This window comes from Heteronotia binoei, chromosome 5 (genome assembly GCF_032191835.1).
Source record: "Heteronotia binoei isolate CCM8104 ecotype False Entrance Well chromosome 5, APGP_CSIRO_Hbin_v1, whole genome shotgun sequence".
Taxonomy (NCBI): domain Eukaryota; kingdom Metazoa; phylum Chordata; class Lepidosauria; order Squamata; family Gekkonidae; genus Heteronotia; species Heteronotia binoei.
Genome location: NC_083227.1, coordinates 3,857,151 through 4,142,487, shown reverse-complemented (window position 1 = coordinate 4,142,487; position 285,337 = coordinate 3,857,151). Strand labels below are relative to the sequence as shown.

General features: G+C 47.5%; 10 protein-coding genes and 1 pseudogene across 10 annotated transcripts in view; all 11 read right to left on the bottom strand.

Annotated features, from left to right (window-relative positions):
• Positions 1-22,385: 22,385 nt before the first annotated feature.
• On the bottom strand, positions 22,386-32,139 carry LOC132571573 (zinc finger and SCAN domain-containing protein 21-like). Its single transcript, XM_060238373.1, has 2 exons — positions 31,618-32,139; positions 22,386-22,679 (listed from the first exon to the last, which is right to left on the bottom strand). The coding sequence occupies exons 1-2, from the start codon at positions 32,056-32,058 to the stop codon at positions 22,386-22,388; spliced, it is 735 nt and encodes a 244-aa protein (XP_060094356.1). The 5' UTR covers positions 32,059-32,139.
• An 11,727-nt stretch (positions 32,140-43,866) lies between these two features.
• On the bottom strand, positions 43,867-216,538 carry LOC132571572 (zinc finger protein 709-like). Its single transcript, XM_060238372.1, has 7 exons — positions 216,443-216,538; positions 214,658-215,158; positions 214,311-214,425; positions 213,210-213,286; positions 212,854-212,980; positions 44,862-46,856; positions 43,867-43,898 (listed from the first exon to the last, which is right to left on the bottom strand). Exons 2-7 carry the CDS (start codon positions 215,078-215,080, stop codon positions 43,867-43,869), a joined length of 2,769 nt encoding a protein of 922 aa, XP_060094355.1. The 5' UTR covers positions 215,081-215,158; positions 216,443-216,538.
• On the bottom strand, positions 66,918-78,934 carry LOC132572120 (zinc finger protein with KRAB and SCAN domains 7-like). The gene is made up of 5 exons (XM_060238924.1): positions 78,826-78,934; positions 76,383-76,909; positions 76,036-76,150; positions 71,128-71,250; positions 66,918-70,748 (listed from the first exon to the last, which is right to left on the bottom strand). The coding sequence occupies exons 2-5, from the start codon at positions 76,803-76,805 to the stop codon at positions 69,544-69,546; spliced, it is 1,866 nt and encodes a 621-aa protein (XP_060094907.1). The 5' UTR covers positions 76,806-76,909; positions 78,826-78,934; the 3' UTR covers positions 66,918-69,543.
• On the bottom strand, positions 82,610-106,296 carry LOC132570890 (zinc finger protein 850-like). Its single transcript, XM_060237528.1, has 2 exons — positions 104,833-106,296; positions 82,610-83,775 (listed from the first exon to the last, which is right to left on the bottom strand). The coding sequence occupies exons 1-2, from the start codon at positions 106,247-106,249 to the stop codon at positions 82,610-82,612; spliced, it is 2,583 nt and encodes an 860-aa protein (XP_060093511.1). The 5' UTR covers positions 106,250-106,296.
• Positions 124,769-133,211, bottom strand: LOC132570888 (oocyte zinc finger protein XlCOF6-like; annotated as a pseudogene).
• Positions 144,415-160,749, bottom strand: LOC132570887 (zinc finger protein 658B-like; the record flags this gene model as incomplete). Its single annotated transcript, XM_060237527.1, has 3 exons — positions 144,415-146,166; positions 146,264-146,271; positions 159,804-160,749. Coding segments are annotated over 3 exons (2,016 nt in total), but the record flags the coding sequence as incomplete, so codon positions are not given.
• Positions 190,631-199,465, bottom strand: LOC132570886 (gastrula zinc finger protein XlCGF57.1-like). Its single transcript, XM_060237526.1, has 2 exons — positions 199,407-199,465; positions 190,631-192,179 (listed from the first exon to the last, which is right to left on the bottom strand). The coding sequence occupies exons 1-2, from the start codon at positions 199,463-199,465 to the stop codon at positions 190,631-190,633; spliced, it is 1,608 nt and encodes a 535-aa protein (XP_060093509.1).
• A 5,913-nt stretch (positions 216,539-222,451) lies between the features above and the next one.
• On the bottom strand, positions 222,452-225,625 carry LOC132571571 (zinc finger protein OZF-like). Its single transcript, XM_060238370.1, has 2 exons — positions 224,326-225,625; positions 222,452-222,507 (listed from the first exon to the last, which is right to left on the bottom strand). Exons 1-2 carry the CDS (start codon positions 225,623-225,625, stop codon positions 222,452-222,454), a joined length of 1,356 nt encoding a protein of 451 aa, XP_060094353.1.
• Positions 225,626-231,185: 5,560 nt separating this feature from the next.
• LOC132571570 (zinc finger protein 24-like) lies at positions 231,186-232,755 on the bottom strand. Its single transcript, XM_060238369.1, has 2 exons — positions 232,666-232,755; positions 231,186-231,785 (listed from the first exon to the last, which is right to left on the bottom strand). The coding sequence occupies exon 2, from the start codon at positions 231,705-231,707 to the stop codon at positions 231,186-231,188; it is 522 nt and encodes a 173-aa protein (XP_060094352.1). The 5' UTR covers positions 231,708-231,785; positions 232,666-232,755.
• Positions 232,756-241,870: 9,115 nt separating this feature from the next.
• On the bottom strand, positions 241,871-267,207 carry LOC132571569 (zinc finger protein 91-like). Its single transcript, XM_060238368.1, has 4 exons — positions 267,138-267,207; positions 258,323-259,012; positions 257,503-258,154; positions 241,871-242,669 (listed from the first exon to the last, which is right to left on the bottom strand). Exons 1-4 carry the CDS (start codon positions 267,205-267,207, stop codon positions 241,871-241,873), a joined length of 2,211 nt encoding a protein of 736 aa, XP_060094351.1.
• A 14,385-nt stretch (positions 267,208-281,592) lies between these two features.
• Positions 281,593-285,337, bottom strand: part of LOC132571567 (zinc finger protein OZF-like) — a 6,783-nt gene continuing 3,038 nt past the window's right edge. Inside the window, exon 2 of the mRNA XM_060238367.1 lies at positions 281,593-282,955. Coding sequence (XP_060094350.1) covers positions 281,593-282,955 — 1,363 coding nt within the window. The remainder of the gene's footprint in view (positions 282,956-285,337) is intronic.

Here is a 285,337-nt window from a genome sequence, read left to right as displayed (position 1 = left end):
CTTCTGATGTTCTTCTCAGGGGAAGGCCTCAGCCTCTCTGCCCTGTTGTTGGCCCTCCAGAGGAACTGGTTGGCCACTGTGTGAGACAGGAGGTTGGACTAGATGGACCCTCACTGGTCTGACCCAGCAGGGCTCTTCTGATGTTCTTCTCAAGGGAAGGCCTTGGCCTCTCTGCCCTGTTGTTGGACTTCCAGAGGAAGTGGTTGGCCTCTGTGTGAGACAGGAGGCTGGACTAGATGGACCCTCACTAGTCTGATCCAGCAGGGCTCTTCTTTCCCACACTCATGCCACTTGCTTACCTTCTCTGCCAGAGGGGCTCCTTGGCGTGAGGGCAGGGGGACATTCTGACTGAAGCCTTTGTCACAGTCCAAAGCATATTTATGGGGCTTCTCTCCTGCGTGCCTCTTCTGGTGTATGAAGAGGTTAATATCGGAAGAATATGTTCTCGAACACTCTGAGCAATTATACACTCGCTCTCCGATATGTGTCCTCTCGTGCACCATGAAGGCTGAAATTCCTTCGAAAGTATCCCCGCAGGAACAACAAATGTATGTTTTTTCAGCAATTTGTGGTTGTGGCTGGGGAAAAAGGCAGAACACACACACATACACACAACTTATGTCAAGGCCTACAAAGTGGGGGGGGGGTCACTGTGGCCTGCCCTCCTTCCCTGGCATTGTAGACAGCCTCCCACACTCCCTGCCAGCCACACTTACCTGACGTCCCTTTTCCCCTGGTAGGCCCAAGACTCCCTTGAAGCTGTGGTCACCCTGGAAAGAGAAAACCAAGGGCCATCTTAAATAAACCATCTTAAACCAAAGGCCATCTTCTCCACCCAAAGGGTGATTAACACGTGGAATTCACTGCCACAGGAGGTGGCGGCGGCTGCAAGCATAGCCAGCTTCAAGAGAGGATTGGATAAGCATCTGGAGCAGAGGTCCATCAGTGGCTATTAGCCACAGGGTATAGATGGAACTCTCTGTCTGGGGCAGGGATGCTCTGTATTCTTGTGCTTGGTGGGAGGCACAGTGGGAAGGCTTCTAATGTCCTGACTCCACTGATGGACCTCCTGATGGCACTTAGTTTTTTTTTGGCCACTGTGTGACACAGAGTGTTGGACTGGATGGGCCATTGGTCTGATCCAAAATGGCTTCTCTTATGTTCTTATGCTATGTTCACCCGGTTGTTGTGGCCACTATGTGACACAGAGTGTTGGACTGGATGGGCCACTGGCCTGATCCAACATGGCTTCTCTTATGTTCTTATGTTATGTTCACCCGGTTTTTTGGCCACTGTGTGACACAGTGTTGGACTGGATGGGCCATTGGCCTGATCCAACAGGGCTTCTCTTATGTGACACAGAGTGTTGGACTGGATGGGCCATTGGCCTGATCCAACAGGGCTTCTCTTAAGTTCTTATGTGACACAGAGTGTTGGACTGGAGGGGCCACTGGCCTGATCCAACAGGGCTTCTCTTATGTTCTTATGTGACACAGAGTGTTGGACTGGATGGGCCACTGGCCTGATCCAACAGGGCTTCTCTTATGTTCTTATGTGACACAGAGTGTTGGACTGGATGGGCCACTGGCCTGATCCAACATGGCTTCTCTTATGTTCTTATGTGACACAGAGTGTTGGACTGGATGGGCCACTGGCCTGATCCAACAGGGCTTCTCTTATGTTCTTATGTGACACAGAGTGTTGGACTGGATGGGCCATTGGCCTGATCCAACATGGCTTCTCTTATGTTCTTATGTGACACAGAGTGTTGGACTGGATGGGCCACTGGCCTGATCCAACAGGGCTTCTCTTATGTTCTTATGTGACTCAGAGTGTTGGACTGGATGGGCCACTGGCCTGATCCAACATGGCTTCTCTTATGTTCTTATGTTATGTTCACCCGGTTTTTTGGCCACTGTGTGACACAGTGTTGGACTGGATGGGTCATTGGCCTGATCCAACATGGCTTCTCTTATGTTCTTATGTGACTCAGAGTGTTGGCTATGCTGGCTGGGGCTGATGGGAGTTGTAGGCAAAAAAGTCTGGAAAGCTATCGTTGGCCATCCCTGCCATAAGTGATGATCCATCAGTCTCCAATTCAACTTATTTAACTACGTCCCCCCCCCCCCGTCTGAGTTGAACCCAAACATATGGTAATCATCAGGGCTTTTGTTGTAGGGGAAAAAAACTAGCAGGAACTCATTTGCATATTATGCCACACCCCCTTGATGTCACTAGTGTTTCACATAAGGCTTTTCTTGTAGAAAAAGCCCAGCAGCGATTCATTAACATATTAGGCCACACCCCTGACAGCAAGCCAGCTGGAATTGTGTTCCTGTGTGTTCCTGCTAAAAAAATATAAGCCTTGGTAACCATATAATAAGCATGTTATTCCTTGAACCTGTTAAACATCTTCATTGTGCTAACTTGCCGCTTACCCTCTGTCTGTGGGTGTGAACGGGTGGCTTCCATTGGATTGTGTCTGACAAAGTGTCTGTGCACAGGAAAGCTTACATCTTGAATAAAACTTTGATGGTTTTATACAAGGGTGTCAAACATGTGGCCCGGGGGCTGAATCAGGCCCCCAGAGGGCTCCTATCAGGCCCCCGAGCAACTGGTTGTCATCTGCTTCCTTCTCCCTCTCTCTCGCTTCCTTCTGCATCACAGCTTGCTTTGCAAGGCTTGCTTAACTGCACAGGAGCCTCAGAGCACAACCTCTATTTTCTCCATTGGCTGAGGCTCCTCCCTTGGGGAGGAGGGGGGGAGGAATAGCTTGCTTTGTCAGGCTCTCTCAATTGTACAGTGGAGCTACCGAGCCAAGCCTCTCTTCCTTCTATTGGCTGAGGCTCCTCCCTTGGGGGAGGAAGGCAGAGCTTGTTTTTCCAGGCTTTCTCAATTGCACAGTGGAGCTACTGAGCCAAACCTCTCTTCCTTCTATTGGCTGAAGCTCCTCCCTTAGGGGAGGAAGGCAGAGCTTGTTTTTCCAGGCTTTCTCAATTGCACAGCGGAGCTACTGAGCCAAGCCTCTCTTCCTTCTATTGGCTGAGGCTCCCCCCCCAATCCCCTGGGGAAAGAAGGAAAGAGCCAAAGCTTCCTTTGCCCAGTTCCCTGGATCCCATAGGAGAAATACAAAGAAAACACCTCTAAGACCAACAAATACAGGTCTCATTTACGTTAGATCCGGCCCTCATAACAAACGACTTCGACACCCCTGGTCTCAAACATTGTTCTGTTGCTTCAGACCAACACGGCTGCCCAACAGACGCTTTGGGATTACTACGTTCTAGGTCACCTCTTTACACAGCCGCCATGCAAAAGATACTATTTCACAAAAAGCCTTCCTGCCCATTGGGCCACGCACATCAGTGAGGGAGGATCGGGTTCCATTTTCATTGCATTTACCAAAGCCCACGGCCTTTTCAAAAAATGCAAACAACCTGAAAAAGCTAGAATCTCCCACTTGCAGTCCAGAGAACCCCTTCAGGCCACCGGGGTTCTCACTCGGTTCTCTCGCACATATGAACAATCCTAGCAGATTTTCCTGAGAAGACGACAAAGAAGAATGTAGATAGATAACCCACCCTTCCCTCTGAATCCGAGTCTCAGAGCAGCCTACAATCTCCTTTCCCTTCCTCCCCCACAACAGACACCCTGTGAGGTGGGTGGGGCTGAGAGGGCTCTCCCAGCAGCTGCCCTTTCAAGGACAGAGGCTCAGAGCAGCTTACAATCTCCTTTCCGTTCCTCCCCCACAACAGATCCCCCCTGTGAGGTGGGTGGGACGGAGAGGGCTCTCACAGCAGCTGCACTTTCAAGGACAGAGGCTCAAGGCGGCCTACAATCTCCTTTCCCTTCCTCCCCCACAACAGAGACCCTGTGAGGTGGGTGGGGCTGAGAGGGCTCTCCCAGCAGCTGCCCTTTCAAGGACAGAGGCTCAGAGCAGCTTACAATCTCCTTTCCGTTCCTCCCCCACAACAGATCCCCCCTGTGAGGTGGGTGGGACGGAGAGGGCTCTCACAGCAGCTGCACTTTCAAGGACAGAGGCTCAAGGCGGCCTACAATCTCCTTTCCCTTCCTCCCCCACAACAGAGACCCTGTGAGGTGGGTGGGGCTCAGAGGGCTCTCACAGCAGCTGCCCTTTCAAGGACAGAGTCTCAGAGCGGCCTACAATCTCCTTTCCCTTCCTCCCACACAACAGACACCCTGTGAGGAGGGTGGGGCTGAGAGAGCTCTCACAGCAGCTGCCCTTTCAAGGACAGAGGCTCAGAGCAGCCTACAAACTCCTTTCCCTTCCTCCCCCACAACAGACACCCTGTGAGGCGGGTAGAGCTGAGAGGGCTCTCACAGCAGCTGCCCTTTCAAGGACAGAGGCTCAGAGCAGCCTACAATCTCCTTTCCCTTCCTCCCACACAACAGACACCCTGTGAGGCGGGTGGGGCTGAGAGGGCTCTCACAGCAGCTGCACTTTCAAGGACAGAGGCTCAGAGTGGCCTACAATCTCCTTTCCCTTCCTCCCCCACAAGAGACACCCTGTGAGGTGGGTGGGGCTGAGAGGGCTCTCACAGCAGCTGCCCTTTCAAGGACAGAGGCTACAATCTCCTTTCCCTTCCTCCCCCACAACAGACACCCTGTGAGGTGGGTGGGGCTGAGAGGGCTCTCACAGCAGCTGCACTTTCAAGGACAAAGGCTCAGAGCGGCTCACAATCTCCTTTCCCTTCCTCCCCCACAACAGACACCCTGTGAGGTGTGTGGGGCTGAAGAGAGCTCCCACAGCCGCTGCCCTTTCAAGGACAGAGGCTCAGAGCGGCTTACAAACTCCTTTCCATTCCTCCCCCACAACAGACACCCTTTGAGATGGGTGGGGCTGAGAGGGCTCTCACAGCAGCTGCCCTTTCAAGGACAGAGGCTCAGAGCGGCCTACAATCTCCTTTATCTTCCTCCCCCACAACAGACACCCTGTGAGGTGGGTGGGGTTGAGAGGACTCTCCTAAAAGCTGCCCTTTCAAGGACAGAGTCTCAGAGCGGCCTGCAATCTCCTTTATCTTCTTCCCCCACAACAGACACCCTGTGAGGTGGGTGGGGCTGGAGAAGTCTCTCACTGCAGCTGCCCTTTCAAGGACAGAGTCTTAGAGTGGCCTACAATCTCCTTTCCCATCCTCCCCCACAACAGACACCCTGTGAGGCGGGTGGGGCTGAGAGGGCTCTCACAGCAGCTGCCCTTTCAAGGATAGAATCTCAGAGGGGCCTACAATCCCCTTTACCTTCCTCCCCCACAACAGACACCCTGTGAGGTGGGTGGGGCTGAGAGGGCTCTCACAGCAGCTGCCCTTTCAAGGACAGAGGCTCAGAGTGGCCTACAATCTCTAGCTTCCTCCCCCACAACAGACACCCTGTGAGGTGGGTGGGGCTGAGAGGGCTCTCCCAGAAGCTGCCCTTTCAAGGACAGAGTCTCAGAGCAGCTCACAATCTCCTTTCCCTTCCTCCCCCATAACAGACACCCTGTGAGGCGGGTGGGGCTGAGAGGGCTCTCCTAGAAGCTGCCCTTTCAAGAAAAACTCTGCGAGAGCTATGGCTGACCCAAGGCCATTCCAGCAGGTGCAAGTGGAGGAGTGGGGAATCAAAACCTGGTTCTCCCAGATAAGAGTCCGTGCACATAACCACTACACCAAACTGGCTCTCACTTTATAAATAAATAAATCTAACTTTCTCTTCTGCTGCAATTAATCTGCCACAGCCTTGAAGGTGCCACAAGAAATCCTTTAGGATTGGGTGGGGGAGGCACTGGCCGCCCGCCTCAGGAAGAGGAACAAAATGGGAATTCTGGCTAAAAATATCCCTTACCTGTGTAACCAGAATCAGAACCCATTCCAGTGTGGGGACCCAAGCTTAGAAAATGGCTCACATAAGGTTTCACCTAATTGGATTTGGATGAGGGATGCCAACTGGTTGCCACATTTCAAACGCACATTCTTGATCTTTTCCCACTTGCTTACCTTCTCTGCCAGAGAGGTTCCTTGGTGCAAGGACAGAGAGGAATTCTGACTGGAGCATTTCCCAGCATCCAAAGCACATTGATGGGACTTCCCTGCTGCGTGACTCTTCTGGTGTACGACAAGGTCACCGTTGGAAGAAAATGCTCTCCCACATTCAGAACACTTATACATCCGCTCTCCTATATGACTCCTCTCATGTATCAAGAAGGTTGAAGTCTCTTCGAACGTTTCCTCACAAAAACAACAAATGTATGCTTTTTCTGCCATTTGCAGCTCCTTGACTTAAGTCAATGCACTGATAGAAGCTGTTTCCACAGTCTGGGTCCCTCTGTGTTCTTTTATGCCTCAAGAATCTCTCACCCGGCTCTAAACTTCCAGCATTCGCCTCCTCAACCAAGACTAGTTTGGGTTTTTCTTCTACATCCAAATGACTTTCCGTTCCCAGCCTTCTTCAGATCCTTCTAGGAGTTGAGCACCAACGGCCATTCACTCAGCTCCCTGCAGAAACAATCCTACTCATAGTCCAGTACTGGGATATTAGATCCTGGAACAAAATTAGGACACCGTGACAAATGTGCACAGCAGTGATTACTCTTCAAAAGAGTTTTTGGAGAAACACTAGGAAGGCCTTCCTGACAGGCTGGTTCCTGACTGAAACAAGCTAAGAACCATAGAGCTGGAAGGTACCTACAGGGTCATCTAGTCCAACCCCCTGCACACTGCAGGAAACTCACTTATACCTCCCCCTAAATTCACAAGATCTTCATTACTGTCAAATGGCCTTCCAGTCTCTGTTGGAAGCCTCCAAGGAAGGAGAGCCTACCACCTCCCGAGGAAGCCTGTTCCACTGAGGAATTGCTCTGTCAGGAAGTTCTTCCTAATGTTGAGCTGGAAACACTTTTGATTTAATTTCAACCCACTGGTTCTGGTCCTACCTTCCGGGGCCACAGAAAACAATTCCACACCCTCCTCTACAGGACAGCCCTTCAAGTCCTTGAAGATGGTGATCCTCTCACCTCTCAGCCGCCTCCTCTCCAGGCGAAACATCCCCAGCTCCTTCAACCTTTCCTCAGAGGACTTGGTCTCCAGACCCCTCACCATCTTCGTCGCCCTCCTCTGGACCTTTCCTCATAGGGAAAGTGTTCCAACCCTTTAATCATTCTAGTTGCCTTTTTCTGGACTTTTCCCAATGCTATAATATCCGAATTAAAATGGATCTCCAAACTAGAGGTCTATAAGAACTGCTTTAAAAAGGGTCTCTAGGGCTTTCTACCCTTCCCTCCTCAAAAACCCCTCAGCTCAGAGTCACCCATTTCTGTCCTGTCCATCTTCCAAGACCTCCTCCCAGGGACCTTCCCCTCCTCTCCACCACCCACCCAACCTACAAGGCAGACCAGACAGAGAGAGAACACTTAGCCAAGGAGAATCAAGTACATGCACAGACTTTGCTCCCCCCACCCACTTCCAGTATTCTCAGGGCCCTTCTGAAAGCCTCCTCCCTCTGCTAGCATTGCCAACTCTAGGTGGGGGAACTCGTGGAATTTTTTTTTTTTTGGGGGGGGGGGGAGTTGGGGTTTGGGAAAGGGACGGGGTCAGTGGAATTCCCCCTCTGAAGCCGGGGGGGGGGGCTAATCTCTGTGGAGGGGAGGGATGGTGGCTCAGTGGTAGAGCATCTGCTTGGGAAGCAGAAGGTCCCAGGTTCAATCCCTGGCATCTCCAAAAAAGGGTCCAGGCAAATAGGTGTGAAAAACCTCAGCTTGAGACCCTGGAGAGCCGCTGCCAGTCTGAGAAGACAATACTGACTTTGATGGACCAGAGGTCTGATTCAGTATAAGGCAGCTTCATATGTTCTGTGGACTGGAGATGCCCTGTTGTTAGAGTGACTCTCCAGGGCCCCCCTGGAGGTTGGCAATCCTGTCCCAATCACAGCACAATCCCGTCGCAGCCGCCCCTCCAATCCTCCCCCCCCCCCCGCCGCCCCCTGCCTTTCCCAGCCCCCCCCCCTCCCGCGTCTCCAGCTCAGCCCCTGCAAGAAGCGCACCCCCAGCGGTGCCCAAAAGGTGCAAGGAAGCGCCAGCAAAGGAGGGGGGCAAACCCAAATCCCGCCCCTCCAAGAAGTCTAGGCTGGGTCCTCCCAGCCAAGGAGGTGGAATGCAAGCTCTCCTCTCTCCTCCACCCGTGGGAACCCCCCCTACCTTTCCCAGCACACCCCCCCCCCCGGGCCCTCCCAGGTCTCCAGCTCAGGCCCTGCAAGAAGAGCACCCCCAGCGGTGCCCAAATGCTACAAGGAAGCTGCAGCAAAACAAGGGCCAAATCCCCCCCCCCCCAAAAAACCCCTAGGTTTCCCTTCCAGCAAAGAAGGCAGAATCCAAACTCCCCCCCCCCCCTCTCCGCCTTACTTGCAGGAGGCTGCTGGGTAGAGATCAGAGGGCGCGCGCCAGGGAAGCAGCCCGCGCCCTAGATTCGGACGCAGGGGGGAAGACACGTGTACAGAAGCGCAGTGCCATTCGCTGCGCTCCCCGACACGTGATCGATCAAGGCCAGACTTCCGTCGAAAGGGGGGCGGGGAGGAGGCAATGGAAGCCTTGGAGGGAGATGTGGGGGGCGTTATTTTGCCTGCCTTTCTATGCTTTCTACAAAGCATCTGCTTCTTTGTTTCCCATCCTTGGCGGAAGGAAGCCCGGGAGGGTTTCCTTTCCCACCTTCTCTCTCCTGGCCTTTTGCAAGCTAGAAGGCAGACCTGGATCGGGTTGGGGAGGAGCCGACTTGGGCTGAACTCAGCAGGACAAATCCAAGCGCGTTGGTCTGAAGCAGTTGAACAAAGCAGGAGTCCAGTGACACCTTGAAGACCAACCCATTTTTATTGAGAACGTGAGCTTTCCTGCACAGGGATCCATCCAGCACAGTGAGCAAAGCCATACAGAGCTGAGCAGAGCCACACAGAGCAGGTAGGCAGTGGCCCAGAATGCAACACGGTACAGATTTAAGAACCGATGACAGTGAAGTCCAATTCTCTGCTAGGCAGGGGTTTAGAATGTAAAATGGTACAATAACAGAATAGTCAACGAATTGAGCAAACCTTGGATCTGAGTAGCAGGAGCATGCGAAAGCAACAAAACAGCAGTATGCAGTAAAATTAACAAATTCAGCAAACCTTGGATCTGAGTAGCAGGAGCATGCGAAAGCAACAAAACAGCAGTATGTCAAAAGGCAGCTTCCTGCCTGAAACAAGCTAATGGGATAAGCGACCAAAGCATTACATATATTACATATATTGAACCCATCTCCCATTGTCATTGACAGACAATCTCACATTTTGACATACTGCTGTTTTGTTGCTTTCGCATGCTCCTGCTACTCAGATCAAAGGTTTGCTCAATTTGTTAATTTGACTATTCTATCATTGTACCATTTTACCTTCTAAATGCCTGCCTACCAGGTAATTTCACTTCACTGTCATTGGTTCTTAAATCTGTACCATGTTGCATTCTGGGCCACTGCCTACCAGCTCTGTATGGCTCCTCAGCTGTGTATGGCTTTGCTCCCTGTGCTGGATTCCTCGTCTGATGAAGTGTGCTTTAGAGCACACGAAAGCTGACGGTCTAAATAAAAGACCCTTACATCTAGGTAGAAAGATGGAGTGGGGGGTAGTTTAGTTGCCAGGAAGGGACAGTGAGACTCAGAATGCATAAGTATAGCTGAGGTAAGTATGCATAAGTATACTCAGGTAAGTGTAGCTGAGACTGGATTAAAGCAGTTGGAAGACCTAAGCAGTTGAACAAAGCAGGAGTCAAGTTTCACCTTTAAGACCAACCAGGTTTTATTTAGAACGTCAGCTTTCGTGTGCTCTCTAAGCACACTTCATCAGACGAGGGGGGATCAGGTATTGTGGCTGGAATACATGCAGTTGGTTGATTAAGAGGGCAAACTAATTGATCACATGGTCACATCAAACAGTGCGGCTTGGCCATTTGGTCTGGATAGCCATAAAAGGTAATAAAATTCCCTGCGAGAACCGGGTTTGATACCCCACTCCTCCACTTGCACCTGCTGGAATGGCCCTGGGTCAACCATAGCTCTCTTGTCTGGGAGAACCGAGTTGGATTCCCCACTCCTCCATTTGCAGCTGCTGGAATGGGCTTGGGTCAGCCATAGCTCTCTTATCTGGGAGAACCGGGTTTGATTCTCCACTCCTGCACTTGCAGCTACTGGAATGGCCTTGGGTCAGCCAGAGCTCTCTTGTCTGGGAGAACTAGGTTTGATTCCCCACTCCTCCACTTGCAGCTGCTGGAATGGCCTTGGGTCAGCCAGAGCTCTGTTATCTGGGAGAACCGGGTTTGATTCCACACTCCTCCACTTGCACCTGCTGGAATGGCCTTGGGTCAGCCAGAGCTCTGTTATCTGGGAGAACCGGGTTTGATTCCCCATTCCTCCACTTGCACCTGCTGGAATGGCCTTGGGTCAGCCAGAGCTCTCTTATCTGGGAGAACCGGGTGTGATTCCCCACTTCTCCACTTGCACCTGCTGGAATGGCCTTGGGTCAGCCAGAGCTCTAGCAGAGATTGAAAGGGTAGCTGTTGGGGGGGGGGGGAGAGAGAGGATGAGACAACAGAGAGCCAGTTTGGTGTAGTAATTAAGTGCGTGGACTCTTACCTGGGAGAACCGGGTTTGATTCCCCACTCCTCCACTTGCACCTGCTGGAATGGCCTTGGGTCAGCCATAGCTGTCTTATCCGGGAGAACTGGGTTTGATTCCCCACTACACTTGCACCTGCTGGAATGGCCTTGGGTCAGCCAGAGCTCTTATCCGGGAGAACTGGGTTTGATTCCCCACTCCTCCCCTTGCACCTGCTGGAATGGCCTTGGGTCAGTCATAGCTCTCGTCTGGGAGAACCGGGTTTGATTCCCCACTCCTCCACTTGCAGCTGCTGGAATGGCCTTGGGTCAGCCATAGCTCTCTTATCTGGCAGAACCGGGTTTGATTCCCCACTCCTCCACTTGCAGCTGCTGGAATGGCCTTGGGTCAGCCATAGCTCTCTTATCTGGGAGAACCGGGTTTGATTCCCCACTCCTCCACTTGCACCTGCTGGCATGGCCTTGGGTCAGCCATAGCTCTCTTATCTGGCAGAACCGGGTTTGATTCCCCACTCCTCCACTTGCACCTGCTGGAATGGCCTTGGGTCAGCCATAGTTCTTTTATCTGGCAGAACCGGGTTTGATTCCCCACTCCTCCACTTGCACCTGCTGGAGTCGCCTTGGGTCAGGAGGGAGGAGAAGATATAGGAGATTGTAAGCCGCTCTGAGTCTCTGGTTCAAAGAGAAGGGTGGGGCATAAATCTGCAATTCTTCTTCTTCTTAACAAAACACACAGGGGAGGCTGCGAGAAGCTGGCCGGGCTTACTTTTAGTAGTGGCGAGCTTTGGGGGGGAGTGGAACGCCCTGGCGGTGGCAAGTAAGTGGAGCGCCATGGCGGCGGCGGGTGGGGGCAAGTGGAGCTTGGCGGCTGGGGGCCAGCAGCGGGCCAGAGGGGGCTAGCAGCGGCCGCAGCCAGTGGGGGGGGGGGAGGGAGGCAAACTAGGTGCTTGCCTGGGGCACCAGAGTTGCGGAGAGCCCAATTTGTTACCACGCACCTCCTGGCGCCCTAGGCAGCTGTCTAGTTTGCGAGCCGGCCCTGACAATAGACACCTGGATTCTGGGTGGAGGCCAATCAAGGAACTTTAGGCCCTGCACTTATAGTTATGTGTGTTGGCTTTTGTGTGTGGGGGGGGGATTATTTGCATGCTTATAAGCAGGAACCTTGGCCCTGAGTGGAGTTTCAGTCTCTATCTTGCAATGGTGAATCACTGAAGAAGAAGAAGATGAAGAAGATATTGGATTTATATCCCGCCCTCCACTCTGAAGAGTCTCAGAGCGGCTCACAATCTCCTTTACCTTCCTCCCCCACAACAGACACCCTGTGAGGTGGGTGGGGCTGGAGACGGCTCTCCCAGCAGCTGCCCTTTCAAGGACAACCTCTGCCAGAGCTATGGCTGACCCAAGGCCATGCTAGCAGGTGCAAGTGGAGGAGTGGGGAATCAAACCCGGTTCTCCCAGATAAGAGTCCGCACACTTAACCACTACACCAAACTGGCTCATAGAGCTGAATTCACAATCTCCTGAGCATTCTCATGTTTTGAACCCAGTACTTTACAGAAACCTTCCTGGGATTTGGTCGCAAAGCTTTCCCCTTCTCCTGCTATTGCTTCTTTGGAAGCCACCCCCTCCTCCTCCTTCGCCCTGCAAATAGAACCCCTCCCCCAGGAAAAGCTCCTTTGCGTTTTTCTGCCCCCTTCTTACTCGGCCTTTCTAGCAAGCAGTTTGGCTGCTTTAACACTTTCAGTGCCGCAGAGAAGAAAGCACATCCCCATCTCCAGGTTGAGGTTCATCTAAGCCGCCATCGATCAGCTACGCCTTATGCTGTTCAATGGGGCTGCTCAGGAGTAGCTGTACAAGGTTGCACTCCTGGGGTATGCAGTGGTATTCAGCTAGCTCAGAAAAAAGGAGGCTGGAACCTGCTCCCCTCTCCCTAGTCATCCCCCTCTTATAATAATAGGAAAGGTCCCCTGTGCAATCACCAGTTGTTTCCGACTCTGGGGGGGTGGCGTTGCTTTCACGTTTTCACAGCAGTCTTTTTACGGTGTGCCATTGCCTTCCCCAGCCATCTTCTATGCTTTCCCCGACAAGCTGGGTACTCATTTTCCTGACCTCGGAAGGATGGAAGGCTGAGTCAACCTCGAGCCGGCTACCTGAACCAGCTTCTGCTGGGATCGAACTCAGGTCGTGAGCAGAGAGTTCAGACTGCAGTGCTGCTGCTTTACCACTCACGCCACAGGGCCACTTCTATAATAATAAAGACCACAGAATTCAGTGGGGAGGGGAGGGGGGTTCAGACATTATGAGACTAGGCTCTTTCTTAAATAGGCGATCGGCCCCCTTGGCGCAGAGTGGTAAAGCAGCAGTACTGCGGTCTGAACTCTCTGCTCATGACCTGAGTTTGATTCTGGCGGAAGCTGGTTCAGGTAAGAACATAAGAGAAGCCATGTTGGATCAGGTCAATGGCCCCTCCAGTCCAACACTCTGTGTCACATAAGAACATAAGAGAAGCCATGTTGGATCAGGCCAATGGCCCCTCCAGTCCAACACTCTGTGTCACATAAGAACATAATAGCAGCCATGTTGGATCAGGCCAATGGCCCCTCCAGTCCAACACTCTGTGTCACATAAGAACATAATAGCAGCCATGTTGGATCAGGTCAATGGCCCCTCCAGTCCAACACTCTGTGTCACATAAGAACATAATAGCAGCCATGTTGGATCAGGCCAGTGGCCCATCCAGTCCAACACTCTGTGTCACACAGTGGCCAATTTTTTTTTTTATATATATATATACACATACACACTGTGGCTAATAGCCACTGATGGACCTCTGCTCCATATTTTTATCTAAACCCCTCTTGAAGGTGGCTATGCTTGTGGCCGCCACCACCTCCTGTGGCAGTGAATTCCACATGTTAATCACCCTTTGGGTGAAGAAGTACTTCCTTTTATCCGTTTTAACCTGACTGCTCAGCAATTTCATCGAAAGCCCACGAGTTCTTGTGTTGTGAGAAAGGGAGAAAAGTACTTCTTTCTCTTTCTCCACCCCATGCATTATCTTGTAAACCTCTATCATGTCACCCCGCAGTCGACGTTTCTCCAAGCTAAAGAGTCCCATGTGTTTCAACCTTTCTTCATACGGAAAGTGTTCCAGCCCTTTAATCATTCTAGTTGCCCTTCTCTGGACTTTCTCCAATGCTATAATATCCTTTTTGAGGTGCGGCGACCAGAACTGCACACAGTACTCCAAATGAGACCGCACCATCGATTTATACAGGGGCATTATGATACTGGCTGATTTGTTTTCAATTACCTTCCTAATAATTCCCAGCATGGCATTGCCTTTTTTGGGGAAGGCAATGGCAAACCACTTCGTCAAAAGTCTGCCGTGAAAACGTGAAAGCAATATCACAGCAGAGTCGGAAACGACTGGTGCTTGCACAGGTGACCTTTACTTTCCATAGATGTATGGAGCAGCCTCATTTGGAGTACAGTTCTAGTCAATGTATCTGAAAAAGGAAACTGCAGGGATAGAAAAAGGACAGAAGAGAGCAACCAAGGTGTTTAAGGGGTTGGAGGAACTGAGGAAAGGTTGAAGATTCGGGGCCTATTCAGTTTAGAAATAAACTGAATAGGCGCCCTCCACCCTGAATCGCAGAGCAGCTCACAATCTCCTTTATCTTCCTCCCCCACGACAGACACCCTGTGAGGTGGGTGGGGCTGAGAGGGCTCTCCCAGCAGCTGCCCTTTCAAGGACAACTCTGCCAGAGCTAGGGCTGACCCAAGGCCATGCCAGCAGGTGCAAGTGGAGGAGTGGGGAATCAAACCTGGTTCTCCCAGATAAGAGTCCGCACACTTAACCACTACACCAAACTGGCTCTCTTCACTAAACTAAAGGGAGATTTGACTGGGGGTTATAAAACTACGCACAGGATGGAGAGAATTGGCAAAACTTTTCCTCATCTCAAATTACTGGAACCAGAGGCAGCTTACAATAATAAATATTCCCAGTTGAACCACTGCAAACTTCACAGCTCTCCCCCTCACTCCCTTAAGAGATCCCTGGAATCTGAACCCCAATAAAAGCCCTGGTAAACCAGCAGGCCTTGCGACCCCTCCTGAAGATCTCTGAGCAGGGCACCATCCCCACCTCTGCAGGGAGGCCCATCTACAGAGTCAGAGCCATGATGGAAAAGGCCTAGGCTTTTAAAAATGGCAGACTGGATGTTTGCGCCAAAATATCAGCATTTCGGTTCTTGTGAAAATGCTTCCGAGCCCTTCTATGATTCTGGGGGGCTGATTCAGCTGTCCAAATTTAAAAGGACTGTCCCTTTTGATGTCTCCCTTCTCCAAACCATGCAACTCCGGGGCACGTGAACCTTGTCTTCAGAGTTCACTTCCATGGAGTTGCATGGCTTGGAGAAGGAATAGATTTAGAGGGGCAGTCCCTTCAAGTACCTTCCCGCCCCCCATGGGGAAAAATGGAGGAAGAGGGCACCTTCTTATTCTTTAGATCCCAAAGATTGGACTGCTGGTCCATTTGTAAACTAGGGGGGTGGGAGGAGGACAGGCACAAGCAATGATGGAACAAATTTGGTGCCAACATCTTACAAGCCAGCCCCTCCCCCGGAGTGCCAGATACCCCTGGACCAATTCTCATCCGTACCCTATGGAGCCCATTGATCTTACTGAATTCTTGGGTTAGGGAACACAACTTGTTTTTTTCCGCTCAAATTATTCCTACTGCCAGAATGCTTTCAGCTGGGAAAAGCTCCCAGCAGGCTGAACTAGGGAAGGAATAGAGTTGAGAAATGCCTCTCTAGAACTGCTTCTCAGATAAAAATGTCTGTGAATGAAGGATGCCGGCTGGTTACACTATATTTATTCCAGCAGCAGAGAGGCTGTAGATGTCTCCTACCCTCAAAACGTCTGTTCCTTCATAGGCTCTGGGAAAGGAACTGTTTGTGCCAGATTTGAAGAAGTCAGAGTTAGATTGGCAGATAACTTGAAGTAGTAAGTTTCAGAGGAGGGGAACCACTAAAAGCTCCCTCCCTCCTTGGTGTAACTACGTTCTCAGCCTTTCTGAACCAACAACACCGGGTCCTTTGAAGGAACTCATCAGAAACAGAGGTCCAAAAGCTCTTCAGTGGGGGGGGGGCGTGTTATGCCTGGACCCCTCCTCCCTCAAAGGACTAGTCAGGTACCTTGGAGAAGGTGATGCAGGCAACCTTCATTCTCAACGTCACACAGGGTCATTCCTCTAGACCCGGGGTGACCAATGGTAGCTCTCCAGATGTTTTTTTTGCCTACAACTCCCATCAGCCCCAGTCATTGGCCATGCTGGCTGGGGCTTGATGGGAGTTGTAGGCAAAAAACATCTGGAGAGCTACCGTTGGCCACCTCTGCTCAAGACTTTTACTGGGTCTGCAAATAGGATCAAAATAGGTCCTACAATCACATGGAATGTGGGTCATCAAATACTGGCCAGAGGCTTATCTGGGAAAAGTGGTCCTAAAGGTGCAAAGGTCTGGCGTTTGGCAGTTCTCTTCCCTCTTTCAAATCCATCAATGCCAAAGGTTAATTTCGAGAAAAGGGAGTACAGTTAACCCACTCCCCCACCTTGCCTGATTTTCTCTTACTTGGTTCATCCTATGTGAGTCTACAGTCAAAACCATTTTACTCCCTTAACACCCCTTTGTAATAGTTCTCTTGTCCTGTCTGTTAGAGGTCACCAAACACAACAGACATTTTCACATGAATGGTACACTGCATTCACAACCCCTAGAAAAGCTATGCAGTGTTTCTGGTTCAAATGCAATCTTCCATTCACACCCTCACTGCATTGTTCTAGCAGCAATCACATTATTGCTCAAAATTACATCAACCACCAAGAGACTGTGCGTGTCTGTTTGGATGACCACTGACTTACACCCCCAGACACAAGGTTGGGTACACTTCAGTGGTACGCTGGTTTGTTTTGCTATCCTTCTACTTGGATCTGTGTTCTCTGGACAGGTAATATAGTCCCATAGAAGTTCCTTTTTGTCTCTATATGCTACTACCTTTATTTTCTGAACCCGTATGTGTGTTTAGAGTGCTCTTCAAGTGATAACTTTTTAATTTTTATTTCATTAACTTTTATTAATAAAATTATTTCATTAATTAAGGCCTGGTTCATTTGAGAGTACTACTGAGGGAAAAATCCCCATAAATATAGGTGGAGATCCTGCTTGTTACCCCCCTCTCACATTGTCTGCGCCTCCTAGCTAATTCCCCCAACAAACTCAGGAGACCCTCACAATCACTTAGAGTAACAGGAGAGTGGTCTCATTCATTGGGATGGTGTCCCTCTATCATGAAAGCCTCCCTTGGGGCCATTTACGAGTCCAGGTGTGGTGAGCATGGGCTAGATATTGAGCATTCAACAGGTTTCTCCCCTGTGTGGGTTCTCTGATGCTCTTGAAGAATCCCCCTCTCACTGAATCTCTTTCCGCACTCTGAGCATTCAAAAGGCTTCTCCCCTGTGTGAGTTCAGTGATGCAGTTGAAGACTGCCACTCGTGCTAAATCTTTTTCAACACTCTGAGCATTCAAAAGGCTTCTCCCCTGTGTGGGTGGTCTGATGCCTTTGAAGATTGCTACTCAACATGAATATCTTTCCACTCTCTGAGCATTCAAAGGGCTTCTCCCCTGTGCAGGTTCTGATGATATTGCAGATGGCCACTCGTACTAAATCTCTATCCACACTCTGAGCGTTCAAAAGGTTTCTCCCCTGTGTGGGTTCGGCGATGCAGTTTAAGACTGCTATTCCAAGTGAATCTCTTTCCACACTCTGAGCATTCAAAAGGTTTCTCCCCTGTGTGGGATTGGCGATGCAGTTTAAGATTGCCACTCTGACTGAATCTCTTTCCACACTCTGAGCATTCAAATGGCTTATCCCCTATGTGGGTTTGGCGATGCAGTTTAAGATTGCCGCTCTGACTGAATCTCTTTCCACACTCTGAGCATTCAAATGGCTTCTCCCCTGTGTGGGTTTGGCGATGCAGTTTAAGATTGCCGCTCTGACTGAATCTCTTTCCACACTCTGAGCATTCAAATGGCTTCTCCCCTGTGTGGGCTCTCTGATGATATTGAAGATGGCCATTCCGACTGAATCTCTTTCCACAATCTGAGCATTCAAAAGGCTTCTCCCCTGTGTGGATTCTCTGATGACACTGAAGATGGCCACTTGTGGTGAACCTCTTTTCACACACTGAGCATTCAAAAGGTTTCTCCCCTGTGTGGGTTCGCTGATGATTCTGAAGATCGCCACTCAATATGAATCCCTTTCCACACTCTGAGCATTCAAAGGGCTTCTCCCCTGTGTGCGTTCTCTGATGATATTGAAGATGGCCACTTGTACTAACTCTCTTTCCACACTCTGAGCATTCAAAAGGTTTCTCCCCTGTGTGGGTTCTCTGATGACGTTGAAGACTGCCACTCGTACTGAATCTCCTTCCACACTCTGAGCATTGAAAAGGTTTCTCACCTGTGTGGATTCTCTGGTGATTCTGAAGACTGCCACTCGTACTTAATCTCTTTCCACACTCTGAGCACTCAAAAGGTTTCTCCCCTGTATGGGTTCTCTGGTGATTCTGAAGACTGCCACTTGTACTGCATCTCTTTCCACACTCTGAGCATTCAAAAGGTTTCTCCCCTGTGTGGGTTTGGTGATGCAGTTTAAGATTGCCACTCTGACTGAATCTCTTTCCACACTCTGAGCATTCATAACGTTTCTCCTCCGTGTGGGTCCTCTGATGCATTTGAAGACTGCCACTCTGACTGAATCTTTTTCCACACTCGGAGCATTCAAAAGGCTTCTCCCCTGTGTGGATTCTCTGATGACACCGAAGATGGCCACTTGTGCTGAATCTCTTTCCACACACTGAGCATTCAAAAGGTTTCTCCCCTGTGTGGGTTCTCTGATGCTTTTGAAGATCGCCACTCAATACGAATCTCTTTCCACACTCTGAGCATTCAAAAGGCTTCTCTCCTGTATGGGTTCTCTGATGATACTGAAGATGGCCACTCGTACTAAAGCTCTTTTCACACTCTGAGCATTCAAAAGGTTTCTCTCCTGTGTGGGTTCCGCGATGCAGTTGAAGACTGCTATTCCAAGTGAATCTCTTTCCACATTCTGGGCATTCAAAAGGCTTCTCCCCTGTGTGGATTCTCTGATGACACTGAAGATGGCCACTTGTGATAAACCTCTTTTCACACACTGAGCATTCAAAAGGTTTCTCCCCTTTGTGGGTTCTCTGATGCTTTTGTAGATTGCCACTCTGTTTGAATCTCTTTCCACACTCTGAGCATTCAAAACGTTTCTCCCTTGTGTGAGTTTTCTGATCCTTTTGAAGATTACTACTGAGATTGAATTTCTGTCTGGTCTCTGAGTATTCAGGTTTCTCCCTTTTCTTTATTCTTTGGTGCACAAGAAGCTGTGATCTATTTCTAAAATCCTTTCCGCACTGAATGGATTTATTTGTGTTCATTTTCCTGTGCTTTGGAAAATGTATACTCCACTGTCTTCCATCACCCTTCTCAACCATACAGCCACCTTTCTTTCTCTTCCTTCTCCTTTGATTCCTGACATTTTTGTTCAAGTCTTCATTTTTAACTCTACCTGGCATTTGCTGAAGCGGTTTATTGCCTTCCTCGTTCCTGTGACCATCCTTTGCTAGAATAAATAGAGAGATCTTGTTAGCAGTTGGGAAGGCTGGAAAGATCCAAAGACATCTATGTGACTGCAGGAAGAAAGGATTGATGGCCCTATGGCTTCATGCAGCTGGACTGATCTTAACCACCCCTCCACCTTTCCCCAAGAATATCTAGTATTTAAGGATACCTCCCCCACCCATGAGGAACTTCAGCTGAACTCTTGCCCAGAAGGAGCTTGTGAGCCTCCAGATTAAGGCCTCCCTCCTTACCCACCGGCCTGTGTGACTGCACCAAACCAAATGTTGCTCAGAAGAGAATCAGGAATCTCGTATGGTTATTCGTGGCTTGTTCTCTTGATATAACAGTGAAGGACACTCACTCTGAACCAGCTCATTTGGGAAGGAAATATGCTCTTGGGATCCTCTAGAAGAACTCTCCAGCCTTTCTTCAAATGCAAGGCCGTTCTCTGTCTCCACCATAGTCTCTCTTGTACTTCTGGCTTAGAGGGAGATAAAGAGAGAAAAAGTGATCTTTCTTCAGGGTTGCCACTAAAATTTTATTTTTCATTTCCCTGACTTTCCCTGACCAACGGTTGTCAATTTCCCTGACTGCCATTCAAATATAACCACAAGTTTAAAAATTAATGAGTGATGTTGCATTAATACAAGGCTTAGTGAAATGCTCTACTCTAAAACTACACAAGTCTCAACTGCAAAAATATTTGTCAAAGTAAGAGATTTAATATCCGCTTCTTTCAACATTAGCTGCAGCAACATCTGTTTTACAATTGCACCAAAAATTACACCAAGATACAAACTTCTATTCTAGTAAACTCTGAATGCTAACAAATGACATAACATTTTCGTTATTGTATTAAAGGCACACTAAAAATTATATAAACATTCTGTCTAAACTGGTTTCCCTGAAGCCACATTACGAAACTTATAGTTTTGAAATTACAGTGATAATCAAATTAGAATACAAATAATCTGTTTTTAAAGAATGAAGATTTAAGATACAAAACTATCACTTCTACAGTTTTCTTTTTATTTTGTAACTCTTTTAGTTTCTCATTAATGGTTTCCTCTTCTGTTTTGGCTTCTTCTCTCAGTCTTTTTTTTTAGCATCTTCAAGACATTTAATTTGCCCCTCAAGTTTCTTCTTTCTTCTGAATTTCTTCTTGTTGTGTATAGTGTTTAGCCTCCAAGTGCTCTGTGTAGCATACATAAGCCTGCCTGCAACAGATTCCTATCAATTACAAGAGATATAAGTCCTCCACAGTTCAAGATAACATCGTAAACCGGATGACGAAAGACAACAGTTTCTTCATGCAAGACGCTTAATGTTCTCCAACCATCTAGCGGAGCAAAACTTCAGGGGAAATAGTGTGCTTCCAGTCATAGCAGTGTATGATTCCTTCCTAGCTGGGGAATCTTTGAACAGATAATACATGTTGCACAAGACTGAAATCAGGTCCCATTTCACTGCTTGCAATCCTGTTTTAAAAGACCCATGTACAACGTGAAAGCTACACGTTCCAAAGTCAATCAGTTCTTTGCCTTCTTCTTTACAGTCAAGGTTGGTTTTAATTTCTTCTTTGAGTTTTCTCAGAAAAAGGTGATTTACATTTGACCCATCCATGTTGTTGTTGTTCAGTCGCGCAGTCGAGTCTGAATCTTTGCGGACCCGTGGACCAAGTCACGCCAGGCCCTCTTGTCTTGTATCGTCCTCCGAAGTCTGCTCAAATTCATGTTAGTTACTTCAGTAACACTGTCCAGCCATCTCATCCTTTGCCATCCCCTTCTTCTTTTGCCTTCTGTCTTTCCCAGCATCAGAGTCTTCTCCAGGGAGTGCTCCCTTCTCATTTGGTGGCCAAAGTATTTGAGCTTCAGCTTCAGCATCTGACCTTCCAGGGAACAGTCAGAGTTGATTTCCCTTAGGACTGACTGATCTTCTTGTAGTCCAAGGAACTCTCACGATTCTTCTCCAGCACCACAGCTCAAAAGCATCTATTCTTCTGCACTCGGCCTTCCTTATGGTCCAGCTCTCACAGCCATACCTTACTACTGGGAATACCATCGCTTTGACTATCCGGACTTTTGTTGGCAGGGTGATGTCTCTGCCTTTTATTATACTGCCCAGTTTTGCCATAGCTGTCCTCCCAAGGAGCAAATGTCCTTTAATTCCATGGCTACAGTCACCATCTGCAGTGATCTTGGATCCCAGAAATGTGAAGTCTGTCACTACTTCCACGTCTTCCCCTTCTATTTGCCAAGGTGTGATGGGCCGGATGCCATGATCTTAGGTCCAGCCATAGATACTTGTAATAACAGTAATCACCCCAAAAACGAACCACTAAATCCATCTGTCCCTTTTGAACCAGCTTATTCAAAGCTTCATCAAAACAGATAACAAATGTTTGGCATTGTTTCAGCTGCTTCAGTAAAAGATAAGAGAAATATGGTGCCAAGCCAAAAGCATACATTGCTTTTGTTTTTCAAAGATGAAACAGTTGAGCTATCTGGCTATCTGAGAACATTCGCTTGAATAACTCGCTGATGTGTCGAGCATCGATATTTCTCAAGCTTTTGTTCTTTGAATCAAAAGCTGCTTTATTGTAAAAACTCCATAGCTTGGTCAAGAACGGAATCCTTGAAAGTAATGACGTACATATCATTGCAGTTACTTATAGGGAAACTTCAAAAGGATAGTATACAGATAACTTCAAAAGAATAACATACAGATGCCATTTGAGTCACGGGTTCAAAGACTACTAGCTAATATCTCTTTTATGGCTAAGGAATATCAGATAATAAAAATATCTCCCTTTCTCACACTTTCTCCAAGAGCCGATAAGACCTGTCTGTGTGAATCAGGGGGGAGAGGCACTCTACACCGTTACTGCAAGGTTACTCTAAACATCCTGGGTTCAGATGGATTTATTACGCCCCCTTTCATTGCAAAGGTCAGGAAAAGGAAGAGGCCAGGGGGGTGTTCTGTTTCATCTTTGTCATGCCTATCGTGTATGTAGAAATAGCATGCTTGACATGATGTTGTTATAAGAGTTAAATGACATCTTCATCACCAGTTGCAAAGCCCACAGGTACTTTGCTGTTCTGACAGTCCTTGATTACATAGGCAGCCATACTAGTTTGTGTGGTGGGTAATCCTTTGCCATTTTCATCGCTCTGATCATGTTTTACAGTTTTCGCAGGGTCTGTCTCATCACTCTCTTTCGTTTCACTATCCGAACTTGTACTTGGCTTTGAACCTAAACGTATTGTGATGGGCTGCTGACTTGATTTAATTTTCAGATTCTTCTGATCTAATGGTCCTTGTGCATAGATCCAGGTGGGCAGCTGTGTTGGTCTGAAGCAACAGAACAAAGCAGGAGTCCAGTAGCACCTTTAAGACCAACAGAGTTTTATTCCGAACTGAAGCTTTCGTGTGCATGCACACTCCTTTGGGCGAGGAATGAGGTACAGTGAGCATGCACAAGAAAGCTTACCTTCTGAATAAAACTTTGTTGGTCTTAAAGGTGCTACTGGAGAGCCGGTTTGGTCCTTGTGTATGAGACTCTAGTTCCCATATTACTTAGTTCAACCGTTTTGTAGCACACTTTACAATGACCTTTACATTTGTCTCCAGCAACTGGTGATAGCCGTGGAACAAAGTCAGGACGAAGTTTGAAATCCAGCCACTGCATATTAAAAACTGTCCTCTTAGAAGCCATCTTCAAAATGTGGTTTCAGAATAGGGTTGCCAAGTCCAATTCAAGAAATATCTGGGGACTTTGGGGTGGTGCCAGGAGACTTTTGGGGGTGGAGCCAGGAGACATTGGGGCGGAGCCAGGAGCAAGGGTGTGACAAGCATAATTGAACAAGGGAGTTCTTGCCATCACATTTAAAGGGACAGCACACCTTTTATACGATACTGTGAGCCGCCCTGAGTCCGCTTGCGGAGAGGGCAGGATATGTCAAATGTAATAAATAAATAAATTTTAAAATGCCTTCCTTCCATAGAAAATAATGGATAGGGGCACCCTATTTGGGGCTCATAGAATTGGACCCCCTGGTCCAATCCTTTTGAGACTTGGAAGGTATTTTGGGGAGAGGCACTAGATGCTATACTGAAAATTTGGCACCTCTACCTCAAAAAACAGCCCCCCCAGAGCCCCTGATACCCACAGATCAATTCCCCATCATTCCGTATGGGAATCTTTTGTGGAGGTGCATAATGGCTGTGGGGTGGGGCTTCCCCCGCTGGCCAGCTGGCTGGGGGAGGGGGGAAGCCTGTAAAATCAGGGGATCCCCCGCTGGGACCTGGGGATTGGGAAGCCTATTTCAGAAACATCCGTTCACAGAACCACCTCCCTGACACCAAGATGCTAGCAGATTTTTTTCTGGCAAGTAGAAACTTCCCAAAGTTGGGAAATTTCACTTTCACTCTCTGGTTACAGAAAGTGCAATGAGCAGATCAGCTGCAAGAAAGGAGGTGGAGTTTCTGCAATCTAGAGATGCAAACAACCCTCATTTACAACCTCTGTGCATGGGAGAAGTCAGGAAAGAGGGTGAGAGAGCCGGTACTCTGTAAACTCCAGCAGGAACAAGCAATCGCATTTCCAAAATTTACTTTGCATGGTGCAGAGTAGAAAGTGCTAATCGCCTGTGAAATCCAACAGTGGCAAAACTCATTTGCAACTCTGTGCTGGGTTTAGCAGGAGACAAAGCATCCACTCCATACACAAGAATGACCCAAAAACATGCTTATCTTTATATGGAAATTAAGTGCAGTACTAGCGGGTAGCAATGAAAACAGTTAGATGTTTAAAGTTTGCAAATTGCTAAACATTTAAACTAGCCTTGCTTTGCAAATGTTACAGGCAGACCTCGGAAATCATGCAGAGCTCAACAAACACACGAGGCTGCTTGCTGAGGGTGCCGCTGAGAAAAAGGTGGCGCTGGGAAAGGGCGTCATTCAGTTTTATTTGTATTCTGCTCCTCTATTCCAATTGCCATAAGAACAGATCAGGCTCTTGCAGCAGCAGGTCAAAAATCCACCGCTTGAATATATTTTAATCCCAGTTTCCCTGACTTGAGACCAATTTCCCTGACTTTCCCCAACTCTCCAGAAAATGGCAACCCTGTTCTTACACGGGGAAAGAAATGGGAAGGCTAAAACTTCTTCTGGAAGGACGGCAACATGGTCACGATCAAAGTTCAAAATCTGAGCCAATAATAAGGAAATGGAACCAATGGGTTGAAATTAAATCAAAAGAGTTTCCGGCTCAACATTAGGAAGACCTTCCTGACCATTAGAGCAGTTCCTCAGTGGGACAGGCTTCCTCCTCGGGAGGTGGTGGGCTCTCCTTCCTTGGAGGTTTCTCAACAGAGGCTAGATGGCCATCTGACAGCAATGAAGATCCTGTGAATTTAGGGGGAGGTGTCTGTGATTTTCCTGCATGGTGCAGGGGTCGGACTAGATGACCCTAGAGGTCCCTTCCAACTCTATGATTCTATGATCTGTAAGGTAAAGAATCCTATTTCCCCCAAGGGTTACAGTGATTACTAAGTGGCCTAGCATGACTCAAGGGGGTTCATTTTTTTTTAATATTTTATTTATATCTCACCCTCCCCGCCGAAGCAGGCTCAGGGCGGCTCGCAACATGAATTCAATATACAATAAAATCATATAATTCAATAAATACTACATTATATAAAACCATCATTTAAACCAACATTTCTATTAAAATGCAAACATTTGCGGTGCTATATTAAAGATCTTTGATAAATTTAATGGCGAGATACGTCTACAGCGAATCTATCTTGGTTCAATGTTAGGCGAAGGCCATCTTAAAAAGAGTAGTCTTGGGTCTCTCTGCAGCTGCCAGATCCCAGAGTGTGGCCATTGGTTAATCGCAGGCCTCAGATTCAGCAGGAGCTCACAGGAGCACAGCTCCTGAACCTTTCTGAGGGTTCCCCCTCCTCCTCCCCACCTTGTCCATTGAATAGTAGGTGCAGCTGCGTAACAGTCCCTGGATGAGTTCCACCACCTATTTTTCTACAAAGCGACCCCTGGTTAATCATGAGAACCAATATCCAGTCCTATAAAAGGACAGCCTCTGGAAATTTCCATCAAGCAGGACCCTTGATTGGGTGATCAGGACCACCTGACCATAGAAACTATAATATAGGTATAGACGAGAGGGAAGCCGGGCTAACTTTTCGCTCTTGTCATGCTAGTGCATTTCGATATTTTCTTGCTGCATTATGATGAATAGTTCTCTCTAGAGGAACTTTGGCTACAGTTGGAATTCTTATGCTGCAACCAAAGGTGCCATCTAAGTATTTCATATCTTAGGTAGAACTGTCAGCTTTTCTTGTTTTTATGTTGCTGAGATGCAGAAACTCTGCTGTTCAGTGATCTACTCTATTAAATCCTTGATAAATGTTTATATATTCTTAAAAGGAGCCCGCTTTACTTGTGTGCGCTCTTCCCAGGTACGCACTGAACTAGTTGCTACTCAGGATTAGTGACCCCGGGAGTCCCAGGCTTCCGTTCTTGACTCATTTCCAGATCACGGGCAGAGCAGACGTTCGTAATCCCACCCAGATGGAAAGGTGTGTGGTAAAAGTTGGCCACAGAGAAATAAAGATCTGGTGCCTTCTAGAGCCTTTCTGAGGGCCTATATTGGTATAGACGAGAGAGAAGTCAGGCTACCTTTATGCTCATGGCATGCTAGTACATCTTGATATTTTCTTACTGCATCATGATGAGTAGTTCTCTCTAGAGGATGTCAAGTCTGTAACTCTGGCTCAAGCAAAGAGCATGCTGGGTAGAACCAAAGTATAACCAAATGCTGCTAGCTCATCCTTTCCCCTTTCCCCCCTCCCATTAGAGATCTGTTCCTGCTTTGAAATGGTAATGTGTGAAAAGTCTTATCTGTGCCTTCTCAGCTCAGGCTTGGGGGAGAGGAGTATCAAGGCCAAACGGGCCTCTAATCAACATGAGAATGTATTTGTAACATCTATGTGTGAATGTCCTCTGCACAATTCCCCCCTCCGTAGGAATCCCTTTGAAGTATACCTTATATGCAATGTATCTACTGTATGTACTTTAGTCTTTTCAAGACCTGGCTTAGGCCACAAGTAGCAGTATCAATAAAATAGAGTCTTTGTATCCATACTGACTCATCATTGAATCTGCAGACTTGACAGAGGAGGGGTGTAAAATTCATTTGTTGAGGGCCAGATTTGATATAAATGAGACTTTGTTGGACCAGCCCACGTGTGTCATACAATGTAATGTCAGGTAGCAGACATATAAACTTTATAAAGGGCACAGAGAAACACAATTAAAAAAAAATTAAACTTAAAATAAAGCATGATTAAAACATCAGCACGTTTACAATATTTTGTTTCACAGTCTCTGATAAACGTTCTCTCTTGCTATGGATTATTGCATCAAACTGAGACAATGTCTATGCTGAACCAATCTTGAATATGCTGTTCAGTGTGCACATCTGTAAACTGCAAACCTACTTTTGAGTTACTGACATTACAGAGATCCCATGGTCAATGTTTTGAGCCTAAGACCCAAAGGAAAACATTGCATGGCTAGGTATTGTGAGCTTTTGTACATAAGATGTTTCATGTGTTGGTCAAGAACATGTGAAGGCACCATGGCACAGACTGAGGGCTATGTGTTTGTCTACAAAACTATAGTCTTCCCCAGAAAAAATATCTACAACTTCTATATGGCAATGCAAGAACAGGGAGACCGTCATGTTCAGTGGTCAGTATCAGCCTACTATCTGGAAAGTCTAGGTTCAAGATCCCCAATCAATCAAAGGAAAATGTAAGAGAAAAATCATGGGAAATATGCTGGGTAAACCTGGGCTGGACACACACTCAGCTTTTTGTTATTCCTCTTCTAAATAGTTCACATTGTTTTCCTGCTGAGAAAGACTGGAGGAGATGCTGGTGATTGAATTGTGGACCTTTGAATTCCAAGCAGATGCTCAACCAGCAAGCCACACCTTCTCCCCAAGCAGTGGGACTGACCTCAAAATGATGCATTGCTGTTCAATATTTGGATTCATTCCTCATCCCAACTGCAGCAATTTGCACCTTTGGCAGCCATGAAAGATCCTTACCCAGAAAGGCCACGTTCCCATAGTTCTCCAGCATGACTTCACTGCAGAGAGCTCGTTGTCCCGGATCCAGCAGGGCCCACTCAGCCTCCGTGAAAGAGACGGACACCTCCTCCAAGGAAAAGGGGCCCTGGAAGAAAAAGAAGATTCCCTCCTCTTCAGAGACCTCGCACTGGAAGGGAGTAGTCTGGGAAGGTACAGAAAATAAGGCTTGGGATGGATATATGCAACAACATCTGTCACGGACCCCTTGTAGAAACTGAAGGAGCAAAAGCCCTCCTTGGAAAGGCAGAGGGACCCAGGCTGTGCCCCCTCCCCTGCTCATCTCTCCTACCTGGATTGGAGGTGCAGGAGCTATTCCCACACCTTGGAAAAGACAACGGCTCAGCAGCATCTCTTCACTGCCTGTTCCTGAGAAAAGGAGGAAGGAAGGGTGTTTGCTTGTTTGTTCCCTGCTCCACACACTTCCTTCCTGGGGTTGGGAAACCTTACCCTGTGTACACTCAACACATTTTTAACACTTTTTAGTAAATTCTGGGAGAGCTAGAAGAGAAGCACCAGGGTCCTATGAGCCTCAGGAATGATAAATGCTACCAACGTATTTCAGATTTCTGAGAGACTTGTGTTTGCTCTGAAGTGGGAATGCCATAGCACGAACCATCAGCGTCACATTGGACCAGAGGTGACTTCTGGAAACTCAAGGGTGATATAAATGAGTTTTCAGAGTGCTTTTGGGCATCCTAACTTCACAACCAGGTTTTCAGCCAGATGCAACTTCAACAAGATATCACATCTGTCCCAAGTCCCACCTCAAGACCCTCCCCAAAGTTCCTGGCAGTGCTGGGCCATCGCCTGCCATCCCTCCTCCACCCCCTGCTGCCCGCAGCAGCCCCCAGGTGACCCTTCAAGCACAAGCACCAAAGGCAGATTTTCCTATGATTATTGGCCCCCAGGGACTGATTTTCAGAGCTTGGCTGCCCCAGAAGGTGGAGGATCCCTTTTTTCACCAGCAGCAGAAGAAGGAGATATTGGCTTTATATTCCGCCCTCCACTCCAAAGAGTCTCAGAGCGGCTCACAATCTCCTTTATCTTCCTCCCCCACAACAGACACCCTGTGAGGCTGAGAGGGCTCTTACAGCAGCTGCCCTTTCAAGGACAGAGGATCAGAGCGGCCTACAATCTCCTTTCCCTTCCTGTCCCACAACAGACACCCTGTGAGGTGGGTGGAGCTGAGAGGGCTCTCATAGCAGCTGCCCTTTCAAGGACAAAGGCTCAGAGTGGCCTACAATCTCCTTTCCCTTCCTCCCCCACAACAGACACCCTGTGAGGTGGGTGGGGCTGAGAGGGCTCTCACAGCAGCTGTCCTTTCAATGACAGAGGCACAGAGTGGCCTACAATCTCCTTTCCCTTCCTCCCCAACAACAGAAACCCTGTGAGGTGGGTGGGGCTGAGAGGGCTCTCACAGCAGCTGCCCTTTCAAGGACCGAGAGAGCGGCCTACAATCTCCTTTGCCTTCCTCCCCCACAACAGACACCCTGTGAGGTGGGTGGGGCTGAGAGGGCTCTCACAGCAGCTGCCCTTTAAAGGACAGAGGCTCAGAGCGGCCTACAATCTCCTTTCCCTTCCTCCCCCCACCAACAGACACCCTGTGAGGTGGGCGGAGCTAGGGAGGGCTCTCACAGCAGCTGCCCTTTCAAGGACAGAGTCTCAGAGCGGCCTACAATCTCCTTTCCCTTCCTCCCCCACAACAGACACCCTGTGAGGTAGGTGGGGCTGGAGAGGGCTCTCCCAGAAGCTGCCCTTTCAAGGACAGAGGCTCAGAGCAGCCTACAATCTCCTTTCCCTTCCTCCCCCACAACAGACACCCTGTGAGGTGGGTGGGGCTGAGAGGGCTCTCACAGCAGCTGCCCTTTCAAGGACAGAGTCTCAGAGTGGCTCACAATCTCCTTTCCCTTCCTCCCCCACAACAGACACCCTGTGAGGGCTGAGAGGGCTCTCACAGCAGCTGCCCTTTCAAGGACAGAGTCTCAGGGCGGCCGACAATCTGCTTTCCCTTCCTCCCCCACAACAGACCCCCTGTGAGGTGGGTGGGGCTGGAGAGGGCTCGCACAGCAGCTGCCCTTTCAAGGACAGAGTCTCAGAGTGGCTCACAATCTCCTTTCCCTTCCTCCCCCACAACAGACACCCTGTGAGGGCTGAGAGGGCTCTCACAGCAGCTGCCCTTTCAAGGACAGAGTCTCAGAGCGGCCGACAATCTCCTTTCCCTTCCTCCCCCACAACAGACACCCTGTGAGGTGGGTGGGGCTGAGAGGGCTCTCACAGCAGCTGCCCTTTCAAGGACAGAGGCTCAGAGCGGCCTACAATCTCCTTTCCCTTCCTCCCCCACAACAGACACCCTGTGAGGTGGGTGGGGCTGAGAGGGCTCTCACAGCAGCTGCCCTTTCAAGGACAGAGGCTCAGAGTGGCTCACAATCTCCTTTACCTTCCTCCCCCACAACAGACACCCCGTGAGGTGGGTGGGGCTGAGAGGGCTCTCACAGCAGCTGCCCTTTCAAGGACAACCTCTGCCAGAGCTATGGCTGACCCAAGGCCATTCCAGCAGGTGCAAGTGGAGGAGTGGGGAATCAAACCTGGTTCTCCCAGATAAGAGTCTGCAGACTTAAACACTACACCAAACTGGATCTCCAGCAGGGCCAGTGCGTGGGAGTAGGCAAAGAAGGCAGTCGCCTAGGGTGCTAGCTGGCCTAGGGGGCACCGCTGGGCACCCCCTCCGCTCCCCGATACATGACTCTGGCTCCTGACCACTGTTGCCTCATCCTCTCCCACCACCAAGCTGCCCTCAACAAAGCGAAGCCACCCCATATGTGACTTGCCCTCCCGCCTCGCCCTGTCCTGCTGCCACCCTCCTTCCTGGCATGGCCGGCAAGCCCTTCTTCTCACAATTTTTTACAGTTTTAAAAAGTTTTATTAGTTTCAGAAAACTGGGGGTAGGGAATAGAGAGAATAGAAAACAATAAATACATATTAACCTTATTCTGCATAAAAAATACTTTCAAAGAATACAAGTCTACATCTGCAATTCTTTCTTAAAATACATAAATTGTCACATATTATTATCTCCAAACTATTCATCAGGGGTGGCCGACGGTAGCTCTCCAGATGTTTTTTTGCCTACAGCTCCCATCAGCCCCAGCCAGCATGGCCAATGGCTGGGGCTGATGGGAGTTGTAGGCAAAAAACATCTGGAAAGCTACCGTCGACCACCCCTGCTATACATCATCTTTAACATTTTATGTTATGAATCTTTTTGTTACGATATCTATTAGTTTTGACAATTCCAATCAAGGTGATCTTGTAATACAAAACACAGGGGGAAAGGAAATATAAGTTCACACCATATTCTCACAATTTTTTAATAACTTATCACGGGTTTTTTTTAAACATTAAAATTAAAAACCAGTAAATTAAAACTGTTAAAAGTTTTAAGTTTGGTGCTCTTCATTTTCTCAATTATTTGGGGGGCACTAGTGGCCTAGGGCCCCAAAAATGCCAGCACTGGCCCCGTTCTCCAGGCAGACTGAATAGCTCTGTCTGCCTTCCCCCCTCCCCAGGCGATCTGAGACCATTTATAGATATGAATTATTTAGTAAATGGGAGAAACTGACCTCCTGGAGTTTGTCTAATCTTTTAGAGACATCGCAGTTTGAGGACACTGAGTGTCACCAATTAACTCTGAGTTGTCTGTAGAAATATGTATTTTTTCCCCCTGACCTGAACTCTCTACCCATCACATTCACAGACTCCCCAGGCACAACGAGTCCTTACCACAGGAGAGGGCATCTTGGGCATGCTCCACCGCCTGCACCCTCTGCCCTTGCTCCAAGGAAGCCTCAGAGATTGCAGCTTCCATCTCCAAAGGTGGTCCCCGCATCTGAAACAGTGGGAAGGGAGACGGGTAAGAGATAGAATGGAAAAGAGACCAAGGGATGGATCCTGCCCACTTCCAGACTCTGCACCCTTCTCCCAGCAGAGCTGGTGAGGTACCTGCAAGGATCAGAAATTCTCCAGTAGAAGAGGCTCAGGGCAATTATCTGGCAGGGAAATTTTAGGATAAGGCTAAAGATTGTTACTTGCATTGGACATACCTGAAGAGAACCCCTCACCTGCTCTGCCTGCCTCTTCTCCTCTGCCTGACTCAGGAGGAAGCCTTCGGCCAGGGCCACCGCCTGGGAACTGGTCTCCGGCCCACATCCTCTGACCCAACCCTGCATTTCCTGGGGCAGGAGAGTCAGGAACTGCTCCAGGATCACCAGGTCTAGGATCTGCTTCTTGGTGTGCCTCTCCGGCTTCAGCCACTGGCTGCAAAGTCCATGGAGCCGGCTGCAAACCTCTCGGGGTCCAATGGCCTCATGGTAGCGGAACTGCCGGAAGCGTTGGCAAAACACATCTGCGGTCATGTTGTCCTTAGCCAGGACCTCTGACAAAGCTCTTTTCCAAAATTCAGCACCACTTTCAGGTTGGATGGGATGGGGGCTCTTTCTTGCTCTCTTGCCAGTTCCAGGTCCTTCTGGGTTCTGCTCTTCCATCTCCTTCCCCTTCTCTTGGGCCACCTCTGTCTGTGAAAAGTTGCCTTCATTCACTTGGCTCTGAAGAGAGGCTTCTCCCTGAGGGGGCGAAGAGAGACAGACAGCAGCAAGTCAGAGGGGAAATAAAAGGGAATGGAAATACTTGTCTTACAGCTGGCTCTGCCAAGTGAGCTGTGGAGGGGTGGGGCAGGGGCGACGCAGTTGGAACAGCCCTCTTCTCTCCCTTTGAGTCCACTTTGCAGAACACTGTTGCAGGTGGGTGCTCGAACATATGTCCCCGGGCCCTCTGGTGTGTTTATTCCAAGGGACGTTTCACTCACGCCATGACCCTCGGGGCTTTTCTTTTTCCTTTCAGAAAAAGAGGAGTTGGAACTGTCAAGAGGGAAATGAAGGAGAAACACATGAACTTTTAACATTTTTTGAGGATTCTGTTTCCATGAAGTTCCGGAACTCCATTCCGCCACATTCCCCCTGGGGAAAAGGCCCTGATCCTCACAGTGATGGATGCTGGCATGCCATTTTTTCCTCCTGGCTTTGTGTATGACATCAGGGGGTGTGGCCACATCAGCATGCTCTGCCCCCTCTGCCTGTCCAGAGGAACCACCACATGCTATGATTGGTGGGTGTTAGTGTAGTTTCCATGAGCACTGCTGGTGTTGCTAGGCTCTCTGCGCCATGGAAACAGAGTGGGGGGTGGGGCTTGGACCCCAGCTGGCATCCTCAACCCCATGGTGGGAAGACATAGGGGTCTTCAGCTGATCCCATGGAAGTCTGGACCTCCCTTTCCCTACGCCCCATGAGCCCAACAACCAGGAAGCTGATGCCCTTTGAACACACACACCACAACTAATAAAACTTTTTAAAACTGTAAAAAATTGTGAGAAGAAGTGCTTGCCAGCCATGCCAGGAAGGAGAGTGGCAGCAGGACAGGGCGAGGCGGGAGGGCAAGTCACATATGGGGTGGCTTCGCTTTGTTGAGGGCAGCTTGGTGGTGGGAGAGGATGAGGCAACAGTGGTCAGGAGCCAGAGTCATGTATCGGGGAGCGGAGGGGGTGCCCAGCGGTGCCCCCTAGGCCAGCTAGCACCCTAGGCGACTGCCTTCTTTGCCTACTCCCACGCACTGGCCCTGCTGGAGATCCATATATTAGAAGCAGGAAACCAGCCAGGGAGGCAGTGGGGCCCTTGGATGACCATGGGGTAAAAGGATTACTGAAGGAGGATGGGGAAATGGATGAGAAGCTGAATGCATTTTTTGCCTCCGTCTTCACCGTGGAAGATGAGAAGTGTTTGCCCGCCCCAGAACCACTAATATTGGAAGGGGTGTTGAAAGACCTGAGTCAGATTGAGGTGACAAAAGAGGAGGTCCTACAACTAATAGACAAATTAAAAACTAATAAGTCACCGGGTCCGGATGGCATACATCCGAGAGTTCTGAAAGAACTCAAAGTTGAACTTGTGGATCTTCTAACAAAAATCTGTAATCTTTCATTGAAATCTGCCTCCGTTCCTGAGGACTGGAAGGTAGCAAATGTCACCCCCATCTTTAAAAAGGGTTCCAGAGGAGATCCGGGAAATTACAGGCCAGTCAGTCTGACTTCAATACCGGGAAAGTTGGTAGAAACCATTATCAAGGACAGAATGAGTAGGCACATTGATGAACACGGATTATTGAGGAAGACTCAGCATGCGTTCTGCAAGGGAAGATCTTGCCTCACTAACCTGTTACATTTCTTTGAGGGGGTGAACAAACATGTGGACAAAGGAGACCCGATAGATGTTGTTTACCTTGACTTCCAGAAAGCTTTTGATAAAGTTCCTCATCAAAGGCTCCTTAGAAAGTTTGAGAGTCATGGAGTAAAAGGACAGGTCCTCTTGTGGATCAAAAACTGGCTGAGTAATAGGAAGCAGAGAGTGAGTATAAATGGGCAGTCTTCGCAGTGGAGGACGGTAAGCAGTGGGGTGCCGCAGGGCTCGGTACTGGGTCCCATCCTCTTTAACTTGTTCATAAATGATTTAGAGTTGGGAGTGAGCAGTGAAGTGGCCAAATTTGCGGATGACACTAAATTGTTCAGGGTGGTGAGAACCAGAGAGGATTGTGAGGAACTCCAAAGGGATCTGTTGAGGCTGGGTGAGTGGGCGTCAACGTGGCAGATGCGGTTCAATGTGGCCAAGTGCAAAGTAATGCACATTGGGGCCAAGAATCCCAGCTACAAATACAAGTTGATGGGGTGTGAACTGGCAGAGACAGACCAAGAGAGAGATCTTGGGGTCATGGTAGATAATTCACTGAAAATGTCAAGACAGTGTGCGTTTGCAATAAAAAAGGCCAACGCCATGCTGGGAATTATTAGGAAGGGAATTGAAAACAAATCAGCCAGTATCATAATGCCTCTGTATAAATCGATGGTGCGGTCTCATTTGGAGTACTGTGTGCAGTTCTGGTCGCCGCACCTCAAAAAGGATATTATAGCATTGGAGAAAGTTCAGAAAAGGGCAACTAAAATGATTAAAGGGCTGGAACACCTTCCCTATGAAGAAAGGTTGAAACGCTTAGGGCTCTTTAGCTTGGAGAAACGTCGACTGAGGGGTGACATGATAGAAGTTTACAAGATAATGCATGGGATGGAGAAAGTAGAGAAAGAAGTACTTTTCTCCCTTTCTCACAATACAAGAACTCGTGGGCATTCGATGAAATTGCTGAGCAGACAGGTTAAAACGGATAAAAGGAAGTACTTCTTCACCCAAAGGGTGATTAACATGTGGAATTCACTGCCACAGGAGGTGGTGGCGTCCACAAGCATAGCCACCTTCAAGAAGGGGTTAGATAAAAATATGGAGCAGAGGTCCATCAGTGGCTATTAGCCACAGTGTGTGTTTGTGTGTATATATATATATATATATATATTTGGCCGCTGTGTGACACAGAATGTTGGACTGGATGGGCCATTGGCCTGATCTAACATGGCTTCTCTTATGTTCTTATGTTCTTATAGGGGGTTAGGAAATATGTACGAAGAAGAAAAAAGAGTTGCTTTTTATACCTCTCTTTTCTCTACTTCAAGAAGTCTCAAAGTGGCTTACAATCCTCTTCCCCTCCCCATAACAGGCGCCTTGAAAGAGTTTGGAAAGAACTGGGGAATGAGAAAGTTTTGGGAGAACAGGGACTGGCCAGCAGCTTCGTGTGGAGGAGGGGTGGGGAATCAAACCCAGTTCTCCAGATCTGAGCCCACCACCAGGATGGCATGTAAAGCTGAAGGGGAACCGCTCTCACGGTCAGGAAGGTCTTCCTAATGTTGAGTCAGAAACTCTTCTGATTTAATTTGTATCAACTGAAGTTCTGTATCATAGAATCAAAGAGTTGGAAGGTACCTCCAGAGTCATCTAGTCCAACCCCCTGCACAATGCAGGAAACTCACAAACACCTCTCCCTACATTCACAGGATCTTCATCGCTATCAGATGGCCATCTAGCCTCTGTTGAAAAACCTCCAAGGAAGGAGAGCCCACCACCTCCCAAGGAAGCCTGTTCCACTGAGGAACCGCTCTCACCGTCAGCAAGGTCTTCCTAATGTTGAGCCAGAAACTCTCCTGATCTAATTTGTATCAATTGAAGTTTTGTATCAATTTTATACTAATTGTTAAAATTTTATTATGCAGCTTGAGAAAGCTAAATGTGAAACAAGGGCACCAGTACGACCTAGTTGCTATATGGACTGCTGGCTGCACATATCAAGACATATTGGACAGTTTGACATCATCTTTTACTTCGCCGGGATCTCCTTGATGATACTTGGCATTAATTTGCTGAAAGAAAATAGGACTGGTTTCCAGTGAACACGTCACTTGCTTTGCATTAAGAACTGATGGAGCTGCTGTATTAATGGTCTATACAATCTGCATTTTTGATTGCATTTTTGTTTGGAGGCTGGTTTTCACGGAAGCTTCCTGCTTTTGATTCCCCTCCCCCCCCCCCGACATTCCCATCCACCCCCCCACCCCCCCGGGTCTCCAGCCCAGGCCCTGCAAGAAGCGCCCCCCCAACGGTGCCCAAATGCTGCAAGGAAGCGCCAGCAAAGGGGTGGGGGGGCAAACCCAACCCCCCCCCCCAGAAATCTAGGCCGGGTTTCCCTGGGTCCTCCCAGCCAAGGAGGTAGAATGCAAGCTCTCCCCTCTCTTCCACTCGTGGGAACCCCCCCTGCCTTTCCCAGCCCCACCCCCAGGTCTCCAGCTCAGACCCTACAAAAAGCGCACCCCCAGCGGTGCCCAAATGCTGCAAGGAAGCGCCAGCAAAGGGGGAGGGGCAAACCCAAATCCTCCCCCCCCCCCAGAAACCTAGGCTGGGCTTCCCTGGGTCCTCCCAGCAAGGAGGTGGAATGCAAGCTCTCCCCTCTCTTCCACTCGTGGGAACCCCCCCTGCCTTTCCCAGCCCCACCCCCAGGTCTCCAGCTCAGACCCTGCAAAAAGCGCACCCCCAGCGGTGCCCAAAAGCTGCAAGGAAGCGCCAGCAAAGGGGGGGGGCAAACCCAAATCCCGCCCCCCCCAAAGAAAACTAGGCTGGGCTTCCCTGGGCCCTCCCAGCCAAGGAGGTGGAATGCAAGCTCTCCTTTCTCCTCCACTCGTGGGAACCCCCCTGCCTTTCCCAGCCCCCCCCCCCAGGTCTCCAGCCCAGGCCCTGCAAGAAGCGCCCCCCCAACGGTGCCCAAATGCGGCAAGGAAGCGCCAGCAAAGGGGGGGGGGGCAACCCCCCCCCAAGAAATCTAGGCTGGGTTTCCCTGGGTCCTCCCAGCCAAGGAGGTGGAATGCAAGCTCTCCCCTCTCTTCCACTCGTGGGAACCCCCCCTGCCTTTCCCAGCCCCACCCCCAGGTCCCCAGCTCAGACCCTACAAAAAGCGCACCCCCAGCGGTGCCCAAATGCTGCAAGGAAGCGCCAGCAAAGGGGGAGGGGCAAACCCAAATCCTCCCCCCCCCCCAAGAAACCTAGGCTGGGCTTCCCTGGGTCCTCCCAGCAAGGAGGTGGAATGCAAGCTCTCCCCTCTCTTCCACTCGTGGGAACCCCCCCTGCCTTTCCCAGCCCCACCCCCAGGTCTCCAGCTCAGACCCTGCAAAAAGCGCACCCCCGGCGGTGCCCAAAAGCTGCAAGGAAGCGCCAGCAAAGGGGGGGGGCAAACCCAAATCCCGCCCCCCCCAAAGAAAACTAGGCTGGGCTTCCCTGGGCCCTCCCAGCCAAGGAGATGGAATGCAAGCTCTCCTTTCTCCTCCACTCGTGGGAACCCCCCTGCCTTTCCCAGCCCCCCCCCCCCCAGGTCTCCAGCTCAGACCCTGCAAAAAGCGCACCCCCGGCGGTGCCCAAAAGCTGCAAGGAAGCGCCAGCAAAGGGGGGGGGGGCAAACCCAAATCCCGCCCCCCCCCAAAGAAAACTAGGCTGGGCTTCCCTGGGCCCTCCCAGCCAAGGAGGTGGAATGCAAGGTCTCCTTTCTCCTCCCCTCGTGGGAACCCCCCTGCCTTTCCCAGCCCCCACCCCCCCAGGTCTCCAGCTCAGACCCTGCAAAAAGCGCACCCCAGCGGTGCCCAAAAGCTGCAAGGAAGCTGAAGCAAAAGTGGGAGGGGAGGGGCGAACCCGAATCCCCCCCCCCCAAAAAAATCTAGGCTGGGCTTCTTTGGGCCCCCCCAACCAAGAAAGCTGATTCCCCCTCCCCCCAAAAGCTCCCCCATACTTGCAAGCGTCAAGGAACAAAGGCCAGCCAGAGATTCGGGTGCGGGGGGAGGGAAGACGCGTGTACGGGAGAGCATGCTAGTCACTGTACTCCCCCATACACGATGGAGGCGAGACTTCCGTAGAAAGGGGGGTGGGATGTTCATTCCTTGGAGGAGGGCGAAATTGGAGCCTGCGGCGTCCTGGAGAGGAAAGGGGGAGGGGGTTTCTGGGATCTTGTGGCTGTTCTGTGCTGTAGCCTAAAAGGGGCGGGGGGCTTATTTTGCCTGCCTTTCTATGGGCGCCTTTGTTGCTTTCTTTCCCCCGAGCAGGCTCATGCTACTCAGATCAAAGGTTTACTCCATTTGTTAATTTTGACTGTCCTGTCATTGTACCGTTTTGCATTCTAAACCCCTGCCTACCGGATAATTTGACTTCACTGCCATTGGTTTCTTAAATCTGTACCATGTTGCATTCTGGGCCGCTGCCTCCCAGCTCTGTGTGGTTCTGCGCAGCTATGTACGCCTTTGCCTACTGTGCTGGATTCCTTGTCTGATAAAGTGTGCTTAAGAGCACACGAAAGCTGACGTTCTAAATAAAAATTGGTTGGTCTTAAAGTTGCCGCTTGACTCCTGCTTTGTTTCCCCTCCCTTGTGGGAGGTTTTCCCACCTTTTCTCTCCTGGCCTTTTGCAAGCTGGCAGGCAGAGCTGGCTCAGGTGAGAAACAATGTTCCCTCTAAGCTGCAGAGTCTTGTGAGCAAAAACCCTACTTTTTTGAGCTACTGGCATTACAGTTGTGAGCTGCTATGTCAATTAGTGTGCTCTGGGGTCATCCTTCCTAGAACCATACAGTTGGAAGGGACCTCTAGGATCATCTAGTCCAACCCCCTGCACAATGCAGGAAACTCATTTTTTCTAAATGTTCCAGGACCGACTGTTTGAAGATTTGTTCTAAAACTTTTCCAGGTATAGACATCAAGCTGACGGGTCGTTAGTTACCTGGATCGTCCTTTTTTCCCCTTCTTGAAGATGGGGACAACATTCGCCTGCCTCCAATCTTCCGGCACCTCTCCTGTTCTCCAAGAATTCACAAAAATAATAGCCAGAGGCATAGAAATGACATCCTGAGCTAAGACCAAATGTGTGAGCTGGAAGGAAGCTAAAAATTTGTGAGCTAGCTCACACTAACTCAGCTTAGAGGGAACAAAGCAGTAGGCAAGTGCACCTTCCTAAATAATTCAATTTTTGGATAATTCCAGGCAGTCTTCCCTCTAAGCTGCAGAGTCTTGTGAGCAAAAATTCTACTTTGTGAGCTACTGACATTAAAGTTGTGAGCTGCTGGCTTTAGAGTTGTGAGTTACTGCATAAATCAGTGTGCTCTGGGGTCATCCTTCCTGAGTGAATACAAAAATGTGTGAGCTGGTGGCTAAAAATCTGTGAGCTAGCTCACACTAACTCAGCTTAGAGGGAATATTAAGTATAAGCTTTCGTGTGCATGCACACAAAAGCGTATACCCAGAATAAACTTTCCCCTAAAAGTAGTGTTTGACCATATTATAAGAAGAAAAAGTACAAACACCACTTTTTTTGAGGGGGGGGTGGTTTAACCCATGGTGCATACAGGGGCATAGAATCATAGAGTTGGAAGGGACCTCCAGGGTCATCTAGTCCAACCCCCTGCACAATGCAGGAAACTCAAAACATTTCCCCCTAAATTCACAGGATCTTCATTGCTGTCAGATGGCCATCTAGCCTCTGTTTCAAAACCTCCAAGGAAGGAGAGCCCACCACCTCCCGATGAAGCCTGTTCCACTGAGGAATTGCTCTAACTGTCAAGAAATTCTTCCTGATGTTGAGTCGGAAACTCTTGTCATAAGAACATAAGAGAAGCCATGTTAGCTCAGGCCAATGGCCCATCCAGTCCAACACTCTGTGTCACACAGTGGCAAAAAAAAAACGTGTATATACACACACACACACACACACACTGTGGCTAATAGCCACTGATGGTCTTGGGTCAGCCACAGCTCTCTTATCTGGGAGAACCAGGTTTTATGCCCCACTTCTCCACTTGCACCTGCTGGAATGGCCTTGGGTCAGCCATAGCTGTCTTATCTGGGAGAACCGGGTTTGATACCACACTCCTCCACTTGCACCTGCTGGAATGGCCTTGGGTTAGCCATAGCTCTCTTATCCAGGAGAACCGGGTTTGATTCCCCACTCCTCCACTTGCAGCTGCTGGAATGGCCTTGGGTCAGCCATAGCTCTCTTATCTGGGAGAACCGGGTTTGATACCCCACTTCTCCACTTGCACCTGCTGGAATGGCCTTGGGTCAGCCATAGCTGTCTTATCTGGGAGAACCGGGTTTGATTCCCCACTCCTCCACTTGCACCTGCTGGAATGGCCTTGGGTCAACCATAGCTCCCTTATCCAGGAGAACTGGGTTTGATTCCGCACTCCTTCACTTGCAGCTGCTGGAATGGCCTTGGGTCAGCCATAGCTCTCTTATCCAGGAGAACCGGGTTTGATTCCCCACTCCTCCACTTGCAGCTGCTGGAATGGCCTTGGGTCAGCCATAGCTCTCTTATCTGGGAGAACCGGGTTTGATTCCCCACTCCTCCACTTGCACCTGTTGGAATGGCCTTGGGTCAGCCAGAGCTCTCTTATCTGGGAGAACTGGGTTTGATTCTCCACTCCTCCACTTGCACCTGCTGGAATGGCCATGGGTCAGCCATAGCTCTTGCAGAGGTTGTCCTTGATAGGGCAGCTATTTGTGGGGGGGGGGGGGAGAAGATGAGGCAATAGAGAGCCAATTTGGTGTAGTAATTAAGTGCGTGGACTCTTACCTGGGAGAACCAGGTTTGATTCCCCACTCCTCCACTTGCACCTGCTGGAAGGGCCTTGGGACAGCCAGAGCTCTCTTATCTGGGAGAAACGGGTTTGATTCCCCACTCCTCCACTTGCACCTGCTGGAATGGCCTTGGGTCAGCCATAGCTCTCTCATCCAGGAGAACCGGGTTTGATTCCCCACTCCTCCACTTGCAGCTGCTGGAATGGCCTTGGGTCAGCCATAGCTCTCTTATCTGCGAGAACCGGGCATGATTCACCACTCCTCCATTTGCACCTGCTGGAAGGGCCTTGGGACAGCCAGAGCTCTCTTATCTGGGAGAATTGGGTTTGATTCCCCACTCCTCCACTTGCAGCTGCTGGAATGGCCTTGGGTCATCCAGAGCTCCCCTATCTGGGAGAACCGCGTTTGATTCCCCACTCCTCCACTTGCACCTGCTGGAATGGCCTTGGGTCAGCCATAGCTCTCTTATCTGGGAGAACCGGGTTTGATTCCCCACTCCTCTGCTTTCATCTTGCTGGAATGGCCTGGGCTCTGCCGTAGCTCTCGCAGGGGTTGTCCTTGAAAGGGCAGCTGCTGGGAGAGCTCTCTCAGCCCCACCCACCTCACAGGATGTCTGTTGTGGGGGGAGAGGATATGGGAGATTGTAAGCTGTTCTGATACTCCGATGCAGAGAGAAGGGCAGAGTATAAACCTGCAGCCTTTGTTGTCCTCTTCAAAAGCCTGCCTTGGAGCTGGCACCCTCGCCTTCTCCTTCAGCCAACCCCCAGGAGCCAGACACTTATATACTAAAATTAAAAAGAGAAGACAGATACTGAGACACACTTCTATAAAAACAGAGTCAATATTAAAGATTCTACAACTCTTCAAACAAATAATACATACTAAGAACTTGTGATTGTAGGAGAATCACCACAAACATTCACCCGTGGCTTAGGAAAGGAAAGGTCCCCTGTGCAAGCACCAGTCGTTTCCGACTCTGGGGCGACGTTGCTTTCACAACATTTTCACGGCAGTCTTTTTACGGGGTGGTTTGCCGTTGCCTTCCCCAGACATCTACGCTTCCCCCCCCAGCAAGCTGGGGATTCATTTTACTGACCTCGGAAGGATGGAAGGTTGAGTCAACCTCGAGCCGGCTACCTGAACCCAGCTTCCACTGGAATCAAACTCAGTTCGTGAGCAGAGTTTTGGACTGCTGCTTTACCACTCTGCGCCACGGGTCCCGTAGTTTAAGCCTACACTAATTACACAGGGAATTATTCTCCTGGTGGAAACAGCATTCAAAGTACTATTGTGTAATATTGTGAGCTACGCTGGATGCGCCTAGTTTTCTGGACGCTACTGGGTAACTCTTCTGTTTGGGAACTCAGACTGCAAGGCTCATCTCTCCACTCTGATGCTGGGGGGAAATAGCAAGAGGCTGGTGGCAGAAACCGTTTTAAGCTGGAGTGAGAATTATTCTCTTTCTAAAAGGCAAGCACCAGCCATTTCCCACTCTGGGGGGACGTTGCATGACGTTTTCACGGCAGACTTTTTACGGGGTGGTTTGCCATTGCCTTCCCCAGTCATCTGCATCCCACCCACACCCCCCAGCAAGCTGGGTACTCATTTGACCGACTTCGGAAGGATGGAAGAAGGATGGAAGGCTGAGTCAACCTGGAACTGGCAACCTGAACCCAGCTTCCGCCAGGATCTAACTCAGGTTGTGAGCAGAGAGCTTGGACTGCAGTACTGCAGCTTTGCCACTCTGTGCCACGGGGCTGCTATTTTCTCTCTAGTACTTTGTATGAGATTTCTGCCCCTTTCAAACACATCTCTTCAAAAATGCCTCCCTCGCAGATCCTTACAACTATCTCGCAAGGAGAGTTCGCCTGAAAATGTGACTGGCTAAAAGGCATCCCAGGAAATTCCAGGCCCACTATGGATTTGAACCCAGACCCATCAAGCCATAACACAAAACTCTGGCTCTTGGACTTAGGAGACCCACATCATGAATGAGGGCAAAACCGGGTTGGGTTCACTCATTTCTTTATTTATTTAGTAGATTTATAGTCCGCCCTTTCCCATAATGGGCTCAGGGCGGATTACAAGCGCAGTAAAACAATTAAAAATCGAACAATTACAATAATAAAACAAGCAATCAAGATAAAGCAGCGTGGATGGTACAGTGCTTTTTACAAGTTAAGACACAGATGTCAGCCCATCCGGATGGTAGGTCAGTGCAAGGAAGGACTATTAGATGGTATAACCAATGAAATGAGGGCATCCGCTTGCCTCAGCCAAAAGTCCGGCAGGATAGCTCCGTTTTACAGGCCTTATGGAATGGTAGTGAGTCCTGAAGGGCCCAAATCTCCGTGGGGAGCTGATTCCACTGCCAAAATGGCCCTGGCCCTGTTTGAGGCAAGCCAGATGTCGTTTGGGCTAAGGATGGTCAAAAGATGTTGATTGGCCGATCGTAGTAGTCACCAGGGCTCTTATGGGGAGAGGCAGTCCCTCACGGGGATCAATTGTGGCTAGAGGTGCGAATCTCAGGCACCTGGAAGAGGATTTCTTGTTTAGAACTTCATATAAAATTGAGAAAATACATGCGGCACCTCAGCTTATGGGATATTCTGAGAATCGCTAGGGCACATAAAGAATTACTCCTGGGTTACAGGGCACAATCTTTTCCTTTCAACCCATATTAATTCTACTGCCAGAATACTTTGGGCTTCAATGTGGAAAAAAGCCCCAAAAGTTCACAGCAGACTGGACTGGGAAGGGATTAGGGTTGAGAAATGCCTCTTTAGAACTGCTTGTCAAATAAAAATGTTTGTAAATTAAGGTCACACTATGGTTAACCAGTAGCAGCGAGGCTGTAGATATCTAACCATCAACTCTTCCAGGCCTTTTTTCGTAGCAGGAGCTCCTTTGCATATTAGGCCACACCCTCATGATGTAGCCAATCCTCCAAGAGCTTATACGACTCTTATTTCAAGGTCTACTGTAAGCTCTTAGAAGATTGGTTACATCAGGGGTGTGTGGCCTAATATGCAAAGGAGTTCCTGCTACAAAAAGAGCCCTGTACTTCTCTATTCCTTCACAGGTTTGGGAAAGGAACAGTTTTTGCCAATTTGGAAAATGTCAGAGTTAGACTACCAGATAACCTGAAGTAGCAAGTTTCACAGAGAAGGGCAAACACTGAAAGGGCCCACCATCGTGTAACTATATTCTCCACCTTTCTGATGTTCCAACGTCAGCTCCATTTGAAGAATCTCATCAGAACCAGCTATAGGAAAGTTTCATCCTTGTATGGATTCTCTGAGGAACACAAAAGTCAAGTTTATGCTTCAGAACCTTGCCACACACTGAATATTGATAAGATTCCTCTCCTGTCTGTTGCAACCAAATAAATCAAAACCACTCTGTGAAAAATATTATTACAAAATGTAATTCATACAAGGAAAAAAGTGTATTTCAGCAACCTCATCATTTTACATACCGCATGTGTATATTTATGCACATATATACAACAGTGTGCAAATAGTCCAAATAATAAGTCCTAATCATTAATTCAAACTTATTTATGGTTTGGACTATTTGCACACTGTTGAATATATATGCATAATATGCACATGTGGTATGTAAAATGATGAGGTTGCTGAAATGCACTTTTTTCCTTGTATGAATTACATTTTGTAATAATATTTTTTTGTAATAATATTTCATCACTTTCTGTAATAATATTTTCTTTGTAATAATATTTCATCGCCCATTAATCCTTTTGTTCAAACTCCTGGAAGCCATCTTCGGAGTGATGTCAGGTACCACAGGACACCACCTCAGGACACCAATTTACCTAAAAGAAGGCCAAGTTTTGGCCAGTCTGGTGTGTCTCTGACAGATCCCCTACCTTGCTGTCCAAGCCACCCCCAATTACCTGATCATTATTGGGCCCATTATTATGAGATACGCTGATTGTTTCTTGCTCCCCCTTCCCTTATCGTCTTAGATATTGGATCGTTCCTTCTGCAGTCTTCGAGAGAGGTAAAGTATAGCCCTGTCTGTATTTTTCCCTTATATGTTTCCCTACACATTTCCCCTCTGTTTTTCCTAGGACTGTGTGATTGCTGTATGATTTATTTTTCTTGTGTGCTTGAACTATTTTTCTAATAAAAACTCATTTCTAATTTACAAATCTCCTTGTTTTTCGACTCCTGTGTACACAGGTTATTGATCCCACTCATTTGATATCTTTGCCCTCCTAAAATAATACCTCCATACCTTGTTTGAGGGCGATTTGGCTAACAACTTCCAAACATTCTGAAGGTTTCTCCCTTGTGTGGGTTCTCTGATGATATTGAAGATGGCCACTCTGACTGAATTTCTTTCCACAGTTTGAGCATTCAAAAGGTTTCTCTCCTGTGTGCGTTCTGTGATGCACTTTAAGACTGTGATTCACACTAAATCTCTTTCCACACTCTGGGCATTGAAAAGGCTTTTCCCCTGTGTGAGTTCTGTGATGCTGCTGAAGTTTCCTCCTCTCCTTAAATCTCTTTCCACACTCTAGGCAGTTAAAAGGTTTCTCTCCTGTGTGAGTTCTTTGGTGCAGTTGAAGTAGCCCCCTCTGGTTGAATCTCTTTCCACACTCTGAGCATTCAAAAGGTTTCTCTCCTGTGTGAATTCTCTGATGCCCTTGAAGTTTCCCCCTATCCTTGAATCTCTTTCTACACTCTGAGCATTCAAAAGGTTTCTCTCCTGTGTGGGTTCTTTGGTGCAACTGAAGATGGCTTCTCTGACTGAATCTCTTTCCACACTCTGAGCATTCAAAAGGTTTCTCCCCTGTGTGGGTTCGCTGATGCTGCTGAAGACTGCCACTCGTACTGAATCTCCTTCCACACTCTAGGCAGTTAAAAGGTTTCTCTCCTGTGTGGGTTCTTTGGTGCAACTGAAGATGGCTTCTCTGACTGAATCTCTTTCCGCACTCTGAGCATTCAAAAGGTTTCTCCCCTGTGTGGGTTCTCTGATGCTGCTGAAGACTGCCACTCATACTGAATCTTCTTCCACACTCTAGGCAGTTAAAAGGTTTCTCTCCTGTGTGGGTTCTTTGGTGCAATTGAAGATGGCTTCTCTGACTGAATCTCTTTTTACACTTTGAGCATTCAAAAGGTTTCTCCCCTGTGTGGGTTCTCTGATGCTGCTGAAGACTGCCACTCGTACTGAATCTCCTTCCACACTCTAGGCAGTTAAAAGGTTTCTCTCCTGTGTGGGTTCTTTGGTGCAATTGAAGTATCCCCCTCTGCTTGAATTTCTTTCCACACTCTGAGCATTCAAAAGGTTTCTCTCCTGTGTGCGTTCTGTGATGCACTTTAAGATTGTGATTCATGCTAAATCTCTTTCCACACTCTGAGCATTGAAATGGCTTTTCCCCTGTGTGAGTTCTCTGATGGAGCTGAAGTTTCCTCCTCTCCTTGAATCTCTTTCCACACTCTGAGCATTCAAAAGGTTTCTCTCCTGTGTGGGTTCTTTGATGCAACTGAAGATGGCTTCTCTGACTAAATCTCTTTCCACACTCTGAGCATTCAAAAGGCTTCTCTCCTGTATGGGTTCGCTGATGCAGCTGAAGACTGCCACTCGTACTGAATCTCCTTCCACACTCTAGGCAGTTAAAAGGTTTCTCTCCTGTGTGAGTTCTTTGATGCAGTTGAAGTTTCCCCCTCTGGTTGAATCTCTTTCCACACTCTGAGCATTCAAAAGGTTTCTCTCCTGTGTGAATTCTCTGATGCTGTTGAAGTTTCCCCCTCTCCTTGAATCTCTTTCCACACTCTGAGCATTCAAAAGGTTTCTCTCCTGTGTGGGTTCTTTGGTGCAATTGAAGATGGCTTCTCTGACTGAATCTCTTTCCACACTCTGAGCATTCAAAAGGTTTCTCCCCTGTGTGGGTTCTCTGATGCTGCTGAAGACTGCCGCTTTTACTGAATCTCTTTCCACACTCTGAACATTCAAAAGATTTCTCCCCTGTGTGGGTACTGTGATGCTGCTGTGATCTATTTCTGAAGTACTTTCCACACTGAACAGATTTATTTGCCTTCATTATTCTGTCCTTTGGCAAATGTACCTTACTCTGTCTTCCATCTCTCTTCTCAACCATATGACTCCCTTTCGTTCTGGTAGGGCTGCCTCGATTCCTGACTTTTTCTTTCAAGTCTTCATTTTTAATTCTTACTGGCAGTTGCTGATAAAATTCCTTGGACTCCTCATTCCTGTGATCATCCTCTGCTGGAATAAAGAGAGAGAGAAAGAGAGATCTTGTTAGCACCTGGGAGGGCTGGGAGGGGCGAAAGTAATCTATGTGACTGCAGGAGGAAAGGTCTGATGGTCTTTTGGCCTCGTCCAGCTTGGCTTATCTTAACCACTCTTCTGCCTTTCCCCAGAATATCTAGTATTTAAGGATACCTCATCCCCTCAAGAGCCACTGCTGAGCACTTGCCCAGAAGGCGTTTCTGAGCCTCCAGATTTCAGACCCTCCCCCCCCCCTCCATAGCAGGATGTATGATTATAGAAAACAAAAAGTTGCTCAGAAGTGAAATCAGAAATCCTCCATGGCTATTCCTGGCCTGTTCCCTTGACATAACCATAAAAGATACTCCCCTCTCAGCCCTTTTGAGAAGGAGATATGCTGTTCGGATGGTCTTGAGGAAACCTCCAGCCTTTCTTTGGATGTAAGGCCACTGTTTATCCCCATCGAAGTCTCTCTTATACTTCTGGCTTCTTTCAGGACAGGGATGGGGAGTGAAAGTAATAATTCTTTTTATGAGGAAGGAAAGAAACGCAAGAGGAAAAATTCTTCTGGAAGGATGGAGCCTTGGTCACTATCTGAACCAGTATAAAGGGAATGGATCCATGAGGCAAAACACTCTAGTTCCCCCAAGGGTTACAGTGATTATTAAGTGGCCTGGTCTGATTTACTGTTGTTTGTGATTTGTGTCTCCCTGTAGCTAGCATCCTTATCTTTCTTAAGGCCAAACTCCAGAATGTAGTCACTTGTTGTTATAACCTGAATCCAGTTGTTGTCAAGTTCTGTACAGGACTCATCAAATCCACCTCTTTGGTGTAAATCAAATAAGGTTTTATTCCTGAATGGTATGAATATATACACAACAAGGACTCTGCTGAACTGAGTGGAATTGGTTAGTTCACACCTTTATAGATTACAACCCACCATTAATTATACAATGTTTCAGGTGCTCACATTCTGGTGGGCTAAGTATTCACCCTAGCACTGCACCCCTGCACGGTTCACATTCTTTTTCAAGTTCAGGAAGTTAGAATATCCAGGCTGAGATATAAGAGGTGGCCTTCACATCTCACAGGAAGAATGTGTGTCACTGGCTGGGGTAGGATATGTTTTGCTACCAAGTGCTAGAAAGGATCGTGCAAAGCAAATGCAGGCATCTAATACGAAGGATAAAAATAGGCCTCCCCACTCTACACTATTATGGCAAGACACAGTTCTTGACAGTTGTGTAATGAGGAGGGAGGGGGGGAGGGTGAGGGTGCTGAAAGCCTCTGGAAAATTCCATGAAGGAGGATATTTGATTGGGTCATTAGGACCACCTGATACTAGAGAGATAGAAAGTATAATATGGGGAAAGACCAGAGAGAAGCCATGCTCACTTGATGCTCATGAAGCATTAATATTTTCTTGCTTCATCGCAATGAACAGCTTTATGTAGAATAACTTTCAGCTACAGCTGGAATACTTGTGCTGCAACAAAAGGGTGCCATCGACATGCGTCAAGAAATGGAAATGTCTATGACATGTCATAGTATTAAAGAAAACTGTTTTAAGATGATGTATAGATGGTATATGACTCCAAAAAAATTAGCAAAGTTGAATAAAAAGATGCCAGATAGGTGTTGGAAATGTAAAAAGCATGAAGGTTCTTTCTACCATATGTGGTGGACTTGTGAAAGGGCTAAAATGTTTTGGCAGATGATTCAGCAAGAGATCTCTAAGATTCTGGGATATGAATTTAACAAAGAGGCAGAGACTTTTCTGCTGGGAATACAAATGGAAGAATTTCCAAAAGAAGATAGAACTTTAATATGGTACTTGCTCTCAGCTGCTAGGACATTGTATGCGCAGTTATGGAAGCAAGAAAAAATACCAGAAAAATGGGACTGGATTACAAAAGTTATGTCATGGAGTGAAATGGACAAATTAACAAGAAAACTAAGAGACTATGATTTAGAACTTTTTAATGTGGAGTGGAAGAAATTCAGAAGATACGTAGAGAAAGAGTGGAAAATAAAAGGACATTGGACAATTTTTGATGATTAAGATTTTTATAGTTAAGGGTACCTTTAATATTTGGTTTTTTTTTTTTAAATAACACTGGCGGGGGTCAAGTAATGGAGGGAGGGGTGGGAGGAAAGTAAAATATGGGGTAGAAAGATTTTTCTTTTATTTTAAGCTCTTTATAAGTTGTAGATATAATTCTGCTACCATATGTTACTAATAAAATTGTTTATACATCAAGAAAGAAATGGAAATGTCTGGCAATGCGACACCAGTTTGGTGTAGTGGTTTAAGTGCAAGGACTCTTATTTGGGAGAACCGGTTTTGATTCCCCACTCTTCCACTTACAGCTGCTGGAATGGCCTTGGGTCAGCCATAGGTCTCTTATCTGGGAGAACCAGGTTTGATTCCCCATTCCTCCACTTGCACCTGCTAGAATGGCCTTGGATCAGCCATAGCTCTCTTATCTGGGAGAACCAGATTAGATTCCCCACTCATCCACCTGCAGCTGCTGGAATGGCCTTGGATCAGCCATAGCTCTCTTATCTGGGAGAACTGGGTTTGATTCCCCACTCCTCCACTTGCACCTGCTGGAATGGCCTTGGGTCAGCCAGAGCTCTCTTATCTGGGAGAACCGGGTTTGATTCCCCACTCATCCACTTGCAGCTGCTGGAATGGCCTTGGGTCAGCCATAGCTCTCTTATCTGGGAGAACCGGGTTTGATTCCCCATTCCTCCACTTGCACCTGCTAGAATGGCCTTGGATCAGCCATAGCTCTCTTATCTGGGAGAACCAGGTTTGATTCCCCACTCATCCACTTGCAGCTGCTGGAATGGCCTTGGATCAGCCATAGGTATCACAAAGTTATCTTTGAAATGGCAGCTTCAGGTAGAGCTCTCTTAGTCCCACCCACCTCACAGGGTTTCTGGGGGTCTTTTTGGAGGGGGGGGGGAAGGTAAAAGAGATTGTAAGCCGCTCTGAGACTCTGAGATTCGGAGTGTAGGTAGGGTGGGGTGTAAATCCAATATCTTCTTTTTCTTCTTCTACAGTAGAAGAATGGTGGGAGAAACTGTTGGACTTTGCAGCTATGGCTAAACTTAAGAGTATTGATTAGGGAAGAGACAATTAGGCAATTTATTAGAAACCCTTCATTGACTTTTTGCATGAAAAAGATAAGGATGACTTGAGGATGACTTGAGGATTTGTGGTTTTTCTGACTGAGAAACATACCTAAGGGGAATGAAAAGAGACTTTGCATAAGCAAGGATAACTTTGTAACCAAAATTATATTTGTTGCAGAGAAAAATGGAAGCCTTTTATTTCCCCCTTCCATTACCCTTTTCCTTTTAGTTTGCTTTCTATAACAATTAAAATGATGATGATAATTTATGAAGAAGTTTTTAATTTTTCCCCCTTTTGTCTTCTAGTTTTATCCCTTTCATAAAATCAAAAGTTGCTGAGAGAGAGAGAGAAATGGTGCTATTGAATATCAGATATTTAATGTATTAGCTTTTCTCCAGGCCAGTTTAGCCAGGGATCCTGGAGGTCTTTTGCCATCTTCTGGGTCTGGAGCAGGGGTCACTGGGGGTGTGTGTATGGAGGAGGTATTTGTGAATTTTCTGCATTGTGCAGGGAGTTGGACTAGATAACCCTGGGGACCACTTCTGTCTCCATAAATTTATAAAGTTTAATTATACTGAATCAGAACCTTGGTCCATTGAGATAAGAATTGTCCATTGAGTTTCGCAGTGGCTCTCCAGGTCTCAGGCAGAGGTCTTTCGCATTTCCTCCTACCTGATCCTTTTCAGTGGCGATGTGCCAGGGCTTGACCCTGGGACCTTCTGCATACTAAGCAGGTGCTCTGCCAGGGAGTCACAGCCCCTCCCCTCCCCCACAGCCCCTCCCTCAAAATGATGCATTGCTATTCCATATCTGCATTCATCCCTCATCCCAATGGCAGGCAGGAGCACCTTTGGCACGCATGAAAGAGCCTTACCCAGAAAGGCCACGTTCCCATAGTTCTCCAGCATGACTTCCTTGTACAGGGCTCTTTGTCCCGGATCCAGCAGGGCCCACTCTGCCTCGATGAAAGAGACGGACACCTCCTCCAAGGAAAAGGGACCCTGAAAGAAAAAGAAGGTTCCCTCCTCTTCAGAGACCACGTCAGGCATAAGAACATAAGAGAAGCCATGTTAGATCAGGCCAATGGCCCATCCAGTCCAACACTCTGTGTCACATAAGAACATAAGAGAAGCCATGTTGGATCAGGCCAATGGCCCATCCAGTCCAACACTCTGTGTCACACAGTGGCCAAAAAAAAATGTATATATACACACACACACACACACACACACACTGTGGCTAATAGCCACTGATAGACCTCTGCTCCATATTTTTATCTAACCCCCTCTTGAAGGTGGCTATGCTTGTGGCCGCCGCCACCTCCTGTGGCAGTGAATTTCACATGTTAATCACCCTTTGGGTGAAGAAGTACTTCCTTTTATCCGTTTGAACCTGTCTGCTCAGCAATTTCATCGAATGCCCATGAGTTCTTGTATTGTGAGAAAGGGAGAAAAGTACTTCTTTCTCTACTTTCTCCATCCCATGCATTATCTTGTAAACCTCTATCATGTCACCCCGCAGTCGACGTTTCTCCAAGCTAAAGAGCCCCAAGCGTTTCAACCTTTCTTCATAGGGAAAGTGTTTCAGCCCTTTAATCATTCTAGTTGCCCTTTTCTGGACTTTCTCCAATGCTATAATATCCTTTTTGAGGTGCGGTGACCAGAACTGCACACAGTACTCCAAATGAGACCGCACCATCGATTTATACAGGGACATTATGATACTGGCTGATTTGTTTTCAATTCCCTTCCTAATAATTCCCAGCACGGCATTGGCCTTTTTTATTGCAAACGCACACTGTCTTGACATTTTCAGTGAGTTATCTACCATGACCCCAAGATCTCTCTCTTGGTCAGTCTCTGCCAGTTCACACCCCATCAACTTGTATTTGTAGCTGGGATTCTTGGCCCCAATGTGCATTACTTTGCACTTGGCCACATTGAACCTCATCTGCCACGTTGACGCCCACTCACCCAGGCTCAATAGATCCCTTTGGTGTTCCTCACAATCCTCTCTGGTTCTCACCACCCTGAACAATTTAGTGTCATCTGCAAACTTGGCCACTTCACTCCTCACTTCCAACTCTAAATCATTTATGAACAAGTTAAAGAGCATGGGACCCAGTACTGAGCCCTGCGGCACCCCACGGCTTACCGTCCTCCACTGTGAAGACTGCCCATTTATACTCACTCTCTGCTTCCTATTACTCAGCCAGTTTTTGATTCACAAGAGGACCTGTCCTTTTACTCCATGACTCTCAAGCTTACTAACGACGCTTTGATGAGGAACTTTATCAAAAGCTTTCTGGAAGTCAAGGTAAACAACATCTATGGGGTCTCCTTTGTCCACATGTTTGTTCACCCCCTCAAAGAAATGTAACAGGTTAGTGAGGCAAGATCTTCCCCTACAGAACCCATGCTGAGTCTTCCTCAATAACCCGTGTTCATCAATGTGCCTACTCATTCTGTCCTTGATAATGGTTTCTGACTGTAAGATTGAGAGACGGTAATTGGAAAGAATGTATGAAAACTTGGGAACCAGTGTATATATGGGCAAAAAGTATTGGAATGGTGGTGAGATATTAGAACTGGTATTTGGTAAAGCCCTCACAACTCCTTATACATGTGGGTGGGTAGGTGGTGGGAAGTCACGGGTTTTTGTGTGTATATTATGTGTATGTTGTTTGACATGTGTTTGGCTTTGTTTGTTATTATTGTTTGATTCACAATAAAATATTTAAATTTGTAAAAAAAAAAAAAAAAGATAATGGTTTCTACCAACTTTCCCGGTATCGAAGTCAGACTGACTGGCCTGTAATTTCCTGGATCTCCTCTGGAACCCTTTTTAAAGATGGGGGTGACATTTGCTACCTTCCAGTCCTCAGGAACGGAGGCAGACTTCAGTGAAAGATTACAGATTTTTATTAGAAGATCCACAAGTTCAACATTGGGTTCTTTCAGAACTCTCGGATGTATGCCATCCGGACCCAGTGACTTATTAGTTTTTAATTCGTCCATCAGTTGTAGGACCTCCTCTTTTGTCACCTCAATCTGACTCATGTCTTTCAACACCCCTTCCAAAATTAGTGGTTCTGGGGCGGGCAAAAAGTTCTCGTCTTCCACAGTGAAGACGGAGGCAAAAATGCATTCAGCTTCTCAGCCATTTCCCTATCCTCCTTCAGTAATCCTTTTACCCCATGGTCATCCAAGGGCCCCACTGCCTCCCTGGCTGCTTTCCTGCTTCTAATATATTTGAAGAAGTATTTATTGTTGGTCTTTATGTTTTTTGCAATATGTTCCTCATAGTCCCTTTTTACCTGCCTGATCACAGTTTTGCATTTGATTTGGCACAGCCTGTGTTCCCTTTTATTAATCTCACTTGTACTGGCTTTCCACTGCTTAAAGGAGTCCTTCTTACCTTTTACAGCTTCCATAACTTTGTTTGTTAACCATGCAGGCCTTTTCTTACACCTGTTTGTGCCTTTCCTAACTTGTGGTATGTATTTTATCTGAGCTGCTAGGATTATAGTTTTAAATAGTCTCCAAGCTTCCCCAAGGGTTTTGACTGTATTTACCTTTCCTTTCAGTTTCCTCCTCACATGCCTCCTCATCTCAGAGAATTTACCCCTTTTCAAGTTAAACATGGTTGTGGCGGTCTTTTTGGGCAACTCCCTATTTATAATATGAGAACCAGTTTGGTGTAGTGGTTAAGTGTGAGGACTCTTCTCTGGGAGAACCGGGTTTGATTCTCCACTCCTCCAATTGCACCTGCTAGCATGGCCTTGGGTCAGCCATAGCCCTGGCAGAGGTTGTCCTTAAAAGGGCAGCTGCTGTGAGAGCCCTCTCCAGCCCCACCCACCTCACAGGGTGTCTGTTGTGGGGGAGGAAGGTAAAGGAGATTGTGAGCCGCTCTGAGACTCTTCGGAGTGGAGGGCGGGATATAAATCCAATATCTTCTTCTTATACAAACGGTGAAATCAGTAACATTATGGTCACTGCTCACAAGCGGCGCAATCACTTTTACATCTCTCACCAAGTCTTGGGCATTACTTAGGACCAAATCCAGGATCGCCCCACCCCTGGTAGGTTCTGAGACCATCTGCTCCATAGCACAGTCATTGAGAGCATCAAGAAACTCAATCTCTTTCTCTCGACCAGAACACATATTGACCCAATCAATCCGCGGGTAGTTAAAATCACCTATTACGACACAGTTTTTACGTTTAGCCGCTATCTTTAAGCCTTCCATCATATTATAATCGTCCTCTCTCTTTTGATTTGGTGGGCGATAACAAACTCCCATAGTTAACTCTCAGCTATCAGAGCTGCTCTGCTCTGTTCTGCTCTCTCTCAGACCTCTGTGAGATGTGCTCAGCCTTTTGGCAAGAAATTGCACACTGGAAGGGAGTCATCTGGGAAGGTTCAGGATGTATGACTTGGGATGGGTAAACAGAACAGCAGTCAAAGGATCTCTTGCCCTTACACCTTGTAGAAGCTGCAGGAGCAAAAGCTCCCCTGAGAAAGGAGGAGGGACCCTGCTCATCTCTCCTACCTGGATTGCAGGTGCAGCAGCCGTTTCCACCCCTCTGAAAAGGCGAAGGCTCAACAGCATCTCTTCACTGCCTGTTCCTGAGACAAAGGAGGAAGGAAGGGTTATTGCTTGTTTGTTCCCTGCTTCGCACACCTCCTTCCCAGGGTTGGGAAACATTGCCCTATGTACAATCAACACATTTTTTTTAACCCTTTTTGCTAAATTCTGCAAGAGGACCTAGAAGAAGATATTGGATTTATATCCCACCCTCCACTCCAAAGAGTCTCAGAGCGGCTCACAATCTCCTTTCCCTTCCTCCCCCACAACAGACACCCTGTGAGGTAGATGAAGATATTGGATTTATATCCCGCCCTCCACTCCAAAGAGTCTCAGAGCGGCTCACAATCTCCTTTCCCTTCCTCCCCCACAACAGACACCCTGTGAGGTAGATGAAGATATTGGATTTATATCCCGCCCTCCACTCCGAAGAGTCTCAGAGAGGCTCACAATCTCCTTTACCTTCCTCCCCCACAACAGACACCCTGTGAGGTAGATGAAGATATTGGATTTATATCCCGCCCTCCACTCCGGAGAGTCTCAGAGCGGCTCACAATCTCCTTTCCCTTCCTCCCCCACAACAGACACCCTGTGAGGTAGATGAAGATATTGGATTTATATCCCGCCCTCCACTCCGGAGAGTCTCAGAGCGGCTCACAATCTCCTTTCCCTTCCTCCCCCACAACAGACACCCTGTGAGGTAGATGAAGATATTGGATTTATATCCCACCCTCCACTCTAAAGAGTCTCAGAGCGGCTCACAATCTCCTTTATCTTCCTCCCCCACAACAAACACCCTGTGAGGTAGATGAAGATATTGGATTTATATCCCGCCCTCCACTCCGGAGAGTCTCAGAGCGGCTCACAATCTCCTTTCCCTTCCTCCCCCACAACAGACACCCTGTGAGGTAGATGAAGATATTGGATTTATATCCCGCCCTCCACTTCAAAGAGTCTCAGAGTGGCTCACAATCTCCTTTCCCTTCCTCCCCCACAACAGACACCCTGTGAGGTAGATGAAGATATTGGATTTCTATCCTGCCCTCCACTCCAAAGAGTCTCAGAGCGGCTCACAATCTCCTTTCCCTTCCTCCCCCACAACAGACATCCTGTGAGGTGGGCGGGGCTGAGAGGGCTCTCACAGCAGCTGCCCTTTCAAGGACAGAGTCTCAGAACGGCCTACAATCTCCTTTACCCTCCTCCCCCACAACAGACACCCTGTGAGGTGGGTGGGGCTGAGAGGGCTCTCACAGCAGCTGCCCTTTCAAGGACAGAGTCTCAGAGCAGCCTACAATCTCCTTTCCCTTCCTCCCCCACAACAGACACCCTGTGAGGTGGGTGGGGCTGCAAGGGCTCTCACAGCAGCTGCCCTTTCATGGACAGAGTCTCAGAGCAGCTCACAATCTCCTTTATCTTCCTCCCCCACAACAGACACCCTGTGAGGTGGGTGGGGCTGGAGAGGGCTCTTACAGCAGCTGCCCTTTCAAGGACAACCTCTGCCAGAGTTATGGCTGACCCAAGGCCATGCTAGCAGGTTGCAAGTGGAGGAGTGGGGAATCAAACCCGGTTCTCCCAGAGAAGAGTCCGCACACTTAACCACTACACCAAACTGGCTCTCCTATGAGTCTCAGGGACTATAAATGCTGCCAACATATTTCAAACTTCTGAGAGACTTGGGTTTGCTCCGCAGGGAGGAAAAGAGGGGGTGGAAATGACACAGCATGAAAAATCACCGTCGCAATGGACCAGACATGACTTGAGGAATTCTGTATACTTCAAGGTAACATGGATGAGCTTTCGGAGTGTCTCAGCATGCTAACTTCACAAGTAGGTTTTCAGACAGACTTAACATCAACATTATATCACATCTGTCCCAAGTCCTTCCCCAGAACTTCTTCAGTTTCTGGGCATAGCCTGCTATCCCTACTCCAGCATTCCGTTTCCCACAGCAGCCTGCCTAACGCCCCTATAACTACAGGCACAGAAGGCAATTTTCCACATAAGTATTGGCCCCCTAGGAACTGGTTTTCTGAGGTCTGCTGCCCCTGAAGATGGAGGCTCCCTCTACTAACCAGGCTGAATAGTTTTGCTGAAGTTTGTCTGATTCCCACCCCCAACCCCCCAGGCAATTTGTGACATTTTACGGAAGGAAGGCGAGCTGTGAATGGTTTAATTAATAGGAGTAATTGACCCCCAGGAATTTGTCTAATCACAAACTAGTAAAATGAGTGCCATTTTACTCTGTGTAATGTGTAGAAATAGTTATAGATTTTTGTGACCCAAACTCTTCACCCATCACATTCAGGGGATGCCCCAATTGCACCCAGGCACAAGGAGTCCTTACCACAGGAGAGGGCATCTTGGGCATGCTCCACCACCGGTACCCTCTGCCCCTGCTCCAAAGAAGCTCCTTCTGCCTCAGGGATTGCAGCTTCCATCTCCAAAGGTGGTCCTCGCATCTGAAACAGCAGCCAGGGAGAGGGGTAAGAGATGGAATGGAAAAGAGACCAAGGAAGGGATCCTGCCCCACTCCCAGACTCTGCACCCTTCTCTCAGCAGAGCTGGTGAGTTATCTGCAGGGGTCAGAAATTCTCTAGTAGAAGAGGTTTACAAGATTATGCAGGGGATGGAGAAAGTAGAGAAAGAAGTACTTTTCTCCCTTTCTCACAATACAAGAACTTGTGGGCATTCAATGAAACTGCTGAGCAGTCAGGTTAAAATGGATAAAAGGAAGTACTTCTTCACCCAAAGGGTGATTAACATGTGGAATTCACTGCCACAGGAGGTGGTGGCGGCTACAAGCATAGCCAGCTTCAAGAGGGGGTTAGATAAAAATATGGAGCAGAGGTCAATCAGTGGCTATTAGCCACAGTGTGTTTATATATGTGTGTGTATATCATCGGTTGCTGACTTGCCGTCTTGCCGACGTGGGGATTCAGGGGTTGGCTTTACAATGGCTTACCTCTCTCCTCAAGGGTCGGGGACAAAGAGTGGCGATTGGGGGTGAATTGTCCCGGAGGTACCCGCTGGATTGCGGGGTTCCTCAGGGAGCAGTTCTTTCCCCAATGTTGTTTAACATCTACATGCGCCCTCTTGCCCAGATTGCCCGGAGATATGGGCTGGGTTGCCACCAGTATGCTGATGACACCCAGCTCTATCTACTTATGGACGGCTGGCCTGCCTGTGTCCCAGAAAACCTGGACCTGGCATTGCAGGCTGTGTCTAGATGGCTCAGGCTGAGCGGGCTGAAGCTAAACCCAGCGAAGACAGAGGTCCTTTGCTTGGGTCGCCGTGGTCCGGGGAGGGAGATTCCCTTACCGGCCCTCGATGGTGTGCCTCTGTCAGCGGCGCACAGGGTTAGGAGCCCCGGGGGTGCTATTGGAGCCTACTCTAACTATGGAGGCCTAGATAGCAGCCACTGCCAAGTCCGCATTTTTTCATCTCAGGCGGGCAAGGCAGCTGGCTCCTTTCCTGGAGGACGGCGACCTGGCAACAGTGATCCATGCAACGGTCACATCGAGGCTGGACTACTACAATGCCCTCTACATGGGGCTGCCCCTGTGCCGAACCCGGTGCAGAATGCCGCTGCCCGGCGGTTGTTAGGGCTCCCTAGACGGGAGCACATTCAGCTGGGGCTTTGGGGACTGCATTGGCTGCCGATAACATACTGAGTTCGATACAAGGTGCTGCTAATGACCTTTAAAGCCCTTTATGGCCTGGGACCTGCCTACCTTAGGGACCGTCTCTCCCCACATGTTCCCCAGAGAGTGCTGAGATCGGGGTCTCAGAACCTCCTTATAATCCCTGGGCCAAAGGAGGCCCGTCCGAAAGCGACCAGAGACAGGGCCTTTTCGATTGCAGCTCCCTGTTGGTGGAACCAGCTCCCGGAGGAGGTGAGGGCCCTGCGGAACCTTGAACAGTTCCGCAGTGCCTGTAAAACAGCCCTCTTCTGGTTGGCATATAATTAATTGATATCGGAATGCCTGAATATTTAAATCTCGAACATCAGATTATTGAATACTGGAATATTTGAAGAATTGATTTAAGGAAAAGGTAGCATAGTGCATATTGATGTGAGTTTTATGTATTTTTATGTATTTTATTGTATAATTATTAATGTATTTTTAAACTGATTCGTTAGCTTTTTGTATTGTAAGCCGCCCTGAGCCCACCTCGGTAGGGTAGGGCGGGATATAAATAGAATAAAATAAAAATAAATAAAATAAATACACACAGACATATATTGGCCACTGTGTGACACAGAGTGTTGGACTGGATGGGCCACTGGCCTGATCCAACAAGGCTTCTCTTATGTTCTTATGTGACACAGAGTGCTGGACTGGATGGGCCACTGGCCTGATCCAACAAGGCTTCTCTTATGTTCTTATGTGACTCAGAGTGTTGGACTGGATGGGCCATTTGCCTGATCCAACAGGGCTTCTCTTATGTGACACAGAGTGTTGGACTGGAGGGGCCACTGGCCTGATCCAACAAGGCTTCTCATGTCCTTATGTGACACAGAGTGTTGGACTGGATGGGCTACTGGCCTGATCCAACATGGCTTCTCTTATGTCCTTATGTGACACAGAGTGTTGGACTGGAGGGGCCACTGGCCTGATCCAACAAGGCTTCTCTTATGTTCTTATGTGACACAGAGTGTTGGACTGGAGGGGCCACTGGCCTGATCCAACAAGGCTTCTCTTATGTTCTTCTGTGACACAGAGTGCTGGACTGGATGGGCCATTGGCCTGATCCAACATGGCTTCTCTTATGTTCTTATGTGGGCTATTATCTGGCAGAGGGCTAAATATTACTGCTTTAATTGGACAATAGAAATATACTAAATAAATAAATACCTGGAGGGAATCCCCTCTCACCTGTTCTGCCTGACTCAGGAGGAAACCTTCGGCCAGGGCCACGGCCTGGGAACTGGTCTCCGGCCCACATCCTCTGACCCAGCCCTGCATTTCCTTGGGCAGGAGAGTCAGGAACTGCTCCAGGATCACCAGGTCCAGGATCTGCTTCTTGGTGTGCCTCTCTGGCTTCAGCCACTGGTTGCAAAGTCCATGGAGCTGGCTGCAAACCTCTCGGGGCCCATCAGCCTCATGGTAGCAGAACTGCCGGAAGTGTTGGCAGTGTACATCTGAGGTCGTGGTGTCTTCAGACAGGACCTCTGGCACAGCTCTTTCCCAGAATTCAGCACCACTTCCAGGTGGGATGGGATGGGGGCCTTTCCTTGCTCTCTTGCCCATTCCAGGTCCTTCTGGGCCCTGCTCTTCCATCTTCTTACCCTTCTCTTGGTTTCCCCCTGTCTGAGAAAATTGCCTTTATTCACTTGGCTCTGAAGAGAGGCTTCTCCATGAGGGGACAGAGAGAGACAGACAGCTGTGTGCCAAAAAAGAAAATAATAATAATTTAAAGAAGGAATGAAGGTACACAATTGGACATTGGGAACTTCCATGGTGAGATTAGCCCTGCTGCTTCTTGTGGTTTTTTGACCAGGTTTAATATCATTTTGCTATGTTACAAACCAGTCTATTTTAGATGTGTCTCCTTGGTTCTTTGGGAAAGTGTCTCTGATTGGCGCTTTAATGATGTTACAAACTTTAAAAAGGTAAAGGTAAAGGTCCCCTGTGCAAGCACCAGTCGTTTTCGACTCTGGGGTGATGTTGCTTTCACAACGTTTTCACGGCAGACTTTTTATGGGGTGGTTTCCTATTGCCTTCCCCAGTCATCGACACTTTCCCCCCAGCAAGCTGGGTATTCATTTGACCAACCTTGAAAGAATGGAAGGCTGAGTCAACCTTGAGCCGGTTACCTGAATCCAGCTTCCGCTGGGATCAAACTCAGTTCATGAGCAGAGCGACTACAAGCTTAGTCTAACATTATTGTTTAGCATGGAGAGGAGGCAGCTGAGAGGTGATAGGATCACCATCTTCAAATACTTGAAGGGCTGTCCTCTAGAGGATAGTGTGGAATTGTTTTCTGTGGCCCCAGAAGGTAGGATCAGAACCAATGGGTTGAAATTAAATCAAAAGAGTTTCCGGCTCAACAATAGGAAGAACTTCCTGACCATTAGAGCAGTTCCTTAGTGGAACCGGCTTCCTCGGGAGGTGGTGGGCTCTCCTTCCTTGGAGGTTTTGAAACAGAGGCTAGATGGCCGTCTGACAGCAATGAGGATCCTGTGAATTTAGGCGTAGGTGTTTGTGAGCTTCCTGCATTGTGCAGGGGCTTGGACTAGATGACCCTGGAGGTCCCTTCCAACTCTATGATTCCTGACCGTTCGAGCAGTTCCTCAGTGGAACAGGCTTCCTCAGGAGGTGGTGGGCTCTCCTTCTTTGGAGGTTTTGCAGCAGAGGCTAGATGGCCATCTGACAGCAATGAAGACCCTGTGAATTTAGGGGGAGGGGTATGTGAGTTTCCTGCATTGTGCAGGGGCTTGGACTAGCTGACCCTGGAGGTCCCTTCCAACTCTATGATTCTATGACTGTTAGAGCAGTTCCTCAGTGGAACAGGCTTCCTCAGGAGGTGGTGGGCTCTCCTTCCTTGGAGGTTTTTAAATAGAGGCTAGATGGCCATCTGACAGCAATGAAGATCCTGTGTATTTAGGGGGAGGTGTTTGTGAGCTTCCTGCATGGTGCAGGGGGTTGGACTAGATGACCCTGGAGGTCCCTTCCAACTCTATGATTCCTGACCGTTCGAGCAGTTCCTCAGTGGAACAGGCTTCCTCAGGAGGTGGTGGGCTCTCTTTCCTTGGAGGTTTTTAAATAGAGGCTAGATGGCCATCTGACAGATCCTGTGAATTTAGGGGGAGGTCTTTGTGAGTTTCCTGCATGGTGCAGGGGGTTGGACTAGATGACCCTGGAGGTCCCTTCCAACTCTAGGATTAGCAACCTCTAGATGGGTCCTGAAGTTCTCCCAGAATTGCAACCCACCTCCAGCAGACAGAGTTCAGTTTGTGGGGAGAAAATGGCCGAGAGGGAGGACGCTTTGGCCTTCTCCCCATCTGAAGTCCAACCCCCATTCCCCGCAAAAAATGTCCATGGATTTGCAATCCAGGGGACTGGAACTCCAGGGCGGCCATGGCATGGCAGGATCCCCGCAGCCCTCCCAAAATCTAAATGCTTATTCCCCCCTCCTCCAAGACTTACTTCCAAGTAAACTTTATCGGGATGCGGCAGCTGCAAGTCTTTACCCTCCTGCTGCTTAAAGCCCTGCAAATGCAACCCCCTCCCTGAGGAACAGCTCCTTTGCAGCTCCCCCCCCCCCTTGCTCGGCCTCTCTAGCAAGCAGCTCGGCGGTTTTAACCCTTTCCGTGCTGCAGATGAAGGAGGGGGAAGCTCACCCCCATCGTCTTCCCTCCAGGAGCTTCAGCTGCGCTGCGTCAGCCATTCCATATGCTGCTCCATGCAGCTGCTCGGGAGTAGCTCTGCACGGGGCTGCACTCCCGGAGGATCCAGTCCTGTTCAGGCAGCTCAGAAAAAGGAGGCTGAAACCGGATCCTTCCTCCTGAGTCATCCTCCACCTAGGAAAAGCTCAATGTGGAAGGCCAGGGGTGGGAGGGGCTAGACGTTTGGAGATTACGTTGTTTCTGTTGCCGCCTCTAGAGAGAAAACCAACCTCGTGGGATTTCGGGGTCCTTTTTTTTTCTTACACGTCCCGGAAAATACCCAGTTGCCACTTTGGGGGTCAGGCCCCAATTTCTCTCCATTCCAGTCTGGACAGAGATCCTGGGACTGGGCATGGAGCAAGAGTCCCTATGTGCACAATTCACAATTGTGAATTTCCTGCATTGTGCAGGGGGTTGGACTAGATCTGAGGTCCCTAACCCCCGGGCCAAAGACCGGCACCGGTCCGTGGCCTGTTAGCAACTGGGCCATCCATGAGTTTTATAATTATTTCATTATATTTTGCAAAGTAGTAATAATAATAGTAAGAAGACATTGGATTTATAGCCTGCCCTCCACTCTGAATCTCAGAAAAGCTCACAATTTCCTTTACCTTCCTCCCCCTCAACAGACACCCTGTGAGGTGGGTGGGGCTGGAGAGGGCTCTCACAGCAGCTGCCCTTTCAAGGACAACCTCTGCCAGAGCTATGGCTGACCCAAGGCCATTCTAGCAGGTGCAGGTGGAGGAGTGGGGAATCAAACCCGGTTCCCCCAGATAAGGGAGCTCTGGCTGACCCAAGGCCATTCCGGCAGGTGCAAGTGGAGGAGTGGGGAATCAAACCCGGTTCTCCCAGATAAGAGAGCTCTGGCTGACCCAAGGCCATTCCAGCAGGTGCAAGTGGAGGAGTGGGTAATCAAACCCAGTTCTCCCAAATAAGAGAGCTCTGGCTGACCCAATGCCATTCCAGCAGGCGTAAGTGGAGGAGTGCGGAATCAAACCGGTTCTCCCAGATAAGAGAGCTATGGCTGACCCAAGGCCATTCCAGCAGCTGCAAGTGGAGGAATGGGGAATCAAACCCGGATCTCCCACATAAGTCTGCTCACTTAACAACCACACCCCCCCAAAAATGCACAATTGTATCATCCCAAAACCATCCCGCTCTCCTCCCCCCAGTCTGTGGAAAAATTGTCTTCCGCAAAACTCGTTCCTGGTGCCAAAAAGGTTGGTGACCACTGGACTAGATGAACATGGTGGTCCCTCGAACTCCATGATTCTATGACTTTAAATGCACTCAGAAAACACCCCGCATGGAGTTTTGAACAATATTTCTTGGAGGCAAGGGACAGAGTTTGGATTCCAGGGAAGGAGGCTGGATTTAGACCCCCCCATCCCCTTTCAGAGGCTTGCTGTGTCCCCAGGAATAAGCTCTCTCTTTGCAGCCGCAAAGACAGAAGGAGAAGGAGGGCAACAACCCTTGCCTCAGACTGGATGGGAAGATTTTAGTTCTTGGGCAGTCTAAGTTGCCTACGAAAATTATGCCTCATGTCCTCACACCACCCATGCCGTCCTAAATTAATTCTGATTTTTCGTTTTAATCAGGGCCTTTTTCGTAGGGAAAGCCCAGCAGGAACTCATTTGCATATTAGGCCACACCCCCTGACACCACCATTGTTTAGTGCAGGGCTTTTTGTAGGAGAGGCCCAGTAGGAATTCATTTGCATATTAGGTCACACCCCCTGACATCACCATTGTTTAGTATAGGGCTTTTTTGTAGGAAAAGCCCAGCAGGAACTCATTTTCATATTAGGCCACACCCCCTGACATCACCATTGTTTAGTATAGGGCATTTTTGTGAGAAAGGCTCAGCAGGAACTCATTTGCATATTAGGCCACACACCCCTGCATTCCTGTGCGTTCCTGCTAAAAAAAGCCCTGGTTTTAATTGGTTTAACTGTTGATATTTTACTGCTGGCTTTAATGGTTTTATCATGTTGGGATCCACCCTGAGCCCATCATGGTGGAGGGTAGACTATAAATTTACTGAAATAAATAAATTCCTCTCCTGTCCCTGCACCATCTCCTGCAGAGCTTCATCATTACAGGGTGTGGGTGAGGGCAGTGCTTCCTGACCGTGAGAGCGGTTCCTCAGTGGAACAGGCTTCCTCCTTGGGAGGTGGTGGGCTCTCCTTCCTTGGAGGTTTTTCAACAGAGGCTGGATGGCCGACAGCGATGAAGATCCTGTGAATTTACCGGGCGGTGTTTGTGAGTTTAGATCAGTTCCTCAGTGGAACAGGCTTCCTCGGGAGGTGGTGGGCTCTCCTTCCTTGGAGGTTTTTCAACAGAGGCTAGATGGACATCTGACAGCAATGAAGATCCTGTGAATTTAGGCAGAGGTGTTTGTGAGTTTAGAGCGATTCCTCAGTGGAACAGGCTTCCTCGGGAGGTGGTGGGTTCTCCTTCCTTGGAGGTTTTTCAACAGAGGCTAGATGGCCATCTGACAGCAATGAAGATCCTGTGAATTTAGGCAGAGGTGTTTGTGAGTTTAGAGCGATTCCTCAGTGGGACAGGCTTCCTCCTCGGGAGGTGGTGGGCTCTCCTTCCTTGGAGGTTTTTCAACAGAGGCTAGATGGCCATCTGACAGCAATGAAGATCCTGTGAATTTACCAGGCGGTGTTTGTGAGTTTAGAGCGGTTCCTCAGTGGAACAGGCTTCCTCCTCGGGAGGTGGTGGGCTCTCCTTCCTTGGAGGTTTTTCAACAGAGGCTAGATGGCCATCTGACAGCAATGAAGATCCTATGAATTTAGGCAGAGGTGTTTGTGAGTTTAGAGCGATTCCTCAGTGGAACAGGCTTCCTCGGGAGGTGGTGGGTTCTCCTTCCTTGGAGGTTTTTCAACAGAGGCTAGATGGCCATCTGACAGCGATGAATATCCTGTGAATTTACCGGGCGGTGTTTGTGAGTTTAGATCAGTTCCTCAGTGGAACAGGCTTCCTCGGGAGGTGGGCTCTCCTTCCTTGGAGGTTTTTCAACAGAGGCTAGATGGCCATCTGACAGCAATGAAGATCCTATGAATTTACCAGGCGGTGTTTGTGAGTTTAGAGCGATTCCTCAGTGCAACAGGCTTCTTTCTTGGGAGGTGGTGGGCTCTCCTTCCTTGGAGGTTTTTCAACAGAGGCTAGATGGCCATCTGACAGCAATGAAGATCCTGTGAATTTAGGCAGAGGTGTTTGTGAGTTTAGAGCGATTCCTCAGTGGAACAGGCTTCCTCCTTGGGAGGTGGTGGGCTCTCCTTCCTTTGAGGTTTTTAAACAGAGGCTGGATGGCCGACAGCGATGAATATCCTGTGAATTTACCGGGCGGTGTTTGTGAGTTTAGATCAGTTCCTCAGTGGAACAGGCTTCCTCGGGAGGTGGGCTCTCCTTCCTTGGAGGTTTTTCAACAGAGGCTAGATGGCCATCTGACAGCAATGAAGATCCTGTGAATTTAGGCAGAGGTGTTTGTGAGTTTAGAGCGATTCCTCAGTGGAACAGGCTTCCTTGGGAGGTGGTGGGCTCTCCTTCCTTGGAGGTTTTTCAACAGAGGCTAGATGGCCATCTGACAGCAATGAAGATCCTGTGAATTTAGGCAGAGGTGTTTGTGAGTTTAGAGCGATTCCTCAGTGGAACAGGCTTCCTCAGGAGGTGGTGGGCTCTCCTTCCTTGGAGGTTTTTCAACAGAGGCTAGATGGCCATCTGACAGCAATGAAGATCCTATGAATTTACCAGGCGGTGTTTGTGAGTTTAGAGCGATTCCTCAGTGGAACAGGCTTCCTCGGGAGGTGGTGGGCTCTCCTTCCTTGGAGGTTTTTCAACAGAGGCTAGATGGACATCTGACAGCGATGAAGATCCTATGAATTTACCAGGCGGTGTTTGTGAGTTTAGAGCGATTCCTCAGTGGAACAGGCTTCCTCGGGAGGTGGTGGGCTCTCCTTCCTTGGAGGTTTTTCAACAGAGGCTAGATGGCCATCTGACAGCAATGAAGATCCTATGAATTTACCAGGCGGTGTTTGTGAGTTTAGAGCGATTCCTCAGTGGAACAGGCTTCCTCGGGAGGTGGTGGGCTCTCCTTCCTTGGAGGTTTTTCAATAGAGGCTAGATGGACATCTGACAGCGATGAAGATCCTGTGAATTTGAGGGGAGATGTTTATGAGTTTCCTGCATTTTGCAGGGGATTGGACTAGATGACCCTGGAGGTCCCTTCCAACTCTATGATTCTTCGGGACGTGGTGGGCTCTCCTCCCTTGGAGATTTTGAAACAGAGGCTTCATGGCCATTTGACAGCAATGAAGTTCCTGTGGATTTAGGGGGAGGTGTTTGTGAGTTTCCTGCATTTTGCAGGGGATTGGACTAGAGGACCCTGGAGGTCCCTTCCAACTCTATGATTCTTCGGGAGGTGGTGGACTCTCCTTCCTTGGAGGTTTTTAAACAGAGGCTAGATGGCCATCTGACAGCGATGAAGATCCTGTGAATTTAGGGGGAAGTGTTAGTGAGTTTCCTGCATTGTGCAGGGGCTTGGACTAGATGACTCCAGAGGTCTCTTCCAACTCTATGATTGTAAGCTTGGAGCATCCTGGAGGGAAAGTGGGGGGTCTCCTGGGAAGGATATTGTGGGCTGTTGTGCACTTTAGCCTAAGGACAGGCTTATTCACACACACTCACTTTTTAGCATTTTTACATTCTTATGTGCCTACCTGCATGTTTGTGTCTTTTGCAAGAGTTGTGCATTTCAGGTTCACAGGAAGAAAATAATCTGTGTTCTGTTTTTTCATTGGCATGCACAACTCAACTCTCTTGCTGTTTGGAACTGCCACTTTAACTGCTTAGGTCAACGGTGGCCAAACTTGCTTGAGATAAAAGCCAAATAGATTATATGTCAGATGTTTGAGAGACGCAAGACATGAACAAACATTATACACGTCTTTTAATACTTTCATTGCACAGAAAGATAAATGCATACGTATGCACTTCACAACACGACCATACTAGAAGACTTAAAAAAAAAAAAAACTTGGGAAAAACAGTCCTCATAAGACCATCAAAGGTAAAGGTTAGGGAATTGTTTTCTGGCACCAGTGGGAGAAGGAAACACACAGGTGTTGGTGGAATTCCTTGAGGCGGGGAGCCAACACAGGGGCCCCTCAAACCCACAGAGGGCTCAGTTCTTTTCCTCCCTTTAGGTCTTTACCAAGGGAATGCTCTGGAATCCTTGAAATACAAACCTATCTAACAATATAAAATTAACTACCCAAGAACACTCTAAGCATGAAAACCAAAAACTTCCTTCATTTAACAATAATGATAACAACTAACCTTCTAAACTCTGGGACGACAGCCAACAGAGCACCGTTCTCAGGAGACATACTGTATAAGCACAACAGTTACAACGATTAAATCCCCTATTTGTTAGTATTCATAACAGCTGAAGCCCACTTTTCTTCCCCACCCCCCACAAGAGCTCTCAGAAATCTCAGCGATCTCCTGTGACAAAAGCGGCGTTTTCAGGACATGGCTAGAGAGACCCCAAGACACCAGCTTGCAAACAATGTATACACTTGAGATCAAAAGCTATAACATTTTTGCATTGTCATAATTTACACCTTTGATGACTTCAGACAGATGTAGAGGATGTGCTTAGAAGAATGTTTACTTTTATTGGTATAGAGTGTAATAAAACAATTTATGCTGGCCAAATCTGGCCACCATTTGTCTGCTTACTGTTCCAGCTTGCTTGGCTCTGATAACCCGTCCTTCCTGTAATCTGTTCAGACACTCAAGAGAAGAACGATCTCTTCCTTTCCCAGTTAGGCACTTTGGAGCAGTAAGGTCATTTTGTGTGAATTGCAATTTTTTTTTCTGTATCAATGCCTCCCCCTTCTGCCTGCTGGCGTCGGGCCCAGACTGTGTGTGATAGTGGTGTGTGTGTGTGTGAGTGGAAAGGAACTTCCTGTCTATTTGGTCACGCAGAAAGAAAAAATGCTTCATGGCCTCAGCCTTTTTACTGCAACAGGTCAACAGCAAATTAATATGACTCTGATGGTTTGATGTTGGCCCCAACCTCAATTCTATTTTTTTTTCTCCCCACAACAGGCACCATATAAATCTTTCATCTCTGTTGTATCTCTCTTTGCCACTTAGGTTAGTAAATGCAGTTCCTGCAAGAGCTATGAAACTATGGGGGGAACCCAGCACTGCCCCCTTTACTTCCATCCCTCCTTCCAGGGGATCTCTCAGGTCTTGTACTGTCTTTCCCTGCTCTAGGTCCCTGGGTGACCTGTGTGGTGCAGGAAAAATGCTTGCACGCCTGCCTATTTCCCCTTCCTTCCTCCCTTCACACAAGGTGGAAATATCTGCCTATCTCAGTGCTCAAAGGCTGACTGTGGTCCCAGTGCTAAGGAAGCTTACTTGAAAGTAAACCTACATTAAGTTCCTCCTTGACCTTCAGGAGCTGCACAATATGTGTGGAAGAGCCACATGTGGCTCCTGAGACACAGTTTGGACACCCCTGGCTTAGGTTTTACCAGCTGCTTTAGTCCAGTCTCAGCTATACTTATGACCAGTGACTGATGCATCTCCTTCTTCTTCTTTTGTATTTTCATATGTGTGTGTGTGTGCGCATCTGAAGGCCATGACGACCTCTGGTGACTGACCCCTGCTGGGGGCCTGGAGTATATCCAGGGAGGTAGCTAAATAAAGCCTGCCTCTGCTTCCCCACTGCTGGTATTCCAAGGAGATCTCCCATCCAAGTCCTTGCCAGAGTCCACCCTGCTCGGCTTCTGAGATCTGACAAGATCAGGCTTGCCTGGTCTCTCCCAGTCAGGGCCCAGTTCCTTCTGCATCGTGACTCTAACTGGCCCTGCCTGGCAACTAACCCTCCGCCCACCCCGCCCAAGCACTGAGAACGTTTCTTTCTGATTAGAGGAAGGTTTCTTTTGTAGATTTCAGCCTTTTACAGCAATCGGCATCTTTTCAATACTTTTTGTGGTCTGTGGTTGTTTTTTAGATATGAAATAGGGGGAAAGCTCTTTTTACGGGCAAGGAGGTTACATGGATCCTCCTCGTGCGGGTTCCTCGACACAGTAGAAGAGAACTTCTTGGACTGGATCTCTTTCAAAGAGCCCAGCATTAAAATTGTGTCTTCCTGGGGTGGGTTCTCACTTGCCTTCAAAGAGTGCTTCTGCAACAGAATCTCTTTCCACAGCCTGAAAAGTCAAAAGGCTTCTCCCTTATAAGAGTTTATATATGCTTTTGAAAATTGTCACACTGACTGAATCTGCACACTCCAAAGGTTCCTCCCCATGTGTGGGTTCTTTGATGCAGCTGAAGAGTGCCACTCTAACTGAATCTTCTCCCACACTCTAAGCACTGAAACGTTTCTCCTGTTTGGATTCTCCGATGAATTACCGGTAATCTGTCCTCCCATCACCTGCTCCCCTTAACCTCATTGGACCCTCTGGGATGAGAGCTGCCACTGCAACAATGGAGGCTGATGGGCAAACAGCTTATCAGCAAGTTCAAGGCAAGGGATTGCTCTCATTCACTGGGATGGTGTCTCTCCATCATGAAAGCCTCCCTTGGGGCCATTAACAAGTCCAGGTGTGGCAAGCTGCGGCTGGACATTGAGAATTCTAAGAGATTCTCACCTCTGTGCTTTCTCTGATGCTGTTCAAGATTCCTCCTCTCACTGAATCTCTTTCCACACTCTGAACACTCAAAAGGCTTCTCCCCTGTGTGGGTTCTCTGATGACGTTGAAGATGACCACTCATACTGAATCTTTTTCCACACTCTGAGCACTCAAAAGGTTTCTCCCCTGTGTGGGTTCTCTGATGACGCTGAAGATGGACATTTGTATTGAATCTCTTTCCACACTCTGAGCATGCAAAAGGTTTCTCCCCTGTGTGGATTCTCTGATGCTTTTGAAGATAGCTGCTCCACCTGAATCTCCTTCCACACTCTAAGCACTCAAAAGGTTTCTCCCCTGTGTGGGTTCTCTGATGACGCTGAAGATCGCCACTCTGTCTGAATCTCTTTCCACACTCTGAGCACTCAAAAGGTTTCTCTCCTGTGTGGGTTCTCTGATGACGTTGAAGATTGTCACTCATACTGAATCTCTTTCCACACTCTGAGCATAAAAAAGGTTTCTCCCCTGTGTGGGTTCTCTGATGCTTTTGAAGACTGCCGTTGCAAGTGAATCTCTTTCCACACTCTGAGCATTCAAAAGGTTTCTCCCCTGTGTGGGTTCTCTGATGATATTGAAGATGGCCACTTGTACTGAATCTCTTTCCACACTCTGAGCATTCAAAAGGTTTCTCCCCTGTGTGGATTCTCTGATGATGCTGAAGACTGCCACTTTGTATGAATCTGTTTCCGCACTCAAAAGGTTTCTCCCCAGTGTTAGTTTTTTGATGCAGCTGAATGCTACTCTGACTAAATTTATTTCTTGTCTCTGAGTACTCAGAAGGTTTTTCCTCTCTGTATATACTTTGATTCAAAAAGAGCTGTGATCTATTATTTAAATACTTTCCTAACTGAATGGATTTGCTTGCCTTTAATATCCTGTGCTTTGGAAAAAGTATATTCTGCTTTCTTGCATCATGGCTTTCAACCGTACTGATGCCATTCTTTCTCCTGGGTCTGCCTTGAGTCCTGAGATTTTTGTTCAAGTCTTCATTGTTAATTCTATCTGTTATGTGCTGATGAAGTTCCTCACCCTCCTCATTCCTCTGATCATCCTCTGCTGGAATAAAGAGAGAGAAAGATCCTGTTAGCACTTGGGAAGGCTGGTAAGATCCAACGACATCTATATGACTACAAGAAGGAAGGACTGGCGGCCCTTTGGCCTCATCAGATTGGCTGATCTTAATCTCTCCTCCACCTTTCCCCAAGAATATCTAGTAGTTAAGGATACCTCCCCCACTCGTGAAGAGCCTCAGCTAAACTCTTGCCCAGAAGGGGCTTCAGAGCCTCCAGATTTCTGGCTCCCAGAAGGCCTCCCTCCCTCCTTACCCAGGAGCCAGTAGGACTATACCAAACCAAATGTTGCTCATAAGGGAATCAGGAATCCCTCATGGTTATTCCTGGCATGTTCCCCTGACAAAACCATGATGGATACTCACTCTCAGGCAGCTTATTGGGGAAGGAAATATGCTCTTGGGATCCTGTAGAAGAACTCTGCGGCCTTTCTTCGAATGCAAGGCTGTTCTCGGTCTCCACCACGGTCTCTCTTATACTTCTGGCTTCTTTTGCAGGGAGAGAAGGAGACAGAGAGGGGGAAAGTGGTCATTTTTACACGGGGAAAGAAAGAAACAGAAGACTAAAAATTCTTCTGGAAGGATGGCACCACGGTCAAGACGAAAACCCAGAATCTGAACCAGGGTAAGGGGGATGGATCTGTGAGGCAAAAAAACCCCACTTCCCCCAAGGGTTACAGGGGTTAGGGTTAGTGGCCTGGTGAAACTCCAGGGTGTTCATAAATTGAGTCTAACTGCAGCTAACATCATCATCTTTTTCAAGGCCAGATCCCAGAATGTGGCCATTGGTTAATGGTGAGAACCTGTATCCAGTTCTGCAAACAGGAGGGTGAGGGGCCTAGGATGGTGCTGACATCCTCTGGAAAGTTCAATCAAGGAGGACCCTTAATTAGGTCATTCAAACCCCCTGACCCTAGAGTGGCAGAAACTATAATACGGGTATGGATGAGAGGAAAGCCAGGCTAACTTTATGCTCATGCCCTGCTTTGGCGCCTTGATATTTTCTGCAATATAATGAATAGATCTCTCTAGAGTAACTTAGGCTATGGCTGGAATTCTTATGCTGCAACAAGAGGTGCCATCTACGTACTTCATGTCTTAGATAGAACAGTTACCTCTTCTTTTACTGTTGCTGAACTGCAAAAACTGTGCTTTGTGATGTCTTAGTATTGGCTTACAATCTCCTATATCTTCTCCCCCACAACAGACACCCTGTGAGGTGGGTGGGGCTGAGAAGGCTCTCGCAGAATAATAATAATAATAATAATAATAATAATAATAATAATAATAATAATGATGATGATGATGATGATGATGATGATGATGATGATGATGATGATGATGATGATGATGATAAATTTTATTTATATCCCGCCCTCCCCGGCTAAGCAGGCTAAGCAGAAGCTGCCCTTTCAAATATCGATGCTTGACAGCCAGTTTAGAAAAGGTTCCTCCAGGCCAGTAGGGTTTTTTGCCATCTTCTGGGCATGCAGCAAAGGTAATATGAATGAAATTTTATTACAGCCTCCGGCCAGAACAATTCTAACAATTCAGCACTTCAACAAGGGGCACCACAATACAGAAATATGAAATATGTAAGAAACCGGGGAGTGGAATCAGTTTTACAAATTAAGCTGTACTTCTCAAATGCAGCCATGTGCCACCCAAAATTTAGCCGCTGTCACAGTAATAAAATTATTTTCATGGATATAAGTCTATTACAGCAACCCGAGTCTGTCTGCTCAGGCATCTCTTTTATACGAGGCTGAATTAATCTAACTCCAACTTCATTACACCACTTCCATCGAAGCATCAGATGCTTGATAGTTTCTGTCTCACCAGACTCACATTCACGAAGTCTCTGTGCAAAAGGACTGATTCTGCCTTCAAGCACCGCGGGGGGAGAGCCTCACAGCTAGCCAGTGTGAAGGCTTTTCTGTGTTTCTTTACATCAGGGTGTGTTGGATATGTCATGGGGACTGAACAGTATCTATTGGAGAGCCAGTTTGGTGTAGTGGTTAAGTGTGCAGACTCTTATCTGGGAGAACCGGGTTGGATTCCCCACTCCTCCACTTGCACCTGCTGGAATGGCCTTGGGTCAGCCAGAGCTTTCTTATCTGGGAGAACCTGGTTGGATTCCCCACTCCTCCACTTGCACCTGCTGGAATGGCCTTGGGTCAGCCAGAGCTCTCTTATCTGGGAGAACCGGATTTGATTCCCCACTCCTCCACTTGCAGCTGCTGGAATGGCCTTGGGTCAGCCATAGCTCTCTTGTCTGGGAGAACCGGGATTGATTCCCCCACTCCTCCACTTGCAGCTGCTGGAATGGCCTTGGGCCAGCCAGAGCTCTCTTATCTGGGAGAACCGGGTTTGAGTCCCCACTCCTCCACTTGCAGCTGCTGGAATGGCCTTGGGTCAGCCAGAGCTCTCTGATCTGGGAGAACTGGGTTTGATTCCGCACTCCTCCACTTGCAGCTGCTGGAATGGCCTCGGGTCAGCCAGAGCTCTCTTATCTGGGAGGATCGCATTGGATTCCCCCCTCCTCCACTTGCAGCTGCTGGAATGGACTTGGGTCAGCCAGAGCTCTCTGATCTGGGAGAACTGGGCTTGATTCCCCACTCCTCCCCTTGCATCTGCTGGAATGGCCTTGCGTCAGCCGGAGCTCTCTTATCTGGGAGAACCGGGTTTGATTCCCCACTCCTCCACTTGCAGCTGCTGGAATGGCCTTGGGTCAGCCAGAGCTCTGGCAGAGGTTATCCTTGAAAGGGCAGCTGCTGTGAGAGCTCTCTCAGCCCCAGCCACCTCAGAGGGTGTCTGTTGTAGGGGAGGAAGATATGGGAGATTATGAGCCACTCTGAGACTGTGATTCAGAGAGAAGGGCAAGGTATAAATCTGCAGTCGTCGTCTTCTAACCCAAAACTCCCCAAAATTTCAAAGTGTAGGGTGGGATATAAAGCCAATATCTTCTTCAAAAAAAGAGAGCCAGTTTGGGGTAGTGGTTAAGTGTGCGGACTCTTATCTGGGAGAACCGGGTTTGATTCCCCACTCCTCCACTTGCACCTGCTGGAATGGCCTTGGGTCAGCCATAGCTGTCTTATCTGGGAGAAGCAGGTTTGATTCCCCACTCCTCCACTTGCACCTGCTGGAATGGCCTTGGGTCAGCCATAGCTCTCTTATCTGGGAGAATCAGGTTTGAGTCCCCACTCCTCCACTTGCAGCTGCTGGAATGGCCTTGGGTCAGCCAGAGCTCTCTTATCTGGGAGAACCAGGTTTGATTCTCCACTCCTCTACTTGCAGCTGCTGGAATGGCCTTGGGTCAGCCATAGCTCTGGCAGAGGTTGTCCTTGAAAGGGCAGCTGCTATGAGAGCCCTCTCCGGCCCCACCCACCTCACAGAGTGTCTGTTGTGGGAGAGGGAGATAAAGGAGATTAGGAGCCGCTCTGAGACTCTTCGGAGTGCAGGGCGGGATATAAATCCGATATCTTCAATATCTTCATCTAAGTGGATTAGACGTTCTGCATTTGGGATGTCTATCAAGACCTGCTTGTCTCTCTATATCCTCTGTTTAAGAACTACCTTGGCCTGATCCCACCTCATGGCTAGCATCACCCGGGGGATGGGGGAGAGAAACCAAGTAATTGTAATTTGCAATGCACTGATTTCAACTATTTAGTTTGAAAAGTATTCGATAACAACAAATGGACGAGTCCCTCAGGTTGAAAGTTCCTTTTAAGCCAGTAACGGAGTGAAGCCAAAATAATTTTGGCTTCCATCTTCAGTGTGCCAATTTCTAGTCACAAGCACCAAAGCCACATTTCCCCATGATTAATGGCCCCTAGGAAGTGCTTTCCAGAGCTCTCCTCCCCCAGAAGGTCGGGGCACCCTTGATTCCCCAGGCTGAAGGAAAGGCCTGTTGAGGTTCGTCTATCTTCCCCCTCCCACTTCGGCAATTTAAGACCTTTATGGAAGGAAGGTGAGATATGAATTTTTTTTATGAGAAAAACTGACCCCCAGGAATTTGTCTAATCTCCTTTGGAGGCATCAGAGTTCATAAGAACATAAGAGAAGCCATGTTGGATCAGGCCAACGGCCCATCAAGTCCAACACTCTGTGTCACACAGTGGCAAAAAATGTTATATACACACATACACTGTGGCTAATAGCCACTGATGGACCTGTGCTCCATACACTGTGGCTAATAGCCACTGATGGACCTGTGCTCCATATTTTTATCTAAACCCCTCTTGAAGGTGGCTATATTTGTGGCCGCCACCACCTCCTGTGGCAGTGAATTCCACATGTTAATCACCCTTTGAGTGAAGAAGTACTTCCTTTTATCCGTCTTAACCTGTCTGCTCAGCAATTTCATCGAATGCCCACGAGTTCTTGTATTGTGAGAAAGGGAGAAAAGTACTTCTTTCTCTACTTTCTCCATTCCATGCATTATCTTGTAAACCTCTATCATGTCACCCCGCAGTCGACGTTTCTCCAAGCTAAAGAGTCCCAAGCGTTTCAACCTTTCTTCATAGGGAAAGTGCTCCAGCCCTTTTATCATTCTAGTTGCCCTTCTCTGCACCTTCTCTAAAGCTATAATATCCTTTTTGAGGTGCGGCGACCAGAACTGCACACAGTACTCCAAATGAGACCGCACCATCGATTTATACAGGGGCATTATGATACTGGCTGATTTGTTTTCAATTCCCTTCCTAATAATTCCCAGCATGGCATTGGCCTTTTTTATTGCAAACGCACACTGTCTTGACACTTTCAGTGAGTTATCTATCATGACCCCAAGATCTCTCTCTTGATCAGTCTCTGCCAGTTCACACCCCATCAACTTGTATTTGTAGCTGGGATTCTTAGCCCCAATGTGCATTACTTTGCACTTGGCCACATTGAACCGCATCTGCCACGTTGACGCCCACTCACCCAGCCTCAACAGATCCCTTTGGAGTTCCTCACAATCCTCTCTGGTTCTCACCACCCTGAACAATTTAGTGTCATCCGCAAACTTGGCCACTTCACTGCTCACTCCGAACTCTAAATCATTTATGAACAAGTTAAAAAGCATGGGACCCAGTACCGAGCCCTGCGGCACCCCACTGCTTACCGTCCTCCACTGCGAAGACTGCCCATTTATACTCACTCTCTGCTTCCTATTACATTGTGCACCCCCAAATAACTCTGAGTTGCTTCATTTTCACCTGACCTGAACTCTCTACCCCCCACATTCACAGGCTGCCCCAACTGCACCCAGGCACAAGGAGTCCTTACCACAGGAGAGGGCATCTTGGGCACGCTCCACCGCCTGCACCCTCTGCCCCTGCTCCAAGGAAGCTCCTTCTGCCTCAGGGATTGCAGCTTCCATCTCCAAAGGTGGTCCCAGCATCTGAAACAGCAGCCAGGGAGAGGGGTAAGAGATGGAATGGAAAAGAGACCAAGGAAGGGATCCTGCCCCACTCCCAGACCCTGCACCCTTCTCAGCAGAGCTGGTGAGTTATCTGCAGGGGCCAGAAATTCTCTAGCAGAAGAGGCTCTGGGCAATTATCTGGCAAGGAAACTTTAAGATAAGGTCAGATATTGTTGCTTGAGTTAGACACATCTGGAGGAAATCCGCTCACCTGTTCTGCCTGCCTCTTCTCCTCTGCCTGACTCAGGAGGAAACCTTCAGCCAGGGCCACCGCCTGGGAACTGGTCTCCGGCCCAAATCCTCTGACCCAGCCCTGCATTTCCTGGGGCAGGAGAGTCAGAAACTGCTCCAGGATCACCAGGTCCAGGATCTGCTCCTTGGTGTGCCTCTCCGGCTTCAGCCACTGGCTGCAAAGTCCATGGAGCTGGCTGCAAACCTCTCGGGGCCCATCGGCCTCATGGTAGCGGAACTGCCGGAAACATTGGCGATGCACATCTGAGGTCATGGTATACTTAGCCAGGGCCTCTGACACAGCCCTTTCCCAGAATTCAACATCACTTCCAGGTGGGATGGGATGGGGGCTCTTTCTTGCTCTCTTGCCAGTTCCTGGTCCTTCTGGGTCCTGCTCTTCCATCTCCTTCCCCTTTTCTTGGGCCACCTCTGTCTTTGAAAAGTTTTCTTTATTCACTTTTTTTTGGTTTTGTTAACTTGTACTCCGCCCTTTTCCATGAACTGGCTCTGGGAGGATGAAAACAAAGTTAAAACAATTTAAATACCAACTAAAACTACTTGGCTCTGAAGGGAGGCTTTTCCCTGAGGGGACTGAGGGAGACAGACAGGAGTGAGTCAAAAGGAAGATATATACACACACACAAATATGCAGACACATATATGCACAAAATAAATACAATTTCCATTCCCAAAAAGAAGCAGGGAATAGACCACATGTCCTTCATCCAGATAATTATCACAGTTTGCTCCCAGCCCCATATTCTAGCTCACCCTGAAAGAAGGACCATTTTCCAGAGTCCAGACTATTTGGGAAAAAAGGCTACACCAAGACCCTGAACATCTTTGCATGGTTACTAATTATCTCAGTGGTGGAGATTGTAGTTGGCGGAAGAGTCAGCCAAAATCTTTGCCATGCAACCAGCCAATCAGCATGAATGATTCATACATGTGATCCCATCTGGGATTCCTTACTGGGCCCCCCAAAGGCAGGCTTCATAGTCTTCTTGGCATCTCCCTTAACGAGATCTGAACCGCCCCCCCCCCCCCCCCCCATCCTGGGACTGTGCTCTGGTGTTCCTCCCTGTTGTGCTGCCTGGGGGTCTGTGCCTCTCTCGCCTGGCAAAAGGATGCCCTTCCTCCCACCCCAACCCCAGTGCAGGAGGGGGAATCTGGCATCGTGTTGCGGCTGCCTCTGCTAAGTGAGCCGTGGAGGGATGGGGCAGGAGCGATGCATTTGAAGCAGCCGTGTTCTCTTTCTGTGTTCCCATTTTGCAAACCCCTGATGCAGGTGGGGACTCGAACCCAGATCCCTGGAGCCCCCTGGTGTGTTTACATGCCATGATTCTCACAGTGGTGGATTCTTGTGTGGCCTTTGTTCCTCCAGGCCCTGTATATATTGGGGGCGTGGCCACATCAGCAAGCTCCACCCCTCTCTGCCTGTCAGGGGAGCAGCCTAATGCTCTGATTGGTGGGTGTGGGTGGTGTTTGCATGAGCACCAATGGGCTCGCTAGGCGCTCTCCTCCTTGGCAACAGGGGTATTTCAAATGTTCCTCTCCTCTGCTGGGCAGCCCCAGCCCCACACTGGCCCCACATCCGGAGGTTAGGATGGGGCTGCAGCCAAGGCAGGCTGGACTTCCCTTCCCCCAGCCCCCACCCCTTTCTTAACTCACTCCACTCCCCAAAAGGCCAGCTTGGGTGGTTGGTTTGCAGAATGAAAATGACTAGCAAGAGAATGTCAGTTTCATAGTTAACTTTTCTTACACTGATTATCGCTTATCCCCAACAAACTCGGCTTCCAAAGCTGAACAAAACCGGTGCCTAACAGAGTAACCAACCTCTAGGGGGTGAAGCCAAAATAACCAATCAACTACCCTGAATAAATAACCAAGGAAGTTCACTACAAGTGCCAAAGAAATCCCTGAGAGATTGATCCAGGCCATCCTCAGAAGGCCCCCACTTTGCACTGAAATCGACATGTGAAACTGACAATACTTTTTGCAAGCCCTTTATTCAAGGAATACAGGATCAACGGAAGCACTTTTTGCATTCTCTTGAGAGGCTGAGAAGACGCTTGCACTTTAAGGGACGTTTAGGGCACTGTAACTGTGCAACGGATAGATGTGTGAAAGAGATGCGGACTGATCTATTGATTACTGAGCATAAGAACTAATATTTGGATCTGTAGTAAAAACCTGTTAGTTATGTATTCACAGTAGTTGATTATGGTGGCTTTAGGGGGTGTTTCCGTGAATCTCTTGGTCCAGGTGGGGCCTGAATTTCTCCAAAAATTAGAACCCACCTCCAGCAGACACAAATCAGTTCCCTGGGAGAAAACGGCGCACCTGGGACAGCCCCGGCTTGCAATGATCCCCGCCTCCCTCCCTCCCAAGAGCTAAATGCTTATTCCTCCCCCAAGACTTACTTCCAAGTAAACGTCCCCAGGATCCGGCGGCTGCAAAGCGTCCCTCTCCTGCTGCAGCTTCTTTGCAGGCTTCTCCCTTCCTCCTCCGCCCTGCAAATGCAAACCCCTCCCCCTCCCCCAGGAAAAGCCCCCTCCCTCTCCTGCCCCCCCACTTGCTCGGCCTCTCTAGCAAGCAGCTCGGCGGTCTTAACCCGTTCAGTGCTGCAGAGGAGCTTCCTGTAGGCTGCCGTCAGCCTCGCCTCGTGCTGCTCAATGGGGCTGTCCAGGGGTGACTTTGCAGCAGGGGGCTGCGCTCGTCCCGTGTTGTTCCTGGTGCTGTTGAGGCAACTCAGAAAAATGGGGTTGCAGCTGGGTCCCGCCTCCTGAATCCCCCCCCTCCTAGAATAAGGACCGTCAAACTCAAGGGGAGGGGCAAAAGGGGGGGGGTGCTGAAGAGATGAGGGTCCTCTTTCAACAGGCCATTTAGCGCTTCTGTTGCCCCCCTGGAGAGAAAACCTGGTGGGGCCTCCTGGCGCTTCCTTGAACGTCCAGGGAGATGCTGACGGCCACTTGGGGGCCAGGCATGCAGCTCTGCACAGCTGGTGGGGGGCAGGAGGCTGCAGGAGAAGGACCCCACCCCTGGACTATCCCCGCCAAGGGACCCCAGGCTGGAGGAAGGGGGGTTCTCCTCCCGCAGGGTCTCTGCTAGCCTGGCCAACCTCCCGGCGGGGCCTGGAGATCTCTCCCGATTACAATTTACCCCCAGGCCACAGAGGTCAGTTCCCTTGCAGGAAATGGCTGTTTTAGAGGGGGGGGCGTCTCTAGGGCAATATACCTCCCTGAGGACCCTCCCCTCAGAAATTCCCCAAATCAGAGTTAGCCCTTTCCACTCCATCCATCTTCCAGGAGCCCCACCGGCCCTTCCCCCTTCTCTCCACCAACTACCCACCCACCCTGCAAAGTAGACCAGTCCCAGAGGGAAGAGTCAGGTTGGAACTCAGACCTTCCTCCAGGCTGTGGGCAAACCTGACCTCCACCTGTTCTCAGGGCCCTTCTGAAAACCTCCTCCCCCAGCGAGGGTTGCCAACTCCAGCAACCATTCCAGCAGGTGCAACTGGAGGAGTGGGGAATCAAACTCGGTTCTCCCAGATAAGAGAGCTATGGCTGACCCATTCCATGCCAGCAGCTGCAAGTGGAGGAGTGGGGAATCCAACCCAGTTCTCCCAGATAAGAGAGCTATGGCTGACCCAAGGCCATTCCAGCAGCTGCAAGTGGAGGAGGGGGGAATCAAACCAGGTTCTCCCAGATAAGAGAGCTATGGCTGACCCAAGGCCATTCCAGCAACTGCAAGTGAAGGACGGGGGAATCAAACCCGGTTCTCCCAGATAAGAGAGCTATTGCTGACCCAAGGCCATTCCAGCAGCTGCAAGTGGAGGAGTGGGGAATCAAACCTGGTTCTCCCAGATAAGAGAGTTATGGCTGACCCAAGGCCACTCCAGAAGGTGCAAGTGGAGGAGTGGGGAATCAAACCCGGTTCTCCCAGATAAGAGAGCTATGGCTGACCCAAGGCCATTCCAGCAGGTGTAAGTGGAGGAGTGGGGAATCAAACCCGGTTCTCCAAGATAAGAGAGCTTCCTTCACGCCTTGAGTTTGAATACGTAACCGTTGCTACAATAGGGATAGGTAGAGGGCAAGTGGCTGCTAAAGCCAGTATTCGCAAGGTCCGTCTTTCCCTGACCTATCGTGTATCAATAAACAGCTATTCTTACAAATAGACTGTCATTGATCATTCAGCTATTGGGAACCTGACATTCATTTTCACAGGTGGAGAAATAATCTCTGTTCTGTTGTTTCATAGGCACAACTCAGAGTCTTTTTACTATTCTGTTGTTGTTTTTAATTGCCATTTTAACTGCTTAGGTCAAAAGTGGCCAAAATTGCTTAAGATAAGAGCCAAACAGATCATATGGCAGATGTTTGAGAGACACAAGACATGAACAAACATTATACACGTCTTTCTTTTAATACTTTTTTTTGCACAGAAAGATAAATGCATATGTATGCCCTTGACAATATGACCATGCTAGAAGGAGACTTTTTTAAAAAACAGAACCTGGGAATAACAGTCTCCATAAGACCATCATAGGGAAAGGTTAGGGAATTATTTTTTAGCACAAGTGGGAGAAGGAAACACACAAACATTACATAAATCTCTCACCTCCGTTTGCATCATTATGTATCTCTCTTTGCCATGACACCTAGGTTAGTAAATACAGCTCCTACAAGAGCAGTGCCCCCTTTAATTCCATCTCTCCTTCCAGTGGCTCTCAGTTCTTGCACTGTCTTTCCCCTCTCTAGGTCCTTGGGTGACCTGTGTGGTGGAGGAAAAGCGCTTTCAAGCCTGCCTATTTTCCCCTCCTTCCTCCCTTCACTCACGGTGGAAATATCTCCCTATCTATGGGTAAGTGCTCAGAGGCTGACTGTGGTCCCTGTGCTAAGGAAGCTTACTTGAGAGTAAGCCTGCATTAAGTTCCTCATCGACCTCTGGGAGCTGCACAATATGCATGAAAGAGCCACGTGTGGCTCCCAAGTCACAGTTTGGACACCCCTGGCTTAGGTTTTACCAGCTGCTTTTGTCCAGACTCAGCTATACTTATGACCAGTGACTAATGCCTCTCCTTCTTCTTCTGTATTTTCATATGTCCGTGTGTGTGTGTCCATCTGAAGACCATGATGACCTTTGGTGACTGACCCCTGCTGGGGGCCAGTAGCTAAATAAAGCATGCCTCTGCTTCCCCACTGCTGGTATTCCAAGGAGATCTCCCATCCAAGTCCTTGCCAGAGTCGATCCTGCTTGGCTTCTGAGATATGACAAGATCAGGCTTGCCAGGGCTATCCAAGTCAGAGCCCAGTTCATTCTGCATCTTGACTCTAACTAGCCTTTCCTGGCAACTAACCCTCCGCCCACCTTCTTTCTACCTAGATGGAAGGGTTGAGGAAGTTCTCTCTCACTATCTGAAGAAGTGTGCTTGCATATGGAAGGTTAAGCTCAGAATAAAACTTTATTGGTCCTCAAGCTGACACTGGAAACAACCCTAAAAGAAGAAAAAGAATGCAGATTTATACCCTGCCCGAGCACTTAAAACGTTTCTTTCTGATTAGAATAAGATTTCTTTTGTGGATTTCAGCCTTTTACAGCAATTGACATCTTTTCAATACTTTTTGTGGTCTGTGGTTGTCATTTAGATATGAATTAGGAGGAAAGCTCTTTTTACAGGCTAAGAGGTTGCATGGGATGATCCCCCTTGTGTGGGTTCCTTGACACAGCAGAAGAAAACTTCTTTGACTGAATCACTTTCAAAGAGCACAACATTAAAATTTTGTCTTCCCTGTGCGGGTTCTCAGTTGCCATCGAAGAGTGCTTCTGCAACAGACTCTCCTTCCAAATTCAGAAGGTTTCTCCCTTCTCTGAGTTCATATATGCTTTTGAAAATTGTCATGCTGACTGAATCGCTTTTCATAATCTGCACACTCAAAAGTTTCCTCCCCCATGTGTGGGTTCTTCGATGCAGTTGAAGAGTGCCACTCTAACTGAATCTTCTCTCACACTCTAGGCACTGAAATGTTTCTCCTGTTTGGATTCTCCAATGCATGACTGTTCTCCCATTGCCTGCTCCCCTACCCTCATTGGAACCTACAGGTTGAGAGCTGCCATTGCAGTAATGGAGGGTGATAGACAAACGGCTTATCAGCAAGTTCAAAGTGGGGGGAGTGCTCTCATTCACTGGGATGGACATTGAGAATTCTAAAGATTCTCCTTTCTGTGTATTCTCTGATGCTGTTGAAGATTCCTCCTCTCATTGAATCTCTTTCCACACTCTGAGCACTCAAAAGGTTTCTCCACTCTGTGGGTTCTCTGATGACGTTGAAGATGGCCACGCCGACTGAATCTCTTTCCACACTTTGAGCACTCAAAAGGTTTCTCCCCTGTGTGGGTTCTCTGATGGCTTTGAAGACTGCCACTCCGAGTAAATCTCTTTCCACACTCTGAGCACTCAAAAGGTTTCTCCCCTGTGTGGGTTCTCTGATGACTTTGAAGACTGCAACTCTGAGCGAATCTCTTTCCACACTCTGAGCATTCAAAAGGTTTCTCCCCTGTGTGGGTTCTCTGATGACATTGAAGACGGCTACTCCGACTGAATCTCTTTCCACACTCTGAGCATTCAAAAGGTTTCTCCCCTGTGTGGGTTCTCTGATGACATTGAAGATGGTCACTCCGACTGAATCTCTTTCCACACTCTGAGCATTCAAAAGGTTTATCCCCTGTGTGGGTTTTCTTATGATGTTGAAGATGGCCACTCTGACTGAATCTCTTTCCACACTCTGAGCATTCAAAAGGTTTCTCCCCTGTGTGGGTTCTTCGATGCTGTTGAAGATTGCTTCTGAAACTGAATCTCTTCCCACACTCTGAGCATTCAAAAGGTTTCTCCCCTGTGTGGGTTCTCTGATGACGTTGAAGATGGCCACTCTGACTGAATCTCTTTCCACACTCTGAGCATTCAAAAGGTTTCTCCCCTGTGTGGGTTCTCTGATGAAGCTGAAGATAGGCACTCTGACTGAATCTCTTTCCACACTCTGAGCATTCAAAAGGTTTCTCCCCTGTGTGGGTTCTCTGATGATGTTGAAGATAGGCACTTTGACTGAATCTCTTTCCACACTCTGAGCATTCAAAAGGTTTCTCCCCTGTGTGGGTTCTCTGATGAAGCTGAAGATAGGCACTTTGACTGAATCTCTTTCCACACTCTGAGCATTCAAAAGGTTTCTCACCTGTGTGGGTTCTCTGATGATGTTGAAGATAGGCACTCTGACTGAATCTCTTTCCACACTCTGAGCATTCAAAAGGTTTCTCCCCTGTGTGGGTTCTCTGATGATGTTGAAGACTGCCACTCTTAATTAATCTCTTTTCACTCTCTGGGCACGTAAAAGTTCTCTTTCTCCTGTGGCTTTTTTGGTGCAGCTGAAAGATTCTACTCTGACTGAATTTATTACTCATTTCTGAGAATTCAGAAGGTTTCTTCTCTCTCTGTATTGTTTGGTGTACAAGGAGCTGTGATGTATTTCTGAAATACTTTCCACATTGAATGGATTTCCTTGCCTTCATTATCCTGTGCTTTGGAAAATGCACATTCTGCTTTCTTCCATCATGCTTCTCAACCATACCACCACCTTTCTTTCTCTTAGGTTTGCCTTGATTCCTGACAATTTTGTTCAAGTTTTCCTTTTTAACTCTATGTGGCATTTTCTGATGAAGTTCCTCACCCTCCACATTCCTCTGCTCATCTTCTGCTGGGATAGAGAGAGAGAAACTGTTAGCACTTGGAAAGGGAGTAAGATCTAACAGCATCTATATGACTATAGGAGGAAAGTTTGGCTGATCTGAACCACACATCCACCTTTCCCCAAGAATAATTAATATTTAAAAATACGTCCCCCTCCCATCTGTCTGCCCAGGCATCTCTTTTATAAGAGGCTGAATTAATCTAATTCGAACCTCATGATACCACTTACATCTCAGCATCAGATGCTCAATATTTTCTGTCTCCCCAGACTCACATTCACAAAGTCTCTGTGCAAAAGGATCTCTTCTGAATTTGCCCTCAAGCACCGCAGAGAGGAGAGACTCACATCTAGCCACTGTGAAGGCTTTTCTGGTTTTTCTTTACATCAAGGTGTGTTCGATATGCTATTCAGACTGAACCATATCCAGTTTGACTGGGCACTCTGCATTTGGAATTCTATGAAGATCTGCTTGTCTCTCTATATCCTCAGTTTAAGAACTACCTTGGCCTGAGCCCAGGTCATGGCTAGAATCACCTGGGGAGGGAGAAATCCAAGTAACTGATTTGTTATGCACCGATTTCAACCATTTAGCTTGAAAAGTATCGGATAATAGCAAATGAATTAGTCCAGCGGTTGCCAAACTTGCTTAATGTAAAAGCCACATGGAATAAACTTTAGGGTTTTGAGAGTTGCAAGAAATGAATGTCAGATGTTTGAGAGAAGAAAGGGAGGGAGGAAGGGAGGGAGGCAGGAAAAGAAAGAAGGGATGAAGGAAGGGAGGGAGAAAGCGATGAAAGGAAGGAAGGATGGGTGGAATGAAGGGAGGGAGGGAGAGAGGAAGGAAGGAAGGAAGGAAGGAAGGAAGGAAGGAAGGAAGGAAGGAAGGAAGGAAGGAAGGAAGGAAGGAAGGAAGGAAGGAAGGGAGGGAGGGAGGAAGGGAGAAAGGAAAAGATGAAGGGAGGGAGGAAGGAAGGGAGGGAGGAAGGGAGAAAGGAAAAGACGAAGGGAGGGGAGAAAGGAAGGGAGGGAGGCAGGAAAAGAAAGAAGGGATGAAGGAAAGGAGGGAGGGAGAAAGCGATGAAAGGAAGGATGGATGGATGGGAGGAAGGAAGGAAGGAAGGAAGGAAGGAAGGAAGGAAGGAAAGGAGGGAGGGAGGAAGGGTGGGAGGGAGGGATGGTGGAAGGGAGGGAAGGAAGGGAGGGAGGAAAAGAAAGAAGGGAGGAAGGAAACGATGAAAGGAAGGATAGGAGGAAGGGAGGGAGGGAGTGATGGACGGAGGGAGTGAGGGAGGGTTGAGGAAGGGAGGGAGGAAGGGAAGGGAAGGAAGAGGCCCTGAGCCTGCTTTGGCAGGGAGGGCAGGATATAAATTCGAGAAATAAATAAATAAATAAGGGAGGGAGGGAGGGAGGGAGGGAGGAAGGAAGGAAGGAAGGAAGGAAGGAAGGAAGGAAGGAAGGAAGGAAGGAAAGGAGGGAGGGAGGGAGGAAGGGTGGGAGGGATGGATGGTGGAAGGAAGGGAGGGAGGGAAGGAAGGGAGGAAAAGAAAGAAGGGAGGAAGGAAGCGATGAAAGGAAGGATAGGAGGAAGGGAGGGAGGGAGTGATGGACGGAGGGAGTGAGGGAGGGTTGAGGAAGGGAGGGAGGAAGGGAAGGAAGAGGTCCTGAGCCTGCTTCGGCAGGGAGGGCAGGATATAAATTCGAGAAATAAATAAATAAATAAGGAAGGAAGGAAGGAAGGAAGGAAGGAAGGAAGGAAGGAAGGAAGGAAGGAAGGAAGGAAGGAAGGAAAATAGATGGGGAGGGAGGAGGAAGAGAGAGGTAAAAAGAAATCAACCTTTACTGCATTCTACAAGCTCCCAGCTGGCTTTGCTTAGAAAAGTGATTTAAAGAAAACTGCCTCCTCCAAGCTGGCTGACAGGGCAGTGGGAGCTTTGGGAGCCACACGATCTGTGTGAAAAAGCCACGGTTTGGCCACCCCGGACTAGTCCCTCAGGTTGAAAGTTCCATTCCAGCCTTTTTCAAAGTGCTAGTTTCTAGTCATGTCAGTACATTCGGGTCACATCTGGGGACCTGAAGTTCGCTCTAAGGAATTTGGTCTGAACCCTCTGAAGAGCAGCAGAGCTGGAAGAGGAACGGCCGATCAGAGCGCCACAGAGCCTTTCTGCAACTGCCTTCACTTGAAATACCTTTTGGGTGGCTGGAACATCAAGAGCCCCTTTTGCATGACCGAATTTAAGGATGCTGTTGGCAGTTCTTTCACCTTGCGTTGCTGCATGCTGCATACGGGCATCTCTGCCCGCTCCCCCAGATGACCCCAGAGGTCAGTTCCAATTCTAGGAATACGTGAAGTTTCCTTATCCTGAATCAGACCCTTGATCCCTTGGAGTCAGTATCATCTGCTCAGTCCAGCATCAGCTCTCCAGAGTCTCAGGCAGAGTCTTTCATTTCACCTCCTACATGATCCTTTTCTCTGGAGATGCTGCCGGTTGAACTGGAGATCTTTTCATTCCACACAGGTCCTCTGCCAGGGAGCCACAGCCCCTCCCCTAGTGGTAGGACGTGCCTCAGAATGATGCAGTGCTATTCAGTATTTGGATTCATTCCTCATCACAACGGAACGGCACCCATGAAAGATCCTTACCCAGAGAGGCCACATTCTCATAGTTCTCCAGCATGACTTCCCTGTACAGAGTTCTTTGTCCCGGATCCAGCAGGGCCCACTCTGCCTCCGTGAAAGAGACGGACACCTCCTCCAAGGAAAAGGGACCCTGGAAGAACAAGAAGATTCCCTCCTCCTCAGAGATTACGCCAGCCAGAGTTTGCACACTGGAAGGGAGTCGTCTGGGAAGGTATGGAAAGTAAGGCTTGGGATGGGTACATGGAACATTATTGAAGGGATCTCTCACACAGACTCCTTGTAGAAACAGGAGCAAAAACTCCTCTGAGAAAATAGGAGGGATTCTGGCTATCCACCTTCCCCCCCACGATCTCTCCTACCTGGATTGCAGGTGCAGCAGCCGTTTCCACCCCTCTGAAAAGACAAAGGCTCAACAGCGTTGCTTCACTGCCTGTTCCTGAGACAAGGGAGGAAGGAAAAGTGTTTGCTTGTTGCTCCTCCTTTCTGGGGTTGTGAAACCTTACCCTATATATGTTCAACAGATTTTTAAAATACTTTTTATTACATTCTGGGAGAGGCAGAAGAGAAGCACCAGGGACCTCTGAGCCTCAGGGATTATAAATGCTGCCAGAATATTTCAGACTTCTGTGAGACTTGGGTTTCCTCTGTGGCAGGGGTGGCCAACGGTAGCTCTCCAGATGTTTTTTGCCTACAGCTCCCATCAGCCCCAGCTATTGGCCATGCTGGCTGGGGCTGATGGGAGCTGTAGGCAAAAAACATCTGGAGAGCTACCGTTGGCCACCCCTGCTCTATGAAGACGGGAAGTGCGGGCTAAAACTCAAACAAAGAAATAAATAAATAAACCCCTCCCATAGATGCATTTGCAACGGGGGGGGGGGGGAGGAAATATGTATGGAAGAACAACGGCATTGGCTGCACTCTCTGACATGGGATTGCTGGTGGGGGAGACCTTCTGTAGAAAGAGGAGGGGGTTTGTCCCTTGGGAGGAGGAGACCACAGTAGACTGGAGCATCCTGGAGGGAAAATGGGGGGTCTTGTGGGGAGGATATTGTGGCTTTGGCCTAAGGACAGGCTTATTCAAACCCCCACCCTTTTTTTTAATTTTTACATTCTTATGTGCCTGCCTGTGTGTTTGTTTCCTTTGCAAGAATTGTGCATTTCAGTTTCACAGGTGGAAAAATAATCTCTGTTCCGTTGTTTCATAGGCACAACTCAAGAGTCTTTTTCCGATTCTGTTGTTGTTTGGAACTGCCACTTTAACTGCTTAGGTCAAAGGTGGCCAAACTCGCTAAAGATAAGAGCCAAATAGGTTATATGTCAGAACTTTGAGCGGCGCAGGACATGAACAAACATTATACACATGTCTTAAAAAAACAAAACCTGGGGAACCTTTTTTCTGCAAAGGGCCATATGGATATTTATAACATCCTTCGTGGGCCATAAAAAATTATCAACTTAAAAAACAGTGCTCCGCCAAGGGAGAATGATTCAGGCCAGCAAAATTAATGCAAATAATTGTTTTTCAATTTGAAGTCATATGGAGAGAGCCTAATCTGGCGCACACACACACCAGGCCCACCGCCCTAGGCAAATCCATAGGTACAGGGCTTTTTTGTAGGAACTCAGTAGCATATTAGACCATATTCCCTAATATTAGCATATTAAGTCACACACTCAGCATATTAGGCCACACCATCTGGGATAATCAAGTGCAAACTGAACTGTGACAATAACTTTTCCAGGCCCTGCAGCAATTCTGGCTGGCCAGCCAGGCCCCAGGGAGGCTGCCACATGGCTCGGTTTGGCCCAGCAATCCCCGAGGGCCACACTAAGTGACCTCAAGGGCCGTATACGGCCCTTGGGACGGAGGTTCCCCACCCCTGGCGTAGAGGATGTGCTTAGACGAATGCTTAGTTTTACCGGTATAGAAAGTAATAAAACATGTCTTAAAAAAACAAAACCTGGGGAACCTTTTTTCTGCCAAGGGGCGTATGGATATTTATAACATCTTTCGTGGCTCTGAGAACCTGTCCTTCCTTTAATCTGTTCAGACACTCAAGAGAAGGATGCTCTCTTCCTTTCTCTATTAGGCACTTTGGAGCAGTGAGGTGGATGATATGCTGGACCATATGCTGAACATGAGTCAACAGTGTGATGCGGCGGCTAAAAAGGCAAATGCAATTTTGGGCTGTATCAGCAGAAGTATCATGTCCAGATCACGTGAAGTGGTGGTATCGCTTTACTCTACTCTGGTAAGACCTCACCTGGAGTATTGTGTTCTGTTTTGGGCACCACATTTTTCAGAATTCTGTGAGACTTGGGTTTCCTCTATGGCAGGGGTGGCCAACGGTAGCTCTCCAGATGTTTTTCCCCCATCAGCCCCAGCTATTGGCCATGCTGGCTGGGGCTGATGGGAGTTGTAGGCAAAAAAACATCTGGAGAGCTACCATTGGCCACCTCTGCTCTATGGAGAGGGAAAGGGGTTGGTGGAAATGCCATAGCATGAAACTTCACCATCACAATGTACCAGATGTGAATCAAGCAGTTCTGGAGAGTTGAAGGTAATAAGAATTAGTTTTCAGAGTGTCTCTGGGCATGCTAAGTTCACAACCAGATTTTCAGCCAGATGCAACTTCAAGAAGATATCACATCTGTCCCAAGTCCCACCCCAAGACCCTCCCCAAAGTTCCTGGCAGTGCTGGGCCATCGCCTGCCATCCCTCCTCCACCCCCTGCTGCCCACAGCAGCCCCCCAGGTGACCCTTCAAGCACAAGCACAGAAGCCACAGTTCCCCATTAGTATTTGCCCCCAGGGACACGTTTTCAGAGTTTGGCTGCCCTAGAAGGTGGAGGTTCCCTTTATTCACCAGGCTGAAGAGCTCTGCTGAGGCTGATCTACCCCCCGCCCCACCTTGGCAAGTTGAGACTCTGATGGAAGGAAGGTGAGATGTGCATTTTTTTTTAATATAATGAGAGGCAGTGACCACCAGGAATTTTTCTAATCTTTTAGAGGCACAACAATTTGTGGACATTGAGTGCCACCAATTAACCCTGTGTTGTCTGTAGAAATACGTATCCCCCCCGCCCCTCTGACCTGAACTCTCTACCCACCACATTCACGGGCTGCCCCAACTGCACCCAGGCACAAGGAGTCCTTACCACAGGAGAGGGCATCTTGGGCACGCTCCACCGCCTGCCCCCTCTGCCCCTGCTCCAAGGAAGCTCCTTCTGCCTCGGGGATTGCAGCTTCCATCTCCAAAGGTGCTCCTCGCATCTGAAACAGCACCCAGGGAGAGGGGTAAGAGATGGAATGGAATGAGACCAAGGAAGGGATCCTGCCCCACTCCCAGATTCTGCACCCTTCTCTCAGCAGAGCTGGTGAGGTACCTGCAGGGGTCAGAAATTCTCTAGCAGAAGAAGCTCTGGGCAATTATCTGGCAAGGAAACTTTTAAGATAAGGTCAGATTTAGTTGCTTGAATTAGACATACAGAGAGAATCACCTCACCTGTGTTGCCTGCCTCTTCTTCTCTTCCTGACTCAGGAGGAAACCTTCGGCCAGGGCCACTGCCTGGGAACTGGTCTCTGGCCCACATCCTCTGACCCAGCCCTGCATTTCCTGGGGCAGGAGAGTCAGGAACTGCTCCAGGATCACCAGGTCCACGATCTGCTTCTTGGTGTGCCTCTCCGGCTTCAGCCACTGGATGCAAAGTCCATGGAGCTGGCTGCAAACCTCTCGGGGCCCATCGGCCTCATGGTAGTGGAACTGCCGGAAGTGTTGGCAGAGTACATCTGAGGTCGTGGTTTCTTTAGACAAGACCTCTGGCACAGCTCTTTCCCAGAATTCAGCACCACTTCCAGATGAGATGGGATGGGGACTCTTCCTTGCTCTCTTGCCAGCCCCAGGTCCTTCTGGGTCTTGCTCTTCCATCTCCTTCACCTTCTTTTGAGCCACCTCCGTCTCTGAAAAGCTGCCTTTTTTCACTTGGTATGAAGGGAGGCTTCTCCCTGAGGGGATGGAGAGAGACAGACAGGAGTGTGTCAAAAGGAAGATACATACACACACACAAACCTGCAGACACATAGATGCACATATAAATACAACCTCCATTCCCCAAGAGAAGCGGGAAATAAAACAGAAGTCCTTCATCCAGAGAATTATCACAGTTCTCTCCCGGCCCCGTATTCCCACTCACCCTGAAAGGGCCATTTTCCAGAGTCCAGACTATTTGGAATAAAGCCTATGCCAAGACTCTGAAGACCTTTGCATGGCTACTAATTATCTCAGTGATAGAGATGGTAGTTGGCGGGAGGGTCAGCCAAAATACCTGCCATTGCGAGAAGCCAATCAGCATGAATGATTCATACATGTGATCCCATCTGGGATTCCTTACTGGGCCCCCCAAAGGCAGGCTTCATAGTCTTGTTGGCATCTCCCTTAACGAGATCTGAAACCCCATCCCTCTCCTGGGACTGTGCTCTGGTGTTCCTCCCTGTTGTGCTGCCTGGGGGTCTGTGCCTCTCTCGCCTGGCAAAAGGATGCCCATCCTCCCACCCCAACCCCAGTGCAGGAGGGGGAATCTGGCATCCTGTCACATCTGCCTCTGCCAAGTGAGCCATGGAGGGATGGGGCAGGAGCGATGTGTTTGGAGCAGGCGTGTTCTCTCCCTGGGTGCCCACTTAGCAGAACACTGATGCAGGTGGGGAGTAGAACCCAGATCCGTGGAGTCCTCTGGTGTATTTACATGCCATGATTCTCACAGTGATGGATTCTTGTGTGGCCTTTGTTCCTCCAGGCCTTGTATCAATTGGGGGCGTGGCCACATCAGCAAGCTCCACCCCTCTGTGCCTGTAAAGGGAGTCGCCTAATGCTCTGATGGGTGGGAGTGGGTGGTGTTTGCATGAGCACCAATGGGGTTGCTAGGCACTCTTCACCTTGGCAACGGAGGCATTTAAAATTATCCTCTCCTCTGCTGGGGGGCCTTGGGCACTGACTGGCAGCCGCAGCCCTACACTAGCCCCACATCAGGGGCTTAGGATGGGGCTGCAGAGGATTCCGCTGCAGGCTGGACTTCCCTTCCCCCAGCCCACACCCCTTTTTTAACTCACCCCACTTCCCAAAAGGCCTGATTGGGTTGTTGGTTTGCAGCAAGAAAATATCAGTTTCATACAGTTAACTTTTCTTACACTGATTATCGCTTATCCCTGACAAACTCCGCTTACAAAGCTGAACAAAACTGCTGCCTAACAGAGTAACCAACCTCTAGGGGGCTGAAGCCAAAATAATCAATCGACTACCTTGGATAAATAAGCAAGAAAGTTTACTACAGTTCCAAAGTAAGTCATGAGAGATTGATCCAGGCCATCCTCAGAAGGCCCCCACTTTGCGCTGAAATCCACACGTGAAACTGACAATACTTTTTGCAAGCACTTTATTCAAGAAACACTGGATCAGCCCAAGAACTTTTTGCTTGCTGTTGTGAGAGGCTGAGAAGATATTTGCACTTTAGGAGACATTTCGGGCACTGTATATTATATTGGGAACTGTGCAACGGATATAAGCATGAAAGAGATGGGGACCGATTTATTGATCACTGAACATAAGAAATACTATTTGGAACTGCAGCAAAATGTGTTGGTGATGCATTCACAGTAGTTGATTGCGGTGGCTTCAGCTGTTTCCGTGTGTATCCTCCAGGTGGGGCCTGAAGTTCTCCCAGAATTAGAACCCACCTCCAGCAGACAGAGATGAGTTCCCGGGGAGAAAATGGTTGCACAGGAGGGAGCCGGCTGACCAGGACAGCCACGGTTTGGCATGATCCCCGCCTTCCTCCCCTCCAGAACCTAAAAGTTTAATTCCCTCCCCCCCCCCCCTTCTCCTCCTCCTCCTCCAAGACTTACTTGCAAGTAAACTTTCCCGGGATCCGGCTGCTGCAGGCCTTTTCCCTCCTGCTGCAGCTTCTCTGCAAGCCCCACCCCAGTTCTCCTTAGTTCTGCAAGAGCAAACCCCTCCCCAGGAAAAGCGCTTTTCCTCTCCTGCCCCCACCTCCTTGCTCGGCCTCTCTAGCAAGAAGCGCGGCGGTTTTAACCCTTTCCGTGCTGCAAAGGAAGGAGAAACGTGTCCTGGAGGAGCTTCAGCCGGGCTGCTGCCAGCCACGCCTTGTGCTGCTCAATGGGGCTGCTCGGGAGTAACTCTGCTGCAGGGGGCTGCGCTCCTCCCGCGCAGTTCAGCCAGCTCAGAAAAAGGGGGTTGCAGCTGGGTCCCCCCCCCCCGCCACAGTCTTCCCTCTCCTAGAATAAGGACCCTAAAACTCAAGGAGGGGGGGGGGGGCGAGATCAGGCTCTTCTTTCAACAGACCATTGAGCATTTCTGTTGCTCCCCTGAAGAGGAAACCTGGTGGGGCCTCCTGGCCTTTCTTTGCATGTCCAGGGAGATGCTGACGGCCACTTTGGGGTCAGGCAGGCCTTGGTGCAGAGTTGGTGGGGGGGGGGGGTGAAGGTTAAGACCCCTTCCCTATTATCCCTGCCCAGGGACCCCAGGCTGGAGGAAGGGGGGTTCTCCTCCCGCAGGGTCTCTGCTAGGCTGGCCAACCTCCCGGTGGGGCCTGGAGATCTCTCCAGATTGCAATTTATCTCCAGGCTACAGAGATCAGCTCCCTTGCAGGAAATGGCTGTTTTAGAGGGGGGGGGGGGAGGTGTCTCTAGGGCATTATATTTCCTGCAGGACCCTGCCACCCTCGGAAATTCCCCAACTCAGAGTCAGCCCTTTCCACTCCGCCCCCCCCCCCCCGCCGTCTTCCAGGAGCTCCACTGTGCCCTTCCCCCTTCTCTACACCACCCACCCACCCTGCAAGGTAGACCAGTCCCAGAGGGAAGGCTGGGCCGAAGGAGAACTCAGACCTTCCTCCAGGGAGTTCACAAACCTGAACTGTTCACCTGCACCTGTTCTCAGGGCCTTTCTGAAGACCTCCTCCCTCTGCAAGGGTTGCCAACTGCAGGTTTGGAATGTTTGGAGATGGTGGGGGGGGCCCTTTGGCTTTGATTCCACAGAGCCCCCCCCCCTTCCCCGCTGCCCTCTGCATTCACCCTTTCGTACAGGGGAGCTGATCTCTGTGGTCTCTGGAAATAAGCCTTGTTATTCGAAAAGACTTGCAATCCTGCCTCAAATATTGGTAGAAACCCCAGAGCAGCTCCCCCAATCCTCCCCCACCCCCGCCAGCCACCCTCTGCCTTTCCCAGAGCCCCCCCCTCTCTCGGGGAGGGATGGTGGCTCAGTGGTGGAGCATCTGTTTGGTAATCAGAAGGTCCCAGGTTCAATCCAACTAAAAAGGGTCCAGGCAAGTAGGCGTGAAAGACCTCAGCTTGAGACCCTGGAGAGCTGCTGCCGGTCTGAGTAGACCAGACTGAGTTGGGTGGATCGAGGGGGGGTCTGATTCAGCAGAAGGCAGCTTCATAGGTTCATATAACTCCAAGGCACAACCCCAGCCCACATGCAAGGAAGCGCCAGCAAAAAAGGGGGGGGGGCGGACAGGACTCCCTCCCCCAAGCCAGGCTGGGCTTCCTTTCCCTCTCCCCCCCCCCCCACAGCAAAGGAGGAGGAATGCAAACTCCCCCATCTTCCCCCAGGGGCAGGCCCCCCCTTTACTTGTGGGCGGGGGTCAACAGAGCTCAGAGAACACAGTGGGGTTGGGGGGGGGCAGGCAATGATGCGGGCCAAGGAATGAAGCCCTGCGGTAGATTCGGCTGAGAGAGCAACGCCATTCGATGCACGGTTGGGCCGGAGCAGCAGCAGAACCAAAAGTCCAGCTGCACCTTGAAGACCAGCCCAGTTGGATTCTGGGTACAGCTGTGGATGCAGGAAAGCTCCTGCCCAGAATGATATAAACTGGAATGGCTGAGAAGGGGAGGCATCTTTGCCCAGGGCGCTGGGCCTGTTCTGTCATTACATAGTTCCGAATAGGGTTGCCAAGTCCAATTCAAGAAATATCTGGGGACTTTGGGGGTGGAGCCAGGAGACATTGGGGGTGGAGCCAGGAGCAAGGCTGTGACAAGCATAATTTAACTCCAAGGGAGTTCTGGCCATCACATTTAAAGGGACAGCACACCTTTTAGAATGCCTTCCTTCCATAGAAAATAATGGATAGGGGCATCTTCTTTTGGGGCTCATAAAATTGGACCCCCTGGTCCAATCCTTTTGAAACTTGGGAGGTATTTTGGGGAGAGGCACTAGATGCTATACTGAAAATTTGGCGCCTCTACCTCAAAAAACAGCCCCCCCAGAGCCCCCGACACCTGCGGATCAATTCCCCATCATTCCCTATGGGAATCGTTCCTGGAGGTGCATAATGGCTGTGGGGGTGGAGTTTCCCCCGCCGGCCAGCTGGCTGGGGGAGGGGGGAAGCCTGTAAAACCAGGGGATCCCCCACTGGGACCTGGGGATTGGGAAGCCTAGTTCCGAAGGAGGCTTTGAGAAGGGGGCAGGGGGTCAGCTTTCTGGTGGCAGCATCGTCTGTGAGGGATGCAAAAATCTTGGAACCGGAAGACCTCATGTCCTTTCCAAGAGTTGTGCCTTTCAATTTCTCAGGTGGAAAAATCATCTCCTCCTGTTGCTTTAGGCCTTATGATGTGCTTTAACGCAATCTCAGCTATACTGATAACCAGTTACTTCACGCACCTTCTTGACTCTAACTAGCCCTTCCTGGTTACCAACTCCCACTTCTAGCTATATGCAATGGTTGAAGTAGTTCTGCTTCCCTGTATCTGAAGAAGTGTGCGTGCACACAGAAGATTCTACCCAGAATTAAACTTGGTTGGATTTTAAAGATGGCCCTGGGCTCAAAACTTTCCTCTAAAAGTAACTTTTTTACTGGGATTATATGCTCCTAATTGAGCTAAAGACTCTTTCTTTAAGGATATTATGCAACAGCTTGACCAAGTGACATATGAGCAAATTACGATAATAGGAGACTTCAATGGAACGGTTGAGAATATTTTGGACAGATCTGGGGAAAATAATAAGGAAGGGAAATTACCAAAAGCTTTTTTTTTGAATTAGTTAAACAAGAAAATTGCATGGATATTTGGAGAGATGAACCCTACAGTGCGAGACTATATGTTCTTTTCAGCAAGACATAACTCTTTCTCAAGGATTGATATGTTATGGATTGCAAAAAATTTGGGATTGACAACAAAAAAATAGAGATTCTTCCAAAAATAGGTGCAGATCACAATCCAATAATGTGGTTTGCAAAACATGCTAAAAAGACTTCGAGATGGCGGATAAATGAAGATTTGCTGCACAAAAAAGAGGTAGTAGAGTCTCTGGAAAAAGAGACCAAAGCTTTCTTCCAACTAAATGAAAATGTTGCTGTCCAATATCAAACAACGTGGGATGCATATAAAGCAGTAATGAGAGGCATTTTAATTACACTGAATAATAAGGATAAAAAAGGCTAAAGAAAAACAAATAATGGATCTACAAAATAAAGAGAAGGAACTTAAAAAGAGGCCAGGGAAAAAGAAAATCTCAAAGGAAATTACAATTCTACAAGGACAATTAAGATATTTGTTTAAAAAAAGAAGTGGAATAGAACTTAAAAAGGCTTTAACAAAAATCCTTTGAGAGTACTAATAAACCAGGAAAATACTTGGCCTGGCAAATGAAAAGTAAAAGGGAAAATAAAACTATCAATAAAATTATTTTGGGAGATAAAGAAATTGTGGATCAGGAAGGAATTAAAAGAGAATTTTACAAATATTATGCAAAATTGTTTAAAAGCCATGTGGTGGATAAAGAAAGAATAGAAGCATTTTTACAGAAAATAAAACCCTTAACTGATAATAAGAAGAAAATTTTAAATGATCCAATTGAAAAGGAAGAAATAATAATAATAATTTTATTTTTATATCCCGCCCTCCCCCGCCGAGGCGGGCTCAGGGCGGCTAACAGACATGGAGATCCCATGATTCATGTAAAACAATGTAAACAATTTTAAATATATCAATTGCATAATAAATTATTTAGAATAGATAAAATGTATAAAATGGGTGCTAAAAACTGTAATCATAATATCCACAAGATGGCTAGCTGTCCACACGTCAGATTAATCGGGTGGCAATTAATGCAATGAAATTGGGGAAAGCTCCTGGTCCAGATGGATTTACAGCAAAGTATTATAAAGTTTTTAAGGAGACCCTACCTCCAAAGCTTCAGAAATTGATGAATATTATAAGAGCTGATGGGAAAATACCTAATACCTGGAAGGAAGCAGTAATCTCATTAATACCAAAAGAAGACAGAGATAGCACAAATGTAAAAAATTATAGACCAATTTCATTACTTAATAATGACTACAAAATATATGCTAGTATATTAGCAGAACGCCTGAAGCAGCATTTGAATAATTTTATTAAAGAAGAACAAGCAGGGTTTCTTCCTAGAAGGCAGATCAGAGACAATATCAGAACAGTAATTGATATAATTGAATACTATGAGAAACATCCAGAAAAAGAAGTAGCTTTGTTTTTCGCAGATGCAGAGAAAGCTTTTGGAATTGGGAATTTATGTTTGCAGTAATGGAGAAATTGCGATTGGGTGAAGACTTTGAGAGACTGGTAAAAGCAATATATACTGATCAACATACAAGACTTTGCATCAATGCAGATCTGACAGATAAAATGGTAATTAGTAAAGGAACAAGACAGGGGTGCCCTCTATCCCCACTGATATTTAGAATGACTTTAGAGATATTGCTTATGCAAATCCAAGAAGATAAGGAGAGAGAAGGTTTGAAATTGAAAGGTTTTTCTTATAAATATAGAGCATTTGCAGATGAGGCAATGTTTATAAACGAAAACCCAACTCAAGTTACACTGTTGCTGCTTCAAAAAATTAAAAAATATGGTGAATTGGCAGGTTTTTATGTGAACAAAGAAAAGTAAAAAAAATTGTGCAAAAATATGTCAAAGAGCAAACAGGCAGAACTGTTGGTGAAAGAATCTATCTTAACCCAGCTTTGACAGTTCTGTAATGACAGCTGGTAATCTAGCCGGCATGCTAGGTCACAGTGACCTTATCAACAGGCTGGTTTGAGCCGGCTGAGGACAAGAGAAGGAACCTGCTGAGTCAGCATGACAATGCACTGCCAGGATTGGCTGACTGAACTATAAATGAACTGTGTGTGTAATGCACAGGTCTCTTTCTGAGAATTGACTTGCTGGCGGAGCATTCTGTTCCTGTGATCAATATATTGGACTGCACTAGGGAGCACGTATTGTATATTCTGTAAATACACTACTTTGGCACTAGCTGCAGGTGTCTGGCTGATTTCTTTCCTGGAGCTCTGTGTCGGGCTCATCACATCGCTCCCTCTGCTAGCGTCCGCACCGACAAGAACTACAAAGCCTAACAAAATGTGAAGTGGTTTCTAAAGTAAAGTACTTAGAAATAGAAATTACATCAAAAAATATTGACTTATATAAAAATAATTATGAAAAACTTTGGCAGAAAATTGATGGAGATTTATTAAAATGGAACAGACTGAACCTATCTATACTGGGTAGAATATCGGCAATTAAGGTGAATGTTCTACCAAAAATTATGTTCTTGTTCCAAACAATTCCAATAGTGAAAGAAGAGAAACAATTTAATAAATGGCAGAGGAAACTTTCAGAATTCATATGGGCTGGCAAGAAACCAAGAATTAAAATGAAGATCTTGATTGATGTAAAAGAAAGGGAAGGCTTTCAAGTGCCAGATTTAAAACTATACCATGATGCAGTTTGTTTGGTGTGGATAAAGGAATGGATAATGTCATTAAATAGAAATCTATTAACATTAGAAGGTCATGAAAATATTTTTGGTTGGCATGCATATCTGTGCTATGGGAAAAGTAAGATGGATGGTTTTTTCTCACATCATTATGTAATTTGTTAAAAACTTGGCTGAAATATAAAAAAATATGGTGATGAGAGGAAACCGCTTTGGATTGTGCCGACAGAAGTAATAAAGTTATATTCTCATACTAAGAAAGAAAAATGGATAACATAAACAATTGTTAAAAATACAAGGCGGCAAGGTGGAACTAAAATCAGTGGAAGAATTGGATTATAAGTATAATTGGTTTCAATTGCAACAAATTAAAAGTCTGCTTGAACAGGATATTAGAAATGAAGGAATAAGACAGGATCAAACTGAACTGGAAAGAATGCTGTTTGACGATAATGAAAAAATGATTTCAAGAGTATATAAATTACTATTGAAGTGGTCTACAGAGGAAGAAGTGATTAAATCTTAAATGATAAAATGGGCAATTAACATAAATAAAGACATTCAGATGGAACAATGGGAATATTTATGGAAGAACTCTATGAAGATATCGACATGCAATAATATTAAAGAAAATTGTTTTAAAATGTTATACAGATGATATATGACTCCTAAGAAACTTTCAAAAATAAATAAACAGACATCACTTCGATGTTGGAAATGTAAAAAGCATGAAGGATCTCTCTATCACATGTGGTGAACTTGTGAAAAGGCTATACAATTTTGGCAAATCAGCAAGAAATTTCAAAGATTTTGGGTATACAGTATAAAGAAGGCACCAGAAATGTTTTTGTTGGGATTACAAATGGAAAATTTTCCGAAACAAGATAGAACATTACTTTGGTACATGCTTTCAGCTGCATGGACATTATATGCGCAGTTGTGGAAGCAAAATAAACTACCAGAAAAATGGGACTGGATTATGAAAATTATGCATTGGAGCGAAATGGACAAGCTTACTCAAACATTAAAAGAACTTGACATAAATAAGTATAACAAGGAATGGGAGAAATTTCAAAAGTAAGTTGAAAAACAGTGGAAGGTGAAAGGACATTTGGTGATTTTTAATAATGGTTAATTTCTTTTTTTAATGTAAAGTGTTATCAAATTATTATTCTTTTAGTAAAACGGAATTATGGAAATATATAGTGTCTTTGCATATAAGGACTGGGTTTAATGGACTATAATTAAGATAGATAACACTAAGAAATAAGTATAATAATATTATAAATGGACTATTAATCAAGATAGATAATAATAGTAATAAGTAACCTTGTTCTTATTTGTATTTTATTATAGTTATACTTTTTAAATAGGTTCTTAAAAGGTTAATATTACCTTTTGTTATACTTTAAGTAGAATGAACTGGGGAAGTCACAGAAAGGGGGGGAGGGAGATGAGAAATGTGATGCAATATTTTTGATGGTTTTTTTTTAACAGAACAAAAATTTATTAAACACTCAATACAATCCCCTTAAACAGAGGATAAGTTTCAAACCTTAAAACAAGTCTGTATAAAGGGATGCCAAGAAAATGATCCCTACTTTGAAACCTTTATAGTAACCAACTTGGGGGGAAACTACTGAACTGTTGCTGAGAAACCATCTCTCCCTTTGGTTAATATTTGAAGCCTAAAACAAATTTAAAGTGTATTAAAGGTTTTAGAAGCACCTGAAGGTATAAGTTTGCAAAGTCTTGAGCTTTATAACCAAGTATATTATGGTCTGAACAACTTTACCAAAGATATAAGCAATATTAAAATAACGTGCACATATTTGTTAACTAGTCCAAAATAGTGTACTGTAGCACATACACTTACATTTGTCCAGTCTGATATTGCTGCACTGATATGGAACTATAGAGGTTAGCGTAGAGAGAAATATAAAAAACAGTAATGGCACAGGTATCTAAGACTAAGGTGGAGTTGAGATGACTACCATTACATTATGAACTTTTCTCATGAGGTATGATGACTAAAAATTCATTGCTTTAAATACCACCAAATAATAATAGTAGGAATGAAAAAAATCCTAATGTACATGCCAGTATCAATGCATTTATCCAACTGCACCTCAAAAGAGAGAAATAATAATACTACTAATAAAGAAACTTATTCTTGTATTTTACAATCTTTTTTGTAAGGGAAAAAACACATGAACTCAATTTGAATAAAACATATTAAAGCTTATAAGGACTTATGTAAACTTTAGTCCATGTATAAGTTTGCTATTTAGTGGTTCTTAACATCTGGTATACTATAACAACAAATAAAATTAAAATTCATGTTGACATACAATTCCCTCATATAATTACTAACATATAAATTCATTTTGACAATCATGTTAAACTATGTGTAGCAGCATTCATACATTATAATCAAAAACACACACACCACACAACACAAACAACTAATACATGCACATCATACTGATAATTAATTTATAACTATATTACAACTAAGCTGAAGTTCATTTTTTATCTAAGTGCATTACTTAAAATGAATTTATATTGGGAATTATTATTTATACCTTAACCTCTTATACTTCCACACATCATTCAATCTCCTAAACAACCTTACACTCACTCATGCCATTATTTAGAATTAATATGTGATTAAACGCTCATGCACTCCCTTACAACTAAAGTACTTTACCACATTAACAATCACGCCAACATACAGCCAAACAGACCATTGAACTCTATGCGTCTATGTTGAACTCTCCTACCCTAAGCAAAACATTAACAGGCTATTTAATATGAAAAAAACAAATACTTCTCCATCCATCAAAATGTACTGATCAATAAGCAAGAACAAAATGAGTCTTAACAGCGAAAATCTTCTTGCACACTGGTATATTCTTAAGGGTCGTTAGGTGCTGCCATTTCCATGAGAATCTTTTCTTCCTCCTGAGTAACTTTCACATTCAGCACTTTGCCAGTTAGACCGTCTGAGGCTTGAAAAATAGATCTGTTTTTATATGCAATGATGTCAGAGACGGGGTTCCATCAGAATTTGATTTTATTTTCAAAGAGATTGCTGGAAACCAAGTTTAGCCGACGATGTTTAGACAGGGTTTCTGCGGATAAATCCAGCAGCAATAACACACGCTTCCCATCAAAGGAAATCTCCCGTCGTTTTGCCTCCCTCATAATGGCGTCTCGTGATGATGAGATGAGCTGCACTAAGATGCCTCTAGGTCACCCCCTACGTGCAGACGCCATAGATCCCACTCTGAAAGCATTTATAACTGACATCGCTATGTCTCCACGGGCGGGAAAAGTTTTTTCGAGCCAGTTTTTTGCAAAAATAAAAGTCGAGGCACTTTCCTCTGCCCCTTCATCAAGCCCACGAATTTTAAAATGACATGATCTCCGTCTGGCTTCTATTTGATTTATACGTTCTGTTAGGTGTTGTTCTGAGCGTTGAAGTGCCTTCACTCCATCTTGTAAGGTGAAAGCCAACTCCGCAGCATTTTCTGCTGTTTTAGACGTTTCTTTGAGCTCCGCTGTTAGAGCATCAAGTTTTATATTGACTGGAGACAATTTAATTTAATTAATTTAGACATAGAAGTGGTGAAAAAGTTGCACAGATCTTCTCTCGAATTTAAAAGCTCCTGTTTTGTTAAGGGCGCCAAATCAGCATTATTACCATTTGAGTTAGGGCGGGGGGAACTGCTGCTGGGTGCCATATTGCCTTAGTTAGAGTTGCTGGGGCCCAAGCAATGAACTGTTTCTCTTGGTGAAAAAAAAGTCTTACCGGCTCTGATGATTTAGCAGTTAACTTGGAAGAAGATCTCAATTTTCTTCTCATACTTTTTTCGCCGTTTGTAAGTGATCGCTTCGCGCTATAGCAGGTATTTACGGGAGAGTTGTTGGAGCCTCTCTAAAACACGCCGCCATAGTGAAGCGACACCCCGCCCCCCTTTTGATGTTTATTTTTGGATGATAACTGATTAATGTTGCTGAATAATAAAAGCTGTTTTACACTAATAAACCTGTATATAGTTAAATACACAGAGTGTTGTTGGATTGCGTCTTACTATAGTAACTCACCTACGTGATTGGTGGTAGTAGGACTAGGCGGTCACAAATCTGCTCAAACGACGACTCGTCCAACATTAAAATTGTGTCTTCCCTATGTGGGTTCTCAGTTGCCGTCAAAGAGTGCTTCTGCAACAGAATCTCTTTCCAAATTCAAAAGGTTTCTCCAATATATGAATTCATATATGCTTTTGAAAATTGTCACTCTGTCTGAATCACTTTTCATAATCTGCACACTGAAACGTTTCCTCCTCATGTGTGGGTTCTTTGATGCAGTTGAAGAGTGCCACTCTAACTGAATCTCCTCTCACACTCTAAGCACTCAAAAGGTTTTATTAGGGTTTGTAGAATCTTTCGGGATCAAGTGCCATGTTCTACTGGAGAAAGTTTTCCTTCCAGACGTTTCGTTCTCAGCTGCGGAGAACATCCTCAGTGGCGTTGCAGCTGGAGCAGGCACTCTGACCTTCTTGGCTGCTGTGCATTGAGTGGGGCCAGGGCTGCTGGAGAGCTGCTATTTCTAGGCTGGAGGGGGTGTGATGAAAGGGCAATTGGTTTGTGGATGTGCCCATTGTTTGGTGGAGCTTCCTGGAAGGGTAGTGATAAGGAAACTGGCTTTTGAATGTGACCATTGTTCTGTGTTAATTGCTGGGAGGGTTGGAAGGGGTTTGAAGATATGGAAGATGGTTGTTGACTGTGCTGATTGTTCTGTGGAATTTGCTGGTTGTTCTGAGACTTTCTGCAATTTATGGTCTGTAGGGTGTTTTGCAGAGCTGGGTACCAAGATTGGTGGATGAAAATGCCTTCTTCCTTTCTGTTAAAATTGGTGTTTGTAAATCTCAATAGCTTCTCTGTTCAGGCGGGTATGATAATGTGAGACCGTAGAAAGCAGTTCTTTCAAAGTGGATGATGTGGTCTCCTTCTTGAAGTGCATGTTCAGCTACAGCTGATTTTTCTGGCTGAAACAAGCGACAGTGTCTCTTGTGTTCGGTGAGACGGGTGTTGATACTGCGTTGGGTAGTGCCAATGTAGACTGCACCACAGGAGCAGGGTATTTTGTAGACTCCAGGGGTTGAAAGTGGATCTCTCATATCTTTGGCCGAGCGCAGCATGTGGCGGATCTGTTGTGTGGGCTTGAAGACTGTGTCAACATTATGGCGTTTGAGAATTTTGCCAATGCGGTCGGTGACAGATTTTATGTAAGGCAGGAAGGCTGTACCCACATTTGTATGTGGCTCGGGATTTGGTGTGGATGGTCTCCTGGGATGGAGGGCTCTTCTAATTTCTTGTTGGGAGTATCCACTGGCCTGCAGTGACTGTTTGAGGTGGTGTAGTTCCTGTTGGAGTTGTTTTGGTTCACAGATGCGTGATGCACGGTGAATGAGGGTTTTTACAACTGTACGTTTTTGGCGAGGATGATTATTGGAATTCTTATTTAGATAGTGATCGGTGTGTGTGGGTTTCCTGAATACAGTGTGGCCGAGTTTTCCGTCATCTTTCCTGGTAATGAGGACGTCAAGAAAGGCAAGTTGACCATTGTTTTCTTTCTCCACGGTGAACTGGATACGAGGATGGACTGAATTCAGATGAAGGAGAAAGTTTCCTTATCACTACCCTTCCAGGAAGCCCCACCAAACAATGGGCACATCCACAAACCAATTGCCCTTTCATCACACCCCCTCCAGCCTAGAAATAGCAGCTCTCCAGCAGCCCTGGCCCCACTCAATGCACAGCAGCCAAGAAGGTCAGAGTGCCTGCTCCAGCTGCAACGCCACTGAGGATGTTCTCCGCAGCTGAGAATGAAACGTCTGGAAGGAAAACTTTCTCCAGTAGAACACGGCACTTGATCCCGAAAGATTTTACAAACCCTAATGATGTTACCAGCCGTGAAAACCTGAAATCACTCAAAAGGTTTCTCGTTTTTGGATTCTCCAATTCATTACTCTGTCCTCCCATCACCTCCTCCCCTTACCCTCACAGGACCCTCCGGGATGAGAGCTGACACTACAATAATGGAGTCTGATGGGAAAACAGCTTATCAGCAAGTTCAAGGGGAGGAGTGCTTTCATTCATTGGGATGCTGTTGCTTCATCATGAAAGATTCCTCCTCTCACTGAATCTCTTTTCACGCTCTGAACACTCAAAAGGTTTCTCCCCATGTGGGTTCTCTTATGATGTTGAAGACTACCACTGCACCTGAATACCTTTCCACACTCTGAGCATTCAAAAGATTTCTCCCCTTTGCGGGTTCTCTGATGCTTTTGAAGATTGCCACTGCAACTGAATCTCTTTCCACACTCTGAGCATACAAAAGGTTTCTCCCCTGTATGGGTTCTCTGATGATTTTGAAGACTGCTACTCTGACCGAATCTCTTTCCACATTCTGAGCATTCAAAAGGTTTCTCCCCTGTGTGGGTTCTCTGATGATGTTGAAGACTGCCCCTCTGACTAAATCTCTTTCCACACTCTGAGCATTCAAAAGGTTTCTCCCCTGTGTGAGTTCTCTGATGATCTTGAAGATGGCTACGCATACTGAATCTCTTTCCACACTCTGAGCATTCATAAGATTTCTCCCCTGTGTGGGTTCTCTGATGATGTTGAAGACTTCCACTGTGACTGAATCTCTTTCCACACTCTGAGCATTCAAAAGGTTTCTCCCCTGTGTGGGTTCTCTGATGACTCTGAAGACTGACACTCCAACGAAATCTCTTTCCACAATCTGTGCATTCAAAAGGTTTCTCCCCTGTGTGAGTTCTCTGATGCATTCGAAGACTGCCACTCCAACGGAAACTTTTCCCACACTCTGAGCATTCAAAAGGTTTCTCCCCTGTGTGAGTTCTCTGATGATATTGAAGATAGTTACACGTACTGAATCTCTTTCCACACTCTGAGCATTCATAAGATTTCTCCCCTGTGTGGGTTCTCTGATGATGTTGAAGATTGCCGCTCTGACTGAATCTCTTTCCACACTCTGAGCATTCAAAAGGTTTCTTCCCTGTGTGGGTTCTTTGATGCTTTTGAAGATTGCTACTGAAACTGAATCTGTTCCCACACTCTGAGCATTCAAAAGGTTTCCCCCCGGTGTGGATTCTCTGATGACTTTGAAGACTGCCGCTCAGACTGAAACTCTTTCGACACTCTGAGCATTCAAAAGGTTTCTCCCCTGTGTGGGTTCTCTGATGATCTTGAAGATGACTACTTCGACTGAATCTCTTCCCACACTCTGAGCATTCAAAAGGTTTCTCCCCTGTATGAGTTCTCTGATGATCTCGAAGATGGCTACTCCAACTGAATCTCTTTCCACACTCTGAGCATTCAAAAGATTTGTCCCCTGTATGGGTTCTCTGATGACTTTGAAGACTGGCACTCTGACTGAATCTCTTTCCACACTCTGGGCATTCAAAAGGTTTCTCCCCTGTATGGGTTCCTTGATGACTTTGAAGTCTGGCACTCCGACTGAATCTCTTTCCACACTCTGAGCATTCAAAAGGTTTCTCCCCTGTGTGGGTTCTCTGATGACGTTGAAGACTGCAACGCCAACTGAATCTCTTTCTGCACTCTGAGCATTCAAAAGGTTTCTCCCCTGTGTGGGTTCTCTGATGCATTTGAAAACTGCCACTCCAACTGAATCTTTTCCCACAATCTGAGCATTCATAAGGTTTTTCCCCTGTGTGGGTTTTCTGATGATGTTGAAGACTGACACTCTTACTTAATCTCTTTCCACTCCCTGGGCACGTAAAAGTTCTCTCTCCTCTGTGTTTTTTTTGGTGCAACTGAAAGATTCTACTCTGACTGAATTTATTACTCATTTCTGAGACTTCAGAAGGTTTCTTCTCTCTCTGTGTTGTTTGTTGTACAAGGAGCTGTGATGTATTTCTGAAATACTTTCCACACTGAATGGATTTCCTTGCCTTCATTATCCTGTGCTTTGGAAAATGTACCTTCTGCTTTCTTCCATCATGTTTCTCAACCGTACCCCCACCTTTCTTTCTCTTAGGTTTGCCTTGATTCCTGACAATTTTGTTCAAGTTTTCATTTTTAACTCTATGTGGCATTTTCTGATGACGTTCCTCACCCTCCACATTCCTCTGCTCATCTTCTGCTGGAATAGAGAGAGAGAAACTGTTAGCACTTGGGAAAGGGAGTAAGATCTAACAGCATCTATATACCTATAGGAGGAAAGTTTGGCTGATCTGAACCACACATCCACCTTTCCCCAAGAATAATTAATATTTAAGGATACCTCCCCCACCCATCTGTCTGCCCAGGCATCTCTTTTATAAGAGGCTGAATTAATCTAACTCGAACCTCATGATACCACTTACATCTCAGCATCAGATGCTCAATATTTTCTGTCTTCCCAGACTCACAATCTCAAAGTCTCTGTGCAAAAGGATCTCTTCTGAATTTGCCCTCAAGCACCACAGAGGGAAGAGCCTCACATCTAGCCACTGTGAAGGCTTTTCTGGTTTTTCTTTACATCAAGGTGTGTTCGATATGCTATTCAGACTGAACCATACCGAATTTGACTGGGCACTCTGCATTTGGGATATCTATGAAGATCTGTTTGTCTCTCTATATCCTCAGTTTAAGAACTTGCAATTTTATTGCAGTTTAAGATTGCAATAAAAAAGGCCAACGCCATGCTGGGAATTATTAGGAAGGGAAGTGAGAACAAATCAGCCAGTATCGTTATGCCCCTGTATAAATATATACTGTGTACAATTCTGGTCACTGCACCTCAAAAAGGATATTATAGCATTGGAAAAAGTCCAGAAAAAGGGCAACTAAAATGATTAAAGGGCTGGAACACTTTCCCTATGAAGAAAGGTTAAAACGCTTGGGGCTCTTTAGCTTGGAGAAACGTCGACTGCGAGGTGACATGATAGAGGTTTACAAGATTATGCATGGGATGGAGAAAGTAGAGAAAGAAGTCCTTTTCTCCCTTTCTCACAATACAAGAACTCGTGGGCATTCAATGAAATTGCTGCGCAGTCGGGTTAGAACGGATAAAACTACGTACTTCTTCACCCAAAGGGTGATTAACATGTGGAATTCACTGCCACAGGAGGTGGTGGCTACAAGCATAGCCAGCTTCAAGAGGGGTTTACATAAAAATATGGAGCAGAGGTCCATCAGTGGCTATTAGCCACTCTGTGTGTGTGTGTGTATTTTGGCCACTCTGTGTGACACAGAGTGTTGCACTGGATGGGTCATTGGCCTGATCCAACATGGCTTCTCTTATGTTCTTAAAGAGCCACAGTTTAGCCACCCCGGACTAGTCCCTCAGGTTGAAAGTTCCTTTTCAGCCAGTGATGGAGTGAAGCCATTTTGACTTCCATTTTCAAAGTGCCAGTTTCTAGTCATGTGAGTATATTCGGGACACATCTGGGGACCTGCAGGTTCGCTCTAAGGAATTTGGTCTGAACCCTCTGAAGAGGGGCAGAGCTGGAAGAGGAAGGGCCGATGAGAGCGCCACAGAGCCTTTCTGCAACTGCCTTCATTTGAAATAACTTTTGGGTGGCTGGAATGTCAAGAACTCCTTTTGCATGATAGAATTTAAGGATGTTGTTGGCAGTTCTTTCACCTTGCATCGCTACAGACGGTATATAGGCATTTCTGCTCCCCCCCCCCCCCCCGGATTCCCTACATTTTGCAGGGGGTTGGCTTAGATGACCCCAGAGGTCAGTTCCAATTCTATGAATATGTGAAGTTTCCTTATCCTGAATCAGACCCTTGGTCCCTTGGAGTCAGTATCATCTGCTCAGTCCAGCATCGGCTCTCCAGGGTCTCAGGCAGAGGTCTTTCCCTTCACCTCCTATCTGATCCTTTTCTCTGGAGATGCTGCCAGTTGAACTGGAGATCTTTTCATTCATAAGAACATAAGAGAAGCCATGTTAGATCAGGCCAGTGGCCCATCCAGTCCAATACTCTGTGTCACACAGTGGCCAAAAAAAAATTATATGTGTATATATATATATATACACACAATTATATGTGTATATATACACACACACACACACTGTGGCTAATAGCCACTGATGGACCTCTGCTCCATATTTTTATCTAAACCCCACTATGTGGCTATGCTTGTGGCCGCCACCACCTCCTGTGGCAGTGAATTCCACATGTTAATCACCCTTTGGGTGAAGAAGTACTTCCCCTTATCCGTTTTAACCTGTCTGCTCAGCAATTTCATCGAATGCCCACGAGTTCTTGTATTGTGAGAAAGGGAGAAAAGTACCTCTTTCTCTACTTTCTCCATCCCATGCATTATCTTGTAAACCTCTATCATGTCACCCCACAGTTGACGTTTCTCCAAGCTAAAAAGCCCCAAGCGTTTTAACCTTTCTTCATAGGGAAAGTGTTCCAGCCCTTTAATCATTCTAGTTGCCCTTTTCTGGACCTTCTCCAATGCTACAATATCCTTTCTGAGGTGCGGCGACCAGAACTGCACACAGTACTCCAAATGAGACCGCACCATCGATATATACAGGGGCATTATGATACTGGCTGATTTGTTTTCAATTCCCTTCCTAATAATTCCCAGCATGGCATTGGCCTTTATTCCAAGCAGATCCCTCCCAAGTAGCAGAAAAGGCCTCAAAAGGATGCATTGCTATACAATATTTGGATTCATTCCTCATCTCAGTGGCAGCAAGTTGCACTAAAAGATCCTTACCCAGAAAGGACACATTCTCATAGTTCTCCAGCATGACTTCCCTGTACAGAGCTCTTTGTCCTGGATCCAGAAGGGCCCACTCTGCCTCCGTGAAAGAGACGGACACCTCCTCAAAGGAAAAGGGACCCTGGAAAAAAAAGCAGATTCCCTCCTCTTCAAAGATCACGCCTTGGACAGACTGCACACTGGAAGGGAGTAGTCTGGGAAGATATGGAAAGGAAGGCTTGGGATGGGGAAATGGAACAGTATTCAAGGGATCTCTCACACAGACTCCTTGTAGAAACAGAAGGAGCAAAAACTCCTCTGAGAAAATAGGAGGGACTCGGGCTGTGCCCTCCGCCCCCCAATCTCTCCTACCTGGATTGCAGGTGCAGCAGCCGTTTCCACCCCTTTGAAAAGACGAAGGCTCAAGAGCATCTCTTCACTGCCTGTTCCTGAGACAAGGGCGGAAGGAAGGGTATTTGCTTGTTTGTTCCCTGCTTCACACACCTCCTTTCTGGGGTTGTTAAACCTTACCCTTTTTATTACATTCTGGGAGAGGCAGAAGAGACGCACCAGAGACTTATGAGCCTCAGGGATTATAAATGCTGCCAGAATATTTCAGACTGCTGTGAGACTTGGGTTTCCTCTATGGCAGGGGTGGCCAATGGTAGCTCTCCAGATGCTTTTAGCCTACAACTCCCATCAGCCCCAGCTATTGGCCATGCTGGCTGGGGTTGATTGGAGTTGTAGGCAAAAAAACATGTGGAGAGCTACCGTTGGCCACCCCATGGAGAGGGAAAGGGGTTGGTGGAAATGCCGTAGCATGAAACTTCACGGTCACAATGTACCAGATGTGAATCAAGCAGTTCTGGAGAGTTGAAGGTAATAAAAATTAGTTTTCAGAGTGTCTCTGGGCATGCTAAGTTCACAACCAGATTTTCAGCCAGATGCAACTTCAAGAAGATATCACATCTGTCCCAAGTCCCACCCCAAGACCCTCCCCAAAGTTCCTGACAGTGCTGGGCCATCGCCTGCCATCCCTCCTCCACCCCCTGCTGCCCACAGCAGCCCCCCAGGTGACCCTTCAAGCACAAGCACAGAAGCCACAGTTCCCCATTATTATTTGCCCCCAGGGACACGTTTTCAGAGTTTGGCTGCCCCAGAAGGTGGAGGTTCCTTTATTCACCAGGCTGAAGAGCTCAGCTGAGGCTTATCTATCTTCCCCCCCACCTTGGCAAGTTGAGACTCTGATGGAAAAAAGGTGAGATGTGATTTTTTTTTTTTAATATAATGAGAGACACTGACCTCCAGGAATTTGTCTAATCTCCTTTTGGAGGCATCACAGTTTGTGGACATTAAGTGCCACCAATTAACTCTGTGTTGTCTGTAGAAATATGTATTCCACACACACAAACCCCCCCCCCCGACCTGAACTCTCTACCCACCACATTCATGGATTGCCCCAATCACACCCAGGCACAAGGAGTCCTTACCACAGGAGAGGGCATCTTGGGCACGCTCCACCGCCGGCACGCTCTGCCCCTGCTCCAAGGAAGCTCCTTCTGCCTCAGGGATTGCAGCTTCCATCTCCAAAGGTGGTCCCCACATCTGAAACAGCAGCCAGGGAGAGGAGTAAGAGATGGAATGAAAAAGAGACCAAGGAAGAAGATGATATTGGATTTATATCCCGCTCTCCACTCCAAAGAGTCTCAGAGCAGCTCACAATCTCCTTTACCTTCCTCCCCCACAACAGACACCCTGTGAGGTGGGTGGGGCTGGAGAGGGCTCTCATGGCAGCTGCCCTTTCAAGGACAACCTCTGCCAGAGCTATGGCTGACCCAAGGCCATGCTAGCAGGTCCAAGTGGAGGGGAATCAAACCTGGGGAATCAAACCTGGTTCTCCCAGATAAGAGTCCGCACACTTAACCACTACACCAAACTGGCTCTCCAAGGAAGGGATCCTGCCCCACTCCCAGATTCTGCACCCTTCTGTCAGCAGAGCTGGTGAGGTACCTGCAGGGATCAGAAATCTTCTAGCAGAAGAGGCTCTGGGCAATTATCTGGCAAGGAAACTTTAAGATAAGGTCAGATTTAGTTGCTTGAATTAGAAATACAGGAGAGAATCCCCTCACCTGTCCTGCCTGCCTCTTCTCCTCTGCCTGACTCAGGAGGAAACCTTCGGCCAGAGCCACTGCCTGGGAACTGGTCTCCGGCCCACGTCCTTTGACCCAGCCCTGCATTTTCTGGGGCTGGAGAGTCCGGTTGCAAAGTCCATGGAGCTGGCTACAAACCTCTTGGGGCCCATCGGCCTCATGGTAGCGGAACTGCCGGAAGTGTTGGCAGAGTACATCTGAGGTCGTGATGTCTTTAGACAGGACCTCTGGCACAGCTCTCTCCCAGAATTCCGCACCACTTCCAGGTGGGATGGGATGGGGACTCTTCCTTGCTCTCTTGCCAGCTCCAGGTCCTTCTGGGTCCTGCTCTTCCATCTCCTTCTCCTTCTCTTGAGTCACCTCCGTCTCTGAAAAGCTGCCTGTATTAACTTGGCTATGAAGGGAGGCTTCTCCCTGAGGGGATGGAGAGAGACAGACAGGAGTGTGTCAAAAGGAAGATGCATATACACACACACAAACCTGCAGACCCATAGATGCACATATAAATACAACTTCCATTCCTAAAAAGAAGCGGGGAATATACCACAAGTCCTTCATCCAGAGAATTATCATCGTTTTCTCCCGGCCCCGTATTCCCGCTCACCCTGAAAGAAGGGCCATTTTCCAAGGTCCAGACTATTTGGAATAAAGCTAAGACTCTGAAGACCTTTGCATGGCTACTAATTATCTCAGTGGTGGAGATGCTAGCTGGTGGAAGAGTCAGCCAAAATACCTGCCATGCGACCAGCCTATCAGCATGAATGATTCATACATGTGATTCCATCTGGGATCCCTTACTGGGCCTCCTGACCCAAGGCAGGCTTCATAGTCTTGTTGGCATCTCCCTTAACGAGATCTGAACCCTCCCCTCCTGGGACTGTGCTCTGGTGTTCCTCCCTGTTGTGCTGCCTGGGGGTCTGTGCCTCTCTCACCTGGCAAAAGGATGCCCATCCTTCCACCCCAACCCCAGCACAGGAGGGAGAATCTGGCATCCTGTTGCAGCTGCCTCTGCCAAGTGAGCTGTGGAGGGATGGGGCAGGGGTGATGCGTTTGCAGCAGCAGCGATTTTTCCCGTGTGTTTACATGCCATGTTCCTCACAGTGGTGGATTCTTGTGTGGAAAAATAATCTCTGCTCCGTTGTTTCATAGGCACAACTCAAGAGTCTTTTTACTATTCTGTTGTTGATTCTTGTGTGGCCTTTGTTCCTCCAGATCCTGTATCCATTGGGGGCGTGGCCACATCAGCAAGCTCCACCCCTCTCTGCATGTCAGGGGAGCCGCCTAATGCTCCAATTGGTGGGCTGGGGTGGTGTTTGCATGAGCACCAATGGGGTTGCTAGGCGCTCTCCACCTTGGCAAAGGAGGCATTTAAAATGATCCTCTCCTGTGCTGGGGGGCCTTGGGCACTGACTGGCAGCTGCAGCCCCACACTAGCCCCACATCAGGGCCTTAGGATGGGGCTGCAGAGGATTCCGGTGCAGGCTGGACTTCCCTTCCCCCAGCCCACACCCCTGTCCTAACTCATCCCGCTCCCCCAAAAGGCCAGCTTCGGTTGTGGTTTGCAGAACGAAAATGACCAGCAAGAGAACGCCGGTTTCATATATTTAATTTTTCTTACATTTAATCACACTGATTATCACTGCTCCCCAACAAACTCCGCTTCCATAGCAGAGCAAAACTGGTGCCTCACCGTTACCAGCCTCTTGGTGCCTGAAGCCAAAATAATCAGCAACCCTGAATAAATAACCAAGTTTACTACATTGCCAAAGAAATCCCTGAGAAATTGATCCACTCCATCCTCACAAGGCTCCCCCTTTATACTGCAACCGACACAGGAAACGGAGAAGTCTCTTTGCAAGCTCCTTATTCAAGAAATACAGGATCAGCTCAAGCGCTTTTCCCCTACTCTCGAGAGAGGCCAAGAAGACGCCTGCGCTTTAAGGGACGTTTAGGGCACTTTCTATTGTGAGCTGTGCAAGGGACATATGCATGAGAGAGATGCGGACTGATTTGCTGATTTTTGAACGTAAGAAATAATATTTGGATCTGCAGTAAAATTTGCTAGCTATGTATTCACAGTGCTTGATTAGGGTGGCTTTAGCTGTTTCCGTGAATCTCCTGGCCTGAAGTTCTCCCAGAATTAGAACCCACCTGCAGCAGACCGAGATCAGTTACCCGGGAGAAAACGGCCCACCTGGGACAGCCACGGCTTGCAATGATCCCCGCCTCCCTCCCTCCCAAGAGCTAAATGTTATCCCCCCCCCCCCCCTTACCCTCCACTTGCAGGATCCGGCGGCTGCAAAGCGTCCCTCTCCTGCTGCAGCTTCTTTGCAGGCTTCTCCCTTCCTCCTCCGCCCTGCAAATACAAACCCCTCCCCCTCCCCCAGGAAGAGCCCCCTCCCTCTCCTGCCCCCCCCCACTTGCTCGGCCTCTCTAGCAAGCAGCTCAGCTGTCTTAACCCTTCCAGTGCTGCAGAGGAGCTTCATGTAGGCTGGTGCACAGCTGGTGCGGGGTGAAGGTTAAGCCCCCTTCCCTATTATCCCTGCAAGGGGCCCCCAGGCTGGAGGAAGGGGGGTTCTCCTCCCGCAGGGTCTCTGCTAGGCTGGCCAACCTCCCGGCGGGGCCTGGAGATCTCTCCAGATGACACTTTATCCCCAGGCTACAGAGGTCAGTCCCCTTGCAGGAAATGGCTGTTTTAGAGGGGAGGGGGGTGTCTCTAGGGCAGTATACCTCCCTGAGGACTCTCCCCTCCTCTGAAATTCCCCAAATCAGAGTTAGCCCTTTCCACTCCACTCATCTTCTAGGGGCTCCACCGGCCCTTCCCCCTCCTCTCCACCACCCACCCACCCTGCAAGGTAGACCAGTCCCAGAGGGAAGGCTGGGCCGAAGGAGAGTCAAGTTCGAACTCAGACCTTCCTCCAGGGAGTTCACAAACCTGAACTCTTCACCTCCACCTATTCTCAGGGCCCTTCTGAAAACCTCCTCCCTCTGCGGGGGTTGCCAACTGCAGGTGATGGAGTTTGGCTTTGATTCCACAAAGACACCCCCCCCCCCCAAATCTCTGCAGTCACCCTTTCCCACGGGGGGGGGGGGCTGGTAAGTCCGATCTGAACGGATCTTCATGAATTCGTATGATTTTTACATTGAATCAAAACAAAATCACCATCCTACAGTAGAACGTGTATCGACTATAGGTACCACCTCAAAAATCACACCTCCACAGATTGGTGGTGCCACAGCACTGCAAAAACACGGTTCCAAAGCAGAGATCCTCATGAATTCTGCTTTGGATCCTCTCAAGCTTACCATGAAGAAAGGTCATCTATCATGTCCATGGGCAGGGCTTGCACCCTGGAAATCACAGATCCAAACTCTTCCGCCATCACCATGCAGCAAAAACATGGTTCCAGACCACTGATCCTAAAGGATCTTTTGGTTCTTGTTTTGGGTCACCCCAAGCTCCCCCTTCAATACCATGTTTTTTCATTATGGTGTTGCCACAAACACACGGATCCACGATTTCTATGGTGCAAGCTCTGCCCATATGATTTGATGATGAGTTTGGGGAAATCCAAAGCAAAGCTCATAAGGATCCATGAGGATCTGTGCTTTCGAATATTTTTCTTGCATGGTGTTGCCACGAAGCCATGGACCCATGATTGCTGGGGTGCAAATTCTTCCCATGGGCATGAATAGTGAGTAGACGGCGATATTGTAAGAACATAAGGACATAAGAGAAGCCATGTTGGATCAGGCCAATGGCCCATCCAGTCCAAAACTCTGTGTCACACAGCGGCCAAATATATATATATATATATATATATATATATATATATATACACACACACACACACACACACACACACACACTGTGGCTAATAGCCACTGATGGACCTCTGCTCCATATTTTTATCTAAACCCCTCTTGAAGGTGGCTATGCTTGTGGCTGCCATCACCTCCTGTGGCAGTGAATTCCACATGTTAATCACCCTTTGGGTGAAGAAGTACTTCCTTTTATCCGTTTTAACCTGTCTGCTCAGCAATTTCATCGAATGCCCACGAGTTCTTGTATTGTGAGAAAGGGAGAAAAGTACCTCTTTCTCTACTTTCTCCATCCCATGCATTATCTTGTAAACCTCTATCATGTCACCCCGCAGTCGATGTTTCTCCAAGCTAAAGAGCCCCAAGCGTTTCAACCTTTCTTCATAGGGAAAGTGTTCCAGCCCTTTAATCATTCTAGTTGCCCTTTTCTGGACTTTCTCCAATGCTATAATATCCTTTTTGAGGTGCGGCGACCAGAACTGCACACAGTACTCCAAATGAGACCGCACCATCGATTTATACAGGGGCATTATGATACTGGCTGATTTGTTTTCAATTCCCTTCCTAATAATTCCCAGCATGGCGTCGGCCTTTTTTATTGCAAACCACACTGTCTTGACATTTTCAGTGAGTTATCTACCACAACCCCAAGATCTTTCTCTTGGTCAGTCTCTGCCAGTTCACACCCCATCAACTTGTATTTATAGCTGGGATTCTTGGCCCCAATGTGCATTACTTTGCACTTGGCCACACTGAACTGCATCTGCCACGTTGACGCCCACTCACCCAGCCTCAACAGGTCCCTTTGGAGTTCCTCACAATCCTCTCTGGTTCTCACCACCCTGAACAATTTAGTGTCATCCGCAAACTTGGCCACTTCACTGCTCACTCCCAACTCTAAATCATTTATGAAAAAGTTAAAGAGCATGGGACCCAGTACCGAGCCCTGCGGCACCCCACTGCTTACCGTCCTCCACTGCGAAGACTGTCCATTTATACTCACTATTTGCTTCCTATTACTCAGTCAGTTTTTGATCCACAAGAGGACCTGTCCTTTTACTCCATGACTCTCAAGCTTTCTAAGGAGCCTTTAATGAGGAACTTTATCAAAAGCTTTCTGGAAGTAAAACTAAACAACATCTATCGGGTCTCCTTTGTCCACATGTTTGTTCACCCCCTCAAAGAAATGTATCAGGCAAGATCTTCCCTTGCAGAACCCATGCTGAGTCTTCCTCAATAACCCGTGTTCATCGATGTGCCTACTCATTCTGTCCTTGATAATGCTTTCTACCAACTTTCCCGGTATTGAAGTCAGACTGACTGGCCTGTAATTTCCTGGATCTCCTCTGGAACCCTTTTTAAAGATGGGGGTGACATCTGCTACCTTCCAGTCCTCAGGAACGGAGGCAGATTTCAATGAAAGATTACAGATTTTTGTCAAAAGCAGAAGCCCTGAGGATCCGTCCCTCAAACCCATGTTTTTTGAAGCATGGTGTTGCCACAAAGCTGTTGATCACTGACTTTTGTGGCCGTGGACATAATATGGGATTTGATGGTGAATTCAGGGTGATCCAAGGCAAAAACCCTGAGGATCCATGAGGCTCTGTGCTTCTAGACCGTGATTTTTGTGCTCATGTGGCACCAGAACTCCATGGATGCATGATTTCTGCGGTGTTTCCTACAGGCTAAGAGATGGCCTACAGTGTCATGGTGCTTTAATTTCATTTCAGCAAATATATATATATATATATATATATATATATATATATATATATATATATATATATATATATATGAATTTATGAGGCTCTGTGCTTCGGAATCATGTTTCTGTTGCGTGGTGTTGCCATGAAGCTGTGGATGCAGGATTTCTGTGGCGTCACCTGTGGCCATGTTTATAATGTGTGATTTGATGCTGAATTTGGGGTGATCTGATGCAAAAACTATGATAATCCATGAGAATTTGCGGTTATCAACCATATCTTTGCAGCATGGTGTTGCCATGAATGCGTGGTTTTTCTGGTGCAAGCAGTGTCCCTGAACATGTTATGTAATTGATGGTGATGTTGAGGGGACCCCACGCAAAAACCCTGAGGATCCATGTGGATCTGTGCCTTGGATTCATGTTTTTGGAGATGATGACCATAGATTTATACCCCGCCCTTCTGTCTGAATCAGAGTCTCAAAACAGCTCACAATCTTCTTTATCTTCTTTCCCCACAACAGACACCCTGTGAGGTGGGTGGGGCTGAGAGAGCTCTCCCAGAAGCTGCCCTTTCAAGAACAACCTCTGCCAGAGCTATGGCTGACCCAAGGCCATTCCAGCAGCTGCAAGTGAAGGAGTGGGAAATCAAACCTGGTTCTCCCAGATAGGACTCTGCACACTTAACCGCTACACCAAATGGGCTCTGTTGTGGTGTTGTGGTTGCATAATTTTGTGGTGTTGCTGATAGTCTAACGCAGGGGTGTCAAACATGCAGCCCAGGGGCCGAATCAGGCCTCCAGAGGACTCCTATTAGGCCCCCCAGCAACTGTCTGTCATTTACTTTCTTCTCCCTCTCTCTTCATTCCTTCTGCATGCTTTCAAAGGCTTGCTCAATCGCACAGGAGTTAGAAAGCAAACCCTCTAGGTATATCATGTGCGATTTGATGCTGCATTTGGGGGGATCTGATGCAAAAACTATGAGGAGCCGTGAGGATTTATGGTTTTGAACCCTATTATTGCCGCATGGTGTTGCCATGAAGCCATGGATGCGTGACTTTTCTGGTGCAAGCAGATGATATGTGGTGATGTTGGGGGGACCCCAAGCAAAAACCCTTAGGATCCATGTGGATCCATGCCTTGGATTCATGTTTTTGAAGTAGATTTATACCCCGTCCTTCTCTCTGAATCAGTCTCAGAGAGGCTCACAATCTCCTTTATCTTCTTCCCCCACAACAGACACCCTGTGAGGTAGGTGGGGCTGAGAAAGCTCTCCCAGAAGCTGCCCTTTCATGGACAATTCCTACAAGAGCTATGGCTGACCCAAGGCTATTCCAGCAGCTGCAAGTGGAGGAGTGGGGAATCAAACCCAATTCTTCCAGATAAGAGTCTGCACACTTAACCACTACACCAAATGGGCTGTGCTGTGGTGCCACAAATACATGGACGCATGATTTTTGCGGTGTTGCTGGCACTGCTACAGGACCAACCCTAAATCAGACTTTTCCCTGCAGCCGCTGTGGCCGGACCTGCCTGTCCCACATTGGTCTTGTCAGCCACCAGCGAGCCTCCAGCAAACGTGGACTATTGCACCCTTCTTAAATCTTCGTTCGCGAAGCCAAGCCGAGAGAGAGAGAGATAGTCTAACACAAGGGTGTCAAACATGCAGCCCAGGGGCTGAATCAGGCCCCCCAGCAGATGGCTGCCATCTGCTTCCTTCTCCTCTCTTAATTCCTTCTGCATGCTTTGCAAGGCTTGCTCAATTGCACAGGAGCTGAAGAGCAAACCTTCTATTTTTGCCATTAGCTGAGGCTCCTTCCTTGGGGAGGAAGAGCTTGCTTTGCCAGGCTCTCTCAATCGCACAGCAGAGCTACTGAGTCAAGCTTCTCTTCCTTCTATTAGCTGAGTTGCCACACCTTCCTTGTCCCCTGGGGAAGGAAGGAAAGAAAAGGCCAGACCTTCTTTTGTTCAGTTCCCTGGATCCCATGGGAGAAATACAAAGAGAGCACCTTTAAGGCCAATGAAGAAGAAGAAGAAGAAGAAATACAAAGAGAGCACCTTTAAGACCAATGAGTGCTAATGTTTTAAGCATGTTGTGTGTGTGTGTTTTAATCTTTGTTTGTTGTAGATTTTCCGGGCTGTGTAGCTGTGGTCTTGGCATTTGGGTCAGAGAGAACTCCAGATTTCTGGGTTCTCCCTCTGAGGATGCAAGTCACAGTTGCTAGCTAAATGTCAGCTCTCACAATGTCAAGACCACAGTCACAAAGCCTGGGAAATCTACAACAACCAATGGCCCCTGGCTGTGAGAGCCTTCGACAACATATAAACTTTAATTGTGTTTGTCCTTTCTAAAGTTTATTTCTCTGCCACCTAATCTGAAATAGGTGCACGCATGGCCCAGCCTGACATGGCACGGCCCAGCAAGGTCTCCTTTAGGTCGGATCCAGCCCTCGTAACGAATGAGTTTTACACCTCCGGTCTAACACCTGCCCTACACTGTGCTGGCAGCTTTATTCCATTTCGAGGGCAGCCCCCCCTTACTTGGTCAGCAGAGCTCAGAGGACAGTGGGGGGTGGAAAGGGAAGGGTGAGCTGCATGGAATATATAGTGGACATCATTAGTTACCGGCCTCCCCGCTTCTTCCATCCCAGTGTTGTAGGACTTGCTGAACAATAGGCCATGTCTGTGAGGCCATGTCTGCTGAACAATAGGCCATGTCTGTGAGGAAGAATCTGCCATTTTAGTCTCTACTGTTACGTTGTAATTTTAGATTTTATATATTTTAAATGTTTGGGGTTTTTTTTTTTACTGTTGTTTGTTTTTATGATGTAGCCCACCCTGAGCCTGTTCTACGGGAAGTGCGGGCTAAAATGGAAAGAAACAAAGAAATAAATATACCCCTCCCATAGATGCATTTGCGGGCGGGGGGTGGGGCAGGAAAAATATGTATGGATGATTAATGGCATTGGCTGCACTCTCTGACATGGGATCAATGGGGAGGGGAGACCTTCTGTAGAAAGAGGAGGGGGTTCGTTCTTTGGGAGCAAGAGACCATAGAAACCTATAGCATCCTGGAGGGAAAATGGGGGGTCTTGTGGGGAGGATATTGTGGCTTTGGCCTAAGGACAGGCTTATTCAACCCCCCACCCTTTTTTTAAATTTTTACATTCTTATTTATGTGCCTGCCTGCGTGTTTGTTTCCTTTGCAAGAATTCTGCATTTCAGTTTCACAGGTGGAAAAATAATCTCTGTTCCGTTGTTTCATAGGCACAACTCAAGAGTCTTTTTCCTATTCTGTTGTTGTTTGGAACTGCCACTTTAACTGCTTAGGTCAAAGGTGGCCAAACTTGCTAAAGATAAGAGCCAAATAGGTTATATGTCAGAAGTTTGAGCGGCGCAGGACATGAACAAACATTATACACGTCTTAAGAAAACAAAACCTGGGAATAACAGTCCTCGCAAGACCATCATAGGGAAAGGTTAGGGAATTATTTTTTGGCACTAGTGGAAGAAGGAAACACACAGATGTTGGTGGAATTCCTCGTGGGGGGGGGAGCCAACATGGGGGCCCCTCGCACCCACGGAGGTCTTGGTTCTTTTCCTCCTTGTAGGTCTTTGCAAGGGTCTGCGCTGGAATCCTTGAAATAAAAACTTATCTAACAATATGAAATTAACTACCCAAGAACACTTTAAGCGTGAAAACCAAAAACTTCCTTTATTTAACAATAACGATAACAAATCACCTTCTAAGCTCTGGGACGGCAGCCAAAGGGGCACAGTTCTCAGGAGACATAAAAGCATAACAGTTACAACAATTAAATCCCCCATTTGTAAGTATTCATAACAATAGCTAAAGCCCACATTTCTTCCCCACCCCCCACTAGAGCTCTCGGAGATCTCCTGAGACAAAAGCTGCGTCTTTAGGACATGGCTAGAGAGACTCCGAGTCTTCGGCTTACAACCAATTTATACTCTTGAGATCAATGGCAACAACATTTTTGCATTGTCATAATTTACACCTTTGATGACTTCAGACAGATGTAATCCTGTGCGTAGAGCAGGGGTGGGGAACCTTTTTTCTGCCAAGGGCCATATGGATATTTATAACATCATTCGCGGGCCATAAAAAAATTATCACCTTAAAAAACAGTGCTCCGCCAAGGGAGAATGATTCAGGCCAGCAAAATTAATGCAAATAATTGTTTTTCTATTTGAAGTCGTGGGGAGAGCCTAATCTGGCACGCACACACACACATGGACCGCCGCCCTAGGCAAATGCATAGGTCCAGGGCTTTTTTGTAGAAAAAGCCCAGAAGGAACTCAGTAGCATATTAGACCACATCCCCGCATATTAGGTCACACACTCATTAGCATATTAAGCCACACCACCTGGGATAATCAAGTTCAAACTGAACTGTGACAATAACTTTTCAAGGCCCCTGCAGCAATTCTGTGTGTGATAGTGGGGAGGTGGGGGGGGGGGTGAGTGGAAAGGAGCTTCCTGCCCATTTGGTCAAGCAGAAAGAAAAAATGCTTCAAGGCCTTTTTACTGCAACAGGTCAATAGCAAATTAATATGAGTCTGATGGTTTGATGTTGGACCCAAACCTCAATTCTATTTTTTTTTCTCCCCACAATGGGCACCATATAAATATCTCCTCTCCCTTTGCATCATTATGTATCTCTTTGCCATGACATTTAGGTTAGTAAATGCAGCTCCTCCAAGAGCTATGAATCTATGGGGGGAACCTGGCACTGCCCCCTTTAGTTCCATACGTCCTTCCAGGGGATCTCTTAGCTCTTGCACTGGCTTTCCCCACTCTAGGCCCCTGGGTGACCCGTGTGGTGGAGGAGAAGCGCTTGCAAGCCTGCCTATTTCCCCTTCATTCCCCCCTTCACTCTCAGTTAAATATCTGCCTATCTCATTGACCAGTCTATTTCTGCCATGCAGATATTACTGAACTATTTCCCGACGACCTGGTCACTGACTCGTTGGCAGCGAAGATGGGCGGCACGTGCGATAATGATTGCGAAGCGGCTCATCCTGCTGCAGTGGTGTGTAGACTTCACCGGCATGATTACTACTTGGCTCGAGGGAATGTATGCTTTGGCTGTGCAAGAAAGGATAGCATATCGCCGGCAATGTCAACAACAACAATTTGAAGAGATTTGGTCAGCTTTTTTAGAAGCATCTAATGCTCAAAGCTCTGCATTTTGAAGTCTGGGATTTGTTTGCCTGAGGGCGCTTGGGCTGGGGAATTGGCATGCCGGCATCTAATTAACTCGATTAATTTCAGGCAGTTCAGATTAGGAGAATATATGGTGGCGGTGCACAAGGTGTAGGATGAGTGCCTCTGTTCATTCGACGGAATGAATGTCTGTGATATGCTTTATGAAAAACGTAATAAAGTATAAATAACAAAAAAAAAATCTGCCTATCTCAGTGCTCAGAGGCCAACTGTGGTCCCAGTGCTAAGTAAGCTTACTTGAGAGTAAGCCTGCATTAAGGTCCTCCTTGACCTCCAGGAGCTGCACAATATGCGTGAAAGAGCCACATGTAGCTCCCGAGACACAGTTTGGACACCCCTGGTTTAGGTTTTACCAGCTGCTTTAGTCCAGTCTCAGCTGTACTTATGACCAGTGACTGATGCATCTTCTTCTTCGTCTTTTGGTGTGTGTGTGTGCATCTGAAGGCCATGACGACCTCTGGTGACTGACCCCTGCTGGAGGCCTGGAGGATATCCAGAGAGGTAGCTAAATAAAGCCTGCCTCTGCTTCCCCACTGCTGGTATTCCAAGGAGGTCTCCCATCCAAGTCCTTGCCAGAGTCCACCCTGCCTGGCTTCTGAGATCTGACAAGATCAGGCTTGCCTGGTCTCTCCCAGTCAGGGCCCAGTTCCTTCTGCATCGTGACTCTAACTGGCCCTGCCTGGCAACTAACCCTCCGCCCACCCTCTTTCTACCTAGATGGCAGGGGGCTTGAGGAAGTTCTGTTTCCCTGTCTCTGAGGAAGTGTGCTTCCACAACGAAGCTTCTACTCAGAATAAAACTTTGTTGGTCCCCAAGCTGACATTGGACACAACTTTTTCCCTAAAAGAAGAAGGAAAAAACAATGCAGATGTGTGGCAAGTCCTTAAAGAGATGGGAGTACCAGCCCACCTCACACGTCTCCTGAGAAACCTATATAAGGATCGAGAAGCAACTGTCAGAACGGGATATGGAGCAACTGATTGGTTTAGAATAGGAAAGGGGGTTCGACAAGGATGTATTAGGTCACCCTGCTTATTTAATTTATATGCAGAGTACATCGTGTGGAATGCTGGCCTGAATAAAGCACAAGCCGGAATTAAGATTGCCAGTAAAAACATCAACAACCACAGATATTCAGATGACACCACTGTAATGGCAGAAAGTGAGGAGGACCTAAAGAACCTCTTGTTGAGGGTGAAAGAGGAGAGCACAAAAGTAGGCTTGAAACATCAAAAAACTAAGATCATGGCATCCGGCCCCATCACACCTTGGCAAATAGAAGGGGAAGACATGGAAGTAGTGACAGACTTCACATTTCTGGGATCCAAGATCACTGCAGATGGTGACTGTAGCCATGAAATTAAAAGACGTTTGCTCCTTGGGAGGACAGCTATGGCGAACCTGAGCAGTATAATAAAAGGCAGAGACATCACCCTGCCAACAAAAGTCTGTATAGTCAAAGTGATGGTATTCCCAGAAGTAATGTATGGCTGTGAGAGCTGGACCATAAGAAAGGTTGAGCGCAGAAGAATAGATGCTTTTGAGCTGTGGTGCTGGAGAAGAATCTTGAGAGTCCCTTGAAGTGCAAGAAGATCAAATCAGTCAGTCCTAAGAGAAATCAACCCTGACTGTTCCCTGGAAGGTCAGGCGCTGAAGGTGAAGCTCAAATACCTTGGCTACCAAACGAAAAGGGAGCACTCCCTGGAGAAGACCCTGATGTTGGGAAAGACAGAAGGCAAAAGAAGAAGGGGACGGCAAAGGATGAGATGGTTGGGCAGCGTTATTTATGTAACTAACATGAATTTGAGCAGACTTTGGAGGTTGGTGGAAGACAGGAGGGCCTGGCGTGATTTTGTCCGTGGGGTCACAAAGAGTCAGACTGGACTGTGTGACTGAACAACAAAAAACCCTGCCCAGGCACTTATAACATTTCTTTCTGATTAGAGTAAGGTTTCTTCTGCAGATTAGAGCCTTATACGCAATTGGCATCAATACTTTTTGTGGTCTGTGGTTGTCTTTTACATATGAAAAAGGGGGAAAGCTCTTTTTATGGGCTAAGAGGTTACATGGATCCTCCTTGTGCGGGTTCCTCAACACAGTAGAAGAGAACTTCTTCGACTGAATCACTTGCAAAGTACCCAACGTTAAAATGGTGTCTTCCCTGTGTGGGGTCTCAGTTGCCATCACGCTTCTGCAACAGAATCTCTTTCCACAGTCTGAAAAGCCAAAAGGCTTCTCCCTTATAAGAGTTCATATATGCTTTTGAAAATTGTCACACTGACTGAATCTGCACACTCAAAGGTTTTCTCCCCATGTGCAGGTACTTTGATGCAGCTGAAGAGTGCTGCTTTAACTGAATCTTCTCTCACACTCTAAGCAATGAAAAGGTTTCTCATGTTTGGAGTTTATCAGCAAGTTCAAGGGGGGGTGGGGAGTGGTCTCATTCATTGGGATGCTGTCTCTCCAACATCAAAGCGTCCGTTGGGGTCATTAACGAGCCCAGGTGTGGCAAGCCACAGCCGGACATTGGGAATTCTAATGATTCCCCCATCTGTGTCTTCTATGATGCTGTTCAAGACTCCTCCTCTCACTGAATCTCTTTCCACACTCTGAGCATTCAAAAGGTTTCTCCCCTGTGTGGGTTCTCTTATGATGTTGAAGATAACCACTCTGACTGAATCTTTTTCCACACTCTGAGCACTCAAAAGGTTTCTCCCGTGTGGATTCTTTGATGACTTTGAAGTCTGGCACTCCGACTGAACCTCTTTCCACACTCTGAGCATTCAAAAGGTTTCTCCCCTGTGTGGGTTCTCTGATGAAGTTGAAGACTGCCACTCTGACTGAATCTTTTTCCACACTCTGAGCACTCAAAAGGTTTCTCTCTTGTGTGGGTTCCCTGATGCTGTTGAAGAGTTTCTCTTCGACTGAATCTCTTTCCACACTCTGAGCATTCAAATGGTTTCTCCCCTGTGTGGGTTCTCTGATGATACTGAAGATGGCCACTCTGACTGAATTTCTTCCCACACTCTGAGCACTCAAAGGGTTTCTCCCCAGTGTGGGTTCTCTGATGCTTTTGAAGATTGGCACTCTGACTGAATCTCTTTCCACACTCTGAGCATTCAAAAGGCTTCTCCCCTGTGTGGGTTCTCTGATGATATTGAAGACTGCCACTTGTACTGAATCTCTTTCCACACTCTGAGCATTCAAATGGTTTCTCCCCTGTGTGGGTTATCCGATGATACTGTAGATGGCCACTCTGACTAAATTTCTTGCCGCACTCTGAGCATTCAAAAGGTTTCTTCCCTGTGTGGGTTCTTTGATGCTTTAGAAGACTGCCACTATGACTGAATTTCTTTCCACACTCTGAGCACTCAAAGGGTTTCTCCCCTGTGTGGGTTCTCTGATGTTTTTGAAGACTGCTATTGCAAGTGAATCTCTTTCCACACTCTGAGCATTCAAAAGGTTTCTCCCCTGTGTGAGTTCTACGATGACGTTGAAGACTGCCACTTCTACTGAATCTCTTTCCACACTCTGAGCATTCAAATGGTTTCTCCCCTGTGTGGGTTATCTGATGATACTGAAGATGGCCACTCTGACGGAATTTCTTTCCACACTCTGAGCACTCAAAGGGTTTCTCCCCTGTGTGGGTTCTCTGATGATTTTGAAGTCGGCCATTCACAATAAATCTCTTTCCACACTCTGAGCATTCAAAAGGTTTCTCCCCTGTGTGAGTTCTGTAATGATGCTGAAGATCACCCCTTCTACTGAATCTCTTTCCACACTCTGAGCATTCAAAAGGTTTCTCCCCTGTGTGAATTGTACGATGACTTTGAAGACTGCCACTCCAACTGAATCTCTTTCCACACATTGAACATTCAAAAGGTTTCTCCCCTGTGTGAGTTCTGTGATGATGCTGAAGATCACCACTTCTACTGAATCTCTTTCCACACTCTGAGCATTCAAAGGGTTTCTCCCCTGTGTGGGTTCTCTGATGATACTGAAGATCAATACTTCTACTGAATCTCTTTCCACACTCTGAGCATTCAAAAGGTTTCTCCCCTTTGTGAATTCTACGATGACATTGAAGACTGCTACTCCAACTGAATCTCTTTCCACACATTGAACATTCAAAAGGTTTCTCCCCTGTGTGAGTTCTGTGATGATGCTGAAGATCACCACTTCTACTGAATCTCTTTCCACACTCTGAGCACTCAAAGGGTTTCTCCCCTGTGTGGGTTCTCTGATGATTTTGAAGACTGCCATTCACAATAAATCTCTTTCCACACTCTGAGCATTCAAAAGGTTTCTCTCCTGTGTGGGATTTTTGGTGCAGCTGAAGTATTCTACTCTGACTGAATTCATTTCTCATCCCTGAATATACAGAAGGTTTCACCTCTCTGTGTATTCTTTGGATTACAAGGAGCTGTGATCTATTTCTGAAATATTTTCCACACTGAATGGATTTCCTTGCCTTCATTATCCTTTGCTTTGAAAAATATACATTCCGCTTTCTTCCATCACGCTTCTCAGCCATACCGCCGCGTTTCTTTCTTTTAGGTCTGCCTCGATTCCTGAAATTTTCATTCAAGTCTTCATTTTTAATTCTATATTGCATTTGCTGATGAAGTTCCTCCCCCTCCTCATTCCTCCGATCATCTTCTGCTGGAATAGAGAGAGAGAAACTGTTAGCACTTGGAAAAGCTTGTAAGACCTAACAGCATCTAAATGTTTATAAGCGGAAAGGATTGATAGCCCTTTGGCCTCATCCAGTTTGCTGATCTTAACCACATGTCCACCTTTCCCCAAGAATATCTAGTATTTAAGGATACCTCCCCCCCCGTGAAGACCCTCAGCTGAACTCTTGCTCAGAAGGGGTTTCAGAGTCTCCAGATTTCAGGCTCAGAGAAGGCCTCCCTCCCTTCCTCTTTTTCCACTGGCCTGTATGATTGTACCAAACAAAAAGTTGCTCAGAAGTGAATCAGGAATCCCGCATGCCTATTCCAGGCCTGTTGCCTGGATATAACATTGATGGATGCTCACTCTCAGCTTTTAAGGGACCTTGCCATTTTTATATTTCCGTATGTTAGATCTCTTTGGAATTGGGGAGGGTGCATTGTGCCTGCTTGGTTTGGTGTAGTGGTTAAGTGTGCGGACTCTTATGTGGGAGAACCGGGTTTGATTCCCCACTCTTCCACTTGCAGCTGCTGGAATGGCCATGGGTCAGCCATAGCTTTCGCAGAGGTTGTCCTCGAAGGGGCAGCTTCTCTCTCAGCCCCATCCACCTCACAGGGTGTTTGTTGTAGGGGAGGAAGATAAAGGAGATTGGGGGCCGCTCTGAGACTCTGATTCATAGAATCAAAGAGTTGGAACCGACCTCTAGGGTCATCTAGTCCAACCCCCTGTGTCTTCTTCTTTGCTCTATCCATTGTAAGAATCACAAGTATTAATTTCTGCCCTGTAGAAAGGAGTGAAGCCTCTGTCTCAAGGATGCACAGCTTTGAGACAGCTCAAACTGCTAAATGTTTAATGAAGAAATGTGTTGGTGGGAACAAGTTTGTACTGTGTTGCATGGGCTTTTGCACTGTAGGTTTGGTGGCCTACATAACGCCCCAGATAAGGTATACAGGACTGGCCACCCCAAAGGTGAGCCAGTTCTGACACAGACATGTCTCATTACTGTTTCTATCTATCAATAGAGTCAGCTTTCTGACCACACTGGAAGCCTTCTTGAATTGAGGGGAGTCCCAAAACTGACATCAGCCAGCTCTTTGGGGAAGGCGATATGCTCTTGGGATCCTCTAGAAGAACTCTCCACCCTTTCTTTGGATGCAAGGCCTTTCTCTGTCTCCACCAGTCTCTCTTATACGTCTGGATTCTTTTGCACAGAGGAAACCACAGAGAGAGAAAGTGATCATTCTCACATGGGGAAAGAAAGAACCCAAGTTCCCCCAAGGGTTACAGGGATTATTAAGTGGCCAGGTGTGACTCCTGGGTGTTCATAATTTGAGTCTGCCTGCAGCTAACACCAAGATCTTTTTCAAGGCCAGATCCCAGAATGTGGTCATTGGTTAACCTTGAGAATCTGTATCCAGTTCTGTAAACAGAAGCGTGAGGGGATTAGGAAGGTGCTGACAGCCCCTAGAAAATTCCATCAAGCGGGACCCTTGATTGGGTCATTAGGACCACCTGACCCTTGAGAGGTAGAAACTATAATACAGGGATGGATAAGAGGGAAGCCGGGCTAACTTTATGCTCATGGCATGCTAGTACACCTGGATGTTTTCCTGCTGCATCATGATGAATAGTTCTCTCTAGAGTCATTTAGGCTACAGTTGAAATTCTTATGCTGCAACAAGAGGTGCCTTCTAAGTACTTCATATCTTAGATAGAACAGTTACTTTTTCTTCTTTTACTGTTGCTGAACTGCAGAAACTGCTGTTTTGTGATGTCTTACTTTTAAATCCTTAATCAATTTTTAAATATATTTTAAAAGGGGTCTGAACAGGGTGTTGCTGAGGTAAAAAGGGGGACCCAGGTGGAAACTGTTCTAAGAGTTCTAAGAGCATAGTGCATAAGTTTTGTTATCTATAACTGGAAGTTGTTTTGTTTCTCGTACAAGTAGCCTGAATACGCTGTCTTTCCATCTCGGCTTGACTTCGTGAACAAAGATTTAAGAAGGGTGCAGTAGTCCACGTCTCCTGCGGGCTCGCTGGTGGCTTTGCACACTTTGTGAGGCAGGTGCATGCCTTTTCTTTGTTGTTATTTTTTGACCGCAAGTAAGGATGCCCGTTGACCGCGGCTAGCCAACTGGGGTGGGGGAGATGAGCTTTGTTTAGGCCACCTTTTCTAGGCTCCTCTCCGTGTGGAGCAAGCAGTGCTGTCCCTAGATAAGGCTGCTTGGTCATTCAGGGTGCTGCCGAAAGATGCTTTGGTCTCCGGGTCAGCATCAGCCGACCAATACCCTGAACCGCCTACATGCAGGATCGGGACTGCGGCTTCCAGTGGCATCTTCCACCTGCCGTTTCGCCCCTTGCCCATCGCTGCAGGACTTGGTGTGTTGTGGGTTGTGGATGTGGATATGCCCTTCAGGCCTGCGCAGAGGAATTTTTAGGTGAAGCACAGTGTGCGCAGTACTGGCTCCACCCTTTCACCTTGGGGTCATCTGCCATGGCCCAGTAAGCCGGGACGCCGGCAGCGAGTCCTCCAGGTGGTAGGTGTTACATTAACGAGCTCTATCTGCCCGGGTTTGATGTTAGAGTTTTCCTTCTCTTGGCTGACGAGGTTGGTGAGCCCAGCCTGCCCATCCGGTTATACCGCCGGACATTCGGTCGCACCATGACGTGGCAAATTCTGTGAGAAACGGGGGGGGACCAGCGAGAAAGTGTTGCCACGGATGCAGTAATGCAGGAGAGGCCATTGCAGTGACCATCTGCCAGGCATAGCCGGACAGTGACCACGCGGCGTTCACTACACCGGGAAGGAGAGGCTATGTATTGCGCATAAGTCTCATCAGTTTTTTATGTAGAACAGTGGCTTTCTGTCTCATGGATTAGATGCTGGGAGAAAGTTTTGTTTTGAGAAACAATGGTAAGGGAAAGTGTCTGTGTAATCATAAGAGAATATAAAAAGCAATTCCCCAACACCAGGCTTCGGTTCTTGACAGGATACTTTCCAGCTCAATGGCAGAGCAGATGTTTGTAATCCCAACCAAGGGGAAGGGTGTGGTGGAAAGGCTGCCAACAGAGAAATGAGGACTTGACCCTTTCCGGAGTGCATCTGAGGGGCTCTCGTCAACTTTGTCTTAGGCCATGACACCTTCTAGGGGATGGCCACAACACGGGCCTCAGTTGCCCTTCTGCAAGTACATACACAAGAACAACGCAAGACGCTGCTATGTAATGAATCAGTCCCTTGGTCCATTGAAGTCAGAATGCTCAGTCGAGCAGCGGTTTCCCAGTCTCAGGCAGATGTTTTTCAACCACCTCCTACCTGATCCTTTTCCCTGGAGATTCTGGGGGCTGGGCCTGGGACCTTCCTTGGGAGCTGCTGAGCTCTCCTTCTTTGGAGATTTTTAAAAAGGGGAGAAGCCTCGCAATAATGGCTTTACATTAAGGGCAGGAAGATTCCAGCTATATAGTAAGAGTTGTTCTATTGTGGAATCAGCTATCTAGGGAAGAGGAGAGTTCTCCTTCCCTGGCGGTCTGTAAGCAGCAGCCGGACAAACACTTGTCAGGGGTGCTCTAGGCTCATCCTGCATTGAGCAGGAGGTTGGACTAGATGGCCTCTGTGGCCCCTTCCAGCTCTGTGATCCGATTATTCTAACAGAGGACCAAGGGACTGATTCATTACATAGCAGCTTCTTGCGTTGTTCATGTGTGTGAACTTGCAGAAGGGCAACTGAGGCCATCTGACACCAATGGTGATTCTGTGAAGTCAGGTAGACAATGAGAGGGTGGAAAGGGAGGGTTGCATTGGAGCTTAGGTCTTGTGACACTTTCTTACAGGCCCAGGGAAATGCGACTCCCACTTTGGGATCAGGAAACAAATTCCTCCAGGCCAGTTTAGAAAAGGTTCCTCCAGGCCTGTAGTTTTTTTTTTTTGCCATCTTCTGGGCATGCAGCAAACGTAATAGGAATGGAATTGCCTTCACTTGAAATAGGTCTGCGGTGGCTGGAACATATAGACCCCGTTTTGTATGGTAGGATTTGTTATTGGCAGTTCTTTCACCTGGTGTCACTACATACTATAGATGGGCCCTATATTTGGCCCTGGTGGGTTCCCTGTATTTTGCAGGGGGTTGGACTAGATGACCCTGGAGGTCAGGTCCAGTTCTATGATTCTGTGAACACCTGAATTTTCCTGACACTGAATCAGATCCTTGCTCCCTCGAAGTCAGTATTATCTACTCAATCCAGCATCGGCTCTCCACGGTCTCAGACAGTCTTCATTTCACCTCCTACCAGATCTTTATCTCTGGAGATGCTGGCGATTGAACTGGGGACCTTTTCATTCCAAGCAGATGCTCTACCAGTATCCATAGCCCTTCCCAAGTAGCAGGAAAGTCCTCAAAATGATGCAATGCTATTCAATATTTGGATTCATTCCTCCTCACAGTGGCAGCAAGTTGCACTAAAAGATCCTTACCCAGAGAGGCCACATTCCCGTAGTTCTCCAGCATGACTTCCCTGTGCAGAGCTCTTTGTCTCGGATCCAGCAGGGCCCACTCTGCCTCCGTGAAAGAGACGGACACCTCCTCAAAGGAAAAGGGACCCTGGAAGAACAAGAAGATTCCCTCCTCTTCAGAGATCACGCCAGACAGAGTTTGCACACTGGAAGGGAAGGTCTGGGAAGGTATGGAAAGTAAGGCTTGGGATGGGTAAATGCAACAGCATTCAAAGGATCTCTCGCTGTGCCCCCTCTCCTACCTGGATTGCAGGTGCAGCAGCTGTTTCCACACCTCTGAAAAGACAATGGCTCAATGGCATCTCTTCACTGCCTGTTCCTGAGACAAGGGAGGAAGAAGGCTGTTTGCTTGTTTGTTCCCGGCTTCACACACCCCCTTCCCAGAATTATGAAACCTTGCCCTACCTACATTCCCAGTTTTTAAACACTTTTACTACATTCTGGGAGAGGCAGAAGAGAAGCACCAGGGACCACCGAGCCTCAGGGATTATCAGTGCAGCCAACATATTTCAGGCTTCTGTGGGACTTGGGTTTCCTCTACGGGAACTTGAAGGTCATGAGAATGAGTTTCCAGAGTGTCTCTGGGCTTGCTAAATTCACAGTCAGGTTTTCAGCCAGAAGCAACTTCAACATGTCATCACATCTGTCCCAACCCCCACCCCAAGACCCTCCCCACAGCTCCTGGGTGGGCCAAGCTGCAGCCCCCCACCCCCTGCCGCCCACAGAAGCCCCCCAGATGACCCTTCAAGCACAAGCACCGAAGCCACATTTCCCCAGGATTATTGGCCCCTAGGAAGTGCTTTCCAGAGCTCTGCTCCCCCAGAAGGTGGGGGCTCCCTTGACTCCCCAGGCTGAAGGGCTCTGCTGAGGCTTGTCTGCATTCCCCTCCCTCCTCGCAATTCAAGACCTTCATGGAAGGAAGGTGAGATAGGAATATATTTTTTAATTAATGACAGAAATTGACCCCCAGGAATTTGTCTAATCTTATTTTAGAGGCTTCACAATTTGTGGACATAGAGTGACACCAATTAACTCTGAGTTGCTTCATTTTCACTTGACCTGAACTCTCTACCCATCACATTCACAGGCTGCCCCAACTGCACCCAGGCACGAGTCCTTACCACAGGAGAGGGCACCTTGGGCACGCTCCACCGCCGACACCCTCTGCCCCTGCTCCAAGGAAGCTCCTTCTGCTTCGGGGATTGCAGCTTCCATCTCCAAAGGTGCTCCTCGCATCTGAAACAGCAGCCAGGGAGAGGGGTAAGAGATGGAATGGAATGAGACCAAGGAAGGGATCCTGCCCCACTCCCAGATTCTGCACCCTTCTCTCAGCAGAGTTGGTGAGGTAGCTGCAGGGGTCAGAAATTCTCTAGCAGAAGAAGCTCTGGGCAGTTATCTGGCAAGGAAACTTTAAGATAAGGTCAGATATTGTTGCTTAAATTAGACATACAGGAGAGAATCCCCTCACCTGTTCTGCCTGCCTCTTCTCCTCTGCCTGACTCAGGAGGAAACCTTCAGCCAGGGCCACCGCCTGGGAACTGGTCTCTGGCCCACATCCTCTGACCCAACCCTGCATTTCCTGGGGCAGGAGAGTCAGGAACTGCTCCAGGATCACCAGGTCCAGGATCTGCTTCTTGTTGTGCCTCTCCGGCTTCAGCCACTGGCTGCAAAGTCCATGGAGCTGGCTGCAAACCTCTCGGGGCCCATCGGCCTCATGGTAGCGGAACTGCCGGAAGCACTGGCGATGCACATCTGAGGTCATGGTATACTTAGCCATGGCCTTTGACACAGCCCTTTCCCAGAATTCAGCATCACTTCCAGGTGGGATGGGATGGGGACTCTTCCTTGCTTTCTTGCCAGCTCCAGCTCCTTCTGGGTCCTGCTCTTCCATCTCCTTCCCCTTCTCTTCGGCCACCTCTGTCTTTCAAAAGTGGCCTTTATTTACTTTGTTCTGTTTTTGTTAACTTGTATTCCTTCCTTTCTCATGAACGGGCTGTGGGCAGATGACAACAAAGTTAAAATAATTAAAAACTGCCAACTAAAACTACTTGGCTCTGAAGGGAGGCTTTTCCTTGAGGGGACAGAGGGAGACGGACAGGAGTGTGTCAAAAGGAAGATATATATACACACACACAAATATGCAGACACATAGATGCATGTAATAAATACAACCTCCATTCCCAAAAAGAAGCAGGCAATAGACCACATGTCCTTCATCCAGAGAATTATCACAGTTTTCTCCCAGCCTCATATTCTAGCTCACCCTGAAAGAAGGACCATTTTCCAGAGTCCAGACTATTTGGAACAAAGCCTACACCATGACCTTGAACACCTTTGCATGGCTACTAAGTACCTCAGTGGTGGAGATGCTAGTTGCAGAAGAGTCAGCCAAAATATCTGCCATGCGACCAGCCAATCAGCATGAATGATTCAACACATGTGATCCCATCTGGGATTCCTTTCTGGGCCTCCCGACCCCCCAAAAGGCAGGCTTCATAGTCTTGTTGGCATCTCCCTTTATGAGATGTGAACGGACCCCTCCTGGGACTGTGCTCTGGTGTTCCTCCCTGTTGTGCTGCCTGGGGGTCTGCGCCTCTCTCATCTGGCAAAAAGATGCCCGGCCTCCCACCCCAACCCCAGCGCAGGAGGGAGAATCTGGCCTTGTGTTGCAGCTGCCTCTGCCAAGTGAGCTGTGGAGGGATGGGGCAGGGGTGATGTGTTTGCAGCAGGCGTGTTCTCTCCCTGGGTGCCCACTTTGCAAAACACTGATGCAGGTGGGGACTCGAACCCACATCCGTGGAGTTCCCTGGTTTATTTACATGCCATGATTCTCACAGTGGTGGATTTTTGTGTGGCGTTTGTTCCTCCAGGCCTTGTATATATTGGGGGCGTGGCCACATCGGCAAGCTCCTCCCCTCTCTGCCTGTCAGGGGAGCCGCCTAATGCTCTGATTGGTGGGTGAGGGTGGTGTTTCCATGAGCACCCATAGGGTTGCTAGGCGCTCTCCACATTGGCAACAGGGGTATTTCAAATGTTCCTCTCCTCTCCTAGGCAGCCCAATCCCCACACTGGCCCCACATCCGGAGGTTAGGATGGGGCTGCAGCCAAGGCAGGCTGGACTTCCCTTCCCCCAGCCCACACCCCTTTCTTAACTCACCCCACTCCCCAAAAGGCCTGCCTGGGTTGTTGGTTTGCAGAATGAAAAAGACCAGCAAGAGAACGTCAGTTTCATGCAGTTAACTTTTCTTACACTGATTATCGCTTACCCCCGACAAACTCCGCTTACAAAGCTGAACAAGCCCAGTGCCTACAAGAATAACCAACCTCTAGGGGGGTGAAGCCAAAATAATCAATCAACTACCCTGAATAAATAACCAAGAAAGTTTGCTACAGTGCCAAAGAAATCCTTGAAAGATTAATCCAGGCCATCCTCATAAGGCCCCCACTTTGCACTGAAATCGACATGTGAAACTGACAATACTTTTTGCTGGCACTTTATTAAAGGAATACAGGATCTTCTCTTGCGAGAGGCTGAGAAGACGCTTGCACTTTAAGGGACATTTTGGGCACTGTATGCTGTGAACTGCAATGGATATATGCATGAAAGAGATGTGATTTATTGATAAATGAGCATAAGAAATAATATTTCGATCTGTATTCTCATTGGATCTTAAATTTGTACCATCTTGCACTCTGAGCCACTGCCTACAGCTCCGTGTGGCTCTACTCACTGTACCGGATTCCTCGTCCGATGAAGAGTGCTTGGAGCACACAAAAGCTTACGTTCTGAATAAAACTAAGTTGGTCTTAAAGGCACCACTGGACTCCTGTTTTCTTCTACTAGTTCAGACCAACAAGGCTGCCCACTTGGATGTAGCAACATTTGTGAGTTATGTCTTCACAGTGGTTGATTATGGCGGCTTTAGCTGTTTCCATGACGAATCTCTTGGTTTGTATCCTCCAGGTGGGGCCTGAAGTTCTCCCAGAATTAGAACCCACATCCAACGTGGCGCAGAGTGTTAAAGCTGCAGTACTGCAGTCCTAAGCTCTGCTCACGACCTGAGTTCGATCCCCGGCGGAAGCTGGGTTTTCAGATAGCCCGCTAGAGGTTGACTCAGCCATCCATCCTTCCGAGGTTGGTCAAATGAGTACCCAGCTTGCGGTGGGGGGGGGGGTGTGGAGCAGGGGTGGCCAACGGTAGCTCTCCAGATGTTTTTTGCCTACAACTCCCATCAGCCCCAGACATTGGCCATGCTGGGAGTTGTAGCTAGCGTTGGCCACCCCTGGTGTAGAGAACCGGGGAAGGCAATGGCAAACCACCCCGTATAAAGCCTGCCGTGAAAACGTTGTGAAAGCAACGTCACCCCAGAGTCTGAAACGACTGGTGCTTGCACAGGGGACCTTTCCTTTCCTTCCAATGTACAGAGATCAGTTCCCCGGGAGAAAATGGCTGCACGGGAGGGAGGTGGGAGACCCAGGACAGCCCCGGCTTGCAATGATCCCCCCCTCCTCCCCCTCCAGAACCTAAACGTTTATCCCCCCCCCCCCTCTCCTCCTCCAAGACTTACTTGCAAGTAAACCTCCCCGGGATGCGGCTGCTGCAAGGCTCCTCTCTCCTCCTGCTGCTTCTCTGCAGCCCCCACCCCAGTTCTCCCGAACTCTGCAAAAGCAAACCCCTCCCCCTGGAAAAGCCCCCTTCCTCTCCTGCCCCCCCCCACTGCTGGCGCAGCCTCTCTAGCAAGCAGCTCGGCGGCCTTAACCCTTTCCCTGCTGCAGAGGGGCTTCCTTGGGCTGCCCTCAGCCACGCCTTGTGCTGCTCGGGAGTAACTCCGCTGCAGGGGGCTGCGCTCCTCCTGGGGAATCCCCGGTGCTCTTCAGCCAGCTCAGGAAAAGGAGGCTGCAGCTGGGTCCCCCCTCCTTAATCCCCCCTCCTAGAATAAGGACCGTCAAACACAAGGGGGGGGGCGTTAGTGATGGTGAGCTCAGGCTCTTCTTCTTCCAACAGACCCTTTAACGTTTCTGTCCCCCCCCGGCAGGCGACGGTGCACAGCTCGGGGGGGGGGGGGCAGGGGGCTGAAGGCGAAGGACCCCCGGCTGGAGGAAGGGGGTCAACTGCAGGGTCTCTGCTAGGCTGGCCAACCTCCTGGCGGGGTCTCTCTCCAAATTAAAATTTATCTCCAGGTTGCAGAGGTCAGTTCCCATGCAGAAAATGGCTGTTTTAGAGGGGGGAAGTGTCTCTATGGCGTTATATTTCCTGGAGCCAGTTTGGTGTAGTGGGTGTGCGGACTCTTATCTGGGAGAACCGGGTTTGATTCCCCACTCCTCCACTTGCACCTGCTGAAATGGCCTTGGGTCAGCCAGAGCTCTCTTATCTGGGAGAACCGGGTTTGATTCCCCACTCCTCCACTTGCAGCTGCTGGAATGGTCTTGGGTCAGCCATAGCTTTGGCAGAGGTTGTCCTTGAAAGGGCAGCTACTGTGAGAGTCCTCTCAGTCCCACCCACCTCACAGGGTGTCTGTTGTGGGGGAGGAAGGGAAAGGAGATTGTAGGCTGCTCTGAGCCTCTGTCCTTGAAAGGGCAGCTTCTGTGAGAGCCCTCTCAGCCCCACCCACCTCACAGGGTGTCTGTTGGGGGGGAGGAAGGGAAAGGAGATTGTGAGCTGCTCTGAGACTCTTCGGAGTGGAGGGCAGGATATAAATCCAATGCTGTCTCCTTCTTCTGCCCTCCTGGTAAATTCCCCAACTGATTTAGCCGTTTCCACTCCACCCTTCTTCCAGGAGCTCCACTGGGCCCTTCCCTCTTCTCTGCACCATCCAGCCACCCTGCAAGGTAGACCAGTCCCAGAGGGAAGGCTGGGCCGAAGGAGTCAGGTTTGAACTCAGACCTTCTTCCAGGCTATTGGCAAACCTGAACTGTTCACCTCCATCCTCTGTCTATTCTCAGGATCCTTCTGAAGAATTCCTCCCTCTGTGAGGGTTGCCAACTCCAAGTTGGGAATGCCTGGAGACTGGGGTGGGGAGGTGGGCTTTGGCTTTGATTCCACAAAGCCCTCTCCCCCCCACTGCTGCCCTCTGCAGTCACCCTTTCCCACAGAGGGCGCTGATCTCTGTGGTCTCTGGAGAGGGTCTGGATAAAAGTTGGGTCTAAACAGATCTTCTTGAATTCATACGATTTTTGCATTGAATCAAAACAAAATCACCATCATACAGTATAGTGTGTCTTAGACTGCTGGTGGTACCACAACAAAAACCACGCTTCCACAGATTGGTGGCGCCACAGTACTGTAAAAACATGGTTCCAAAGCACAGATTCTCATGAATTCACATGGTTTTTACACTGAAATGAAATTAAAGCAGCATCATGCTCTAGATCATTCTTAGACTGTAGGCAGCACCACAAAAATCGTGCCTCCATGGATTTGTGGCACCACAACTGTGGGAAAACATGTTTCTAAAGCATGGATCCTCATGATTTTTGCTTTGGATCCTCCCAACCTCAACATAAAATCTTTAACCATGTCCATAGCTAGAGCTCGGAGTCCAGAAATAGAGGCTCCACAGCCTCACTGCAACACCATGGAGCCAAAACAAGGTTCCAGATTGCAGATCCTCACAGATCTTCATGATTTCTGCATTCAGTCATCCCAAGCTCACCAGCAAATCAGATATCATGTCTGTGGGCAGAGATCGCACCTCAGAAATCACAGACCCACAGATTCACGGAATCACCATGGAGCCAAAACAAGGTCCCAGTCCATGGATCCTCATGATTTTTGCTTTGGACTACCCCAAGCTCACCATCAAGTGACATACTGTGTCCATGGGCAGAGCTTGCACCTCAGAAATCACAGATTTACGGCCCTGTGGAAACACCATGCAAGAAAACCATGACTCCCAAGTAGGTATCCTCATGGAGCTTCATGATTTTTGCTTTGGATCCCCTCAAACTCACCATGAAGAAATATAAGAACATAAGAACATAAGAGAAGCCATGTTAGATCAGGCCAATGGCCCATCCAGTCCAACATTCTGTGTCACACAGCGGCCAAATATATATATATATATATACACACACACACACACTGTGGCTAATAGCCACTGATGGACCTCTGCTCCATATTTTTATCTAACCCCTTCTTGAAGGTGGCTATGCTTGTGGACGCCACCACCTCCTGTGGCAGTGAATTCCACATGTTAATCACCCTTTGGGTGAAGAAGTACTTCCTTTTATCCGTTTTAACCTGTCTGCTCAGCAATTTCATCGAATGCCCACGAGTTCTTGTATTGTGAGAAAGGGAGAAAAGTACTTCTTTCTCTACTTTCTCCATCCCATGCATTATCTTGTAAACTTCTATCATGTCACCCCTCAGTCGACGTTTCTCCAAGCTAAAGAGCCCTAAGCGTTTCAACCTTTCTTCATAGGGAAGGTGTTCCAGCCCTTTAATCATTTTAGTTGCCCTTTTCTGAACTTTCTCCAATGCTATAATATCCTTTTTGAGGTGCGGCGACCAGAACTGCACACAGTACTCCAAATGTGACCGCACCATCGATTTATACAGAGGCATTATGATACTGGCTGATTTGTTTTCAATTCCCTTCCTAATAATTCCCAGCATGGCGTTGGCCTTTTTTATTGCAAACGCACACTGTCTTGACATTTTCAGTGAATTATCTACCATGACCCCAAGATCTCTCTCTTGGTCTGTCTCTGCCAGTTCACACCCCATCAACTTGTATTTGTAGCTGGGATTCTTGGCCCCAATGTGCATTACTTTGCACTTGGCCACATTGAACCGCATCTGCCACGTTGACGCCCACTCACCCAGCCTCAACAGATCCCTTTGGAGTTCCTCACAATCCTCTCTGGTTCTCACCACCCTGAACAATTTAGTGTCATCCGCAAATTTGGCCACTTCACTGCTCACTCCTCACTGCTCACTCCCATATATCATGCCCACGGGCAGGGTTTGCACCCTGGAAATCACAGGGTGATTATTTACCTTTTTCTTTCAGCCTAAATTAATCCTACTTCCAGAATGCTTTTGGCTTCAAAGTGGTGAAACCCCAAAAAACTCACAGCAGGCTGAACTAGGGAGGGATTAGGGTTGAGAAACACCACTCCAGAACTGCTTCTACCTCTATATTTACACCAGCAGCAGAGAGGCTGTAGAGGTTTGTGACCCTCAAATTGTCTGTTCCTTCCTAAGCTCTGAGAAAGGAACTGTGTTCACCAGTTCTGAAGGTGTCAGAGTTAGACAGGCAGATCACCTGAAGCGGTGAGTTCCACAGAGGAGGAGAAACGGAAAAAGCGCCCTTCTTTGTGTAACCACTGTGAGGAAAAGCCCCCTACTTTTCATACACATGGACATCATGATCACCAGTATGGTTGCCAGGGTGCCTGGAGATTTGACTCTCACACATCTGCTCTAAGAAGTGGACTTTGCTTACAGTTTCTAAGGCTTATGTGGATACTATAAGCCTCAGCTTTGCATTCTACATCTCTGAAGAGTGTTAGCCAGAACTACAGACATGCTCCAGCTGCTCCTTGTGTGCCCAGTCTTGGCCACTGCAGTGGAAGAAGCCAGGCCACCATGTTTCCAGCCTGCCTCCATGAACCTAAGGCTAAGAACAGCAGAATCCATCTTGCTTTCCTGATCCAAGCATACCCTGCCAGGCTGGACTCATTCCTTCTTAGTGGGAAAGTCACACGTACACACCCTAGCCTGCAAGCAACCTCATGAATGGATTAATAGCTCCACTGTTGATCCTAATTGCTCAGCAATACCAGAACAATAAACCTTGCCCAGCAGAAGATGAAATAAGAGGAAGGACATCTCCTGTCTTCATCAAGTCTTTTGTCTTACCCGGGTGGATACCTAGGCCAGTATTTGATTCCCTATTGTCGCCTTCCCAGATAATCCCATTTAACCTTAAGTATCCAGCCATTCCCATTCTCACCCCAGTCTAATACCTTGGAGCCGCCCCAGGCAGCGTTGCAGCTTGGAAATTTCCAGGTTCACCGGACTAAGGTGAAGTTCATTGGCCCAAACTGGCATCCAATTAGGTGTCAGCAAGGAACTCACCATTGGCTCTGCTAATGTCCAGCCTCCTTGGTCATCACAGAGCCTTCCCCCTGCTCCTCCCCAAGACCTCCCAGCCCCTGGAGGGTCTGAGGGAGTCTATTTAACCTCTGACCCAACTCCACTCATGTGTGCTTTCTATTCAGCAACCCCCATTTCCCGCTGTGTAGATACATCCCCGATTCCTGATCAGTTTCGGGCCCTCCCCCATTCCCTCATTAGTCGCCATCGGAGTCTTCCTTGGAGTCTGCGAGAGGTAGTATCACCCTGTATGTTTATCCTTATATGTACCCCTATCGATCTATCTATATTTCTTTAGACCTGTGTGAATGTGTGATTGTTTTGTATTTTTATCTTGTATGAAAGAACTATTATTTCAAATTAATTACAATTGATTTTATTAAATTAGAGCCCATTTTATTGAGCATTCACTCTCTGGATGATTGAGCCTGGTATACATTTGGTAAAAAGATTCCTATTAAGGCCGGGTGTCCATCAAACTAATTCCCCAACCTCGTTTTGAGGGCATTTTGGCTTACACCACGTTCTCAGCCTTTTTGAACCAACACCACCAGGTCTTTTGAAGAACCTCGTCAGAACCAGCTATAAGAAAGTTCCACCCTTTTTTGGAATCTCTGAGGAACATGAAAGTTAGATTTGTGCCTCAGGGCCTTCCCACATACAGAGCGTTGATGAGATTCCTCCATTGGGTGGATTCTTCAATTCTTCCAAACACAGGTTTATTAAACTCAAGGGGAATGGGGAAGGGGACAGGGGAATGGAGAAGTAATACCACACATACACACAGGGCTTTTTTCATAGAAAAATCCCAGCAGGAACTCTTTTGCATATTAGGTTGCACCCCATGACATCACCATTGTTTCACATAGGGCTTTTTTGTAGAAAAAGCCCTGCAGGAGTTTATTTGCATATTAGGCCACACCCCCTGACACCAAGCCAGCTGGAACGGCGTTCCTGTGCGTTCCTGCTCAAAAAAAGCCCTGCATACATACTTCAATATTCCATCTTATATAATTGCTCTGAGCTACATTAATCGTCTGTCTTCTTAAGTTTGCATCACTAGATTTCACAATTGTCTATAATAAAAGCCTTAAATTCATAAACCAATCTTGTACCAAATCAATCATTTAATCTGATCCAGTTGTAGAATGGTCGCCAAAGTTCTTTTAAGTCCCACTTGCCATCTTCCTTCATTGTCTGCTAAAATGTCCATTTCCACTGCTTCAAAAATTTTTTTCAGAATCTCCTCTTTTGATGGTACTTCTGCTTTCTTCCAATATTTCGCATACAATACCCTAGCAGCTGTATTAACATGAAGAATTATATGTTTAACATTTCTATCAAATACATCAAACATAATATTAAGCAAAAACATTTCTGGTTTAAACGGCAGTGTCAACACCGACATTTTCTGTAACAACTCATGTATCATCAACCAACAGCTCTTTTACAGGACCAGCACATATGAAAAAAAAAATACGTTCATTGTTTTTACATTTCCAGCATTCATTAGACATCCCAGGATACATTTTCGCCAATTTCGCAGCTGTTATGTACCATCTATAAACCATTTTATACAATATAATAACTTTTTATTTCTATTTCTATCCCGCCCTCCCCGCCTAGGCGGCTCAGGGCGGCTAACAACAACTTACACATTAACATAAATAATAAAACTTTAAATTTAACAATTAAAATTAAACATAAAAACCAGTCAGTTAAATTAAAATACAAATTCTCTTTAAATGATATTGATTTTGTTATTTTAATATTTACTTTCCAGACCTTCTCCCATTTTTCCAGCTCAATGGGAGGTCTGGAAAATAAATATTAAAATAACAAAATCTAACAGAGAGATCAGTTGCTTTCCTAACCTTAAGATCCCATTGCCCATCCTTGCTGTCTTCTTATGGGATCTTTCTGGGTTTTTCAGCATAGCTAATGCTCTTCACACAGTCCCAGCACTTACAAAATTTCTTTCTGATTAGAGTAAGGGTTTTTTCCCCCCTGTAGATTCAAGCATTTTATAGAAGTTGGCATCTTTTCAGTACTTTTTATGGTCTGTGCTTGTCTTTTAGGTGTGAAATGGGGAAAAGCTCTTTTTACAGGCTAAGCAGTTACATGGATCCCCCTAAAAACATAAGAGAAGCCATGTTGGATCAGGCCAATGGCCCATTCAGTCCAACACTCTGTGTCACACAGTCGCCAAAAAAACTCCCAAGTGCCATCAGGAGGTTCACAAGTGGGGTTAGAAGCCCTTCGACTTTGCCCCCCCCCGCCCCCGCAAGCAGCAAGAATACAGACTATCACTGCCCCAGACAGTTCCAACAATATGCTTTGGCTAATAGCCACAGATGGACCTCTGCTCCATATTTTTATCCAATCCCCTCTTGAAGCTGGCTATACTTGTAGCCGCCACCACCTCCTGTGGCAGTGAATTCCACATGTTAATCACCCTTTGGGTGAAGAAGTACTTTCTTTTATCCGTTCTAACCCGACTGCTCAGCAATTTCATTGAATGCCCATGAGTTCTTGTATTGTGAGAAAGGAAGAAAAGTACTTCTTTCTCTACTTTCTCCATCACATGCATAATCTTGTAAACCTCCATCTTGTCACCCCGCTGTCGACGTTTCTCCAGGCTAAAGATCCCCAAGTGTTTTAACCTTTCTTCATAGGGAAAGTGTTCCAAACCTTTAATCATTCTAGCTGCTTTTCTGGATTTTTTCTAATGCTATAATATCCTTTTTGAGGTGCGGTGACCAGAATTGTACACAGTATTCCAAATGAGACCACACCATCAATTTATACAGGGGCATTATGATGCTGGCTGATTTATTTTCAATTCCCTTCCTAATAATTCCCAGCATGGCGTTGGCCTTTTTTATTGCAACCGCACACTGTCTTGACATTTTCAGCGAGAGCCGGTTTTGTGTAGTGGTTAAGTGTGCGGACTCTTATCTGGGAGAACCGGGTTTGATTCCCCACTCCTCCACTTGCACCTGCTAGCATGGCCTTGGGTCAGCCATAGCTCTGGCAGAGGTTGTCCTTGAAAGGGCAGCTGCTGTGAGAGCCCTCTCCAGCCGCACCCACCTCACAGGGTGACTGTTGTGGGGGAGGAAGGTAAAGGAGATTGTGAGCCGCTCTGAAACTCTTTGGAGTGGAGGGCAGGATATAAATCCAATATCTTCTTATCTACCACGACCCCAAGATCTCTCTCTTGGTCATTGTCTGCCAGTTCACACCCCATCAACTTGTATTTGTAGCTGAGATCCTGCTGTGGGTTCCTCTACCTGCCTACCTTAGGGACCGTCTCTCCCCACATGTTCCCCAGCGAGTGCTGAGATCGGGGTCCCAAAACCTTCTCACAATCCCTGGGCCAAAGGAGGCCCGTCTGAAAGTGACTAGAGACAGGGCCTTCTCGGTGGTAGCTCCTTGTTGGTGGAATCAGCTCCCGGAGGAGGTGAGGGCCCTGCGGAGCCTTGAACAGTTCCGCAGGGCCTGCAAAACAGCCCTCTTCCGGTTGGCATACAAGTAAATTGCTATCGGAATGCCTGAACATCTAATCTCGAACATCAGACTATCTAATATTGGAATACTGAAGAACTGATTTGAAGAATGGCAACATAGTATATATTGATGTGAGCTCTAAGAGCTTTATGTGTTTTATGTATTTTATATGTATTTTAAGTATTTTATTGTATAATTATAATTACTAATGTATTTTTAATATATTTAAATTGATTTTGTTGGTTTTATGTTGTAGGCCGCCCTGAGCCCGCCTCGGTGGGGTAGGGCGGGATATAAATCGAAATAAATAAATAAATAAATAAATAAATACATACATACATACATACATACATACATACATACATACATACATACATACACAACACAAGAGTACCGCTCTGATTGAATCTCTTTCAATGCAACAAACATTACAATTCTGTCTTCCCTGTGTGGGATATCAGTTGCCATCAAGAGTGCTTCTGCAACAGCATCTCTTTCCGCATTCTGAAATTTCTCCCCTATATGAGTTCATAGATGCTTTTGAAAACTCTCGGTCCAACGTTTCCTCCCTATGTGTGGGTTCTCTGATGTAATTGAGTGCCACTCTAAATGAATCCTTTTCAACACTCTGAGCACTCAAAGGTTTCTCCCTCTTGGATTCTCCAATGCATCAGTCTGTCCTCGCTACTTCTGGGGCCTGTCCCATCGCCTGCTCTCTTTACCCTCATTGGGACCTCCGGGATGACAACTGCCACTGCAGTAACAGAGTGTGAAGGGCCAACACCGCATCAGTGAGTACAATGGTGGAGGGAGAGGGGTCTCATTCATCAGGATGGTGTCTTTGTGTCAAGAAAGCCTCCCTTGGGGCCATTTACTAGTCTGGGTGTGGCAAGCCAGGTCAGATGTTGAGAAATCAAAACGGTTCTCCCCTGTGTGTGTTCTCCCATGCTCTTGAAGATTCCCTCTCTCCCTGAATCTCTTTCCACAATCTGAACACACAAAATGTTTATCTCCTGTGTGTGTTCTATGATGCTTTTGAAGATTGTCACGGAAACTGAATTTCTTTCCACACTCTGAGCATTCAAATGCTTTCTCCCGTGTGGATTCTCTGATGATGACGTTGAAGACTGCCCCTCCGACTGAATTTCTTCCTGCACTCTGGGCATTCAAAAGGCTTCTCCCCTGTGTGGGTTCTCTGATGACGTTGAAGAGTCACCATCTCACTGAATTTCTTTCCACACTCTGAACATTCAAAAGGCTTCTGCCCTGTGTGGGTTCTCTGATGACGTTGAAGATTGGCACTCATACTAAACTTCTTTCCACACTCTGAGCATTCAAAAGGTTTCTCCCCTGTGTGGGTACTCTGATGATATTGAAGAGTCCCCCTCGCACTGAATTTCTTTCCACACTCTGAACATTCAAAAGGCTTCTCCCCTGTGTGAGTTCTCTGATGAATTTGAAGAGTCCCCCTCTCACTGAATTTCTTTCCACACTCTGAACATTCAAAAGGCTTCTCCCCTGTGTGAGTTCTCTGATGAAGTTTAAGATGGCCACTCCTACTAAACTTCTTTCCACACTCTGAACATTCAAAAGGCTTCTCCCCTGTGTGGGTTCTCTGATGACATTGAAGAGTCCCCCTCTCACTGAATTTCTTTCCACACTCTGAACATTCAAAAGGCTTCTCCCCTGTGTGGGTTCTCTGATGAATTTGAAGAGTCCCCCTCTCACTGAATTTCTTTCCACACTCTGAACATTCAAAAGGCTTCTCCCCAGTGTGAGTTCTCTGATGACGTTGAAGACTGCCACTCCTACTAAACCTTTTTCCACACTCTGAACATTCAAAACGTTTCTCCCCTGAGTGAGTTCTCTGATGATAGTGAAGATAGCCACTTTGACTGAATCTCTTTCCACACTCTGAGCATTCAAAAGGTTTCTCCCCTGAATGGGTTCTCTGATGATCTTGAAGATAGGCACTCCGGCTGAATCTCTTTCCGCACTCTGAGCACTCAAGAGGTTTCTCCCCTGTGTGGGTTCTCTGTTGATGTTGAAAATAGCCACTCCGACTGAATCTCTTTCCACACTCTGGGCACTTAAAAGTTTTCTCTCCTGTGTGGGTTTTTTGGTGCAGCTGAAAAATTCTACTCTGACTGAATATATTACTCATTACTGAGTATTCGGATGGTTTCTCCTCTCTGTGTATTGTTTGGTGCACAAGGAGCTGTGATCTATTTCTGAAATACTTTCCACACTGAATGGATTTCCTTGCCTTTATTATCCTGTGCTTTGGAATATGTACATTCTGCTTTCTTCGATCACACTTGTCCACAGTACCACTGACTTTCTTTCTCTTAGGTTTGCCTTGTTCCCTGACAATTTTTTCCTTCAAGTTTTCATTTTTAACTCTCTGTGGCATTTTCTGATGAAGTTCCTCCCCCTCCTCATTCCTCTGATCATTCTCTGCTGGATTAAAGAGAGAAACTGTTAGTAATTGGGAAAGGGGTTAAAATCTAACAGCATCTATATGACTATAGGAGGGAAGGATTGGCGGCCATTTGGCCTCATCCAGTTTGGCTGATCTTAACTACACATCCAGCTTTCCCACAAAATAATTAGTATTTAACGATACCTCCCCCACTCATGAAGAGCTTCAGCTGAACTCTTGCCCAGAAGGACCTTTAGAGCCTCCAGATTTCAGGCTCCCAGAAGGCCTCTCTCCCTCCTTACCCAGCAGCCTGTAGGATTGTACCAAACCAAATGTTGGCCAGAAGGGAATCAGGAATCTCCTTTGCTTATTCCTGACCTGTTCCCTTGACGTAATTGTGCAGGATACTCACTCTCAGCCAGCTCATTCAGGAAGGAAATATGCTCTTGGGATTCTTTAGGACATGGGTGGCCAAAGGTAGCTCTCCAGATGTTTTTGCCTACAACTCCCATCAGCCCCAGTCAGCATGGCCAATGGCTGGGGCTGATGGGAGTTGTAGGCAAAAAACATCTGGAAAGCTACCGTTGGCCACCCCTGCTTTAGAACTCTCCAGTGTTTCCTCAAATGCAAGGCGGTACTTTGTCTCACCCACATTCTCTCTTACATTTCTGGATTCTTTCGCAGAGAGAGAGAGAGAAAGTGATCATTCATACATAAGGAAAAAAAACACATGAAAGACTAAAAATAATTCTGGAGAGATGGCAGCAAGGTCCAGATGAAAACTCAGCACAAGGGGAATGGATTTGTGAGGCAAAGAGCTCAAGTTCCCCCAAGGGTTACATTGATTACTAAGTGGCCTGGAGCAAATCGTGGGCATTAATAATTTGAGTCTCCCTGCAACTAACATCCTTATGTCTTTCAAGGCCATACTCTAGAATGTGGTCATTGGTTAATTGTCCGAACCTGTATCCAGTTCCGCAAACAGGAAGGTGAGGAGATTAGGATGGTGCTGACATCCTCTGGAAAATTACATCAAGGAGGACCCTTGATTGGGTCATTAGGACCACCTGACCCTAGAGAGGCAGAAACTATAATACGGGGATGGATAAGAGGGAAGCCGGGCTAACTTTCTGCTCATGCCATGCTAATACACCTTGATGTTTTCTTGCTGCATCATGATGAATAATTCTCTCTAGAGTAATTTAAGTTACAGTTGGAATTTTTATACTGCTAAAAGAGGTGTCATCTAAGTACTTCATATCTTAGAACAATTACCGTCTCTTCTTTTCCTGTTGCTAAACTGCAGAAACTGCTGTTTTATGACATCATATTTTGAAATCTTTAATTGGGCCGTTTTGTGATGTCTTCGTTTTTAATACTTAATAAAATTTTGTATATTTTTAAAAGGGGTCTGCTTTCCTTGTGTGCACTTCCTTAGGTACCCGCTGAATGGGGTGTTGCTCAGGTACAAAGAGCAGCGACCCAGGGGGACCGAGGCTTCGGTTCTGGAAAGGTCATTTTCAGATCACAGGCAGAGTAGATGTTTGTAATCCCAACCCAAAGTTTGCCAACAGAGAAATGAGGTTCTGGCCCCTTCCAGAGTGTATCTGAGGGGCTCTAACATCCACTTTCTCTTAGGCCACGACACCTTCTCTAGCCTACGGGATGGCCACAACACTGGCCTCAGTTACCCTCATGCAAGTATACACTATTGAGCAACACAAGAAGTTGCCTCATACTGAATCAGACTCTTGGTCCGCTGGAGTCAGTACACTCTTTCTACCAGTGGTTTTTCAGCGTCTCAGGCAGACGTTTTTCAATCATCTGGAGAAGAGGCGGCTGAGAGGTGATATGATCACCATCTTCAAGTACTTCAAGGGCTGTCCTAAAAACGATGGTGCAGAATTGTTTTCTGTGGCCCCAGAAGGTAGGACCAGAACCAATGGGTTGAAATTAAATCAATGGAGTTTCTGGATCAACATTAGGAAGAACTTCCTGACAGTTAGAATGGTTCCTCAGTGGAACAGGCTTCCTCAGGAGGTGGGGGGCTCTCTTTCCTTGGAGGTTTTTCAACAGAGCCTAGATGGCCATCTGACAGCAATGAAGATCCTGTGAATTTAGGGGGAGGTATTTGTGGGTTTCCTGCATTGTGCAGGGGGTTGGACTGGAGGTCCCTTCCAACTCTATGAATCTATCTCCTTTTCCCTGGAGATTCTCGGTGGTGAGCCTGGGACCTTCCTTTGGAGGTGGTGAGCTCTCCTTCTTTGGGGGTTTTTAAAATGAGGAGAGGACTCCCAATAATGGCTTCCCATTAAGGGCAGGAAGCTACCAGCTGGATATTAGGAAAAACATTTTGTGCTATGAGTTGTTCTACTGTGAAATCAGCTACCCAAGGAAGAGGTGAGTTCCCCCTCTCTGGTGATCTTTAAGCAGCAGTTGACAAACATTCATCATGGACAGTAAGTCTAGGTCGATCCTGCATTGAGCAGGGGATTGGACTAGATGGCCTCTATGGCCCGCTTCCAACTCTGTGACTCTAGGATTCTAACAGGCTAAACAACCATCTGACAGTAATGCTGATTCTGAGAAATCTGTCAAGCACGCAATTTCAGAATAAGCAGTCCTTGATTTTGAAACAAAGTTTGGTTTATTGATAATCCATGTGTCTCATTCCAGCACGAGATTGGAACTGATACATTGTAATACAAGAGTACTAGCTTTAAGGGGCACATCAAAGATTCTACAAACAATCCTACATTCATGTGTGAAATTCACACGCTCAGGTCTGTTATCTATTTTGTGGTGAGCTACATCCTGGCTTCAGACCTTTCGTTGAGCCTGAGAAACTGTCCCAGGAGGCCTTATCTTCAACGAGGACATGCCTGCATTTGCTGTTAGTAAAAGCACTAAGAGAGGGTGGGGGGTTGCTACTTCGATGTGCACCGTTCTAATTTAGACTTAGTAACATTAGTATACCATGAATAGCTTAACAGAGAAATGAATACACAATGCTTGACAGCTAGGTAGACAACGAGAGGGTGGAAAGGAAGGGCTGCATCAGTGCTTAGTTCTGGGACCATTTTCTTACATGTCCAGGGAAATGTGATTGCCAGTTTGGGGTCAGCAAACAACTTCCTCCAGGCCAGTTTAGTCAAGATTCCTGGAGGATTGGGGGGGGGGGGTTGCCATCCTCTGAGCATGCAACAAGGGCAGTCATGAATTCCCTGCATTTTGCAGGGGGTTAGACTAGATGACCCTGGAGGTGAGTTCCAATTCTACGATTCTACGAACATGTGAAGTTTCCTTATAATGAACCAATCCATTGATTCTCTACTCTTTCTGGCATCAGCTCTCCATGGTCTCAGGCAGGTCTTTCCCATCACCTCCTTCCTGATCCTTTTCTCTGGAGATGCTCTCAGTCTGAACCCGGGACCGTGTGCTCACCAAACAAAAACTCTGCCAAAGAGTCACAGCCCCTCCCCAAATAGCGGGACTGGCTTCAAAATGGTTTATCGTTATTCAATATGTTGATTCATGCCTCCGCAGAATGGAACAATTTGCACCATTCGCACCTATGAAAGATCCTTACCCAGAGAGGCAGCATTCCCATAGTTCTCCAGCATGACTTCCCTGTACAGAGCTCTTTGTCCCGGATCCAGCAGGGCCCACTCTGCCTCCGTGAAAGAGACGGACACCTCCTCAAAGGAAAAGGGACCCTGGAAGAACAAAAGATGCCCTCCTCTTCAGAGATCCCACCCTGGAAGGGAGTAGTCTGGGAAGGTAGAGAAAGTAAGGTTTGGGATGGGTAAATGCAGCAGCATTCAAAGGATCTCTCACTGCCCCCCCCCCCCCCCCCTGTTCATCTCTCCTACCTGGATTGCAGATGCAGCAGCTGTTTCCACCTCTCTGAAAAGATGAAGGCTCAACAGCATCTCTTCACTGCCTGTTCCTGAGACAAGGGAGGAAGGAAGGGTGTTTGCTTGCTTGTTCCCTGCTTCACCCTCCTCCTTCCCAGGGTTGTGAAACCTTGCCCTATGTACACTCAACAATTTTAAACACTTGTTACAGCATTCTGGGAAAGGCAGAAGAGAATCACCAGGGACCTCTAAACCTCAAGGATTATAAATGCTGCCGGCATATTTCAGACTTCTGTGAGACCTGGGTTTCCTCTATGTGGAGGGAAAGGGCGGGGAATGAAACCTCACCTTCACTTTGGACCAGATGTGAATCCAGGAGTTCTGGAGGGTAATATGAATGAGTTTTCAATGCATCTCTAAGTATGCTAAGTTCACAAGCAGGTTTTCAGCCAGATGCAACATCAACACGGCATCACATCTGTCCCAAGTCCCACCCCAAGACCCTCCCCACAGCTCCTGGTTGGGCCAGGACATAGCTGGCCATCCCTACTCCACCCCCTGCTGCCCACAGCAGCCCCCCAGGTGACACTTCAAGCACAAGCACCGAAGGCAGATTTCCCCATGGTTATTGGCCCCCAGGGACTGGTTTTCACAGCTCTGCTGCCCCAGAAGGTGGAGGCTCCCTTCATTCACCAGGCTGAACAGTTCTGCCCAGGATTTTCTGCCTTCCCCTCTATCCAGGCAATTTGAGACCATTTATGGAAGGAAGGTGAAATGTGAATTTTTAAATTAATGGGAGGGATTGACCTCCAGGAATCTGTCTCATCTCTTTTTAGAGGCATCACAGTTCGTGGACATGGAGTGCCACCGACTGACTATTTGCTGCCTTTAGAAATGCTTCATTTGACCCTAACCTGAACTCTCTACCCATCACATTCACGGGCTGCCCCAACTGCACCCAGGCACAAGGAGTCCTTACCACAGGAGAGGGCATCTTGGGAATGCTCCACCGCCGGCACCCTCTGCCCCTGCTCCAAGGAAGCTCCTTCCACCTCAGGGATTGCAGCTTCCATCTCCAAAGGTGGTCCCTGCATCTGAAACAGCAGCCAGGGAGAGGTGTAAGAGATGGAATGGAAAAGAGACCAAGGAAGGGATCCTGCCCCAGTCCCAGACTCTGCACCCTTTTCTCAGCAGATTTGGGGAGTTATCTGCAGGGGTCAGAAATTCTCAAGTGCAGGGATGGCCAACGGTAGCTCTCCAGATCTTTTTTGCCTACAACTCCCATCAGCCCCAGTCGGCATGGCCAATGGCTGGGTCTCATGGGAGTTGTAGGCAAAAAACATCTGGAGAGCTACTGTTAGCCAACTGTGCTCTAGTGCAAGAGGCTCTAGGCAATTATCTGGCAAGGAAACTTTAAGATAAGGTCAGATATTATTGCTTGAATTGGACATAACTGGAGAGAATCCCCTCACCTGTTCTGCCTGCCTCTTCTCCTCTGCCTGACTCAGGAGGAAACCTTCGGCCAGGGCCACCGCCTGGGAACTGGTCTCCGGCCCACATCCCCTGACCCAGCCCTGCATTTCCTGGGGCAGGAGAGTCAGGAACTGCTCCAGGATCACCAGGTCCACGATCTGCTTCTTGGTGTGCCTCTCTGGCTTCAGCCACTGGCTGCAAAGTCCATGGAGCTGGCTGCAAACCTCTCGGGGCCCATCGGCCTCATGGTAGCGGAACTGCCGGAAGTGTCGGCAATTTGAGGTCGTGGTGTCCTTAGCCAGGGTCTCTGGCACAGCCCTTTCCCAGAATCCAACACCACTCCCAGCTGGGGAGGGATTGGGGCCTTTGCTTGCTGTCTTCTCAATTCCAGGTCCTTCTGGGTCCTGCTCTTCCATCTCCTTCCCCTTCTCTTGGGTCATCCCTTTCTTTGAAAAGCTGCCTTCATTCACTTGGCTCTGAAGAGAGGCTTCTCCCTGAGGGGACAGAGAGGGAGACAGGAGTGTGTCAAAAGGAAAATACGTATATACACACGAACAAATATGCAGGTACAGAGATGCACTTATAAGTACAACCTCCATTTCTAAAAAGAAGTGAGGAATATAACACAAGTCCTTCACCCAGAGAATCATCAGAGTTTTCTCCTGGCCCTGTAATCCAGCTCACCCGAAAAGAAGGACCATTTTTCAGAGTCCAGACTGTTTGGAATAAAGCCTACACCAAGATCCTGACCATCTTTGCAGGGCTACTCATGATCTCATTGGTGTCCTGTTGGAAATGGTAGTTGGCGGAAGAATCAGCCAAAATACCTGCCATGCGACCAGCCAATCAGCATGAATTATTCAACACATGTGATCCCATCTAGGGTTCCTTTCTGGGCCTCCTGACCCCCCAAAGGCAGGCTTCATAGTCTCGTTGGCATCTCCCTTAACGAGATCTGACCCCCACCCCCTGCCTCCTGGGACTGTGCTCTGGTGTTCCTCCCTGTTGTGCTGCCTGGGGGTCTGTGTCTCTCTCGCCTGGCAAAAGGATGCCCTTCCTCCCACCCTAACCCCAGCACAGGAGGGGGAATCTGGCATCCTGTTACAGCTGCCTCTGCCAAGTGAGCCATGGAGTGGTGGGGCAGGGACAATGTGTTCTCTCCTTGGATGCCCACTTTGCAAAACACTGATGCAGGTGGAGACTCGAACTCAGATCCGTGGAGTTCCCTGGTGTGTTTACATGCCATGATTCTCACAGTGGTGGATTCTTGTGTGGCCTCTGTTCCTCCAGGCCTTGTATTGGAGGTGTGGCCAGTTCAGCATGCTCCACCCCTCTCTGCCTGTCAAGGGAGCTGCCTAATGCTCTGATTGGTGGGTGTGGGTGGTGTTTCCATGAGCACCCATAGGGTTGCTAGGCGCTCTGCACCTTGGCAACGGAGGCATTTAAAATGCTCCTCTCCTCTGCTGGGCAGCCCCAGCCCCACACTGGCCCCACATCAGACGCTTAGGATGGGGCTGCAGCGGATTCCCGTGCAGGCTGGACTTCCCTTCCCCCAGCCCCACCCCTTTCTTAACTCACCCCACTCCCCAAAAGGCCTGCTTGGGTTGTTGGTTTTGAGAATGAAAACGACCAGCAAGAGAATGTCAGTTTCATACAGTTAACTTTTCTTCCACTGATTATCGCTTATCCCCAACAAACTCCGCTTACCAAGCTGAACAAAACTGGTGCCTAACAGAGTAACCAACCTCTAGGGGGTGAAGCCAAAATAATCAATCTACTACCTTGGATAAATAACCAAGAAAGTTCACTACAATGCCAAAGAAATCCCTGAGAGATTGATCCAGGCCATCCTCAGAAGGCCCCCACTTTGCACTGAAATCGCCATTTGAAACTGACAATACTTTTTGCAGCCCCTTTATTCAAGAAACACTGGACCAGCCCAAGCACTTCTTGCTTGCTGTTGTGAGAGGCTGAGAAGACGTTTGCACTTTAAGAGACATTTCGGGCACTGTATACTATATTGGGAACTGTGCAACGGATATACGCATGAAAGAGACGGGGACCGATTTATTGGTCACTGAACATAAGAAATACTATTTGGAACTGTAGCAAAACGTGTTAGTGATGCATTCACAGTAGTTGATTGCGGTGGCTTCAGCTGTTTCTGTGTGTATCCTCCAGGTGGGACCTGAAGTTCTCCCGGAATTTGAACCCACCTCCAGCAGACAGAGATGAGTTCCCGGGAGAAAATGGTTGCACGGGAGGGAGGTGGCTGACCAAGGACAGCCACGGTTTGGCATGATCCCCGCCTTCCTCCCCTCCAAAACCTAAAAGGTTATCCCCCCCCCCCTTCTCCTCCAAGACTTACTTGCAAGTAAACTTTCCCGGGATCCGGCTGCTGCAGGCCTTTTTCCTCCAGCTGCAGCTTCTCTGCAAGCCCCAGTTCTCCTTAGTTCTGCAAATGCAAACCCCTCCCCAGGAAAAGCCCTTTTCCCCTCCTGCCCCCACCCTCTTGCTCGGCCTCTCTAGCAAGCAGCTCCGCGGTTTTAACCTTTTCGGTGCTGCAGAGGAAGGAGAAACGTGTCCTGGAGGAGCTTCAGCCAGGCTGCCGCCAGCCACGCCTTGTGCTGCTCAATGGGGCTGCTCGGGAGTAATTCTGCTGTAGGGGGCTGCGCTCCTCCCATGGTGTTCAGCCAGCTCAGGAAAAGGAGGCTGCAGCTGGGTCTCCCCCCCCCCCGCCCCGGCCACAGTCGCCCCCCTCCCAGAATAAGGATTGTCCTTCTCTCTGAATCAGTCTCAGAGCAGCTCACAATCTCCTTTATCTTCTTCCCCCACAACAGACACCCTGTGAGGTAGGTGGGGCTGAGAGAGCTCTCCCATAAGCTGCCCTTTCAAGGACAACTCTTACAAGAGCTATGGCTGACCCAAGGCCATTCCAGCAGCTGCAAGTGGAGGAGTGGGGAATCAAACCCAGATCTTCCAGATAAGAGTCTGCACACTTAACTGCTACACCAAATGGGCTGTGTAGTGGTGCCACCAAATGGGCTGTGTAGTGGTGCCACAAATACGTGGATGCATGATTTTTCTGGTGTTGCTGACACAAGGGTGTCAAACATGCAGCCCAGGGGCCGAATAAGGCCCCCAGAGGACTCCTATTAGGTCCCCCAGAAGATGGCTGCCATCTGCTTCCTTCTCCTCTCTTGATTCCTTCTGCATGCTTTGCAAGGCTTGTTCAATTGCACAGGAGCTGGAAAGCAAACCCTCTATTTTCGCCATTGGCTGAGGCTCCATCCTTGGGGAGGAAGAGCTTGCTTTGCCAGGCTCTCTCAATCGCACAGCAGAGCTACTGAGTCAAGCCTCTCTTCCTTCTATTAGCTGACTCCACCCCTTCCTCGTCCCCTGGGGAAGGAAGGAGAAGGCCAGAGCTTCCTTTGTCCTGTTAACTGGATCCCATTGGAGAAATACAAGGAGAGCACCTTTAAGACCAACAAATGCTAATGTTCTAAGCATATTTTATGTTTTTTTAAAAAAAATCTGTTTGTTGTAGATTTCCCAGGCTGTGTAGCCGTGGTCTTGGCACTGCGAGACCTGACGTTTCACCAGCAACTGTGACAGGCATCCTCAGAGGTATAACCCAGAAAACTGAAGTTCTCTCTGGGTCAGATGGCAGCATTTCAGTTTCACAGGTGGAAAAATAATCTCTGTTCCGTTGTTTCATAGGCACAACTCAAGAGCCTTTTTACTATTCTGTTGTTGTTTGGAACTGCCACTTTAACTGCTTAGGTCAAAGGTGGCCGAACTTGCTTAAGATAAGAGCCAAATAGATTATATGTCAGATGTTTGAGAGATGCAGTACATGAGCAAACATTATACACGTCTTAAAAAAACAAACCTGGGAATAACAGTCCTCATAAGACCATTATAGGGAAAGGTTAGGGAATTATTTTTTGGCACCACTGGGAGAAGGAAACACACAAATGTTGGTGGAATTCCTTGTGGGGGGGAGCCAACACAGGGGCCCCTCGCACCCACGGGGATCTCAGTTCTTTTCCTCCCTGTGGGTCTTTACTAAGGGCCTGTGCTGGAATCCTTGAAATACAAACCTATCTAACAATATGAAATAAACTACCCAAGAAAATGCTAAGTGTGAAAACCCAAAACTTCCTTTATTTAAAAATAATGGTAACAAGAAACCAACTAAACTCTTGGACGGCAGCCAACACAGCATCGTTTTTTCGGAGATATATATAAGCATAACAGTTACAATGATTAAATACCCCATTTGTAAGTATTCATAACAATAGCTAAAGTCCACGTTTCTTCCCCACCCCGCCCCCCTAGAGATTTCGGATCTCTCAGCGATCTCCTGTGACAAGCTGCGTCTTCAGGACATGGCTAGAGAGACCCTGAGTTTTCAGCTTACAAACAAATTATACTCTTGAGATCAATGGCTACAACATTTTTGCATTGTCATAATTTGCACCTTTGATGACTTCAGACAGATGTAATCCTCTGCGTAGAAGATGTGCTTAGAAGAATGTTTACTCTTACCGGTATAAAGTGTAATAAAACAATTTATGATGGACACAATTTATTTACTGTTCCAATTTGCTTGGCTCTGATAACTCGTTCTTCCTGTAATCTATTCAGAAAATTAAGAGAAGGATGCTCTCTTCCTTTCTCAATTAGGCACTTTGGAGCCGTAAGGTGGATCATATGCTGAACATGAGTCAACAGTGTGATGCAGTGGCTAAAAAGGCAAATTTATTTTTGGGCTGTATCAGCAGAAGTATAGTGTCCGGATCACGTGACGATCACGCTTTACTCTGCTCTGGTAAGACCTCACCTGGAGTATTGTGCTCAGAAGGATATTGTGTTTAAGAAGGATATAGACAAGCTGGAATGGGTCCAGAGGAGGGCGACAAAGATGATGAAGGGTCAGGAGACCAAGTCCTATGAGGAAAGGTTGAAGGAGCTGGGGATGTTTAGCCTGGAGAGGAGGCGGCTGAGAGGTGATATGATCACCACCTTCAAGGACGTGAAGGGCTGTCATATAGAGGATGATGTGGGATTGTTTTCTGTGGCCTGAGAAGGTAGAACCAGAACTAATGTATTGCAATTAATAGAAGAGTTTCCAGCTCAACATTAGGAAGAACTTCCTGACCGTTAGAGCGGTTCCTCAGTGGAACAGGCTTTCTCAGGAGGTGGTGGGCTCTCCTTCCTTGGAGGTTTTTAAACGGAGGCTAGATGGCCATTTGACAGCAATGAAGATCCTGTGAATTTAGGGGGAGGTATTTTTGCAGGGGGTTGAACTAGATGACCCTGGAAGTCCCTTCCAATTCCATCATTCTAAAGTCATTTTCTGTGAATTGCAGATTTTTATCTGTGTTAATGCCTCCCCATTTTGCCTTCTGGCGTCAGGACCAGACCATGTGATATGGGGGGGGGGGGGTGTGAGTGGAAAGGAGCTTCCTGCCATTTGGTCAAGCAGAACGAAAAAATGCTTCATGGCCTCGGCCTTTTTACTGCAACAGGTCAACAGCAAATTAATATGACTGATGGTTTACAGTTTACTAACCCTCCAGGAGCTATGAAAGTAAGGGGGGAACCCAGCACTGCCCCCTTTAATTCCATCCCTCCTTCCAGTTCTTTCCCCACTGTAGGTCCTTGGGTGACCTGGCTTAGGTTTTACCAGCGGCTTTAGTCCAGTCTCAGCTGTACTTATGACCAGTGACTGATGCATCATCTTCTTCTTTTGTATTTTCGTGTGTGTGCATCTGAAGGCCATGACGACCTCTGGTGACTGACCCCTGCTGGAGGCCTCGACTATATTCAGGGAGGTAGCTAAATAAAGCCTGCCTCTGCTACCCCACTGCTGGTATTCCAAGGAGATCTCCCATCCAAGTCCTTGCCAGAGTCCACCCTGCTCGGCTTCTGAGATCTGACAAGATCAGGCTTGCCTGGTCTCTCCCAGTCAGGGCCCAGTTCCTTCTGCATCGTGACTCTAACTGGCCCTGCCTGGCAACTAACCCTCCGCCCACACTCTTTCTACCTAGATGGCAGGGGGCTTGAGGAAGTTCCGTTTCACTGTCTCTGAATAAGTGTGCTTGCACAACGAAGCTTCTACTCAGAATAAAACTTTGTTGGTCCCCAAGCTGACATTGGACACAACCTTTTCCCTAAAAGTAGAAGAAAAAAACAATGCAGATGTGTGGCAAGTCCTTAAAGAGATGGGAGCACCAGCCCACCTCATACGTCTCCTGAGAAGCCTATATAAGGATCGAGAAGCAACTGTCAGAATTATATGCGGAGTACATCATGCGGAAAGCTGGCCTGGATGAAGCAGAAGCCGGAATTAAGATTGCCAGTAAAAACATCAACAACCTCAGATATTCAGATGACACCACTGTAATGGCAGAAAGTGAGGAGGACCTAAAGAACCTCTTGTTGAGGGTGAAAGAGGAGAGCACAAAAGTAGGCTTGGAACTCAACATCAAAAAAAAACTAAGACCATGGCATCTGGCCCCATCACATCTTGGCAAATAAAAGAGGAAGACATGGAAGTAGTGACAGACTTCACATTTCTGGGATCCAAGATCACTGCAGATGCTGACTGTAGACATGAAATTAAAAGACGTTTGCTCCGTGGGAGGACAGCTATGGCGAACCTGAGCAGTATAATAAAAGGCAGAGACATCAATCACCCTGCCAACAAAAGTTCGTATATTCAAAGCGATGGTATTCTCAGTAGTGATGTATGGCTGTGAGAATTGGACGATAAGGAAGGCCGAGCGCAGAAGAATAGATGCTTTTGAGCTGTGGTGCTGGAGAAGAATCTTGAGAGTCCCTTGGACTGCAAGAAGATCCAATCAGTCAGTACTAACGGAAATCAACCCCGACTGCTCTCTGGAAGGTCAGGTGCTGAAGCTGAAGCTCAAATACTTTGGCTACCAAATGAGAAGGGAGCACTCCCTGGAGAAGACCCTGATGCTGGGAAAGACAGAAGGCAAAAGAAGAAGGGACGGCAAAGGATCAGATGGCTGGACAGCGTTACTTAGGTAACTAACATGCATTTGAGCAGACTTCGGAGGATGGTGGAAGACAGGAGGGCCTGGCGTGACTTTGTCCATGGGGTCGCAAAGAGTTGGACTCGACTGTGTGACTGCACAACAAAAACCCCGCCCAAGGACTTATAACATTTCTTTCTGATTAGAGTGAGGTTTCTTCTGCAGATTAGATCCTTTTCCAGCAATTGGCATCAATACTTTTCCAGCAATTGGCATCAATACTTTTCCAGCAATTGGCACCAATACTTTTTGTGGTCTTTTAGACATGAAATAGGGGGGAAGCTCTTTTTACGGGCTAAGAGGTTACATGGATCCTCCTTGTGTGGGTTCCTCGACACAGTAGAAGAGTACTGCTTTCACTGAATCACTTTCAAAGCCCCCAACATTAAAATTGTGTCTTCCCTGTGTGGGGTCTCAGTTGCCATCAAGGAGTGCTTCTGCAACAGAATCTCTTTCCGCAGTCTGAAAAGTCATAAGGCTTCTCCCTTATAAGAGTTCATATATGCTTTTGAAAATTGTCACACTGACTGAATCTGCACAATCAAAGGTTTTCTCCCCATGTGCGGGTACTTTGATGCAGTTGAAGAGTGCCACTCTAACTGAATCTTCTCTCACATGCTAAGCACTGAAACGTTTTCTCGCGTTTGGATTCTCTGATGAATTACTCTGTCCTCACTTCTTCTGGGACCTGTCCCATTGCCTGCTCCCCTTACCCTCATTGGACCCGCTGGGATGAGAGCTACCACTGCAGTAATGGAGGTTGATGGGCAAAGAGTTTATCAACAAGTTCAAGGGGGGTGGGGAGTGCTTTCATTCATTCGGATGCTGTCTCTCTAACATCAAAGCGACCCTTGGGGCCATTAACAAGTCCAGTTGTGGCAAGCCATGGCTGGACATTGAGAATTCTAACAATTCTCCCCTCTGTGTGTTCTCTGGTGCTGTTCAAGATTCCTCCTCTCACTGAATCTCTTTCCACACTCTGAGCACTCAAAAGGTTTCTCCCCTGTGTGGGTTCTCTGATGACGTTGAAGACTGCCACTCCGACTGAATCTCCTTCCACAGTCTGAGCATTCAAAAGGTTTCTCCCCTGTGTGAGTTCTGTGATGATGCTGAAGATCATCACTCCGACTGAATCTCTTTCCACATTCTGAGCATTCAAAAGGCTTCTCCCCTGTGTGGGTTCTCTGATGATATTGAAGATGGCCACTCTGACTGAATCTCTTTCCACAGTCTGAGCATTCAAAAGGTTTCTCCCCTGTGTGGGTTCTCTGATGACATTGAAGATTGCCACTCCGACTGAATCTCTTTCCACAGTCTGAGCATTCAAAAGGTTTCTCCCCTGTGTGAGTTCTGTGATGATACTGAAGATCACCAGTCCGACTGAATCTCTTTCCACACTCTGAACATTCAAATGGTTTATCCCCTGTGTGGGTTCCCTGATGATACTGAAGATGGCCACTCTGACTGAATCTCTTTCCACACTCTGAGCACTCAAAGGGTTTCTCTCCTGTGTGGGTTCTCTGATGATACTGAAGATGGCCACTTGTACTGAATCTCTTTCCACACTCTGAGCATTCAAAAGGTTTCTCCCCTGTGTGGGTTCTCTGATGCTTTTGAAGACTGCCACTTGTACTGAATCTTTTCCCACACTTTGAGCATTGAAAAGATTTCTCCCCTTTGTGGGTTTTCTGATGACATTGAAGATTGCTACTTTTACTGAATCTCTTTCCACATTCTGAGCATTCAAAAGGCTTCTCCCCTGTGTGGGTTCTTTGATGACATTGAAGACTGCCACTCTGAGTGAATCTCTTTCCACACTCTGAGCATTCAAAAGGCTTCTCCCCTGTGTGGGTTCTCTGATGCTTTTGAAAACTGTCTTTCACATTAAATCTCTTTCCACATTCTGTGCATTCAAAAGATTTCACCCCTGTGTGGGTTCTCTGATGAGATTGAAGATGGCTACTCCAACTGAATCTCTTTCCACACTCTTGGCTGTTAAAAGGTTTCTCTCGTGTGTGAATTTTTTGGTGAAGTTGAAGAAAGCTACTGAATTCATTTCTCATCTCTGAATATTCAAAAGATGTCTCTTTTTTGTGTATTCTTTGGTTTACAAAGAGCTGTGATCTATTTCTGAAATACTTTCCACACTGAATGGATTTCCTTGCCTTCATTATCCTTTGCTTTGAGAAATGTACATTCCGCTTTCTTCTATCACCCTTCTCAACCATACCACCGCCTTTCTTTCTTTTAGGTCTGCCTCGATCCCTGACATTTTCATTCAAGTCTTCATTTTTAACTCTGTCTGGCATTTGCTGATGAAGTTCCTCCCCCTCCTCATCCCTTCGATCATCCTCTGCTGGAATAGAGAGAGAGAAACCGTTAGCACTTGGGAAAGCTGGTAAGATCTAACAGCATCTATATGACTATAGGAGGAAAGGATAGGCGGCCCTTTGGCCTCAGCCATTTTGGTGATCTTAAGAGCACGTCCACCTTTCCCTAGAAATATTTACTATTTAAGGATACCTCCCCCCACCCCCACAGTGCGAAGCCTCCAGATTTCAGACTCAAAGGAGGACTCTCTCCCTCTTTTCCCACTGGGCTGTGTGATCGTACCAAACCAAATGTTGCTCAGAAGTGAATCAGGAATCCCGCATGCTTATTCCAGGCCTGTTCCCTTGACATTACGGTGATGGACACTCACTCTCAGGTGTCAAGGGGCCTTGCCATTTTTATATTCCTGCATGCTAGATGTCTTAGGAATGGGGGAGGGTACCGTGTCCCTGCTTCGTTTTGGCTTTGCTCTGTCCGTTGTAACAATTGCAAGTACCCGTTTCTTCCCTGCAGAAGGGAGCGAAGCCTCCGTCTCAAGGACACTTCGTCTCTTCTCAGAGACAGCTCAAACTGCTAAATGTTTAATGAAGAAAGGTGTTGGTGGGAACAAGTTTGTACTGTTTTCCATGGGCTTTTGCACTGTAGCTTTGGCGGGCTGCATAACGCCCCAGATAAGGTACAAAGGACTGGCCACCCCAAAGTTCTGACACAGACATGCCTCACTACTCTTTCTATCTATCAACAGAGCTAACCTTCTGACCACACTGGAAGCCTTCTTGAATTGAGGATAGTCCCAGAACTGACATCAGCCAGCTCTTTTGGGAAGGAAATACGCTCCTGGGATCCTCTACATGAACTTTCCAGCCTTTCTGCAAATGCAAGGCCGTTCTCTGTCTCCACCATAGTCTCTCTTATAACCACAGAGAGAGAAAGCGATCATTCTTACATGGGGAAAGGAAGAAATGGAAGATTAAAAATTCTTCTCGAAGGACGGCACCACACTCGAGATCAAAGCCCAGAGTCTGAGCCAGTCTATGCGGGTTGGATGTGTGAGGCAAAGAACCCAAGCTCCCCCAAGGCTTACAGGGATTACCAAGTGGCCTGATGCAAATCATGGGCATTCGTAATTTGAGTCTGCCTGCAGCTAACATCGTAGTCTTTTTCCAGGCCACATCCCAGAATGTGGTCATTGGTTAACCTTGAGAATCTGTGACCAGTTCTGCAAACAGGAGGGTGAGGGGTCTAGGAGGGTGCTGACATCCTCTGGAAAATTCCATCAAGGAGGAAACTTGATTGGGTCATTAGGACCACCTGACCCTAGAGAGGTGGAGACTATAATACAGGTATGGATGAAAGGGAAGCCGGGCTAACTTTGTGCTCGTGCCAGGCTAGCACACTTTGATATTGTCTTGCGGCATCATGAGGAATATTTCTCTCTAGAGCAACTTAGGCTACAGTTGGAAGAGTTATGCTGCGACAAGTCATGCCATCTAAGTACTTTATACCTTAGATAGAGCAGTTACCTTTTCTTCTCTTACTGTTGCTGAACTGCAGAAACTGTGCTGTTTCGTGATGTCTTAATCCTTAAGGAAACTTTGTATATTTTTAAAAGAGGTCTGATTCTCTTGTGGGCCCTCTCCTCAGGTACCCACTGAGCTGGACGTTGCTCAGGTACAAAGAGCAGTGACCCAGGGGGACCCGGGCTTCGGTTCGTGACAGGATCATTTCTGGATCACAGGCAGAGCAGATGTTTGTAATCCCATCCAGGCGGAAGGTGTGTTGGAAAGGCTGCCAACAGAGGAATGAGGATCTGGCCCTTCCCTAGTGTATCCGAGAGACTGTCTTACACCACGACACCTTCTCTGGCCCAGGGGATGGCCTCAGTTACCCTCGTGCAAGTACACACAATTGAGCAACAGAAAAAGCTGCTTTATACTGAATCAGACCCTTGGTACGCTGAAGACAGTCTTTGCAGCCCAGCAGCAGTTTTCTAGGGTCTCATGCAAATATTCTCAATCACTCCCTACCTGATCCTTTTCCCTGGAGATTCTGGGGGTTGAGCCGGGGACCTTCCACAGGAGGTGGGGAGCTCTCCTTCTCTGTAGGTTTTCAAAAAGAGGAGAGGACTCGCAATAATGGCTTTACATGAAGTGCAGGAAGATACCAGCTAGATATTAGCAAAAGCTTTTTACAGTAAGAGTGGTTCTACTGTGGAATCAGCTACCCGAGGAAGTGGCAAGTTCCCCTCTCTAGCAGGGGCTGAACAAAGACTCGTCAGGGATGCGAAGTCGAAGTCTGCATTGAGCAGGGATTTGGATTAGATGGGTTTACATGAAGGGCAGGAAGCTACCAGCTGAATATTAGGAAAAACCTTTTATAGTGAGAGTTGTCCTAATGTGAAATCAGCTACCCAGGGAAGAGGGGAGTTCTCCTTCCCTGGCGGTCTGTAAGCAGCAGCTGGACAAACGCTCGTCAGGGATGCTGTAAGCTGATCCTGCATTGAGCAGGGGTCGGACTAGATGGCCTCTGTAGCCCCTTCCAACTCTGGAATCCTAGGATTCTAACAAAGGCTAGATGGCCATCTGATCATAGAACCATAGAGTTGGAAGGGACCTCTAGGGTCATCTAGTCCAACCCCCTGCACAATGCAGGAAACTCACGAACACCTCCTCCTAAATTCACAGGATCTTCATTGCTGTCGGATGGCCATTGAGCCTCTGTTGAAAAACCTCCAAGGAAGGAGTGTCCACCACCTCCTGAGGAAGCCTGTTCCACTGAGGAACCGCTCTAACGGTCAGGAGGTTCTTCCTAATGATGAGCCGGAAACTCTTTTGATTTAATTTCAACCCATTGGTTCTGATCCTACCTTCTGGGGCCGAAGAAAACAATTCCACACCATCCTCTCTATGACAGCCCTTCAAGTACTTGAAGATTGTGATACTATCATCTCTCAGCCGCCTCCTCTCCAGGCTAAACATCCCCGGCTCCATTAACCTTTCCTCATAGGACTTGGTCTCCAGACCCCTCACCATCTTCGTCGCCCTCCTCTGGACCCCTTCCAGCTTGTCTATATCCTTAAAATGTGGTGCCCAAAACTGAACACAATACTCCAAATGAGGTCTTACCAGAGCAGAGTAAAGCGATACCGTCACATCACGTGATCTGGACACTATACTTCTGTTGATACAGCCCAAAATTGCATTTGCCTTTTTAGCCACGGCATCACACTGTTGACTCATGTTCAGCGTACGATCCACTAAGACCCTGAGATCCTTTTCACACATACTACTGCTAAGACAAGTCTCCCCCATCCTATAACTATGCTTGGGGTTTTTTTGCTAGTGCTGATTCTCTGAATCAGGCAGATCATGAGAGGAGGGAAAGGAAGTGTTGCATTAGTAAGAACATAAGAACATGGACCTGGCTTGCGTGACCAAGACCTGGGTGTGCGAGGGGGAGACGGTAGCTCTCTCCCAGACTGTTCCCCCAGGATACTCGGTCTTTCACCAGTCACGGACTAGCGGGCGGGGGGGCGGGGTGGCACTTTTCATACGAGAGGCTTACTCCTTTAGGGCTCTTCCGGCTCCAGAGATCCCAGGCCTTGAATGTGTTGGCCTGATGTGGGATGTTGGGGAGGGATTGGCGATCTGGCTGGTGTACCGACCGCCTAACGCACCGGCCGGTGCCTTACCATCCCTGGTGGAGGCCGCAGCGGGCTGGGCATTGGAGCACCCAAGGCTCTTGGTCTTGGGTGACTTCAATGTCCATGCCGACGACGCGGCATCCAGCCAGGCGATGGACCTGGTGTCATCCATGGCGACACTAGGACTCTCCCAGGTTGTTACAACACCCACTCATCAGGCGGGACACATGTTAGACCTGGTCTTTGCGGCCGGAATATCAGTGACTGATATTGCAATGGAAGCAGTGCCATGGTCAGATCACTTTGCCCTTAAGGCCCATATGGAGGTGTCACCCAAAACCCGTTTAGGCGGAGAGCGTATTTTAGCTCACCCGCGGAGCCTGATGGACCCGGAACGGTTCCTAACGGCTCTACGGGACACCTGGCCCACTGGTGATTCCCTGGATGGTCTGGTAGAGTCCTGGAACGATGGGCTCTCCAGGGCCATCGAGGAGATCGCACCCAGGCGCCCTCTGCGCCCCCGCCCGAAACCGTCGCCTTGGTTTAACCGGGAGCTGCGGCAACAAAAGCGGGGGCTCAGACGACTAGAGAGGCAATGGCGGTGTACTCGAGACGAAGTGACCCGAACATCTTATAGGGAGAGTTTGAAGGCCTATGAGATGGCAATCAAATCCGCAAAGAGAGCATTCTTTGCGGCTAAGATTGCGTCCGCAACTTCGCGCCCAGCACAATTATTCGACATAATTAGAGGACTTACAACGCTGTCGCAAGGCAGGTTAAATTCTATTGAATTGGAAATTGGCTGTGAGGCTTTTGCGAAATTCTTTGCGGATAAAATCGCGTCACTCGGCCCCGACCCCCCTGCCAGTTTGGAGACAGTTAGCGAACCTGAGGCCCCGAGCCTGTCTTCGGATTATATTCTGGATGGCTTTAGCCCCCTCAGTCTGGAGAGAGTTGACAGGATTCTCTTATCGGCTCGCCCAACAACTTGTAAATTAGACCCATGCCCTTCCTGGCTTATTAAATCTTGCCAGGGGGATCTTAGATATCCTGTGCGGGCTATCATAAATAGATCCCTAACGGAAGGGCATTTTCCAACACCACTCAAAGAGGCTGTGGTCCGTCCCCTCTTAAAAAAGCCATCCTTAGATCCGGCCCAATTGACACACTATCGGCCGGTTTCAAATTTGCCCTTTCTGGGTAAACTTATTGAGAGGGCAGTGGCGACGCAGTTACAGACTTTCCTGGAGGACACTTCCGTCCTTGACCCATTTCAGTCCGGCTTTCGCCCGGGACACGGGACGGAGACAGTGTTGGTTGCCCTAGTGGATGACCTTCAACGGCATCTGGATCGGGGTGGCTCAGCGGTGCTGATGTTGTTAGACCTGTCGGCTGCGTTCGACACGGTCGACCATTGGCTACTGACGTGCCGCCTCGCCGACGCGGGGATTCAGGGATTGGCCTTACAGTGGCTTTCCTCTTTCCTGGAAGGTCGGGGACAAAGGGTCGCAATTGGGGGGGAGCTATCCCGGAGGCGCACACTCGATTGTGGTGTGCCCCAAGGGGCGGTTCTCTCCCCGATGTTATTTAACATCTACATGCGGCCTCTTGCCCAGATTGCCCGAAGGTATGGGCTGGGGTGTCACCAGTATGCTGATGACACCCAGCTCTATCTACTGATGGACGACCGGCCGGTCTGCGCCCCGGAAAATCTTGACCAGGCATTACGGGCCGTGGCTGAGTGGCTCAGACTGAGTGGGCTGAAGCTAAATCCTACGAAGACAGAGGTCCTTTGCTTGGGTCGCCGCGGCCCGGGGAGGGGGATCCCCCTGCCGGCTTTTGATGGTGCGCCGCTGATGGCGGCGGACAGGGTCAAGAGCTTGGGGGTGCTGTTGGAGCCTTCCTTAAAGATGGAGGCTCAGATAGCAGCCGCTGCCAAGTCTGCATTTTTTCATCTTAGGCGGGCAAGGCAGCTGGCCCCCTTTCTGGAGCGTGACGACCTAGCAACAGTGATCCATGCTACGGTCACCTCGAGGTTGGACTACTGCAATGCCCTCTACATGGGGCTGCCCCTGTCCCGGACCCGGAAATTGCAGCTGGTGCAGAATGCCGCGGCCCGGCTGCTACTGGGTCTCCCAAAGTGGGGACACATTCGGCCAGGTCTTCGGACTCTGCACTGGCTTCCAGTGATATACTGAGTCCGGTACAAGGTGCTGGTTATTACCTTTAAAGCCCTATATGGCCTGGGACCTGCCTACCTGAAGGACCGTCTCTCCCCATATGTTCCCCAGAGAGCACTGAGGTCAGGAACACAAAATCTCCTCACTATCCCCGGGCCAAAAGAAGCCCGTTTGAAAGCCACCAGAGAAAGGGCTTTCTCCGTTATGGCCCCCGTATGGTGGAATCAGCTGCCGGAAGAGGTGAGGGCCCTGCGGGACTTGGCTCAGTTCCGCAGGGCCTGTAAGACGACCCTCTTCCGGCTAGCCTATACCTAGCTAGGATGACAACTTGATGAAGCTGGCCAGCCATCTGTCTATAGGAAATTGAAATGTTACTGGTTTTTTAAGGTTTTAACTGTTTAAATATTTAATTGTTTTTATACTTAAAATTGTTTAAATTTTATGTTTGATTAATCGTTGGAAGCCGCCCTGAGCCATTCGTGGGAAGGGCGGGATATAAATCTCGAATAAATAAATAAATAAATAAATAAGAGAAGCCATGTTGGATCAGGCCAACAGCCCATCCAGTCCAACACTCTGTGTCACATAAGAACATAAGAGAAGCCATGTTGGATCAGGCCAATGGCCCCTCCAGTCCAACACTCTGGGTCACATAAGAGAAGCCCTGTTGGATCAGGCCAACGGCCCATCCAGTCCAACACTCTGTATCACACAGTGGCCAATAATTTTTATATATATATATATAAAAACACACACACACACTGTGGCTAATAGGTACTGATGGACCTCTGCTCCATATTTTTATCTAGCCCCCTCTTGAAGCTGGCTATGCCTGTAGCCGCCACCACCTCCTGTGGCAGTGAATTCCACATGTTAATCGCCCTTTGGGTGAAGAAGTACCTCCTCTTATCCGTTCTAACCCAACTGCTCAGCAATTTCATTGAATGCCCACGAATTCTTGTAGTGTGAGAAAGGGAGAAAAGTACTTCTTTCTCTACCTTCTCCATCCCATGCATAATGTTGTAAACCTGTATCATGTCACCCCGCAGTCGACGTTTCTCCAAGCTAAAGAGCCCCAAGCATTTCAACCTTTCTTCATAAGGAAAGTGTTCCAAACCTGTAATCATTCTAGTTGCCCTTTTCTGCACTTTTTCCAATGCTATAATATCCTTTTTGAGGTGCGGTGACCAGAATTGCACACAGTATTCCAAATGAGACCGCACCATCAATTTATACAGGGGCATTATGATACTGGCTGATTTGTTTAAGTACTGAGTTCTCGTGGCACTTTCTTACATGCCCAGGGAAATGTGTCTGCTGCTTTGGAGTCAGGAAACAAATTCCTCTAAGACAGTTTAATCAAGGTTCCTGGAGGGTTTTTTTGCCATCTGATTATGCTGTAATGGCAATATGACTGAAATGTTATTATGGCTTCCCGCCGGAACAATTCTAACACTTCAACACCAAAAGGAATATACACTATACAAATATGAAATAGATAAGAAATCGGCTGTCAAAAGATTTACAGATTTACAAATTAAGCTGTACTTTTCAAATGCAACAACATGCCACGCAAAATTTAGCCACAGTCGTAATAATGAAATGATTTCCATCAGATAACAGTTTATTGCAACAATCCAAGTCTGTCTGCTCAGGCATCTCTTTTATACGAAGCTGAATTAACCTGACTTGAACCTCATTATACCACTTACATCCAGGGCTTTTTTTGTAGAAAAAGCCCAGCAGGAACTCAGTTGCATATTTGGCCACAACCCTGACATCACCATTGTTTTGCACAAGGCTTTTTTGGAGGAAAATCCCAGCAGTAATTCCTTTGCATATTAGAACACACTCCTGACTCCAGGGCAGCTGGAACTGCATTCCTGTGCATTCCTTGTCTCTCTATATCCTCTGCTTAAGACCTACCTTGGCCTGATCCCAGCTCATGGCTAGAATGGGGGGTGGGGTGGTGGTGGAATCCAAGTAATTATAATTTCATCTGCACCGATTTCAACCATCCAGTTTGAAAAGTATCTGATAATAACAAATAGGCTAACCTCTCAGGCTGAAAGTGCATCTTAAGCCATCTTCAAAGTGCCAGTTTCTAGTCGTGTCAGTATATTCGGGACACACCTGGGGACCTGAAGGATCACTCTAAGGACTTTGGTCTGAACCCTCTCAAGAGGGGCAGAGCTGGAAGAGGAAGGGCCAATCAGAGCGCCACAGAGCATTTCAGCAACTGCCTTCACTTGGAATAGCTTTTGGGCGGCTGGAACTTCAAGAGCCCCTTTTGCATGATAGAATTTTAGGATGCTATTGGCAGTTCTTTCACTTTGCATTGCTACATGTTGCATATGGGCATTCCCTGGAGGTCAGTTCCAGTTCTATGATTCTGTGAACACCTGAAGTTTCCTTATCCTGAATCAGACCCTTGGTCCCTTGGAGTCAGTATCATCTGCTCAGTCCAGCATCGGCCCTTCAGGGTCTCAGGCAGAGGTCTTTCCCTTCACCTCCTACCTGATCCTTTTCTCTGGAGATGCTGCCGGTTGAACTGGAGATCTTTTCATTCCACACAGATCCTCTGCCAGGGAGCCACAGCCCCTCCCCTAGTGGTAGGACATGCCTCAAAATGATGCAGTGCTATTCAGTATTTGGATTCATTCCTCATCACAAAGGAATGGCACCCATGAAAGATCCTTACCCAAAAAGGCCACATTCCCACAGTTCTCCAGCATGACTTCCCTGTACAGAGCTCTTTGTCCCGGATCCAGCAGGGCCCACTCTGCCTCCGTGAAAGAGACGGACACCTCCTCCAAGGAAAAGGGACCCTGGAAGAAAAAGAAGGTTCCCTCCTCTTCAGAAATCATGCCAAGCAGAGGTTGCACACTGGAAGGAAGTCGTCTGGGGAGATATGGAAAGGAAGGCTTGGGATGGGTAAATGGAATAGTATTCAAGGGGTGTCTTACACAGACCCCTTGTAGAAACAGAAGGAGCAAAAACTCCTCTGAGAAAATAGGAGGGACTTTGGCTGTCCACCCCCTGCCCCCCCACTCATCTCTCCTACCTGGACTGCAGGTGTAGCAGCCGTTTCCATCCCTCTGAAATGACGAAGGCTCAACAGCATCTCTTTACTGCCTTTTCCTGAGACAAGGGATGAACATAAGAACATAAGAGAAGTCATGTTGGATCAGGCCAATGGCCCATTCAGTCCAACACTCTGTATCACACAGTTGCCAAAATACACACACACACACACAGTGGCTAATAGCCACTGATGGACTTCTGCTCCATATTTTTATCCAATCCCCTCTTGAAGCTGGCTATGCTTGTAGCCGCCACCACCTCCTGTGGCAGTGAATTCCACATGTTAATCACCCTTTGGGTGAAGAAGTACTTCCTTTTATCCGTTTTAACCTGACTGCTCAGCAATTTCATTGAATGCCCACAAATTGTGAGAAAGGGAGAAAAGTACTTCTTTCTTTACCTTCTCCATCCCATGCATAATCTTGTAAACCTCTATCATGTCACCCCGCAGTCGACGTTTCTCCAAGCTAAAGAGCCCCAAGCGATTTTTCTTTTAATTAATGGGAAATATTGACCTCCAGGAATTTGTGTAATCTTTTAGAGACATCACAGTTTGTGGACTTTGAGTGCCACCAATTAACTCTTTGTTGCCTGTAGAAATGCCTCATTTTCTCCTGAGGTGAACTCTCTACCCTCCACATTCATGGGCTGCCCCGATTGCACCTAGGCACAAGGAGTCCTTACCACAGGAGAGGGCATCTTGGGCACGCTCCACCGCCTGCACCCTCTGCCCCTGCTCCAAGGAAGCTCCTTCTGCCTCAGGGATTGCAGCTTCCATCTCCAAAGGTGGTCCCCGCATCTGAAACAGTGGGAAGGGAGACGGGTAACAGATGGAATGGAAAATAGACCAAGGAAGGGATCCTGCTCCACTCTCAGATTCTGCACCCTTCTCTCAGCAGATCTGGTGAGTTATCTGCAGGGTTCAGAAATTCTCTAGCAGAAGAGGCTCTGGGCAATTATCTGGCAAAGAAACTTTAATATGAGGCCAGATATTGTTGCTTGTATTAGACATACCTGGAGAGAATCCCCTCACCTGTTCTGCCTGCCTCTTCTCCTCTGCCTGGCTCAGGAGGAAACCTTCGGCCAGGGCCACCGCCTGGGAACTGGTCTCCGGCCCACATCCTCTGACCCAGCCCTGCATTTCCTGGGGCAGGAGAGTCAGGAACTGCTCCAGAGTCACCAGGTCCAGGATCTGCTTCTTGGTGTGCCTCTCCGGCTTCAGCCACTGGCTGCAAAGTCCATGGAGCTGGCTGCAAACCACTCGGGGCCCATCGGCCTCATGGTAGTGGAACTGCCGGAAGTGTCGAGAATGTGCACTGCAGGTCAAGAACTCTGGCACAGCCCTTTCCCAGAATTCCACACCACTCCCAGCAGGCATGGGATGGGGGCCTTTGCTTGCTCTCTTGTCAGTTCCAGGTACTTCTGCGTCCTGCTCTTCCATCTCCTGCCCCTTCTCTTGGGCCGCCTCTGTCTTTGAAAAGTGGCCTTTATTCACTTGGCTCTGGAGAGAGGTTTCTCCCTGAGGGGATGGAGAGAGACAGACAGGAGTGTGTCAGAAGGAATATATGTATGCACACACACACACATGGAGACACATAGATGCATTTATAAATACAAATTCCACTGCAAAAAGAAGCAGGGAATATGCCACAAGTCCTTCATTCAGAGAATTATCGCAGTTTTCTCCTGGCCCCATATTCTAGCTCACTCTGAAAGGACCATTTTCCAGAGTCCAGAGTGTCTGGAATAAAAGCTACACCAAGAGCTTGAACACCTTTGCATGGCTTCTAAGTATCTTAGTGGTGTCCTGCGTTAGATGGCACTTGGGGGAGGGTCATCCAAAATCTCTCTCTCTCTCTCTCTCTCTCTCGGCTTGACTTCGCGAACGAAGATTTAAGAAGGGTGCAGTAGTCCACGTCTGCTGCAGGCTCGCTGGTGGCTGACAAGACCAATGCGGGACAGGCAGATCCGGCCACAGCGGCTGCAGGGAAAAGTCTGATTTGGGGTTGGTGCTGTAGCAGTGCGATTCTTCCTCAATCTCCTTTTGTCCTCAAGACCAGCTATGCGTGCGTTCTCAAAGGAAGAGGCAGCCTGGTGGATGGTGTGCCTCCATGCTTTGCGATCTGAGGCTAGGTCAGACCACGGGTGATGGTTGATGCGACAGGTGCTTGCCATGCAACCTGCCAATCAGCATGAATGATGTAACACACTGGATCCTATCTGGGATTCCTTTCTGGGCCTCCTGACCCTCCAAAAGGCAGGCTTCATAGTCTTGTTGGCATTTCCCTTAACAAGATCTGAACCCCCCCCACACACACACACTCCCGGGATTGTGCCCTGGCGTTTCTCCCTGTTGTGCTGCCTGGGGGTCTGTGCCTCTCTCGCCTGGCAAAAAGATGCCCTTCCTCCCACCCTAACCCCAGTGCAGGAGGGAGAATCTGGCATCTTGTTACAGCTGCCTCTGCCAAGTGAGCCGTGGAGTGGTGGGGCAGGGCCGATGCGTTTGGAGCAGGCGTGTTCTCTCCCTGTGTGCCCACTTTGCAAAACATTGATGCAGGAGGGGACTCAAAACCACATCCGGGGAACTCCCTGGTGTATGTACATGCCATGATCCTCACAGTGATGGGTTTTTCTGCGGTATTTGTTTCTCCTGGTCCTGTATCTATTGGGGGTGTGGCCACATAAGCAAGCTCCACCCCTCTCTGCCTGTCAGGGGAGTCGCCTCATGCGATTGGTGGCATTCCCATGAGCACTGGTGGGGTTGCTAGGCGCTCTCCACCTTGGCAACAGAGGTGTTTAAAGTGTTCCTCTCCTCTGCTGGTGGCAGCCCCAGCCCCACACTGGGCCCACATCAGGGGCTTAGGAGGGGGCCGCAGCTGATTCCAGAGCAGGCCAGACGTCCCCTTCCCTTTTTCATGCCCAGCTTTTGCCCTTGGTTTTACAGAATGAAAATGACCAGCAAGAGAATGTCAGTTTCATATATCTAAATTTACTTACACTGAAAGGCACTGATTATCCCTGCTCCCCCACACACTCTGCTTACACAGCACAGCAAAACTGGTGCCTCCCAGTTACCAACCTCCAGGCGGCTGAAGCCAAAATAATCAATCAACCACCCTGAATAAACAGCCAACAAAGTTTCCTACAGTTCCAAAGGAATCCCTGAGAAATTGATCCAGGCCGTCCTCACAAGGCTCCCCCTTTGCACTGAAATCGACATAGGAGATTGAGCAGTCTTTTTGCAAGCACTTCATTCAAGAAACGCAGGATCACTTTTTGCCTGCTCTTGTGAAAGACTGAGAAGACGCTTGCACTTTTAGGAGATATTTAGGGCCCTACATAGCGTGAACTGTGCAAAGGATCTGCGCATGAAAGAGATGCGGACTGATCTACTGATTATTGAACATAAGAAATAATATTTGGATCTGCAGTAAAATTTGCTAGTTAGGCGTTCGCAGTAGTTGATTACCGTGGCTTCCGTGAATCTCTCAGTTTGTACCCTCCAGGTGGGACTTGAAGTTCTCCCAGAATTAGAACCCACCTCCAGCAGACCGATCAGTTCCCCGGGATGCAGGACAGCCACGGCTTGCAATGATCCCCGCCTTCCTCCCTCCCTAGATCTAAATACTTATTTCCACCCCCCCCCCCCCCCACTTACTTCCAAGTAAACTTTTCCGGGATCCGGCTGCTGCAAAACGTTTCCCCCTGCTGCAGCTTCTTTGCAGGCTTCCCCCTTCCTCCTGCAACCTCCTCCCCCAGGAAAAGCCCCTTCCTCTCCTGCCCCCCCCCCCCGCTGGCTGGGCCCCTCTAGCAAGCAGCTCGGCGGTCTTAACCCTTCCAGTGCTGCAGAGGAGCTTCAAGAGGGCTGCCCTCGGCCACGCCTTGTGCTGCTCAATGGGGCTGCTCGGGAGTAACTCTGCAGCAGGGGGCTGCGCTCCTCCCGGGCCAGGAGTATCCGGTGCTGTTGTGGCAGCTCAGGAAAAGGAGGCTGCAGCTGGTCCCCCTCCTTAATCCCCCCCCCCTAGAATAAGGAGCGTCAAACTCTAGGGGAGGGCGAAGGGGGGGGCTAGTGCTGATGAGATGAGGGTCTTCCTTCAAGAGACATAGGTCCAGGGCTTTTTTGTAGAAAAAGCCCAGCAGGAACTCAGTAGCATATTAGACCACATCCCCCTAATATTAGCATATTAGGTCACACCCTCATTAGCATATTAAGCCACACCATCTGGGATAATCAAGTGCAAACTGAACAGTGACAATAACTTTTCCAGGCCCCTGCAGCAATTCTGGCCGGCCGGCCAGGCCCCAGGGAGGCTGCCGCACAGTACATCTGGGCCGTGATCCCTGCTTGGCCCTGGGGAAGCTGCTGCACAGTGCAGCTGGGCCCAATGATCCTCGCCAGCCGGCCAGGCCCCAAAGAGGCTGCCACATGGCTCAGTTCGGCCCAGAAATCTCGAGGGCCACACCGAGTGAATTCGAGGGACGGAGGTTCCCCTGTTGTTATTTATGTAGTTATAAGCTAGTCCCGCCACCACTGGTCCTCGTAGGTGAGTCAATATAGTAAGCAACAGTATAACGACACTCTGTGTCCTTAACTATATGCAGGTTTATTTGCAATATATGCATTCATCCAGCAAAGTGCTCTGCCAAACAACCATATAGAGTAGAAGGAAAATACTGTACCGCACAGCATTGCTTATATACAATACACAGTCTTCGTACCAATGAGCTGTAAGTGCTGAGTCATTTTGCACTCATTATGCAGTCTCTGCACTCATCACCATATCCTGCTTAGAAGCAGTTCTTGCTTGGCTGAGCCTTGCTGGAACACCGATGTCCTCTCTTTTGACACTGTCAGATCAGCATGCTTCCATGCTAGTCATGCCTTACTGAGCATTTTTATATGCTGACATCCCCACCCCTGGCGTAGAGGACTTGCTTAGAAGAATGCTTAGTTTTAGCAGTATAGAGTGTAATGAAACAATTTATGCTGGCCACCATTTGTTTGCTTACTGTTCCAGCTTGCTTGGCTCTGAGAATCTGTCCTTCCTATAATCTGTTCAGACACTCAAGAGAAGGATGCTCCCTTCCGTTCTCTATTAGGCACTTTGGAGCAGTGAGGTGGATGATATGCTGGAGCATATGCTGAACATGAGTCAACAGTGTGATGCGGCGGCTAAAAAGGCAGATGCAATTTTGGGCTGTATCAGCAGAAGTATCGTGTCCAGATCACGTGACGTGATGGTATCGCTTTACTCTGCTCTGGTAAGACCTCACCTGGAGTTTTGGGCACTACATTTTAAGGATATAGACAAGCTGGAACGGGTCCAGAGGAGGGCGACGAAGATGATGAGGGGTCTGGAGACCAAGTCTTATGAGGAAAGGTTGAAGGAGCTGGGCATGTTTAGCCTGGAGAGGAGGCGGCTGAGAGGTGATAGGATCACCATCTTCAAGTACTTGAAGGGCTGTCCTAGAGAGGATGGTGTGGAATTGTTTTCTGTGCCCCGAGAAGGTAGGACAAGAACCAATGGGTTGAAATTAAATTAAAAGAGTTTCCAGCTCAACATTAGGAAGAATTTCCTGACCGTTAAGAGCGGTTCCACAGTGGAACAAACTTTCTCAGGAGGTGGTGGGCTCTCCTTCCTTTTAGGTTTTTAAACAGAGGCTAGATGGCCATCTGACAACAATGAAGATCAAGTGAATTTAGAGGTATTTCTGCAGGGGGTTGGAATAGATGACCCTGGAGGACCCTTCCAACACTATAATTCTAAGGTCATTTTCTGTGAATTGCAATTTTTTCTCTGTGTTAATGCCTCCCCCTCCTGCCTGCTGGTGTGGGGCCCAGACTATGTGTGTGATAGTGGGGAGGTGGGGGTGGTGAGTGGAAAGGAGCTTCCTGTCCATTTGGACAAGCAGAAAGAAAAAATGCTTCAAGGCCTTTTTACTGCAACAGGTCAATAGCAAATTAATATGCCTCTGATGGTTTGATGTTGGACCCAAACCTCAATTCTATTTTTTTTCTCCCCACAACAGGCACCATATAAATCTCTCATTTCCGTTTGCATCATTATGTATCTCTTTGCCATGACATTTAGGTTAGTAAATGCAGCTCCTCCAAGAGCTATGAAAATATGGGGGGAACCCGGCACTGCCCCCTTTACTTCCATCCCTCCTTCCAGGGGATCTCTCAGCTCTTGCACTGGCTTTCCCCGCTCTAGGCCCCTGGGTGACCTGTGTGGTGGAGGAGAAGCGCTTGCAAGCCTATTTCCCCTTCATTCCCTTCACTCTCAGTTAAATATCTGCCTATCTCAGTGCTCAGAGGCCTACTGTGGTCCCAGTGCTAAGTAGGGTTGCCAAGTCCAATTCAAGAAATATCTGGGGACTTTGGGGGTGGACCAGGAGACATTGGGGCGGAGCCAGGAACAAGAGTGTGACAAGCATAACTGAACTCCAAGAGAGTTCTGGCCATCACATTTAAAGGGACAGCACACCTTTTAAAATGTCTTCCTTCCATAGGAAATAATGAAGGATAAGGGCACCTTCTTTTGGGGCTCATAGAATTGGACCCCCTGGTCCAATCGTTTTGAAATTTGGGGGATACTTTGGGGAGAGGCACTAGATACTATATTGAAAATTTGGTGCCTCTACCTCAAAAAACAGCTCCCCCAGAGCCCCCAAAACCTCCAGATCAATTCCCCATTATACCCTATGAGAAGACGTTTCCCTCTCCACCCCCTCCCCCCCCCCCGTTTCTGGGAAATCTGATGCAGGGGACAGAACTCACTCACCTCCAGAGGTGCAAAGGCACATGGTCCTTTGGGGGCGTGGCTGGGCTCCCCTCCCTTCACCGGCCAGCTGACTGGGGGCGGGAAGCAGCCTGAGAAAACGGAAGAGCTCTGGCTGCCGTTCTCCTCCCTCCCCCCCCCGCTTTCCCTTTTATGGCCAGCGGGGGGAGGAGGCTCCAAATCTGGAGTCTCCAGGCCTAGCGGGGGATTTGGGAACCCTAGTGCTAAGTAAGCTTACTTTTTTTTTTAATGTATATTTTTTATTATTATTATTCATTATCCATTTCTCTACATGCTTTCTAGTATCCATTTACATTTTTCCCCCAACCCTCCCCCCTCAGTCTATACATCCTCTTCTTTTTCCAGCCAGGGACAAAGGACTTGTAGCTTCCACTGAATGTCCACTTGCCTTTCTTCCTTCGCCCATTTCACGTAGGTCCACCACTTTTCTTTGATTCTTGATCTTCTTTCCTCCCATGATTCTTCTTGCGACATTATAGCAGCTATATCTGACTGGATAAAATCGAAGAGATAGTTATGCCAAGTTCTTTCCTTCCATTTACTTTTATCCTTCCATCCTGCCGCTATTACCGCTTTACCCGCTGATATCATTACTTTTAGTAAATCTTGATTATTCTTCCCTATTATCTCATTCCCTAATATACTCATCTGCATTAGTTCAAAGTTAATTCTCGGCTCTACCTGAAAGAATTTCTTTATCATTCCCACTACCATATCCCATAGTTTCTTGGCCTCAGGACACTCCCACCACATGTGGGAATACCATCCCTTCTCTTTCTTACAGTGCCAACACTTAGGGCTCAACCCAGGAAACATATTGGCTAAAGTAGTCGGAGTTCTATACCATTTGGTGAAAAATTTCAGTTCCATTTCTCTGACCTTATGAATCTTAACTTTTTTTAAACCTTCCATTATCTTCTCCCCTGTTCGTTTCGTTATTTGGCCTTCTGAACTCCATGTCCATTGAAGGTAGCTTAATGCTCTTTCATTGCCTGAATTCATACTCCTGTATAAGATGCTTACTAATCCTTTTTTTGTTTTTCCCATTAATTTGTAAAACCTTTCCATAGGTTCTTCTTCATTTAAATTACTCTTCTCCACTTCCTTCTTAACTTTAGTATACAATCCTGTAGCCTTAAGCCAATATTGTACTCCTACGGCTTCTTGTAACTTCTGTAATGGTTTTAACTTATCTAAAATTAACAAGTCTTCTACTCTTCTAAATCCTTTAATCTTAAGTAGTTCGCTCCACCTGTGCTCCTCATCGCCCTCCATCAATGTTTCTAATGGCGTCCATCTAGATACCCGATTTAGCCATTTTGGCTGCCATTTCTTCCAAACATTTAACCCATTTTTCCTTGGTCCCATGTTTAAATTAAGTTCTTTCACCCCCGTGTTCGTAAAGATGCCACATTTTCCTACCCCATTATTAGCTTCATTCTTAAACCTTATCCATTTCTGATCCCCTTCCTTCTCTATCTCTAATAATGCCTTAAGCTGAAATGCTTCATAGTAATGAATTATATCTGGAACTCCCCATCCAAGTTCCGATTGATGGTTGTATGCTAATTTTTTTGGGATTCTAAGTTTCCTACTTCCAAATATCCATTCCCTTATTTTAGTGTTCCAGTTAATCATTTTTTGCTTAACTAACTCCAATGGTATCATTTGAAAAAGGTACAACAACCTTGGCATCCAAAACATCGATACACTCTTTATTTTAGTGGTCAAACTCATCGTCCTTTCCCCCCACTGCTGCATATCCCTCTCCATCTTCTCCCAGATTTTTTTATAATTTCCTTCCACTATCCTGTTGATATTTTTATAGATTTCTATCCCTAAATATTTAAATTTCTTAACTCCCATCCCCATATTAGTTATCCTATTAATTTCTTTCCTTTCATCCAATCCAACATTAAAGTACATTATTTCTGACTTTTCCATATTTATTCTTAAACCTGATGCAGCTTCAAAATCCTCTAATATAATTTTCGTTTCCCTAATGGCTTCTTTCGGGTTAGATATTGTCATAATTAAATCATCTGCAAACAAGTTGATTTTTATTTCCTCCTTTCCCATTCTACAGCCTTCTATTCTGCCTGAATTCCTAATTCTTTCTGCTAATTGCTCTATCACCATTATAAATAAGGATGGGGAAAGTGGACACCCCTGCCTTACCCCTCTCTCTATTGAGAACTGATCCGTATGCCCATTATTTACTCTTACCACTGCTGACCCCTCCCTATAGACCTCCTGAATGGCTTTTAAGAATAGTGGCCCAATCCCATACTTCTTCATTATGGACCATAAGAATTCATGGGACAGCGTATCAAATGCCTTATATACATCTAATTTAAGCAAAGCAATTATTAGGGTTTGTAGAATCTTTCGGGCTCAAGTGCCGTGTTCTACTGGAGAAAGTTTTCCTTCCAGACGTTTCGTTCTCAGCTGCGGAGAACATCCTCAGTGGCGTTGCAGCCGGAGCAGGCGCTCTGACCTTCTTGGCTGCTGTGCGTTGTGCAGCTGAGAACGAAACGTCTGGAAGGAAAACTTTCTCCAGTAGAACACGGCACTTGAGCCCGAAAGATTCTACAAACCCTAATGATGTTACCAGCCATGAAAACCTGAAATCTTTGATAAGCAAAGCAAGTTGCCCAGAATGTCTATGGTACAATATGTTTAATATATTCCTTATAGGATGTGCAATACTCCTATTCTTTACAAATCCATATTGATCCTCTTTTATTATATAAGGTAATATGTTCCTTAGTCTATTTGCTAAAACTTTAGCAAATATTTTGTAGTCCTGGTTAAGTAGACTTATTGGTCTATATGAACCCACTTCCCGAGGATCTTTCTGAGGTTTTAATATTAAAGTTATTTCAGCCATTCTCCAAGAGTCAGGAGCTTTCCCTCCCCTCAATATAGCATTGAACACTTGTTGTAATTCTGGGATCAGTAACTCCTTCATCTCCTTATAAAAATCTGCAGTAAAGCCATCTGGCCCCGGGGATTTACCCACTTTTAAATTGTTCACAACTTCCTCTATTTCTTGAACTGTTATTTCCTTCTCCAAACTCTCTTTATCTATGTCTTTCAACCCTTCTCCACTTTTTTCAATATGTTCTGTTATATCCCTCCTGGCATATAAGTCCTTATAGAATTCTTGAAACACTTGTCTAATTTCTCTCGCGTTCTGCGTGACCCTTCCTTGTCTTCTTATACCTTATCTCCCTCCATACCTTCCACCTTTTGCTTTTCTTTCCTATTCTTGAAATAATTAGCCAGTCTCCTAACGGAATTTATTGAATCTCTTTGAAACTCATTTCTTACCATGGTTTGTTTCTTCCATAATGCCCTCGAATCTATAAAGTCCAATTGTTTCCTAATCTCTTCGATCTTTTTTTTCCTATCAGGGCAGAATCTAATACCTTGACTACTCTGCAGTGCACCTAATTCCTGGAATTTCTGTGTCTTATTAGCATACCATTCTTTTTTAATTTCTTTCTCCTTCATCATGCAATGTCCTCTTAATACTGCCTTTGCCGCTTCCCACAGGATATCCGTGGCCACTGTACCCTTATTTTCTCTAAAATATTGTTTCACTTGATTTTCCATATATTGTCTATTTTCTTTTTTTAACAGAACCATACTGTTAAATCTCCAGGTCCTTCCAATTTGCTCATTTTTTATCCCCAATTCTATATTCAGTGGAGCATGATCTGAAATCCATATTGGATGGGTTGTTACTTTCCTCAACTCCCAATTATTTGATTTTATAAGAAATATATAATCAATACAGGAAGTTGTCTTGTGTCTACTTGATAAATGTGTCGGCTTTGGAACCAAGCCTAAGGCTTCATGTGCTTCTACCAAATTCCTTTTCCACCGAACTTCCTTCTCTTTAGTCATATCTATGTTAAAGTCTCCTGCTATAATAACTTCTCCCTCTGAGAATCTCTGAACTTTTTGCATAACTTTATTCAAAAATCTCCTCTGTCCTGTATTTGGGGCATATATATTTATCAAAGTTATCACTCTGTTTTGGAACCTACCTTTAATAAACAGATATTTCCCTTCCCTATCACTAATGAGATCTAATATCCTAGTATCAATCCTTGTATGTACTAAAATAGCTACTCCTTTCGTCTTAGTTCTACCTCTAGCTTCAGCCAATAGTTTCCACCCTGGGTGTTTAATCAACGGTTTAGTGTCGTCCCTTGCCTTATGTGTTTCCTGTAACTACATTATATCTATATTTTGCTGTTTTGCCATTCTTGTTAATCTATATCTTTTCAGGTCTGAACTTAGTCCATTGACATTCAGTAAAAGCATTTTCAAAGTTTTAGCCATAATCCTTCCCTTTTACACCCTTCCCTGGCTGGAAGAGTTTAATGTCGATGAACCAGAGGAGGGGCCTTCTACACATCAGGAGAAACGACAGAGGACGAGACTATAAGGCGTTTAAAGGAGAAGGAGGAACTTCTAAAAAAAAAGGGAAGTACCCCATAAATAAGAGGGAGGGGATGTTACGGTCTTAAATTAAGGAAACAATAAAAGATTCAGGAGGGGGGAGAGGTGTGCCCACCCAAAGGTATAGGGAGGGTGGAGAGATCAAAACAAATGCGAGCCCTATACCAGAAGAGGAGAGGGGGGATGAGGGGGAAGATTGGGGGGAAAGGGTGTGGGAGGGGGAAAGGAAGAAAGGGGAGAAGAGTAATAGAGCTAAGTAAGCTTACTTGAGAGTAGGCCTGCATTAAGGTCCTCCTTGACCTCCAGGAGCTGCACAATACGCGTGAAAGAGCCACATGTGGCTCACGCCAGTTTGGACACCCCTGGTTTAGGTTTTACCAGCTGCTTTAGTCCAGTCTCAGCTGTATTTATGGCCAGTGACTGATGCATCTTCTTCTTCGTCTTTTGGTGCGTGTGTGTGCATCTGAAGGCCATGACGACCTCTGGTGACTGACCCCTGTTGGGGGGCTGGAGTATATCCAGGGAGGTAGCTAAATAAAGCCTGCCTATGCTTCCCCACTGCTGGTATTCCAAGGAGGTCTCCCATCCAAACCCTTGCCAGAGTCCACCCTGCTCGGCTTCTGAGATCTGACAAGATCAGGCTTGCCTGGTCTCTCCCAGTCAGGGCCCAGTTCCTCCTGCATCGTGACTCTAACTGGCCCTGCCTGGCAACTAACCCTCCGCCCACCCTCTTCCTACCTAGATAGCAGGGGGCTTGAGGAAGTTCCCTTTCCCTGTCTCTGAAGAAGTGTGCTTCCACAACGAAGCTTCTACTCAGAATAAAACTTTGTTGGTCCTCAAGCTGACATTGGACACAACCTTTTCCCTAAAAGAAGGAGGAAAAAAACAATGCAGATGTGTGGCAAGTCCTTAAAGAGATGGGAGCACCAGCCCACCTCACACGTCTCCTAAGAAACCTATATAAGGATCGAGAACTGTCAGAACGGGATATGGAGCAACTGATTGGTTTAGAATAGGAAAGGGGGTTCGACAAGGATGGATATTGTCACCCTGCTTATTTAATTTATATGCAGAGTACATCATGCGGAATGCTGGCCTGAATAAAGCACAAGCCGGAATTAAGATTGCCAGTAAAAACATCAACAACCTCAGATATTCAGATGACACCACTCTAATGGTAGAAAGTGAGGAGGACCTAAAGTACCTCTTGTTGAGGGTGAAAGAGGAGAGCACAAAAGTAGGCTTGAAACTCAACATCAAAAAAACTAAGATCATGGCATCCGGCCCCATCACACCTTGGCAAATAGAAGGGGAAGACATGGAAGTAGTGACAGACTTCACATTTCTGGGATCCAAGATCACTGCAGATGGTGACTAGCCATGAAATTAAAAGACGTTTGCTCCTTGGGAGGACAGCTATGGTGAACCTGAGCAGTATAATAAAAGGCAGAGACATCACCCTGCCAACAAAAGTCTGTATAGTCAGAGCGACGGTATTCCCAGTAGTAATGTATGGCTGTGAGAGCTGGACCATAAGGAAGGCCGAGCGCAGAAGATTAGATGCTTTTGAGCTGTGGTGCTGGAGAAGAATCTTTTTTTTTTTTTAATGTCCAAAAACTTTTTTATTGAATTTAGTAAACATACAAATAAAGCAATCAATGACTGTATCTGCAATCATTCTTTGTGTATAAGCATAGCATACCAGCAGAAAACAAAATATATATATATACACAAAATACAAACAAAACAACACATACATACATTCACACATACATACATACTTGGCAGCTGAATTAAAAAATAAGTACTCTGTCCATATGTTAATTACATCAAATTAATAATGTCATAATATCTACCAGGAATACATGTACGCATCTGATCTACAGGACTAAAAGAAAATTTAAGAAATGGAAGCCACTTGTACATCAGAGAATCGTTACCTTCTGAATTGTTTATATTGCATAAACTATCTGCTATCTTGTCCATAGCATAGACCTCCCAGATTTTAGCATACCAGGCTTTAACTGGAGGAATATTGGGAGATTTCCAAAATTGGGCTAACACCATTTTAGCAGCAGCTAGTAAAAGGGATATCAGGGATTTATTGAGAGAAGTAATAGAAATACCTTTCCAACAGTCAAGCAAAATGAGTTCCAATCTTAAGGGTAAACTATAGCCCGTGATATCCTTGATTTTTGCCACAATTACTGCCCAAAACGACTGCACCCTCGGGCAAGACCACCAGCAGTGTATAAATGTGCCCACCTCTCCACAATTTTTCCAACATTTGGAGGATTGATTTATCGCCATATGGCTTAATCTCTGAGGTGTTAAATACCACCGGAACAAAATTTTTTGAGTTTGTAATTGTACATTCAATGATTTTGAAACAAACGAAGGAGATGACCAGATTTGTTGCCAAACATCCTCCTGAAAATTAATTGAACTATTCCTTTGCCAAATTTCTTGATAGGATAACAAATCAACAGCATCAATGTCTAGCAAACCCTTATAGATAAATGAAATCAGTCCCTTCCGCTTTAAAAAAGGAGATTGTAGCAAGGATTCAAAGAAAGTAAGAGGTCGATTGAAATTGTGTTTCTTTGAGAGTGATGTCACCAAGTTGTTAGTTTGCAAGTATTCAAACCATGGGATTTTTGTCCCACCAGTTTTCTCTTCTAAAGATTTTTTGTCAAGCACTTTTCCATTGGACAAAATATCCACAAACCTATAAAGATTATATTTTTTCCAAATTGGAAAAGACTTGTAAAAAAACCCCGGTTGAAACCAAGAAACATCCATAAAATGAGATAGTGGAGACATAGGAGGGGCTAAAGAGAGGCGGCGTTTGTCCCAAATCTGAAAAATAGCTTTAAGGAAAAGGTTGGAGGAGATATTAGGAGGTCTCTTCTTTGGAAATTCCCATAATGTAGATTGAAACGATTTGTTATTTAGATAGGTATCTTCTAGGACCTTCCAGCCTGAATTTAAATCAGCATCATGGTATCTGATAAGGCCACGTAAAATGGCAGCTTCATAAAATTTATGCAGATCCGGAAGAGCCAGACCACCTGAGGATTTAAAACGAATAAGAGTTGCATACCCTATTCTAGATAAGCCCTTGTTCTAAATGTATCTTAAGAACGAACGACGCCAACCCACAAATAAATCCTCAGGAATAAGAATAGGAATGGCTCGAAATAAAAACAGAAATTTGGGGAAAAATAAAAGATTTAATAATCTGAATTTTTTCATTCCAGGGAATGAGTGAAGAATTTTTATTCTTTTGCATAGTAAGAATGTCCTTAATCAATAAATGATGATTGACTTTAAAAATATCTCCCAATTTTAAAGGTATATTGATCCCCAAATATGTCTAATATCTATCCATTTTTTTGAAGTGATAATTTGAGTAGATGGAATCTTGGAGAGCATCTGAAATTGTGATGGGCTAAAGAATGGTTTTAGATGGGTTTACTCGAAGACCCGCTATAGAAGAAAATACAGATAATAAATCAAAGACAGCTGGTAAAGAAGTCTTAGGTTTTGTAACAAAAAGCACTAGGTCATCTGCAAACAAAGACACCTTAATTTGTTTCTTTCTAATAGGGATACCAGCAATAATATTGGTATTACGGATAGCATTAGCAAGAGGTTCAATTGCGATTGCAAAAAGCAGAGGAGACAAGGGGCAACCTTGCCTCATCCCTCTGAAAAGATTAAATTCTTCAGAATCCAAATTATTAATAGAAAGAATAGCAGAAGGCGACTTATATAAAGAATGGATTATCTTCAGAAAATTCGGGCCAAAATTCATTTTCTGCAGTAAGGTTGTAAGATAAGGAACTTCAACGGAATCAAAGGCTTTTCCAAAATCAATAGACAAGATAAAAGAAGACTCAATATTAAATTTCCGGCAGTATTGAATAACATCAAGGACCATTCTAGTATTGTCCGTTAACTCACGGTGTGGGATAAAGCCCGATTGGTCAGGATGAATGTAGTTCCCTATAAAAGTATTAAGCCTAGCCACCAGGGCTGCTGTAAAAATCTTGTAATCACAATTAAGGAGCGATATCGGCCTGTATGAACTAGGGTCTAGCAAGTCTTTGTCTTTCTTTGGAAGAAGAATGATTTTTGCCTGTGACCAAGTAACTGGAAAAGAACCAGACTGTACAAACTGATTACAGGCGTCCGCCAAGATGGGAGCCAACAAAGTATTAAAAAATTTATAAAATTCTGGTATAAAGCCATCTCGGCCTGGAGATTTATTGGATTTCATAGACTTGATAGTCTCCTGTATTTCAAGTGCAGTAAAAGGTTTGTCCAAAAGGGATTTAACCTCAGGAGAAACAGGCTTAATAACTGAGTGAGTGTCTAAAAAAGATGAAATAAGGTCTGATGCTGGGAGGAATATAGAGATGAATAGTATTTTTTAAAAACTCCTACAATATCCTTAGTGGAATGTTTCAAGGTACCGGATTTAGAACGAATGGAAGAAATAGCCATTGAGGATATTCTCTTTTTAACCTTCCATGATAGGAGTTTAAGGGATTGAGGAGTTCGAAACCAATATTTTTGTTTTATATAAGCCATTTGTTTTTGAATCTTGGAGACGTCAAAAGATTCTAATTTTTTCCTTTCTATAAAAAGTTTTGAATAAGTTTTTTTGCTACCAAATTTTTTAAATTTCTCTTCCAATTTGGTAATGTTGGCAACCAAATCAGATCTAATTTTGTCTTTTTCTTTTTTATACGAAGAGGCAATAGCCAAAAATCTGGCACGAATTACAGCTTTAAACGAGTCCCAAACTATATGCTGAGGTACTCCACACTCAGTATTGAATTGAAAAAATTCTTTAATGTCTTTTTCAATGGAATCTGTAACCGATTTCATAGACAGAAGTTTACTATCCAATCTCCAATTAAAAGAAAAAGATCTTTCAGTAATTCCTGACATATAACCTTCCAACAATGCATGATCAGACCAAATCATTGGGCCAATGTCTACTTTAAAAAAAAGGTTAGAAATAGAATCCGAAACTAAAAGAAAATCTATTCTGGAATAAGTTTGATGACGAGAAGAAAAGAAGGTATAGTCTCTTTCTTTTGGATGCCTGCTTCTCCAAATGTCTGACAGATTATAGGATTGAAAAATTTGAGCTAAATCATTTTGGCCATTCGAATCTTTTGATTGAGACCATTTATTGGCAGATAGAGGTAGCAGGCTTTTTTGAGATCTATCTAAAGAAAGATTGACAACATAGTTGAGATCTCCTCCCAAAATAATGGGCCCTTTATGAAAAGTTTGAAGTTGTGACAACGTATCTTTAATAAATGCAATTTGTCCATCATTTGGAGCATACACCGATGCCAGAGTATAAGGGCTACCATTAAAGACCCCATTGATAAAAATATACCGACCCCTAGGGTCAATTGAGGAATTTTCAAAAGTGAATTGGACCGATTTACCTATTAAGATGGCCACACCTCTTGCTTTGGAAGACCCGTAAGCTTGAAATTGATGAACAAAAAATTTTGACTGGAAGACCCTGGGCTGGTTACCCTTAAGGTGAGTTTCTTGCAAAAAAACTATATCTGGTTTCTGACGAGAGATGGCAGAGGCAACCCGTTTTTTCTTAATTAAATTATTTAGCCCATTACAGTTTAGAGATAGAAATTTCAAGTGGCACTCTGCCATAATTGAAAGAGGAAATAACCAAGGTTATCAAAATTATTGCAATTCATAGCTTTGAACCCAGGTGCCACCAGGATAGCTAGAGGCGAATCCTGTAGATCAAATTTCAAAGGTATGAGGACAGATTTTAGATCAAAGGCTTTAAAAAACTTCCAACTAAATCCATAATAATTCAATACAGTTATGCTGCCCGTAACACAAACAAAAAACCATAACCAACACCAGTGGTCTAGCATTAACAGACACTAGCCACTAACTCACCCTCCAACTCTGTTAACCCAAACTTGGGAAAACAACAACTATTTACTTAAAAGGATAAATTTGAAGCGGAAGTCTTCGTTACTGAAGACACCACACAACTAGCAACAACTACCAAATGGAGCTAATTAAAAAAACTGAAGTTCTCCATTCTCCCTCTCTGCCAAAAATGCTTATATTTAACACTATCAACCCAGCAAAAATAAAATTTATAAACAGAATAACAGAGCCGAATGTATAGAAAGTTTATAATGAAAGGCCAAACAAAGCTGATCGAGTTAAGGCTAAAATGCCTAGAAAGCCACATATAATAAAACCTGTGCCTTTTACCAACTCAGGTTAGTGAATTAAAGATAATTACAGGCAAACTAATATACCATGTGTAACAGCATCAGATCTCGATCACAAAGTTATTGTAAGACTTAAGACACTATGATAAAAATACAATGAAACTTTAAACAGAACTATGAACACTATTAAATACTGATCTCCCCAAACACTCCCCACCAACTATCCTTCAGCCACTTATAAGCCTATGTAGGGAGATATGATGGTGAGGGAAACAAGTTTCCAAACCTTCATAGTAGCATAAGGCACAAACTGACACACACATACATTCCCTACCCACCCTCTGTCTCACAGATTCATTTCCATTCAACAATTCACACAGGAAGGGAAAAGGTCCTGACAATTCATTAACTCATAGTAGAAAGAAATATATTGATATAAAACCCTAATCATACTATTCAAGTTTCTCACTCTGATCTACCCCCCCCTCGCTCTCTCTCTCTCCCTCCCTCTCTCCCACTCCCTCACTCAACACCCAGCCTCCCCATTCCAGCTCCTACTCAAACCATATATTCCAAGTCACCCCATTCTTCCAATCATGCATACCCAATCAACCAAGAAGATTTCCTTTAATGAGTTGATTTGAATTAATAATTCCCTCACATTCATAACATTGTGTTCAAAAGATATAAATAACCCCCCCCAAAAAAGGGGGGAACCCCCCAATTTCGTATATAAACATTGCTTCATAGGCACGAAACAATCATCAGCATATTTCTAAGCCGTGACAGAGTTACACGTAGGCAAAGCTTATAAGTCAGCAGTTCAGTAGGCAAAGCTTATATGTCAGGAAAAAAAAAAGGGACGTCAAGAATCCACAAAAAAAAAGGGAAGATTTCTGCATAGCAACAATTCCAGCGTTTAGCTTCTAGGAGAAACAGGCCGATCAGGACGGTTCATAGGCACACGACGCCATCTAGTGTCCGAAGTTATTGAGTGAGCATGGGAGGCTGCTTCTATAAGGCCGGTGGGAACAGGAAGATTCAAATCTCTGAGCATGCTTAGGCCTGAGTCAAGGCCTCCAGCGACAAACGACCGATCCTGTACAGTAACTTGCAGCTTGTACGAAGCAACCCATCGATATCTGATGTTTTCCCTGTTCAGGATTTCTATAATTGGCTTCAAAATTTTCCGCCTTTGCAAGATTTCAGAAGACAAATCCTGTAGAATTTGGATGTTGTAATCTCCTAGCAGAAGTGGATTTATAGCCCGGGCTTTTTGCAGCAGCTTGGATTTAACTGAGACAGAAGAGAAACGGACTAAAATGTCCCTAGGCAACGAAGTTTTCTGTCTGCGCAAAGGGACAATTCTATATGCAGCCTCCAGGGCACAAAGATCAGATTCAGAAAAACCCAATGCCTTTGATAGCCAGGAGGCTATAAGAGATTTTAGGTCAGAGGGAGAGGCAGAGTTCTCGGGGAGCCCGCGAATTTTAACATTCCCCATTTTCAGTTGGTTCTCAAGTGCAATAATTTTATCAGTGGCCCATTCATCTCTTTTATAAAAATATTGAGTGTCCTCCTGCACTGCACAAGCCATGTTAAAAGCAGAATCTGCCGTCTCTGCCACCTTCTCTAAGGACGTTTTGAAATACTCCATTTGGGCAGAAAGGGGCTGGATCATGGCAGATATTTTGTCAGTCATATTTTTTTCCAGTTTTTGAAAAGCCTCCATTACCTCAGAACGAAATGAAGCTAGGTCTGCTGCTGTGTTTTCCCCTTCTCCCGACGCCATCTTGCTTGCAGGGCTGCTTGCTTTTCCTGAGGCCTTAGCCTTGGGCTTTTTTGGAAAATAGTCTTTAACAGAGTTCCTTGAATTTCTTTTTGATCTGGGCTTTTGACCATCTACTGTTCCCATACTAATTAAAGGAAAAAAAGAAAACAAACAACAACGCTGGGCGCTTGCTTAAGTGGATTTGGCAGGGGTAAGTAAGGAGCTCTGTTTTCAGGCGTCCATTCCCTATGCGTGCGACGCCACGCCCCCGAGAAGAATCTTGAGAGTCCCTTGAAGTGCAAGAAGATCAAATCAGTCAGTCCTAAGTGAAATCAACCCTGACTGTTCCCTGGAAGGTCAGGCGCTGAAGCTGAAGCTCAAATACTTTGGCTACCAAATGAGAAGGAAGCACTCCCTGGAGAAGACCCTGATGCTGGGAAAGACAGAAGGCAAAAGAAGAAGGGACGGCAAAGGATGAGACGGCTGGGCAGCGTTATTTATGTAACTAACATGAATTTGAGCAGACTTTGGAGGATGGTGGAAGACAGGAGGGCATGGCGTGCTTTTGTCCGTGGGGTCGCAAAGAGTCAGACTCGACTGTGTGACTGAACAACAAAAAACCCTGCCCAAGCACTTATAACATTTATTTCTGATTAGAGTAAGGTTTCTTCTGCAGATTAGAGCCTTATAAGCAATTGGCATCAATACTTTTTGTGGTCTGTGGTTGTCTTTTACATATGAAATAGGGGGAAAGCTCTTTTTATGGGCTAAGAGGTTACATGGATCCTCCTTGTGCGGGTTCCTCGACACAGTAGAAGAGTACTTCTTCGACTGAATCACTTTCAAAGCTCCCAACATTAAAATTGTGTCTTCCCTGTGTGGGGTCTCAGTTGCCATCAAGGAGTGCTTCTGCAACAGAATCTCTTTCCACAGTCTGAAAAGCCAAAAGGCTTCTCCATTACAAGAGTTCATATATGCTTTTGAAAATTGTCACACTGACTGAACCTGCCCACTCAAAGGTTTTCTCCCCATGTGCGGGTACTTTGATGCAGCTGAAGAGTGCCACTCTAACTGAATCTTCTTTCACACTCTAAGCACTGAAAAGGTTTCTCGTGTTTGAAGTTTATCAGCAAGTTCAAGGGGTGGGTGGGTGGGGAGTGGTCTCATTCATTGGGATGCTGTCTCTCCAACATCAAAGCATCCGTTGGGGTCATTAACGAGTCCAGATGTGGCAAGCCGCGGCCGGACATTGAGAATTCTAACAATTCCCCCCTCTATGTGTTCTCTGATGCTGTTCAAGACTCCTCTTCTCACTGAATCTCTTTCCACACTCTGAGCATTCAAAAGGTTTCTCTCCTGTGTGAGTTCTATAATGATATTGAAGATTGCCACTCCGACTGAATCTCTTTCCACACTCTGAGCATTCAAAGGGTTTCTCCCCTGTGTGGGTTCTCTGATGAAGTTGAAGATTGCCACTCTGACTGAATCTCTTTCCACACTCTGAGCATTCAAAAGGTTTCTCCCCTGTGTGGGTTCTCTGATGACGTTGAAGAGGGCCACTCTCACTGAATCTCTTTCCACACTCTGAGCATTCAAAAGGTTTCTCCCCTGTGTGGGTTCTCTGATGACGTTGAAGAGGGCCACTCTGACTGAATCTCTTTCCACACTCTGAGCATTCAAAGGATTTCTCCCCTGTGTGGGTTCTCTGATGAAGTTGAAGATAGCCACTCTGACTGAATCTCTTTCCACACTCTGAGCATTCAAAAGGTTTCTCCCCTGTGTGGGTTCTCTGATGAAGTTGAAGATTGCCACTCTGACTGAATCTCTTTCCACACTCTGAGCATTCAAAAGGTTTATCCCCTGTGTGGGTTCTCTGATGACGTTGAAGATGGCCACTCTCACTGAATCTCTTTCCACACTCTGAGCATTCAAAAGGTTTCTCCCCTGTGTGGGTTCTCTGATGACTTTGAAGATGGCCACTCTGACTGAATCTCTTTCCACACTCTGAGCACTCAAAATATTTCTCTCTTGTGTGGGTTCTCTGATGCCTTTGAAGAGTTTCTCTCTGACTGAATCTCTTTCCACACACTGAGCATTCAAAAGGTTTCTCCCCTGTGTGTGTTCTCTGATGAAGTTGAAGATGGCCACTCTGATGGAACCTCTTTCCACACTCTGAGCATTCAAAAGGTTTCTCCCCTGTGTGGTTTCTCTGATGAAGTTGAAGACTGCCACTCTGACTGAATCTCTTTCCACACTCTGAGCATTCAAAAGGTTTCTCCCCTGTGTGGGTTCTCTGATGTTTTTGAAGACTGCCACTCCAACTGAATCTCTTTCCACACTCTGAGCATTCAAAAGGTTTCTCCCCTGTGTGGGTTCTCTGATGACTTTGAAGATTGTCACTCCGACTGAATCTCTTTCCGCACTCGGAGCATTCAAAAGGTTTCTCCCCTGTGTGGGTTCTCTTATGATATTGAAGATGGCCACCATGACTGAATCTTTTTCCACACTCTGAGCACTCAAAAGGTTTCACTCTTGTGTGGGTTCTCTCATGCTGTTTAAGAGTTTCTCTCAGACTGAATCTCTTTCCACACTCTGAGCATTCAAATCGTTTCTCCCCTGTGTGAGTTCTACGATGATATTGAAGACTGTCACTCCGAATGAATCTCTTTCCACACTCTGAGCATTCAAATGGTTTCTCCCCTGTGTAGGTTCTTTGATGATACTGAAGATGGCCTCTCTGACTGAATTTCTTTCCACACTCTGAGCACTCAAAGGGTTTCTCCCCTGTGTGGGTTCTCTGATGTTTTTGAAGACTGCCATTCACAATAAATCTCTTTCCACACTCTAAGCATTCAAAAGCTTTCTCCCGTGTGTGGGTTCTCTGATGATACTGAAGATTACCTCTCGTACTGAATCTCTTTCCACGCTCTGAACACACAAAAGCTTTCTCCTCACTGTATATTCTTTGGTATACAAGGAGCTGTGATCTATATCTGAAATATTTTTCACACTGAATGGATTTCTTTGCTGTCAATATCCTGTGCTTTGAAAAATGTACATTTCGCTTTCTTCCATCACGCTTCTCAACCATACCACCACCTTTCTTTCTCTTAGGTCTGCCTCGTTTGCTGACATTTTCATTCAAATCTTCATTTTTAACTCTATCTGCCATATGCTGATGAAGTTCCTCGCCCTCCTCACCTCTCCGATCATCCTCTGCTGGAAGAGACAGAGAGAAACTGTTAGCACTTGGAAAAGCTGGTAAGACCTAACAGCATCTAAATGTTTATAAGCGGAAAGGATTGATGGCCCTTTGGCCTCATCCAGTTTGGATGATCTTAACCACATGTCCACCTTTCCCAAGAATATCCAGTATTTAAGGATACCTCCCCCTCCCGTGAAGACCCTCAGCTGAACTCTTGCTCAGAAGGGGTTTCAGAGTCTCCAGATTTCAGGCTCAGAGAAGGCCTCCCTCCCTCCCTCTTTTCCCACTGGCCTGTATGATTGTACCAAACAAAAAGTTGCTCAGAAGTGAATCAGGAAACCCGCATGCTTATTCCTGGCCTGTTGCCTTGATATAACATTGATGGATGCTCACTCTCAGCTGTCAAGGGGCCTTGCCATTTTTATATTTCTAGATCTCTTAGGAATTGGGGAGGGTGCACTGTTCTTGCTTGGTTTGGTGTAGTAGTTAAGTGTGCGGACTCTTATCTGGGAGAACTGGGTTTGATTCCCCACTCTTCCACGTGCAGCTGCTGGAATGGCCATGGGTCAGCCATAGCTTTCGCAGAGGTTGTCCTCGAAGGGGCAGCTTCTGTGAGAGGTCTCTCAGCCCCATCCACCTCACAGGGTGTCTGTTGTGGGGGAGGAAGATAAAGGAGATTGGGGGCCGCTCTGAGACTCTGATTCATAGAATCATAGAGTTGGAACGGACCTCTAGGGTCATCTGGTCCAACCCCGTATCTTCTTTGCTCTATCCATTGTAACAATCGCAAGTATTAATTTCTGCCCTGTAGAAGGGAGTGAAGCCTCTGTCTCAAGGATGCACAGCTTTGAGATAGCTTAAACTGCTAAATGTTTAATGAAGAAAGGTGTTGGTGGCAACAAGTTTGTACTGTTTTGCATGGGCTTTTGCACTGTAGGTTTGGTGGGCTGCATAACGGCCCAGATATAGTATAAAGGACTGGCCACCCCAAAGGTGAGCCTCTTCTGACACAGACATGTCTCACTACCATTTCTATCTATCAACAGAGCCAGCTTTCTGACCACACTGGAAGCCTTCTTGAATTGAGGGGAGTCCCAGAGCTGACATCAGCCGGCTGTTTGGGGAAGGAGATATGCTCCTGGGATCCTCTAGAAGATCTCTCCAGCCTTTCTTTGGATGCAAGGCCGTTCTCTCTCTCCACCATAGTCTCTCTTATACTTCTGGATTCTTTTGCACAGAGGAAACCACAGAGAGAGAAAGCGATCATTCTCACATGGGGAAAGAAAGAACCCAAGTTCCCCCAAGGGTTACAGGGATTACTAAGTGGCCAGGTGTGACTCCTTGGTGTTCATAATTTGAGTCTGCCTGCAGCTAACATCAAGATCTTTTTCAAGGCCAGATCCCAGAATGTGGTCATTGGTTAACCTTGAGAATCTGTATCCAGTTCTGTAAACAGAAGCGTGAGGGGATTAGGAAGGTGCTGTCAGCCCCTAGGAAATTCCATCAAGCGGGACCCTTGATTGGGTCATTAGGACCACCTGACCCTTGAGAGGTAGAAACTATAATACAGGGATGGATAAGAGGGAAGCCGGGCTATCTTTATGCTCATGGCATGCTAGTACACCTTGATGCTTTCTTGCTGCATCATGACGAATAGTTCTCTCTAGAGTCATTTAGGCTACAGTTGAAATTCTTATGCTGCAACAAGAGGTGCCTTCTAAGTACTTCATATCTTAGATAGAACAGTTACCTTTTCTTCTATTACTGTTGCTGAACTGCAGAAACTGCTGTTTTGTGATGTCTTACTTTTAAATCCTTAATCAATTTTTTATATTTTTTAAAAGGGGTCTGAACAGGGTGTTGCTGAGGTAAAAGGGGGGACCCTGGTGGAAACTATTCTAAGAGTTCTAAGAGCATAGTGCGTAAGTTTTGTTATCTATAACTGGAAGTTGATTTGTTTCTCTTAGAAGTAGCTCAAATACACTGTCTTTAGAGATTGCTGAAAAATAAAAAGTGTCATCAGTTTTTTATGTGGAACAGTGGCTTTCTGTCTCATGGATTCGACGCTGGGAGAAAGTTTTGTGATCCCATTATTCTAATAGAGGACCAAGGGACTGATTCATTACATAGCAGCTTCTTGCGTTGTTCATATGTATGTACTTGCAGAAGGGCAACTGAGGCCATCTGACACCAATGCTGATTCTGTGAAGTTAGGTAGACAGTGAGAGGGTGGAAAGGAAGTGCTGCATTGTTGCTTAGGTCTTGTGACACTTTCTTACATGCCCAGGGAAATGCGACTCCCGCTTTGGGATCAGGAAACCAATTCCTCCAGGCCAGTTTAGAAAAGGTTCCTCCAGGCCTGTAGTTTTTTTTGCCATCTTCTGGGCATGCAGCAAAGGTAATACGAATGGAATTTTATTACAGCCTCCAGCCAGAACAATTCTAACAATTCCACGCTTCAACAAGGGGTACCAAAATGAATATACAGTATACAAATAGGAAATATATAAGAAACGTGGCAGATGCGGTTCAATGTGGCCAAGTGCAAAGTAATGCACATTGGGGCCAAGAATCCCAGCTACAAATACAAGTTGATGGGGTGTGAACTGGCAGAGACTGACCAAGAGAGAGATCTCGGGGTTGTGGTAGATAATTCACTGAAAATGTCAAGACAGTGTGCGTTTGCAATAAAAAAGGCCAACGCCATGCTGGGAATTATTAGGAAGGGAATTGAAAACAAATCAGCCAGTAACATAATGCCCCTATATAAATCGATGGTGCGGTCTCATTTGGAGTACTGTGTGCAGTTCTGGTCGCTGCACCTCAAAAAGGATATTATAGCATTGGAGAAAGTCCAGAAAAGGGCAACTAGAATGATTAAAGGGCTGGAACACTTTCCCTATGAAGAAAGGCTGAAACACTTGGGACTCTTTAGCTTGGAGAAACATCAACTGCGGGGTGACATGATAGAGGTTTACAAGATAATGCATGGGATGGAGAAAGTAGAGAAAGAAGTACTTTTCTCCCTTTCTCACAATACAAGAACTCGTGGGCATTCGATGAAATTGCTGAGCAGACAGGTTAAAACGGATAAAAGGAAGTACTTCTTCACCCAAAGGGTGATTAACATGTGGAATTCACTGCCACAGGAGGTGGTGGCGGCCACAAGCATAGCCACCTTCAAGAGGGGTTTAGATAAAAATATGGAGCAGAGGTCCATCAGTGGCTATTAGCCACAGTGTGTGTGTATATATAAAAATTTTTTGCCACTGTGTGACACAGAGTGTTGGACTGGATGGGCCATTGGCCTGATCCAACATGGCTTCTCTTATGTTCTTATGTTCTTAAATTGACAAGACAAAAAAATGTTTTACAGCTTTACAAATTAAACTGTACCTTTTGAATGCAACCCTGTGCCACCCAAAATTTAGCCACAGTCTTAGTAATAAAACGATTTCCATCAGGTAACTGTTTATTACAGCAATCCAAGTCTGTCTACCCAGCCATCTCTTTTACACGAGGCTGAATTAATCTAGCTTGAACATAAGAACATAAGAGAAGCCATGTTGGATCAGGCCAACGGCCCATCAAGTCCAACACTCTGTGTCACACAGTGGCAAAAAATGTTATATACACACATACACTGTGGCTAATAGCCACTGATGGACCTGTGCTCCATATTTTTATCTAAACCCCTCTTGAAGGTGGCTATACTTATAATGAACCTCATTATACCACTAACATCTCAGCATCAGAATGCTCGATAGATTCTGCCTCCCCAGACTCACATTCACAAAGTCTCTGCGCAAAAGGAACTCTTTTGAATCTGCTTTCTAGCACCGCACAGGGGAGAGCCTCAAATCCAGCTAGTATGAAGGCTTTTCTGAGTTTATTTACAACAAGGTGTGTTAGATGTGCCATTTTGACTAAACAATATCTAATTTGACTGGGCACTCTGCATTTGGGATATTGCTCAGGATCTGCTTGTCTCTCTATATTCTCTGCTTAAGAACTACCTTGGCCTGATTCCAGCTCATTGCTAGAATCACTGGTGGGAGAATCCAAGTAATTGTAATTTGTTATACACCCATTTCAACCATTTAGTTTGAAAAGTATCCAATAATAACAGATGGACTAGTCCCTCAGGTTGAAAGTTCCTTTTAAACCAGTAATGGAGTGAAGCCAAAATAATTTTGGCTTCCATCTTCAGTGTGCCAATTTTTAGTCATGTTAGTACATTAGGGACACATCTGGGGACCTGAAAGACTGCTCTAAGGAATTTGGTCTGAACCCTCTCAAGAGGGGCAGAGCTGGAAGAGGAGGGGCCAATTAGAGTGCCACAGTGCATTTCTGCAACTGCCTTCACTTGAAATAGTTTTTGGGTGGCTGGTACATAAGGACCCCCTTTCGTATAGTAGAATTTGTTATTGGCAGTTCTTTCACCTGGTGTCACTACATACTATAGATGGGCCCTATGTTTGGCCCTCGTGGGTTCCCTGCATATTGCAGGGGGTTGGACTAGATGACCCAGGAGGTCGGTTCCAGTTCTATGATTCTGTGAACACCTGAAGTTTCCTGACACTAAATCAGATCCTTGCTCCCTTGAAGTCTGCATTATATACTCCATCCAGCATCGGCTCTCCACAATCTCAGACAGTCTTTCATTTAACCTCCTACCAGATCTTTATCTTTGGAGATGCTGGCGATTGAACTGGGGACCTTTTCAATCCAAGCAGATGCTCTACCAGTATCCATAGCCTTTCCCAAGTAGTGGAAAAGTCCTCAAAATGATGCAATGCTATTCAATATTTGGATTCATTCCTCATCACAGTGGCAGCAAGTTGCACTAAAAGATCCTTACCCAGAGAGGCCACATTCCCGTAGTTCTCCAGCATGACTTCCCTGTGCAGAGCTCTTTGTCCCGGATCCAGCAGGGCCCACTCTGCCTCCGTGAAAGAGATGGACACCTCCTCAAAGGAAAAGGGACCCTGAAAGAACAAGAAGATGCCCTCCTCTTCAGAGATCACGCCAGGCAGAGTTTGCACACTGGAAGGGAGTCATCTGGGAAGGTATGGAAAGTAAGGCTTGGGATGGGTAAATGCAACAGCATTCAAAGGATCTCTCGCTGTGCCCCCTCTCCTACCTGGATTGCAGGGGCAGCTGCTGTTTCCACACCTCTGAAAAGACAATGGCTCAATGGCATCTCTTCACTGCCTGTTCCTGAGACAAGGGAGGAAGAAGGCTGTTTGCTTATTTGTTCCCGGCTTCACACACCCCCTTCCCAGAATTATGAAACCTTGCCCTACCTACATTCCCAGTTTTTAAACACTTTTACTACATTCCGGGAGAGGCAGAAGAGAAGCACCAGGGACCAGTGAGCCTCAGGGATTATCAATGCTGACAGAAATTGACCCCGAGGAATTTGTCTAATCTCATTTTAGAGGCATCACAATTTGTGGACATTGAGTGCCACCAATTCACTCTGAGTTGCTTCATTTTCACCTGACCTGAACTCTCAACCCATCACATTCACAGGCTGCCCCAACTGCACCAGGCACAAGGAGTCCTTACCACAGGAGAGGACATCTTGGGCCCACTTGTTCTCTGGAATGTGCTGGTTGTTCTGTGACCTTCTGCAATTTGTAGTCTGTAGGGTGTTTTGCAGAGCTGGATACCAAGAATGGTGGATGGAAATGCCTTCTTCCTTTCTGTTAAAGTTGTGCTGGTGTTTGTAAATCTCAATAGCTTCTCTGTTCAGGCGGGTGTGATAGTGTGAGACCAACCAGCACATTCCAGAGAACAAGCAGCACTATCAACAGCCATCTTCCTTATCTTCACAACCCTCCCAGCAATCAACACAGAACAATGGTCACATTCCACAGCCAGTTTCCTTATCACCACCCTTCCAGGAAGCCCCACCAAACAATGGGTACATTCACAAACCAATTGCCCTCTCACCACACCCCCTCCAGCCTAGAAATAGCAGCTCTCCAGCAGCCCTGGCCTCACTCAATGCACAGCAGCCAAGAAGATCAGAACGCCTGCTCCGGCTGCAACGCCACTGAGGATGTTCTCCGCAGCTGAGAACGAAACGTCTGGAAGAAAAACTTTCTCCAGTAGAACACGGCACTTGAGCCCGAAAGATTCTACAAACCCTAATGAACTCTGAGTTGCTTCATTTTCACCTGACCTGAACTCTCTACCCATCACATTCACGGACTGCCCCAACTGCACCCAGGCACAAGGAGTCCTTACCACAGGAGAGGGCATCTTGGGCACGCTCCACCGCCGGCACCCTCTGCCCCTGCTCCAAGAAAGCTCCTTCTGCCTCAGGGATTGCAGCTTCCATCTCCAAAGGTGGTCCCTGCATCTGAAACAGCAGCCAGGGAGAGGGGTAAGAGATGGAATGGAAAAGAGACCAAGGAAGGGATCCTGCCCCACTCCCAGACTCTGCACCCTTCTCTCAGCAGATTTGGTGAGTTATCTGCAGGGGTCAGAAATTCTCTAGCAGAAGAAGCTCTGGGCAATTATCTGGCAAGAAAACTTTAAGATAAGGTCAGATATTGTCGCTTGAATTAGACACATCTGGAGGAAATCCCCTCACCTGTTCTGCCTGCCTCTTTTCCTCTGCCTGACTCAGGAGGAAACCTTCGGCCAGGGCCACCGCCTGGGAACTGGTCTCCGGCCCACATCCTCTGACCCAGCCCTGCATTTCCTGGGGCAGGAGAATCAGGAACTGCTCCAGGATCACCAGGTCCAGGATCTGCTTCTTGGTGTGCCTCTCCGGCTTCAGCCACTGGCTGCAAAGTCCATGGAGCTGGCTGCAAACCTCTCGGGGCCCGTCGGCCTCATGGTAGTGGAACTGCCGGAAGCATTGGCGATGCACATCTGAGGTCATTGTGTCCTTAGTCAGGGCCTCTGACACAGCTCTTTCCCAGAATTCAACATCACTTCCAGGTGGGATGGGATGGGGTCTCTTCCTTGCTCTCTTGCCAGGTCCTTCTGGGTCCTGCTCTTCCATCTCCTTCCCCTTCTCTTGGGCCACCTCTGTCTTTCAAAAGTGGCCTTTATTCACTTTGTTCTGTTTTTGTTAACTTGTACTTTGCCCTATCCCATGAACTGGCTCTGGGAGGATGACAACAAAGTTAAAACAATTTAAAACTAGCAGCTAAAACTACTGGCTTTGAAGGGAGGCTTTTCCCTGAGGGGACAGAGGGAGACAGACAGGAATGAGTCAAAAGGAAGATATACACAAACACACACACACAAATATGCAGACACACAGATGCACGTAATAAATACAGCTTCCATTCCCTAAAAAGAAGCAGGGAATATACCACATGTCCTTCATCCAGAGAATTATCATAGTTTTCTCTCAGTCTCATATTCTAGCTCACCCTGAAAGAAGGACCATTTTCCAGAGTCCAGACTATTTGGAACAAAACCTACACCAAGACGAACACCTTTGCATGGTTACTAATTATCTCAGTAGTGGGGATGCTAGTTGGCGGAAGAGTCAGCCAAAATACCTGCCAGGCGACCAGCCTATCAGCATGAATGATTCAACACATGTGATCCCATCTGGGATTCCTTCCAGGGCCTCCTGACCCCCAAAGGCAGGCTTCATAGTCTTGTAGGCATCTCCCTTAACAAGATCTGAAACCCCATCCCCCTCATGGGACTGTGCTCTGGTGTTCCTCCCTGTTGTGCTGCCTGGGGGTCTGTACCTCTCTCGCCTGGCAAAAGGATGCCCTTCCTCCCACCCTAATCCCAGCACAGGAGGGGGAATCTGGCATCGTGTTGCGGCTGCTTCTGCCAAGTGAGCCATGGAGGGATGGGGCAGGGGTGATGTGTTTGGAGCAGGCGTGTTCTCTCCCTGGGTGCCCACTTAGCAGAACACTTATGCAGGTAGGGACTCGAACCCAGATCCATGGAGCCCCTGGTGTATTTACATGCCATGATTCTCACAGTGGTGGATTCTTGTGTGGCCTTTGTTCCTCCAGGCCCTGTATATATTGGGGGCGTGGCCACATCAGCAAGCTCCACCCCTCTCTGCCAGTCAGGGGAGCCGCCTAATGCTCCAGTGAGCACCAATGGGGTTGCTAGGCACTCTCCTCCTTGGCAACAGGGGTATTTAAAATGTTCCTCTCCTCTGCTAGGCAGCCCCAGCCCCACATCGGAAGGCTAGGATGGGGGTGCAGCCAAGGCAGACTGGGCTTCCCTTCCCCCAGCCCCCACCCCTTCTTAACTCTTCCCACTCCCCAAAAGGCCAGCTTGGGTGGTTGGTTTGCAGAATGAAAAAGAGCAGCAAGAATGTCAGTTTCATAGTTAACTTTTTTCCCACTGATTATCGCTTATCCCCGACAAACTCCGCTTCCAAAGCTGAACAAGACCGGTGCCTAATAGAGTAACCAACCTCTAGGGGGTGAAGCCAAAATAACCAATCAACTACCCTGAATAAATAACCAACAAAGTTCACTACAAGTGCCAAAGAAATCCCTGAGAGATTGATCCAGGCCATCCTCAGAAGGCCCCCACTTTGCACTGAAATCCACACGTGAAACTGACGATACTTTTTGCAAGCCCTTTATTCAAGGAATACAGGATCAACGGAAGCACTTTTTGCATTCTCTTGAGAGGCTGAGAAGACGCTTGCACTTTAAGGGACGTTTAGGGCACTGTAACTGTGCAACGGATAGATGTGTGAAAGAGATGCGGACTGATCTATTGATTACTGAGCATAAGAACTAATATTTGGATCTGTAGTAAAAACCTGTTAGTTATGTATTCACAGTAGTTGATTATGGTGGCTTTAGGAGGTGTTTCCGTGAATCTCTTGGTCCAGGTGGGGCCTGAATTTCTCCAAAAATTAGAACCCACCTCCAGCAGACCGAGATCAGTTCCCTGGGAGAAAACGGCGCACCTGGGACAGCCCCGGCTTGCAATGATCCCCGCCTCCCTCCCTCCCAAGAGCTAAATGCTTATTCCTCCTCCAAGACTTACTTCCAAGTAAACTTTCTTAGGATCCGGCGGCTGCAAAGCGTCCCTCTCCTGCTGCAGCTTCTTTGCAGGCCTCCCCCTTCCTCCTGCAAATGCAAACCCCTCCCCCTCCCCCAGGAAAAGCCCCCTCCCTCTCCTGCCCCCCCCCCTTGCTCGGCCTCTCTAGCAAGCAGCTCGGCGGGCTTAACCCTTTCAGTGCTGCAGAGGAGCTTCCTGTAGGCTGCCGTCAGCCTCGCCTTGTGCTGCTCAATGGTAACTTTGCAGCAGGGGGCTGCGCTCCTCCCGGGGTGTCCCCAGTGCTGCTGAGGCAGCTCAGAAAAAGGAGGCTGCAGCTGGGTCCCCCTTAGAATAAGGACCGTAAAACTCAAGGGGGGCTACTGCTGATGAGATGAGGGTCTTCCTTCAAGAGACCATTGAGCGCTTCTGTTGCCCCCCTGGAGAGAAAACCTGGTGGGGCCTCCCGGCGCTTCCTTGCACGTCCAGGGAGATGCTGACGGCCACTTTGGGGGCAGGCAGGCCGTGGTGCACAGCTGGTGGGGGGCAGGGGGCTGAAGGGTATGCATGATTTTTGGGGTGCTTCCTGCAGACTAAGAAATGGTCCACAGTGTGATGGTGCTTTGATTTCATTTCCTCCCCCCCCCCCAAATCATATGGATTTATGAGGCTCCGTGCTTTGGAATCATGTTTCTGTTGCATGGTGTTGCCATGAAGCTGTGGATGCAGGATTTCTGTGGCGTCACCTGTGGCCATGTTTATAATGTGTGCTTTGATGCTGAATTTGGGGTGATCTGATGCAAAAACTATGAGGATGCATGAGAATTTGTGGGTTTGAACCATATCTTTGCAGCATGGTGTTGCCATGAATGGGTGGTTTTTCTGGTGTAAGCAGTGTCCCTGGACATATGTGATTTGATGTTGATGTTGGGGGGACCCAAAGCAAAAACCCTGAGGATCCATGTGGATCCGTGCCTTGGATTCATGTTTTTGAAGAAGAGTGTAGATTTATACTCCGCCCTTCTCTCTCTCTGAGCGGCTCACAATCTCCTTTATCTTCTTTCCCTACAACAGACACCCTGTGGGTGGGGCTGAGAAAGCTCTCCCAGAAGCTGCTCTTTCAAGGACATCAGAAACCATCTAGAAGAAACACGGATCAGAGCTGGCCCTTCCACTTGGCAAATTCGGCATTTGCCTAGGCCGGCAGCCCGGGGGATGGGTGTGCTGAATTGGGAGGCCCCCCCCCCCCCCCCCAGAACTCACAGAGGCCTTCCCTGCTCTGACGCCAGCTTTCTCACTCTCACACCATCTTTCTTGCTCTCAGGCTGCCTTCCCTGCTCTCGCACTGCCTTCCCCGCTCTAGGCTGGCTTTCTTGCTCGCCTGCCCCCTTCCCTACTCTCATTCTGCTTCATACTGATGAAAGCCATAGCATGGCATCCGCTCTTCTGAAGTTCGCTGTGCCTGGACTCAGCTTTGGGAATTTTGTGCAAAATTTGTTACTGATATCTCCATTTGAATAATGTATGTTAAATGCAGTGACATTGTCAAAGTTCTATTTTTTCAGATATACTTCTCTGGAGGTTGGCAACTGTGTCCCACTTGCAGCACAAATCCCGCAGCACCCCCCCCCCCCCCCAATCCTCCCTCTGGCTGCCCTGTCTTTCCCAGTCTGTTGTTGTTTTTAACTGCTTAGCTCAAAAGTGGCCAAACTTGCTTAAGATAAGAGTCAAATAGATTATATGTCAGATGTTTGAGAGACACAAGACATGAACAAACATTATACACATCTTTCTTTTAATACTTTTTTTCTTTGCACAGAAAGATAAATGCATGAGTATGCACTTGATAATATGACCATGCTAGAAGGAGAGTTTTTAAAAAACAAAACCTGGGAATAACAGTCCTCATAAGACCATCATAGGGAAAGGTTAGGGGATTATTTTTTGGCACCAGTAGAAGGAAACACAAGCATTATATAAATCTTTCACCTCTGTTTGCATCATTATGTATATCTCTTTGCCATGAATCCTATGTTCCTAAACACAGCTCCTCCAAGAGCAAATGTCACCCCCATCTTTAAAAAGGGTTCCAGGGGAGATCTGGGAGATTACAGGCCAGTCAGTCTGACTTCAATACCGGGAAAGTCGGTAGAAACTATTATCAAGCACAGAATGAGTAGGCACTTTGATGAATAGGAGTTATTGAGGAAGACTCAGCATGTGGAAGATCGTGCCTCACTAACCTGTTACATTTCTTTAAGGGGGTGAACAAACATGTGGACAAAGGAGACCTAATAGATATTGTTTACCTTGACTTCCAGAAAGCTTTTGATAAAGTTCCTCATCAAAGGCTCCTTAGTAAGCTCGAGAGTCATGGAGTAAAAGGAAAGGTCCTCTTGTGGATCAAAAACTGGCTAATGAATAGGAAGCAGAGAGTGAGTATAAATGGGCAGTCTTCGCAGTGGAGGATGGTAAGAAGAAGATATTGGATTTATATCCCGCCCTCCACTCCAAAGAGTCTCAGAGTGGCTCACAATCTCCTTTACCTTCCTCCCCCACAACAGACACCCTGTGAAGTGGATGGGGCTGGAGAGGGCTCTCACAGCAGTTGGCCTTTCAAGGACAACCTCTGCCAGAGCTATGGCTGACCCAAGGCCACGCCAGCAGATGTAAGCGGAGGAGTGGGGAATCAAACCCGATTCTCCCAGATAAGAGTTCACACACTTAACCACTACACCAAACTGGCTCTCCTCTAAGCAGTGGGGTGCCGCAGGGCTCAGTACTGGGTCCCATGCTCTTTACTTGTTCATAAATGATTTGGAGTTGGGAGTGAGCAGTGAAGTGGCCAAGTTTGTGGATGACACTAAATTGTTCAGGGTGGTGAGAACCAGAGAGGATTGTGAGGCACTCCAAAGGGATCTGTTGAGGCTGGGTGAGTGGGCGTCAACGTGGCAGATGAGGTTCAATGTGGCCAAGTGCAAAGTAATGCATATTGGGGCCAAAAATCCCAGCTACAAATACAAGTTGATGGGGTGTGAACTGGCAGAGACTGACCCAAGAGACAGATCTTGGGGTCGTGGTAGATAACTCACTGAAAATGGCAAGACACTGTGTGATTGCAATAAAAAAGGCCAACGCCATGCTGGGAATTATTAGGAAGGGAACTGAAAACAAATCAGCCAGTATCATAATGCCCCTGTATAAATCGGTGGTGCGGTCTCATTTGGAGTACTGTGTCAGTTCTGGTCGCCACACCTCAAAAAGGATATTATAAGAATGGAAAAAGTGCAGAAAAGGGCAACTAGAATGATTAAAGGGTTGGAACACTTTCCCTATGAAGAAAGGTTAAAAAGCTTGGGGCTCTTTAGCTTGGAGAAACGTCGACTGCAGGGTGACATGATAGATTATGCATGGGAATATGCAAGATTATGCATGGGATGGAGAAAGTAGAGAAAGAAATACTTTTCTCCCTTTCTCACAATACAAGAACTCGTGGGCATTCGATGAAATTGCTGAGCAGTCAGGTTAGAATGGATAAAAGGAAGTACTTCTTCACCCAAAGGGTGATTAACATGTGGAATTCACTGCCACAGGAGGTAGTGGCGGATACAAGTATAGACAGCTTCAAGAGGGCATTGGAGAAAAATATGGAGCAGAGGTCCATCAGTGGCTATTATTATATATAATTTTTTCGGCCACTGTGTGACACATAGTGTTGGACTGGATGGACCATTGGCCTGACCCAACATGGCTTCTCTTATATTGTTATGTTCTTATGAAACTTAAGGGGGAAACCCAGCACTGCCCCCTTTAATTCCATCCTTCCTTCCAGTGGCTCTCTCAGCTTTTACACTGGCTTTAGGTCCCGCTCTAGGTCCCTGGGTGATCTGTGTGGTGCAGGAGAAGGGCTTGCAAGCCTGCCTATTTCCCCCTCCTTCCCCCCTTCACACATGGTGGAAATATCTATCTATAGGAAGTGCTCAGAGGCTGACTGTGGTCCCAGTGTGAAGCAAGCTTACTTGAGAGTAAGCCTGCATTAAGTTCCTCCTTGACTTCTGGGAGCTGCACAATATGCGTGAAAGAGCCATCTGTGGCTCCCAAGTCAGAGTTTGGACACCCCTGGCTTAGGTTTTACCAGCTGCTTTCGTCCAGACTCAGCTATACTTATGACCAGTGACTGATGCCTCTCCTTCTTCTTTTTCTGTATTTTCATATGTCCATGTGTGTGTCCATCTGAAGGCCATGATGACCGCTGGTGACTGACCCCTGCTGGGGGGCTGAAGTATATTCAGGGAGGTACCTAAATAAAGCCTGCCTCTGCTTTCCCACTGCTGGTATTCCAAGGAGGTCTCCCATCCAAGTGCTTGTCAGGGTCCACCCTGCTTGGCTTCTGAGATCTGACAAGATCAGGCTTGCCTGGTCTCTCCCAGTCAGGGCCCAGTTCCTTCTGCATCTAACTAGCCTTTCCTGGCAACTAACTCCGCCCACCCTCTTCCTACCAGGTTAAAACAGGTTAAAACGGATAAAAGGAAGTACTTCTTCACCCAAAGGGTGATTAACATGTGGAATTCACTGCCACAGGAGGTGGTGGCGTCCACAAGCATAGCCACCTTCAAGAAGGGGTTAGATAAAAATATGGAGCAGAGGTCCATCAGTGGCTATTAGCCACAGTGTGTGTGTGTGTGTGTGTGTGTATGTGTGTGTGTGTGTGTATATATATATATATATATATATATATATATATATATATATATATATGTATGTGTATATATACACACACATATATATATATATATATTTGGCCGCTGTGTGACACAGAATGTTGGACTGGATGGGCCATTGGCCTGATCTAACATGGCTTCTCTTATGTTCTTACCTAGATGGAAGGCTTGAGGAAGTTCTCTCACTATCTGAAGAAGTGTGCTTGCACATGGAAGGTTAAGCTCAGAATAAAACTTTGTTGGTCCTCAAGCTGAAACTGGACACAACCCTAAAAGAAGAAAAAGAATGCAGATTTATACCCTGCCCGAGCTCTTATAACGTTTCTTTCTGATTAGAATAAGGTTTCTTTTGTAGATTTCAGCCTTTTACAGCAATTGGCATCTTTTCAATATTTTTTGTGGTCTGTGGTTGTCATTTAGATATGAAGTAGGAGGAAAGCTCTTTTTGCAGGCTAAGAGGCTGCATGGATCCCCCTTGTGTGGGTTCCTTGACACGGCAGAAGAGAACTTGGACTGAATCACTTTCAAAGAAATTCAAAAGGTTTCTCCCTTCTCTGAGTTCATATATGCCTTTGAAAATTGTCACTCTGACTAAATCTCTTTTCATAATCTGCACACTCAAAAGTTTCCTCTCCCATGTGTGGGTTCTTTGATGCAGTTGAAGAGTGCCACTCTAACTGAATCTTCTCTCACACTCTAGGCACTGAAATGTTTCTCCTGTTTGGATTCTCCGATGCATGACTGTTCTCCCATCGCCTGCTCTCCTTACCCTCATTGGAACCTACAGGATGAGAGCTGCCATTGCAGTAACGGAGGGTGATGTACAAAAGGCTTATCAGCAAGTTCAAAGAGGGGGAGTGCTCTCATTCATTGGGATGATGTTCCTCCATCATGAAAGCCACCCTTGGGGCCATTAACAAGTCGACGAGTAACGAGCCGGGACCGGACATTGAGAATTCTAAAGATTCTCCCTTCTGTGTGTGTTCTGATGCTGTTGAAGATTCCTCCTCTCACTGAATCTCTTTCCACACTCTGAGCACTCAAAAGTTTTCTCCCCTGTGTGGGTTCTCTGATGACACTGAAGACTGCCACTCCGACTGAATCTCTTTCCACACTCTGAGCACTCAAAAGGTTTCTCCCCTGTGTGGGTTCTCTGATGACGTTGAAGACTGCCACTCTCACTGAATTTCTTTCCACACTCTGAGCATTCAAAAGGTTTCTCCCCTGTGTGGGTTCTCTTATGACATTGAAGATTGCCAGTCCGACTGAATCTCTTTCCACACTCTGAGCACTCAAAAGGTTTCTCCCCTGTGTGGGTTCTCTGATGACGTTGAAGACTGCCACTCTCACTGAATTTCTTTCCACACTCTGAGCATTCAAAAGGTTTCTCCCCTGTGTGGGTTCTCTGATGACGTTGAAGACTGCCACTCTCACTGAATCCCTTTCCGCACCCTGAGCACTCAAAAGTTTTCTCCCCTGTGTGGGTTCTCTGATGACGTTGAAGATTGCCACTCACACTGAATTTCTTTCCACACTCTGAGCATTCAAAAGGTTTCTCCCCTGTGTGGGTTCTCTGATGATTTTGAAGAATGCCACTCTCAATGAATTTCTTTCCACACTCTGAGCATTCCAAAGGTTTCTCCCTTGTGTGGGTTCTCTGATGATGTTGAAGAATGCCACTCTCAATGAATTTCTTTCCACACTCTGAGCATTCAAAAGGTTTCTCCCCTGTGTGGGTTCTCTGATGACGTTGAAGATGGCCACTCTGACTGAATCTCTTTCCGCACCCTGAGCACTCAAAAGTTTTCTCCCCTGTGTGGGTTCTCTGATGACATTGAAGATTGCCACTCCGACTGAATCTCTTTCCACACTCTGAGCACTCAAAAGGTCTCTCCCCTGTGTGGGTTCTCTGATGACGTTGAAGATGGCTACTCTCACTGAATTTCTTTCCACACTCTGAGCATTCAAAAGATTTCTCCCCTGTGTGGGTTCTCTGATGACGTTGAAGATGGCAACTCTCAGTGAATCTCTTTCCACACTCTGAACATTCAAAAGGTTTCTCCCCTGTGTGGGTTCTCTGATGACGTTGAAGATGGCAACTCTCAGTGAATCTCTTTCCACACTCTGAGCATTCAAAAGGTTTCTCCCCTGTGTGGGTTCTCTGATGACGTTGAAGATGGCCACTCCGACTGAAACTCTTTCCGCACCCTGAGCACTCAAAAGTTTTCTCCCCTGTGTGGGTTCTCTGATGATGTTGAAGAATGCCACTCTCAATGAATTTCTTTCCACACTCTGAGCATTCAAAAGGTTTCTCCCCTGTGTGGGTTCTCTGATGACGTTGAAGATGGCCACTCCGACTGAATCTCTTTCCGCACCCTGAGCACTCAAAAGTTTTCTCCCCTGTGTGGGTTCTCTGATGACATTGAAGATTGCCACTCCTACTGAATCTCTTTCCACACTCTGAGCACTCAAAAGGTTTCTCCCCTGTGTGGGTTCTCTGATGACGTTGAAGATGGCCACTCTCACTGAATTTCTTTCCACACTCTGAGCATTCAAAAGGTTTCTCCCCTGTGTGGGTTCTCTGATGACGTTGAAGATGGCCACTCCGACTGAATCTCTTTCCGCACCCTGAGCACTCAAAAGTTTTCTCCCCTGTGTGGGTTCTCTGATGACGTTGAAGATTGCCACTCACACTGAATTTCTTTCCACACTCTGAGCATTTAAAAGGTTTCTCCCCTGTGTGGGTTCTCTGATGATGTTGAAGAATGCCACTATCAATGATTTTCTTCCCACACTCTGAGCATTCAAAAGGTTTCTCCCCTGTGTGGATTCTCTGATGTTGAAGACTGCCATTCCGACTGAATCTCTTTCCACACTCTAAGCATTCAAAAGGTTTCTCCCCTGTGTGGGTTCTCTGATGACGTTGAAGAATGCCACTCCGACTGAATCTCATTCCACACTCTGAGCATTCATAAGGTTTTTCTGCTCTGTGGGTTCTCTGATGATGTTGAAGACTGCCACTCTTACTTAATCTCTTTCCACTCTTTGGGCACGTAAAAGTTCTCTCTAGTCTGTGGGTTTTTTGGTGCAGCTGAAAGATTTTACTCTGACTGAATGTATTACTCATTTCTGAGAATTCAGAAGGTTTCTCCTCTCTCTGTATTGTTTGGTGTACAAGGAGCTGTGATCTATTTCTGAAATACTTTCCATACTGAACGGATTTCCTTGTCTTCATTATCCTGTGCTTTGTAAAATGTACATTCTGCTTTCTTCCATCATGCTTCTCAACCATACCACCACCTTTCTTTCTCTTCGATTTGCCTTGATTCCTGACAATTTTGTTTAAGTTTTCGTTTTTAACTCTATGTGGCATTTTCTGATGAAGTTCCTCACCCTCCACATTCCTCTGCTCATCTTCTGCTGGGATAGAGAGAAAGAAACTGTTAGCACTTGGAAAGGGAGTAAGATCTAGCAGCATCTATATGACTATAGGAGGAAAGTTTGGCTGATCTGAACCACACATCCACCTTTCCCCAAGAATAATTATTATTTAAGGATAACTCCCCCACCCCTCTGTCTGCCCAGGCATCTATTTTATAAGAGGCTGAATTAATCTAACTCGAACCTCATGATACCACTAACTCTCGGCATCAGATGCTCAATATTTTCTGTCTCCCCAGACTCACATTCACAAAGTCTCTCTTCTGAATTTGGATCTCTTCTGAATCTGCCCTCAAGCACCACAGAGGGGAGAGCCTCACATCTAGCCACTCTGAAGGGTTTTCTGGTTTTTCTTTACATCAAGGTGTGTTCGAGGGAGGGAGGAAGGAAGGAAAGGAGGGATGGTGGAAGGAAGGGAAGGATGGTGGAAGGGAGGGAGAAAGGGTGGAGGGAAGGAAGGAAGGAAGGGAGTAAAGGAGAGAGGGTGGAAGAGAGAGAGGGTGGAAGAGAGACAGGGTGGAAGGAAGGAAGGAGGGGAGGGAGGGAGGGAAGGAAGGCAGGGTGGAAAAGAAAGGAGGGAGGAAACGAGGGAGGAAGCAATGAAAGGAAGGATAGAAGGAAGGGAGGGAGTGATGGACAGAGGGAGTGAGGGAGGGAGGAAGTGATGGAGGGAGGAAGGAAGGAAAGAGGGGAGAAAGGAAAAGAGGAAGGGAGGGAGGAAGGGAAGAAAGGAAGGGATGGAGGGAAGGAAGCCGCCCTGAGCCTGCTTCGGCAGGGAGGGAGGGATATAAATTTGAGCAATATATAAATAAATAAGGAATGGATGGAGGGAGAAAGGATGGGTGGAAGGAGGGAGGGAGGAAGGAAGGAAGGAAGGAAAGGAGGGAGGGTTCAAGGAAGAAAGGGAGGGATGAAGGGAGGGAGGAAGGAAGGAAAATAGATGGGGAGGGAGGAGGGGAGAGAGGTGAAAAGAAATCAACTTTTACTGCATTCTCCAAGCTCCCAGCTGGCTTTGCTTGGAAAAGTGATTTAAAGAGAACTGCCTCCTCCAAGTTGGTCGACAGGGCAGTGGGAGCTTTGAGAGCCACACGATCTGTGTGAAAGAGCCACGGTTTGGCCACCCCGGACTAGTCCCTCAGGTTCAAAGTTCCATTCCAGCCAGTGATGGAGTGAAGCCATTTTGCCTTCCATTTTCAAAGTGCCAGTTTCTAGTCATATCAGTACATTCGGGACACATCTGGGGACCTGCAGGTTCGCTCTAAGGAATTTGTTCTGAACCCTCTGAAGAGCAGCAGAGCTGGAAGGGCCGATCAGAGCGCCAGAGCCTTTCTGCAACTACCTTCACTTGAAATACCTTTTGGGTGGCTGGAACATCAAGAGCCCCTTATGCATGACAGAATATAAGGATGCACATTGATGAACACGGGTTATTGAGGAAGACTCAGCATGGGTTCTGCAAGGGAAGATCTTGCCTCACTAACCTGTTACATTTCTTTGAGGGGGTGAACAAACATGTGGACAAAGGAGACCCAATAGATGTTGTTTACCTTGACTTCCAGAAAGCTTTTGATAAAGTTCCTCATCAAAGGCTCCTTAGAAAGCTTGAGAGTCATGGAGTAAAAGGACAGGTCCTCTTGTGGATCAAAAACTGGCTGAGTAATAGGAAGCAGAGAGTGAGTATAAATGGGCAGTCTTCGCAGTGGAGGATGGTAAGCAGTGGGGTGCCGCAGGGCTCGGTACTGGGTCCCATGCTCTTTAACTTGTTCATAAATGATTTAGAGTTGGGAGTGAGCAGTGAAGTGGCCAAGTTTGCGGATGACACTAAATTGTTCAGGGTGGTGAGAACCAGAGAGGATTGTGAGGAACTCCAAAGGGATCTGTTGAGGCTGGGTGAGTGGGCGTCAACTTGATAGATGCGGTTCAATGTGGCCAAGTGCAAAGTAATGCACATTGGGGCCAAAAATCCCAGCTACAAATACAAGTTGATGGGGTGTGAACTGGCAGAGATTGACCAAGAGAGAGATCTTGGGGTCGTGGTAGATAACTACTGAAAATGTCAAGACAGTGTGCGTTTGCAATAAAAAGGCCAATGCCATGCTGGGAATTATTAGGAAGGGAATTGAAAACAAATCAGCCAGTATCATAATGCTCCTGTATAAATCGATGGTGCGGTCTCATTTGGAGTACTGTGTGCAGTTCTGGTCGCCGCACCTCAAAAAGGATATAGCATTGGAGAAAGTCCAGAGAAGGGCAACTAGAATGATTAAAGGGCTGGAGCACTTTCCCTATGAAGAAAGGTTGAAACGCTTGGGACTCTTTAGCTTGGAGAAACGTCGACTGCGGGGTGACATGATAGAGGTTTACAAGATAATGCATGGGATGGAGAAAGTAGAGAAAGAAGTACTTTTCTCCCTTTCTCACAATACAAGAACTCGTGGGCATTCGATGAAATTGCTGAGCAGACAGGTTAAAATGGATGAAAGGAAGTACTTCTTCACCCAAAGGGTGATTAACATGTGGAATTCACTGCCACAGGAGGTGGTGGCGGCCACAAGTATAGCCACCTTCAAGAAGGGTTTAGATAAAAATATGGAGCACAGGTCCATCAGTGGCTATTAGCCACAGTGTATGTGTGTATATAAAATTTTTTGCCACTGTGTGACACAGAGTGTTGGACTTGATGGGCCGTTGGCCTGATCCAACATGGCTTCTCTTATGTTCTTATGATGCTGTTGGCAGTTCTTTCACCTTGCGTTGCTACATACTGCATATGGGCATCTCTGCCCCCTCCCCCAGATGACCCCAGAGGTCAGTTCCAATTCTAGGAATACGTGAAGTTTCCTTATCCTGAATCAGACCCTTGGAGTCAGTATCATCTGCTCAGTCCAGCATCGGCTCTCCAGGGTCCAGGCAGAGTCTTTCATTTCACCTCCTACCTGATCCTTTTCTCTGGAGATGCTGCCGGTTGAACTGGGGACCTTTTCATTCCACACAGATCCTCTGCCAGGGAGCCGCAGCCCCTCCCCTAGTGGTAGGACATGCCTCAGAATGATGCAGTGCTATTCAGTATTTGGATTCATTCCTCATCACAACGGAATGGCACCCATGAAAGATCCTTACCCAGAGAGGCCACATTCTCATAGTTCTCCAGCATGACTTCCCTGTACAGAGCTCTTTGTCCCGGATCCAGCAGGGCCCATTCTGCCTCCGTGAAAGAGACGGACACCTCCTCCAAGGAAAAGGGACCCTGGAAGAAAAAGCAGATTCCCTCCTCTTCAGAGATCATGCCAGGCAGAGATGGCACACTGGAAGGGAGTTTTCTGGGAAGATATGGAAAGGAAGGCTTGGGATGGTTAAATGGAACAGTATTCAAGGGATCTCTCACATAGACGCCTTGTAGAAACAGAAGGAGCAAAATCTCCTCTGAGAAAATAGGAGGCACTCAAGCTGTGCCCCCCCCCCCCCATCTCTCCTACCTGGATTGCAGGTTCAGCAGCCGTCTCCACCCCTCTGAAAAGACGAAGGCTCAAGAGCATCTGTTCACTGCCTGTTCCTGAGACAAGGGAGGAAGGAAGGGTGCTGGCTTATTTGTTCCCTGCTTCACACACCTCCTTTCTGGGGCTGTGAAACCTTACCCTTTTTATTACATTCTGGGAGAGGCAGAAGAGAAGCACCAGGGACCTATGAGCCTCAGGGATTATAAATGCTGCGAGAATATTTCAGACTTCTGTGAGACTTGGGTTTCCTCTATGGCAGGGGTGGCCAACGGTAGCTCTCCAGATGTTTTTTGCCTACAATTCCCATCAGCCCCAGCTACTGGCCATGCTGGCTGGGGCTGATGGGAGTTGTAGGCAAAAAGCATCTGGAGAGCTACCCTTGGCCACCCCTGCTCTATGGAGAGGGAAAGGAGTTGGTGGAAATGCCATAGCATGAAACTTCACCGTCACAATGTACCAGATGCGAATCAAGCAGTTCTGGAGAGTTGAAGGAAATAAGAATGAGTTTTCAGAGTGTCTCTGGGCATGCTAAGTTCACAACCAGATTTTCAGCCAGATGTAACTTCAACAAGATATCACATCTGTCCCAAGTCCCACCCAAGACCCTCCCCAAAGTTCCTGGCAGTGCTGAGCCATCGCCTGCCATCCCTCCTCCACCCCCTGCTGCCCACAGCAGCCCCCCAGGTGACCCTTCAAGCACAAGCACAGAAGCCACAGTTCCCCATTATTATTGGCCCCCAGGGACACGTTTTCAGAGTTCGACTGCCCCAGAAGGTGGAAGTTCCCTTTATTCACCAGGCTGAAGAGCTCTACTGAGGCTGATCTACCTTCCCCCCCACCTTGGCAAGTTGAGACTCTGATGGAAGGAAGGTGAGATGTGATTTTTTTTTTAATATAATGAGAGACACCTCCAGGAATTTGTCTAATCTCCCTTTGGATGCATCACAGTTTGTGGACATTGAGTACCACCAATTAAATCTGTGTTGTCTGTAGAAATAAGTATCCCCCCCCCCAACCTGAACTCTCTACCCACCACATTCACGGGTTGCCCCAATCACACCCAGATACCCTCCTCCTTACCACAGGAGAGGGCGTCTTGGGCACGCTCCACCACCGGCACCCTCTGCCCCTGCTCCAAGGAAGCTCCTTCTTCCTCAGGGATTGCAGCTTCCATCTCCAAAGGTGGTCCCCGCATCTGAAACAGCACCCAGGCAAACAGGTAAGAGATGAAATGGAAAAGAGACCAAGGAAGGGATCCTGCCCCACTCCCAGATTCTGCACCCTTCTGTCAGCCGAGCTGGTGAGGTATCTGCAAGGATCAGAAATCTTCTAGCAGAAGAAGCTCTGGGCAATTATATGGCAGGGAAACTTTAAGATAAGGTCAGATTTAGTTGCTTGAATTAGACATACAGAGAGAATCCCCTCACCTGTGTTGCCTGCCTCTTCTCCTCTGCCTGACTCAGGAGGAAACCTTCGGCCAGGGCCACCGCCTGGGAACTGGTCTCCGGCCCACATCCTCTGACCCAGCCCTGCATTTCCTGGGGCAGGAGAGTCAGGAACTGCTCCAGGATCACCAGGTCCACGATCTGCTTCTTGGTGTGCCTCTCCGGCTTCAGCCACTGGATGCAAAGTCCATGGAGCTGGCTGCAAACCTCTCGGGGCCCATCGGCCTCATGGTAGCGGAACTGCCGGAAGTGTTGGCAGAGTACATCTGAGGTCGTTGTTTCTTTAGACAGGACCTCTGGAACAGCTCTTTCCCAGAATTCAGCACCACTTCCAGATGAGATGGAATGGGGACTCTTCCTTGCTCTCTTGCCAGCTCCAGGTCCTTCTGAGTCTTGCTCTTCCATCTCCTTCACCTTCTTTTGAGTCACCTCCGTCTCTGAAAAGCTGCCTTTATTCACTTGGCTATGAAGGGAGGCTTCTCCCTGAGGGGATGGAGAGAGACAGACAGGAGTGTGTCAAAAGGAAGATACATATACACACACACAAACCTGCAGACATATAGATGCACATATAAATACAACCTCCATTCCCCAAGAGAAGCGGGAAATAAAACAGAAGTCCTTCATCCAGAGAATTATCCCAGTTCTCTTCTGGCCCCGTATTCCCACTCACCCTGAAAGAAGGGCCATTTTCCACAGTCCAGACTATTTGGAATAAAGCCAAGACTCTGAAGACCTTTGCATGGCTATTAATTATCTCAGAGGTGGAGATGGTAGTTGGGGGGAGGGTCAGCCAAAATACCTGCCATTGCGAGAAGCCAATCAGCACGAATGATTCATACATGTGATCCCATCTGGGATTCCTTACTGGGCCCCCCAAAGGCAGGCTTCATAGTCTTGTTGGCATCTCCCTTAACGAGATCTGAAACCCCATCCCTCTCCTGGGACTGTGCTCTGGTGTTCCTCCCTGTTGTGCTGCCTGGGGGTCTGTGCCTCTCTCGCCTGGCAAAAGGATGCCCGTCCTCCCACCCAAACCCCAGCACAGGAGGGGGAATCTGGCATCGTGTTAAGGCTGCCTCTGCCAAGTGACAAACTCCACTTCCAAAGCTGAACAAAACTGGTACCTTACAGAGTAACCAACCTCTAGGGGGCTGAAGCCAAAGTAATCAATCAACTACCTTGGATAAATAAGCAAGAAAGTTTACTACAGTTCCAAAGAAATCCCTGAGAGATTGATCCAGGCCATCCTCAGAAGGCCCCCACTTTGCACTGAAATCCACACGTGAAACTGACAATACTTTTTGCAAGCACTTTATTCAAGAAACACTAGATCAGCCCAAGCACTTTTTGCTTGCTGTTGTGAGAGGCTGAGAAGATGTTTGCACTTTAAGAGACATTTCGGGCACTGTATGCTGTGAACTGTGAAACGGATATATGCATGAAAGAGACGGGGACCGATTTATTGATCACTGAACATAAGAAATACTATTTGGAACTGCAGCAAAATGTGTTAGTGATGCATTCACAGTAGTTGATTACGGTGGCTTCAGCTGTTTCTGTGTGTATCCTCCAGGTGGGGCCTGAAGTTCTCCCAGAATTAGAACCCACCTCCAGCAGACAGAGATGCGTTCCCGGGGAGAAAATGGTTGCACGGGAGGGAGCTGGCTGACTAAGGACAGCCACGGATTGGCATGATCCCCGCCTTCCTCCCCTCCAAAACCTAAAAATTTATTCCCCCCCCCCCTTTACTCCTCCTCCAAGACTTACTTGCAAGTAAACTTTCCCGGGATCCGGCTGCTGCAAGCCTTTTCCCTCCAGCTGCAGCTTCTCTGCAAGCCCCACCCCAGTTCTCCGGAGTTCTGCAAAAGCAAACCCCTCCCCAGGAAAAGCCCCTTTCCTCTCCTGCCCCCCCCCCATGCTCGGCCTCTCTAGCAAGAAGCGCGGCGGTTTTAACCCTCTCCGTGCTGCAGAGGAAGGAGAAACGTGTCCTGGAGGAGCTTCAGCCAGGCTGCCGCCAGCCACTCAATGGGGCTGCTCGGGAGTAACTCTGCTGCAGGGGGCTGCGCTCCTCCCGCGCAGTTCAGCCAGCTCAGAAAAAGGGGGTTGCAGCTGGTTCCCCCCCCCCCCCCGCCACAGTCTTCCCTCTCCTAGAATAAGGACCCTAAAACTCAAGGAGGGGGGGGGCGAGATCAGGCTCTTCTTTCAACAGACCATTGAGCATTTCTGTTGCTCCCCTGAAGAGGAAACCTGGTGGGGCCTCCTGGCCTTTCTTTGCATGTCCAGGGAGATGCTGACAGCCACTTTGGGGTCAGGCAGGCGATGGTGCAGAGTTGATGGGGGGTGAAGGTTAAGCCCCCTTCCCCATTATCCCTACCAAGGGACCCCAGGCTGGAAGAAGGGGGGTCCTCCTCCCGCAGGGTCTCTGCTAGGCTGGCCAACCTCCCGGTGGGGCCTGGAGATCTCTCCAGATTGCAATTTATCTCCAGGCTACAGAGATCAGCTCCCTTGCAGGAAATTTTTTGCCACTGTGTGACACAGAGTGTTGGACTTGATGGGCGGTTGGCCTGATCCAACATGGCTTCTCTTATGTTCTTAAATGGCTGTTTTAGAGGGGGGGGAGGTGTCTCTAGGGCATTATATTTCCTGCGGGATACAAACCGGAATGGCTGAGGAGGGGGGGGGGCATCTTTGCCCAGGGCGCTGGGCCTGTTCTGCCACGACATGGTTCCGAAGGAGGCTTTGAGAAGGGGGCAGGGGGTCGGCTTTCTGGTGGCAGCATCCTCTGTGAGGGGTGTAGAAATTATGAAACCAGAAGACCTCATGTCCTTTGCAAGAGTTGTGCCTTTCAGCTTCTCAGGTGGAAAAATCATCTCCTCCTGTTGCTTTAGGTCTTAAGTGCTTTAATCCAATCTCAGCTATATTGATAGCCAGTGACTTCACGCACCTTCTTGACTCTAACTAGCCCTTCCTGGTTACCAATCCCACCCCCAGCTATATGCAATGGTTGAGGTAGTTCTGCTTCCCTGTATCTGAGGAAGTGTGCGTGCACACAGAAGATTCTACCCAGAATTAAACTTGGTTGGACTTAAAAGATGGCTCTGGGCTCAAAACCTTCCTCTAAAAGCAAAGGTGTAAAGGTTTATTGGATTTATATCCCGCTTTGCCCGCCGAAGCAGGCTCAAGTAGTGTTTGGCCATATCTTTCTCCTACGATCAGCGTTTTCAACAGCCGTGTATAAAAGAGAAAAGTGCAGACCAACACCACTTTTTAGGGTTAACCCAAGAGCAAACGGAGGTGTTGCCATGATTGTCATTCTTGGGGGGGGGGGGAGCGTAGACTTCACATTTTCCCGGGGGGGGGGAGGCGTACAGGGCTGAATCTGGTCCCAGCTCACACGATTAGTAATCTATATTCAAGTGTTTAAATATGAAGCAATTTATTTCTCATACTGATTCAGGAACTCAGTAGCATATTAGACCACATTCCCTAATATTAGCATATTAGGTCACACATCCATTAGCATATTAGGCCACACCCTCTGGAATAATCAAGTGCAAACTGAACTGTGACAATAACTTTTCCAGGCCCTGCACCAATTCTGGCCGTCCAGCCAGGCTCCAGAGAGGCTGCCACATGGCTCGGTTCTGCCCAGCAATCCCCGAGGGCCACACCAAGTGACCTCGAGGGCCGTATACAGCCCCTGGGACGGAGGTTCCCCACCCCTGGTGTAGAGGATGTGCTTAAAAGAATGTTTACTTTTATTGGTATAGTGTAAAAACAATTTATGCTGGCCACCATTTGTTTGCTTGCTGTTCCAGCTTGCTTGGCTCTGAGAACCTGTCCTTCCTGTAATCTGTTCAGACACTCAAGAGAAGGATGCTCCCTTCCGTTCTCTATGAGGCACTTTGGAGCAGTGAGGTGGATGATATGCTGGACCATATGCTGAACATGAGTCAACAGTGATGCGGCAGCTAAAAAGGCAAATGCAATTTTGGGCTGTATCAGAAGTATCGTGTCCAGATCACGTGAAGTGATGGTATCGCTTTATTCTAACTCTGGTAAGACCTCACCTGGAATATTGTGCTCAGTTTTGGGCACCACGTTTTAAGAAGGATACAGACAAGCTGGAACAGATCCAGAGGAGGGCAACGAAGATGGTGAGGGGTCTGGAGACCAAGTCCTATGAAGAAAGGTTGAAGGAGCTGGGGATGTTTCGCCTGGAGAGGAGGCGGCTGAGAGATGATAGGATCATCATCTTCAAGGACTTGAAGGGCTGTTGTATAGAGGATGGAGTGGAATTGTTTTCTGTGGCCCCGGAAGGTAGGACCAGAATCAATGGGTTGAAATTAAATCAAAAGAGTTTCCAGCTCACCATTAGGAAGAACTTCCTGACCGTTAGAGCAGTTCCTCAGTGGAACAGGCTTTCTCAGGAGGTGGTGGGCTCTCCTTCCTTGGAGGTTTTTAAACAGAGCCTAGATGGCCATCTGACAGCAATGAAGATTCAGTGAATTTAGAGGTAGGTATTTCTGCAGGGGGTTGGAGTAGATGACCTTGGAGGTGCCTTCCAACTCTATGATTCTAAAGCCATTTTCTGTGAATTGCAATTTTTTCTCTGTGTCAATGCCTCCCCCTCCTGCCTGCTGGTGTGGGGCCCAGACTGTGTGTGTGATAGTAGGGTGGGGAGGGGGTGAGTGGAAATGAGCTTCCTGGCTGTTTGGTCAAGCAGAAAGAAAAAATGCTTCATGGTCTCGGCGTTTTTACTGCAACAAGTCAAGAGCAAATTAATATGACTCTGATGGTTTGATGTTGGACCCAAACCTCAATTCTATTTTTTTCTCCCCACAACAGGCACCATATAAATCTCTCCTCTCCGTTGGCATCATTATGTATCTCTTTGCCATGACACTTAGATTAGTAAATGCAGCTCCTGCAAGAGCTATGAAACTATGGGGGGAACCCGGCACTGCCCCCTTTAGTTCCATCCCTCCTTCCAGGGGATCTCTCAGCTCTTGCACTGGCTTTCCCGCTCTAGGCCCCTGGGTGACCCGTGTGGTGGAGGAGAAGCGCTTGCAAGCCTGCCTATTTCCCCTTCATTCCCCCCTTCACTCTCAGTTAAATATCTGCCTATCTCATTGACCAGTCTATTTCTGCCATGCAGATATTACTGAACTATTTCCCGACGACCTGGTCACTGACTCGTTGGCAGCGAAGATGGGTGGAACGTGCGATAATGATTGCATCTAATTAACTCGATTAAGTTCAGGCAGTTCAGATTAGGAGAATATACGGTGGCGGTGCACAAGGTGTAGGATGAGTGCCTCTGTTCGTTCGACGGAATGAATGTCTGTGATATGCTTTATGAAAAACTTAATAAGTATAAATAACAAAAAAAATCTGCCTATCTCAGTGCTCAGAGGCCGACTGTGGTCCCAGTGCTAAGTAAGCTTACTTGAGAGTAAGCCTGCATTAAGGTCCTCCTTGACCTCCAGGAGCTGCACAATATGCGTGAAAGGGCCACATGTAGCTCCCGAGACACAGTTTGGACACCCCTGGCTTAGGTTTTACCCCATGACCATGGGGTAAAAGGATTACTGAAGGAGGATAGGGAAATGGCTGAGAAGCTAAATGAATTTTTTGCCTCCGTCTTCACTGTAGAAGATGAGAACTTTTTGCCTGCCCCAGAACCACTAATTTTGGAAGGGGTGTTGAAAGACCTGAGTCAGATTGAGGTGACAAATGAGGAGGTCCTACAACTGATAGACAAATTAAAAACTAATAAGTCACCGGGTCCGGATGGCATACATCCGAGAGTTCTGAAGGAACTCAAAGTTGAACTTGTGGATCTTCTAACAAAAATCTGTAATCTTTCATTGAAATCTGCCTCCATTCCTGAGGACTGGAAGGTAGCAAATGTCACCCCCATCTTTAAAAAAGGTTCCAGAGGAGATCCGGGAAATTACAGGCCAGTCAGTCTGACTTCAATACCGGGAAAGTTGGTAGAAACCATTATCAAGGACAGAATGAGTAGGCACATTGATGAACATGGGTTATTGAGGAAGACTCAGCATGGGTTCTGCAAGGGAAGATCTTGCCTCACTAACCTGTTGCATTTCTTTGAGGGGGTGAACAAACATGTGGACAAAGGAGACCCGATAGATGTTGTTTACCTTGACTTCCAGAAAGCTTTTGATAAAGTTCCTTATCAAAGGCTCCTTAGAAAGCTTGAGAATCATGGAGTAAAAGGACAGGTCCCCTTGTGGATCAAAAACTGGCTGAGTAATAGGAAGCAGAGAGTGAGTATAAATGGGCAGTCTTCGCAGTGGAGGACGGTAAGCAGTGGGGTGCCACAGGGCTCGGTACTGGGTCCCATGCTCTTTAACTTGTTCATAAATGATTTAGAGTTGGGAGTGAGCAGTGAAGTGGCCAAGTTTGCGGATGACACTAAATTGTTCAGGGTGGTGAGAACCAGAGAGGATTGTGAGGAACTCCAAAGGGATCTGTTGAGGCTGGGTGAGTGGGCGTCAACGTGGCAGATGCGGTTCAATGTGGCCAAGTGCAAAGTAATGCACATTGGGGCTAAGAATCCCAGCTACAAATACAAGTTGATGGGGGTGTGAACTGGCAGAGACTGATCAAGAGAGAGATCTTGGGGTCATGATAGATAACTCACTGAAAGTGTCAAGACAGTGTGCGTTTGCAATAAAAAAGGCCAATGCCATGCTGGGAATTATTAGGAAGGGAATTGAAAACAAATCAGCCAGTATCATAATGCCCCTGTATAAATCGATGGTGCGGTCTCATTTGGAGTACTGTGTGCAGTTCTGGTCGCCGCACCTCAAAAAGGATATTATAGCTTTAGAGAAGGTGCAGAGAAGGGCAACTAGAATGATTAAAGGGCTGGAGCACTTTCCCTATGAAGAAAGGTTGAAACGCTTGGGACTCTTTAGCTTGGAGAAACGTCGACTGCGGGGTGACATGATAGAGGTTTACAAGATAATGCATGGAATGGAGAAAGTAGAGAAAGAAGTACTTTTCTCCCTTTCTCACAATACAAGAACTCGTGGGCATTCGATGAAATTGCTGAGCAGACAGGTTAAAACGGATAAAGGGAAGTACTTCTTCACCCAAAGGGTGATTAACATGTGGAATTCACTGCCACAGGAGGTGGTGGCGGCCACAAGTATAGCCACCTTCAAGAGGGGTTTAGATAAAAATATGGAGCAGAGGTCCATCAGTGGCTATTAGCCACAGTGTATGTGTGTATATAACATTTTTTGCCACTGTGTGACACAGAGTGTTGGACTTGATGGGCCGTTGGCCTGATCCAACATGGCTTCTCTTATGTTCTTAGCTGCTTTAGTCCAGTCTCAGCTGTATTTATGGCCAGTGACTGATGCATCTTCTTCTTCGTCTTTTGGTGTGTGTGTGCATCTGAAGACCATGACGACCTCTGGTGAATGACCCCTGCTGGAGGCCTGGAAGGGTATTCAGGGAGGTAGCTAAATAAAGCCTGCCTCTGCTTCCCCACTGCTAGTATTCCAAGGAGGTCTCCCATCCAAGTCCTTGGCAGAGTCCACCCTGGTCGACTTCTAAGATCTGACAAGATCAGTCTTGCCTGGTCTCTCCCAGTCAGGGTCCAGTTCCTTCTGCATCGTGACTCTAACTGGCCCTGCCTGGCAACTAACCCTCCGCCCACACTCTTTCTACCTAGATGGCAGGGGGCTTGAGGAAGTTCTGTTTCTCTATCTGAAGAAGTGTGCTTCCACAACGAAGCTTCTACTCAGAATAAAACTTTGTTGGTCCCCAAGCTGACATTGGACACAACCTTTTCCCTAAAAGAAGAAGGAAAAAACAATGCAGATGTGTGGCAAGTCCTTAAAGAGATGGGAGCACCAGCCCACCTCACACGTCTCCTGAGAAACCTATATAAGGATCGAGAAGCAACTGTCAGAACGGGATATGGAGCAACTGATTGGTTTAGAATTGGAAAGGGGGTTCGACAAGGATGTATTAGGTCACCCTGCTTATTTAATTTATATGCAGAGTACATCATGCGGAATGCTGGCCTGAATAAAGCACAAGCCGGAATTAAAATTGCCAGTAAAAACATCAACAACCTCAGATATTCAAATGACACCACTGTAATGGCAGAAAGTGAGGAGGACCTAAAGAACCTCTTGTTGAGGGTGAAAGAGGAGCGCACAAAAGTAGGCTTGAAACATCAAAAAAAACTAAGATCATGGCATCCGGCCCCATCACACCTTGGCAAATAGAAGGGGAAGACATGGAAGTAGTGACAGACTTCACATTTCTGGGATCTAAGATCACTGCAGATGGTGACTGTAGCCATTAAATTAAAAGACGTTTGCTCCTTGGGAGGACAGCTATGGCGAACCTGAGCAGTATAATAAAAGGCAGAGACATCACCCTGCCAACAAAAGTCTGTATAGTCAATGGGATGGTATTCCCAGAAGTAATGTATGGCTGTGAGAGCTGGACCATAAGGAAGGCCAAGCGCAGAAGAATAGATGCTTTTGAGCTGTGGTGCTGGAGAAGAATCTTGAGAGTCCCTTGAAGTGCAAGAAGATCCAATCAGTCAGTCCTATGGGAAATCCACCCAGACTGTTCCCTGGAAGGTCAGGCGCTGAAGCTGAAGCTCAAATACTTTGGCTACCAAACGAGAAGGGAGCACTCCCTGGAGAAGACCCTGATGTTGAGAAAGACAGAAGGCAAAAGAAGAAGGGGACGGCAAAGGATGAGACGGCTGGGCAGCGTTATTTATGTAACTAACATGAATTTGAGCAGACTTTGGAGGATGGTGGAAGACAGGAGGGCCTGGCGTGATTTTGTCCGTGGGGTCGCAAAGAGTCAGACTCGACTGTGTGACTGAACAACAAAAAACCCTGCCCAAGCACTTATAACATTTCTTTCTGATTAGAGTAAGGTTTCTTCTGCAGATTAGAGCCTTATAAGCAAGTGGCATCAATAATTTTTGTGGTCTGTGGTTGTCTTTTACATATGAAAAAGGGGGAAAGCTCTTTTTATGGGCTAAGAGGTTACATGGATCCTCCTTGTGCGGGTTCCTCAACACAGTAGAAGAGAACTTCTTCGACTGAATCACTTTCAAAGTACCCAACGTTAAAATGGTGTCTTCCCTGTGTGGGGTCTCAGTTGCCATCACTGCTTCTGCAACAGAATCTCTTTCCACAGTCTGAAAAGCCAAAAGGCTTCTCCCTTATAAGAGTTCATATATGCTTTTGAAAATTGTCACACTGACTGAATCTGCACACTCAAAGGTTTTCTCCCCGTGTGCAGGTACTTTGATGCAGCTGAAGAGTGCCACTCTAACTGAATCTTCTCTCACACTCTAAGCAATGAAAAGGTTTCTCATGTTTGGAGTTTATCAGCAAGTTCAAGGGGGGTGGGTGGGGAGTGGTCTCATTCATTGGGATGCTGTCTCTCCAACATCAAAGCGTCCGTTGGGGTCATTAACGAGCCCAGGTGTGGCAAGCTGCGGCCGGACATTGAGAATTCTAACGATTTCCCCCCTCTGTGTCTTCTATGATGCTGTTCAAGACTCCTCCTCTCACTGAATCTCTTTCCACACTCTGAGCATGCAAAAGGTTTCTCCCCTGTGTGGGTTCTCTGATGATATTGAAGAGTGCCACTCTCACTGAATTTCTTTCCACACACTGAGCATTCAAAAGGTTTCTCCCCTGTGTGAGTTCTCTGATGCTTTTTAAGATCGCTACTCTGAATGAATCTCTTCCCACATACTGAGCATTCGAAAGTTTTTTCCACTGTGTGAGTTCTACGATGATATTGAACATCGCTACTCTGAATGAATCTCTTTCCACACACTGAGCATTCAAAAGGTTTCTCCCCTGTGTGGGTTCTCTGATGACGTTGAAGATTGCTACTGTCACTGAATTTCTTTCCACACTCTGAGCATTTAAAAGGTTTCTCCCCTGTGTGCGTTCTCTGATGACTTTGAAGACTGTCACTCCGAGTGAATCTCTTTCCACACTCTGAGCATTCAAAAGGTTTCTCCCCTGTGTGGGTTCTCTGATGATACTGAAGATGGCCACTCTGACTGAATTTTTTCCCACACTCTGAGCACTCAAAGGGTTTCTCCCCAGTGTGGGTTCTCTGATGCTTTTGAAGATTGGCACTCTGACTGAATCTCTTTCCACACTCTGAGCATTCGAAAGGTTTCTCCCCTGTGTGGGTTCTCTGATGATGTTGAAGAGTGCCATTCTGACTGAATCTCTTTCCACACTCTGAGCATTCAAAAGGTTTCTCCCCTGTGTGGGTTCTCTGATGATGTTGAAGAGTGCCATTCTGACTGAATCTCTTTCCACACTCTGAGCATTCAAAAGGTTTCTCCCCTGTGTGGGTTTTCTGATGACGTTGAAGATGGCCACTCCCACTGAATCTCTTTCCACACTCTGAGCATTCAAAAGGTTTCTCCCCTGTGTGGGTTCTCTGATGATATTGAAGAGTGCCACTCTCACTGAATTTCTTTCCACACACTGAGCATTCAAAAGGTTTCTCACCTGTGTGAGTTCTCTGATGCTTTTTAAGATCGCTACTTTGAATGAATCTCTTCCCACATACTGAGCATTCGAAAGTTTTTTCCGCTGTGTGAGTTCTACGATGATATTGAACATCGCTACTCTGAATGAATCTCTTTCCACACACTGAGCATTCAAAAGGTTTCTCCCCTGTGTGGGTTCTCTGATGACGTTGAAGATTGCCACTCTCACTGAATTTCTTTCCACACTCTGAGCATTTAAAAGGTTTCTCCCCTGTGTGGGTTCTCTGATGACGTTGAAGACTGCCACTCCCACTGAATCTCTTTCCACTCTCTGGGCATGTAAAAGTTCTCTCTCCTCTGTGGGTTTTTTGGTGCAGCTGAAAGATTCTACTCTGACTGAATTTATTACTCATTTCTGAGAATTCAGAAGGTTTCTCCTCTCTCTGTATTGTTTGGTGTACAAGGAGCTGTGATCTATTTCTGAAATACTTTCCACACTGAATGGATTTCCTTGCCTTCATTATCCTGTGCTTTGGAAAATGTACATTCTGCTTTTTTCCATAATGCTTCTCAACCATACCTCCATCTTTCTTTATCTTAGGTTTGCCTTGATTCCTGACAATTTTGTTCAAGTTTTCATTTTTAACTCTATACGGCATTTTCTGATAAAGTTCCTCACCCTCCACATTCCTCTGCTCATCTTCTGCTGGGATAGATAGAAAGAAACTGTTAGCACTTGGAACGGGAGTAAGATCTAACAGCATATATATGACTATAGGAGGAAAGTTTGGCTGATCTGAACCACACATCCACCTTTCTCCAAGAATAATTAATATTTAAAAATACGTCCCCCTCCCATCTGTCTGCCCAGGCATCTCTTTTATAAGAGGCTGAATTAATCTAACTCGAACCTCATGATACCACTAGCTTCTCAGCATCAGATGCTCAATATTTTCTGTCTCCCTAGACTTACATTCACAAAGTCTCTCTTCTGAATTTGGATCTCTTCTGAATCTGCCCTCAAGCACCACAGAAGGGAGAGCCTCACATCCAGCCACTCTGAAGGCTTTTCTGGTTTTTCTTTACATCAAGGTGTGTTCGAGGGAGGGAGGAAGGAGGGGATGAAGGGGAGGGTGGAATGATGGAAGGAAAGGAGGGAGGGTGGAAGGAAGGGAGGGATGGTGAAAGGGAGGGAAGGAAGGAAGGGAGGGAGTAAAGGAGAGAGGCTGGAAGAGAGAGAGGAAGGAAGGAAGGAAGGAAGGAAGGAAGGAAGGAAGGAAGGAAGGAAGGAAGGAAGGAAGGAAGGAAGGAAGGAAGGAAAGAGGGGAGAAAGGAAAAGAGGGAGGAAGGGAAGAAAGGAAGGGAGGGAGGGAAGGAAGCCGCCCTGAGCGTGCTTTGGCAGGGAGGTCGGGATATAAATTTGAGAAATAAATAAATAAAGGAATGGAGGGAGGAAGAAAGGATGGGTGGAAGGAAGGAAAGAAGGGGGGAGGGAGGGAGGAAGGAAGGAAGGGAGGGAGGGAGGAAGTGTGGCAGGAAGGGAGGAAGGAAGGGAGGGAGGGAGGAAAATCGATGGGGAGGGAGGAGGGAGAGAGAGGTGAAAAGAAATCAACTGTTACTGCATTCTCCAAGCTCCCAGCTGGCTTTGCTTGGAAAAGTGATTTAAAGAGAACTGCCTCCTCCAAGCTGGCCGACAGGGCAGTGGGAGCTTTGGGAGCCACACGATCTGTGTGATAGAGCCACGGTTTGGCCACCCCAGACTAGTCCCTCAGGTTGAAAGTCCCTTTCCAGCCAGTAACGGAGTGAAGCCATTTTGTCTTCCATTTTTAAAGTGCCAGTTTCTAGTCATGTCAGTACATTCGAGTCACATCTGGGGACCTGCAGGTTCACTCTAAGGAATTTGGTCTGAACCCTCTGAAGAGGGGCAGAGCTGAAGAGGAAGGGCCGATCAGAGCGCCACGAGCCTTTCTGCAACTGCCTTCACTTGAAATACCTTTTGGGTGCTGGAACATCAAGAGCCCCTTTTGCATGACAGAATTTAAGGATGCTGTTGGCAGTTCTTTCACCTGCATCGCTACATACTGCATACGGGCATTTCTGCCCCCTCCCCCCAGAGGTCAGTTCCAATTCTAGGAATACGTGACGTTTCCTTATCCTGAATCAGACCCTTGGTCCCTTGGAGTCAGTATCATCTGCTCAGTCCAGCATCGGCTCTCCAGAGTCTCAGGCAGAGTCTTTCATTTCACCTCCTACCTGATCCTTTTCTCTGGAGATGCTGCCGGTTGAACTGGGGACCTTTTCATTCCACACAGATCCTCTGCCAGGGAGCCACAGCCCCTCCCCTAGTGGTAGGACATGCCTCAAAATGATGCAGTGCTATTCAGTATTTAGATTCATTCCTCATCACAACGGAAAGGCACCCATGAAAGATCCTTACCCAGAGAGGCCACATTCTCATAGTTCTCCAGCATGACTTCCTGTACAGAGCTCTTTGGCCTGGATCCAACAGGGCCCACTCTGCCTCCGTGAAAGAGATGGACACCTCCTCCAAGGATAAGGGACCCTGGAAGAAAAAGCAGATTCCCTCCTCTTCAGAGAACACACCTTGCAGAGATTGCACACTGGAAGGGAGTTGTCTAGGAAGATATGGAAAGGAAGGCTTGGGATGGGTAAATGGAATAGTATTCAAGGGATCTCTCACACAGACTCCTTGTAGAAACAGAAGGAGCAAAAATTGCTCTGAGAAAATAGGAGGGACTCGGGCTGTGCCCCCCCACCCACAATCTCTCCTACCTGGATTGCAGGTTCAGCAGCCGTCTCCACCCTTCTGAAAAGATGAAGGCTCAACAGCATCTCTTCACTGCCTGTTCCTGAGACAAGGGAGGAAGGAAGGGTGCTGGCTTATTTGTTCCCTGCTTCACACACCTCCTTTCTGGGGCTGTGAAACCTTACCCTTTTTATTACATTCTGGGAGAGGCAGAAGAGAAGCACCAGGGGCCTCTGAGCCTCAGGGATTATAAATGCTGCGAGAATATTTCAGACTTCTGTGAGACTTTGGTTTCCTCTGTGGCAGGGGTGGCCAACGGTAGCTCTCCAGATGTTTTTTCCTACAATTCCCATCAGCCCCAGCTATTGGCATGCTGGCTGGGGCTGATGGGAGTTGTTGGCAAAAAACATCTGGAGAGCTACCGTTGGCCACAACTGCTCTATGGAGAGGGAAAGGGGTTGGTGGAAAGGCCATGTCTGTGAGGCAGAATTTGCCATTTTAGTCTCTACTGTTACGTTGTAATTTTAGATTTTATATAATTTAAATGGTTTTTTTTTCATTGTTGATTGTTTTTATGATGTAACCCACCCTGAGCCTGTTCTACGGGAAGTGCGGGCTGAAACTCAAACAAACAAAGAAATAAATATACCCATCCCATAGATGCATTTGCAGCGGGGGGGCAGGAAAAATATGTATGGAAGAGCAATGGGATTGGCTGCACTCTCTGACATGGGATTGATGGTGGGGGAGACCTTCCATAGAAAGAGGAGGGGGTTTGTCCCTTGGGAGGAGGAGACCATAGAAGCCTGGAGCATCCTGGAGGGAAAATGGGGGTTCTTGTGGGGAGGATATTGGGGCTTTGGCCTAAGGACAGGCTTATTCAAACCCCCCACCCTTTTTTTAATTTTTACATTCTTATGTGCCTGCCTGAGTGTTTGTTTCCTTTGCAATAATTGTGCATTTCAGTTTCACAGATGGAAAAATAATCTCTGTTCCGTTGTTTCATAGGCACAACTCAAGAGTCTTTTTCCTATTCAGTTTTTGTTTGGAACTGCCACTTTAACTGCTTAGGTCAAAGGTGGCCAAACTTGCTAAAGATAAGAGCCAAATAAGTTATATGTCAGAAGTTTGAGCGGCGCAGGACATGAACAAACATTATACACATGTCTTAAAAAAACAAAACCTGGGGAACCTTTTTTCTGCCAAGGGCCATATGGATATTTATAACATCCTTCGTGGGCCATAAAAAATTATCAACTTAAAAAACAGTGCTCCGACGAGGGAGAATGATTCAGGCCAGCAAAATTAATGCAAATAATTGTTTTTCTATTTGAAGTCATTTGGGGAGAGCCTAATCTGGCACTCACACACACCTGGCCCGCTGCCCTAGGCAAATGCATAGGTACAGGGCTTTTTTGTAGAAAAAGCCCAGCAGGAACTCAGTAGCATATTATACCATATTCCCTAATATTAGCATATTAGGTCACACACTCAGCGTATTAGGCCACACCATCTGGGATAATCAAGTGCAAACTGAACTGTGACAATAACTTTTCCAGGCCCTGCAGCAATTCTGGCTGGCCAGCCAGGCCCGAGAGAGGCTGCCACATGGCTCGGTTTGGCCCAGCAATCCCCGAGGGCCACACCAAGTGACCTCGAGGGCCGTATACGGCCCTTGGGACGGAGGTTCCCCACCCTTGGCGTAGAGGATGTGCTTAGACGAATGCTTAGTTTTACCGGTATAGAGAGTAATAAAACACTTTATGCTGGCCACCATTTGTTTGCTTACTCTTCCAGCTTGCTTGGCTCTGATAACCTGTCCTTCCTGTAATCTGTTCAGACACTCAAGAGAAGGATGCTCCCTTCCTTTCTCTATGAGGCACTTTGGAGCAGTGAGGTGGATGATATGCTGGACCATATGCTGAACATGAGTCAACAGTGTGATGCGGCGGCTAAAAAGGCAAATGCAATTTTGGGCCGTATCAGCAGAAGTATTGTGTCCAGATCACGTGAAGTGATGGTATCACTTTACTCTACTCTGGTAAGACCTCACCTGGAGTATTGTGTTCAGTTTTGGGCACCACATTTTTCAGATTTCTGTGAGACTTCGGTTTCCTCTGTGGCAGGGATGGCCAACGGTAGCTCTCCAGATGTTTTTTCCTACAATTCCCATCAGCCCCAGCTACTGGCCATGCTGGCTGGGGCTGATGGGAGTTGTAGGCAAAAAACATCTGGAGAGCTACCATTGGCCACCTCTGCTCTATGGAGAGGGAAAGGGGTTGGTGGAAAAGCCATAGCATGAAACTTCACCGTCACAATGTACCAGATGTGAATCAAGCAGTTCTGGAGAGTTGAAGGTAATAAGAATTAGTTTTCAGAGTGTCTCTGGGCATGCTAAGTTCACAACCAGATTTTCAGCCAGATGCAACTTCAACAAGATATCACATCTGTCCCAAGTCCCACCCCAAGACCCTCCCCAAAGTCCCTGGCAGTGCTGGGCCATCACCTGCTAACCCTCCTCCACCCCCTGCTGCCCACAGCAGCCCCCCAGGTGACCCTTCAAGCACAAGCACAGAAGGCACAGTTCCCCATTGGTATTTGCCCCCAGGGACACGTTTTCAGAGTTGGGCTGCCCCAGAAGGTGGAGGTTCCCTTTATTCACCAGGCTGAAGAGCTCTGCTGAGGCTGATCTACCCACCCGCCCCACCTTGGCAAATTGAGACTCTGATGGAAAAAAGGTGAGATGTGCATTTTTTTTAATATAATGAGAGGCAGTGACCTCCAGGAATTTTTCTAATCTTTTAGAGGCACAACAATTTGTGGACATTGAGTGCCACCAATTAACTCTGTGTTGTCTGTAGAAATACGTATCCCACCCACCCCGCCCCCCTCTGACCTGAAATCTCTACCCACCACATTCACGGGCTGCCCCAACTGCACCCAGGCACAAGGAGTCCTTACCACAGGAGAGGGCATCTTGGGCACGCTCCACCGCCTGCACCCTCTGCCCCTGCTCCAAGGAAGCTCCTTCTGCCTCAGAGATTGCAGCTTCCATCTCCAAAGGTGGTCCCTGCATCTGAAACAGCAGCCAGGGAGAGGAGTAAGAGATGGAATGGAAAAGGGACCAAGACTCTGCCCCACTCCCAGACTCTGCACCCTTCTTTCAGCAGATTTGGTGAGTTATCTGCAGGAGTCAGAAATTCTCTCTAGCAGAAGAAGCTCTGGGCAATTATCTGGCAAGTAAACTTTAAGATAAGGTCAGATTTAGTTGCTTGAATTAGACATACAGGAGAGAATCCCCTCACCTGTTCCGCCTGCTTCTTCTCCTCTACCTGGCTCAGGAGGAAACCTTCAGCCAGGGCCACCGCCTGGGAACTGGTCTCCGGCCCACATCCTCTGACCCAGCCCTGCATTTCCTGGGGCAGGAGAGTCAGGAACTGCTCCAGGATCACCAGGTCCAGGATCTGCTTCTTGGTGTGCCTCTCCGGCTTCAGCCACTGGCTGCAAAGTCCATGGAGCTGGCTGCAAACCTCTCGGGGCCCATCGGCCTCATGGTAGCGGAACTGCCGGAAGTGTTGGCAGAGTACATCTGAGGTCGTGGTGTCTTTAGACAGGACCTCTGGCACAGCTCTTTCCCAGAATTCAGCACCACTTCCAGGTGGGATGGGATGGGGACTCTTCCTTGCTCTCTTGCCAGCTCCAGGTCCTTCTGGGTCCTGCTCTTCCATCTCCTTCTCCTTCTCTTGAGTCACCTCCGTCTCTGAAAAGCTGCCTTTATTCACTTGGCTATGAAGGGAGGCTTCTCCCTGAGGGGATGGAGAGAGACAGACAGGAGTGTGTCAAAAGGAAGATACATACACACACAAACCTGCAGACACATAGATGCACATATAAGTACAGCCTCCATTCCCCAAGAGAAGCAGGAAATATAACACAAGTCCTTCATCCAGAGAATTATCGGTTTTCTCCAGGCTCCGTATTCCCACTCACCCTGAAAGAAGGACCATTTTCCAGACTATTTGGAATAAAGCCTATGAAAAGACTCTGAAGACCTTTGTATGGCTACTAATTATCTCAGTGGTGGAGATGGTAGTTGGGGGGAGGGTCAGCCAAAATACCTGCCATTGCGAGAAGCCAATCAGCATGAATCATACATTCATATGATCCCATCTGGGATTCCTTTCTGGGCCTCCTGACTCCCAAAAGGCAGGCTTCAAAGTCTTGTCGGCATCTCCCTGAACAAGATCTGAAACCCCACCCCCCACCCCTCCTGGGACTGTGCCCTGGCGTTTCTCCCTGTTGTGCTGCCTGGGGGTCTGTGCCTCTCTCGCCTGGCAAAAGGATGCCCGTCCTTCCACCCTAATCCCAGCACAGGAGGGGGAATCTGGCATCCTGTCACATCTGTCTCTGCCAAGTGAGCTGTGGAGGGATGGGGCAGGGCGATGCGTTGGCAAACCACCCCGTAGAAAGTCTGCGGTGAAAACGTTGTGAAAGCAACGTCACCCCAGATTCTGAAACGACTGGTGCTTGCACAGGGGACCTTCCCTTTCCTTCCAACGTAGAGATCAGTTCCCCGGGAGAAAATGGCCCACCCAGGACAGCCCCGGCTTGCAATGATCCCCGCCTCCCTCCCCCCCTCCAGAACCTAAAAGTTTATCCCCCCCCCCTTCCTCCTCCAAGACTTACTTCCAAGTAAAGTTTCCGGGGATCCGGCTGCTGCAAAGCGTTTCTCTCCAGCTGCTGCTTCTCCCACCATCCAGTCCTCCTTAGCTCTGCAAATGCAAAACCCTCCCCCAGGAAAAGCCCCTTTCCTCTCCTGCCCCCCCTTGCTCGGCCTCTCTAGCAAGCAGCTCCGCGGTTTTAACCCTTCCAGTGCTGCAGAGGAAGGCGAAACGCGTCTTGCTGCCGTCATCCACGCCTTGTGCTGCTCAGTGGGGCTGCTCGGGAGTAACCCTGCTGCAGGGGGTTGCGCTCCTCCCGGGGTGTCCCAGGTGCTGTTCAGGCAGGTCAGGAAAAGGAGGCTGCAGCTGGGTCCCCCCTCCTGAGTCCTCCCCCTTCTAGAACAAGGTCCTAAAATTCATGGGGGGGGGCGAAGGGGGGTTAGTGATGATGAGATGAGAGTCTTCTTTAAATGGACCATTGAGCGTTTCTGTTGCCCCCCCCCCCCAGAGAAAACCTGGTGGGACCAATAGGGCTTTGATGCCACAGAGCCCCCCCCCCCTCTGCAGTTGCCCTCTCCTGGGGGGGGGGCTGATCTCTGTGGTCTCTGGAGACAAGCACTGGTATTCCAGAAGATCTCCAGGCCCTCCCTGGAGGTTGGCAATCCTGTACCAATTGAGGCAGGAATCCCATGGCAGCTTCCTTGGGGAGGTAGGGGGAGGGGAGAAAGAGCTTGCTTTGCCAGGCTCTCTCAATCGCACAGCAGAGCTACTGAGCCAAGCCTCTCTTCCTTCTCTGTTAGCTGAGATTCCACCCTCTCTGGTCCCCTGGGAAGGAAGGAAGGAAGGAAGGAAGGAAGGAAGGAAGGAAGGAAGGAAGGAAGGAAGGAAGGAAGGAAGGAAGGAAGGAAGGAAGGAAGGAAGGAAGGAAGGAAGGAAAAAGCCAGAGCTTCCTTTGCCCAGTTCCCTGGATCCCATGGGAGAAATACAAAGAGAGCACCTTTAAGAACAAGAAGTGCTAATTTTTAAGCCTGCTTTATGGAGTTTTAGAAAAAATCTTTGATTCTTGTAGATTTTCTGGACTGTGTAGCCATGGTCTTGGCGTTGTGAGACCTGAGGTTTTGCCAGCAACTGTGACTGGCATTCTCAGAGGCAGAACGCAGAAAACTGAAGTTTTCCCTGGGTTATACCTCTGAGGATGCCAGTCACAGCTGCTGACGAAACGTCAGCTCTCGCAATGCCGAGACCAAGGCCACACAGCCTGGGAAATCTACAACAACCAATGGACTCCAGCCATGAAAGGCTTCAACAACATATAATCTTTAAGCGTGTTTTCTGGATCCTTTATAAAATGTATATCTCTGCCATTTAATCTTAAATAGGTGCTGGCCCAGCCCAGCCAGGTCTCCTTTATGTCGGATCCCGCCCATGTAACAAATGAGTTTGACACCTATGGTCTAGCACAAATTGGAGAGCCAGTTTGGTGTAGTGGCTAAGTGTGCGGACTCTTATCTGGGAGAACCGGGTTTGATTCCCCACTCCTCCACTTGCACCTGCTGGCCTGGCCTTGGGTCAGCCATAGCTCTTGGAGTTGTCCTTGAAAAGGCAGCTGCTGTGAGAGCCCTCTCAGCCCCACTCACCTCACAGGGTGTTTGTTGTGGGGGAGGAAGGGAAAGGAGATTGTAGGCCGCTCTGAGCCTCTGTCCTTGAAAGGGCAGCTGCTGTGAGAGCCCCCTCAGCCCCACCCACCTCAAAGGGTGTCTGTTGTGGAGGAGGAAGGGAAAGGAGATTGTAGGCCGCTCTGAGCCTCTGTCCTTGAAAGGGCAGCTGCTGTGAGAGCCCTCTCAGCCCCACCCACCTCAAAGGGTGTCTGTTGTGGGGGAGGAAGGGAAAGGAGATTGTAGGCCGCTCTGAGCCTCTGTCCTTGAAAAGGCAGATGCCGTGAGAGCCCTCTCAGCCCCACCCACCTCACAGGGTGTCTGTTGTGGGGGAGGAAGGAAAAGGAGATTGTGAGCCGCTCTGAGACTCTTCGGAGTGGAGGGCGGGATATAAATCCAATATCATAATCTTTTTCTTCTTCTAGCACAAGCCCTGCAGTGTGCTGGCTGGCAGTTTTATTTCATTTTGGTAAAAAAAATCAAATGAATTCATGAGGATCCAGGCTTTGGAACCATGTTTTTGCGGCATGGTGTCACCACAACTCTATGGAGGAGCGATTTTTGTGGTGCTGCCTATAGTCTAAGACATGGTCTATAGTGGAGTTCACTGCCACAGGAGGTGGTGGCAGCTACAAGCATAGACAGCTTCAAGAGGGGATTGGATAAGCATCTGGAGCAGAGGCCCATCAGTGGCTATTAGCCACAGCGTACTGTTGGAACTCTCTGTTTGGGGCAGTGATGCTCTGTATTCTTGGTGCTTGGGGGGAGGCACTGTGGGAGGGCTTCTACCTCCACCGGTGGACCTCCTGATGGCACTTGGTTTTTTTGGCCACTGTGTGACACAGTGTTGGACTTGATGGGCCATTGGCCTGATCCAGCATGGCTTCTCTTATGTTCGTATGGTGCTGGTTTTATTTCATTTCATTGTAAAAATCATATGCATTGATAAGGATCCATGTAGATCCAATTTTTAATTTTTCCATATTATGGGATTATGAATATTGTAGGAATATCATATGAGTGGATTTTTCATGTACATCAGAAACCATCTAGAAGGAACAAGGATCAGAGCCGGCCCTTCCACTTGGCAAATTTGGCATTTGCCTAGGGCGCCGGTCCAGGGGGGTGCTGAATTGGGAGCCCCTTCCCCCGTGACTCACAGAGGCCTTCCCTGCTCTCACGCCAGCTTTCTTGCTTTCACTCCAGCTTTCACACTCTCATGCTGCCTTCCCCTCTCTCGGCCAGGTTTCTGGCTCTCATGCTGCCTTCCCCTCTCTCGGCCAGGTTTCTGGCTCTCATGCTGCCTTCCCCTCTCTCGGCCAGGTTTCTGGCTCTCATGCTGCCTTCCCTACTCTCACACTGCCTTCCCTGCTCTCATGCTGCCTTCCGCGCTCTCGGCCGGCTTTCTTGCTCTTGTCCCTTTCCCTGCTCTCATGCCAGCTTTCTCACTCTCGTGCTGCCTTCCCCGCTCTCGCACTGCCTTCCCGTCTCTCGGCCGGCTTTCTTGCTCTCCTGTCCCCTTCCTGCCGCCCTCCCCGCCTCCATCTCTTCTCCCTTACTGTGCAGGTGATGGGATGCAGCATCGTGGAGAGGGTGGTGGGAAGCACGCCTGCCTGGGGTGCAGCCCTCCCAGGACTGGCCCTGACAAGGATTCTACTTCATACCGCTGAAAGCCATAGCATGACATCCGCTGTTCTGAAGACTGCTATGAGTGGACTCAGCTTTGGGAATTTGGTTTTGTGCAAAACTTGTTATTAATATCTCCATTTGAATAGATGTATGTTAAATATAGTAACATTGCCCAAGTTCTGCTTGTGCAAATATACTTCCCTGGAGGTTGGCAACTGTGTCCCAATTGAAGCACAAATCTCAAAGCAGCCCCCCCCCAATCCTCCCCCCGGCCACCCTCTGTCTTTCCCAGCCCCCCTTGGTCTCTAGCCCGGGCCCTACGAAGGGCGTAACCCCAGGAGTGCCCAAATGCAAAGAACTGCCAGCGAAAGGGGGCCAAACCCAAATCCCTCCCCCCAAAAAACTAGGCTGGGCTTCCTTGGCCCTCTCAGCCAAGAAGGCGGAAGGCAAACACTCCCCCCTCCTCCCCCAGGGGCAGCCCCCCCTTTATTGGCCAGTAGAGCTCAGACAGTGGAGGGTGGGCAGGCAAGGATGAGCTGCAAGGAATACACCCCTCCCATAGATTTCAGTTTATTTCAATTTATATCCTGCCCTTCCCACAGAAGCGGCTCAGGGCGGCTCACAACATATAAAATTTAACATAGAATTTTAAATTTAAAATACATCAATTACAACAGTTAAAACAATTAAATAATAAAACATTTAAACAGCGATCTATCAAAATACTACACTGAGCCTTCTATAGAATTTCTAATGCCAGTTAATTATAGGCCAGCCGGAAGAGGGCTGTCTTACAGATGCGTTTTCATGGGGGAAACACATGCATGGAAGAGCAATATCATTGGCTGCACTCCCTGACATGGGATCAATGGGGGGGGGGAGACCTTCTGTAGAAAAAGGAGGGGGTTTGTTCCTTGGGAGGAGGAAACCATAGAAGCCTGGAGCATCCTGGAGGGAAAATGGGGGGTCTTGTGGGAAGGATATTGTGTACTTTAGCCTAAGGACAGGCTTATTCTTGCCATTTATCTGGAATTACTTTCACTTTGCACTTTCTCTGCTTTGCACTGCTTCTAGCTCTATGTCAGGGGTGGGGAACCTTTTTTCTGCCAAGGACCATATGGATATTTATAACATCATTTGAAGGCCATAAAAAATTATCAACTTAAAAAACAGTGCTCCGCCAAGGGAGAATGATTCAGGCCAGCAAAATTAATGCAAATAATTGTTTTTCTATTTGAAGTCATGTGGGGAGAGCCTAATCTGGCGCGCGCGCACACACACACACACACACATATGGCCCATCGCCCTAGGCAAATGCATAGGTCCAGGGCTTTTTTGTAGAAAAAGCGCAGCATGAAGTCAGTAGCATATTAGACCACATCCCCTAATATTAGCATATTAGGTCACACTCATTAGCATATTAGGCCACAGCATCTGGGATAATTAAGTGGAAAGTGAACTGTGACAATAACTTTTCCAGGCCCTGCAACAATTCTGGCTGGCTGGCTAGCCAGGCCCCAGAGAGGCTGCCACTAGGGTTGCCAATCCCCAGGTGGGGGCAGGGGATCCCCTGGTTTGGAGGCCCTCCCCCCGCTTCAGGGTCGTCAGAAAGCAGGGGGAGGGGAAGGAAATGTCTGCTGGGTACTCATGATTCCCTATGGAGACTTATTCCCCTAGAAAATAATGAAGAATTGATCCGTGGGTATCTGGGGCTCTGAGGGCCGTTTTTTGAGGTAGAGGCACCATATTTTCAGTATAGCATCCAGTGGCTGTGCCCAAAATACTCCCTAAGTTTCAAAAAGATTGCACCGGGGGATCCAATTCTATGAGCCCCCAAAGAAGGTGCACCTATCCTTCATTATATCCTATGGAAGGAAGGCATTTAAAAAGTGTGTGGTCCCTTGAAATGGCCAAAACTCCCTTTGGAGTTCAATTATGCTTGTCACACCCTTGCTCCTGGCTCCACCCCCAAAGGCTCCTGGCTCCACCCCCAAAGGCTCCTGGCTCCACCCCCAAAGTCCCCAGATATTTCTTGAATTGGACTTGGCAACCCTAGCTGCCACATGGCTCGGTTCAGCCCAGCAATCCCCGAGGGCCGCACCAAGTGACCTCGAGGGCCATATACGGCCCTTGGGACGGAGGTTCCCCACCCCTGGCGTAGAGGATGTGCTTTGAAGAATGTTTACTTTTACTGGCATAGACAGTAATATAACAATTTATACTGGCCACCATTTGTTTGCTTACTGTTCCAGCTTGCTTGGCTCTGATAACCTGTCCTTCCTGTAATCTGTTCAGACACTCAAGAGAAGGATGCTCCCTTCCTTTCTCCATTAGGCACTTTGGAGCAGTGAGGTGGATGATATGCTGGATCATATGCTGAACATGAGTCAACAGTGTGATGCGGCGGCTAAAAAGGCAAATGCAATTTTGGGCTGTATCAGCAGAAGTGTAGTGTCCAGATCACGTGAAGTGATGGTATCGCTTTACTCTGCTCTGGTAAGACCTCACCTGGAGTCTTGTGTTCAGTTTTGGGCACCACATTTTAAGAAAGATACAGACAAGCTGGAACGGGTCCAGAGAAGGGCGACGAAGATGGTGAGGGGTCTGGAGACCAAGTCCTATGAGAAAAGGTTGAAGGAGCTGGGGATGTTTCGCCTGGAGATGCGGCGGCTGAGAGGTGATAGGATCATCATCTTCAAGGACTTGAAGGGCTGTCGTATAGAGGATGGAGTGGAATTGTTTTCTGTGGCCCCGGAAGGTAGGACCAGAATCAATGGGTTGAAATTAAATCAAGAGTTTCCAGCTCACCATTAGGAAGAACTTCCTGACCGTTAGAGCGGTTCCTCAGTGGAACAGGCTTTCTCAGGAGGTGGTGGACTCTCCTTCCTTAGAGGTTTTTAAACAGAGGCTAGATGGCCATCTGACAACAATGAAGATTCTGTGAATATAGAGGGAGGTATTTCTGCCGGGGGTTGGACTAGATGACCCTGGAGGTCCCTTCCAACTCTAGGATTCTAAGGCCATTTTCTGTGAATTGCAATTTTTTCTCTGTCAATGCCTCCCCCTCCTGCCTGCTGGTGTGGGGCCCAGACTGTGTGTGTGATAGTGGGGGGGGGGGGGGTGAGTGGAAAGGAACTTCCTGCCCATTTGGTCAAGCAGAAAGAAAAAATGCTTCAAGGCCTTTTTACTGCAACAGGTCAAGAGCAAATTAATATGACTCTGATGGTTTGATGTTGGACCCAAACCTCCCCACAATGGGCACCATATAAATCTCTCATCTCCGTTTGCATCATTATGTATCTCTTTGCCATAAAACTTAGGTTAGTAAATGCAGCTCCTCCAAGAGCTATGAAACTATGGGGGGAACCCGGCACTGCCCCCTTTACTTCCATCCCACCTTCCAGGGGATCTCTCAGCTCTTGCACTGGCTTTCCCGCTCTAGGCCCCTAGGTGACCTGTGATGGAGGAGAAGCGCTTGCAAGCCTGCCTATTTCCCCTTTATTCCCCCCTTCACTCTCAGTTAAATATCTGCCTGTCTCAGTGCTCAGAGGCCAACTGTGGTCCCAGTGCTAAGTAAGCTTACTTGAGAGTAAGCCTGCATTATGGTCCTCCTTGACCTCTGAGAGCTGCACAATATGCGTGAAAGAGCCACATGTGGCTCAAGCCAGTTTGGACACCCCTGGTTTAGGTTTTACCAGCTGCTTTAGTCCAGTCTCAGCTGTACTTATGACCAGTGACTGATGCATCTTCTTCTTCTTTTGTATTTTCGTGTGCGTGCATCTGAAGGCCATGACGACCTCTGGTGACTGACCCCTGCTAGAGGCCTGGAGGATATTCAGGGAGGTAGCTAAATAAAGCCTGCCTCTGCTTCCCCACTGCTGGTATTCCAAGGAGATCTCCCATCCAAGCCCTTGCCAGAGTCGACCCTGCCCGGCTTCTGAGATCTGACAAGATCAGGCTTGCGTGGTCTCTCCCAGTCAGGGCCCAGTTCCTTCTGCATCATGACTCTAACTTGACCTGCCTGGCAACTAACCCTCCACCCACCCTCTTTCTACCTAGATGGCAGGAGGCTTGAGGAAGTTCCCTTTCCCTGTCTCTGAAGAAGTGTGCTTCCACAACGAAGCTTCTACTCAGAATAAAACTTTGTTGGTCCCCAAGCTGACATTGGACACAACCTTTTCCCTAAAAGAAGAAGGAAAAAACAATTTAGATGTGCGGCAAGTCCTTAAAGAGATGGGAGCACCAGCCCACCTCACACGTCTCCTGAGAAACCTATATAAGGATCGAGAAGCAACTGTCAGAACGGGATATGGAGCAACTGATTGGTTTAGAATAGGAAAGGGGGTTCGACAAGGATGCATATTGTCACCCTGCTTATCTAATTTATATGCAGAGTACATCATGCGGAATGCTGGCCTGAATAAAGCACAAACCGGAATTAAGATTGCCAGTAAAAACATCAACAACCTCAGATATTTAGATGACACCACTGTAATGGCAGAAAGCGATGAGGACCTAAAGAACCTCTTGAGGGTGAAAGAGGAGAGCACAAAAGTAGGCTTGAAGCTCAACGTCAAAAAAACTAAGATCATGGCATCCGGCCCCATCACACCTTGGCAAATAAAAGGGGAAGACATGGAAGCAGTGACAGACTTCACATTTCTGGGATCCAAGATCACTGCAGATGGTGACTGTAGCCATGAAATTAAAAGACGTTTGCTCCTTGGGAGGACAGCTATGGCGAACCTGAGCAGTATAATAAAAGGCAGAGACATCACCCTGCCAACAAAAGTCCATATATTTATTTTTATTTATTTATTACTTTACATTTATATCCCGCCCTCTCCGCAAGCGGACTATAGTCAAAGCGACGGTATTCCCAGTAGTAATGTATGGCTGTGAGAGCTGGACCATAAGGAAGGCCGAGCGCAGAAGAATAGATGCTTTTGAGCTGTGGTGCTGGAGAAGAATCTTGAGAGTCCCTTGAAGTGCAAGAAGATCCAATCAGTCAGTCCTATGGGAAATCCACCCAGACTGTTCCCTGGAAGGTCAGGCACTGAAGCTGATGCTCAAATACTTTGGCTACCAAATGAGAAGGGAGCACTCCCTGGAGAAGATCCTGATGCTGGAAAAGACAGAAGGCAAAAGAAGAAGGGGACGGCAAAGGATGAGACGGCTGGGCAGCGTTATTTATGTAACTAACATGAATTTGAGCAGACTTTGGAGGTTGGTGGAAGACAGGAGGGCCTGGCGTGATTTTGTCCATGGGGTCGCAAAGAGTCGGCGTCAACTGTGTGACTGAACAACAAAAAACCCTGCCCAAGCACTTATAACATTTCTTTCTGATTAGAGTAAGGTTTCTTCTGCAGATTAGAGCCTTATACGCAATTGGCATCAATACTTTTTGTGGTCTGTGGTTGTCTTTTACATATGAAATAGGGGGGAAGCTCTTTTTATGGGCTAAGAGGTTACATGGATCCTCCTTGTGCGGGTTCCTCGACACAGCAGAAGAGAACATCTCCGACTGAATCACTTTCAAAGCTCCCAACATTAAAATTGTGTCTTCCCTGTGTGGGGTCTCAGTTGCCATCAAGGAGTGCTTCTGCAACAGAATCTCTTTCCACAGTCTGAAAAGCCAAAAGGCTTCTCCCTTACAAGAGTTCATATATGCTTTTGAAAATTGTCACACTGACTGAATCTGCACACTCAAAAATTTTCTCCCCATGTGTGGGTACTTTGATGCAGCTGAAGAGTGCCACTCGAACCGAATCTTCTCTCACACTCTAAGCACTGAAAAGGTTTCTCGTGTTTGGAGTTTATCAGCAAGTTCAAAAGGGGGTGGGGAGTGGTCTTATTCATTGGGATGCTGTCTCTCCAACATCAAAGCATCCGTTGGGGTCATTAACAAGTCCAGGTGTGGCAAGCCGCGGCCGGACATTTAGAATTCTAACGATTCCTCCCTCTGTGTGTTCTCTGATGCTGTTCAAGACGCCTCCTCTCACTGAATCTCTTTCCACACTCTGAGCATGCAAAAGGTTTCTCCCCTGTGTGGGTTCTCTGATGATACTGAAGATGGCCACTCTGACTGAATCTTTTTCCACACTCTGAGCATTCAAAAGGTCTCTCCCCTGTGTGGGTTCTCTGATGAAGTTGAAGACCGCCATTCTGACGGAATCTCTTTCCACACTCTGAGCATTCAAACGGTTTCTCCCCTGTGTGGGTTCTCTGATGACGTTGAAGATTGCCACTTTCACTGAATTTCTTCCCACACTCTGAGCATTTAAAAGGTTTATCCCCTGTGTGGGTTCTCTGATGACATTGAAGAGTGCGACTCTCACTGAATCTCTTTCCACACTCTGAGCATTCAAAAGGTCTGTCCCCTGTGTGGGTTCTCTGATGAAGTTGAAGGCTGCCACTCCGACTGAATCTCTTTCCACACTCTGAGCATTCAAAAGGTTTCTCCCCTGTGTGGGTTCTCTGATGACGTTGAAGACTGCCACTCACCCTGAATTTCTTTCCACACTCTGAGCATTCAAAAGGTTTCTCCCCTGTGTGGGTTCTCTGATGAAGTTGAAGACTGCCACCCCGACTGAATCTCTTTCCACACTCTGAGCATTCAAAAGATTTCTCCCCTGTGTGGGTTCTCTGATGACGTTGAAGATTGCCACTCTCACTGAATTTCTTTCCACACTCTAAGCATTCAAAAGGTTTCTCCCCTGTGTGGGTTCTCTGATGAAGTTGAAGACTGCCACTCCCACTGAATCTCTTTCCACACTCTGAGCATTCAAAAAGTTTCTCCCCTGTGTGGGTTCTCTGATGACGTTGAAGATGGCCATTCTGACTGAATCTCTTTCCACACTCTGAGCATTCAAAAGGTCTCTCCCCTATGTGGGTTGTCTGATGACATTGAAGACTGCCACTACAACTGAATCTCTTTCCACACTCTGGACATTCATAAGGATTGTCCCCTGTGTGGGTTCTCTGATGATGCTGAAGACTGCCACTCTTCATAAATCTCTTTCCACTCTCTGTGCATGTAAAAGTTCTCTCTCCTCCGTGGGTTTTTTGGTGCAGCTGAAAGATTCTACTTTGACTGAATTTATTACTCATTTCTGAGAATTCAGAAGGTTTCTCCTCTCTCTGTATTGTCTGGTGTACAAGGAGCTCTGATCTATTTCCGAAATACTTTCCACACTGAATGGATTTCCTTTCCTTCATTATCCTGTGCTTTGTAAAATGTACATTCTGCTTTCTTCCATAATGCTTCTCAACTATACCACCATCTTTCTTTCTCTTAGGTTTGCCTTGATTCCTGACAATTTTGTTCAAGTTTTCATTTTTAGTTCTATGTGGAATTTTCTGATAAAGTTCCTCACCCTCCACATTCCTCTGCTCATCTTCTGCTGGGATAGAGAGAAAGAAACTGTTAGCACTTGGAAAGGGAGTAAGATCTAGCAGCATCTATATGACTATAGGAGGAAAGTTTGGCTGATCTGAACCACACATCCACCTTTCTCCAAGAATAATTAATATTTAAAAATACGTCCCCCTCCCATCTGTCTGCCCAAGCATCTCTTTTATTAGAGGCTGAATTAATCTAATTCGAACCTCATGATACCACTTACATCTCAGCATCAGATGCTCAATATTTTCTGTCTCCCCAGACTCACATTCACAAAGTCTCTGTGCAAAAGGATCTCTTCTCAATTTGCCCTCAAGCACCACAGAGGGGAGAGCCTCACATCCAGCCACTGTGAAGGCTTTTCTTTACATCAAGGTGTGTTCGATATGCTATTCAGACTGAACCATATCCAATTTGACTGTGCACTCTGCATTTGGAATTCTATGAAGATCTGCTTGTCTCTCTATATCCTCAGTTTAAGAACGACCTTGGCCTGAGCCCAGGTCATGGCTAGAAGCACCCGGGGAGGGGGAAATCCAAGTACCTGATTTGTTATGCACCGATTTCAATCATTTAGCTTGAAAAGTATCGGATAATAGCAAATGGATTAGTGCAGCGGTTGCCAAACTTGCTTAATGTAAAAGCCACATAGAATAAAACTTTAGGGTTTTGAGAGTTGCAAGAAATGAATGTCAGATATCTGAGAGAAGAAAGGAAGGGAGGGAGGGAAGGAAGGAGGAAAGGAAGGGAGGGAGGCAGGAAAAGAAAGAAGGGAGGAAGGAAGGGAGGGAGGGAGAAAGCGATGACAGGAAGGAAGGAAGGAAGGAAGGAAGGAAGGAAGGAAGGAAGGAAGGAAGGAAGGAAGGAAGGAAGGAAGGAAGGAAGGAAGGAAGGGAAGCCGCCCTGAGCCTGCATCGGCAGGGAGGGCGGGATATAAATTCGAGAAATAAATAAATAAATAAATAAGGAAGAGAGGGAGTGAGGGAGGGTGGAAGGGAGGGTGGAATGAAGGAAGGAAAGGAGGGAGGGTGGAAGGAAGGCAGGGATGGTGGAAGGAAGGGAGGAAGGGTGGAGGAAAGGAAGGAAGGAAGGGAGGGAGTAAAGGAGAGAGGGTGGAAGGGAGAGAGGGTGGAAGGGAGAGAGGGAGGAAGGAAGGAAGGAAGGAAAGGAAAGGAAAGGAAAGGAGGGAGGGGTGGTGGAAGGGAGGGAGGTAGGAAGCAAGGGAGGGGGGAAGGAAGGAAAGGAGGGAGGGAGCAAGGGAGGGAGGAAGGAAGGAAAGGAGGGAGGGTGGAAGGGAAGAACGGAGGGAGGGTGCAAGGAAGGGAGGGAGGGAGTGTGGAAGGAAGGAAGCGATGGAGGGAGGATGAAAGAAAGGGAGGTAGGTAGGTAGGAAAATAGATGGGGAGGGAGGAGGGAGAGAGAGGTGAAAAGAAATCAACTTTTACTCCATTCTCCAAGCTCCCAGCTGGCTTGGCTTGGAAAAGTGATTTAAAGACAAATGCCTCCTCCAAACTGGCCAACAGGGCAGTGGGAGCTTTGGGAGCCACACGATCTGTGTGAAAGATCCACGGTTTGGCCACCCGGGACTAGTCCCTCAGGCTGAAAGGGAGGGAGGGAGTGTGGAAGGAAGGGAGTGTGGAAGGAAGGGAGGGAGGGAAGGGAGGGAGGAAAAGAAAGAAGGGAGGGAGGAAGCGAGGGAGGAAGCGAGGGAGGAAGCGATGATAGGAAGAATAGAAGGAAGGGAGGAACGAAGGGAGGAAGGGAGGGAGTTATGGACGGAGGGAGTGAGGGAGGGAGGAAGGGAAGGAGGGGAGAAAGGAAAAGAGGAAGAGAGGGAGGAAAGGAAGGGAGGGAAGGAAGCCGCCCTGACCCTGCTTCGACAGGGAGGGCAGGATATAAATTTGAGAAATAAATAAATAAATAATGGAGGGAGGGAGAAAGGATGGATGGAAGGAAGGAAAGAAAGGGGGAGGGATGGTAGGCAGGTAAGGAGGGTGGAAGGAAGGGAGGGAGGAAGGAAGGAAAGGAGGGAGGGAGGAAGTGTGGAAAAAAGGGAGGGAGGAAGGGTGGAAGGGAGGGAGGAAAATAGATGGGGAGGAAGGAGGGAGAGAGAGCCTTTCTGCAACTGCCTTCACCTGAAATAGCTTTTGGGTGGCTGGAACATCAAGAGCCGCTTTTGCATGATAGAATTTAAGGATGCTGTTGGCAGTTCTTTCACCTTGCGTTGCTGCATGCTGCATACGGGCATCTCTGCCCGCTCCCCCAGATGACCCCAGAGGTCAGTTCCAATTCTAGGAATACGTGAAGTTTCCTTATCCTGAATCAGACCCTTGGTCCCTTGGAGTCAGTATCATCTGCTCAGTCCAGCATCGGCTCTCCAGGTCTCAGGCAGAGTCTTTCATTTCACCTCCTACCTGATCCTTTTCTCTGGAGATGCTGCTGGTTGAACTGGGGACCTTTTCATTCCACACAGATCCTCTGCCAGGGAGCCACAGCCCCTCCCCTAGTGGTAGGACGTGCCTCAGAATGATGCAGTGCTATTCAGTATTTGGATTCATTCCTCATCACAACGGAACGGCACCCATGAAAGATCCTTACCCAGAGAGGCCACATTCTCATAGTTCTCCAGCATGACTTCCCTGTACAGAGCTCTTTGTCCCGGATCCAGCAGGGCCCACTCTGCCTCCGTGAAAGAGACGGACACCTCCTCAAAGGAAAAGGGACCCTGGAAGAAAAAGCAGATTCCCTCCTCTTCAAAGATCACGACTTGCACAGATTGCACACTGGAAGGGAGTCATCTGGGAAGGTATGGAAAGTAAGGCTTGGGATGGGTAAATGGAATAGTATTCAAGGGATCTCTCACACAGACCCTTTGTAGAAACAGAAGGAGCAAAAACTCCTCTGAGAAAATAGGAGGGACTCGGGCTGTGCCCCCCCACCCCAATCTCTCCTACCTGGATTGCAGGTGCAGCAGCCGTTTCTACCCTTCTGAAAAGACGAAGGCTCAACAGCATCTCTTCACTGCCTGTTCCTAAGACAAGGGAGGAAGGAAGGTTGCTGGCTTATTTGTTCCCTGCTTCACACACCTCCTTTCTGGGGTTGTGAAACCTTACCGTTTTTATTACATTCTGGGAGAGGCAGAAGAGAAGCACCAGGGACCTATGAGCCTCAGGGATTATAAATGCTGCCAGAATATTTCAGACTTCTGTGAGACTTTGGTTTCTTCTATGGCAGGGGTGGCCAAGGGTAGCTCTCCAGATGTTTTTTGCCTACAGCTCCCATCTGCCCCAGCTATTGGCCATGCTGGCTGGGGCTGATGGGAGTTGTAGGCAAAAAACATCTGGAGATCTACCATTGGCCACCCCTGTCCTATGGAGAGGGAAAGGGGTTGGTGGAAAACCATAGCATGAAACTTCACTGTCACAATGTACCAGATGGGAATCAAGAAGTTCTGAAGGTAATAAGAATGATTTTTCAGTGTGTCTCTGTGCATGCTAAGTTCACAACCAGATTTTCAGCCAGATGCAACTTCAACAAGATATCACATCTGTCCCAAGTCCCACCCCAAGACCCTCCCCAAAGTTCCTGGCAGTTCTGGGCCATCGCCTGCCATCCCTCCTCCACCCCCTGCTGTCCACAGCAGCCCCCCAGGTGACCCTTCAAGCCAAGCACAGAAGCCACAGTTCCCCATTGGTATTTGCCCCCAGGAACAAGTTTTCAGAGTTCGGCTGCCCCAGAAGTTGAAGGTTCCCTTTATTCACCAGGCTGAAGAGCTCTGCTGAGGCTGATCTACCTTCCCCCCCCCCCACCTTGGCAAGTTGAGACTCTGATGGAAGGAAGGTGAGATGTGATTTTTTTTTAATATAATGAGAGACACTGACCTCCAGGAATTTGTCTAATCTCCTTTTGGAGGCATCACAGTTTGTGGACTTTGAGTGCCACCAATTAACTCTTTGTTGTCTGTAAAAATACGTATCCTCGCCCCCTCCCCCCGACTTGAACTCTCTACCCACCACATTCACGGGCTGCCCTGATTGCACCCAGGCACAAGGAGTCCTTACCACAGGAGAGGGCATCTTGGGCACGCTCCACCGCCGGCACCCTCTGCCCCTGCTCCAAGGAAGCTCCTTCTTCCTCAGGGATTGCAGCTTCCATTTCCAAAGGTGGTCCCCCCATCTGAAACAGCAGCCAGGGAAACAGGTAAGAGATGAAATGGAAAAGAGACCAAGGAAGGGATCCTGCCCCACTCCCAGATTCTGCACCCTTCTCTCAGCAGAGAAGGTGAGGTACATGCAGGGATCAGAAATCTTCTAGCAGAAGAAGCTCTGGGCTATTATCTGGCAAGGAAACTTTAAGATAAGGTCAAATTTAAGGTCACCACAGGAGGTGGTGGTATCTACAAGCATAGACAGCTTCAAGAGGGGGTTAGATAAAAATATGGAGCAGAGGTCCATCAATGGCTATTAGCCACACTGTGTATATGTGTGTGTGTGTGTATATATATATATACTGGCCACTGTGTGACAGAGTGTAGGACTGGATGGGCCATTGGCCTGATCCAACATGGCTTCTCTTATGTTCTTATGATTTAGTTGCTTAAATTAGACATACAGGAGAGAATCACACATCTGGAGGAAATCCCCTCACCTGTTCTGCCTGCCTCTTCTCCTCTGCCTGACTCAGGAGGAAGCCTTCGGCCAGGGCCACCGCCTGGGAACTGGTCTCCGGCCCACATCCTCTGACCCAGCCCTGCATTTCCTGGGGCAGGAGAGTCAGGAACTGCTCCAGGATCACTAGGTCCAGGATCTGCTTCTTGGTGTGCCTCTCCGGCTTCAGCCACTGGCTGCAAAGTCCATGGAGCCAGCTGCAAACCTCTCGGGGCCCATCGGCCTCATGGTAGCGGAAATGCCGGAAGTGTTGGCAGTGTACATCTGAGGTCGTGGTGTCTTTAGACAGGACCTCTGGCACAGCTCTTTCCCAGAATTCAGCACCACTTCCAGCTGAGATGGGATGGGGAATCTTCTTTGCTCTCTTGCCAGCTCCAGGTCCTTCTGGGTCCTCCTCTTCCATCTCCTTCTCTTGAGTCACCTCCGTCTCTGAAAAGCTGCCTTTATTAACTTGGCTATGAAGGGAGGCTTCTCCCTGAGGGGATGGAGAGAGACAGACAGGAGTGTGTCAAAAGGAATATACACACACACAAACCTGCAGACACATAGATGCACATATAAGTACAACCTCCGTTCCCCAAAAGAAGCAGGCAATAAAACACAAGTCCTTCATCCAGAGAATTGGCAACAGTGGTATTTCAAATGTTCCTCTCCTCTGCTGGGCAGCCCCAGCCCCACACTGGCCCCACATCCGGAGGTTAGGATGGGGCTGCAGCCAGTGCAGGCTGGACTTCCCTTCCCCCAGCCCCCACCCCTTTCTTAACTCATCCCACTCCCCAAAAGGCCAGCTTGGGTTGTTGGTTTGCAGAATGAAAATGACCAGCTTCATTTTCATATCAGTTTCATACAGTTAACTTTTCTTCCACTGATTATCGCTTATCCCCGACAAACTCTGCTTACAAAGCTGAACAAAACTGGAGCCTAACAGAGTAACCAACCTCTAGGGGGCTGAAGCCAAAATAATCAACCAACTACTTTGAATAGATAAGGAAGAAAGTTTACTACAAGCGCCAAAGAAATCCCTGAGAGATTGATCCAGGCCATCCTCAGAAGGCCCCCACTTTGCACCGACACGTGAAACTGGCAGTACTTTCTGCAAGCCCTTTATTCAAGAAATGCAGGATCAGCCCAAGCACTTTTCCCCTGCTCTTGGGAGAAGTTGAGAAGACGCTTGCAATTTTAGAGACATTTCGGGCACTGTATATTATACTGGGAACTGTGCAACGGCTATATGCATGAAAGAGATGGGAACCATTTTGTTAATCACTGAACATAAGAAATAATATTTGGAACTGTAGCAAAACGTGTTAGTGATGCATTCACAGTAGTTGATTGCGGTGGCTTCAGCTGTTTCCGTGTGTATCCTCCAGGTGGAGCCTGAAGTTCTCCCAGAATTAGAACCCACCTCCAGCAGGCAGAGATGAGTTCCCGGGGAGAAAATGGTTGCACGGGAGGGAGCTGGCTGACCAAGGACAGCCACGGTTTGGCATGATCCCCGCCTTCCTCCCCTCCAAAACCTAAAAGTTTATTCCCCCCCCCCTCCTCCAAGACTTACTTGCAAGTAAACTTCCCCGGGATCCAGCTGCTGCAGGCCTTTTCCCTCCAGCTGCAGCTTCTCTGCAAGCCCCACCCCAGTTCTCCTGAGTTCTGCAAAAGCAAACCCCTCCCCAGGAAAAGCCCCTTTCCTCTCCTGCCCCCCCTTCTTGCTCGGCCTCTCTAGCAAGCAGCTCCGTGGTTTTAACCCCTTCCGTGCTGCAGAGGAAGGAGAAACGTGTCTTGCTGCCGCCAGCCACGCCTTCTGCTGCTCAGTGGGGCTGCTCGGGTTCACATGATCAGTAATCTATATTCAAGTGTTTAAATATGAAATGATTTATTTCTGATGCTGATTCAGTATCAAGAATTCATTGCATGGTTTAATTTTTTTTTTCCCCCAACCACTCAATATAGTCTCGGTCAAAGAAAGAGGCCCCTGAGTGAGGAAAGATGTCACAAATTCCATCACTGAGACAGCCTGCAGAAATAACTTCCTCTTTGAAAGGAAATACTTTCTCTCATTTCTCCACAACTTAGCCTGAGTGCGTGACTGAGCCAAGGTCTCACAGCCTGCTTTGTGGCTGAGGAGAGATAGGAACTCTGCCGTGAAAACGTTGTGAAACAAGAAGAAGATACTGCATTTATATGCCGCTCTCCACTCCGAATCTCAGAGCGGCTCACAATCTCCTTTCCCTTCCTCCCCCACAACAGACACCCTGTGAGGTGGGTGGGGCTGAGAGGGCTCTCACAGCAGCTGCCCTTTCAAGGACAGAGGCTCAGAGCTGCCCACAATCGCCTTTCCCTTCCTCCCCCACAACAGACACCCTGTGAGGTGGGTGGGGCTGAGAGGACTCTCCCAGAAGCTGCCCATTCAAGGACAACCTCTGCCAGAGCTACAGCTGACCCAAGGCCATTCAGTGCTGTTCAGCCAGCTCAGGAAAAGGAGACTGAAGCTGGGTCCCTCCACTCCTTACTCATCCCCCTCCTAGAATAAGGATCTAAAATTCAATGAGGGGCGAAAGGGGTTTTGAACATTGAGCGTTTCTGTGCCCCCCTCCCTGGTGGGACCAATAGGGCTTTGATGTCACAGAGCCCCTCTCTGCAGTTGCCCTTTCCCAAATGCGGGGGGGGGGGGGGCCCTTATCTCTGTGGTTTCTGGAGACAAGCACTGATATTCCATAAGAACATAAGAGAAGCCCTGTTGGATCAGGTCAGTGGCCCATCCAGTCCAACACTCTGTGTCACATAAGAACTTAAGAGAAGCCCTGTTGGATCAGGCCAGTGGCCCATCCAGTCCAACCCCCCTCCTGGTGCCATAAGGAGGTCCACAAGTGGGGCTAGAAGCCCTTCCACTGTGCCCCCCCAAGTACCAAGAATACAGAGCATCACTGCCCCAGAGAGTTCCAACAAAACGTTGACTAATAGCCATTGATGAACCTCTGCTCCATATGTTGATCCAATCCCCTCTTGAAGCTGGCTATGCTTGTAGCTTCCAGCACCTCCTGTGGCAGTGAATTCCATGTGTTAATTACCCTTTGGGTGAAGAAGGACTTGTTTTTATCCATTCTAACCCGACTGCTCAGCAATTCCACTGAATGCCCATGAGTTCTTGTAATGAGTAAAGCATTCATTCTGCCTAGTCTCGGGGATGGCCAAGGTAATCTCTGGCTGATTATGTCTGCACCTGCGAGGGGCCTGGGAAGAACTCTTGGAGGAGGGATCACTTCCTTCATGCCTTGGGTTTGAATAGATAACAGTTGCTACAATAAGTAGAGGGCAAGTGCCCACCAAAGCCAGTTTTCGCAAGACCCATCTTTCCCTAACCTGTCATGTATCAATAAAGAGCTATTCTTACAAATGGACTGTCCTTGATCATTCAGCTGTTGGGAACCTGACATTCAGTTTCACAGGTGGAAAAATAATCTCTTCTGTTGTTTCATAGGCACAACTCAAGAGTCTTTTTACTATTCTGTTGTTGTCTTTAACTGCCACTTTAACTGCTTAGGTCAAAAGTGGCCAAACTTGTTAAATTAAGAGCCAAACAGATTATATGTCAGATGTTTGAGAGACACAAGACATGAACAAGCATTATACACGTCTTTCTTTTAATACTTTTTTTTTTGCACAGAAAGATAAATGCATATGTATGCCCTTGACAATATGACCATGTTAGGAGGAGACTTTAAAAAAAACAAAACAAAACCTGGGAATAACAGTCCCCATAAGACCATCATAAGGAAAGGTTAGGGAATTATTTTTTGACACCAGTGGGAGAAGGAAACACACAAGCATTACATAAATCTCTCACCTCCGTTTGCATCATTATGTATCTCTCTTTGCCATGACACCTAGGTTAGTAAATACAGCTCCTCCAAGAGCTATGAAACTAAGGGGGGGAACCCAGCACAGTCCTCTTTAATTCCATCTCTCCTTCCAGTGGCTCTCTCAGTTCTTGCACTGTCTTTCCTCGCTCTAGGTCCCTGGGTGACCTGTGTGGTGGAGGAAAAGTGCTTTCAAGCCTGCCTATTTCCCCCTCCTTCCTCCCTTCACTCACAGTGGAAATATCTGCCTATCTATGGGTAAGTGCTCAGAGGCTGACTGTGATCCCAGTGTGAAGCAAGCTTACTTGAGAGTAAGCCTTAATTAAGTTCCTCCTTGACCTCTGGGAGCGGCACAATATGCATGAAAGAGCCACGTGTGGTTCCCAATTCACAGTTTGGACACCCCTGGCTTAGGTTTTACCAGCTGCTTTCGTCCAGACTCAGCTATACTTATGACCTGTGAGTGATGCCTCTCCTTCTTCTTCTTCTGTATTTTCATATGTCCGTGTGTGTGTCCATCTGAAGGCCATGATGACCTCTGGTGACTGACCCCTGCTGGAGGCCTGGAGGATATTCAGGGAGGTAGCTAAATAAAGCCTGCCTCTGCTTCCCCACTGCTGGTATTCCAAGGAGGTCTCCCATCCAAGCCCTTGCCAGAGTCGATCCTGCTTGGCTTCTGAGATATGACAAGATCAGGCTTGCCGGGGCTACCCAAGTCAGAGCCCAGTTCATTCTGCATCTTGACTCTAACTGGCCTTTCCTGGCAACTAACCCTCCACCCACCCTCTTTCTTTGGTTTCAAAACAATTTAATAGCATATTTTTGTTTGTCATTAAATGTTAATGCACATATATCACATTTCCTCCACCCCACCCCCCACCCTTTTGTGACCCCCAGGAGTGCATGTTCCCCCTCATCAAACGTCCCCATATCGTTATTTAATCTAATTTGTTATAAGGTAAAAAGCTTTGTCTATTAGAAAATCTTTCTCCAAAAAGCTCAAAAGTTATAATCCATCTTCATGGGATTTCTTCTTAACCATTGTCTTTTAAACGATAATCCACACATCGTTTCTTTAAAGGTTAATCATTGTCAAAAATTAGCAAATGTCCTTTAACGTTCCATTGTTTTTCAATAAATTTGTTGAAACTATCCCCAGTTGTTTTTAAATTTCTCTAAATCTTATTCTTTTAAGATTCTCATAAATTTGTCCATTTCACTCCGATACATAACTTTCAAAATCCATTCCCATATTTCTGATATTTTGTCTTGTTTCCACATTTGCGCAAACAATGTCCGTGCAGCTGAAAGCATATACCAAATTATTTAACCACTGTCAAAGATCGCCAACTGTCCTCCAAAGTCTTTGTGCTCCCTCAAAAAAATTGTCATTTGCTGAATGGTTGTGATGGTAAATCTCCGTCCTTTGAATTCAAAACTCAAACCCTCTGGAAGTTCCCATCTGTATCTTATTTCTTTTTCTCTCAGCTTTTCTGTCAGCCGTTTATAGTATCTCCTGTCACGGATGACTTTCCTTGGCAGTTCTTTCATAATTCTTACTTTGCTGCCATTCACCTCCAGTGGGCTCTTAAGTTGTTTACTAAGAATTCTCCCCACCATGCCTCTTGTCACAAATCTTACCACCACATCTCTTGGTAGTTTATTATTTTTTTTGGCAGATTCCGAATTTACTATGTAAATATAATCATAGTAATAATCATAATAATCAGTTACTTCTGGGTCCTCTCCTAAAAATTCAGCAATAATTTTAATTATTTATGTCCTTAGATCAGTAGTAGAAGACTCAGGCACACCTCTTAGTCGTAGTTGGTTCTCCATAAATTTACAGTCAGCTAGTAATGCTTTCTCCTGCAATTTTTCCATAGTGGAATCTACACAGTCCATTCTCATATCCAGGTCTTTCACCTTATCTTCTACTTTCTGCAAAGCTGCTTGTAAGTAGTACTGCGGTACTGATGTTATTAGACCTGTCGGTGACATTTGACACAGTCGACCACCAGTTGCTAAAGCGCCGCCTCGCCGACATAGGGGTTGGGGGGTTGGCCCTACAATGGCTTTCCTCCTTCCTCTCTGATCGGAGACAAAGGGTGGCCATTGGGGGTGAGCGATCCCAGAGGCGCACACTTGATTGTGGGGTGCCTCAGGGAGCAGTTCTCTCCCCAATGTTGTTCAACATTTATATGCGCCCCCTTGCCCAGATTGTCCGGAGGTTCGGGCTGGGTTGCCATCAATATGCAGATGACACCCAGCTCTATCTACTAATGGATGGCCGGCCTGGCTCCGCCCCAGGGAACCTGGATCGGGCCTTACGGGCTGTGGCGACGTGGCTCAGATTGAGTGGATTGAAGTTGAATCCAGCGAAGACAGAGGTCCTTTGTGTGGGTCGCGGCGCTCTGGGAGGGGAAATAGCTCTCCCAACTTTCGACGGCACACCATTGGAACCAGCGCGCCAGGTAAAAAGTCTGGGTGTTTTACTGGAGCCTTCATTATCAATGGAGGCCCAGATAGCAGCCACTGCCAAGTCAGCATTCTTCCATCTGAAGCGGGCAAGGCAGTTGGCCCCCTTCCTGGAACACCGCGACCTCGCAACAGTGATCCATGCAACGGTCACCTCAAGATTGGACTACTGTAATGCCCTCTACTTGGGGCTACCTCTGTGCCGGACCCGGAAGTTACAGCTGGTGCAGAACGCGTCGGCCAGGCTACTATTGGGGCTCTCGAAATGGGAGCACATACGGCCGGGGCTGCGCGGACTGCACTGGCTACCAATTATCTACCGAGTCCAGTACAAAGTGTTGGTTATCACCTTTAAAGCCCTATATGGCCGAGGACCAGCCTACCTAAGGGACCGTCTCTCCCCATATGAACCCCAGAGGGCACTGAGGTCAGTGGGTAAAAACAAAATGACCATCCCTGGGCCGAGAGAGGTCAAACTCCAAAACACCAGAGTACGGGCCTTTTCAGCTGCGGCACCTGCACTGTGGAACCAGCTTCCGGAGGAAGTGCGGGCCCTGCGGAACCTCGACCAGTTCCGCAGGGCCTGCAAGACCGCCCTTTTTAGACAAGCCTATAATGACACTGACTGCTGAGTTGCCTGGTACAAAGAACCGCCATCTATAAGATTATCTAAACTGGCAGAACCAGCGCCATAACAGTTCTATTGCTGCCAGATATATTTATATATATATATAGTGTAACGTAAATTATGTATTTTAACGTAACTGACTGGTTTTTATATGTTTAATTTTAATTGTTAAATTCAAAGTTTTATTATTTATGTTAACGTGTAAGTTGTTGTTAGCCGCCCTGAGCCGCCTAGGCGGGGAGGGCGGGATAGAAATAAAAGTTATTATTATTATTATTAAGTCTTTTCTGAGATCTTTCTTATCTTTTTTCAAATCTTTTTTCACATCTTCTGCACTTGTCTCAATGTCTCTTTTTAGCTCTGTTTTTGTTTCTCTAATTATATTTGCCAATCTTGCTTCCATAGCATCCATTGCTGCTTGCCATTCTGCTTTATCTGTCTTGTCTGGTTTAGATTTAGCCATTCCCTCTCTTTCAAGTGATTCAGCCCTCGTACGTTGCTGCCTTATTGCTGATCTCAGCTCCATCATGGCTGCTTAGTTGTTGCTTTAAATAGGTTTAAAAGTTGACCTCTCTCATTCAAATTTCAAGCACACAGTCTTATAGATTAGATCATGCCCTGTTAAATAAGCCCCAAACCTCCGTTCTCCGATACTCCTAAATCAAGATATTAATTAAAAAAAAATTTTTTTTTGTACAAAATGGCAGCCGCAGTTTTTCTGTCAGTTTAAAATCTTTTTTCCTTTTTTCTCTAAAACAGCACCAAAATTAGTTTTAAGTATATAGTCCAATAGTTTTTACCTTTTAATGATGATATCTGCCGGCTCTGCTATTTTTCAATGTCCAGATTTCTTTTTATTAACTTTTAAAATATTGACCTTCTTTTAATGGCGTCTGATACTTCTCTATGGTTTTGGGTCCTAGAGAGGGCTGGAGGACTTGCTGTTTTTCCCTTCTCTTAATGGCGCCATCCTTTACTTCCCTTCCTTTTTTTGACACGAAGTCTGGTTATCTATGGTTATGAAGTCTCACGTTGTTTCAAAGTCACCAGCTCAGCCGATCTTCTGGGAAGAGCTTTCTGTTCAAACTGCAGGCATGCCAAACAATGTCTGTTTTTCCTCTTTGAAGCTTGTTTCTCACAATTTTAAAGTCCAAATTTCCACCCCTCCTTTACACTCCTAGATATATTATTGCTTTTCTGGCTTCAGACCTTTGCTTTTAAATTTATGTAGTCTTTTATTCGCCCCGGAGTGATAGATATAGATCTATTACCTTCAGTTCTTTTATCCTTCTTCCCACTGCTCCTTAAGTTCTCAGATGTTAAGCAGTCTCATAGAAGCTTTGTATCTTGGTGGATTTAAGCCAGTTAATGGCCTCAGAGATCCTCTGTAGACGATGTAATGCAGCCCTTCTCGGGGGACTCGTCAAAGCCAAATAGAAACCCCACTGGAGTTCCTCGTCAGCCAAAGTAAATCCCCTCAGAACTTCACATGCATGTCTTAGCCCCCTCCCTGCCTGGAAGGGGTAGGCAGCAGGTGTTGAAATCACCTTCTCTGCCCAGAACAGAGGTTCTGATCTGCCCGTCTGCTGAAGTGCAGCTCAATCCTCCATGACCAAAACCGGAAGCTCCCTGCCCACCCCCTTTCTACCTAGATGGAACGCTTGAGGATATTCTCTTTCACTATCTGAAGAAGTGTGCTTGCACCATGGAAGGTTAAACTCAGAATAAAACTTTGTTGATGCTCAAGCTGACACTGGACACAACCCTAAAAGAAGAAAAAGAATGCAGATTTATACCCTGCCCAAGCACTTATAACGTTTCTTTCTGATTAGAATAAGGTTTCTTTTGTGGATTTCAGCCTTTTACAGCAATTGGCATCTTTTCAATACTTTTTGTGGTCTGTGGCTGTCGTTAAGATATGAAGTAGGAGGAAAGCTCTTTTTACAGTTGAAGAGGTTGCATGGATCCCCCTGTGTGGGTTCCTTGACACAGCAGAAGAGAACTGCTTTGACTGAACTACTTTGAAAGAAATTCAAAAGGTTTCTCACCTCTATGAGTTCATATATGCCCCTGAAAATTGTCACGCTGACTGAATCTCTTTTCATAATCTGAGGCCCTGAGCCACCTCGGTGGGGAGGGAGGGATATAAATCAAGTAAAATGAAATGAAAAATGAAAATCTGCACGCTCAAAAGTTTCCTCCCACATGTGTAGGTAATTCGATGCAGTTGAAGAGTGCCACTCTAACTGAATCTTCTCTCACACTCTAAGCACTGAACTACTTCTCCTGTTTGGATTCTCTGATGCATGACTGTTCTCCCATCGCCTGCTCCCCTTACCCTCACTGGACCCAACGGGATGAGAGCTGCCATTGCAGTAACAGAGGGTGATGGACGAACGGCTAATCAGCAAGTTTAAAGAGGGGGCGTGATCTCATTCATTTCCCATCATGAAAGCCACCCTTGGGGCCATTAACAAGTCCACGAGTGACGAGCCGGGACCGGACATTGAGAATTCTAAAGATTCTCCCCTCTGTGTGTTCTCTGATGCTGTTGAAGATTCCTCCTCTGACTGAATCTCTTTCCACACTCTGAGCACTCAAAAGGTTTTTCCCCTGTGTGGATTCTCTGATGAAGTTGAAGAGTGCTACTTTGACTGAATCTCTTTCCACACTCTGAGCATTCAAAAGGTTTCCCGCCTGTGTGGATTCTCTGATGACGTTGAAGATTGGTACTCTGAATGAATTTCTTTCCACACTCTGAGCATTCATAAGGTTTTTGGCCTGTGTGGATTCTCTGATGATGTTGAAGATGGCCACTCCGACGAAATCTCTTTCCACACTCTGGGCATTCAAAAGGTTTCTCCCCTGTGTGGATTCTCTGATGATTTTGAAGAGGGCCACTCCGACTGAATCTCTTTCCACACTCTGAGCATTCAAAAGGTTTCTCCCCTGTGTGGGTAATCTGATGACTTTGAAGACTGCTACTCCAACTGAATCTCTTTCCACACTCTGAGCATTCAAAAGGTTTCTCCCCTGTGTGAGTAATCTGATGATTTTGAAGACTGCTACTCCGACTGAATCTCTTTCCACACTCTGAGCATTCAAAAGGTTTCTCCCCTGTGTGGGTTCTCTGATGACGTTGAAGACTGCCATTCCGACTGAATTTCTTTCCACACTCTGAGCATTCAAAAGGTTTCTCCCCTGTGTGGGTTCTCTGATGATGTTGAAAAGTTTTACTCTGACTGAATCTCTTTCCGCACTTTGAGCATTCAAAAGGTTTCCCGCCTGTGTGGATTCTCTGATGACTTTGAAGATAGCCACTCCGACTGAATCTCTTTCCACACTCTGAGCATTCATAAGGTTTTTGGCCTGTGTGGATTCTCTGATGATGTTGAAGATGGCCACTCCGACGAAATCTCTTTCCACACTCTGGGCATTCAAAAGGTTTCTCCCCTGTGTGGATTCTCTGATGATTTTGAAGAGGGCCACTCCGACTGAATCTCTTTCCACACTCTGAGCATTCAAAAGGTTTCTCCCCTGTGTGGGTAATCTGATGACTTTGAAGACTGCTACTCCAACTGAATCTCTTTCCACACTCTGAGCATTCAAAAGGTTTCTCCCCTGTGTGAATAATCTGATGATTTTGAAGACTGCTACTCCGACTGAATCTCTTTCCACACTCTGAGCATTCAAAAGGTTTCTCCCCTGTGTGGGTTCTCTGATGACGTTGAAGACTGCCATTCCGACTGAATTTCTTTCCACACTCTGAGCATTCAAAAGGTTTCTCCCCTGTGTGGGTTCTCTGATGATGTTGAAAAGTTTTACTCTGACTGAATCTCTTTCCGCACTCTGAGCATTCAAAAGGTTTCCCGCCTGTGTGGATTCTCTGATGACTTTGAAGATAGCCACTCCAACTGAATCTCTTTCCACACTCTGAGCACTCAGAAGGTTTTTCCCCTGTATGGATTCTTTGATGATTTTGAAGAGTGCTACTCTGACTGAATCTCTTTCTACACTCTGAGCACTCAAAAGGTTTTTCCCCTGTATGGGTTCTCTGATGACTTTGAAGACTGCCACTCCGGCTGAATCTCTTTCCACACTCTGAGCATTCAAAAGGTTTTCCCCCTGTGTGGGGTCTCTGATGATATTGAAGACTGCCACTCTTACTTAATCTCTTTCCACTCTCTGGGCACATAAAAGTTCTCTCTCCTTGGTGGGTTTTTTGGTGCAGCTGAAAGATTCTACTCTGACTGAATTTATTACTCATTTCTGAGAATTCAGAAGGTTTCTCCTCTCTCTTTATTGGTTGGTGTACAAGGAGCTGTGATCTATTTCTGAAATACTTTCCACACTGAATGGATTTCCTTGTCTTCATTATCCAGTGCTTTGGAAAACGTACATTCTGCTTTCTTCCATCATGCTTCTCAACCATACCACCACCTTTCCTTCTCTTAGGTTTGCCTTGATTCCTGACAATTTTGTTCAAGTTTTCATTTTTAACTCTATGTGGCATTTTCTCATGAAGTTCCTCACCCTCCACATTCCTCTGCTCATCTCCTGCTGGAATAGAGAGAAACTGTTACCACTTGGAAAGAGAGTAAGTTCTAACAGCATCTATATGACTATAGGAGGAAAGTTTGGCGGATCTGAACCACACATCCACGTTTTCCCAAGAAGAATTAATATTTAAGAATACCTCCCCCACCCGTTTATCTGCCCAGACATCTCTTTAATAAGAGGCTGAATTAATCTAACTCATGATACCACTAACTTATCAGCATCAGATGCTCAATATTTTCTCTTCTGAATTTGCCCTCAAGCACCACAGAGGGGAGAGACTCACATCTAGCCACTGTGAAGGCTTTTCTGCTTTTTCTTTACATCAAGGTGTGTTTGATATGCTATTCAGACTGAACCATATCCAGTTTGACTGGGCACTCTGCATTTGGAATGTCGCCGAAGACCTGCTTGTCTCTCTACATCCTCAGTTTAAGAACTACCTTGGCCTGAGCCCAGGTCATGGCTAGAATCACCTGGGGAGGGGGAAATCCAAGTAACTGTGATTTGTTATGCACCGATTTCAACCATTTAGCTTGAGAAGTATCGGATCATAGCAAATGGATTAGTCCAGGGGTGGCCAAGCTTGCTTAATGTAAAAGCCACATGGAATAAAGTTTAGGGTTTTGAGAGCTGCAAGACATGAATGTCAGATGTTTGAGAGAAGGAAGGAAGGAAGGAAGGAAGGAAGGAAGGAAGGAAGGAAGGAAGGAAGGAAGGAAGGAAGGAAGGAAGGAAGGAAGGAAGGAAGGAAGGAAGGAAGGAAGGAAGGAAGGAAGGAGGGAAGGAAGGAGGGAAGGAAGGAAGGGAGGGAGGGAGGGAGGGAGGGAGGGAGGGAGGGAGGAAAAGAGGAAAGAAGGAAGAAAGGAGGGAAGAAAGGAAGGCATGGAGGGAGGAAGGGAGGGAGGAAGGGAGGGAGGAAGTTAGGAAGGAAGGCATGGAGGGAGGGAAGAAGGGAGGGAGGGAGGGAGGGAGGAAGTTAGGGAGGAAGGGAGGAAGGAAGGGAGGGAGGGAGGGTGGAAGGGAGGAATGGAGGGAGGGTGGAAGGGAGGGAGGAACGGAGGGTGGAAGGAAGGAAGGGAGGGAGGATGGAAGGAAGGAATTGAGGGTGGAAGGAAGGAAGGAAAGACGGGAAGGAAGAAGGGAGGGAGGGAGGAAGGAAAATAGATGGGGACCAAGGAGGGAGAGAGAGGTGAAATGAAATCAACTTTTACTGCATTCTCCAAGCTTCCAGCTGGCTTTGCTTTGAAAAGTGATTTAAAGACAAATGCCTCCTCCAAACTGGCCGACAGGGCAGTGGGAGCTTTGGGAGCCACACGATCTGTGTGAAAGAGCCACAGTTTGGCCACCCCAGACTAGTCCCTCAGGTTGAAAGTTCCATTCCAGCCAGTGATGGAGTGAAGCCATTTTGCCTTCCATTTTTAAAGTGCCAGTTTCTAGTCATGTCAGTACATTCGGGACACATCTGGGGACCTGCAGGTTCGCTCTAAGGAATTTGGTCTGAACCCTCTGAAGAGCAGCAGAGCTGGAAGAGGAAGGGCCGATCAGAGCGCCACAGAGCCTTTCTGCAACTGCCTTCACTTGAAATACCTTTTGGGTGGCTGGAACATCAAGAGCCCCTTTTGCATGACAGAATTTAAGGATGCTGTTGGCAGTTCTTTCGCCTTGCGTTGCTGCATGCTGCATATGGGCATTTCTGCCCCCTCCCCCCAGATGACCCCAGAGGTCAGTTCCAATTCTAGGAATACATGAAGTTTCCTTATCCTGAATCAGACCTTTGGTCCCTAGGAGTCAGTATCATCTGCTCAGTCCAGCATCGGCTCTCCAGGGTCTCAGGCAGAGGTCTTTCCCTTCACCTCCTATCTGAACCTTTTCTCTGGAGATGCTGCCAATTGAACTGGGGACCGTTTCATTCCACACAGATCCTCTGCCAGGGAGCCACAGCCCCTCCCCAAGTAGCAGAAAAGGCCTCAGAATGATGCAGTGCTATTCAGTATTAGGATTCATTCCTCATCACAACGGAACGGCACCCATGAAAGATCCTTACCCAGAGAGGCCACATTCTCATAGTTCTCCAGCATGACTTCCCTGTACAGAGCTCTTTGTCTCGGATCCAGCAGGGCCCACTCTGCCTCCGTGAAAGAGACGGACACCTCCTCAAAGGAAAAGGGACCCTGGAAGAACAAGAAGATTCCCTCCTCTTCAAAGATCATGCCAGGCAGAGATGGCACACTGGAAGGGAGTCGTCTGGGAAGATATGGAAAGGAAGGCTTGGGATGGGTAAATGGAATAGTATTCAAGGGATCTCTCACACAGACTCCTTGTAGAAACAGAAGGAGCAAAAACTCCTCTGAGAAAATAGGAGGGACTTGGACTGTGCCCCCCCCCCAATCTCTCCTACCTGGATTGCAGGTTCAGCAGCCATCTCCACCCTTCTGAAAAGATGAAGGCTCAAGAGCATCTCTTCACTGCCTGTTCCTGAGACAAGGGAGGAAGGAAGGGTGTTTGTTTATTTGTTCCCTGCTTCACACACCTCCTTTCTGGGGTTGTGAAACCTTACCCTATATATGTTGAACAGATTTTTAAAATACTTTTTATTACATTCTGGGAGAGGCAGAACAGAAGCACCAGGGACCTATGAGCCTCAGGGATTATAAATGCTGCCAGAATATTTCAGACTTCTGTGAGACTTGGGTTTCCTCTATGGCAGGGGTGGCCAAGGGTAGCTCTCCAGATGTTTTTTGCCTACAACTCCCATCTGCCCCAGCTATTGGCCATGCTGGCTGGGGCTGATGGGAGTTGTAGGCAAAAAACATCTGGAGATCTACCACTGGCCACCTCTGCTCTATGGAGAGGGAAAGGGGTTGGTGGAAAGGCCATAGCATGAAACTTCACTGTCACAATGTACCAGATGGGAATCAAGAAGTTCTGGAGAGTTGAAGGTAACAAGAATGATTTTTCAGAGTGTCTCTGGGCATGCTAAGTTCACAACCAGGTTTTGAGCCAGATGCAACTTCAACAAGATATCACATCTGTCCCAAGTCCCACCCCAAGACCCTCCCCAAAGTTCCTGGCAGTGCTGGGCCATCACCTGCCATCCCTCCTCCACCCCCTGCTGCCCACAGCAGCCCCCCAGGTGACCCTTCAAGCACAAGCACAGAAGCCACAGTTCCCCATTAGTATTTGCCCCCAGGGACAAGTTTTCAGAGTTCGGCTGCCCCAGAACGTGGAGGTTCCCTTTATTCACCAGGCTGAAGAGCTCTGCTGAGGCTGATCTACCTTCCCCCCACCTTGGCAAGTTGAGACTCTGATGGAAGGAAGGTGAGATGTGATTTTTTTTTAATATAATGAGAGACACTGACCTCCAGGAATTTGTGTAATCTCCCTTTAGAGGCATCACAGTTTGTGGACATTGAGTGCCACCAATTACTTCTGTGTTGTCTGTAAAAATACGTATCCTCGCCCCCTCCCCCTGACCTGAACTCTCTACCCATCACATTCACATGCTGCCCCAACTGCACCCAGGCACAAGGAGTCCTTACCACAGAAGAGGGTGTCTTGGGCATGCTCCACAGCCTGCACCCTCTGCCCCTGCTCCAAGGAAGCCCCTTCTGCCTCAGGGATTGCAGCTTCCATCTCCAAAGGGGGTCCCCACATCTGAAACAGCAGCCAGGGAGAGCGGTAAGAGATGGAATGGAAAAGAAACCAAGGAAGGGATCCTGCCCCACTCCCAGATTCTGCACCCTTCTCTCAGCAGAGATGGTGAGGTACCTGCAGGGATCACAAATCTTCTAGCAGAAGAAGCTCTGGGCAATTATCTGGCCAGGAAACTTTAAGATAAGGTCAGATTTAGTTGCTTGAATTAGACAAACAGGAGAGAATCCCCTCACCTGTTCTGCCTGCCTCTTCTCCTCTGCCTGACTCAGGAGGAAACCTTCGGCCAGGGCCACTGCCTGGGAACTGGTCTCCGGCCCACATCCTCTGACCCAACCCTGCATTTCCTGGGGCAGGAGAGTCAGAAACTGCTCCAGGATCACCAGGTCCAGGATCTGCTTCTTGGTGTGCCTCTCCGGCTTCAGCCACTGGCTGCAAAGTCCATGGAGCTGGCTGCAAACCTCTCGGGGCCCATCGGCCTCATGGTAGCAGAACTGCCGGAAGTGTTGGCAGTGTACATCTGAGGTCGTGGTGTCTTTAGACAGGACCTCTGGCACAGCTCTTTCCCAGAATTCAGCACCACTTCCAGGTGGGATGGGATGGGGACTCTTCCTTGCTCTCTTGCCAGCTCCAGGTCCTTCTGGGTCCTGCTCTTCCATCTCCTTCTCCTTCTCTTGAGTCAACTCCGTCTCTGAATAGCTGCCTTTATTAACTTGGCTACAAAAAGGAGGCTTCTCCCTAAGGGGATGGAGAGAGACACAGGAGTGTGTCAAAAGGAAGATACATACACACACAAACCTGCAGACACATAGATGCACATATAAGTACAACCTCCATTCCCCAAGAGAAGCAGGAAATATAACACAAGTCCTTCATCCAGAGAATTATCGGTTTTCTCCCGGCCCCGTATTCCCACTCACCCTGAAAGAAGGGCCATTTTCCAGACTATTTGGAATAAAGCCTATGAAAAGATTCTGAAGACCTTTGCATGGCTACTAATTATCTCAGTGGTGGAGATGGTAGTTGGGGGGAGGGTCAGCCAAAATACCTGCCATTGCGAGAAGCCAATCAGCATGAATGATTCATTCATATGTTCCCATCTGGGATTCCTTTCTGGGCCTCCTGACTCCCAAAAAGCAGGCTTCAAAGTCTTGTCGGCATCTCCCTGAACAAGATCTGAACCCCCCACCCCACCCCTCCTGGGACTGTGCTCTGGCGTTTCTCCCTGTTGTGCTGCCTGGGGGTCTGTGCCTCTCTCGCCTGGCAAAAGGATGCCTGTCCTCCCACCCTAACCCCAGTGCAGGAGGGGGAATCTGGCATCCTGTCACATCTGTCTCTGCCAAGTGAGCTGTGGAGGGATGGGGCAGGGCGATGAGTTTGGAGCAGGCGCGGTTCCTCCGTGTGTTTACATGCCATGTTCCTCACAGTGGTGGATTCTTGTGTGGCCTTTGTTCCTCCAGGCCTTGCATATATCGGGGGTGTGGCCACATCAGCAAGCTCCACCCCTCTCTGCCTGTCAGGGGAGTCGCCTAATGCTCTGATTGGTGGGCGTGGGTGGTGTTTGAATGAGCACCAATGGGGTTGCTAGGCGCTCTCCACCTTGGCAACAGGGGTATTTCAAATGTTCCTCTCCTCTGCTGGGCAGCCCCAGCCCCACAGTGGCTCCACATCCTGAGGTTAGGATGGGGCTGCAGCTAAGGCAGGCTGGACTTCCCTTCCCTTTCTTAACTCACCCCACTCCCCAAAAGGCCAGCTTGGGTTGTTGGTTTGCAGAATGAAAACTACCAGCAAGAGAATACCAGTTTCATGCAGTTAACTTTTCTTCCACTGATTATCGCTTATCCCCAACAAACTCCGCTTCCAAAGCTGAACAAAACTGCTGCCTAACAGAGTTACCAACCTCTAGGAGGCTGAAGCCAAAATAATCAATCAACTACCCTGAATAAATAACCAAGAAAGTTTACTACAGTGCCAAAGTAAGTCATGAGAGATTGATCCAGGCCATCCTCAGAAGGCCCCCACTTTGCACTGAAATCGATATGTGAAACTGACAATACTTTTTGCAAGCCCTTTATTCAAGGAATACAGGATCAACGGAAGCACTTTTTGCATTCTCTTGAGAGGCTGAGAAGACGCTTGCACTTTAAGGGACGTTTAGGGCACTTTATATTGTGAACTGCGCAAAGGATATATGTGTGAAAGAGATGTGGACTGATATATTGATTACTGAGCATGAGATCTAATATTTGGATCATCATCATAATCAGAAGAGAGGATCCGAGCTGCCCCCCCCAGTTGTCCAAAGCAGGGCGGGGTTGGGAGGGGTTCATGACTGCAGGAGGGACTGCCTAGGAGAAAGAATGGGGGCAGGAGAGGGAAAGGGGGCTCTGAAATTGACCCCCTCAGCATATAGGCACAAAGTTACCTATTTCCCTCTCTGCCTTCTCTTGATCCTCTCAGTTAGAAATCACCTTCCCCTTGGAGAAGAGAGCCCCGTGGCGCAGAGTGCTAAAGCTGCAGTCCTAAGCTCTGCTCACGACCTGAGTTCGATCCCCGGCGGAAGCTGGGTTTTCAGGTAGCCGGTTCAAGGTTGAGCCAGCCTTCCATCCTTCCAAGGTCGGTAAAATGCGGACCCAGCTTGCTAGGGGGAAAGTGTAGAGGACTGGGGAAGGCAATGGCAAACCACCCCGTAGAAAGTCTGCCGTGAAAACGTTGTGAAAGCAACGTCACCCCAGAGTCTGAAACGACTGGTGCTTGCACAGGGGACTTTTCCTTTCCTTCCAACGTAGAGATCAGTTCCCCGGGAGAAAGGAAGCAGAGAGTGAGTATAAATGGGCAGTCTTCGCAGTGGAGGACGGTAAGCAGTGGGGTCCGCAGGGCTCGGTACTGGGTCCCATGCTCTTTTACTTGTTCATAAACGATTTAGAGTTGAGAGTTAGCAGTGAAGTGGCCAAGTTTGCGGATGACACTAAATTGTTCAGGGTGGTGAGAACCAGAGAGGATTGTGAGGAACTCCAAAGGGATCTGTTGAGGCTGGGTGAGTGGGCGTCAATGTGGCAGATGCGGTTCAATGTGGCCAAGTGCAAAGTAATGCACATTGGGGCCAAGAATCCCAGCTACAAATACAAGTTGATGGGGTGTGAACTGGCAGAGACTGACCAAGAGAGAGATCTTGGGGTCGTGGTAGATAACTCACTGAAAATGTCAAGACAGTGTGCGTTTGCAATAAAAAAAGCCAACGCCATGCTGGGAATTATTAGGAAGGGAATTGAAAACAAATCAGCCAGTATCATAATGCCCCTGTATAAATCGATGGTGCGGTCTCATTTGGAGTACTGTGTGCAGTTCTGGTCGCCGCACCTCAAAAAGGATATTATAGCTTTAGAGAAGGTGCAGAGAAGGGCAACTAGAATGATTAAAGGGCTGGAGCACTTTCCCTATGAAGAAAGGTTGAAACGCTTGGGACTCTTTAGCTTGGAGAAACGTCGACTGCGGGGTGACATGATAGAGGTTTACAAGATAATGCATGGGATGGAGAAAGTAGAGAAAGAAGTACTTTTTTCCCTTTCTCACAATACAAGAACTCATGGGCATTCGATGAAATTGCTGAGCAGACAGGTTAAAACGGATAAAAGGAAGTACTTCTTCACCTAAAAGGTGATTAACATGTGGAATTCACTGCCACAGGAGGTGGTGGCGGCCACAAGCATAGCCACCTTCAAGAGGGGTTTAGATAAAAATATGGAGCAGAGGTCCATCAGTGGCTATTAGCCACACAAAAAAATTGGCCACTGTGTGACACAGAGTGTTGGACTGGATGGGCCACTGGCCTGATCCAACATGGCTTCTCTTATGTTCTTAAAATGGCCCACCCAGGACAGCCCCGGCTTGCAATGATCCCCGCCTCCCTCCCCCCCTCCCCTCCAGAACCTAAAAGTTTATCCCCCCCCCCCCTTCCTCCTCCAAGACTTACTTCCAAGTAAACTTTCCGGGGATCCGGCTGCTGCAAAGCGTTTCTCTCCAGCTGCTGCTTCTCCCACCATCCAGGCCTCCTTAGCTCTGCAAATGCAAAACCCTCCCCCAGGAAAAGCGCCTTTCCTCTCCTGCCCCCCCCTTGCTCGGCCTCTCTAGCAAGCAGCTCCGCGGTTTTAACCCTTTCAGTGCTGCAGAGGGAGGCGAAACGCGTCTTGCTGCCGTCATCCACGCCTTGTGCTGCTCAGTGGGGCTGCTCGGGAGTAACCCTGCTGCAGGGGGTTGCGCTCCTCCCGGGGCGTCCCAGGTGCTGTTCAGGCAGGTCAGGAAAAGGAGGCTGCAGCTGGGTCCCTCCTCCTTAGTCCTCCCCCTTCTAGAACAAGGTTCTAAAATTCATGGGGGGGGCGAAGGGGGGGTTAGTGATGATATGAGAGTTTTCTTTAAATGGACCATTGGGCGTTTCTGTTGCCCCCCCCTTCCAGAGAAAACCTGGTGGGACCAATAGGGCTTTGATGCCACAGAGCCCCCCCCCCTCTGCAGTTGCCCTCTCCTGGGGGGGGGCTGATCTCTGTGGTCTCTGGAGACAAGCACTGGTATTCCAGAAGATCTCCAGGCCCTCCCTGGAGGTTGGCAATCCTGTACCAATTGAGGCACAAATCCCATGGCAGCTTCCTTGGGGAGGTAGGGGCGGGGGGCGGGGGAGAAAGAGCTTGCTTTGCCAGGCTCCCTCAATCGCACAGCAGAGCTACTGAGCCAAGCCTCTCTTCCTTCTGTTAGCTGAGATTCCACCCTCTCTGGTCCCCTGGGTGGGAGGAAGGGAGGGAGGGAAGGAAAAGCCAGAGCTTCCTTTGCCCAGTTCCCTGGATCCCATGGGAGAAATACAAAGAGAGCAACTTTAAGAACAAGTGCTATTTTTTAAGCCTGTTTTATGGTTTTTATAAAAAAAAAAACTTTGTTGTAGATTTTCTGGACTGCGTAGCCATGGTGTTGGCGTTGTGAGACCTGACGTTTTGCCAGCAACTGTGACTGGCATTCTCAGAGGCAGAACCCAGAAAACTGAAGTTTTCCCTGGGTTACACCTCTGAGGATGCCAGTCACAGCTGCTGCCGAAACGTCAGGTCTCGCAATGCCAAGACCATGGCCACACAGCCTGGAAAATCTAAACAACCAATGGACTCCAGCCATGAAAGGCTTCAACAACATATAATCTTTAAGCGTGTTTTCTGGATCCTTTATAAAATGTATATCTCTGCCACTTAATCTTAAATAGGTGCACGCATGGCCCAGCCTGGCATGGCCCAGCCCAGCCAGGTCTCCTTTATGTCGGATCCAGCCCTCGTAACGAATGAGTTTGACACCTGTGGTCTAGCACAAGCCCTACAGTGTGCTGGCTGCCAGCTTTATTTCATTTTGGCAAAAAAATCAAATGAATTCATGAGGATCCAGGCTTTGGGGCCATGTTTTTGCAGCAAGGTGTCAACACAAATCTATGGAGGAGCGATTTTAGTGGTGCTGCCTATAGTCTAAGACTTCCCTGCTTTTGCACTGCCTTCCCTGCTCTAATGCTGCCTTCCCTGCTCCCATGCTGCCTTCCCTGCTCTCGCACTGCCTTCCCTGCTCTCGCACTGCCTTCCCTGCTCTCATGCTGCCTTCCCTGCTCTCGGACTGCCTTCCCTGCTCTCATGCTGCCTTCCCTGCTCTCGGCCGGCTTTCGTGTTCTGCTGTCCCCTTCCCTGCTCTCACTCCAGCTTCCCCGCTCTCCTGCCGCCCTCCCCGCCTCCATCTCTTCTCCCTTGCTGTGCAGGCGATGGGGTGCAGCATCGTGGAGAGGGCGGTGGGAAGCACGGCTGCCTGGGGTGCAGCCCTCCTAGGACCGGCCCTGACAAGGATTCTACTTCATACCGATGAAAGCCATAGCATGACATCCGCTGTTCTGAAGACTGCTATGAGGGGACTCAGCTTTGGGAATTTGGTTTGGCGCAAAACTTGCTATTAATATGTCCATTTGAATAGATGTATGTTAAATATAGCAACATTGCCCAAGTTCTATTTGTGCAAATATACTTCCCTGGAGGTTGGCAACTGTGTCCCAATTGCAGCACATATCTCAAAGCAGCCCCCCCAATCCTCCCCGCGGCCACCCTCTGTCTTTCCCAGCCCCCCTTGGTCTCTAGCCCGGGCCCTACGAGGGGCGTAACCCCAGGAGTGCCCAAATGCAAAGAACTGCCAGCAAAAGGGGGCCAAACCCAAATCCCCCCCAAAAAACCTAGGCTGGGCATTCCTTGGCCCTCCCAGCCAAGAAGGCGGAATGCAAACACTCTCCCCTCCTCCCCCAGGGGCAACCCCCCTTACTTGGCCAGTAGAGCTCAGACAACAGTGGAGGGTGGGCAGGCAAGGATGAGCTGCAAGGAATACACCCCTCCCATAGATTTCAGTTTCAGTTTATTTCAATTTATATCCTGCCCTTCCCACCAAAGCGGCTCACAACATATAAAATTTAACAAAGAATTTAAAATTTAAAATACATCAATTACAACAGTTAAACCAATAAAATAATAAAACACCCTTCTTAAATAACTTAAATAATAACTTCTCCCTGAGGGGATGGAGAGAGACAGACAGGAGTGTGTCAAAAGGAAGATACATACACACACAAACCTGCAGACACATAGATGCACATATAAGTACAACCTCCATTCCCCAAGAGAAGCAGGAAATATAACACAAGTCCTTCATCCAGAGAATTATCGGTTTTCTCCCGGCCCCGTATTCCCACTCACCCTGAAAAAAGGGCAATTTTCCAGATTATTTGGAATAAAGCCTATGAAAAGACTCTGAAGACCTTTGCATGGCTACTAATTATCTCAGTGGTGGAGATGGTAGCTGCGGGGAGAGTCAACCAAAATACCTGCCATTGCGAGAAGCCAATCAGCATGAATGATTCATTCATATGATCCCATCTCTGATTCCTTTCTGGGCCTCCTGACTCCCAAAAGGCAGGCTTCAAAGTCTTGTTGGCATCTCCCTGAACAAGATCTGAACCCCCCCACCCCTCCTGGGACTGTGCTCTGGCGTTTCTCCCTGTTGTGCTGCCTGGGGGTCTGTGCCTCTCTCGCCTGGCAAAAGGACGTCCATCCTCCTACCCCAACCCCAGTGCAGGTGGAAGAATCTGGCATCGTGTCACATCTGTCTCTGCCAAGTGAGCTGTGGAGGGATGGGGCAGGGCGATGCGTTTGGAGCAGGCACGGTTCCTCCGTGTGTTTACATGCCATGATTCTCACAGTGGTGGATTCTTGTGTAGAAATTGTTCCTCCAGGCCTTGTATATATCGGGGGTGTGGCCACATCAGCAAGCTCCACCCCTCTCTGCCTGTCAGAGGAGCTGCCTAATGCTCTGATTGGTGGGTGTGGGTGGTGCTTGCATGAGCACCAATGGGCTTGCTAGGCGCTCTCCTCCTTGGCAACAGGGGTATTTCAAATGTTCCTCTCCTCTGCTGGGCAGCCCCAGCCCCACACTGGCCCCACATCCGGAGGTTAGGATGGGGCTGCAGCCAGTGCAGGCTGGACTTCCCTTCCCCCAGCCCCCACCCCTTTCTTAACTCTTCCCACTACCCAAAAGGCCAGCTTTGGTTGTTGGTTTGCAGAATGAAAAAGACCAGCAAGAGAATACCAGTTTCATGCAGTTAACTTTTCTTCCACTGATTAGCTTATCCCTGACAAACTCCGCTTACAAAGCTGAACAAAACTTCTGCCTAACAGAGTAACCAACCTCTAGGGGGCTGAAGCCAAAATAATCAATCAACTACCCTGAATAAATAACCAAGAAAGTTTCCTACAGTGCCAAAGAAATCCCTGAGAGATTGATCCAGGCCCTCCTCAGAAGGCCCCCACTTTGCACTGAAATGGTCTATAGTGGAATTCACTGCCACAGGAGGTGGTGGCAGCTACAAGCATAGCCAGCTTCAAGAGGGGATTTATGCTGTGAGCCGCCCTGAGCCTGCTTCGGCGGGGAGGGCGGGATAGAAATAAAAAATTATTATTATTATTATTATTATTATAAGCATCTGGAGCAGAGGCCCATCAGTGGCTATTAGCCACAGCGTACTGTTGGAACTCTCTGTTTGGGGCGGTGATGCTCTGTATTCTTGGCGCTTGGGGGGAGGCACTGTGGGAGGGCTTCTAGCCCAACTGGTGGACCTCCTTTTGGCATTTGTTTTTTTTGGCCACTGTGTGACACAGTGTTGGACTTGATGGGCCATTGGCCTGATCCAGCATGGCTTCTCTTATGTTCGTATGGTGTTGGTTTTATTTCATTTCATTTCATTGTAAAAATCATACGAATTGATAAGGATCCATGTAGATCCAATTTTTAATTTTTCCATATTATGGGATTATGAATATTGTAGGAATATCATATGAATGGATTTTTCATGTACATCAGAAACCATCTAGAAGGAACAAGGATCAGAGCCGGCCCTTCCACTTGGCAAATTTGGCATTTGCCTAGGGCGCCGGTCCAGGGGGGTGCTGAATTGGGAGCTCCTTCCCCCGTGACTCACAGAGGCCTTCCCTGCTCTCACGCCAGCTTTCTTGCTTACACTCCAGCTTTCACACTCTCATGCTGCCTTCCCCTCTCTCGGCCAGGTTTCTGGCTCTCATGCTGCCTTCCCTACTCTCGCACTGCCTTCCGCGCTCTCGGCCGGCTTTCTTGCTCTTGTCCCTTTCCCTGCTCTCATGCCAGCTTTCTCACTCTCGTGCTGCCTTCCCCGCTCTCGCACTGCCTTCCCGTCTCTCGGCCGGCTTTCTTGCTCTCCTGTCCCATTACTGCCGCCCTCCCCGCCTCCATCTCTTCTCCCTTACTGTGCAGGTGATGGGGTGCAGCATCGTGGAGAGGGTGGTGGGAAGCACGCCTGCCTGGGGTGCAGCCCTCCCAGGACCAGCCCTGACAAGGATTCTACTTCATAACGCTGAAAGCCATAGCATGACATCCGCTGTTCTGAAGACTGCTATGAGTGGACTCAGCTTTGGGAATTTGGTTTTGTGCAAAACTTGTTATTAATATCTCCATTTGAATCGATGTATGTTAAATATAGTAACATTGCCCAAGTTCTGTTTGTGCAAATATACTTCCCTGGAGGTTGGCAGCTGTGTCCCAATTGAAGCACAAATCTCAAAGCAGCCCCCCCCCCCCAATCCTCCCCCCGGCCACCCTCTGTCTTTCCCAGCCCCCCTTGGTCTCTAGCCCGGGCCCTACGAAGGGCGTAACCCCAGGAGTGCCCAAATGCAAAGAACTGCCAGCGAAAGGGGGCCAAACCCAAATCCCTCTCCCCAAAAAACTAGGCTGGGCTTCCCTTGGCCCTCTCAGCCAAGAAGGCGGAAGGCAAACACTCCCCCCTCCTCCCCCAGGGGCAGCCCCCCCTTTATTGGCCAGTAGAGCTCAGACAGTGGAGGGTGGGCAGGCAAGGATGAGCTGCAAGGAATACACCCCTCCCGTAGATTTCAGTTTATTTCAATTTATATCCTGCCCTTCCCACAGAAGCGGCTCAGGGCGGCTCACAACATATAAAATTTAACATAGAATTTTAAATTTAAAATACATCAATTACAACAGTTAAAACAATAAAACATGTAAGCAGCGATCTATCAAAATACTACACTGAGCCTTCTATAGAATTTCTAATGCCAGTTAATTATAGGCCAGCCAGAAGAGGGCTGTCTTACAGATGCGTTTTCATGGGGGAAACACATGCATAGAAGAGCAATATCATTGGCTGCACTCCCTGACATGGGATCAATGGTGGGGGGGAGACCTTCTGTAGAAAAAGGAGGGGGTTTGTTCCTTGGGAGGAGGAAACTATAGAAGCCTGGAGCATCCTGGAGGGAAAATGGGGGGTCTTGTGGGAAGGATATTGTGTACTTTAGCCTAAGGACAGGCTTATTCTTGCCATTTATCTGGAATTACTTTCACTTTGCACTTTCTCTGCTTTGCACTGCTTCTAGCTCTATGTCAGGGGTGGGGAACTTTTTTTCTGCCAAGGACCATATGGATATTTATAACATCATTTGAAGGCCATAAAAAATTATCAACTTAAAAAACAGTGCTCCGCCAAGGGAGAATGATTCAGGCCAGCAAAATTAATGCAAATAATTGTTTTTCTATTTGAAGTCATGTGGGGAGAGCCTAATCTGGCGCGCGCACACACACACACACACACACACATGGCCCATCGCCCTAGGCAAATGCATAGGTCCAGGGCTTTTTTGTAGAAAAAGCGCAGCATGAAGTCAGTAGCATATTAGACCACATCCCCTAATATTAGCATATTAGGTCACACTCATTAGCATATTAGGCCACAGCATCTGGGATAGTTAAGTGGAAAGTGAACTGTGACAATAACTTTTCCAGGCCCTGCAGCAATTCTGGCTGGCTGGCTAGCCAGGCCCCAGAGAGGCTGCCACTGGGGTTGCCAATCCCCAGGTGGGGGCAGGGGATCCCCTGGTTTGGAGGACCTCCCCCCGCTTCAGGGTCGTCAGAAAGCAGGGGGAGGGGAAGGAAATGTCTGCTGGGTACTCATGATTCCCTATGGAGACTTATTCCCCTAGAAAATAATGAAGAATTGATCCGTGGGTATCTGGGGCTCTGAGGGCCGTTTTCTGAGGTAGAGGCACCATATTTTCAGTATAGCATCCAGTGGCTGTGCCCAAAATACTCCCTAAGTTTCAAAAAGATTGGACCGGGGGATCCAATTCTATGAGCCCCCAAAGAAGGTGCACCTATCCTTCATTATATCCTATGGAAGGAAGGCATTTAAAAAGTGTGTGTTCCCTTGAAATGGCCAAAACTCCCTTTGGAGTTCAATTATGCTTGTCACACCCTTGCTCCTGGCTCCACCCCCAAAGGCTCCTGGCTCCACCCCCAAAGTCCCCAGATATTTCTTGAATTGGACTTGGCAACCCTAGCTGCCACATGGCTCGGTTCAGCCCAGCAATCCCCGAGGGCCACACCAAGTGACCTCGAGGGCCATATACGGCCCTTGGGACGGAGGTTCCCCACCCCTGGCGTAGAGGATGTGCTTTGAAGAATGTTTACTTTTACTGGCATAGACAGTAATATAACAATTTATGCTGGCCACCATTTGTCTGCTTACTGTTCCAGCTTGCTTGGCCCTGAGAACCTGTCCTTCCTGTAATCTGTTCAGACACTCAAGAGAAGGATGCTCCCTTCCTTTCTCTATTAGGCACTTTGGAGCAGTGAGGTGGATGATATGCTGGATCATATGCTGAACATGAGTCAACAGTGTGATGGGGCGGCTAAAAAGGCAAATGCAATTTTGGGCTGTATCAGCAGAAGTGTAGTGTCCAGATCACGTGAAGTGATGGTATCGCTTTACTCTGCTCTGGTAAGACCTCACCTGGAGTCTTGTGTTCAGATTTGGGCACCACATTTTAAGAAAGATATAGACAAGCTGGAACGGATCCAGAGGAGGGCGACGAAGATGGTGAGGCGTCTGGAGCAAGAATCTACATAAACCCAGTCTGACAGCTACAGTATGACAGCTGGTGATCTAGCTGCCAGGCTAGGTCACAGTGACCTGATCAGCAGACCGGCTTGAGCCGGCAGCAGCCAAGTGATGCAATCTGCTGAGTCAGCACGGCCAGGATTGGCTGCTTGGACTATATATGATCTGTGTGTGCATCACACAGGTCTCTCCCTGTGAGATGGTGGTTAGGCGAAGCACTTTGTCCGTGGAGGTGATATTGTATAGACTGCACAAGAGAGCACTTGTCGTGTATATATGTTAATACACCTTTTGGCACTAGTTGCACGCGTCTGCCTGATTTTCTTTCCTGAAGCCCTGTGTCGGGCAAGTCATCTCCCTCACTCTGCTACTCCCGCTCCGACAGGGTTATGGGCCCAGGGCGGTTCCGCTGCGCGGAGGAGAGAGTTGAGAGTTGAGCTGACTGTGAGTTTGGAAAGAGCCGGAGGCGAGGAACGCCGGTGAAGGACACAGAAGCACCACCGTCCTCTGTTTGAGAGCCAGAGGGACGTCGGCAGCCAGCTGTGAGGAGGAGTCGGCACGATGGCTCAGCAACAGCTTGGAGTAGCCGTTGAGAAGCTCACCTCAGCCAACTACGCGGTGTGGAGCCTGAGAATGCAACACTACCTCAAGCGTGAAGGGCAATGGCTGTTCGTGAGTAACCCCCCTGCTGACTTATCTCCTGCCGAGACTGTGTTATCGGATAAGGCACTGGCCAACATAGTGCTATCTATAGGAGATGACCAGCTGGTTTATGTGCGGGGGAAGGACACTCCCAAGGCTGCCTGGGACGCGTTGAGTGCGGTGCATGTTAGCACCACTGCTGGTTCCCTCATGGCCTTGACAAGGAGGATGTTCCGCACCGTTATGCCGGCTGGAGGGTGTGTGAAAGATCACATCAAACGGCTAACGGACTGTTTCGTTGAGCTGGAGGCAAGAGGCAAGACTGTAGCTCCAGACGACAGAGTGTACATTTTGCTGTCGTCGTTGCCACCTGAGTACACTCCCCTGATAACTTCTCTGGAGACGGTGGACGTAGCGACCCTGACCATGGAATACGTCTGTGCCCACCTGCTTGACTTCCAAGAGAGAATTGCGGCCGTGAGCTGTCCGGGGGTGTCGGCCGGGCAGCGTGCTGTTATCGGTGTGTCCGGGAAGACAGCCAAGAATGAGCCAGCTTTTGCTGCTGGCAGGCGTCCGAAGGTGGAGGAAGTGGAGCCGACTGCGTTTGCAGTCCGTCGCTGCTATGGATGCGGGTCGTCGCAGCACCTGCTCCGAGCTTGCCCTGAGAGGGAGAAGAGGCGGGGGCGTGTGCGGCGAGAGCGGAGGACCGCCAGCCCGTGTGAGGAAGCAACCCGGCTGGTCACGTCTGCAGTAGAGAGCACAGGGTCTGCTTGGATTTTAGACTCCGGGGCAACGAGCCATCTCTGCTGCGAGAAGGAGTTGTTGAAAAACATTGACAGTCCTGAGCATAAGTATGTGAGATTGGCTGATGGGACCACTGCCAATTCTGTTTGCTCAGGCAATGTGGAATTTCCTGCACTGAAATGTATGTTGCAAAATGTGTTGTATGTACCCTCACTGCAGTCTAACCTGTTGAGTGTTAGCACACTGTTTGACCAGGGATACCAGGTGAGATTTGAGAAAACCTGCTGCAAAATCCTGGGAGGTGGGGGAAAGTTGCTTGTGACAGGAAAGAGGGAAGGTAAACTGTATGTGGTCCAGAGTGATTGTGCCCAGGTGGCTCAGGTGTCGAATGAGCCTGTGCACAATAATTGTATACATTTGCTCCATAGGAGACTTGGGCACTGCGGATTTAGGGCGTTAAAGAAAACCCTGGAGCTTGTGCCTAGTTTGAAAGTAAATCCTTGCAAATGTTACTTGGATTGCCAGGTCTGCAAGAAGACCAAAAGCAAGGCGTGTGCTGTTGCTAAAGAAAGCTCAAGGGAAAGCACACGAGCCCTGGAACTAGTCCATTTAGACGTTATTGGCCCATTGCCAAAGAGTCTGTCGGGGAGGAGATACTGCTTGGTGGCCACCGACGACCACACGAGGTACGCGTGGGTTTTCACCATGGTGCATAAGTCTGAGGTGTATAAGACATTCACCAAGTGGGTCAAAGCAGTGGAGAGACAATTAGGGGTTAATCTCCTAGCTGTACAAACCGACAGAGGGGGGGAATTCTTATCTAACCAGATGAAACGTTGGCTGGAGAACAAGGGCATCGCCCACCGTCTGACGAACCCGGCAACGCCCCGAGAAAATGGGCATGGGGCTGTATTGCAGAATGTGATGTATTGCATGTTAGAGGATGCACAACTGCCAATGACCTATTGGGCAGAAACCATACATGCAGCTGTTTTTTTGCAAAATAGGGTTTGGTGTAATACTGTGAAAAATGTGCCTTACAGGTTACTGTTGAACAAGACCCCAGATTTGAGTTCTTTAAAAGTCTTTGGGTCACGGGCTCGGGTTGGCATCCACTCCACGAGTAGCGGGGAGGGGGATGTCCGGGCAGAGAGCCTAATTTTTCTGGGCTACAAGCCAAGGGCCAGGTGTTATCGTTTCTGCAATAGCAAAAGCAAGATAACACTTAGTAAGAGTGCCCAGTTCAATGAAGAAAGCAGCTGGCCAAGGTTGCACTCCTTGCAGAAACAATTTGTCCTGCTGCCAAGTAGCGATAACGATGTTGGAGCGCAGCCCAGAACTCCAGCCCAGGAGGTGGCACCCAGTGGGGCTGGAGAAGGTGAGCCGAATGCTGGCACAGAGCCTGACGAGCAGAGTCAGGAGGCAGAGCCTCAAATGCAGGAACTGGAGGTAAAGTGTGAGAGTCAGGAGGTTCAACACCCAATTACAGGGGCAGAGCAACCAGCCCAGGAGGTGGGAACAGAGCAACCCGAAGAAGACAAAGCTGGTCCAAGCACAGGGCCACGGGTGTCTGCCAGGTCCACCAAAGGCCAACGTCCCGCTAGGTACAAGTGTCCCTATGTCACTCTGACTGTCAATCCAGACCCACCCGGATTTGAGGAAATGTTAAAAGAAAAGGCTAAGAAATGGAAAGCCTGGGTGGCAGAGTGCGAGGCAAGGGAGAAGGAGGCTGAAGCCAAGCGTCTGAAAGAGCTGGCTGAACAGGAACACGATGATGTGTTTTACAATCATGATGAGTTCCTGAACGAATTCCGGAAAGGGTTCCGAGCTACGTAAATATGAACTGTAATGTTGCTGGTGGACATGTATGTAAACTGTGTAAAGTGTTTTGGTGCACTGGGTTTAAATAGATTAGGAGGTGTGTTGGAGCAAGAATCTACATAAACCCAGTCTGACAGCTACAGTATGACAGCTGGTGATCTAGCTGCCAGGCTAGGTCACAGTGACCTGATCAGCAGACCGGCTTGAGCCGGCAGAAGCCAAGTGATGCAATCTGCTGAGTCAGCACGGCCAGGATTGGCTGCTTGGACTATATATGATCTGTGTGTGCATCACACAGGTCTCTCCCTGTGAGATGGTGGTTAGGCGAAGCACTTTGTCCGTGGAGGTGATATTGTATAGACTGCACAAGAGAGCACTTGTCGTGTATATATGTTAATACACCTTTTGGCACTAGTTGCACGCGTCTGCCTGATTTTCTTTCCTGAAGCCCTGTGTCGGGCAAGTCATCTCCCTCACTCTGCTACTCCCGCTCCGACAGACCAAGTCCTATGAGAAAAGGTTGAAGGAGCTGGGGATGTTTCGCCTGGAGATGCGGCGGCTGAGAGGTGAGGATCATCATCTTCAAGGACTTGAAGGGCTGTCGTATAGAGGATGGAGTGGAATTGTTTTCTGTGGCCCCGGAAGGTAGGACCAGAATCGATGGGTTGAAATTAAATCAAGAGTTTCCAGCTCACCATTAGGAAGAACTTCCTGACCATTAGAGCGGTTCCTCAGTGGAACAGGCTTTCTCAGGAGGTGGTGGACTCTCCTTCCTTGGAGGTTTTTAAACAGAGGCTAGATGGCCATCTGACAACAATGAAGATTCTGTGAATTTAGAGGGAGGTATTTCTGCCGGGGGTTGGACTAGATGACCCTGGAGGTCCCTTCCAACTCTAGGATTCTAAGGCCATTTTCTGTGAATTGCAATTTTTTCTCTGTGTCAATGCCTCCCCCTCCTGCCTGCTGGTGTGGGGCCCAGACTGTGTGTGTGATAGTGGGGGGGGGGGTGAGTGGAAAGGAACTTCCTGCCCATTTGGTCAAGCAGAAAGAAAAAATGCTTCAAGGCCTTTTTACTGCAACAGGTCAAGAGCAAATTAATATGACTCTGATGGTTTGATGTTGGACCCAAACCTCCCCACAATGGGCACCATATAAATCTCTCATCTCCGTTTGCATCATTATGTATCTCTTTGCCATAAAACTTAGGTTAGTAAATGCAGCTCCTCCAAGAGCTATGAAACTATGGGGGGAACCCGGCACTGCCCCCTTTACTTCCATCCCACCTTCCAGGGGATCTCTCAGCTCTTGCACTGGCTTTCCCGCTCTAGGCCCCTAGGTGACCTGTGGTGGAGGAGAAGCGCTTGCAAGCCTATTTCCCCTTTATTCCCCCCTTTACTCTCAGATAAATATCTGCCTGTCTCAGTGCTCAGAGGCCAACTGTGGTCCCAGTGCTAAGTAAGCTTACTTGAGAGTAAGCCTGCATTATGGTCCTCCTTGACCTCTGAGAGCTGCACAATATGCGTGAAAGAGCCACATGTGGCTCAAGCCAGTTTGGACACCCCTGGTTTAGGTTTTACCAGCTGCTTTAGTCCAGTCTCAGCTGTACTTATGACCAGTGACTGATGCATCTTCTTCTTCTTTTGTATTTTCGTGTGTGTGCATCTGAAGGCCATGACGACCTCTGGTGACTGACCCCTGCTAGAGGCCTGGAGGATATTCAGGGAGGTAGCTAAATAAAGCCTGCCTCTGCTTCCCCACTGCTGGTATTCCAAGGAGATCTCCCATCCAAGCCCTTGCCAGAGTCCACCCTGCTCGGCTTCTGAGATCTGACAAGATCAGGCTTGCCTGGTCTCTCCCAGTCAGGGCCCAGTTCCTTCTGCATCGTGACTCTAACTGGCCCTGCCTGGCAACTAACCCTCCACCCACCCTTTCTACCTAGATGGTAGGGGGCTTGAGGAAGTTCCCTTTCCCTGTCTCTGAAGAAGTGTGCTTCCACAACGAAGCTTCTACTCAGAATAAAACTTTGTTGGTCCCCAAGCTGACATTGGACACAACCTTTTCCCTAAAAGAAGAAGGAAAAAACAATTTAGATGTGCGGCAAGTCCTTAAAGAGATGGGAGCACCAGCCCACCTCACACGTCTCCTGAGAAACCTATATAAGGATCGAGAAGCAACTGTCAGAACGGGATATGGAGCAACTGATTGGTTTAGAATAGGAAAGGGGGTTCGACAAGGATGCATATTGTCACCCTGCTTATCTAATTTATATGCAGAGTACATCATGCGGAATGCTGGCCTGAATAAAGCACAAACCGGAATTAAGATTGCCAGTAAAAACATCAACAACCTCAGATATTTAGATGACACTACTGTAATGGCAGAAAGCGATGAGGACCTAAAGAACCTCTTGAGGGTGAAAGAGGAGAGCACAAAAGTAGGCTTGAAGCTCAACGTCAAAAAAACTAAGATCATGGCATCCGGCCCCATCACACCTTGGCAAATAAAAGGGGAAGACATGGAAGCAGTGACAGACTTCACATTTCTGGGATCCAAGATCACTGCAGATGGTGACTGTAGCCATGAAATTAAAAGACGTTTGCTCCTTGGGAGGACAGCTATGGCGAACCTGAGCAGTATAATAAAAGGCAGAGACATCACCCTGCCAACAAAAGTCCATATATTTATTTTTATTTATTTATTACTTTACATTTATATCCCGCCCTCTCCGCAAGCGGACTATAGTCAAAGCGACGGTATTCCCAGTAGTAATGTATGGCTGTGAGAGCTGGACCATAAGGAAGGCCGAGCGCAGAAGAATAGATGCTTTTGAGCTGTGGTGCTGGAGAAGAATCTTGAGAGTCCCTTGAAGTGCAAGAAGATCCAATCAGTCAGTCCTATGGGAAATCCACCCAGACTGTTCCCTGGAAGGTCAGGCGCTGAAGCTGAAGCTCAAATACTTTGGCTACCAAACGAGAAGGGAGCACTCCCTGGAGAAGACCCTGATGTTGAGAAAGACAGAAGGCAAAAGAAGAAGGGGACGGCAAAGGATGAGACGGCTGGGCAGCGTTATTTATGTAACTAACATGAATTTGAGCAGACTTTGGAGGATGGTGGAAGACAGGAGGGCCTGGCGTGATTTTGTCCGTGGGGTCGCAAAGAGTCAGACTCGACTGTGTGACTGAACAACAAAAAACCCTGCCCAAGCACTTATAACATTTCTTTCTGATTAGAGTAAGGTTTCTTCTGCAGATTAGAGCCTTATAAGCAAGTGGCATCAATAATTTTTGTGGTCTGTGGTTGTCTTTTACATATGAAAAAGGGGGAAAGCTCTTTTTATGGGCTAAGAGGTTACATGGATCCTCCTTGTGCGGGTTCCTCAACACAGTAGAAGAGAACTTCTTCGACTGAATCACTTTCAAAGTACCCAACGTTAAAATGGTGTCTTCCCTGTGTGGGGTCTCAGTTGCCATCACTGCTTCTGCAACACAATCTCTATCCACAGTCTGAAAAGCCAAAAGGCTTCTCCCTTATAAGAGTTCATATATGCTTTTGAAAATTGTCACACTGACTGAATCTGCACACTCAAAGGTTTTCTCCCCATGTGCAGGTACTTTGATGCAGCTGAAGAGTGCCACTCTAACTGAATCTTCTCTCACACTCTAAGCAATGAAAAGGTTTCTCATGTTTGGAGTTTATCAGCAAGTTCAAGGGGGGTGGGTGGGGAGTGGTCTCATTCATTGGGATGCTGTCTCTCCAATATCAAAGCGTCCATTGGGGTCATTAACGAGCCCAGGTGTGGCAAGCCGCGGCCGGACATTGAGAATTCTAACGATTTCCCCCCTCTGTGTCTTCTATGATGCTGTTCAAGACTCCTCCTCTCACTGAATCTCTTTCCACACTCTGAGCATTCAAAAGGTTTCTCCCCTGTGTGGGTTCTATAATGATATTGAAGATTGCCACTCCGACTGAATCTCTTTCCACACTCTGAGCATTCAAAGGGTTTCTCCCCTGTGTGGATTCTTTGATGACTTTGAAGTCTGGCACTCCGACTGAATCTCTTTCCACACTCTGAGCATTCAAATGGTTTCTCCCCAGTGTGGGTTCTCTGATGATATTGAAGATGGCCACTCTGACTGAATTTTTTCCCACACTCTGAGCACTCAAAGGGTTTCTCCCCAGTGTGGGTTCTCTGATGCTTTTGAAGATGGCCACTCCGACTGAATCTCTTTCCACACTCTGAGCATTTGAAAGGTTTCTCCCCTGTGTGGGTTCTCTGATGATACTGAAGATGGCCACTCCGACTGAATCTCTTTCCACACTCTGAGCATTCAAAAGGTTTCTCCCCTGTGTGGGTTCTCTGATGATGCTGAAGAGTGCCATTCTGACTGAATCTCTTTCCACACTCTGAGCATTCAAAAGGTTTCTCCCCTGTGTGGGTTTTCTGATGACTTTGAAGATGGCCACTCCCACTGAATCTCTTTCCACACTCTGAGCATTCAAAAGGTTTCTCCCCTGTGTGGGTTCTCTGATGATATTGAAGATGGTAACTCCAACTGAATTTCTTTCCACACACTGAGCATTCAAAAGGTTTCTCCCCTGTGTGGGTTCTCTGATGACATTGAAGACGGCAACTCCGACTGAATCTCTTTCCGCACTCTGAGCATTCAAAAGGTTTCTCCCCTGTGTGGGTTCTCTGATGACGTTGAAGAGTGCCACTCTCACTGAATCTCTTTCCACACTCTGAGCATTCAAAAGGTTTCTCCCCTGTGTGGGTTCTCTGATGACGTTGAAGACTGCCACTCTCACTGAATTTCTTTCGACACACTGAGCATTCAAAAGGTTTCTCCCCTGTGTGAGTTCTCTGATGCTTTTTAAGATCGCTACTCTTAATGAATCTCTTCCCACATACTGAACATTCGAAAGTTTTTCCCCCTGTGTGGGTTCTCTGATGACATTGAAGAGTGCGACTCTCACTGAATTTCTTTCCACACTCTGAGCATTCAAAAGGTTTCTCCCCTGTGTGGGTTCTCTGATGACGTTGAAGAGTCCTCCTGTCACTGAATTTCTTTCCACACTCTGAACATTCAAAAGTTTTCTCCCCTCTGTGGGTTCTCTGATGAGTTTGAAGATGGCCACTCTTAATTAATCTCTTTCCACTCTCTGGGCATGTAAAAGTTCTCTCTCCTCTGTGGGTTTTTTGGTGCAGCTGAAAGATTCTACTCTGACTGAATTTATTACTCATTTCTGAGAATTCAGAAGGTTTCTCCTCTCTCTGTATTGTTTGGTGTACAAGGAGCTGTGATGTATTTCTGAAATACTTTCCACACTGAATGGATTTCCTTGCCTTCATTATCCTGTGCTTTGGAAAATGTACATTCTGCTTTTTTCCATAATGCTTCTCAACCGTACCACCATCTTTCTTTATCTTAAGTTTGCCTTGATTCCTGACAATTTTGTTCAAGTTTTCATTTTTAACTCTATGTGGCATTTTCTGATAAAGTTCCTCACCCTCCACATTCCTCTGCTCATCTTCTGTTGGGATAGAGAGAAAGAAACTGTTAGCACTTGGAAAGGGAGTAAGATCTAACAGCATCTATATGACTATAGGATGAAAGTTTGGCTCACCTGAACCACACATCCACCTTTCCCCAAGAATAATTAATATTTAAAAATACGTCCCCCTCCCATCTGTCTGCCCAGGCATCTCTTTTATGAGGCTGAATTAATCTAACTCCAACCTCATGATACCAGTAACTTCTCAGCATCAGATGCTCAATATTTTCTGTCTCCCCAGACTCACATTCACAAAGTCTCTCTTCTGAATTTGGATCTCTTCTGAATCTGCCCTCAAGCACCACAGAGGGGAGAGCCTCACATCTAGCCACTGTGAAGGCTTTTCTGGTTTTTCTTTACATCAAGGTGTGTTCGAGGGAGGGAGGAAGGATGGGATGAAGGGAGGGTGGAATGAAGGAAGGAAAGGAGGGAGGGTGGAAGGAAGGGAGGGATGGTGAAAGGAAGGGAGGAAGGGTAGAGGGAAGGAAGGAAGGGAGGGAGTGAGGGAGGGAGGGTGGAAGGGAGGGTTGAATGAAGGAAGGAAAGGAGGGAGGGTGGAAGAAAGGGAGGGATGGTGGAAGGAAGGGAGGAAGGGTAGAGGGAAGGAAGGAAGGGAGGGAGTAAAGGAGAGAGGGTTGAAGAGAGAGAGGGAGGAAGGAAGGAAGGAAGGAAGGAAGGAAGGAAGGAAGGAAGGAAGGAAGGAAGGAAGGAAGGAAGGAAGGAAGGGAGGGAGGGAGGAAAAGAAAGAAGGGAGGGAGGGAGGAAGCAATGAAAGGAAGGATAGAAGGAAGGGAGGGAGTGATGGACAGAGGGAGTGAGGGAGGAAGGGACGGAGGGAGGAAAGAAGGGAGAAAGGAAAAGAGGAAGTGAGGGAGGGAGGAAGGGAAGAAAGGAAAGGAGGGAGGGAAGGAAGCAGCCCTGAGCCTGCTTCGACAGGGAGGGCGGGATATAAATTTGTGAAATAAATAAATAAGGAATGGAGGGAGGGAGAAAGGATGGGTGGAAGGAAGGAAAGAAGGGGGAGGGATGGTGGAAGGGAGGGAAGGAGGGTGGAAGGAAGGGAGGGAGGTTGGAAGGGAGGAAGGAAGGAAGGAAGGAAGGAAGGAAGGAAGGAAGGAAGGAAGGAAGGAAGGAAGGAAGGAAGGAAGGAAGGAAGGAAGGAAGGAAGGAAGGAAGGAAGGAAGGAAGGAAGGACGGACTCTGGTTCGGGAGGACTCGTCTCAAAGAGATGAAGGGTTAGCTGCTATTTTTCTACCGGGTAACGGACCGGAGTTGTCCACTGTGAAGGTGACAAACAATATGGACTGTCTGCCAGTGTCTCGAGGCGGCAGGAGGAAGGTGGCGGGCCTAGCTCGCCTGGGAAATTATAGATGTTTGTATGCAAATGCTAGAAGTGTTCAAAGTAAAATTGGTGAATTGGAATGTTTAGTGCTGGGAGAAAACATAGACATTGTGGGAATTTCAGAAACTTGGTGGAATGAGGAGAATCAGTGGGACACGGTGATTCCTGGATATAAGCTATATCGGAAGGATAGGGAGGGAAGGGTTGGAGGTGGGGTGGCTCTGTATGTCAGAGAGGATATACGGTCCAGTAAGGCTGAGATCAGAGAATTAGATTCACTTTTAGAAATGCTTTGGGTTGAAATAGAGGGCCCAAAAGGAAATTTAACTATGGGAGTTTGTTATCGCCCACCAAATCATAAGAGAGAGGACGATTATAATATGATGGAAGGCTTAAAGATAGCGGCTAAACGTAAAAACTGTGTTGTAATAGGTAATTTTAACTACCCGCAGATTGATTGGGTCAATATGTGTTCTGGTCGAGAGAAAGAGATTGAGTTTCTTGATGCTCTCAATGACTGTGCTATGGAGCAGATGGTCTCAGAACCTACCAGGGGTGGGGCGATCCTGGATTTGGTCCT

Bases quoted from the DNA above. Each gene is read 5' to 3' on its own strand.
- LOC132571573 (XM_060238373.1), bottom strand. From the start codon at position 32,058: ATGGAAGAGCAGAACCCAGAAGGACCTGGAACTGGCAAGAGAGCAAGA. The intron at 22,680-31,617 runs GTATGTCCAATG...AGACCAACACAG, and splicing joins AGGTGAGGGGTTCTCTTCAG to CTGCCCACCTGGATCTATGC.
- LOC132570890 (XM_060237528.1), bottom strand. From the start codon at position 106,249: ATGCATCAGAGAACCCACACAGGGGAGAAACCTTTTGAATGCTCAGAG. The intron at 83,776-104,832 runs GTAGTCTTCAAC...TTACGTGCCCAG, and splicing joins AAAGGTATTCAGGTGCAGTG to AGAGTGAAAAGAGATTAATT.
- LOC132571571 (XM_060238370.1), bottom strand. From the start codon at position 225,625: ATGAGTAATAAATTCAGTCAGAGTAGAATCTTTCAGCTGCACCAAAAA. The intron at 222,508-224,325 runs ATCAGAGAACCC...TTCTTCTTTTAG, and splicing joins GAGTGGCACTCTTCAATATC to GGAAAAGGTTGTGTCCAATG.
- LOC132572120 (XM_060238924.1), bottom strand. From the start codon at position 76,805: ATGGAAGAGCAGGACCCAGAAGGACCAGGAACTGGCAAGAGAGCAAGA. The intron at 71,251-76,035 runs GTAAGGACTCCT...TCCCTGCAAAAG, and splicing joins CCAAGATGCCCTCTCCTGTG to AAGCCAGAAGTATAAGAGAG. The intron at 70,749-71,127 runs GTGAGTATCCAT...TCTTTATTCCAG, and splicing joins CCCCAATAAGCTGCCTGAGA to CAGAGGATGATCAGAGGAAT.
- LOC132571572 (XM_060238372.1), bottom strand. From the start codon at position 215,080: ATGGAAGAGCAAGACTCAGAAGGACCTGGAGCTGGCAAGAGAGCAAGG. The intron at 46,857-212,853 runs GTAAGGATCTTT...TCTTTATTCCAG, and splicing joins TGAGAATGTGGCCTCTCTGG to CAGAGGATGATCACAGGAAT. The intron at 43,899-44,861 runs GTATGGAGGTAT...TGTGTTCCTCAG, and splicing joins CCAAATCGCCCTCAAACAAG to AGAATCCATACAAGGATGAA.
- LOC132570886 (XM_060237526.1), bottom strand. From the start codon at position 199,465: ATGTGCATCGCCAATGCTTCCGGCAGTTCCACTACCATGAGGCCGACG. The intron at 192,180-199,406 runs GTTTGCAGCCAG...TGGCAGTCTTCA, and splicing joins AGGCCGACGGGCCCCGAGAG to AAAACATCAGAGAACCCACA.
- LOC132571570 (XM_060238369.1), bottom strand. From the start codon at position 231,707: ATGGAAGAGCAGGACCCAGAAGGACCTGGAGCTGGCAAGAGAGCAAGG.
- LOC132571569 (XM_060238368.1), bottom strand. From the start codon at position 267,207: ATGGTGGGAGAAGCAGCAGCTGGAGAGAAACGCTTTGCAGCAGCCGGA. The intron at 258,155-258,322 runs GCCAAAAACCTT...GAACCCACACAG, and splicing joins TCATCAGAGAATCCACACAG to GGGAGAAACCTTTTGAATGC. The intron at 242,670-257,502 runs GCATCAGAGAAC...TGGGAGTGGCAG, and splicing joins CAGAGGAGGAATCTTCAACA to TCTTCAACTTCATCAGAGAA.